The sequence below is a fragment of the Myxine glutinosa genome, chromosome 4 (assembly GCF_964187855.1).
Source record: "Myxine glutinosa chromosome 4, kmMyxGlut1.1, whole genome shotgun sequence".
NCBI lineage: Eukaryota > Metazoa > Chordata > Myxini > Myxiniformes > Myxinidae > Myxine > Myxine glutinosa.
In genome coordinates, this window is record NC_136264.1 from 78551386 (window position 1) to 78826385 (window position 275000).

The window sequence follows — 275000 nt, forward strand, 5'->3', positions numbered from 1 at the left end:
CGGCGATCTCCTATCGCGCGGACTTCTTTTCAAGGAGGCAAAGTTCCCTTGTACTGTACGTTTGACTGCTCGGTCCGGAGCAGCTGCAATCAGAAACGTCTGCTTACGATCTTCTGCCGCTTCTTCTCCCCCCCCCCCCCCCCTCCTTATCTCTTCCGGGTCACGATCCGATTTCCGGCCACATTTTACCAGGAGCGCTTTTAACCCATTTAACCACAATAAGCATCATCTAGAATCAACCATGACAACAAGAACCACCATAATTAGGGCCGGTATCCATAACACTTCCCCCCCTCAAGAAAGAAAGTTTGAACATAGGGAAAACTTTCGTTGTAGGCAAAATTCTTTACACCAACAAGAGTAAGCTCACCCCCAAATCATCAATTCCCGTGGGCAACAATTATCACATCTCAAAAATAAAGCAACAAAATTTCACACAACCCACAGGGATTTACAAAGTTAATTCACTCTGGACAAAGCATCAGCAACGACATTGTCCCTGCCCTTTACGTGCTCAATTTCCAAGTTGAACTCCTGCAAAGCCAACTCTATCTCATCAACCTCGGATTTTTGTTTTTCATTTTTTTGAATCAAGGTTAAGGGGTTGATCAAAAATCCAAAGTTAAGCAACTCGATAGCACTTTTTCCGGGAGGCCAAGCCGAGTATTCACTACATGGACGCCTTTCGGAATGTCGAGTTCACGGTTAGTCTGGGGAGGAAAGTTCACTGCATGGACGCCTTCAGGAACGTGGAGTTCACGGTTAGCCCGTGCAGGAAAGTTCACTACCTGGACGCCTTTAGGAACGTGGAGTTCACGGTTAGCCCGTGCAGGAAAGTTCACTACCTGGACGCCTTTAGGAACGTGGCGTTCACGGTTAGTACGTGTAGGAATCTGGGCTCGGCGGCTCCGCCGCATTCAGTGCTTCCACTTCTCCAGACTCCTAATAATTACGGTGGGACCACTTGTCACAGTAGTCACGGGAATAGCGGTCCCCTTCTCGGCCGCTACCCTGATAATCATTCGTTCGGGAGATGCCGTAACTCTGGGAGCCTCCATAGTAATATCGGCTGCGGCCACCACCAAAACTACCGCCAAGTTGTCCTCTTCTGTAGACCTCTCGACGCCTACGAAATGCCTTCCCTACTGTTATGGTCCAACCCTCCAAATCCTTGCCATTCCAATTTTTCTCTGCCTCTTTGGCATCCTTTGTGCTTGCAAACGTGACAAAGACGAACCCTCTTAACTGTTGCGTTTCCCTGTCTTTTACCAACCGCACTTCCACAAGCGGTCCATATTTGTTGAAGACAGAGGTCAGAACTTCCTCCTTTGTTTTGAAGTTTGGCCCCCCTACAAATAACTTGGTACTTTTGTCGCCATCCCGAACTGGTGTGGTGTTATTTTCCCTGCTGGGCTCTTTACCAACCCTCGGGTTACCATAAACTTGACCACCGGCCAAATCATTCCCGATAACCACAGATACTCCCTCGACAGGAAGAGTGGCTTGTAAACCTACGGTGACCGGTCCTGACACCACATCGGACTCCAAATGGATGGCATGGAGTGGAGCTCTAACACAGCCACCAATCCCCTGTAAACGAACACTATCACCAGTTGCCGTCTCCTCCGACAATGGCAAGATGCCTTGAAGCATTAAAGATTGACGTGCTCCGGTGTCCCTCAATACCCTAACATGTTTCTGGGTTGTCGGGTCTCCATCCAGTGACACAAACCCCTTTGAAATAAATGGTTGGTAACCCTTTTGAGGGCGATTTCTCACACTGGCCATTGCATTCGGAGTTGTACTAGTCGAACGCCGCTCCTGATTTTCCTTTCCCAGAGCATGACAGTGGGACATCAAGTGTCCAGGTTTATGGCAAAAAGCGCAAGTAGGCCCGGAGGAGAACCTCGTGGTCTGCAAAGGCATGGGGGCGGCGGTCTGCCTCGAGCCCCCCGGACGATAGGTCTGTCTTGGAACTGGAGTCTTCTGATTTCTAGAAGTCGTGGTGTCAGAGTGGTCCTCATTTTCATCTTGAGGCCGCACCCCTGAATCTTCGTTCTCCGCACCAAATGTCCCATAGCTCCCCTGTTTAAGTCTAGGCGAGGAGTTCATTCTGTGGAACCCCATCCTGTGTGTTAAGGCATAGTCATCTGCCATGGTTGCTGCGTCATACAACTTTGGTACTTTCCTTTCCTCCAGATGTATTTTAATGACCGCGTGGACACACTGTTGGAATTCCTCCACCAGGATCAATTGTCGCAATAGTTCGAAGTCTTTCCCCACTCCTTTTGAATCACACCACCTATCAAACATGGTTTCCTTCATTCTGGCAAATTCCACATGGGTCTCACTCTCCCTCCTCCTGGCACTCCGGAATTTTTGCCGGTAAGCTTCCGGGACCAATTCATAGGCTTTGAGAATGTTTTTCTTCAATACCTTGTAATCTGCACATTGGTCAATCGGTAAAGCCGAATAAATCTCTTGAGCTTTGCCCACCAGAACACTTTGCGCCAGTATGGACCAGTATTCCTTAGGCCAGTTTAACAGTCGAGCAACTTTCTCAAAGTGTGGAAAAAACTTGGCTACCTCCTTTTCATTGAAGAGTGGAACCAGCCTCACATGTCTGCCTACATCCCAGGTGTTCTGACCAGGTGTCGAACCAGTCGGCATGGATGGTACCTCTCCCCGTTCTTTCCATACATCCAGCTCCTTGAGTTTAATTTCCTGCTGAAGGACCATTTCACGATCCCTTGACTCCCTTTTGGCTTTTCTCTCCTCTGTTTTTTTTTTTCCTCTAACCTTTCCTGGAGTTCTCTTTCCACTCTCCTTTCCTCTGCTTTTTTCTCTTCTCTTCTCTCTTCTTCTTTCCTTTCCTCTGCTTTTAATCTTTCCTGGAGTCCTCGTTCCACTCTCCTTCCCTCTGCTTGTTTCTCTTCTCTTCTCTCTTCTGCTCTCCTTTCCTCTGCTTTTAATCTTTCCTGAAGTTCTCGTTCCTCTGCTTTTAATCTTTCCTGGAGTCCTCATTCCTCTGCTTTTATTCTTTCCTGGAGTTCTCGCTCCACTCTCCTTTCCTCTGCTTGTTTCTCTGCTCTTCTCTCTTCTGCTTTCCTTTCCTCTGCTTTTTCCTTTTCCTGGCTCCGTAATTGCATCTCCAGTTTCCGGAGCTCCAAATTTTCTTGCTCTTCTGGTAACCACTCCCAGGCTACCTCTTCCCATGTTCCTAATCCCACCATAGATTGTATTACCACTGTCTGCAACTCTGCCTTCTTCATATTAGTTCGGACCTCCATGTTAAAATGTTTGGCCAATTTCAAGAGATCCGATTTTACTAATGCTCTGAACTGTGCTTCACTAGGGGTCACTGTAAACTTCCCTGCGTCAAACTCCATGGTGACTACTGTTAACACCTGTTAACCTTCACACAAAAAAATAAAAAATTAATATATATGTTTTTTGTTTGTTTTTGGAAAAAAATTGGGAATGTTGGAAAAGTTCTAAACTTGGGAATTCTGGGAATGTTAGGGAATTCTTTCCCGGACTAAATTTAGGAATTTTCAGATCCCGGACGCAGACCCAATTGCGAGCCCACGAATATCAATTGGACGAGCCCCCAATTTCTGTTACGGGGTCCTCCCCTATCCTCTGGTCTCGGTAAACCTCCGAACCCCGAGGAAGTCCCCGGCAGAAAGATGTGTGGTCCTTGGTTGAAAACAAGCCAATCAATAACGAGTCCACACCAAGAGTTACGAACAAACCACAATATATTATAAATCCCACACAGGAATCACGACCCCAATTAGTACAGCACTTCACCATATAATTCCTATCTACAGGTGGCACCACCTTATCGAGTCCCTTAACCCCCAAACTCACGGCCCTTTCCCCAATGTCTCTGTACTCCTCCCAGGCGACGTCGATTCGCTCCAGCGATCGTGGAATCAATTTCCGATTCCAATCCATGGCGGCGTAGACGATCGAACCAACCCGCAGGTCACGTTGTTCAATCCCCAGCACGATAGCGGTAGAATGGGAAACCTCCCAAAGACGATTTCTGGTACGTACACGGTTGCGGTTCAATCCGCGAGTCTCCTCAATAACCCTCCAAAAGCCACTGTCTTGTACAGCCGTCCCCGGCAACCCACCGGAGAATAGCGCCCGGCCGACGCGACACAAAAACCTGGTCACTGCCGGTTGTGCGCGTGGCGAAGATGGCGGACGGCTTTCTCTCGCACCCGGGTTTGGAGGTAAGGATACTCGGCAACCTCAGTGAGGATACCCGACTACGCAGGCTCCGCAGCAATCCGGCGATCTCCTATCGCGCGGACTTCTTTTCAAGGAGGCAAAGTTCCCTTGTACTGTATGTTTGACTGCTCGGTCCGGAGCTGCAATCAGAAACGTCTGCTTACGATCTGCCGCCGCTTCTTCTCTCCCCCCCTCCCCCCCCCCCCCCTCCGTATCTCTTCTGGGTCACGATCCGATTTCCGGCAACATTTTACCAGGAGTGCTTTTAACCCTTTTAACCACAATAAGCATCATCTAGAATCAACCATGATAACAAGAACCACCATAATTAGGGCCGGTATCCGTAACAGCCTGTCTATTTAATATGTAAGCAATCTCGTTTTTGTCGTTAAATTGATAAACACATGGTTTATGGAATTGAATGATCGATTTAGATACTTGCAATATGATATGGAAGTATGTTTAATTACGGAAAAGAGTTGAACAGAGGCTTTTTCGTACCTTGAGACAAACAGAAAATGAGGACAAACACAAAATATTTTAAATACCTCTAAATCGCAGACACTGGTCGAATTCATTGTTGGAAATATATACTTAGCTTATGAAAGTGTGAGCAGGAACAAAGACTTAAATCCATCCATTCGAAACAAAGGGAAAATGAAAATGACTTTATGCTGTGAGACACACCTTCTGTTTCCCATTTTAAAAATCCACTTCCTGTCGTTTTAACAAGTTTGATGACTTCTACCAGTTAGTTGACTAAGTAAGATGTTACATGCTCCTCCCCAACCCCCGGTCACGGTGTACCTCCGAGCCCCGAGAGGAGTCACGGCAGAAAAATGTGTTATTCTGTATGTCAAAGATCAATGGTGAAGCCACACCAATTGTTACCAACAAACAAATATTGTATTAAGATCACACAAGAATAACAGTACAACAACAATAGTAATCAATTGTACAACCAATATATATTTCCTATGATGGTACCATCAGGTTCGTACAATAAAACTCACTGTGCTCCAAGTGAGCGAAAAGCAGAACATTCCCAATGTCTCTATTCCGGCATCAAGCCAAAGTCGTATCCCGGCATCAAGCCAAAGTCGTATTCTGGCATCAAGCCCAAGTCGATCCGCTCCAGCGATCGTCAGAACGATGTCCAATCGAGACCAGAATCCCGTTCGGATGACAGTCACAGTCACGCGGCCAAAGCTGCGCAAAGGTGCCCTCAAGGCGACGGGGAAATCCAAAGGCGCCCTCCAGGCGACTGGGAAATCACACCCTCGGGTATGGACGTTTAACGGCTCCAAACCGGCGAACCGCAGATTTACCTTCAAAACCCACGTGACACACACACACACACCAGATAAACGTCTGGATGCGGTGAAAATGATTGAAGCGAAGCGAAAAACCTTGCGCGATGCGCAAAGCGCGTGGGTCATAATGGCCGACGGCCCGTTCTCGAGGCATAACGGCACGATGATGATTCTCCTCGGAATCAACCACCAAAACCTGACACGCAGGTTGATCTGTCACAGCGATAACAACTCTGTCGCAAGAATCCCTTTCCCGGGAAGCCCGAAGTTCGCTAGTGACCTCCGTTCGTCAACGTTTGCCTCAGACCTCGAAGCAGCGAGGCTTCTTCCCTGACTCACTCGCTCCGCCTTCTTCTCCTCCTCTTCTTCCTCTTCATCGTCGTTCGGTTCATGTTTCATTTAAAACATTAACTTTTTTACCTTTTGAAAATAGTAATATCTATTTTCCCTTAAACGACAACAATAATAGTACATGGAATCAAAAATGTTTACAGTGGATGAAAACCACAACAACGGAAGTGACGAATCCGTAACAGTACGTACTATGTGAATAAGGCTACAGGAACGTACGTACCAAGGTGCTTCGAGTGATGGTGGTATAGTTATGAAAATGCATTTGGTTCTGAAGGCAGATAATGCTTGGTAAGTTGCCCCACAGGTGGATACGGTGAAATATTTGAGATTTGACGATTTGAGAAGGGAGATGTGTGGGTTTAACGTCCATCTGACTGTCGGGTTTTCGGTTTTCAACTGTCGGTATTGTTGTGGCTTGCGCCGTGTCAATGAAATGTGAATGGGGCTGCAGGAGCGTGTATCATCGAGGTGCTGTTGCGGGGCGCGGCGGCTTGCGTTGCGGGCAGTGTTGGAGGTTGAGGTTTTGGTCATGTGACATTTGGGGGCCGAGTTGGAGTGATGTATGGGGTGTTCGGTGCAGGAGGTGCACATCAAGTAGAGATTGGGCTGCATGGTGGAGCATGCCCCCCAAGAAGGGCTGTGAAATGGTGAGATGGGAGCAAGCGTTTCGCATTTCGATTGAGATATCAGTGGCTTGTGGTAGCAGGAATTCCTGTGTAATTTTGGTGTCGATGGTTATTAATTTTCGACCATGAGAAAATTGACTGCCCAATTGAAATGCTGTCTATCTGTCCGGGATTGAACTGGGCATTTTGGTTCATGTTTTGGAACAAGATATTTTGCTTGGTGAAATTGAGAATTGTGAGGTCCAGGTTTGGATTTCAGCTGTCAGTATTGTAAATGAATATTCTATTGGAAAACAATTTAATATGAGATGTTGGCCATGATGGTGTTATTCGTGGTGGAGGCCTTGTTTTGAAATTGAGACATATTACCAAAAAGATGAATCGTTGTCAGACAGAGTCTGTCAAGTCTGAGTGACTGTACTGTCAACATGATGGAAATGTGAGTGGCACCTTGTGTGATTGTCAAAATGACAATGTTTATGAATTGTGGAGGGTTGCTTTGTCTGATGCCATGTGCGCCGAGTTAAATAGGATGGATGGTTATGTTTTCCCCTTGTATGTTTATTTGTCTGTCTGTCTGCTCTGCTCGTCTGTCAGGTCACCTTTTTGGAACAAGAGGAGGGGTGAGGACGAGTCTGAAAGAAGATCCGGTGGTGTGAGTAGTGGATGGAATTTGACTTTAAAGGGTGGTGGTGCTGATTGCGCCGGGCAGTTGTGTTGTGGTGTTGTGGTGTGCAATGTCATTGTGGAGAATGCTGGGTGGCGAGTGTGGAAATGTTGATCGGCCAGGATGTTGTGGATCTCCGTTTATGTTGTGGCCTGGTTGTTGACAATGACGTCATGGGTGCTGTGGTTGTGGCATCACGGTTTGATGGAGGTAAAACCACCTGATACATGCATCACATTGTCAACAAAGGGCACCTCTCGACATACCAACCCAGGAGGGAGTAAACAGGACACCTGCACTCAGACAAACAGTGAGTCTTGACGACAGTAACACATATGAGAACTATTTTTGTTTTTGATAAACGGACCAGGTTATTTTTTATTTGTTTTATTTATAATAAGCAAATAAATAAATAAGGGAGGTTAATGGTGGTTTTAAGGCAATGATTGATGATGATGATTGATGATGATGATTGATGAGAGGACCAGTGCAAGTGTTTGCAAGTGCAATTGTGCAAGTGCAGTGCAAGTGTTTCACGGGGACAGACGATTGGATTCGGATGTGAGAATTATTTAATTTTTGTTGAAGTGATTCTTCACCATTGAGTGATGTGGCCAACCACCGAGTGCCATTCTAGGTCATAGTAGATATTGGGATTTCTTGGGATATTAATATTAATATTGGGATATTTATATTATTGGGCTATTGGTATATTGGGTTACTATTATATAGATATTGAGATTCATAGTAGATATTGGGCAACTCTGGAGGATTGAAGTGGAGACCCAGGATTGGACTTAATTACAATTTTTGGAACAACTCATTTTCCGATTGGTGAGAAACGCCATGGATCCCTGTAAAATGTAAGACAATATATGACAGCCAGAGGCCGAAACAGGTGCAGGGAACAGGTGCGTGTTATGCTGAGAGTGGGACCCGGGCGGGGGCCGGGTGGATTAGAGAAAATTGGTTTGTTTAAAATAATCGTTGGAATAATGGCTTCTGTTGGATGCAACAATTTTGTGCAATTGACTGATCCAAGAGATTGTGCCCGAACCAACAGACTACGCCATCCACGACTTTCAAGCTGACGACTCGGTGCTTGTGAAGCACTTCACCTGCAAGAACGCCCTGGAACCAAGGTGGACGGGGCCATTCCAGGTACTGTTGACTACACCAACCGCAGTCTTCTGCAAGTGTAAGCCCTCCTGGATCCACGCCACACACTGCAAATTGGCCATTAAAGCACCAGACACCACAACACAGTAATGATGTTCTCAGCCCCAGGAATAATGCTACTGATAGCAGCAGTGTCTATTGGTAGTGCACAAGGGAATATCTGGAAAACACAAAACCTCACCGTAGTGATGGGGCAGGAGATATCACTACCATGTTTTAATGAAAGCACGAATCAGGCATGGAGATTCGTGATTTGGGAGGTGTCATTGAATGGAAGTGAATGGAAACAGGTATTGCAAAAGGTTCATATGCCACCAGCAACGAAGCGACTGCTGGGATACAAATGGGGAACACCCGATTTAAGGGTACTGACACGCACACATTTAGAGGAAGGTATGTTTATGAAGCTCAGGTGTAGAGCATGGACAAAAAGGGGAAAGATGGATGGCGACGTTACAAACCTCGAAATTACAGTTAGACCATACCCCCAAGACGAGGCCTGAGTAAGAAATGATGAGAACACATTTTGGAAAGTAGCAAGAGAGGTGGAAACAACTCAGAACAGGACTCAGTGCTGGTCATGCATGAAATTTCCCCAAACTAGCACTGCTGGGATACAAATGATAGTTTTACCCTTGTCCCTTAATGATCTCTGCTCCCAGCCCATCGATTCCCCATGTTTGGTTCCCACTTTAGAGAGAGAGGGTGTTAACAATGACCGGGGGTGTAATAGGCCGTTTAGTTATCGACCTCCGGTGACTGCCCATGTGGCTGAGAGCCCCCCCCCACCCCCGTCTGGGTTAAACCACAAAAGGGGGCAGTCTGCCTCCAGGGCTCTGGCCATTTATGTATGGGGGAATCGGTATGTACTTACACTCTTCCCGGAAAGATGAGAAAAGGGGAAAGCGGGATTACACTACAAGTGATGCTCCAAGACAAGCACACCCACAACATAACGGCTATAACATTCTCTAGGGGGGTTAGTAGGACCAATGGGGGTGACAACAGGAATTCAGTGTCTATCCACTCACCTGATCCCACCCCTTGGGATGATGTTCATATGCGATGATAAAGCGTACCCCTATTTACCGGATAATTGTGGTGGCACATGTTATCTAGGATCGATTCATCCCGATATCGAGATACTAGATGACTTAGAACAAAGGCCTCAAAATACGCAAAACAAGAGAGCGATTTGGAACGAAGACGGAACGACTAAGTTACATGGAGCGGGATGGGAAAAGGTGCTAGCGTTTTTCTTCCTGGGAGCAGGTACCGTTATGAGTAGCTTCCGGATAGATAAGATGGCTTTAGTTTTGGAAAAGGTAGCTAACGACACCGCTACAGCCCATAACAAATTATTAAATACAGTAGTTCACATGCGCACGATGGTAATGCAGAACCGGGTAGCTTTGGATATGCTATTGGCAGAGAGAAGAGGGGTATGTGGGGTAATAGAAGGACAGTGTTGCCCGTACATACCGGATCCATCCAAGGGCGTGTCAGCTGCGATAGCAAGACTAAGAAAGACAAGTGACACGCTGACTCTATTGATCGCGTCTCACGTGAAAACTCTTGGAATGTTGGATGGATCGCAGATTTGTTCAAAGGAAGGACAGGCACGATTGTTAAGTGGTTGTTGACCGCACTTGCGGTGGTAATCGAGGTAGTAATTTGGGGGGCACTAATGAAAGCCTTTGTGCTTATGTGCGTAAAGAAATACTTTACAGGATGGGCGTCGAAGGAAGCGCCGGCAAAGACTATGGTCCTGTCCGCCGATTTGAACTAGTACTTGGATGATGCGTCGTTAGATAGCAATGATTGCTCTTCCCCAAACCTCTCCCAACTAGTATCGGCTAATTCCCCACGTATGTCTCCCCTTGTCCTAAATGAATGTAATCCTGATGTTTTTGATGCTTTTGATGATTGTGATGATTTTTTACAAAATCCCCTGTGGGTGTGGGAATTGGCTGTTCCTGTTTCTTCCTATGTATTACAAGCTCTCAGTGCGAGTCTAATCCCCATCAATCTAGCTTCAGGTCTGGCTGCCAAAGGAGAGCTGTTACAACTACAACATGTACAACCACAGCGTGGAGACTCGGAGAAAGGAGAGGTTGGCCACGAGGGCCTGATAGGTGACAATCTCCCACCACTAAATTAAGCAGTGCAGGTTTATCTTTTCTCGGTTTTCCATAGTCTTGTGTTCTCAGTCCAAAAATTGGGGTTGACGAAGGCAAGAGGCCGACGCTGGAGCAAGGGTGAGCTGGAGGCTTCCCCGGGCGTGAACGGGCATAAAGAAGATGGACTGCGGAGTATGAAGAAATGCCTGCATGCTGACGCGAAGTTGTCTCTTTGACAAATTGACAAATTTACTAAATTGTGTTATGGATTCGTCACTTCCGTTGTGGTGGTTTGCATCCACTGTAAATATTTCTGGATCCATGTACTATTATTGTGTTCTAAAGGTTTATTGTTCATGAACTGGTTTCAAAAGGTAAAAAGTTAATGTTAAAAGAAAGAAGAAACTGGACCGGGAACCGGACAACGAAGAGGAAGAGGAGGGAGAAAAAGGGCGGAGCGAATGAGTCGGACAAGAAAGCCGAGTTGCTCCGGGTTCTGAAGCGAACTTTGGCGAGCCAGAGTCACGAGCGAACATTCGGGTTTCCGGGAAAGGGATTCCTACGACAGAGTTGTCATCGCTGTGACCGGTCAACCTGCATGTCAGGTTTTGCGATCGATTCAGGAGAGAATCATCGCCGTGCAGTGCGCCACGAGGCCGGGTTGTCGGCCATTTTGACTCGCGCAGGACTTGTGCTTCGCTTGCGGTTTCGTCTCTTTTCGACCATATTCACCGCATTCAGACGTCGATCTGGGGCGTGCGTGTGATGTGGCTTTTTGAAGGTTACTTCGTCCATACCCGAGGGTGTGATCTCTCAGTCGCCTGTGGGGCGCCTTAGGATTTCCCAGTCGCCTTGAGGGCGCCTTTGTGCAGCATCGGCTGTGGGACTGTATTTGCCATCCACGCAGGATTCTGGTGTCGATTGGACCTCGTTCTGGCGATCGCTGGAGCGAAGCAATTTCGTCTGGAAGCCGGGAATAAGAGACATTGGGGAATGTTCGTGTTTCACTCACTTGGAGCACAGTGAGTTAAATATTACAAAACTGATGGTACCATCAAAGGACATATTGATTGTACTTTTGAATACTATTATTGTTGGACTGTTATTCTTGTGTGATCTTAATACAATATTTGTTTGTGAGTAACAAATGGGGTGGCTTCTCCCTTGATTTTTGACATACAGAATAACACATTTTTCTGCAGCGACTCCTCTCGGGGCTCGGAGGTACACCGTGACCAGGGGGTCGGGGAGGAGCACGTAACAGAAATTGGGGGCTCGTCTGGGATAGAATTCCCTAACATTCCCAAAATTCCCAAATTTGGAATTTTTCTAACATTCCCAAATTTTTTTTAAAAAATTGGAAATTTTGTCTGAAGGTTAACAGGTGTTAACTGATATTCACCATGGTGTTTGACGCAGAAAAGTTTGCCGCGTCTCCTAATGAGGCACAGTTCCAAGCATTAAAAAAATTCTTGATATTGGCCAGACATTTTAACTTGGAGGTCCGAGTTAATATGAAGAAAGCAGAGATGCAGACATTGGTGGTAGAACCTCTGGTGGGACAAGGAACATGGACAGAGGTAGCCTTGGATTGGTTACCCGAGGAAAAAGAAAATGTGGAGCTCCGGAAATTGGAGATGCAACTGCAGAGCCAGGAAAGGGTAAAAGCAGAGGAAAGGAAAGCAGAGGAGAGAAGAGCAGAGGAAAGGAGGGCTGAAGAAGAAAGAAGAGCAGGAGAAAGAGCAGAGGAAAGGCGAGCTGAAAGGGAGTTAAAGGAACGGGACATGGATTATCAGAGGGAACTTAAACTCAAGGAGCTGGAATTAATGGGAAAACGGGGAGAAGTCGTATCCATGCCGGCTGGTTCGACAACTAGTCAGAACACCTGGGATGTTGGTAGACATGTGAGGCTGGTACCACCCTTCAATGAAAAGGAGGGAGCCAAGTTTTTTTTACACTTTGAGAAAGTGGCTCAAATGCTAAAATGGCCTGTGGGGTCTTGGACTATGTTAATGCAAAGTGTTCTGGTGGGTAAAGCTCAAGATATATTTTCGGCTTTACCGATTGACAAATGTACAAATGTACAGGAAGTGAAGAAAGCCATTCTCAAAGCCTATGAATTGGTCCCTGAAGCTTACCGGCAAAAATTCCAGAATGCCAGGAAGTGGGAGAGTGAGACCCATGTGGAGTTTGCCAGAATGAAGGAAACCATGTTTGATCGGTGGTGTGATTCGAAGGGGATTGGGAAAGACTTCAAACTGTTGCGACAATTGATCTTGGTGGAGGAATTCAAACAGTGTGTCCACGCGGACATAAAAGTACATCTGGAGGAAAAGAAGGTACCAGAGTTGTATGAGGCAGCAACCATGGCAGATGACTATGCCTTGAAGGTACCAGAGTTGTATGAGGCAGCAACAGTGGCAGATGACTATGCCTTGACACATAGGATGGGGTTCCACAAACCTAACTTCCCACCTGGAGTTCGCCAGGGGAGTTATGGTACATCCGGTGCAGAGAACGAAGATTCATGGGGGCGGCCTAGAGATGACTATTTGCAGGGTTGAAGGCTGCTCGGAACGCGTCAGGTAAGAGATCGCCGCTTCTTCCTTTTCCTTCTTACTCCCGTGCTTGCATAGTCAAAATGATATGTTTTAATAAACGAATACAGATGTGATAATGGGGAAGAGCTCACTAAGATGAGCTGGATGATTTATGAAAGGAGATTTTAAAATACTCCCTGAGAATAGTAATATTTTGATAAGTACCAGGGAATTGGTTCTGGATAGGTAAAAATTTGTTGAATTGATAATACAAGAAATGGTAATGGTAGACGTCAATGTATCTTGACTTATGGAAGTAGAATGACGTAATGAGTGAATAATTTTATGAAACTGGTTAAATTAGATGAGATATTACTGAGACTCATAGAGTTATGATTCTTCCTCATGGAAGTTGGAAGACAGCTCCAAATCAATGGATTTATAATTACCTAAAGTATGGATGATATTGTTATGTCGGGAGGGGTAGAGGAATATCTAGAGCCAGATAGGGGTTTTGAATCAAAATGGGGTTTTGAATGGAAAGGGAAAATAATACAAGGGTTTATTAAAAATAAATATCGGGACACGGAAACGCGACGATAAAAACTAAATCCTAAATCGGGATCCTGCACACCTCCCTTCACATACAAGACAAGGGAAATCAGTACATAAAAGAAACGTTGTTTGTGCATTTGTGGATGCGAGCTTATCTGCGTCTGACAGTGTGAGGGTTCGTCTGGCTCGGGCGCGTCGTCCGACGCAGCTCCGGTTGGCGCGAACTGCCTGGCCCTCAGCGCGCCCGCTCGTCAGCGCTCCAACGCAAGCCCCGCTCGTCACCAGGTCCGAAGCAACAGAAGGCCCATCATGAAGGGACAGTCAGGAGCAAGAGGCCAAGGGAAGAGAAGCGAGGGAAGAGAGCGAAGAAGAGCAAAGTAGAGCGCAAAGAAGAGAGCGAAATGCCGGCAAGCGAGTCGTTCTTGTCACTCCCGGTCTCATGTCAGCCCTTTCTCTCCCCCAACCAGTGCCTCGTTTCTTGGTGGTCTTTCGCGCCTTCTGACGTCACCGGCGCTTGTCCTTCAATCGGCGACCTGCTTCTAAGTTGTCGTTTTGCGCCTTCACTTCACTTTTGCGCCTTCACTTCACGTTTTGCGCAATCACTGATTGGCCGAATGTTCGCGCCTTCCGCACTGATTGGCCGAGGTGTCAACGGTCAGTGGCCAATCAGTGTGCCGCTCCTTTACCTTTTTTACCCTCCAATTATGGGGAAGCTTTTTGTCCCTTCCCCGACCAATTACACGTTCTCCTGGGCATGGCTCCAGCCTGCCTGGCACGATGTTTGTCGCCCATGGTGGCCAACTGCGTGACTGCTGCCTGTTGGCTCTTCCAAAGTCATCGTGGTGGCGGGGGAATTATTTAATGTGTGGTGCGCTAATGGGCCTATCTAATGTCTATGGGATGTATTGCCATAAGGGACACTGGGATGCTCACAGAGAGAACGACACACAAGGGAATTTTACCCATAATCCCTGTACTAATTAGCATGGCCCGCCCCCTCGTAACAGGGACAAGGTTACAAGGTTAATCCGACATTCGGGCTCCACAGAACTTATTACAGGTGAGGTTCTCTATCACGACAGCCGGACACCTACCTATGCAGATCTACTTGGATCTAGATATTCCTCTACCCCTAATTCATAACACTATTTATGGATATGAGGTTCATAAAATTCAAAGGTATTGACATGCCTTTGAGGGTAAAATTAGCCAAATTTGTAAGGGATCTTGCACGGACTTAGCAGAGTCTCTTAGAGAGTTTCTCTGCTCACGGATTTCTGATACATATAAATTTGGATTTTATCAGAATGTAAAATTGTGCTGTAGGTATGGATGTGTATTAGGTGTAGATGATATGTTTTAATAAACGAATACAGATGTGATAATGGGGAAGAGCTCACTAAGATGAGCTGGATGATTTATGAAAGGAGATTTTAAAATACTCCCTGAGAATAGTAATATTTTGATAAGTACCAGGGAATTGGTTCTGGGTAGGTAAAAATTTGTTGAATTGATAATACAAGAAATGGTAATGGTAGACCTCAATGTATCTTGACTTATGGAAGTAGAATGACGTAATGAGTGAATAATTTTATGAAACTGGTTAAATTAGATGAGATATTACTGAGACTCATAGAGTTATGATTCTTCCTCATGGAAGTTGGAAGACAGCTCCAAATCAATGGATTTATAATAACCTAAAGTATGGATGATATTGTTATGTCGGGAGGGTTGTCACGGACATATTGTTATGTCCGTCCGGGATGTCACGATAGCTAGAACCCAAAGGTGGGCGCGATTCGGAAAATTTTAAGTCCGCTTACCGCTTATCCGCTCCGCCAGCCCGTGTAGTCCGATTCGCTTATCCGCTTCAGCGGCCGAAAATCTTAGTCCGCTTACCGCTTATCCGCTTCGATTCGATTTTTTAAAAGCGCTTCGACGTTTTTAAAGCGATTTTTGACGTTTCTAAAGGGAATTTAATGCTTTTTAAGCCTAAATAGCCATTTCTAACTACTACAAAGACAAACAAAGCTAGATCAAAAATATACATTTTTATTTAAATAAAATTTATTCAAAATTTATTGAAATAAAGTTTTCCACTCGACTCTACTCTACTCTACAGTTAATTTAAATATAATTTTAATATATGCAAGTTACATTAAAGAAAAATCAATTTGCCCGTCCTTTCTTTGACAAGAGAGTCTACTAGTCAACAGACTAGCAGTCTGTTGACTAGTCCTCGTCTTCCTCCTCCACCTCGTGGGCCTTCTTGAGGATTTGGAGGTTGCCCTTCATGAAGACGAGGGCCTCGAAGTTCAGTGCAGCCAGGGCCGACCTCTTAGGCCTGAGGATGTCCGACCCGTAGCTGAACACGCCCTCGACCGAGGCAGAGCTCGGGAGCGGCGTGTTATGCCTGAGAAATAGAGTTACCCAAGCATCACGGAACTCGAGCGGGAAGAGATTGGGCGAGAGCTGTAACGTTTGGTTATTCAGACACAAACAAGTCAACAAGATGGCGGGCCAACGGACTGCCGTTTATTCGTCATGGTGTCGTGAACATGCCGTAAACCATGACGTGAACATAACGTCATGATGTAATGCGTTATGTTACAACCATGTCGTAAACCATGACGTGAACATAACGTTATGATATAATGCGTTATGTCGCAAGAGCCGAGTTGTTAGGGTTTCACTTATTATTCACTTAAATAAATATTCACAATTCTAGAGTAACGGCTCAGGCTAACAGCTGATTTGGCGAATCGCGATGCGCTTTAATTTTTCGGTAGTCCGCTTACGCTTATCCGCTTCGGTTTCCGGGGGTTGTTCCGATTCGCTTATCCGCTTCGAAAACGTTAGTCCGCTGCAGCGGATAAGCGGATAAGCGGACTTTCGAAGCGGACCGCCCACCTTTGCTAGAACCCACTATGTACCTTCAAGTTAGTATGTGTAGGTGTATGCCGGGATAATTGCGTATGTATTTCCTGTACGGGGACAGGAAGTGCTACGTAGTCAGGGCGATAAGGGTAACTTTGTGTGTTTTTCCACCCCAGTGGTCAATCCAATGTCCCTTTTGGCACCGCACCTAGACAGTAGGAATTCATGCCCCTAGCGCACCCACATTAATTAATTCCCTTCCCTTTCACATCAATGGAACAACACCCACCAAAACGGGCAGGCTGAGACACGCCCTGCTGAGACACACGATGAGAAGGGTGTTGTTCTTTTGACGTCATGGGGGAGGGCGGACGAATGGACGTCACGAGAGGGCGGGACGGGGGACGTGAGGGAAGTGACAAGGAGAAGAAGAAGAGTTCGGAGTTGGACACGAGGCAGAGCAGACGCCATTTGGGAGAGCTGAGAGAATTCAGTCGTGATAGAGTGCACCGGACATTTTTCCCTCTCGTTCCTTCCTGTCTTCGTTCCCTCCCATCTTCCCTGCGATCGGATCACGTGCTTGCATGGGTGGCTGTTGTGCCGAGGTTCGCCCCGTTGGTGGACGCATTCGTGGCCTCGTGCATACCATCGCCAACCACCCACAATCTCAAAAACGCCGAGCAGAGACGACAGCCCCAGGAACCGTGGTCCTTCGGACGGGGCGAGCGTCTCAGAGTTGCGGTGCGAGAGGACCCGGGCCGGCGAGCAAGTCGCGTCGGGGAGACCCCTCCCGGCCCACGTGTCAGGGCCTAACTGTCCGAGGCCTGCACTATCTTGACGCAATGCTCCCGAGCGAGAAAAGCTAAGAACGCACCACACACACATCCTCTTTGTTCATTTTGTCGTCTGCCCTGTGGTTTGTTTAAAAAGTCTGTCGAGTGGGAGTACTCCATATAGGGGGTTTAGAGCATCACATTTCTCAGTTCCCGGAACCGTTCATAAATCCTTGTGTTATTTTCCTGTATATATCTGAACGCAGTTTCCCGTGTGGTTGATTTAACAGGTAGTAAGACTGCAGGAGTCTCGCACCCCCCTCCATCCCACGCACTTTGGTGTAGCTTTTTGTTTTTGGAGTCTGCCATTGAGTTTTTGCCTCAAGGGCTAAGGCCTTCGCAATCGGCTTCCGTGACCGTCTGATTTTAATCAAAGACGGCCACACGGCAATATCTTTTGTTTGTGTTCGAAAAATAATAAAAATAATAATAGAATGCATTTATGGCAGTTAACGATAGCGGAATTTTACGAGCAGCCTCATTGTCCTGATGTTATACATCAATATGATTAGAAATCCCAGGTTTTATATCTGGTGGAGGTCTCATATGGAAGTATAATTGCTTGGTAGATAAAAAGATACTGCATGTAAACAGCAACTTCTACAGCCATAAAGGCCAAACAAATTGGGAAAAACTGTAATTACATACGTAATTTTCAGATGAGTATATTGGTAAACCAATTTTGGTAAACAAACTTTATTTGGAAAATATTTCCAAAAGTCTATTAAAATGTTACAGTGTGACAATTGTCAAGGAAAAAAACCCCATTGGATGAATAAGATCTGTATTAGTACAACAACACAACATGCATTTTAAGGCCATTTTCCCTGCGAGAGCGGGGGTTAGCCTTGCGGTCCCCATGACAATCTTCTCCATTTTGCCATATTTTCTGCATCTCTCCTTGTTAACCCCCTTGCCCGCATTTCTTCTTCCACCATCTTTAGCCAAGTCTTTCTCGGTCTTCCCCGTCCTCTACTTCCTTCTACATTCATTTCCATCACTCTTCTCAACCAGTCACTTTCATCCTTCGTCAACACATGACCAAACCATCTCAACCTGTTCCTCTTCACAGCATCAATCACAGGCTCTATTCCCATAATCTTTTGCAATTCATCATTTGTCTTCCTCTCTCTCAACGATACTCTGCACATCCATCGAACCATTCGCATTTCCACCCTTTCCAACCTTCGTTGCTGCTCTACGTTCATTACCCATATCTCGCTCCCATAAATCATAACACTTCTCACACATGCAGCATACACCTTTCCCTTCAGCTTCAACGACACTCCCCTCCTCATCATCACGCCACTCAGTTCCCGAAACTTCTTCCATGCACATCTCACTCTAGCAACCGTTGCCGAGTCTGATCCACCTTCTCCATTCAGCATGTCTCCGAGGTAGCAAAATGTTTTCACACCTTCCAGCTTCACGCCGTCTCCAAGATCCAACTCAACATTTCCTCCATCTGCAGCTCCCTCTGTGCACACCTTACATTTGAATATAGCTGCCACACTGGTTAATCACCCTCTCAGACCACTACATTTTTGATGAACCCACTCAGCGCACATTGTACATTGAATGGAGTTCACTCCGACACTCTTCCTGCACACAGCACAGGGCCACTTCCCAGTTCTTTCCACCTCACCACATGCTTTACCACTTGCCATCACCTTTGTCTTTCCGATATTCACCTTCAGACCTTTTGTCTCCATACATTCCTTCCACTTGTTCATCTTTTCCTTCAGTCCATCCATACTTTCTGCAATCAACACCAGATCATCTGCATACAACAACTCCCACGGTAAACCCTCCTTTATTAGTACGATTGTAATTAGTACGATTGTAAGATCTGTATTAGTACGATTGTAAATAAAATGTCTAAGAGTTGAGGGATAAGGGAGCAAAATTCTATGATTGCATAAATGTTTACAAGGTTGAGATGAATATATTTGGAGGAGTAGCAGCTAAAATACTCCAATACCTATTTGTTGGATTGGTAATTATATTGACAATAGTTTTAGTGGTGGCTTGCTTAAAAGCTTTGGTGACAGTGTGTCTGAACAATATAACTAACCATGAAATGGTGCTGAGAGAGGAACCAAATGTGAACTCAAATGAGGAAGACCTTTATGGTAACTTGGAAACAGAAATAAAAAGACTGAATCACATACTGATACAAATGGACGAGATAGAGTCGGAATAATACCATAAATAGAATGTTATGAATTGTGCCAGTCTTAAAACGCCTGTGAACTGATATCACCAGAAGTTTGAAACCCTGAAAATTGATGTGGCATAAAGCACCATTTTTAAAGATCAAATACTACGAGTAGAAACTATTAAAATAATTCCTCAAGGAAAAAAATTAAAATAAAATAAAAAGTGAGGAATCTATGATAATGAATACATTATGCATAGTTTGTGTGGGATTAGGTATTCCTGTTTGTGATTTTAGTTATATTTACCTATTATTAAAGAACTTATTCCTCTTTGATTGGCATTACAAAGACTACATGATTTAATTTTTCGAACTATGTTAACCTGAAAGCAACTTTTTATAACTTTAACTTTAACTTTTTATTTTTATAAACTTTATGTTAACCTTTGTGAAGTATATGAATAAATATAACCTTATGAATGGTTAAAGGAAAACAGCAAACTGTTGCATGTGAAGCTGTTATAAGATATACATGATCAGTTAGCACAGCGGTTCTTAACCTGGGTGTCGTGATGCCCATGGGGGTCGTTTGGGGTTTTTCTGGGGGTCATGAAGGGGTCATAAATAACATATCAATTTGTTGAGCCCATTTTTAGGAACCTAACAAAGATACATACCACACACAGTATTTTGTTTGCGTATGCGCGTACGTATACGCACACGAACTGTGTGTGGCCTGGATCATGTGTGATCGAGGCTCATGCTTGTCAACTGCCATGTGTTAGCGTTCGTGCATGGCCAAACTGTGAGTAGAGTAGGCCTTACATATACCCATTTTCACTATAATTTCACTGTGATTTTGCCTTTTGTTCGTGCATTCCGTCACATTCTCATCACCTTTCTCATGTCTTATTTTGCTTCACAGGTTGTGAACCATGTCTGCCAAGAAGCGCACGTATGAGCATTTATATATTTCATTCATTTCTAAAAGCATTTCTCAAGTTCCGTTTCACAAGCATTGTTCAAAAATCCGTGGTCAAGCCGCAATGTGTTATCTGTGCCAAGGTTTTGAGCCACGAGAGCATGAAGCTCAGCAAAATGAAGATCCATTTGGAGTCTTGTCACAGCGACCTGGCGGAAGGGCGTGGACTATTTCAAACGAAAAGAAGCCGCACTCAAGGGATCCCGCATCGATTCGACGGGTCACTGCGCTCGTCAAAATGAAGCAGCGCTGGAGGCTTCATACTGGATTGCTTATCGAATCGCACAAACTAAGAAACCTCACACCATCGGTGAAGAGTTTATCAAGCCATGCCTTCTCGAAGCAGCCAAGTTGGTGCTGGGGGAACAGCAGTCAAACAAGTTCAGGCAGATTTCCCTTTCGAATGACAGTCAAAAGTCGAATCTGGGATATGAGTAATGATATTCTGCTGCAAGTAGTGAGTGCTGTGAAGGGCAGTCCAGTGTATTCACTGCAACTGGACGAGTCAACAGATGTTGCCTCATGTTCCCAACTGCTAGTCTACGTTCGTTACCTCGACGGAGAAGCCATGAAGGAGGAGCACTTGTTCTCGGAGCCATTGACCACTACCACTCGGGTAGAAGATGTGTTCAGAATGCTGGAAGCCTTCCTCATCAAACATGAGCTTGGCTGGGAACGACTTGTCGGGGTGTGTACAGATGGGGCACCTTCCATGGTCGGATGCAAATCCGGCTTCAAAGCCTTCGTGATGGATGTCGCTCCCCATGCCTCCTTCACCCACTGCAGGATGCATCGCCATGCTTTACCGATGAAGACTCTCCCTCCGGGTCTTCAAGAAGTGCTTTCAGATGTGGTGAAGATTGTGAACCACATCCGAGGGAGCGCAACAAACTCAAGAATCTTCAAAGCGATGTGTGAAGAAATGGGCGCCGATTTCACTGTTCTGATATTCCACACAGAGGTGCGCTGGCTTTCGCGTGGTAAAGTTCTCAATCGTGTGATTCAACTTCGAGAGGAAATAGCGCTGTTCTTGGAGAGAGGGTGCACCGAGAAGGAGAATCAGCTTCATGAAAAGATGCAGGATGAACTGTTCGTGATGAAGGTTGTTTACTTGGCTGACTTCTTCGCCGAGGTGAATTCCTTGAACCTGTCACTTCAAGGAGACCTCCCAATGCTACACACGGCTCGTGACAAAGTGGCAGCGTTCAGGAGAAAGATTCACCTTTACCAGAGAAGAGTCCAGGACGGTGACACGACTATCTTCACTGAGATGACGACTCTCCTGGATGCTATGCCAGATGCTGAATGCCACTTCCACAAGGAGATCTCAACCCACCTTCTGGCAATTAGTGAAGCCATCGAACGTATCCCTCATCAAGTGGAACAAGTGTGCAAAATTTCAACATGATTGGATGTATGGTCTCAAAGCTATGTCTTTATTGTTGAAAGAAGAAGAAACGCACCATTTTGTCCTTCCAGGACGTCATCACTATCACACGATCTCCCGCGGTCATTTGAACCTCAAATAAAATTATAATTGAAGATTTGTCAATGGAAGAGGTATATTAACAAACAAATGAAACAGATTTGGTCAAATTCTGACTTTTTTTTTAACTCGATCGCATTTCACACAAAGTTGTGGGAAACTAAAGAAGAAGAAACCTCCTTTGGCTTCTCAGATAAAATAAATAATTCTGTCTGCAATTTCAGGTTAATTTTCTTTTAAAAATCGCTTTTTCTGCAATCATCAAGCCCTCACCGATGGCTAATGGCTAACCCCCGCTCTAGCAGGGAAAATGGCCTTTAAAATGCATGTTGTTGTTGTGTTGTATCGAACGTTACTTCCCCAGACTGGACGACCGCTTTCATGATGAGTGGATCGTCCGACCCTTTTTCGTTGAAGATGGTGCCATCAGTGATACTGATGTGGCTGCGAAGGTTGAATTTTACCGAATTCGTGAAGATGCGCAGCTCAAACGTGACTTTATGGAACAAGAGCTCGCCACATTTTGGCTGAAAGTGAAGGACTGTCCTGTTCTTTTGAAAAGGGCCCTGACCCTATTGGTCCAGTCCCCCTCAACCTATCGCTGTGAGGCTGGATTCTCAAACATGGTAACTCTGAAAACGAAGGCACACAATAGGCTTATGATCGACGCTGACATGAGGTGCTGCCTGTCGAGCATTCGTCCTCGTTTTGATCACCTGAAGGCTGCAAAGCAATTTCAGCCATCCCATTGACTGAGTATTGGCAGACATGTTTTAATAAATCGGGCTTGCTATGAACCATTGACACATGTTTCAAGGCATGTTTTAATAAATGTAATAAATTTTTGTTTCGGGGGTCACGGTACTGACTGTTATGTGGTCCTCCCGATAACTACCTGGTCTCGGTGACCCCCGGACCGTGAGAGGAACTCCGCCAGAAAGATCAATGATTTATACGCTTTCGTAACGCAATCAATATGAATTCCAGTCAATAAGAAACCCCACACCAAGGATCCGGAATAACCAATAATATTTTCCCCGAGCAATCAACAATCAACCACCATCAATAACCATCAACAATCAACAATCAATCACTAAGATTCTTAAGATGGCTATCTTATATGTGTGTGTCCCCTTTCCCCCACTCCCGACCCCTCGGGTACTCACGACCCCTTTTGTCTCTGTCCCTCACAATGTCTCTGGGCCCCTCCTGACCAAGATGAAGGTCGGCTTCTCCGCACACGGGCGGTTGAACGAACCCCTGGCTGACGTGCTCCCAAACGTGCACGTCTCGTACCGGGGACAGCTGCTGCAGCGCACACCTCCTTGCCACGCAACGGGGCAAAACCAAGCGTGGCTTGCCACGCGCGTGAGGCCCAAGGTGCGACCCGTACGCGTCCTTGTAGACGGTGAGGCGAACTGTGCCGGACGCTGGGTTCCGTGCACGGACCCACGGCAACTTGACGTGTCAAGGGGTAAGTACCCTGCGCAGGTAACTCCTTTTGTCAGACGGGCTTTCAAACGTAGCAAACGTAGCGTCCTCCCCGCTGCTCAATATCGATACCCTCGCCTCGGAGCTCGGCGAGGAAGAAGAAGAAGATCGTCGCTTCTCCAGGACCTCGTGTCTTTTTCCTTCCGTTTCCGGTCTCCTTTTTCCCAGAAGGGCTCCCGACCCTTTAATCACAACAACCTTTAATCGACTACACATTGATACGCAAAGACCTGAATAGTAATTCACATGAATTCGTAACACTGACCAAGAATGTCTGATTGGGTCGTTGGGCCAAAAAGGTCAAGAACAACTAAGTTAGAACATGGCAACATCATGCCAAGATGTACCTGACCTGATCTAGGACTAGAGTGTGTTGAGAGCAGATTCAGATATGGCTGAATGAAGAACAGAAATAAATAAAGCGATAACTGCTTTGGAAAGAGTGCGAACAGAAAACATTTGGCAAGAGATGAGATTATGTGTGGCATACACCCTCCCTTTGAAGAATGGCAAAGGCATCTTCCTCTGTAAGTTTGGAAAAGGATGTTCACCTTCACCAAGAAAATTTTTGTGACCATTTGCGTGGATCACATTGTAATAAGTGGGCGAAAGGCGATCACTTGCTCCAGTTCAGTGCCTGGAACATCTAACACATCAGCAATTGTTGGATGACATGTTACTTGCAACTTCTACTGGACGCTGTGACTTTATGTCATTGCTCCAACAACGGCCAGAGAACCAGCGTGGAGTTGTAAGTGGATGGCCTTGCCTCTTTCTCTACACTGGGCTTCCATAATGGTGGATATTTGTTTATATGAAGCCTCTCCGAGAATGGGTGGAGCTACTGTCGAAACGGAGTAAGACACACCCCCGGACAGACAGACAGACGGACAGAATCACCGTAGCCTATTATAGTATAGATGAATTAAATTTAATATTGAATTAAATGTTTGTTATATTATTACTTAATTAAATATTGAATGTTTTCATGAATTAAATATTGAAGCAGAACATGCACAAAAGCATAATCTCCACATATGCATCGTACAGTGTGTGGTTCATAAATATTGCAAGAACTCTGTATTTGGATTCCGAATGAGGCAACTTAGTGCAGAGGAAGGACGAAGAATCGTGTGAAGTGCGAGCCTTTCCTGACACGAGGCACTGTGTTTACAGGTAAACGGGGATGGTCAAAGACCTGTGTCAATGTCAAATAGGGCAAGCTTAATTTCTTGGTGGGACATTGTTCCTGCACATCGGGGCACGTGGGGCAATTACAAAGTGATCTTAGAAATTAGTGATTTATTAAATACCAAGTAATCGTAGTCGTGATGGCACACTTTGAATGTTGCATATTTAACAACATTGCATGTTTCGTCACGTGACTTGCCATTCTTTGGTCATTGTTTGATATAAATAAGTTATGAATGAATATGGAACAACTTTTGTGGGTCTTGCAAATAATTTGAACCTCGTGCTCTTGTTTATAAAGCTCTTTCACAAACCACTTCATCAAATACTGCATACAAAGGTTATATCTATTACGTCTGCACGTAGGATGCACCCGATTTGTTGTTTGCAGTGTACCAGCCCCACCAGTGATTTTATGAACCATCGAATCAGCTCCTTTCAGGTGAACGAGGTGGGTGGCTCTGAAAAGAGCCGTTGTGGGTTTTGGGCAAGTGAGATGAGGAGGTACAAGAGAAACTTCACCTCGACTCTCTCGTCTTCCCTTCCTCTCACTTCTTTTTGAGCGTCGCCTTCTTGTTCTTTAACACCTTGGTTGCAAGTTTGAACTTTGGTTTCATCGTCTTGATCTTTCCCTTGGTCTTAGGCAGAACCTTCTTCACGTTTTTCTTCACCTTGGCAGGCGACTTACTGGATCGCTTCGAAGAGGCGGCGATAGATCTTTTCGGTTTCTTGGGAGATACCTTCCGCACCACCTTCTTCACTGCTGGTTTTTTGGTCGCTTTCTTGGCCGCTTTAGACTTGATTGTGCTCTTCACAACTTTTCTGGGACTGGTGCTCTTCTTCACTTTTGCACTCTTCTCCTTGTTCAGTTTGAATGAGCCGACAGCGCCCGTTCCCTTGGTCTGCACAATATTTCCACTTGCAACGAGCCTCTTCACAGCCGAATTGATACGAACGGAATTCCGATGGAGATTGTAGCCATCTGCCCCCAGGGCCTTTTTCAAGGCGACAAGCGACATACCATTTCGCTCCTTGCTCGATCCCACCACCTTGATGATCTTTTCCGAAAGGGTGCCGTCAGTCTTCTTCGGGGTCTTGGAAGCGCCAGGTTTATTCTTCCCTCGCTTGACAGACGGGGCCGAAGTTGAAAGTTCTGCTGAAACAGGAACAGTCTCCGACATTTCGCACCAACAAGAGTATGAGAAGTAACACAAAAATCCAAAACGAAGTACAGTGTTGCACAAATAAAGCGTCCCTTCACCACGTCGCCTGTTATAGTGACGGAGCGAAGGAGCGGACGTGGTAGAAATCAACGTCAGCGTTTGGAGTCGTTCACCGTTTCCGTTTGTGTTTCCTGCATCACTTTGAGCTTTGTTATTCACATGAACGATAACTCCATGCGCAATGCGCACAATCGTTTCAGGTACAAGAACATCCCAGCAAACGGAGAGAAGCATCTTTTCAAATATCTGGACCTTTCGCCGCATTCCACGACCCGACACGGCAGATGGCCGATCTGCTTTGACAGAACATTGCTAACTCGAACACGTTCTCGGGCTTCGCCCAAGGGGTTTCTATGCTCAGAATAAGATTTTCACGAGCAAAATATCTTCTTTGACCCGACATAAACCTCACAGAGTTAATGGTGAAATATGCACCTGTCTGCAGCCACCTTTGCAAGGCAATGAAACAAACATGAAAAAACTCCTTTTTGGAGGTTCGTGTCGAGGTCATCTCAGCATGGACCATCACAAATGTGAAAAGACTTGGTTACCACTTACCAACAGCACAAGGGTGTAAGCAATGGTTGGAAAGTTTGTTTTTTTTTAATCCAAGCGCGAATAAAATCGTCGACCCGAATCTTGTGTCGTGCTTCGTGTGATGTTCTGTTTGCATCCAGGTTTTGTAAACGAACCTGTTGTGATATCTCATTCACATTTACCTGACTGGTTCAATTAATCCCCTGTCGTCCAAGAAAGGTGCAAGGTCTTCCATGCAGCATCTTCAAAGATCTTCGACGCGTTAAAGTAAAGCTTCGTAATAATAGCGAAAGGTTCTGCTGTTCACTGGTTGAACGTCACGATAATTTATTGTGTTTCAACCGCAATGAAATTACATTTATAATGGACGGTGGTTCATCGAGGTTAATGTCCGCCAAAAAGGGCAGTTTTACTTTTCTTGAAATCCAAACTGTCATGAAAATATCGATCCTTCAATTACTTGAGACCTTCGAAGCGTATTTGCAACTTCGGGTCGTTTGCGTTTGTTGTTTATTTTGGCAAAGTTCTGCAGTTGTGTTCAGAATGAAATCGCCGTTAATTATTGCCGAAGTTAAACCTCATTTGACAAGATTCTGTGTTTCTTTGAGCGAAAGCGAAGGGACCGCAAGAGCGAGTGCAGTTGCACATTGTTAAAGCTTAAGGACAACGTGCGCATGCGCGGCTAGAGAGGTGAAAAGGCAAAGAACACACGCGCGGACGTGGTAGAAATCATAAAGGAAGCACCGCTTCACATCGAGAAAGTAATGAACCGTATGAGGCAAAATGCAAAGGTTAAAGAACAAATAGTCACATCGAGCTCTCCACCAATATAAAGCCTCAGTACAACTATCATCCACACAGAGACGCGAACGTTCGTGGTTTTGCTGATTTGGGTTTAGAAGCAAACCGTGTGGTCATGTCTGGACGTGGAAAAGGTGGAAAGGGTCTCGGAAAAGGAGGTGCAAAACGTCATCGCAAGGTACTGCGTGATAACATCCAGGGAATCACAAAGCCTGCGATTCGTCGCCTTGCTCGTCGTGGTGGGGTAAAGCGCATCTCGGGTCTCATCTACGAGGAAACCCGTGGAGTTCTCAAGGTGTTCCTGGAAAATGTTATCCGCGATGCTGTTACCTACACGGAGCACGCCAAGCGCAAGACCGTTACTGCCATGGATGTGGTGTACGCTTTGAAGCGCCAGGGCCGTACACTCTACGGGTTCGGTGGTTAAACATTTTGGGGGTGGTGTTCATCAACAGCTACAACAAAACGGCTCTTTTCAGAGCCACCACCTCATTCATGAAAGAGCTTCAGGCGTCTCGAACTTTATGATTTATTCTGTGGCACCAGAAATGCAATGGAGACAGCTCCGTTTATTACTTTGATTTCGACGAGGTGAAAAGGTGAGATATTGAAGTCTGAAAGATTAATTGGAGGCTCAAAAGCCAAGGAGCCCGAGCACTTTGTTGCAGTGATGTTTCGTGCAATTAGAGGCCACGCTCTGAACTGAAAGTTGTTTTAGGAGAACAGTTACATGGCTCGACGAAAGAGCTGTTTCGGGCGAAGAGTAACTGAGAAATGGAATTAATAGATTTTCTGAGTTCGTGGTAACTGCCCCATCAGTTCCGATATACTAGAATATAAGACCTGTCTCTTCGCTGATGGCAATACCAATCTCTGCTGCAATGGCTAATCTTTGGGGAAACAAGAACGCCACTCATTCGAGCGCATACTCCCGCTGTGGGTCAAGTTGGAATGATACGTTTTGTTTAACATCCCCTCTCCCCAAAACAAAAAACAAAAAAGAAAGTAAGGCCTAACTGTCAGAATTTATTTTGATATATCTCGGAATTAGAGAGAAAACATCATTTAAGAATAAGAATAAAAGCTTTAATGCAGTAAAACAAAAAGAAATTCCCAAATAAAATTCCTGGATATGGAATAATATCCTGAGCTTCACCAAAAATTAATCAATTCTTCCTTATCCCAAGCGCAATCATCTCACCAACTTTCATCCAAATCCGTTGAGAACTTTTCCAGATATCTTGCTCACACACACGAACACATGCGCATACGGACGGACACCATCGGATGGATGCATTACTCCCTGGCGGGAGTAATAAATAAAGTAGAGGATTCCTGGGAGATTCTGTTCTCCGTGCAAGGATAACCAACCTCACGTGTTGGCATTTGCAGTTTTGACACGCGTGTCCATGTACCCATAATAAAAGGTATTTCTTTTTTGGGATCACAAACACCCAAGAGTTTCGCGAATTCACCATAGTTGGATTTATTGAAATCTGTTAATCCGTCTCAAGTTATGTCACGACAAACAGACAGTCACGGGTCCTTTTATAATATAGATTGGAGCAGATTGGACAAACATGGTCCTCATCAAATTTAATCATGACTGCCGAACATACATACCCACCTCACAATAAATTATGTTCCAACTCATGACACAAACTAAACCGATCCATGGAATTAACAGGAAGTTTTAACAGGACTACTTTTAACTTCAGTACAATGTTGATGATTACCTGACCTGCACATTAATATGAACGACATTTCTAGTTACAGATAAGATCACGTGGTTCTTTCACCAAGGAAGGACACGAAGAGGAAAAGTCGCACTCCATTAAAGAAACATTGAGTGGCTCTGAAAAGAGCCGTTTGGGGATGAACTCGAGAAACGAGTCCGAGCTCACTTGGAGCTGGTGTACTTGGTCACGGCCTTTGTACCTTCGGACACGGCGTGCTTGGCCAACTCCCCGGGAAGGAGCAGACGCACTGCCGTCTGGATCTCCCGCGATGTGATGGTGGAGCGCTTGTTGTAATGCGCCAGACGAGATGCTTCGGATGCGATGCGCTCAAAGATGTCGTTAACGAAGGAATTCATGATGCTCATCGCTTTGGAAGAAACACCCGTATCGGGGTGAACTTGTTTCAGCACCTTGTAGATGTAAATGGCGTAGCTTTCCTTTCTGCGATGACGCCGTTTCCCGGGACCCTTCCGAGTCGCTTTGGAAACGGTTTTCTTCGAACCCTTCTTTGCTGCCACTTGCTTGGGCTGATCCGTAGGCATCACGAGTCGATATTGAACCAGTTAAATATGAACCTTCAGAGAAAGAATAAGAAGACGAGTGTGAACGATTCCCTCTTATAAAGGGTTCATATGCAAATATCTGGATCACAAAGCGTTTTGAGGTGGAGAACACAAACTGATGCTCAGTCATTGGTTAGATGAAAAGTGGGCGTGTATCAATCTTGATCCGAATTTCCCTTCAAAAGAACTAAATTCGTCATCTTCGTATGAAATTCAGTAAAGTTATTTGGATTTCTCTTTTTGTGTACAAATCATGGCGTTCTGTCACTTCCAAACCAAATACAGAACATTCGATGATTTTATGAACTTTGCACTTGATGCACAATAACCTAGAAAACAACAATGCGTGAGAGAGGGGTCATCGCAGGTGTGTTGGCTTTTTCCAGCCTTAACAGTTCAAGGTGCGCAAGGAATTTAGACCCAGCAGGTGTCCATTCGGCCCGTCATTATTGCACCTCATCAACACCAAACCAATTTATATCAAAAATGAGAAATGTTTTTTTTTAAATATCAGTTGTTTCTTTACGGGGGTAGGGGAGGGGGGACTTCTTCTTTGCGAAGACGGTTTTTGTGGGAGAAACATCACATCGACCATACCCCACATCTTGACGAGCGAGACACCTTCCCTCCCCCACCTGCCCACTTCCCCCTCTCCTCCTCCCTCCACCCACCCTCCCTGCCCCCCCACCCTCTTCCCCCCTCTCCCCCACAGCCAACAATCCGCAATGGTGTTCACAATGACCCATCCTTGCTCAAGCTGCTGTTACATATTTATATGAATGTATGTGAATTACCATTCGGGTCTTTGCTTATCCGTGTGTAGTATATTAAGTTGTTGTGTAGTTGTTGTGGTTGGAGGGTCAGGAGCCCTTCTGAGGGAGTGGCCGGAAACGGAAGTGACCGGAAACGGAAGAAGAAAAGACACGAGGAAAAAGGGACGAGTATTATTCTTCCTCGCCCCGCTCCGACAAAAGGTGGGATCGACCTTGCGCTGCGTGAAAAAGCGGCGTTCCGATCCGAAGCCTGTCTGGCGAGAGGAATTACCGGGACGTGTATCTGCCCGATGGAGACGGCAAGTTGACGTGGGGCCGTGCATCGACCCCGCGTCTGGCCTCGTTCGCGGCACCGTCCAAACAGACGCGTGCGGGTCGCACGTTGGGGCCTAACGCGCCTTGCAAGCGGCGTGGGGTTTGGCTTGCTTTACCGTATCCGCTGCGCGTGGCCACGAGGGGCTGCAGCCACGGTGCCTGGTACGATACCTGCCCGGTGGAAACACGTCCACCCGGGGTTCGTTCTACCGCCCGAGTGCGGTGACGGCGACCATCATCTTGGTCAGGAGGGGCCCAGAGACATTGTGCGGGACCGAGACCAAAAGGGTGTCGTGAGTACTCACCGGGACACACGTATATAAGATGGCCATCTTACTCATAGGAAAGTGCTTGTGAATTGGGAATTGTTGATGGTTGTATATGGTTGATTGCTCGGGGAAAATCTCCGTGGTTGTGTCATTGCAATTGTATGGTCATTCCCATTGAAATATATCCTTGAACGTCAGTTGTCTCTTGGGTGAAATTCATATGGATTGCGTGGCGAAAGCGCATATTTAATACAGCTTTCTGGCGAAGTTCCTCTCACGGTCCGGGGGTCACCGAGACCAGGTATTCACCGAGGGGACCACGTAACAGAATTGGGGGCTCGTCCAAATTACGATTTGCGGTTTCGCAATTGGGTCTACGTCCGGGATTTAAAATTGTATAAAATAATAAAATAATAATTTTTATTAATTAAAATTTATTAATTAATTATTAATTGGTAAAAAAAAATTTTGAGAAATTGGGGTAAAGTCTTGGGTGAAGGTTAACAGGTGTTAACGATAGGCACCATGGCGTTTGTGGCACAGAACTTTGGGGTAACACCGAGTGAGGCACAGTTCCGAGCGTTGCTAAAGTCGGACCTCTTGAAATTGGCCAAACATTTTAACTTGGAGGTCCGAACTAATTTGAGGAAGGCAGAGTTGCAGGCCACGGTGATACAATCTATGGTAGGATTAGGAACATGGGACGAGTTAGCCTGGGAGTGGCTACCCGAAGAACCAGAAGACGTTGAGCTCCGGAAACTGGAGTTGAAATTACGGAGCCAGGAACGGATCAAAGAAGAAGAAAGGAAAGCAGAAGAGAGGAGAGAAGAGAAACAAGCAGAGGAAAGGAGAGTGGAAAGAGAACTCCAGGAAAGGTTAAAAGAAGAAGAAAGGAAAGCAGAAAAGGAAAGAGCAGAAGCAGAAAGGAAAGCAGAAAAGGAAAGAGCAGAAGAAGAAAGGAAAGCAGAAAAGGAAAGAGCAGAGGAAAGGAGAGTGGAACGAGAACTCCAGGAAAGGATGAAAACAGAGGAAAGGAAAGCAGAAGCAGAGGAGAGGAGAGCTGCAAGGGAACTCGAAGCAGAGGAGAGAAAAGCGGAAAGGGAATTAAAGGAACGTGACATGGAGCTTCAGCAAGAAATCAAATTCAAGGAGCTGGAGTTAATGAGAGAACGGGGAGAGGCACCACCCTTGCTGACGGGGTCGACACCTAACCAGAAAACCTGGGATGTGGGCAGACATGTGAGGCTGGTTCCACCGTTCAGTGAAAAAGAAGTCGCGAAATTTTTTCCACACTTTGAGAAAGTGGCTCGACAATTAAACTGGCCGGAGGAGGCCTGGACCATACTCGTGCAAAGTGTGCTGGTGGGGAAAGCTCAGGAAATTTATTCGGCGCTACCAATGGACCAATGTGCAGATTATGAGGTACTGAAGACGCACATCCTCAAAGCGTATGAGTTGGTTCCGGAAGCTTACAGGCAAAAATTCAGGAATGCCAGGAAGAGGGAGAGTGAGACCCATGTGGAGTTTGCCAGAGTGAAAGAAAACATGTTTGATCGGTGGTGTGAGTCAAAAGGAGTCGGGAAAGACTTCGAGACATTGCGGGACTTGATCCTGGTGGAGGAATTCCAGCAGTGTGTCCACGAGGACATCAAAGTGTACCTGCAGGAAAAGAAGGTACCAAAGTTGTGGGACGCAGCCACTATGGCAGATGATTATGCCTTAACCCACCGAATAGGGGTCCACGAACCTAACTCCTCGCCTAGATCTCCGCAGGGGAGGTGGGGAACAGCAGGTGTGGAGAACGACCATACATGGCGGCGGCCTCGAGATGATTATGGGGACAACTATGATACCCCACCGGTTCGAAATCAGAGGGATGCGGGCCCAAGACAAACTTATAGTTCGGGGGGCCCGAGGCAGACCCCGAGTTTTTCCTCCGGGCCTACTTGCGCGTTTTGCAAGAAACCTGGACACTTGATGTCCAGTTGTTACCTCATGAAAAGGGACAACCCAGAGCGGAGTCCGACTATTACAACTCCGAATGCGATGGCTAGCGTAAGAAATCGCCATCAAAAGGGTTACCAACCATTTATTTCAGAGGGGTTTGTGTCACTGGATGGAGCCTCGACTAACCGGAGACCGGTTAGGATATTGAGGGACACAGGGGCCCATCAATCTTTAATGCTTGAAGGCATTTTGCCATGGTCCGAGGAGACGGCAACGGGGGATAGTGTGCATTTACAGGGGATCGGGGGCGGTGTTAGTGCTCCCCTTCAGGTCATCCAGTTGGAGTCCGATTTGGTGTCAGGACCGGTCACCGTCGGTTTACAAGCCACGCTTCCTGTAGAGGGGGTATCTGTGGTTATCGGGAATGATTTGGCCGGGGGTCAAGTTTATGGTAACCTGAGGGTTGGTAAAGAGCCCAGCAGGGAAAATAACACCACACCAGCTCGGGATGGCGACAAAAGTGCCAAGTTATTTGTAGGGGGACTGAACTTCAAAACAGAGGAAGAAGTTCTGACCTCTGTCTTCAACAGATGTGGGCCGCTGGTGGAAGTGCGGTTGGTAAGAGACTGGGAAACGCAACAGTCAAGAGGGTTCGGCTTTGTCACGTTTGCCAGCACAAAAGACGCCAGAGAGGCAGAGAAGAATTGGAATGGCAAGGATTTGGAGGGTCGGACCATAACAGTAGGGAAGGCATTTCGTAGGCGTCGAGAGGTCTACAGGAGAGGACAACGGGGCGGTAGTTTTGGTAGTGGCCGAGAAGGAGACCGCTATTCATGGGACTACAGGGACCAGTGGTCCCACCCTAATTATTAGGGAAGTTCGGAGAAGTTGAAGCACTGAAGGCGGCGGAGCCGCCGAGCCAAGATTCCTACACGAATTAACCGTGAACGCCGTTCCTAAAGGCGTCCAGGTAGTGAACTTTCATGCACGGACTAACCGTGAACTCCACGTTCCTCAAGGCGCCCATGTAGAGAACTTTCCTGCACGGACTAACCGTGAACTCCGCGTTCCTAAAGGCATCCATGTAGTGAATACTCGGCTTGGCCTCCCGGAAAAAGTGCTATCGAGTTGCTTAACTTTGGATCTTTGATCAACCCCTTAACCTTCATTCCCAAGAAACTGACGGTCAAAGTCAGAGGGTCATGAGATGGAGTTTGATTTGGCAGGGACAATGTCGTTGTTGGTACTTAGTCCAGAGGGAGTAATCTGGAGGGGTTGTGGTGAAATTTTGGTTGCTTTATTTTTAAGTGATAACTGTGCCCGGGGGGAACGGATAATGTGGGGGGGGGGTTGTGTGATCTGGTTTGTTTCTCCAAATTGGCCGGCAAAGAAAGTTTTCGCTGGGTTCAAACTTTCTTTCTTGAAGGGGGGGAGTGTTACATATTTATATGAATGTATGTGAATTACCATTCGGGTCTTTGCTTATCCGTGTGTAGTATATTAAGTTGTTGTGTAGTTGTTGTGGTTGGAGGGTCAGGAGCCCTTCTGAGGGAGTGGCCGGAAACGGAAGTGACCGGAAACGGAAGAAGAAAAGACACGAGGAAAAAGGGACGAGTATTATTCTTCCTCGCCCCGCTCCGACAAAAGGTGGGATCGACCTTGCGCTGCGTGAAAAAGCGGCGTTCCGATCCGAAGCCTGTCTGGCGAGAGGAATTACCGGGACGTGTATCTGCCCGATGGAGACGGCAAGTTGACGTGGGGCCGTGCATCGACCCCGCGTCTGGCCTCGTTCGCGGCACCGTCCAAACAGACGCATGCGGGTCGCACGTTGGGGCCTAACGCGCCTTGCAAGCGGCGTGGGGTTTGGCTTGCTTTACCGTATCCGCTGCGCGTGGCCACGAGGGGCTGCAGCCACGGTGCCTGGTACGATACCTGCCCGGTGGAAACACGTCCACCCGGGGTTCGTTCTACCGCCCGAGTGCGGTGACGGCGACCATCATCTTGGTCAGGAGGGGCCCAGAGACATTGTGCGGGACCGAGACCAAAAGGGTGTCGTGAGTACTCACCGGGACACACGTATATAAGATGGCCATCTTACTCATAGGAAAGTGCTTGTGAATTGGGAATTGTTGATGGTTGTATATGGTTGATTGCTCGGGGAAAATCTCCGTGGTTGTGTCATTGCAATTGTATGGTCATTCCCATTGAAATACATCCTTGAACGTCAGTTGTCTCTTGGGTGAAATTCATATGGATTGCGTGGCGAAAGCGCATATTTAATACAGCTTTCTGGCGAAGTTCCTCTCACGGTCCGGGGGTCACCGAGACCAGGTATTCACCGAGGGGACCACGTAACACTGCCAAGAAGTTCTGCAAATATCCCTAGACGTCTCGATCTACATTATTTCCGGGTACTTATCTCATTCCAATTTAGACGAATGTAGTTTCTGCTGCCACGACCTTTCCGGAGCGACCATTGCACACATTAACAACTGAGTGAAAGATCCTTGCCTTATTACCGTTTGATCTCCCCTCTTATCCTCTCAAGTTCTGTACAAATCCATTCTGACAGATAAATGCACAAAAAGGGATTTGAAGGTATCGAGTTTTGTGGACGGTGGATGACGCTCTCCTCGTGTCCTCAAACAGACCGACGAGGGAGGTCAAAATGTCGCCGGCAACGCCATCAGATCGGAGCTCTGGAAACAAAATAATTTAATCTTCTGCTTGTGTTCGGCGATGGAATTACCATTCTGCGGGGTTTGCGCAATTGCACGTTCGTCTTTCAAGCAAGCTTTTGTTGCGTCCATTTTCTGTTTCTCGATTCATTGACAAATGTGCGGTTCCTGCAATCTATACCTATAAAACACAGTTTGTGTGTGTGTGTGTGTGTGTGTGCGTGTGTGCGTGTGTGCGTGTGTGACCGATAGACTCCGAAACGGAGAGGCTCACGTGCTTGATATTTGGCATAGACATGGCCATTGAGCCTGGGACGAACATGGCCGAAACAATATTTGACGAGATCCATATTTTTTATTCATATTTACCTCAGCGCATTTCAGCGAAGTACCCGCTAATCTCAGCCAGTGCGAGCAGCTCGCTTATTCGCTTAGAGCGATCACGTGATGTTCCATCCCCGCCGCTAGACTGATTCGCTCAGAGCGATCACGTGATGTGACCATTGCCATTCACTCCGCATAGGTGGAGATGCAGTTACCGGGCGCCATCTTGGTTGGCATTCGATGCTGGGCGATGGTGATTTCCGTCACACGTTTGCACGTAATTCAGAGCGAAAAGCGATCGTGTTTTGTGTCGATTTTTGTCGATTTTGTGCGATATGAATTAAATGTCTTTGATAGGGACCGGTGAATCTGCCAGGGGCGCTGCGCGCACTACTTACGTCATGCTGTGCATTGCACTCTGTGACCGCCGTTGCGGTGCAATGCTTTGCGGGCAAATCGTTTTTATGCCATGGTATGTCATATTTTGGCCTTAACCACTCTTCATGACTGATCATGTGACATCTACACACTCATGGCTACCACCGAGACGGATCCTGGTTTCACGTGAGTAATATTTACCATATTTGCTCGATTTTTGAAACCGATGCATGCAAATATCGTGTCAATACCACACCTAAAATATTTTTTAGAAAGAATAAGCACATCTCCCCTTTGAAAGTGCCCCCTGAAGTGTGTCCAGGTGGAATTTCTAAGTCGTAGGTCTTAGCAACTCTCAGCAATCTTTTTCCGCATGGATTTATCTCGAGTATTTACTAAACTGTGCTTAGTTGAAGTTGCGTACATATTTCAGCAGTTTTCAATGTAAATCGGTGTAATGTAACCTCCCCCCTCCCCTCCCCTCCTCCCCTACTACCCCTCCCCTCCTACCCCTCCCCTCTCCCACCCCCTCCCCTCCTACCCCTCCCCTCTCCCACCCCCTCCCCTCCTACCCCTCCCCTCTCCCACCCCCTCCCATCCCTCACCCTCCCCCCTCCCATCCCTCACCCTCCCCCTCCCCCTACCACTCCCTCCTCCCCCTTCCCCTCCCCCTCCCCCTCACCTCCCCCTCCCCCTCCCCCTCCCCTCCCCCTCCCCCTCCCCCTCCCCCTCCCCTCCCCCTCCCCCTCCCCCTCCCCTCCCCCTCCCCCTCCCCTCCCCCTCCCATCCCTCACCCTCCACCCCTCCCCTCCCCCTTCCCCCTCCCCCCTCCCCCTCCCCCATCGCCCCTTACCCCACCCCCTTCCCCTACCCCTCCCCTCTCCCCCTCCCCCCTCCCACCCCTTCCCATCCCTCACCCTCCCCATCCCCCCCTCTTCTCCCCTCTCCCCCTCCCCCTCTTCTCCCCTCCCCCCACTCTTCTCCCCTCCCCCCCGTTCCCCTCCCCTCCCCTCCCCCCTCCCTTCCCCTGCCCGGCAATGCCGGGTACTTCTGCTAGTATCGCAATAATGTTTTATTTACAAATAACGTACAACTACTGCAATATAATAAAAATGTAGTTCCGTCCCACCTCGACAAACAACCCAATTTTGAAATCGATTCGTGAGTGAAATTTTTTATATCACGGGACACACACGGAAATATCGGCAAGGATTTGCTTTTTGGCTCTTCACGTTAACGGAAGCACTGAACAGGCCCAAAGGAGCTCAGGATAGATATTGGTGGGAGAAACGAGCAAGGGAAGGCGGACGGAGCTTTCTTTCATGGAGCGGATCACAACGGGCTCAGATTTTAGCCAATGGAGAGGGGAGAGTGAAGTTTCGACCAATGGATGGAGCGTGAGGTGGGGCTTAATTCTTCAGTGAATGGGAATTGTTTTGAGGCAGCCAATAGCAAACGGGCAAATCGTGGAAGCCAATCGCAAAACGTGCAAATCGTGGCAGTCAAATGCAAAGCGGCGCAAGCGTCTCCCGACATAAATAAAAGCGCACAGCGCAGTTTTAATCGCATTATTGGCGCTTGGTGAAAAAGTTGTTTTTCAATTTTGTGTTATTGTCACCATGGCTCGTACGAAGCAAACCGCCCGTAAATCGACGGGTGGAAAAGCTCCCCGAAAGCAGTTGGCGACAAAGGCGGCACGGAAAAGTGCTCCAGCCACCGGTGGCGTGAAAAAGCCGCATCGTTACCGTCCAGGAACTGTGGCGCTGCGCGAGATCCGGCGCTACCAAAAGTCCACGGAGCTGCTCATTCGCAAGCTGCCGTTTCAGCGCCTCGTCCGTGAAATCGCACAGGATTTCAAGACCGATTTGCGATTCCAGAGCTCCGCAGTGATGGCGCTGCAGGAGGCGAGCGAGGCCTACCTCGTTGGGCTGTTTGAGGACACTAATTTGTGCGCGATTCACGCCAAACGTGTCACCATCATGCCCAAGGACATCCAGCTGGCACGACGTATCCGCGGGGAGCGAGCTTAAGCTGCTCGTCCAAGATCTTGTGCACACCTGCACCACAACACCCAACGGCTCTTTTCAGAGCCACAACACCTTTCTTGAAAGTGCATCGAACTTTCACCGAACTCTCCACCTATCGCTACCTTTTGTATGTATAATGTGTATACGGGTCGGAAGGAGATGCGTTTTGTGATTCCCTTTTTTTGACCACGGTGACGAAAACGTTGGAACAAGATGGTGGAGGTTGGCTGTCTTCAGGGAATGGGGTTTCACAATGTTTCAACGAAACCTCTACAGGATTGACAAGTGACAATTGTTGGGGATCATATGTAATGTCGCTTGCAAGGTGGTTCATGTTAAACACTTTTTTTATTTTAATCGTAACCTGTATTATTTGACCCGTTCATCTCAATCCCAAAATAATAATATAAACCCTGCTCTCACCATTGTATTTCTGGTGCAAAAGAATATATAATACAAAGATCAAGTCGCCTGAAGCTCTTTCATGAACACGTTGGTGGTTTTGAAAAGAGCCGTTTTGTCCATGCTCAGATGGCCTCAACATGAGCCTCCGAAAAGCTGATTTTTCTTCTTTGCTTGTCTGCCTTGCAAAGATGGCTACAGACAGGTGCATACTTCACAATGAAAATTTTAACGTTTACGTTAGGCCCGAGAATAGATTTACCTCGTGAAAATGAGCCTGAGTCACGAAGCTCCTTGGGAGAAGCCCGAGAACGTATCCGCCCGAGCAAGCAATGTTGTGTCAAAGCAGCTCTTCCATCTGCAGTGTCGGCCTGTGGACGATGGTGAAAGGTGCAGAGGATTGAAAATGTGCTTCTCGCCTTTTACCAGCATGTGCTTGTACCTGAAAATGATGTGCGCATGACGCATGGATGTATCGTTTACGTTAATTAATTGAGCTCAAAGTGGAGCGAGAAACAAATGGAAACAAAAGAATACTTCTCGTTTCCGAACGCCGACGTTGATTTCTACCACGTCCGCTTCTCCCGTCACAACGTCGGCGGCGAGACGACGCGTTGTTTGTACAATACTGCACTTGATTTTGGATTCTCGTATTCCTTCTCACTCTTTTCGGTGTGAAATGGCGGAGATTGTTCCCCTAACGACAGCACTTTCGACCTCGTTTCTCAAACGAGACAATAATAAAACTGGCGCTTCCAGAACTCATAAACATCCCCTTGTTTGTGAATGCAAATGTCAGAATTAATTTTTGTTCAAAATTTTAACAGTTAATAAAGACTGGAAAATGCCAATGCAGAGGTACCTTTTATAACCCCAAGCACCTGTTTTTCTAAGTTATTGTGAGTCTCACCCCCCCCCCCCCCCCCCCCACCTCCTCTAACCCCTTTTGCTCTGTTACTTTTCTGTTTCTGGTTCCCCCCTTGAACACTCACTCCTGCTCTTTTATATCATACTGTGCTGCAACTCTGTCGTCAACATACGATAAACCTACTGTACAAGACGGACAATGATTGGGGTTTCTGTGATGACGAGATGCATGAATGATGTGATGCATGAGTAAGTGCAAAGTTAATAATTATTGGGCATTCATAAGTGAAAATTGTGCATAAATGCAAATTCATGAAGTTCAGAGTTCTGTATGTGGTTTTGAAATGTAAAGGAAACGAGAAAGAACCGTGTAGGGTTTTTCAACACACAGCAGAGTTTTGTGTAAAACACGGATCGTGTATCGCTGATGCTGCTTTCGGAAAGGTTTGAGTGGCTCTGAAAAGAGCCGTTGTGGGAGAGCTGAAGAACTCTTGTGCGGCGGAGCCGTTTACTTGCCCTGGCTTTTCTTGGGGAGCAGCACGGCCTGGATGTTCGGCAGTACACCACCTTGCGCGATCGTCACCCCGCCCAGCAGTTTGTTGAGCTCCTCATCGTTGCGGATGGCGAGCTGCAAATGACGCGGGATGATGCGCGATTTCTTGTTATCTCGTGCAGCGTTACCGGCGAGCTCCAGGATCTCTGCAGACAAGTACTCGAGCACAGCCGCCAGATAGACGGGAGCGCCGGCACCGATGCGCTCGGCGTAGTTGCCTTTGCGAAGATGTCTGTGGACACGACCCACGGGAAACTGCAGCCCAGCACGGGAAGAACGAGTCTTTGCCTTAGCACGAGCCTTTCCACCACCTTTACCACGTCCCGACATGATTTGTAGAGAAGAACCGATGTCTCAATAACCTCAACGTGACTGAACGTCATGGTGTGAATTGAGTTGTTTTAAGGGCAAAGTCGGATCAGGATTCATACACGCCCACATTTTATCCATCCAATGACTGAACATCAGGTTGTGGATTCCGCCTCCAAACTCTCTGTGATCCATATATTTGCATATGAGACAGAATCTTTTGAACGTTGAACCTTGACCCTTTGAACCTTGGCGATTCACGCAAACGTGTCACCATCATGCCCAAGGACATCCAGCTGGCACGACGTATCCGCGGGGAGCGAGCTTAACCCGCTCGTCCAAGGTCTTGTGCACAACTTCCGCACTACACCACCCAACAGCGCTTTTCAGAGCCACAACACCTTTCTTGAAAGTGTAATCGACCATTGACCGAACTCGCCACCTCTCACGACCTTTTGTGTGTGTATTGTATACGTGTCAGAAAGAGACGCAGACGCGTTTTATGAAGCATCTTGGTTTGTTTTTAACAAAAACTGGGGAAAGATGAAGACCCAGGGAATTGATTTGATGAACAAGACAGGGGTGCTGGGTGGATCGGGACGGGGCTTCAGGATTTTTTTTTTTTTTTTTTGGTTCAGTGAAATATCGACATGTCTGAATTAGTTGGGCTCATACGTTGACGAGATGCAGGTATACGCATAGTACAGTGTACGGTTCATAAATATTGCGAGCACTTTGTGTTTGGATTCCGATGAGGAAACTTAGTGCAAAGGAAGGACGAAGTGTCGTGCAATGTCCGAGCTTTTCCAGACGAGGCACTGGGTTTACAGGTAAACGGGGATGGTCAACGACGTGTGTCAATGTCAAATGGGGCAAGTTTCATTTATTGGTCGGACATTGTTCCTGTACATTGGGGCAAATGGGTCAATTACGAAGTGATCTTAGAAATTAGTAATTTGTTAAATACAAAGTAATTGTAGTCGTCGTGATGACACACTTTGAATGTTGCATATTTAACATTGCGTGTTGTCACGTGACTTGCCATTCTTTGGTCATTGTTTGACATAAGTTATGAATGAATATGGAACCATTTTTGTGGGTCTTGCAAATAATTTGAACCTCGTACTCTTGTTTATAAATCTCTTTCACAAACCACTTCATCAAATAATGTATATAAAGGTTATATCTATACACAAAGAATTAAGTTAAGCACCCCTACACAACGAATTAAGGTAAGCACCCCCTAATATATATTCTTTGTGTATATGTATACATTGGCATATATTCTAAGGTATGTGAGATCAAATAATGATTGGTATGACATTAGCAATTAGCCATTGATGAAATTGAGTGATCAAAGTGAAAAAATGTGATTGGTTGAGTCAGTGATCCGATCACGTGGGTCCTACACACGTTATTGACGCAAAGATCGCTAGAGGTCTTCTCAGAACAATGACTGTACGTTAGAAAACATAAACGTCATCCACACTGTCCGTGATGGACCTATAGCTCCATACTTAAATTGAGGTGAAAATATGCCTAAAATTCCCAAAAAATTTCACCTTAAATTATTCAGAATAAAATATTGAAAACGGCATGATTGTTATGTTTTTATGTGACCATAATATCACTTCTCCAGAAAATATAGCAATATCATGGGTATATTACACTGTTTTGACGACAACAAACTTGTAATGTGCGAGGTTGTAAAAAAACGGGGGGGGTGCTTAACTTAATTCTTTGTGTATATTATGTCTGCACGTAGGATGCACCTAGTTGTTGTTTGCAGTGTCCCAGCCCCACCAGTGATTTTATGAACCATCGGATCAGCTCCTTTCAAGTGAACGAGGTGGTGGCTCTGAAAAGAGCCGTTGTGGGTTTTGGGCAAGTGAGACGAGGAGGAACAAGAGAAACTTCACCTCGACTCTCTCGTCTTCCCTTCCTCTCACTTCTTTTTGAGCGTCGCCTTCTTGTTCTTCAACCCCTTGTTTGCAAGTTTGGACTTTGGTTTCGTCGTCTTGGTCTTTCCCTTGGTCTTCGGCAGTAGCTTCTTCAGGTTTTTCTTCACCTTGGCAGGCGACTTACTGAATCGCTTCGAAGAGGCGGCGATAGATCTTTTCAGTTTCTTGGGAGATACCTTCCGCACCACCTTCTTCACTGCTGGATTTTTGGTCGCTTTCTTTGCCGCTTTCGACTTGATTGTGGTCTTCACAACTTTTCTGGGATTGGTGCTCTTCTTCACTTTTGCACTTTTTTCCTTGTTCAGTGTGAACGAGCCAGCAGCGCCCGTTCCCTTGGTCTGCACAAGATTTGCACTTACAACGAGCCTCTTCACAGCCGTATTGATACGAACGGAATTCCGTTGGAGATTGTAGCCATCTGCCCCCAGGGCCTTTTTCAAGGCGACAAGCGACATACCATTTCGCTCCTTGCTCGATCCCACCACCTTGATGATCTTTTCCGAAAGGGTGCCGTCAGTCTTCTTCGGGGTCTTGGAAGCGCCAGGTTTATTCTTCCCTCGCTTGACAGACGGGGCCGAAGTTGAAAGTTCTGCTGAAACAGGAACAGACTCCGCCATTTCGCACCAACAAGAGTATGACAGGGAACACGAAAACCCAAAAAGTTCAGTGTTTCACAAATAAAGCGTCCCTTCGCCACGTCGCCTGTTATCGTGAGGGCGTGAAGGAGCGGACGTGGGAGAAATCAATGTCAGCGTTCAGCAAACGATGGGGTCCGTTTGTGTTTCCTGCGTCACTTTGAGCTTTGTTATTCACATGAACGATAACTCAATGCGCAATGCGCACAGTTGTTTCAGGTACAAGCACATCCTGGCAAACGGAGAGAAGCATCTTTTCAAATATCTGGACCTTTCGCCACATTCCACGGCCCGACACGGCAGATGGACGATCTGCTTTGACAGAACATTGCTTAATCCAGTGGTTCTTAATCTTTTTAAAGGCGCCGAACCCTAAGGCAACCCACCGAACACTCGCGGAACCCCTCAAATTTGACCAAAAAATTAAGAAGAATTGCATCTTAATGCGTTTTCTGTTCTTTTCGGGAGGCGATCTGGGAAATGTGTGGTTTTGTTTTGGCAAGGGCCACCCTCAAATCATTTTCGCATGAAAGTGTTACGTGCTCCTCCCCAAACCCCGGTCACGGTGTACCTCCGAGCACCTAGAGGAGTCACGGCAGAAAGATGTGTTATTCTGTGTGTCAAAGATCAATGGTGAAACCACAGCAATTGTTACCAACAAACAAATATTGTATTAAGATCACACAAGAATAACAGTACAATAACAATATTAATCAATTGTACAACCAATATATCATTCCTATGATGGTACCATCAGTTTCGTACAATATAACTCACTGTGCTCCAAGTGAGCGAAAAGAACATTCCCAATGTCTCTGTCCCAGCTTCAAACCAAAGTCGATCCACGCTCCAGTGATCGTCAGAACGATGTTGTATCGAGACCAGAATCCCGTTCGGTTGACAGTCACACTGCCAAAGATGGGCAAAGGTACCCTCAAGAGGCGACTGGGAAATCACACCTTCGGGTATGGACGTTCAACGGCTCACAGACGGCGAACCGCAAATTCCCACTCCAAAATCCACGTTGCACACACACCAGGTTAATGTCTGGATGCGGTGAAATGGTTGAAGCGAGGTGAAGAACCTAGAGCGATGCGAAATTGGGCGTGAGGCAAAATGGCCAATGGCCCGTACTTGAGGCTTAACGGCACTCCAACGATTCTCTTTGGAATCAACCGCAAAACCTGTCACGCAGGTTTATCTGTCACAGCGATAACAACTCTGTCGCAGGAATCCCTTTCCCAGGAAACCCAAAGTTCACTCGTGACCCCCGTTTGCCAGTGTTTGCTCAAGACCTCAAAGCAGCTCGGCTTCTCCTCCACATCACTCGCTCCACCGCTTCTTCTTCTTCTTCTTCTTTTCTTCATCCGGTTCCCGATCCGGTTTCCGGTTTCTTTTAAAACACTAACTTTTTTTACCTTTTGAAAACAGTTATCTCTATTTCACTTAAACGATAACAATACTAGTACATGCAACCAAAAATGTTTACAGTGGATGAGAACCACAACAACGGAAGTGACAAATCCATAACACAAGCCTGCTCATTTTCTTTCTTTTAATGTCCACCAGTTTCGAAAACGCATGCTCACAGAGATAAGTTGTAACGAACGGCGTCAGGATCTCAAGGGCAATTCTAGCGATGTGAGGATACTCTTCCATTTGGCAGCACCAAAACGTTCAGAGTGTTGGTGTGCCGAAGGGTTGTTGTTGAGTCTGGCTCTGCTGAAGTTCGATGAGGTCGTCGAGGTATTGGTCGTTGACATCTGCCGTTGCAACGTCGAAAGTAAACGGCTGCCGCACCCATGCTGGGTATTGCTCTTGGTCGGGGAAGTAGCCGTCGAATGACTTTCCCAGCTCATCCAAGTGCGTGGCAATCACTTGCTTCAGCTCCCCCGGTACAGCAGTGCCTCCAACTTCAGACTCATCTTCGATCCCGCTCACGCACTCGTCCAGTAGCGAAAAGTTCGCGAAGTTGTCGTTCTCTGTTCGCCGCCTCCACAAGGTAACTTCTTTCGGAAAGCACTCAGCTTTTCTTCAGATTCGATGACATTCACTCCACCGCCCTTCATCTGGCAATTGAGATGATTGAGTGCGTCGAAGATGTCAGCCAAGTACGCCAAGGCGAGGATGAACTCTGACTCTTGGAAGTGCGTTGCATGGCAATGCTGGTGTTCTCGCAAAAACAGGGCTAATTCTACACGCAAGGCAAAAACACGGCTCACTACCTTCCCTCGTGACAACCATCGAACGTTAGAGTGGTAGAGAAGGACTTCGAATTCAGAGCCGATTTCATTGCACATCTCTTTGAAGATGCGATGATTCAGAGCACGGCTTCGCACGTAATTCACAGTTTCAACGACGATTTTCAGAACATTGGCCAGTTTTGGAGGCAGGGTTTTTGATGCCAGCACGTGTCTGTGCAGGACGCAGTGCGTGACGATGATGTGTGGTGCATAGGCCTTCACCAGCGCTCCAAAACCGGAGTTGCATCCCAGCATGGCTGGAGCTCTGCAGACACCATGTTCCACGAGAGGCCGTTGCTTCTGAAGAAGTCGTCCACAAGCTTCTTCACGTCAGCTGCCTTCGTCGTTGTTGTGAGAGGCTTGCAGAACAGAAAGTCGTCCTTGATCTCGTCTTCTTTGACAAAACGCACAAATAAGATGAGCTGGCTCAATTTCGAAATGTCGGTGGTCTCGTCGAGTTGAAGGCTGAATATCGTCGGGCTCGGAACTAAATCTGCAACTACCTGGGTGAGGATGTGGTCGCTCATGTCGTCGATTCTGCATCTGATGGTGTCATTTGAGAGTGGAACGAGAGACAACTTGTTTTCAGCAGCTTTTCCCAGCATGATGTTGGCCATCTTCAACGCGGCCGGTTTGATGAGTGTCTCGCCAACGGTGTGCGGTTTGCCCTGCTTTGCGATCAGGTATGCAACCTCATACGACGCGGTGAAGATCGGTTTGTCAATTGGAACGAAGCCGAGAGTGGGCAAGGTAGCACTTGCGTCGAATCGGACTCTCTTCAATTTGAATTAATCCAGCGTTGCGTCTTTGTACTGCCCCTCGCCGTGCTGTTTTTTGAAGTGTTCCCGTAGTTTTGCTGGTGCTCGGCTGGAGTTGCTCAACTTGACATTGCAAAGCAAAGCATGCAGGACGCTGACTTCCGTCCCATTCCGTCAAACACGTGAACCCGTACCGCACGTAATCGTCCAACAACTTCCTTTTTTTGCTCGACATACTGCAAAAAAAAGAAAAAAAGTAACAAACTGATCTTAATTGAGTTCGGGCAAATAATTATATGACAAAAATTAAAAAAGGAACATGCTTAAATATAATCAGTACCCCTCTGAAAACTGAGAAATTTTAACGAAGAAAACATAACTTATAGTTACGATGACGGGATTTATTATCTACTCAACTCTATGTCACCTCAAATCCCATTATAATATTACATAGAAAACTGCGAATTGTTAGTTTTGAATTGCGACCAAAGGAGTTGTATCACCTCTGCCTAATTTTCTGAGTAATTCAATCATATTTTATAATCACCATCCACTTTTGACTTTAATATAACTCTGAACCCGCCCTGCATATCCAAACATTTCCAACTTACTTTTCAATTAATCAGTAACTCCAAAGTAAGGCATGACCAATGACGCACGGCACACGGCAAGCTAATCGAGGTTATTCACTGGAATTTCCGAACACCTGCAAAGTTCAAAATCCAATAAGTAAGTAAACAAGTAAGCACCATCAACAGAATAATTAGCAAGTTGCTCATTGATTCAACTTACTACAGTCAGTGTGAAACAACTTATCTTAAACACAGACCAGAGAAACCATGAATGGGATGGGAATACAATTACAAATAACATTTCCATTCGTTCATAACATACATAGCAAAATAATAATAATATGAATAGTAAGTGTAATTACGCATAGATTCAAAATTGATACAAAACTAAAAACAAACAAAAAACAAATTGCAATGCGTTTCGGAGGCCCTCTGCCGAACCACTGAGACTGGCTCACTGAACCCCTGGGGTTCGGTTGAACCCAGGTTAAGAACCACGGGCTTAATCGAACACGTTCTCGGGCTTCGCCCAAGGGGTTTCTATGCTCAGAATCTGTTTTTCAAGAGTAAAATATTTTCTTTGACCTGAATTAAACCTCACAAAGTTCATGGTGAAATGTGCACCTGTCTGCAGCCACCTTTGCAAAGCAATGAAACAAACAAGAAAAAAAACTCCTTTTTGGAGGTTCGTGTCGAGGTCATCTTAGCATGAACCAGCACAAATGTGAAAATACTTGGTTACCAGTTACCAACAGCAAACGGGTGTAAGCAATGCTTCGAACGTTTTTTAAAATCCAAACGCGAATAAAATCGTCGACCAGGTTTCTCCCCTGTTCTTGTGTCGTGCTTCGTGTGATGTTCTGTGTGCATCGAGGTGTTGTAAACGAAACTGTTGTGATATATCCTTAACACTGTCTTACTTGACTGGTTCAATTAATCCCCTGTCGTCCAAGTTAGGTGCAAGGTCTTCCATGCAGCAACTTCAAAGATCTTCCACGCGTTAAAGTAAAGCTTCGTAATAATAGCGAAAGGTTCTGCTGTTTACTGGTTGAACGTGTGGAAGTGTAACTCAGTGTAACTTATTAATTGGCACTGGTAACTCATTGATTAAATCTGGTAACGAAGCAGAATGTGCACGAACATGGTAATCTCTTGAAACACCTGGTCACAGCCCCAGGCTGGAGCACCCCCCTATTGTTTGGTGAATGGAACTCACAGCAGGAGGGGGGCTAGCTGGTGCCAGGGAGGCGACCAGTAACGTCAGCGGAGAAGGGATTACGATTTCAGCGGACAGAGGATTAACTGAAGTGTGCCGATATAAACAGAAGGGACTTTGAGCAAAAGGAGGAATTGCCACGATAACTCCTGCTCGACGGAGCGAACGAGCGCCCATCATCAGAACCTCTGCCCGACGGGAATGGCGGAGGAACATCAGCCGAACGAGAAGGACATTGGAAAAGAGTTAACCTGATCCATTATATTATGCTGTGGCGGACACAAAAGCCCACTGGCGTGGTGACATCATTCCATGCACCAAGTGGGCGGTGGCCACGCCCGAGGGGTAGGCGTGGTCTCATGATATACACCGGGCGGCCAGCCCGGAAGTGTTACAGTGTAGTCTTACAATAAAGACGTTTATATGTTACCGCTTGTCCGCTTCCTCCTTGCTCACAAGCAGCGCGCGTAACGCCGCGCTTTACTGGTGACCCTCGACGTTGGATCTGCCGTAGCGATCCTTCCACACGCGACGCCATCGCCATGGCCGCCTTCGTCAAACTTCCGGAATTTTGGGAGGCTCAGGCCGAAGTCTGGTTCGTCCAGGCCGAAGCCCAATTTCAGCTTCGGCACCTCACCGGCGATGACACGCGCTACTGCCACGTCGTCGCCTCCCTCGGGCCCGGCACGGCCGCTCGAGTTGTGTCCGTCCTTCGCCACCCACCGGACGGCCACAAGTACGAGGCACTCAAGCGGCTACTCCTAGCCACGTTCAGCCTCACGGACGACGCACGGGCCGACCGCCTCCTGGATCTCCCCGAGCTCGGTGAGACGCGCCCGTCGGTCCGAATGGACCATATGCTGTCACTGTTGGGCGACGAAGCCCCCGGTTCGCTATTCCGGGCGCTTTTCCGTCGCCAACTTCCAGCGCAGGTTCGCCTCGCGTTGGCCGGGACCGGGTTAACGGAACCCCGAGCATTGGCGGCCGAGGCGGACAAGTACTTCGCCGCTTCGGACACGCGGGTGAGCGTTGGCGTGGCCGTCACGGCCTTCGACGCTGATGTTCCACAGCATCATCTTCTACAGCACGCTGAGGTTCAGCAGCATGCTGATACGCACCTCGTGAACGCCGCCACGCCCCGCCCACCGCCGCGGCGAAAACCGCCACCGCGGGGAAACCCGTCGACTCCACCGGCCTGGCGGAGCCAGCCACGCTCCTCCAGCTCTACCACCTGGTGCTGGTTCCACGCCAAGTTCGGCCACAAAGCTCGGCGGTGTCATCCGCCGTGCTCCTTCAACGGGTCGGGAAACGCCCGGGCCGGCGCTCAATTGTGGCGATGAGCGCCGGCCGTTCGAGCAGCCTGCTGTTCATAACGGACACCTTCTCCGGGCGCCGTTACCTGTGCGACACGGGAGCACAGGTGAGTGTCATTCCCGCCGGCACGTCAGACAAGCACGCCGCGGGTGGGGGCCCCGCGCTGCTTGCCGCGAACGGGACGCCCATCCGTACGTACGGAAAACGCTGCCTCTCTCTGCGGTTTGGAGGGCAGGTTTTCCGATGGACGTTCGTCACCGCCGACGTGCCCATGGCACTGCTTGGCGCGGACTTCCTGTGCGCTAATGGGCTCCTGGTCGACGTCAAGCGCAGACGGCTTGTCCAGGCCGAGACGTTCAGCTCGCTCGCATGTGCGTTGCCCAGCTCAACGAGCGGCTTGCCAAGCGGCTTGCCGAACGATTCGGTTCCGACCACGTTGGTCTGTACGCTTCCGGCAGCGGACGCATTCACCCGCCTCCTCGCCGGCTTCCCGGCCCTCACGCGGCCCACCTTCTCGGCGGGGGCCGTCAAGCACGGGGTGGCCCATCACATCCCCACCGTCGGGCCACCGGTCTACGCCCGGGCACGCCGCCTCGAGCCGACGAAGCTGGCGGTGGCAAAAGCGGAGTTCGCTACCCTGGAGCGACTCGGCATCGTTCGGCGCTCAGAGAGCGCTTGGGCATCGCCGCTGCACATCGTGCCGAAGCCCGGCGGGGGATGGCGACCGTGCGGGGACTATCGCCGTCTCAATGACGCCACGACTCCCGACCGCTACCCCGTCCCCCACATTCAGGACTTTTCCGCCCGTTTGGCGGGCAGGTCCTTCTTCTCGAAGGTGGACCTCATACGCGGCTACCATCAGGTCCCCATCAGGCCGGAGGACGTCCCGAAGACGGCGGTCATCACGCCATTCGGACTCTTCGAGTTCCTGCGCATGCCCTTCGGTCTGAAGAATGCGGCTCAGGCGTTCCAGCGACTGATGGACAGCGTCCTGCGCGACTTGGATTTTGTCTACGTCTACCTGGACGATATCCTCGTCGCCAGCGCGTCCCGCGAAGAGCACCTACGCCACCTCCGCACGCTCTTCGAACGCCTGGGCCAGCATGGCCTGATTGTGAACCCCGCAAAGTGCCAGTTCGGCGCCGCCACAATCGATTTTCTGGGGCACCGTGTCACCAGGCACGGAGCTGTCCCCCTGCCGGCCAAGGTGGAGGCGGTGAAGGGGTTTCCGCGCCCCCGCACGATCAGAGGGCTGCAGGAGTTCCTGGGCATGGTGAACTTTTACCATCGGTTCCTGCCCCGTATCGCCCAGCTCCTGCGCCCCCTGCACGAAGCTCTCCGAGGTAAGCCGGGCAAAGGCGACGTTACCTGGACCGAGCAGATGGACACGGCGTTCACGGGCGCGAAGCTCGCCTTGGCTAACGCCACCATGCTCGCGCACCCGGCGCCCGATGCACCGATCGCCCTCACCACCGATGCCTCGGACTACGCGGTGGGCGCGGTGCACGAGCAATGGGTGCGTGGAGCTTGGCAACCGCTGGCGTTCTTTAGCCGGCAGCTTTGCCCGCCCGAACGCCGTTACAGTACCTTCGACCGCGAGTTGCTCGGACTTCACTTGGCAGTCAGGCACTTCCGCCATCTGCTCGAGGGCCGGGCGTTCACTGCCTTCGTCGACCACAAGCCGCTGATCTTCGCGATGGGCAAGGTCACCGAGCCGTGGTCGGCCCGGCAGCAGCGTCACCTCTCGGCCGTGTCCGAGTACACGACGGACATCCAGCACGTCGCGGGGAAGGACAACCCGGTGGCGGATTGCCTTTCCCGGGCCGTCGCCCACGCAGTCCACCTCGGCATCGACTATGCCCGGATGGCAGCGGACCAGGCCGCTGACCCCGACGTCCAGGCCTTGCGGACCGCCGTCACGGGCCTCCGCGTCACCGAGGTGCCGTTCGACGGCGCGGGCGCGGCCCTCTTGTGCGACGTCTCCCTCGGGCGTCCTCGCCCCATTGTGCCCGCGGGCTGGCAGCGCCAGGTGTTTGACGCCATCCACGGCCTGTCCCACCCGGGCGCGAGGGCCTCCCAAAGGCTGATCGCCGACAAGTTCGTCTGGCATGGCCTCCGGAAGGCCGTCCGCGGCTGGGCCAGGACATGCCTCGCGTGCCAGCGCGCCAAGGTGCACCGGCACACCCAGGCCCCGTTGGCCCCGTTCACGGTGCCGGAACGCCGGTTTGACCACGTCCACGTGGACCTGGTGGGACCTCTGCCCCCCTCGCGGGGTTTCACCCACGTCCTCACCATGGTGGACCGCACCACCCGGTGGCCGGAGGCCGTGCCCTTGGCGTCGACAACGGCGGCCGATGTCGCGCAGGCTTTCATCGCCACCTGGGTCGCCCGGTTCGGCGCCCCCTCAGACATCTCATCCGACCGCGGCCCCCAGTTCACCTCGGAGCTCTGGGGGGCGGTTGCGCATGGGCTCGGGGTCCGGCTGCACCGAACCACGGCCTACCACCCCCAGGCTAACGGCCTGTGTGAGCGATTTCACCGCTCATTGAAGGCCGCGCTCCGGGCCACCCTCCGCGACGGCGGCTGGGTCGACAGGCTCCCCTGGGTCCTGCTGGGCCTCCGGACGGCGCCCAAGGAGGACCTGCGCGCATCCGCGGCGGAGTTGGTCTTCGGGCAACCGCTGCGGGTGCCGGGCGAGTTCCTCCCCGACTCCACGGCACCATGGTCCGCGGCACAGCAGCGCTCCGCTCTGCAAGAGACCGCCCAGAGGTTCGCCCCGGTGCCAACGGCATGCCACGGGCACCCACCGACGCACGTCGCCCCGGAGCTTCGCACGGCGGAGTACGTCTTCGTCCGCCACGATGCCCATCGGACACCACTGTGGCCCCCGTACGACGGGCCTTTCCGCGTGCTGGAGACCGGGGCGAAGCACTTCACCCTGGACATCGGCGGTACTCCTGACCGCGTTTCGGTAGACCGCCTCAAGCCGGCCCACCTCGATGTGGACCATCCACCGCCAGTGGCCCGACCCCCATGTCGGGGCCGCCCTCCTGCGGGCGGACCCCCGGCACCGCCCAGCCCCGCCGCCACGGCGCCCCCCGGTCCTGCACCCATCCCAGGGGTAGCCAGGGGCATCCCACCTGGTATCCCTGCACCCCGGACGCCGCCGATCGCCAGGGGGCGCTTCGGCCGGGTCATTCGTCTGCCCCGCAAACTGGCCCTCCAGGTGCGCGGGAATTCTGGGGGGGCGCGTGTGGCGGACACAAAAGCCCACTGGCGTGGTGACATCATTCCACGCACCAAGTGGGCGGTGGCCACGCCCGAGGGGTAGGCGTGGCCTCATGATATACACCGGGCGGCCAGCCCGGAAGTGTTACAGTGTAGTCTTACAATAAAGACGTTTATATGTTACCGCTTGTCCGCTTCCTCCTTGCTCACAAGCAGCGCGCGTAACGCCGCGCTTTAATGCGGTATTATTTGGTAAATGGAATGAAGTGAATAACCAGTTAATAAACCAGACCTTTTGTAAGCCTGTGTCCGGTCATTGGAGTCCTGTGAGTCTCTCAGCTACAAATTCTTCTACAATTTGGAGGCACCGCTGACATCAACTGGACACAAACAAGTCTTTAAAAGGTAAGTGTGTCTTGTTTTTGGTCCAGTATGATTTACGAACTTGGGAATAGTTATGTGTATATACATGAAGGATTTGGTGTGTGGGACTTGTGATTGTCCATAGGTAAAATCAGGATGGAACGTTTTAAATGATTCTAATTATTCGTGGGCTTGCGAGTATATGTACAGTATACGCTGGGTATTAAAAGCCTTACTCTGGTCTGCAGGCAAGTCGGCTCATGAAGTGCACCATGAAGCGATTTGTTTGTCGGTTCGGTAAGGTCCGTACACGTGTACAATCGTGTACACCCGTTTTAAATAAATAATTTTTTTCAGTTTTCCCGCCATGCCTAAACCTCGTTCGATCAACAAATAAATTCATGACAGACAACCCCCCCTCATGCCGGTCCAGAATTATGATGAAAGATGGCGATTGGATAAAAATTGCATCAAATTTTGTCCAGGTCCATCACTAAGCCTTTGAGACATGCTTCACGGTTGAATAAAAAACCACCGTTTAGAGGCCATTTTTCCCCGCAAAGCGAGGGTTGGCCTTTTCGGGGACCGTGGTAGGTGTTGGTTTTTGGTCCCCTTTTTGAAGCAATGTTTTGCGACCGGATGCCCTTCCTGACGCCAGCCCTTTTTGCCGCCTTCAACGACAAACAGGGAAGTTTCACGGTTGAATGAAAGACAATAATTAAGTGCTTTTGTGGGAAAGCAATGGCAGACCACCCAATGTCACCACTTTCATGAGCTCAGAGAAATAATAATTCCAAATTCCACTCTGATGGCTCAATGGAAATCGGCAGAAGAATGAAAATCAACAGACAATGGAACAGCTAGCGACGAGTGTTTGTGAGTAACAACCACTCTCTGGTCGAGGCTCATAGAAAAATTGATACTTATTGATTTGGCACGCTTACAATAGATATTAATGGCGAGGGTTGTGGTTGATTCGATTTTGCGAAATGAATATCCTTTGACCAAGTTAAATGGTAAAATAATGAAAATATATATAATTATTTACTCTTTGAAACTGGGTATAGTATAGAACTCTGGGTATAGTTCTCAAGTCACTCTGGATTGTGACTTGAAGAATGAATTGGAGTTGTAATGTAATGTAAGGATGCAAGGTAAAATTGAGTGATGGAATTATTGGGATTGCTATTAAATGAGAATTTTAATAGGATTTTAATGGGATTGTAATGGGATTTTAATGGGATAAATATAAAAGATATTTGTTTTTGTCAAGAAAAAAAAGTAACCATTAGCTGAGGAGTCACAGAGGCCAAACTTTAACCTTTGACAGCAGAGAAATTGTGTTCTGACAGCAAAAGACTTCCAAATAATATTTATGGCTGGATTGCTTCAAGAGAAATGACATACTATTTATTTTAATATAAAATTGCTATGAGATGAAATTATATTTTCGGTGTTGGTGTGACAGTAATTACCTAGAAAAATATATCTGAAGACTTACGGACATAATTTAGGCAAAATATGGCAGAATAGTTGTTGATAGTTTAGGCACATATCAGAATGCTTGTTGATTTAAAATTTCAAAGTCAAATTTTTACACCTTCAAGTTCTGATGAAATCTCCATTTTTCACATGTAGTTTTGTGGAAAAACGGATGAAGGTGAATAATTTAGGATTATTAGAAAAATTTTGATGGGTCTAACTGTGGAAAGTGTTATTAAATCATAGGTAGAGGTAACAAGGAAACTAGGTGTTACTAGGAAACGAAAGTATTCAGGTGTTACCAGGAAATAAAAGTAGACAGACAAGCAAAATGAGTATAAAGACGTTGACCAACCAAGATGTTGCATATCTTTGTTGATGTTCTGACGTTGTTTATTTCAATTATGGTCGGAATTATTGGGATTGCTATTAAATGAGAATTTTAATAGGATTTAATGGGATTTTAATAGGATTTTAATGGGATTTTAATGAGATTTAATGGGATTTTAATGGGATAAATTGGGAACATTCAAATGTTGGGTTGTGCTAACGTTTCCACAACGTCGCTACAACGTTTCACTTTCGTTGTTGCAACGTTTTGCTCCAACGTTTTGGGAACATTCAAATGTTGTGTTTTGCTGACGTTTCCACAACGTCGCTACAACGTTTCACTTTCGTTGTTGCAACGTTTTGCTCCAACGTTTTGGGAACATTCAAATGTTGTGTTTTGCTGACGTTTCCACAACGTCGCTACAACGTTTCACTTTCGTTGTTGCAACGTTTTGCTCCAACGTTTTGGGAACATTCAAATGTTGTGTTTTGCTGACGTTTCCACAACGTCGCTACAACGTTTCACTTTCGTTGTTGCAACGTTTTGCTCCAACGTTTTGGGAACATTCAAATGTTGGGTTGTGCTAACGTTTCCACAACGTCGCTACAACGTTTCACTTTCGTTGTTGCAACGTTTTGCTCCAACGTTTTGGGAACATTCAAATGTTGTGTTTTGCTGACGTTTCCACAACGTTGCTACAACGTTTCACTTTCGTTGTTGCAACGTTTTGCTCCAACGTTTTGGGAACATTCAAATGTTGTGTTTTGCTGACGTTTCCACAACGTCGCTACAACGTTTCACTTTCGTTGTTGCAACGTTTTGCTCCAACGTTTTGGGAACATTCAAATGTTGTGTTTTGCTGACGTTTCCACAACGTCGCTACAACGTTTCACTTTCGTTGTTGCAACGTTTTGCTCCAACGTTTTGGGGACACTCAAATGTTAAGTAAATCGGATAAGAATTCACGAGTTATTTAATTATTAGCGATTAAGGAAGTACTTATTTAATTAATTACATTTCGTATTAAATTACAGTAATTACATTACAGTAATTACCTGAGGTAATTACAGTAATTACAGTTCCGGTAATTACAGTAATTACAGTAATCATTACAGTAATTGCAGTAATCTTATTACAGTAATTACATTACATTAACTCAGGCACCTTTTGAGGAAGGAAGCTGATATTTGGACATGACACTGACCGAGTGATGTGGCTGTCAAGGAAACTTTTGATTTATTGATTAATCATTTAATAAATTAACTCGTTGATTTATAAATGACTTATTTAATTAAAAGTCCTCAGAGATACATCTTCGGATGAGATACTTGCAGATTGGTTATGCTATGAGCCAATTGATTAAGGAAAATATTTTGTGATGGCCATATTGGCAATTTCGTGGCCATATTCGTGGCAACTCAGTTAGTGCCACTGCACCTTTAAAATGCATCCCTGCGTTCATTTTTCGATCGATTGAGTTGAAATTTTGAACAATCGGATCTGGACTGTCGTTGTTAACGACTCTAGCACGCACTCGTCCAATCAGGATGGAGCGGTATGGTCCCCGGATCATCACTGCCCACAGTGTTAATTAGTTTTACTTTTTTCTCTTGGTCATATAATTTTGAAGACATGCATGTCATGATAGAGGAAATGTTTGTTCTGTTGAACGGAATAAATGTTGTTTATTTGTGTGGGTGTGTATTTCTTGTGTATTTTGGATATATTTTCACGACTAATTCCAGTTAACATCCTGCAAAATTTGCTCGTTTGCTGGCCGAGTCGAAATTGCGTTGAGTTCCTATGGCATGCGCCATTAAAAGCGCTGTGTAATGGTTGAGCTCCCTTTATTTCGTTTTGGTCATGCGGATGAGCAGACAAAGTGACGAATGCTGCGGCTGGAGCAGTAGAAGCGATGTTTTTTTAATGGAAACGATGTAATGAGTAATTAAAAGTGGGAGGGGGCAACACCACGCATACCTCTTTTAAGGTGTGTATAAACCCTGGAATAAACGTGGGAGGGGGCAACACCACGCATACCTCTTTTAAGGTGTGTATAAACCCTGGAATATTTCAGCAATCAATACAATGCTGAAACTATGTAAGTTAAGTTAATGAGTAATTTAATAAGTAATTTAATGAGTAATTTAATGAGTAATTTAATGAGTAATTTAATGAGTAATTTAATGAGTAATTTAATAAGTAATTTAATGAGTAATTTAATGAGTAATTTAATGAGTAATTTAATAAGTAATTTAATGAGTAATTTAATGAGTAATTTAATGAGTAATTTAATGAGTAATTTTAATAAGTAATTTAATGAGTAATTTAATGAGTAATTTAATAAGTAATTTAATAAGTAATTTAATGAGTAATTTAATGAGGAATTTAATGAGGAATAAACGTGGGAGGGGGCAACACCACGCATACCTCTTTTAAGGTGTGTATAAACCCTGGAATAAACGTGGGAGGGGGCAACACCACGCATACCTCTTTTAAGGTGTGTATAAACCCTGGAATATTTCAGCAATCAATACGATGCTGAAATGATGTGATTACTGTGTAAGATGGTCGACCTTGGGTTTGTTTGGGTTTGTTGTTTATTTTTGTGGGTGTGTATTTTTTGTGTATTTTGGATATATTTTCACGACTAATTCCAGTTAACATCCTGCAAAATTTGCTCGTTTTCTGGCCGAGTCGAAATTGCGTTGAGGTCCTATGGCATGCGCCATTAAAAGCGCTGTGTAATGGTTGAGCTCCCTTTATTTCGTTTTGGTCATGCGGATGAGCAGACAAAATGACGAATGCTGCAGTGGAGCGATTTTTGAATTGTTCAATGATTATTCGATATTGTTATGACTTATTGTCAATAGGTATACTAAGTGGCCATGAGGTAGCCTGTTGCTATGTACAGTTTTATTCTATTGTTGATTATACCACATAGCTGTGGTGATAAAGGAAATGTTCGTTTTAAATAGATGATTATGATATGACCATGACTATAAAATCATGATGATTATTATGAATGATATCATAGGGTTCAAATGCAGAATGATTGCATGAACTTGGGAAAGAACTTTCAAGCCCTATGGGATAAATTGGGTGTTACAAGTGATGGAGTTTCAAAATTTAGCATGATTGAAGGAATTTTAAAGTCTTATTTCAGGAGTTTTACGAAATTTAAATTGCCAAGAGATTTTGGGTACTATTAAAGGAAAAAATGATGAGATTTTTTTTCCAATGAACTTTAATATCTGCCATCCATTTTGGCTGTCTCACGAATAAAGGATGAGTTGCCTTTAGTGGCTGCAAAGAAAATTTGTGGAGACCAGGCAAAATGGGGAAATATGTCAGATATGACCCTAGGACAGGACGGTGATTCATCAATTGACATGAGGTACGAACCAGAGGTGACGACCGATGAGAGTCGATCTCAGTCAATGGATGGACCTGTCCTGACATCATTGGGGAAAGGGCTTATGCAAGGAGTCATTCAAAATGATTAATTTGATTTATTGATGAATATTGATGAATTAATTGAAATTGAATAAATTTAACTGAATAAATTGAACTGAATAAATTGAATTGAATATATTGATTGTTTGATTGATGAAAATGCGGTCTCAAGAAAGAAGCTTTGATATCTTTGCGAGATATTATCAATGTGGAGACAACCTGGGAAAATTGAGCAAGGTGGTGAGTTTATATACAGATATATATGTGCGGTTACCATTGTGTGATTTCCCCGTCAAACAGAGCGGACACCTGAGGATTCACCCATTTCATACTGACCCTCCGGCTCATCTGCAAATACTGATCTGTGAGATTGGATTGTGCAAAAGCCACAGCTGAGGGAGATTCTCTGGAAATCACCGTGTGAACAGGTGGAGAGATCCTTCCTGGAGGTACGAGTGAAGCTTTAGAGGAACCTGGAACAAGCTACAACACATCCAACGCTACTTTGATAAAAGGCAGAATGGGAAATGGAGCCTGCAAGAATACACAAGGACAACCAGAAATTCCACAAAAAGGTACTTGTACACATCATATGTACGACCATTATGGTGCCGAAGCTATAAGGCAGGTCGAGAATTGGTATTTGTGGACAAAGGGACATGATGAGGAGTTTCCAAGAGATGGTACATTTGAGCGAAGTCGATTGGAAAGATTGGAACAAAGATTGAAAGCCAAGAAGAGACAGAATCTAACGGTAGACTGGCTTGCATTCCATCTTTGGGATGGTGAATCCAGACAACGGGAACAGCAAGAACGGATAACGGATCTAGAACTTAAAATAAAAAGGATACAGGATACAGTGGAGGAGACAAATGCACAACTGCCCTCGAAATTAGGAATGAAAGTGACAGTTGTCCCATCTGATTTCCAGTTGTCTCCCCAAAAAGGACGGTACAGAGAATTTTTTCGTGTTTCAGGAGATAACGAGAGATTGCAGTGGCAACTCAGGGAGGTAGAGATGCAGCCCAGCAATACAAGTGCACAGGTGCACAGATCAGATAACGACAGAAACCGGTGTTTCAAGTGTGGACAGATGGGACATTGGAAAAGAGGATGTCCGTATACCAAAAGGAAGACAAGTTAATAGGGTAAACCAAGATCAAGGGTACCAGTGCTGACCGATACCTCAGACAATGATTAGGCCTTCATTGCGACAAATCCCAAATGACGATTGGCCTCAACAAATTAGATTACTGGACAAACATGAATAACTGTCGATGATTCTTGGGTCTGAAAAGTTTTCGGAGCAAGAATTATTCATTTTTTCTTTTGCTTGTAAGCAAATTAGTAATTAATTGATCAAATGCCGAAATTGGATCTTTTATGTTGGGCACACAATTTTAAATTTACAAAGTTGGAACAATTGCTTTGCAAATTTTTGAAACCAAGTGACAAGAGTCACATGATGATCAGGTGGGAATTTCGGACTAGTGTTCCGCATGATTGATAGGTCAGTGGTCGACTGACATGCAAATGGGTGTGTAGTCAAATTTGGATAAATTATGGTGGGAACTGAAAGGGTAATTTCAATGTGACATCATAGGGGTTTTCTAAAAAATAAACTTTTGGTCCATTTGCGTATTAGCATTTATAAAATTGAAGGACAAATTTTATGAAAATGAAATAAAACTGACACCCAACCTGATCTGTAAATAATGGTTCCAACGCAAACAAATATGCATAATGCATGCGTGTGTGTGTGTTTTGTGTATCAATGTTTGTGTTTGTTGTTTTTGTTTTTGTGTATCAATCTTACAAGATTGTTGACACCGACAGTGTGCCTTGCCTGAAAATAGATAGTTCCATGTGGATGGGATCGCATATCGAGAGAATTAGTAAAATAAAATAGAAATATAATTTGATTATGAACATTATCCTTTTTGTCAAGGGAGATGGAATATAAAAATTTGATTTGCTGAGTTATGAGCAGCCATTCATTGATAGTAAATTCATTGATAGTAAAAATTGGGAGTAATCTTGAGATTCCATTTTGATAGAATTTATATGAGAATCAAAGCTATTTATGGATATGAGCTTCATGGAAATGTGGGAGTACAAAATTGGCCAAATTTGGGAGAGGTCTTGCACTGACTTCCCAGAGTGCTCTGCTCACGGATTTTATATATATAAACTTGAATTTTATCAGCATATAAATTGTGCTGCATGTATGGTTGTGTATTAGGCATAGATGATATGGGAAAATAGTAAAGAATATCTTGCTGGTTGGAACTATTGTGAGTTTTAAAACGGAATGCATTGTGAATCTTAAACCAAGGGGCAGACATGAACGCGCTGTTACGTTATTTATACTCAGAACGCGATGTCACGTGTACCTGCAACATATTTGTTAAACTCGTACACCTATATTGGCATACTGGTGTCAGTAGTACTCACTGGGTGCATAGAAATGGATGAGCAACAGTTAAGGGGGTTTAAAATAAAAACACTTACTTGGATATTTTCTACAAAAGTATGGGTTTCAATAAGTGGTAGCTGCACACATGGGATTCATCAAATTAAGTTTTGGAGTTCAAACAAAGTCACTGGTTAACAGATGGGAATGGATAGTAAATAAATTCTTCGATGCTGGGTAAATGAAGTGAGATATTACAAAGACTTATGAGAGCTATTGTTCTTCCTTGCAGCAGTGGGAGAAAATTTAGATCCAACATAATGAATCTATAAATGAATGTGATAGGGATAATATCCTCAATTTGTACTAATTATTTGATTGTGGGTAAAGGAATTAATTTATCGTAGTGGATTGTTAACAAGCAGCCTGAAATGTCCTGAGAGTGTGCATCCATGTAATCAGAAATCCCAGATTTGTTTCTTACAAACAACATTTTGGTAGAGATCTTATGTGGACGAATACTTGCTTGGTAGATAAAAACGGTACTGCATGTTGGCAGCCACTTCGGTGGCCATTTAGGTCGAACAGATAGGGAGAAACTGTAATTGAATATGTAATTTACAGATGAGTATTTGGGAAGTAAAAAGGGAATTTATTGATTTGGGAGACATTTTTCGAAGGTTTATTAAAGTGTTGCAATATGACATTTGGCAAGGAAAATTATTGGATGGGAAAATTAGATCTGTTTATAAAATGAGTTTGTTGACCCATTGAAGTTAATTCTTTGAATTGTTGTTTAATTAGCATTTTGAGTTCAAATTGGAAATAGTGTGGTAGAGCTTTGGTTAAAACCTGTGGTTGCAGTGTTTTGGAACAAATTGATAAACCATAGGAGGTTGATAAGAATAGAAAAAAATATGGACCCAAAATAGAAAGTTGGATTCATGCCCCTTATTGCAAACAAGCACATGGGGCTAAGGTGGACGATCCCACAGAAAATAAGGCTGCACCTAGCAGCCCAGCAGAACATTCAGTGGCAGATAAATGATAGTCGTTATTTACAGTCATTTGAATTACATTTTAACACCCCTTGCATTGATAAACATTACATTTTCAACATGTGATATTCCTACTTGGGATAGTGACATTTATTTGCCTACATGACATACAATTACCTGCTGATATTAATACAACATGAGTGGGAAAAAATGTATCACAACTACACTCATGATCAGGGGATTGAGTTCAACCCCGGGAGATAGGGGGATCAGGGTAAGACAAATAATCTGATTTATGTTACATATTAAGGGATTTTCTTTATTTACCTTTTAGGAAGCTTGTTAGTTTGGTATATAATGTTGAATGTCATCGACATATAACTATGTCATAGGTATGAATATATACAAGGAGTAGCAGACTTGTTTGTTGGTTTAGTAGTTATATTGGCAATTGTTTTAGTGGTGGCTTGCTTGAAAGCCTCAGTGACGGTGTGTTTGAATAAGGTAACCAACAACACGATGATAACGCATGAAGTGACAAATGAGGAAAGAAATGTGGAACCAGAAAAGGAAGACTTTTATGGCGACATAAACAGTAGAATTAAGATAATGGCATAACGACAATGTTATGAGTTGTGTCAATCACAATATCAGTGAACTCATATCACCACGAGTGACACACTGTTAGGGAAAAAAGGGGAAAAGAAAAAGTGGAGAGGAATTATGGTAATAATACATTATGCTTAATTTGTTGGTTTGGGAAAATTGTTGTTGGGAATTAGATATTCCCGTTTGTGATTGTAATCATATACAATTTATTTTCTTAGAGTAGTGCTAAAATACCTGCATGAGTTAATTTTTGAACTATATTAACCTGAAAGCAATTGTGGATGCTATTCTTAGTTTAGTAGTGAAATACATACCTGATTGAATATTATTTGTGTGACGCATATAAATGAATATAACTTTCTGAATGTTGTAAGGGAAAACAACAAATTGTTGAATGTGAAACTGTCGGAAGATATACATGATTATGCTGATTTCATGGTAAGATGTACCCTATCTGATCCAGTGTGTGCGGAAAGCAGATTCAGATGTGACTGAGCATAAGGATAAGACGAGATCACATTTTGGAGGGATTGCTAACGGAATTGGGAAGAAGTTCGAGAAAGAAAATTTGTGGCTAAAAAATGAAGTTAATCGTGGCATACACCCTCTTTCTCAAAGAATGATGAAGACATTCTCCCGTGTAACTTGGAGATGAATGCTTACCTTCACCAAGGAAATTTATGTGACCATTTGCCTGGATCACACTGCAACATATGAAAGAAAGGCGATCACTTACTCTTGTTCGAAGGCTTCGAACATTCACCACATCAGAAGTTGCAGGACAACGACATTTTACCTGCAACCTCTGTGAAATGCGGGGACATATGTTATTACTTCACCAACGTCCGGGGAACCAGCATGGAGCTGCAAAAAACGGCTGTGCCCTTGTCACAACAGCTGTGCACGATTCTGCTGGTTTCTCCTGGTAAGGACCATGAATGACCTGAACACCATGGTCCCAACATCAGTGTGGATGCATCCGGCATCCCTGTTCCACATCTTGCTGGCCAATCAACGTCACACCAATACTTGCTGCCCACTCACAATGAGGGAGGAGGCAAGTCGACTACAACTGGGTGAAGGCCTTGTTCAGGAATTACTATGGTTTACAGCAAAAAGTGGCAAGAATGCTACAAGGAGAGCAGGGTCAGTCTATGACTCCGAAATGTTACCACAACAGCGAAATCCTACACGAAGTAGTGCAGGAGCTATGAAGACATTAGGAGAAAATGTTTCATACCAGGATTCAAACACAAGTGATCAGCCCTTCCTTTCAAACAAAGTCAACATTTGTGTGGAGGCAAACGTTTTTTGCCAGATGGTGCAGATGCTTTATAAAACTTGAAAATGAAGTGAAATTGTTGTATCTTGGTGATGGTGAAGTGTTGTTTTGAAAATATATTTGTGATGCAAATGCAATAGATTGAACGATATGGAAGGAGTAAATGACCAACGAAATGTTTTGTGATTCTTGCAGGATGACGGTGTATGCCCAAGGGAATTTGATTACCAAAGTGATTGATAATTATTTACTTATACTTGTAATGATGTTTACTTGTAGTGATTGATTGTTTACTTATATTGATGTTTAGATTAATGGTTAATATAAACAAAAACAAAAAGATGAGGGAATTGTGGAAGTGTAACTCAGTGTAACTTATTAATTGGCACTGGTAACTCATTGATTAAATCTGGTAACGAAGCAGAATGTGCACGAACATGGTAATCTCTTGAAACACCTGGTCACAGCCCCAGGCTGGAGCACCCCCCTATTGTTTGGTGAATGGAACTCACAGCAGGAGGGGGGCTAGCTGGTGCCAGGGAGGCGACCAGTAACGTCAGCGGAGAAGGGATTACGATTTCAGCGGACAGAGGATTAACTGAAGTGTGCCGATATAAACAGAAGGGACTTTGAGCAAAAGGAGGACTTGCCACGATAACTCCTGCTCGACGGAGCGAACGAGCGCCCATCATCAGAACCTCTGCCCGACGGGAATGGCGGAGGAACATCAGCCGAACGAGAAGGACATTGGAAAAGAGTTAACCTGATCCATTATATTATGCGGTATTATTTGGTAAATGGAATGAAGTGAATAACCAGTTAATAAACCAGACCTTTTGTAAACCTGTGTCCGGTCATTGGAGTCCTGTGAGTCTCTCAGCTACAAATTCTTCTACAAACGTCACGATAATTTATTGTGTTTCAACCGCAATTAAATTACATTTATAATGGACGGTGGTTCATCGAGGTTAATGTCCGCCAAAAAGGGCAGTTTTACTTTTCTTGAAATCCTAAATCATGAAAATGTCGATCCTTCAATTACTTGAGACCTTTGAAGCGTATTTCTAACTTCGGAGTCGTTTGAGTTTGTTGTTTATTTTGACAAAGTTCTGCAGTTGTGTTCAGAATGAAATCGCCGTGTATTACTGCCGAAGTTAAACCTCATTTGACAAAATTCTGTGTTTCTTTGAGCGAAAGCGTAGGGACCGAAAGAGCGAGTGCAGTTGCACATTGCCAAAGCTTAAGGACAACGTGCGCATGCGCAGCTGTAGAGGTGAAAAGGCAAAGAGCACACGCGCGGACGTGGTAGAAATCATCAGGGAAGCACCGTTTCACTTCGAGAAAATAGTGAAATGTATGAGGCAAAGTGCAAAGGTTAAAGAACAAATAGTCACATCGATCTCTCCACCAACATAAAGCCTCAGTACAACTACCATCCACACAGCGACGCGAACGTTCGTGGTTTAGCTGATTTTGGTTTAGAAGCAAACGGTGCGGTCGCGGTCATGTCTGGACGTGGTAAAGGTGGAAAGGGTCTCGGAAAAGGAGGTGCAAAACGTCATCGCAAGGTACTCCGTGATAACATCCAGGGAATCACAAAGCCTGCTATTCGTCGCCTTGCTCGTCGTGGTGGGGTAAAGCGCATCTCGGGTCTCATCTACGAGGAAACCCGTGGAGTTCTCAAGGTGTTCCTGGAAAATGTGATCCGCGATGCTGTTACCTACACGGAACACGCCAAGCGCAAGACCGTTACTGCCATGGATGTGGTGTACGCTTTGAAGCGCCAGGGCCGGACGCTCTACGGTTTCGGTGGTTAAACATTGAGGGTGGTGTTCATCAACAGCTACAACAAAACGGCTCTTTTCAGAGCCACCAACTCGTTCATGAAGGAGCTTCAGGCGATTTGAACTTTGTATTATGTATTTTTTGGCACCAGAAATGCGATGTTGATAGCAGGGTTTACATTATTATTTTGGGTTTGAGGATATGAACGGATAAAATAATACATGTAATATGGTTGAAATAAAAAATGTGTATTTTAACATGAACCACCTTGCAAGAGACATTACATAGGAGCCCCAACAATTGTCAATCCTGTGGAGGTTTCATTGAAACATTGTGAAACCCCATCCCTGAAGACAGCCAACCTCCACATCTTGTTCAACGTTTCCCTGTCTTTATAAAAAGGGCATTACAAAACGCATTTCCTTCCGACCCGTATACACACAAAAGGTAGTCATAGGTGGCGAGTTCGGTGAAAGGTCGATTACGCTTTCAAGAAAGGTGTTGTGGCTCTGAAAAGAGCCGTTGGGTGGTGTGGTACGGAAGGTGTGCACAAGACCTTGGACGAGCGGGTTAAGCTCGCTCCCCACGGATACGTCGTGCCAGCTGGATGTCCTTGGGCATGATGGTGACACGTTTGGCGTGAATCGCGCACAAATTAGTGTCCTCAAACAGCCCAACGAGGTAGGCCTCGCTCGCCTCCTGCAGCGCCATCACTGCGGAGCTCTGGAATCGCAAATCGGTCTTGAAATCCTGTGCGATTTCACGGACGAGGCGCTGAAACGGCAGCTTGCGAATGAGCAGCTCCGTGGACTTTTGGTAGCGCCGGATCTCGCGCAGCGCCACAGTTCCTGGACGGTAACGATGCGGCTTTTTTACGCCACCGGTGGCTGGAGCACTTTTCCGTGCCGCCTTTGTCGCCAACTGCTTTCGGGGAGCTTTTCCACCTGTCGATTTACGGGCGGTTTGCTTCGTTCGAGCCATCGTGAACGGCAAAGATCAACACAAAACAAAACACCAGCGAAAGAAATGAGATTATGAGATGAGAAACACCCGGTCTAATTTTGTTTGCGCCGCGAGAAGCTTCCGCCGTTCGCTATTGGCTGGCATATTTTGCACGTTTGTTATTGGCTGCCTCAAACACTCTCGCATTCGTTGAAGACTTAAGCCCTACCTGATGCTCCATCCATTTGTCGAAACTTCACTCTCCCCTCTCCATTGGCTGAAATCCGAGCCCGATGTGATCCGTTCCGCGAAGGAAAGCTTCGTCCGCCCTCCCTTGCTCGTTTCTCCCATCATATCTATCCTGAGCTCGTTTGGGCCTGTTTTAGCATTTCCCTGAAAGAAAAGAAGCAAAGGCAAATCTTTGCCAAATAAATGTGTTTGTCCCGTAAGACAAAAAAAATTCATTCATTAATCGATTTCAGAATGGGTCTTTTGGCAAGGGGAACTTCGTGATATGCATTTTTTTGAGATTGGTGGAACTGAACATTATTTGCAAATAATACAAATTTGTATTGTACAGTCGAGTTTCTCACACTTGTGGCTCTCAATTTATTGGATGAATAAAGCACAAGATCAACTATCCTCTGTTAAAGAATACATAAAGCAAAGTTCAAGACGCCTGAAGCTCCTTCATGAACGAGTTGGTGGCTCTAAAAAGAGCCGTTTTGTTGTTGTGGCTGTTGATGAACACCACCACCAAAATGTTTCACCACCGAATCCATAGAGCGAACGGCCCTGGCGCTTCAAAGCGGACACCACATCCATGGCAGTAACGGTCTTGCGCTTGGCGTGCTCCATGTCGGTAACAGCATCGCGGATCACATTTTCCAGGAACACCTTGAGAACTCCATGGGTTTCCTCGTAGATGAGACCCGAGATGCGCTTTACCCCACCACGACGAGCAAGGCGACGAATACCAGGCTTTGTGATTCCCTGGATGTTATCACCTCCTTTGCTGAGACTTTTTCCACCTTTACCACGTCCAGACATGACACCAACGTTTGATTCAAGCAAAAGATGTAATGTGATGTAATGTGATGATGAAATGTGAAAAAATGTAACGTGATGATGTTATGTAAAAGAAAAAAAATGTAACGCAAAGCAAGCGCCTCCATTGCAGGCCGAGCTGCCATTTTGTACTTGAAGAGGCTGTCCGCTTGGTGCATCTTGTTTTGCCGTTGGGATTTCCATGTCGACCTCATCGGGTTGATTGACGTTAGTTTTCCTATCGGCTCAGTTCCCATATCGACCTCTCACCTCGTCACTCCTCACCCACAGCCGCGCTAATACCTGCCTGTTGTTTTGCCATTCTGTGCGATTTCGACCTTCACTGCGTTGGGTTTCGTGCACGGACTTTGGGGAATGTTACATCTTACATTCCACTCACGTTTGGTGTATCGTGAGTTTATTGCTTTGAGAGCATTGGGGAATGATGGTACCATCATATGTATTGTTCAGTTCATGCAAGTGACATTTTCATTGTACTCTCTTTCATAGTGTCATTATTGTGCATGTGAGTGCTTTATACAATTACTTGTTTGTTCTGCAATCGCATTGGTGTGGTTTTATTATGGTTTATTAGAACTCTCAAAAGAAATCTGTCTGCCGTGTTCCCACTCCAGACTGAGGTTCACCGTAATCAGGGTTTGGGGAGGTAATACGTAACATTAGCACGAACCTTTACACCACCTTTACCACGTCCTGACATGATTTGTGGAGGGGAATACAGAATCAGAGAACCTTCACTGTTTGTCAGGTCAATGCCGATTGGTTGGGGAATTGGGTTATTTTGAGGTGGAATTCGGATCAAGAATGATACACGCCCACTTTTCATCCATCCAATGACTGAGCATTAGATTGTGTTCTCCGCCTGAAACCCTCTGTGATCCACATATTTGCATATGAACCCTTTATAAGAGGGAATCGCTCACACACGTATTCTTATTCTTATTCTTTCTCTGCAGTTTCATGCTTGGTTGTTTTGCTCTCTATTTTCTTTTCTCTACGCGTCATGCCTACGGATCAGCCCAAGCAAGTGGCAGCAAAGAAGGGTTCGAAGAAAGCCGTTTCTAAAGCGACTCGAAAGGGTCCCGGTAAACGGCGTCATCGTAGAAAGGAAAGCTACGCCATTTACATCTACAAGGTGCTGAAACAAGTTCACCCCGATACGGGTGTTTCTTCCAAAGCGATGAGCATCATGAATTCCTTCGTCAACGACATCTTTGAGCGCATCGCATCCGAAGCATGTCGTCTGGCGCATTACAACAAGCGCTCCACCATCACATCGCGGGAGATCCAGACGGCAGTGCGGCTGCTCCTTCCCGGGGAGTTGGCCAAGCACGCCGTGTCCGAAGGTACAAAGGCCGTGACCAAGTACACCAGCTCCAAGTGAGCTCGGACTCGTTTCTCGAGTTCATCTCCAAACGGCTCTTTTCAGAGCCACTCAATGTTTCTTTAATGGAGTGCGACTTTTCCTATTTGTGTCCTTCCTTTGTGAAAGAACCACGTCATGTTATCTGTAACTAGAAATGTGGTTCATATTAAAGTGCAGGTCAGGTAATCATCAGCATTATACTGAAGTAAAGAGTAGTCCTGTTAAAACTTCCTATTATTCCGTGGATAGGGTTGGTCTTTGTCATGACGACTTGGAACATAATTGATTGTGAGGTGGGTATGTATGTTGGGGAGTCGGGATCAAATTTGATGAGCGGACCAACGTTTGGGGGAGCATCGGATACAGAACAGGGGGGGGGCGTGGGGGGGAAAAGGGTAGGGTAAGATGTGGAAGAGGTAGGGAGAGCTGTTGACAGTGTGTCAGAAATTTCAGAATAGCTTGGAGAAAGGGAAGTATGGGGTGGACAAAAGGTTTGATGGTGATTGGGTGAGGAACAGAGGTGTTATTTGAGGGGAGGGGGGCAGAGTAAGGCAGAAGGTTGGGGGAGATGGAGGTGAGAATTGGAAGGGGGAAGAACTGGGGAGGACGCTTTGAGGAGGAGGAGGAGGGGTAAGGGGGGAAATGGAGGAAAAATGAGGGTGGGGAGATTTGAAGGGGAGGGGCGAGGGAGGAGTTTATGAGGGGAGGGGTTAGGGTCGAGGATTCTGAAATTTGTTGGAAAACTTGCATTTCATTATGTATGTGATAATATGAGATCATGTACGACATTTCACCCTATCAGGAAGCGAACAATATCATAAAACCATCAAAAATCGACTTTTCTAAATTTCGTGACCTTGAGGCGAAAAAGAAAAATCGAGCTCCGTGGGGCTAGACACGTGACATTGGCCGAACCAAATATCGAAACCCCTGTCAGATTCCACCAAACCCCTCGGAGAAGATGCAGCTTGAAATCGATTGCCCCCGAAAAACATCTTTTTCGGGCGTGGCTCCGCCCACAATGGGCGCAATACGCCCAGTCGACGCAGGACACAACGAGATCATGACATCAACCTCCCACCCAAGTTTCATTAAGATGGGATGATATCATCAGGTAGTTATGCTGCGGACAGACACACACAGCCAGACGCACACACATGACGAATATAGTGGTCACTTGATAACTCGTGAACCAAAAAAAACAACCCCCTAAAAAAAAAAAAAAAGCAATAAAGAAAGAAAAGTACACATACATTCAAAGTACACTGCCCCCATGCCAAATAATTAAATATTCTACAGCGCGGCATTGCCGGGGCACCTCTGGGGAGGACGCTTTGAGGCCTCTGGCGCCCGGCAATACCGGTGTACCTCAGAGAGGCTGCATTGGGAGGGAGAGGTGCACAATAATTGATTGATTAATTGTATAATTAAAATCAACAAAAGGTTATCACAAAATATTTTCTTAATCAATTGGCTAATAGCATAACTAAACCACTCGTGCTTCATCCGAAGATGTATCTTTTAGAAATTTAATAAAATAAGTCATTAATAAAAAATTAAATAATTAATTGATTAATCAATAAATAATTAATCAATAAATAATTAATCGATTAAATGATTAATCAATAAATCAAAAATATCCTTGATAGTCACATCACTTGGTCAGTCATGTCCAAATATTAGCTTCCCAGCTCAAAAGGTGCCTGAGATATTGGCAAAATGAGAGAAAATAAATAAATGATTAATAATGAAAAGAAATAAATAATAATCATTAAAAAATTAAATTATTAATCAATTCGGTCACAGAACACATAAACCACCACCATTTCATCAGAATCTGCAACTGAAAAAAAACAAGCATGACGCCTCGGTCCCCCGTCGGTGAAGTGATGAGTTGTAAAAGTGGAAGACGCAAGGCGGCCATATTGGATTTTGACGTGGCGACCCAAATTTCAACAAGTGCAGATACATTCAAAGTACACCACCCCCATGCGAAATAATTAAATATCCTACAGCGTGGCATTGCCAGGGCGCCTCAGGTGCCCGGCAATACCGCAGTGCAGCTCATTGAGGCTGCATTGGGAGGGAGAGGTGTACACTAATTGATTGATTAATTGTATAATTAAAATCAATAAAAGATTATCACAAAATATTTTCTTAATCAATTGGCTAATAGCATAACTAAACCACTAGTGCTTCATCCGAAGATGTATGTTTTAGAAATTTAATTAAATAACTCATTAATAAAAAATTAAATAATTAATTGATTAATCAATAAATAATTAATCGATTAAATGATTAATCAATAAATAAAAAATATCCTTGATAGCCACATCACTTGGTCACTCATGTCCAAATATTAGCTGCTGCGCTCAAAAGGTGCCTGAGATATTGGCCAAATGAGAAAGAAAATAAATAAATGATTAATAATGAAAATAAATAAATAATAATCATTAAAAAAATTAAATTATTAATCAATTCGGTCAGAGAACACATAAACCACCACCATTTCATCAGAATCTGTAACAAAAAAAATAAAATTTTTTAGTCATTAATCGAATAATTAAATAATTAATTGATTAATTAATAAATCAAAAATAGTGTTTGCAGTCAAATCTCCTGGTCATTGGCATGTCCAAATATCAGCTTCCAAACTCAAAAGGTGCCTGAGTTGATGGTCAGAAGAGAAAGGAAATTTGATTAATTAAATAAGTACTTAATTAATCGCTAATAATTAAATAACTCCTCAATTAATTGATTCATCAAAAAACAAACAAGTACAGATACATTCAAAGTACACCGCCCCCTTGCCAAATAATTAAATATCCAAAAGCGCGGCATTGCCGGGGCGCCTCCGGCGCCCGGCAATACCGCAGTGCAGCTCATAGAGGCTGCTTTGGGAGGGAGAGGTGCACGCTAATTCATTGATTAATTGTATAATTAAAATCAATAAAAGATTATCACAAAATATTTTCTTAATGAATTGGCTAAAAGCATAACTAAACCACTCGTGCTTCATCCGAAGATGTATCTTTTAAAAATTAAATTAAATAAGTCATTAATAAAAAATTAAATAATTAATTGATTCACCAATAAATAATTAATTGATTAAATGATTAATCAATAAATCAAAAATATCCTTGATAGCCACATCACTTGGTCACTGTCATGTCCAAATATTAGCTTCCCAGCTCAAAAGGTGCCTGAGATATTGGCGAAATGAGAAAGAAAATAAATAAATGATTAATAATGAAAATAAATAAATAATAATCATTAAAAAAATTAAATTATCAATCAATTCGGTCACAGAACACATAAACCACCACCATTTCATCAGAATCTGTAACTGGGGATTTTTTTTTTTTTAGTAATTAATCGAATAATTAAATAATTAATCGATTCATTGATAAATTGATTAATCAATAAATCAAAAATATCCTTGATAGCCACACCATTTGGTCACTCATGTCCAAATATTAGCTTCTGAGCTCAAAAGGTGCCTGAGATATATATTGGCCAAATGAGAAAGAAAATAAATAAATGATTAATAATGAAAATAAATAAAGAATGATCATAAAAAAATTAAATTATTAATCAATTTGGTCAGAGAACACATAAACTACCACTATTTCATCAGAATCTGTAACTTTAAAAAAAAAAAATTTGGGTCATTAATCGAATAATTAAATAATTAATCGATTAATTGATTAATTAATAAATCAAAAATATCCTTTGCAGCCAAATCACCTGGTCATTGGCATGTCCAAATATCAGCTTCCTAACTCAAAAGGTGCCTGAGTTAATGGTCAGAAGAGAAAGGAAATTTGATTAATTAAATAAGTACTTAATTAATCGCTAATAATTAAATAACTCCTCAATTTATTGATTAATCAAAAAAAAAAAACTACAGTTTTTGACAAAGGACTTGCTCACTATTGTGCCGAAATTTCAGCTTCCTAGCTCAAAGGATGGCTGAGATATCGTCCGGACAAACAAACAAGAAAGAAAACAAGAAAGAAAACAAACAAGAAAACAAACAAACAAACAACCAGAGTGAAAACTGAGTACTCTCTTTCAGCATGCGTCACTGCCGAGCCCCCTTCGGTGCCCGGCAATGACGATTTGCAATGCCTGGAGATGGCACAGGAAAGGAGCGGTGTACAACAAGTACACATACATTCAAAGTACACGGCCCCCATGCCAAATAATTAAATATCCTACAGCGCGGCATTGCCGGGGCGCCTCGGGCGCCCGGCAATACCGCAGTGGAGCTCATAGAGGCTGCATTGGGAGGGAGAGATGTACATCTAATTGATTGATTAATTGTATAATTAAAATCAATAAAAGATTATCACAAAATATTTTCTTAATCAATTGGCTAATACCATAACAAAACCGCTTGTGCTTCATCCGAAGATGTATCTTTTAGAAATTTAATCAAATAAGTCATTAATAAAAAACTAAATAATTAATTGATTAATCAATAAGTAATTCATCGATTAATCAATAAATAATGAATCGATGAAGTGATTAATCAATTAATCAAAAATATCCTTGATAGCCACATCACTTGGTCACTGTCATGTCCAAATATTAGCTTCCCAGCTCAAAAGGTGCCTGAGATATTGGCCAAATGAGAAAGAAAATAAATAAATGATTAATAATGAAGATAAATAAATAATAATCATTAAAAAATTAAATTATCAATCAATTCGGTCACAGAACACATAAACCACCACCATTTCATCAGAATCAGTAACTAGGGGAAATTTTTTTTTTTTAGTAATTAATCGAATAATGAAATAATTAATCGATACATTGATTAATTGATTAATTAATAAATCAAAAATATCCTTGATAGCCACATAACCTGGTCACTCATGTCCAAATATTAGCTTCTGAGCTCAAAAGGTGCCTGAGATATTGGCCAAATGAGAAAGAAGATAAATAAATGATTAATAATGAAAATAAATAAATAATAATCATTAAAAAATTAAATTATTAATCAATTCGGTCAGAGAACACATAAACCACCACCATTTCATCAGAATCTGTAACTTAAAAAAACAAAAATTTGTCATTAATCAAATAATTAAATAATTAATCGATTAATTGATAAATTGATTAATTAATAAATCAAAAATATCCTTTGCAGCCAAATCACCTGGTCATTGGCATGTCCAAATATCAGCTTCCTAACTCAAAAGGTGCCTGAGTTAATGGTCAGAAGAGAAATGAAATTTAATTAATTAAATAAGTACTTAATTAATCGCTGATAATTAAATAACTCTTCAATTAATTGATGAATCAAAAAACAAAAAATACCCTTTTTGACAAAGGACTTGCTCACTATTGTGCCAAAATTTCAGCTTCCTAGCTTAAAGGATGGCTGAGATATCGTCCGGACAAACAAACAAGAAAGCAAGAAAGCAAGAAAGAAAACAAGAAACCAGAGTGAAAACTGAGTACTCTCTTTCAGCGTGCGTCACTGCCGAGCCCCCTTTGGTGCCCGGCAATGACGATTTGCAATGCCTGGAGATGGCATAGGAAAGGAGCGGTGTACAACAAGTACACATACATTCAAAGTACACCGCCCCCATGCCAAATAATTAAATATCCTACAGCGCGGCATTGCCGGGTCGCCTCCGGCGCCCGGCAATACCGCAGTGCAGCTCATTGAGGCTGCATTGGGAGGGAGAGGTGTACACTAATTGATTGATTAATTGTATAATTAAAATCAATAAAAGATTATCACAAAATATTTTCATAATCAATTGGCTAATAGCATAACTAAACCACTAGTGCTTCATCCGAAGATGTATCTTTTAGAAATTTAATTAAATAAGTCATTTATAAAAAATTAAATAATTAATTGATTACTCAATAAATAATATTAATCGATTAATCAATAAATAATTAATAGATGAAATGATTAATCAATAAATCAAAAATATCCTTGATAGCCACATCACTTGGTCACTGTCATGTCCAAATATTAGTTTCCCAGCTCAAAAGGTGCCTGAGATATTGGCCAAATGAGAAAGAAAATAAATAAATAATTAATAATGAAAATAAATAAATAATAATCATAAAAAAATTAAATTATTAATCAATTTGGTTAGAGAACACATAAACTACCACTATTTCATCAGAATCTGTAACTAAAAAAAAAAAAATTTTTTTGTCATTAATCGAATAATTAAATAATTAATCGATTAATTGATTAATTAATAAATCAAAAATATCCTTTGCAGCCAAATCACCTGGTCATTGGCATGTCCAAATATCAGCTTCCTAACTCAAAAGGTGCCTGAGTTAATGGTCAGAAGAGAAAGGAAATTTGATTAATTAAATAAGTACTTAATTAATCGCTAATAATTAAATAACTCCTCAATTTCTTGATTAATCAAAAAAAAAAAATACTGTTTTTGACAAAGGACTTGCTCACTATTGTGCCGAAATTTCAGCTTCCTAGCTGAAAGGATGGCTGAGATATCGCCCAGACAAACAAACAAGAAAGAAAACAAGAAAACAAGAAAGAAAACAAGAAACCAGAGTGAAAACTGAGTACTCTCTTTCAGCGTGCGTCACTGCCGAGCCCCCTTTGGTGCCCGGCAATGACGATTTGCAATGCCTGGAGATGGCATTGGAAAGGAGCGGTGTACAACAAACAAACAAACAAACAAACAACCAGAGTGAAAACTGAGTACTCTCTTTCAGCGTGCGTCACTGCCGAGCCCCCTTCGGTGCCCAGCAATGACGATTTGCAATGCCTGGGGATGGCATAGGAAAGGAGCGGTGTACAACAAGTACAGATACATTCAAAGTACACCGCCCCATGCCAAATAATTAAATATGCTGCAGCGCGGCATTGCCGGTGCGCCTCCGGCGCCCGGCAATACCGCAGTGCAGCTCATTGAGGCTGCATTGGGAGGGAGAGGTGTACACTAATTGATTAATTGTATAATTAAAATCAATAAAAGATTATCACAAAATATTTTCATAATCAATTGGCTAATCGCATAACTAAACCACTAGTGCTTCATCCGAAGATGTATCTTTTAGAAATTTAATTAAATAAGTCATTTATAAAAAATTAAATAATTAATTGATTACTCAATAAATAATTAATCGATTAATCAATAAATAATTAATAGATGAAATGATTAATCAATAAATCAAAAATATCCTTGATAGCCACATCACTTGGTCACTCATGTCCAAATATTAGCTTCCCAGCTCAAAAGGTGCCTGAGATATTGGCCAAATGAGAAAGAAAATAAATAAATGATTAATAATGAAAATAAATAAATAATAATCATTAAAAAATTAAATTATTAATCAATTTGGTCAAAGAACACATAAACTACCACTATTTCATCAGAATCTGTAACTTAAAAAAAAAATTTTTTTTCGTCATTAATCGAATAATTAAATAATTAATCGATTAATTGATTAATTAATAAATCAAAAATATCCTTTGCAGCCAAATCACCTGGTCATTGGCATGTCCAAATATCAGCTTCCTAACTCAAAAGGTGCCTGAGTTAATGGTCAGAAGAGAAAGGAAATTTGATTAATTAAATAAGTACTTAATTAATCGCTAATAATTAAATAACTCCTCAATTTATTGATTAATCAAAAAACAAAAAATACAGTTTTTGACAAAGGACTTGCTCACTATTGTGCCAAAATTTCAGCTTCCTAGCTCAAAGGATGGCTGAGATATCGTCCGGACAAACAAACAAACAAACAAGAAAGCAAGAAAACAAACAACGAGAGTGAAAACTGAGTACTCTCTTTCAGCGTGCGTCACTGCCGAGCCCCCTTCGGTGCCCGGCAATGACGATTTGCAATTCCTGGAGACGGCATAGGAAAGGTGCGGTGTACAACAAGTACAGATACATTCAAAGTACACCGCCCCCATGCCAAATAATTAAATATCCTACAGCGCGGCATTGCCGGGGCGCCTCGGGCGCCCGGCAATATGGCAGTGCAGCTCATCGAGGCTGCTTTGGGAGGGAGAGGTGCACGCTAATTCATTGATTAATTGTATAATTAAAATCAATAAAAGACAAGTACAAATACATTCAAAGTACACTGCCCCATGCCAAATAATTAAATATGCTGCAGCGCGGTATTGCCGGGGCGCCTCTGGCGCCCGGCAATACCGCAGTGCAGCTCATTGAGGCTGCATTGGGAGGGAGAGGGGTACACTAATTGATTGATTAATTGTATAATTAAAATCAATAAAAGATTATCACAAAATATTTTCATAATCAATTGGCTAATCGCATAACTAAACCACTAGTGCTTCATCCGAAGATGTATCTTTTAGAAATTTAATTAAATAAGTCATTTATAAAAAATTAAATAATTAATTGATTACTCAATAAATAATTAATCGATTAATCAATAAATAATTGATGAAATGATTAATCAATAAATCAAAAATATCCTTGATAGCCACATCACTTGGTCACTCATGTCCAAATATTAGCTTCCCAGCTCAAAAAGTGCCTGAGATATTGGCCAAATGAGAAAGAAAATAAATAAATGATTAATAATGAAAATAAATAAATAATAATCAGAAAAAAATTAAATTATTAATCAATTCGGTCAGAGAACACATAAACCACCACCATTTCATCAGAATCTGTAATGTTAAAGAAAAAATTCTTTTGGTCATTAATCGAATAATTAAATAATTAATCGATTAAATGATTAATTAATAAATCAAAAATAGACTTTGCAGCCAAATCACCTGGTCTTTGGCATGTCCAAATATCAGCTTCCCAACTCAAGAGGTGCCTGAGTTAATGGTCAGAAGAGAAATGAAATTTAATTAATTAAATAAGTACTTAATTAAACGCTAATAATTAAATAACTCCTCAATTAATTGATTATTCAAAAAACAAAAAATACTGTTTTTGACAAAGGACTTGCTCACTACTGTGCCGAAATTTCAGCTTCCTAGCTCAAAGGATGGCTGAGATATCGTCCGGACAAACAAACAAGAAAACAAAAAAGAAAACAAGAAAGCAAGAAAACAAACAACCAGAGTGAAAACTGAGTACTCTCTTTCAGCGTGCGTCACTGCCGAGCCCCCTTCGGTGCCCGGCAATGACGATTTGCAATGCCTGGAGATGGCATAGGAAAGGAGCGGTGTACAACAAGAAAACAAGAAAGCAAGAAAACAAACAACCAGAGTGAAAACTGAGTACTCTCTTTCAGCGTGCGTCACTGCCGAGCCCCCGTCGGTGCCCGGCAATGACGATTTGCAATGCCTGGAGATGGCATAGGAAAGGAGCGATGTACAACAAACAAACAAACAAACAACCAGAGTGATAACTGAGGACTCCCTTTCAGCGTGCGTCACTGCCGAGCCCCCTTTGGTGCCCAGCAATGACGATTTGCAATGCCTGGAGATGGCATAGGAAAGGAGCGGTGTACAATTAAATAATCACTCACGTGCTCAAGCAAATCATGAGTACCAGTTCACTGGTAATTCCCTGTGTGTCGCAAGAGGCGACTAACAGGGTTGGCGGCAGGAAGGGCATCCGGCCATAAAACATCGCTTCAAAAAGGGGACCATGGTGCCTGAAAAAGGCCAACCCCTTCTCTGCGGGGAAAAATGGCCTCCAAAGGTGGTGTGTGTGTGCAAAAATGTTTTTATGCATTCGAATGCACGAGGTACAGTGTTGCGCACAAATGTCGAAGCAGGTCACATATTCTGAACTGCGAATGTGCAGATACCACGAATGTCGAAACCAAGAATATCAGGGTTTTACTGGACATAGTCAAGGCTCATGGAAGAGCCAGTACACTGAATGGATCAGGACGTAACAGACAAAAACAGGACGCAAAACATGCATGCATGGTGTGGACAAAATGGATACAAAAGGAAACCTCAAGGAGGGAAAACCAGGAAATTTGGAAGGAGGACGGATTTGGGTAGGGTTAACAAGGGTAGAAAAGATTATCGTTTTGGATTGGGATGGTGGTGAACAGCTATCTTGAAGACCTAGAGGGAAGAATGAGATTGAAGGCGATGTGATAGTTGATTACACAGGTGGGGAAGAGGAACAAACGAGTGAAGGTGAGCAGTGATCCTGGAATTAGGTCGTTCCACCAGAAGGGGGGTTGATGGTGGACCATTTGAGCCCTGCAGAAACCTGGGGATTGGAGAGGACAAAGCATGCAAAGAGGTCATGGTTCATGAAGGTCATGGTTCCCAAAGCATCAAGCTGAGCAAGATGTGAGGCAAGGGAGACAGCCCCGAGGGGAGACCAGTGCTCCATAAAGCTGCAGATAAAGGCCTTTTTGGTGGATAGGAATTCAAGTGTGCCAAGGAAGGAATTTGTACGATGGAGGATGCCCAGTCGACGGCTGGCTTTGGAGGGCATCTTTGAAAGATGGTTTGGCCAAGAAAGATCATGGCTGATAGTGAGACCCAGGAGTTTGAATAACTGACCTTCCTGAAGAGGATGGTTAAGAAAGTAGAACGGAGGGTTTTCCAGACGGTCCTTTCAGAGAGAGATTTGTCAAGATTGAAAGATATATTGCTAGTGTTTGACCAGCTTGGGGGTTTTTTTTTTCATGGTCTGAAGAGAGGGAAAAGGCTGCAACCTACCTGTCCGAAGGATGAGGAATGTCAAGTCACGGCAGAGGGTGGAGTCATCAGCACATAGATAGAGGATTTTCCAGAGTCAGATCATTGATAAAGATCATAAATGAGACTGGGGCCAGAACATTGCCTTGGGGCACTTCAGCCTTGATAGGGAGAGGAGATGAAAGGATTCTGTTAAGTGCCACATTTTGGCAACAAAAATAGATGAAGTCGGTAAGCCATGTCATAGGTAGAAGTCGGTAAGCCATTTGTCGAGTTGTTCTTGGATGTCATAGGTAGAGAGTCTGGAGAGTAAGGCAGGATGCCAGACTGTATCAAAAGCACAATATATGTCCAGAGAGATGGCCCTGGTCTTATGTCTAACCTGAATGGCCTCCATCCATTCTTGAGTGAGCAGAAGCAGCATGTCCAAGGAGTGACCTGGTCCAAAACCAAATTGGTGACCTGAGATAAGGTTGTTGGAGAAAAGGAAGGATTTCATTTCAACTGTGATGATGGATTCCATGACCTTGATGATTGGAAGCAAGCCGATAGGTTTGTAGATGAGGGGACCTGTTTTTGCACATTTTTATGTAGTGCATTGATCTTGTTGGATTTCCAAGCAGATGGAAGATGACCTAGCACAAATGATGGGGTGAATACAGCAGAGAGGAGATGTGTAAGAGCAGCATTCAGCAGAACAGGCTTTTAGGACACATGAGCTGATGCAGTCTGTTCCAGTTGCAGAGTCAGAGTCGAGGGTTAATATAACCTTCTCCACCTTCTCAGGTGCAAAAGACAGTCCAGGAGCAGTTGGGTATGACAGGGAAGAGTGAGGGGTTGGGAACACAAGATTTGGAAGTGAACACAGAATTGAGGCATTCAGCCTTCTCACAAGCAATGTCTGCTGTGGTGCCATTTGAAGAGAGGAAAGGGATGGAAGAGTGGCATACTCCAGAGATAGACTTAACAAGATGCCACCAGGTTTTAGAGGAGGTAGACAAGTTTGAAAGTTCATTCTTGACCTTGGACAGATGTTGCTTTCTGGTCCTCCTGCGAGTGCACACACTGGTTGCGGGATTTTTGGAATGCACTGGGATTGTCTTCGGTTGGATTTGCCATCCAGGTAGAGAAGGCAAGTTGTTTCAGAGCAATTGCCTCATCACAGGGTTCAGTGTACTATGGACGGGAAGAAAGGGAGGATAACTGAAGACGAGATGGGATGAATCTGTGCTTGAGAGAGAGCAGGTTTCTGTGGAAGAATCGGCTGAGTTAACATCAGGGCCAGTAGATATGGGAGACCAGTCCTGAAGAGACATGGCTGCTTGAGTGAAATGCCAGACTTGCTGGCACTGAGGCAGTTCTCTGAGAACAGATAGAGAGATGCTGACTTTTACAAGCACATGATCAGATGAATGAATTGGAGCAGAGGAAGAGCAGGACACATTTACAGGAAAGTTAGTCACCACCAAGTACAGAAGGCAGGATTTGGCATTTGGAGAAATCTGGGTTGGAAAGTTTACAGACTAAGTCAGTCCCATGGAGTCACAGAAGTCCTTTGCTGAAGTGCCATGGCTTGTGAAAGAGGTACTAAGGCCCAGCCAAGTTGCATGGTGACAAATGAAATTGCCACATATGAGGAAGAGGGGGGAAAAAGCGGACACGTGCCAAGATGCGGGGCGGGGGTGGAGTCTATTGGCCTGAGGAAGCTCGCTGTGAAGTGGGTGAAACATCGCCAGAGACTGGGTCTGTTCTTGCTTATTACTTGAATTCGCAGAGCAGAACTAGTTACTTTTTTGCTTGGATGCACCTTCAAAATGGATAATCCCAACCACCCCGATCTTATACCATATATGTATATTCTTACGTTTATGGGTGGTAGGTGAAAGAATACCGAAGGAGCGATAGGATTGTATAATTAGTAACAAGGACCGTGTGACACGTCGGAGAAATTTCGCATGAGGGGTGGTGCAGTGCTAATTAGTGGTAGGGTTTAAGGGTAACTTTCCCCAGTGTGTGCTTACCCTCTGTAACTTTCCCCTAATGTTTTTGCTGACAAGGCCGGCCATGTAAAACACCTTTAAATTACACCAACTGCCAACTACAAGCCAAGCAGGTTCCAGGATTAAGTCCCGCCCCCACGGACCGAATAAGGAAAATGCCCCGGCCGCGAGAGGCAAAGAATCAGGGGGTGGAGAGGAGGGCCGGCAGGTCACACTCCGAGGGACACGATTGGGCCATAGGACGTGGGCGGGGCAAACTGGGAGGGAAACTACACGATTTCCTACAGAGAGTGAACAGGAGGAGGTCACTCTCTCTGCTCAGACAAGAAGGCTGCACAATCTTTGACCTTGGTGTGCTGACTGAGTTGGGTGCGTTTTGGAGAGCAAGGAGCTCTTGGCAGCGTGGGTGGTGGTGGAGAGAGGGTTTCACCTGTCGGACTCACCAGGGAGCAGTGTTGTGCTTGCCCAGGCAGTGGTGGATGAAGGAGGCAGTCCTCAGGAGCTTGCCACAGGCTCAATAGTGAGAGCCATCTACGTGCGGCACTGCCACCATTTTGATCTTCCCGTGAGGGAGGCTTTAAGCATTGAGCTTCAACGGCCACCAACATCCTAAAAGGTTTCATTTTGAGGCCAAAGTAAGTGCCGGCACGAAAAGGACATTTTATTTTAGTTTATCTTTCCTCTGTGTGTTTTTGAGTCAGTATGTGGAGGGTCCACACAAGTATAATTTTAGTTTACCTCACCTTTCATTTTCATTCCGTGATTTATTTTCATTAAATTATTTGATTGTTGAATTTATTGTTGTGTTTGCACGTTTCGAGGTTTCAGTATAGATCTGTGTGCTTTGTGTAGACAAACGCTCCGTGTCTCTTCTTTCCCCGTGCGCGCCATAACTGTCAAAAGATCGAAGTTCACCTCAGGAGTTAAAGCAGTTCGGCTATTCGTCCAAGGCTGGTCTTAACTAGCTACGTACACGACAATATATTTCACTTAATTTTGCCATCCAAGACAGACTAGTCATCGTCTCAACCTTGTGCTTTGGTAATGTTGACAAAATAAGATGCAGAACTCACGCGCACTCGGCCCTCGGATGAGTGCTGCTTGCGAGGTGGTTGCCTTTCTTCCTTGCGTCCATCCGGGTATGCGTGCATGTAGAAGCAACTACTGCCGAATGGACATGAACCTTTGCCTTGATCAAAGTACCGACAAGCTTTATTCCTGCACAACGTATGGCAACAAGCAGAAAGAGTTAACACCATCATTTTCAGTAAAGGTACATCTATATTACAATAATAATAATAATAATAATTCATTTATTTTGTATAGCGCTTTTCCAGAAGCCCAAAGGCGCTTTGACAGAGTGCAAAACATAATGCATAACAATACATGAAAACAACAATTGCAAAAAGACAAGAATCAATAGGGAAATATTTAAAGCAAAAGGAGGGAGAAGGAGAAGAGATAGTCAGGGGTTAAATGCTGTGGGTTGAATGTTGAATGCAGTGTTGAACAGGTAGGTCTTTAGTGATGTTTTGAATGTGGTGAGTGAGGAGGAGTCTCTGATGGTGTGAGGTAGTGAGTTCCAGAGGGTGGGAGCATCGATGGAGAAGGCCCTGTCCCCCCAGGATCTGAATTTGGTCCGGATGGGGGGGGGGGTCAGGAGGTTGGTACCAGCAGAGCGGAGGTTACGGGTGGGAGTGTGTCTGGAGAGGAGGTCAGCCAGGTAGGATGGGGCCAGGTTATGGAGGGCTTTGTAGGTCAAGAGGAGGATTTTATACTGGATTCTCTGGGGGATGGGGAGCCAGTGAAGCTTGTAAAGGACGGGGGTGATGTGGTCACGGGTCCGGGAATGGGTGAGTAGACGGGCAGCGGAGTTCTGAATGTATTGGAGTTTATTGGTGATTATTGAGGGTGAACCATAGAGGAGGCTGTTGCAGTAGTCCAGACGGGAGGTGATGAAGGCGTGGATGAGGGTTTCTGCAGCCGTGGAGGAGAGGGATGAGCGGAGACGGGCAATGTTTTTCAGGTGAAAGAAGGCTGACTTTGTGATCTGTTTAGTGTATTTGTCGAAGGAGAGGGTTTGGTCAAAGATGACGCCAAGATTCCGGATGTGAGGGGAGGTGGATACTGGGATACCGTCGATGTTGAGGGCAAAGTTATGGGTGGATTTTGTGAGCGTTTTCGGGCCAATGATGATTATTTCAGATTTATCACAGTTAAGCTTGAGGAAGTTGATTTGAAGCCAGGATTTTATTTCAGTGATGCAGTTTGTCAGGATAGAGTGGGTGTCAGTGGAGATGGACTTGGTGGAGATGAAAAGCTGGATGTCATCGGCGAAGCAGTGGAATTGGAGACCATGACGGCGGATTAAGTGACCGAGGGGGGACAGGTAAAGGATGAAGAGGAGGGGGCCAAGAACTGAACCTTGGGGGACACCTTGGGGGAGGGGAGCAGTGGGGGATTTGCAGTTATTGATGGAGATGAACTGGCGTCTGTCAGAGAGGTATGATTTAATCCAAGAGAGGGCAGTGCCGGTAACGTTAAAGGTGGATTCAAGTCGGGTGAGGAGGATGGTGTGATCGATGGTGTCAAAGGCAGCGCTGAGGTCGAGGAGGACGAGAATGTTGAGGTTGCCAGCGTCAGAGGAGAGGAGAAGGTCGTTGGTGATTTTGAGGAGAGCAGTTTCAGTACTGTGGTTGGAGCGGAATCCGGATTGGAATGTTTCATTCAGGTTATTGGCAGAGAGGTGATGTTTGAGTTGAGTGGCTACAGCGCGTTCCAAAACTTTTGACAGAAAGGGTAGGTTGGAGATGGGTCTGAAGTTGTTTAGGGTGTCAGGGTTTAGACCAGGTTTTTTTAGAATGGGGGTAACAGCAGCAATTTTGAGGGAAGGTGGGACGATGCCTGCAGACAGGGAGGAGTTTATTGTTGCAATGATAAGTGGAGAGAGAGCAGGGAGGGAGGCCTTGACAAAGCTGGAGGGGATGGGGTCAAGAGTGCAGGTGGCAGTTTTCATTCCTATGAGGAGTTCAGAGAGGTCAGTAGGGGAGATTGGGGAGAACCGAGACAGGGGATGGCAGGACAAGGGGGGGCAGGTGGTTGGAGGGGGAGCGGGTGCGGCGGTGGTCAAGCTGTTGTAGATGTTGTCAATTTTGCGTTGGAAGAAAGAGAGGAAGGAGATGCAGTTGTCTACTGTGAATGACTGGGTGGTGGTGTTCAGGGGGCGGAGGAGTTTGTTTATTGTCGAGAAGAGTGCTTTTGGGTTTCCGGAGCCAGAGTGGATAATTTGAGAGTAGTAGGCGGAGCGGGCGCGGGAGAGGGCATCTTTGTAGTGTTGTAGGTGGTCCTTGTAGGCTTGGGAGTGAACTGTGAGACCTGTTTTATTGCGGAGTCTTTCAAGTTGGCGAGCATGAGTTTTCATCAGGCGGAGTTCAGGGGTAAACCAGGGAGCAGAATGGGTGAAAGAAACTGTTTTGGTTTTTACAGGCGCAAGCTGGTCAAGGCAGGAGGAGAGAGTGTGGTTGTAGTAGTCAGTGAGGTCGGAAGGGGTGTGGAGGTCAACGAAGGGAGAAGTGGACATTTTTTCAGAGAGGGTGGATGAGAATGAGGTAGGTGAAAGAGCGTTTAGCTTACGGAAGTTGATAGTGCGATAATGTCTTGGTGTTGGGGTGGGGATGTTGATGGTCATAGTGATAGCTAAGTGGTCAGAGAGGGTGAGGTCGGAGCCAGAGAGATGGTGCAAAATTAATCCAGTGGAGCAGACAAGGTCCAAAATGTGACCACGGATATGGGTAGGAAAGTTGACATGTTGAGTGAGGTTAAAGCAGGTGAGTAAATCAGTGAAGTCAGTGGTTATTGTGGAGTCAGTGGAGTCCATGTGGATATTGAAATCACCAAGGAGGAGGATTGAGGGGGAGAGGGAACATAGCTGGGTCAGAAAGTAGGAGAAGTCAGACAGGAATGATGGGTGTGGTTTGGGAGGGCGGTAGACGACAGCCATGACTGACTGCGTGCGACCAGAGAGTTTAAAAGCCAGGTGTTCAAATGATGAGGATGAGGCGATGGGGATGAGGCTGGTCCTGATGTCTTGACGGTGGATAACGGCAATTCCACCACCTCCGCCCTCCGAGCGTGGTTTATTGACGTAGGAATATCCATTGGGTGTGGTGAGGTTGAGTGTGTAGTAGTCCAGAGGTTGTTGCCAGGTTTCGGTGAGACAGAGAAAGTCCAGTTTGTTATCCAGGATGTAGTAGTTCAGGATGAGGCATTTGTTGTTGAGGGACCGGGTGTTGAACAGGGTGAGCTTGATGTTGTTTTGAACAGCAGGGATGAATTCAGGTGATTTAGCCAGGGTTCGTAGGCAGGAGGTGCAATTGTGTGCGTTGCTGTGACCAGGTGCGCTGGGACGAAGAGTGAGAGTGCGCTGAGCCGACCAGAGGACGGGGATGGAGTTACCTGATTGTAAATATACAAACTTACGACCGGAGCCACGGTGAATGTACCTGGGTTGTCGGAGGAGTCCATTTGATTTGATGGCAGAGATGCATGATGGGGTGGAGCCGGTATTGAGCAGAAGGAGCCTTGCGGCGGAGTACCGCAGAGCCATGCCAGGCAGGAGCGGAGAGACGAGACGGGGCCAAGGTTGAGGAGGTGAAACAATGGTCCCAACCCACGGGAGCGGGCCCGAGGAAACGAAGGAGCCAGGTAGGTGAAGCCAGGAGCAGAGCCGGGACCAAGCAGAGGGCAGGCAGGAGCAAAGAGACGATCACGAGGCCAAGGTTGATCACGGCAAAGCGGCAAATGCAGCGGCAATCGACCGCCGCCGCTACAAATCAAGATCACGGCAGGAAACCGCCACCAAACCGCTGCAATGGTCACAACCCACGAGAGCGTGCCCGAGGAAACAGCGAGCAGGCGAAGGAGCCGGGCAGGCGAAGCAGGGAGCACAGCCGGGGCTATGCAGAGGGCAGACTCAATGGCCAAAAAATCCGCACGACCACCAAAAAAAGCAAGCAACTGACAGTGGCCCGGTCGAAGAAGCGGCGAGCATGTGACGCCTGCGTCCTCTTCATACCGGACCGGAAGTGGAAGTCCGCTTTATTTATAATCATTTTGATGATAACTCAAACCCCAAATAGTAGTAAGTTCACCCCATGGCATCTTTGTAGTTGCTGATGAGATTATCTTTCTCCTCCTTGCTGTCAAACCAGTATTCGCTGGGAATTACAAAGTCTGATGTAACACGGCACTCTGGGCAAGCCCTGAAAAGCAATGAATCAAAGGGCATATTTTATGTCATTAGCAAAGAACTCGTCCTTATGGACAGGTTAATTCGCCCACTTTTAATACACGGATAATTTGCGTCCCCTCCCCACACTAAACTCTGAACCAGAGGGGCTAGGAAATTTATTTTAAATCAATGAAAGGCCTCCCATGCATATCCCGAGTACAACCACCAGTTTTCAATTCATTTTTATGCCTCCGCCCCCGAAGGTGGCCGGAGGCATTATGTTTTCGGGTTGTCCATCCGCCCGTCCGTACAGGCTAAACCTCGTTTTTCTCAGCAACCACATGTCCGATTGAGACGAAACTTCCAGGGTAGAAGTGACACCCATGCAGAATGTTTTTAGGATAATTGGGATGTCACAGGTCACGTGGTATGGCAGCCATCTTGGAATAAACGCAAATAATTAAAAAATTATTTCTTGGAAACCGCCGAATGGGAAAATTTGAAACTTGGCACATTGTGAAGTACTCCAAATGGGGAACAAAATCATGATGCTGATGACATCATAGGTCAAGTGGTATACCAGCCAAAAATGTTTTAATCAAATTCCTTATCCTAAAAATATTAAAATTATGACATCATAGATCACATGGTTTGGCAGCCATATTGGATTCAACCTAAAACTATAAAAACCATCTCCTCCCAAACCACCAAATCGATCGACTCGAAACGTTAAGTGTGTCATTGACGAGGCATGGTGTTTAAAAGTTGATCACGAAAACATCATTGGTCACAAGGTGTGGCAGCCATATTGGATTGAAGGAAAATATTAAATAATTATATCTTTGAAACCACTTACCTTATCGATGCAAAATTTTACAAATATCATCCAACACCACTGTTGCATATAGTTTGAAAATGATGTCGCAGGTCACGTGGTTTGGCAACCATATTGGATAGAAAAAACAAACCTTATCCGATCAACATGAAACTTCGCAAACATGATCTCTTATCCATACATATTGTTAAGAATTTGGGTAGTGATATATGTAGAGCAGAGTAGGTCTGAGTAGGTACCATGCTTCGGGATGTCGCGGAAAGGAAAACTACCTCGTAATAAGTTCATGTGTAGGCGTTTGTCGGGTTAAGATGTATACTTGTGAATCTACCAGGAGCTTCGTGTGAAAGTTAGTGGAGGGATTAATGAGTAGAGCCCTTGTATGTCTCACCTGGGTTTTTTTATTTTATTTTTCTATACAGAATCGAGGCTCATGAAAGAGCTAACATTTATTTCACAAACAAGTGAAACAGACAAACAAAATATATAAGAAGAGGGAGCGGAAGACAAGATGGGGAGAAAAGGGGAAGCACACAAACACAACATTTGAGAGCAGGGAGATGTGTGGGAGGGAGAGGGCTTGGGGGGAGGAGGCGTGGGGGGGGGGGGGGAGGAGAAGTACAAAACACAAGGACACCAAGGACTTCCAGGACAGAAGTTGGTATTTCAAAAAAGTGGATTTGGGGTGGAATTAGCGGGGGTAGAAAGGATCAAGGTTTTGGATGGGGGAAGATAAGAGATGGTGGTGAGCAGCTGTTTTAAAGACCTGGAGCGTGGAGTGGGATTGAAGAGAGTGAGGGAGTTTGTTCCAGAGGCAGGAGAAAAGAGGAATGAAGGAGTGAAGGTGAGCAGAGAGTCTTGATTTTGGCAGTTTAACCATAAGAGGGTTGCAGGCAGATTTTGTGTGACCTGCAGGAATATTTGGGGGACAGAGCCCAGAGAGAGCTGGGGGGGGGGGGGCAAGGCTGGAGAGGAGTCGGTAGAAGACGGAAAGACCACCAACCTGCCTGCGGTGAGTGAGTGAAAGGCCCTTGGAGTTAGCTTCATCGCGGGAGATTCCAATGATTCTGAACGCTTTGGTTTCAACAGCGTGAAGACGAGCTAGGTGTGAGGTAGGAGCACCAGCCCAGAGGGGAGAGCAGTATTCCATTGAGCTGTGGATGAAAGCCTTGTATGTGGTGAGGAGCTCAGGTGTGCCAAGGAAGGACTTCACACGACGGAGGATGCCCAGTCGGCGACTGGCTTTGGAGGCCAGATTTGAAATGTGGTTTTCCCAGGAAAGATCATGGCAGATAGTGAGACCCAAAAGCTTGGGTGACAGAACTTCTTGGAGAGGATTATTCAGAAAGTGGATGGGAGGGTTATCCAGTCGGTCTTTTCGGAGAGACATCGTAAGAGTGTGAGACTTGTCAGGATTGAAAGACATGTTCCACTTGTTTGCCCAGTCTGTGGTTTTGTCCAGGTCTGCAGAGAGTGAGGAGGCTGCAGACTGCCGATCTGAGGGATGAGGAATGGAGCGACAGAGAGTAGAGTCATCAGCAAAGAGATACAGAGGATTTTCAAGAGGGTCAGAGAGATCATTGATGAAGACCAGAAAAAGCACAGGGCCCAGAACACTGCCTTGGGGAACTCCAGCCTGAACATGAAGAGGAGATGAGAGAAACCCATTCAGGGCCACACGTGGACTACGACTAGAGAGGAAGTCCGCCAGCCATGCGTGGAGATTTCCATGGATACCAAACGAGGAGAGTTTGGTGAGCAGAGCGGGGTGCCAGACCGTATCGAAGGCACGTGATATGTCAAGGGAGACAGCTCTAATTTCCTGTTTGGCAATGAGGACCTCCATCCATTGTTGAGAAAGCAGAAGCAGCATGTCCAGAGTAGAGTGACCAGGTCTGAAACCAAATTGATGATCAGAGATCAAGCCATTGGAGAAGAGGAAAGATTTCATATCTGAAACAATGATGGATTCCATGACTTTGCTGATAATTGGGAGAAGGCTGATTGGTCTGTAGTTGCTGGGATCTGTTTTTGCACCTTTTTTGTGCAAAGCGGTGATGTTGGCTGATTTCCAAGCAGATGGCAGATGACCTTGAGCAAAAGAGAGGGTGAAGAGAACAGAGAGAGGGAGTGAAAGAGCGGAAGAACAGGATTTTAGGACCCGTGGGCTGATGCCGTCAGGTCCAGTTGCAGAATCAGAGTCGAGGGTCGACAGAAACTTTTCCACCTTGTCAGGAGGAAAGGACACAGAGTCCAGGAGCAGCTGGGTATGGTGGGTATAGAGAGGGATGGGTTTGGGACACAATATTTAGAGGCAAACACAGAGTTGAGGCATGCAGCTTTTTCACGTGCAGAGTCAGCCATGTAGCCGTTTGAGGTGAGGGAGGGGATGGAGGGGGAACAAACACCAGAAACAGATTTGACCAGATGCCACCAGGATTTGGAAGAGGGAGACAGATTAGAGAGTTCGGTCTTGAGAACGGAGGCATATTGTTTCCTGGCTCTCCTGAGGGTGGACACACACTTGTTTCGGGCTTTGTGAAAGGAAATGAGATTTCCTTCCGTTGGATTTGCTTTCCAAGAGACGAAAGCAAGTTGTTTCTGGGCAACAGCCTCACCACAAGATTCCGTGTACCATGGACAGGAGGAAGGGTATGACAACTGAAGATGAGATGGGATAAATCTGTGCATGAGAGAGAGCAATTTACTTTGGAAGAATTCCCAGGATGAGTTGATGTCAGAGGCGGATTAGATGGGAGACCAGTCCAGATGATTGATGGCTGCTTGAAGACCGTGCCAGTTGGCCTGAGTGAAATGCCAGACTCGTCGACGCTGAGGAGGCTCTCTGAGAATGGTCAGAGAGATGTCCATTTTAACAAGCAGATGATCAGATGAGCCGATTGGAGCAGAAGAAGAGCAGCAGACATTTTCAGGGAAGTTAGTCATAACCAAATCCAGAAGAGAAGATGCTCCGTTGACTGAGATCTGGGTCGGGAAATTGACAGATTGTGTCAGTCCCAGTGAGTCGCAGAAGTCCTTTGCTGAAAAGCCGTGGCTGGTGAGAGGGGTACCCACACCCAGCCAACTGGCATGGCGACAATTGAAATCACCACATATGAGGAAGAGAGAGTTGGGATGGGTAGATAGAAGTTGGTCCATATTTATTATCAGACAGCGAGATGTAGATGGAGTCATCACTGTTTGGTGAACGGTACAACACACATATGAACAAAAGGTGGGAGCGAAGGGGAAGCCGTAGCCAAAGGTATTCCTGGGGGTGAGGTGGAGAGAGGGCAGTGCAGGGCGAGTGAGGAAGAGAGTTTTTTTAATAAAGACAGCAACCCACCTCCAGGACGAGGCTCAGGTCTATCATACCGGAGGAGGGAGTAACTTGGGAGAGATACCAAGGAATCAGAGACATCATGGAGGAAAGTTTCTGTTAAGCAGATCACATCTGGTTTCTCAGAAGCAACCTGTATGGAGAGATCAGTCAAGTTTGAGCGAAGGCCCCGGATGTTTGAGGTCCATACCGTTAATGAAGAGGAAGGGGAGCATCGGATACAGAACAGGGGGGGGGGGGGAGGGGTAGGGTAAGATGTTGAAGAGGAGGAAGAGGTAGGGAGAGCTGTTGAAGGTGTGTCAGAGATTTCAGAATAGCTTGGAGAAAGGGAAGAATGGGGCGGCCAAAAGGTTTGATGGTGATTGGGTGAGGCACAGTGAGGTGTTATTTGAGGAGGGGGAAGAGCAAGGCAGAAGGTTGGGGGAGATGAAGGTGAAAGTTGGAAGGGGGAAGAAGCGGAGAGGACGCTTTGAGGAGGAGGGGTGAGAGGGGATTCTAGGAGGGGAGGAGCGAGGGAGAGTCTCGGAGGGGAGGGGTGTGGGGGGAGTTTAGGAGGGAAGGGGCAAGGGGGGAGATTTGAAAGGGATGGGTGATGGGGAAGATTTGGAGGGGAGGGGCAAGGGGGAAGTTTTGAAAGAGATGGGTGATGGGGAAGATTTGGAGGGGAGGGGCAAGGGGGTAGATTTGGAGGGGAGGGGCAAGGGGGAAGTTTTGGAGGGGAGGGGTGATGGGGAAGTTTTGGAGGGGAGGGGTGATGGGGAATTTTTGGAGGGGAGGGGTGATGGGGAAGTTTTGGAGGGAAGGGGGTGATGGGGAAGATTTGGAGGGGAGGGGCAAGGGGGAAGATTTGAAAGGGATGGGTGATGGGGAAGATTTGGAGGGGAGGGGCAAGGGGGAATATTTGAAAGAGATGGGTGATGGGGAAGATTTGAAGGGGAGGGGCAAGGGGGTAGATTTTGAGGGGAGGGGCAAGGGGGAAGTTTTGGAGGGGAGGGGTGATGGGGAAGTTTTGGAGGGAAGGGGTCAGATTGGATTTTGAAAAGTGTACGATTAATGGGAAACGAACATTTGTTGCAAAATGAGTTTCTTGAGACCTTCGAGTCAAAAATACATTTGAGGACGCTGAAGGAGGGGTGGAGTTCATGAGAGTTTCGGGAATGTCGAAAAGAGGAACTGTAAGAGATGGAAATTATTTTTGGAATGAATAGATTTGGTGAGCAAGTCGAAAGCATCCTTTTATAGAAGAAGAAGAAAAAGGAAGAAGAAAAAGGTGTTATAATGTATGACAGAATACAATACTTCAGGTGAAAGTTTAAACATTTTTAACAACGTGATCACGAACAATGTGATCGAAGAACGAACGAACATATAAGAACAACAAATAAGCGAATAAGCACAGAGAGGAAATGTTTTTTTTTTTTTAGTTGAGATTTTAAACAAGGAAGTATGGGGTGAAAGACTGGGACAAAAACAGAGAACGGAAGTAATTGCAGCGCAATCGACGAACCGCTGAGAGAAAAACAAAGCCTCAAGGTCGGACACGGTAGCCTACTAGGCCTCAGAATACGCGACACGAATTAACCGACGATTTTGTATACATGTCTGAAAAATTAACACCGAGAATCTTACTAAAGACACACTATAGGTACACACACCGAAAGATAGATACAGTTTCGACAAAAACACAATTGTGAAAAATGGCAACTTCGAAAGCGTGAGCGCATGGACAGCTTCGAAAAGACGTGACCTCCAATCTTGCGTGTGTGCAAAAGCCCTGGTTGGCCAAACCTTTGTCCCTTTTGGCATTGCAGACCACATAGACACTTAGTTAGGACCTTTAGTACAACACTAAATAACGCCCTCCCCCCTGAGATGACCAAGGAAGAAATCAGGCCAGGACACCACCGATAATGGCCGCCACCATTTACACCTCCGAGAGGCCTATCCATCTCGCATAGCACGTGCTATGGCCATGGAACAGAGGACGAGAGTGGGAGTGGTGCAGTGGGCGTGCCCCTGGGCGAGCCGGCGAGTCAGTGGAGGCTCTGATTGGCTGGCAGCACGCCAAGACTGACGTCACCAGCCGTGGCTATAACGAGGGCCGAGCGCCAGTTTCAGAGAGAACGTGATAGAGAGTTGATATGAGTGCAGTTCGTACGAGTTAGTTGCCGAACGCTATTGCGCAGTTGGAGGTCAGATCAAAGAATGCCAGGCAGTTCGTTTGAGGTGCGCATGGGCAGAGTTGGCAGTTGATCCCGAGCAGTTGGATTGTGGCAGTGCAGTGCAGTCCGTTTTGAGCAGTTGGGTTTGAGATGCGGCAGGACTTTTGTCCGAGTCGACCTCGTGTGGAGCCGCTAGCCTGCGTGGGACACTTGGCGCTTGGAGCGAGGCCTTGTGGGACTTGGAGCGAAGGACCTCATGGTGTGCCGTCGGGCCGGGCGGAGCGGTGTTGGACAGCAGCCAAGGAAGACGACGAGACAGGTACAGTCACGTGAAAAAGTAAGTACACCCCATGTAAAGTTTTGACTTTTTCAACATATTTCAACATACAGCTATTTGATCTTCATTTCAACAATATTGATAGATAAAGGTGATATAATGTAACAAATATCATGAAACATTTACATTTTGTAGCCCATTGTATAATTTAAATAAACATAAATGCAAATTTCGCATGTGGAAAAAGTAAGTACACCCCGACATTTATCACTACTTCAAATACCTAAAATTAGAATCAGGTGCACCAGCTCAGGTGCAAATGATTAGAACATCGTTAGAGAGGATCTTGGAGGAACCTGTCTTATTTAAACCTCAGACATTTAGTTTGGTTTGCTCTTTGTTGTTGAAGTGGGCGGCGTCACCATGCCTCGATCAAAAGAGCTCTCTGAGGCCTTCAGAGAGAAGGTTATAGATGCCTACGAGTCTGGGAAGGGATTTAAAAAGATCTCCAAACAATTTGAAATCAATCATTCGACTGTCCGGAAGATCATCTACAAGTGGAGAAGATTCCAAACAATTGCCAACTTGTTCAGGCCAGGCCGCCCCAGCAAGTTCAGCCCGAGAGCAGACCGCAAGATGATGAAAGAAGTCTCCAAGAACCCCAGAATGTCATCACGGGACCTACAGGTAGCTCTTGCCACTGTTGATGTCAAAGTGCACGAGTCTACCATTAGAAAGTGGCTGCACAAATTTGATCTACATGGGAGGTGTGCCAGGAGGAAACCGTTGATGTCCAGAAAGAGCATCAGGGCAAGAATAAAGTTTGCCAATGAACACCGAGGCAAAGACCAGCACTTATGGAACAATGTGCTCTGGACAGATGAGTCAAAGGTAGAGCTATTTGGCCACAGTACCAGAAGACATGTTTGGCGAAAACCAAAGACAGCATTTGACCACAAGAACCTGATACCAACTGTAAAGCATGGTGGTGGAAATATTATGGTTTGTGGCAGCTTTGCTGCATCAGGGCCTGGGAAGCTCACCATCAAAGAATCCACTATGAATTCTTCATTGTACCAGAGGGTGCTTGAGGATAATGTGAGGCCATCTGTCGGAAAGTTGAAGCTCAACCGAAGGTGGACCTTGCAACATGACAATGACCCTAAACATACCAGTAAATCCACCAAGGAATGGCTGAAAAGAAAGAAATGGAGCGTTCTGGAATGGCCAAGTCAAAGCCCGGATCTAAATCCCATCGAGATGTTGTGGGGGGATTTGAAACGAGCTGTGCATGCAAGAAACCCCTCAAACATCGCACAGCTGAAAGAATTCTGCATGGAGGAGTGGGCAAAATTTTCTACCAGTCGATGTCAGAGACTGGTAGACAGTTCTAAGAAACGCCTACTTGAGGTTGTTTCTGCCAAAGGGGGCAATACCACCTATTAGAGACAAGGGTGTACTTACTTTTTCCTCATGCGAAATTTGCATTTATGTTTATTTAAATTATACAATGGACTACAAAATGTAAATGTTTCATGATATTTGTTGTATCATATCACCTTTATCTATCAATATTGTTGAAATGAAGATCAAATAGCTGTATGTTGAAATATGTTGAAAAAGTCAAAACTTTACATGGGGTGTACTTACTTTTTCACGTGACTGTAAGCCCGAGCTCTGCGTACATTTTGCACAAAAGATGTGTTTCTTTCGTAATTCATAATCCCTCGTTTTGTTTCTGAAGTCGGTGTGCGGGATCCTGATTTAGGATATTTATTACCGGCGCGTGCTTTTACTGTCCTCGCTTTTCCCAATAAACCCTTATATTATTTTCTGTACATATTTCTGAACGCAGTTTACCGGGTGGTTGATTTTAATAGTTAAGGCTGTGGGGGCTCTCGCCGTTCCCCTCCATTCCGCGCACTTGGGGCTTTTGGTTTTGGAATCTGCCATTGAGTTTTTGCCTCGGAAGATAAAGCCTTCGTGATCGGCATCCACAACTCTGGTGTTAATCGGAGTTGCGTGACAATATGCAGATGGTACATTTTTAAAGGTCATATGTCACGTGGTGTGACAGCCATATTAGCTTGAAAGCCGATATAAAAAAATCTCTTCTCTGAAACTGCTTCACCGATCAATGTGAAACCTGTCATGGCTGGTGAAAATGTGATACTTGAAAACAGGTGAAGGGATTTAAATCAAACTTGTTTATTTTTAGGACAGTGAACGAGGGCATCTACCCATTGTGGGACTATGTGGAGGCATATTGGCGACACAGTGGCATTGCTCTAGTTTTTCCAGCGATTTCGGAATGCATTAAAGTTAAGCCACAAACTCACAAAAACAAAACAAAACCAAAGGCACTTCTTCCATTATATGATAATTTGCTATGATAATCATTTGCACATGAAGTAGACGTAAGTTTGAGTCCAATGCCTTGTTTCCACTAGCCACATTTGTAGACTTTTCAACAAAATTGCGAATAAACAACACCTGTATATAAACCATAACTAGGCTATATATATATACTGTGCATGCAACAAAAAACAACCAAAACAGGAAGACAGCAGAAATAATATGATAAAAGCAGTAATTAACCTTTTAAATAGTTTGAGCACCTCAAAGGTCAACTATAAATTTATTGGATAGTTGTAGTCGCCACTATTTAAAAATAACTAGAAAGGCAATCTTCGCCATCGCGACGTCGACCTATACAGGGTGAGTCAGAAGTAGCGCCCGATTTACGTTTTATATATATATATATATATATATATATATATATATATATATATATATATATATATATATATATATATGCATATATATATATATATATATATATATATATATATATAGATATATATACACATATATATATATATACATATATATATATATATATACATATATATATATATATATATATATATATATATATATTGTTGTGGATTTGAGAATTGTTGTAAAATATCACCCTGTGTAAGTGTCATGATTGTTGTAACTACCTCCTTTAAGAACCAAGATCAATGGTCGTCCCCTTAGTTAAGTCACCGCATACACCTAGCAAATTTTAGAACCTCTAAATAGTTATTCCCTTATTCTATGTTCGTTAAAGGCTGTGTCTTCCATTAGTTGACACTCCATTGCACCGAATCAAATAAGAATAGCTCCCCTTCAATAATTACATTTCCCAGCCAAACTCTCCATCTCTGGGTAAAGCAGTTTCACAAGCATGGGGTGCGCGCCCTCTCATTTCGCTGCTATAGTGAATATGTGCTCCGTGCTCTGTTTGAACAGGAGGGGCGGGGTCGCCGGGAAGAGGCAAGCCCAGGGCACGCCAGGAGGGGCGGGGCTGTTCAGCCCCATGCCCAAATAAGGAGACAAGCCCGGGGCATTGCCATGTAAGGTCACGAAACAGAGCACGGGGGAGGGCGGGACCGAAACCGACGAGGGCGTGTCACACCCACGCTGAAGGGATGAGACAAGCGTGCGACGATCGCGCAGGAGAGATACAGCAAGAGATACAAAGAAGGTGGTGCCAAAGGAGGATTGGAGGGAGGAGATGCGTCAGAGAGCGAACCCGTCACGCAACGCCCCCACAAGAGAGATGAGCTTTGACTCCACCACGCAGCTTTGGAACCATCGCAGCTTTGAACGACCGCAGCTTCGGGGCTTTGACGGCAGTTTCGACCATGGCCGCGAAGGAACGGCGGCTGCTGAATGCACCGATCGAGAAAGAGCGGCGGCTGCTCACTCCCGGCCCGACCATGCTCCGGTTCCAGCTGAACCTTCCTCTCCCTCCAGCCAATCCACTCTGCAATTTCCCCATTCGTGTACGTGAGTTTGTTCTGTGTGTCTTGTCCCTGGGGTTAAGTAAGACTGTATAATATAAGTTAATATTTGCACTGTGTCCTTCTGATTCTTCCATTTCCTTGTGCATTACTTTGATTGTTTCTCTTCTGCTTTAGTTGTGTGTAAATAATAATAAATCCTGTTATTCCCTACTTTGTCTTTTTCTTCTTCATGCTCGTTCGGTCGCTTTAGAGGTTTCCCCATTGAGTATATGTGGCGCGATTTTGGCCACCGTTTAAGGATCGGGTCTAGTTCTGTTAATAGTTCGTGCCGCGGTTGCTAAAACCGCTCGGCAATTAACATCTGTCCGCGGTACGAATGAGGTTGTGCACCTGCCTCTTCGGGGGTAGCTGTGCAGCGTCAGGGACCACGTCGGTCAGTTATAGACGAGGGGATTAATCCCCCCTCGATAAGGGGAACAGAGGCCGACGTTGGGTTCCATAACAATATATATATATATATATATATATATATATATATATATATATATATGTATATATATATATATATATATATATATATATATATATATATATATATATATATATATATATATATATTTCTGTCAGTTGATTGTTTGTTTGACATTTGTATTACAGTGTACAAGAAGGTATAAATAAATGAATGACATGTTTATCTAACCATTTATTCGGGGGAAAATTATTACGGAAGTGTACCAAGCTGGAAGTGTACCAAAAAACAGAAATCGGGCGCTACTTATGACTCACCCTGTATGCCTCCGCCCACATTATTACATACTTGTACCAAGTTTGATTTAAATCCCTTCAGCTGTTTTCAAGCATCACATTTTTACCTGACATGACCTCTGACCTTTGACGCTGAAATCTAACCAGTTCATCTTTGCATCATACTGCATACTTGTACCAAGTTTGGTCAAAGTCCCATCACTGGTTCAAGTTAGCGAGGTAATAGCTTTTTTACTTTAAGGGACCCCTGACCTTTTGACCCTATAATCTTAGCAGGTTATTTTTATATTATTATATAGACTTGTACCAAGTATAACTTGGATCCCTTCAGCCGTTCTTAAGTTATTGCGGGAACAAAAACCGATCACGGAGGGACAGACAACACAAAAACAATGCCTCCAGCGAATTCGTCTTTGAGGGCATAAAAAGAAAACAAAGAAGCATTAATAGAATTTGGGTTAGTTCACTTATAACCATGAGAAATATCCATGAAAAAACTATCAATCCTTGCAAATACAGTAAAACATAGCTAATTTAGTGGTGTATGAGGAATGTAGCACAGTGATCACAGTTTGACTCCATACTTTATAACTTTGCTCTCAAGCTGCTTGGTCCTCCGCCACTTGCGAATGCAGGACAAACAGTACACGTGGTTGCAGATGCTCAGGATGCCAAAGCGCCTTTCGGCAGTGCGTGCTTTCTCATAAACAATCTCCATGCAGATACCACAAACCACCTCATTGCTGCATTGAACTGCAAAAGCGGCCTCCATGTCCTTCTCGTGTGCTGCTAGGCAAGCCTGACAGCCAACGCCACCATGTTAAAGATATCCATTTACATTGCACATTGGTGCAAATCATGACAGGCACCATCTAGAGAGAAATTGTCTGCCTCAAGCAAATGAAGAGATGCAAGGAGCTTTGTATTATTTGCATTGAAAAAAAAACAACCTATCAAGCACCTTTGACCAGCTCCCATGGTTTGGACATCAAACAAGAAAAATAATCCTGCTAAATGTCAAAAAAAATAAATTCCGAATCCATAAAAAGCTTCAAATCAGATATGCTGTTGTCAATTTTAGCATGAAAACGTATCTGCTACTTGAAGTTAAGAAAGTAGTTCTATTATAAACATCGCTGCTGCACTTACTTAAGCAACTGGTAGAGCATGCAATCTCAGGTGATTTTTTACCCGTTTGTGTTCAGATCGCTGGTCCTTGTCACAAGGATGCAGAACCTGAAGGCCACACATGTCACAGTAGTCCACATGCAGATAGACACAGTGATCTCCGTAACGACATTCCCCGCATGCTGCATAAGGACAGAGCTGCTGAGAGGCACCAGCAGGAGGGGACACTGGCTCCAGCCCTTCTTGCGCCACTGTCGAGTACAATGAAGGAACTTGTACTAAGGGAAGAGATTTCCATTTTTTGTATAATCTATATATTGTTGCGGTTCTGAAAGTGTACATATTGGAGTAATAAAGGTTAAAGGTTGCACCCCATAGTTAGGCCACATGCAACACGTAGGTCACCTTAGAACGTTAGTTATTTCTTAGTATATGTGAGATAAGGCCATTTCCAATAGTTATCATCTGCGTTGTGTAAAACAAATAAGAGTAGGCCCCGTTCAGTTTGCAGCCTCCCTCCAATCGACTCCATTGCACACCATCCAGTCTGCACCCCAATCCCCAGTGCGCCCATCCTGTCTGCACCCCATTGCTCCTCGCATTAGGATGCTGAAACCAGCCCAAATGCCACGAGGTGAGGCCCGAAAAGGGGGCGGAGCGCAAGGGTGGGGGTGTGGCCACGTCAGGCAGCCATCAAGGGTGGAGCCGGTAAGACCCCAACAACCAATCAGGGCTGAGGCGACATCGCCTGACGGGGTGTGGCTAGAGGTTCCAGAGGGTTCGCTGGGCATGGCAATAAAACCCGTTGCGCGAGGCCCCCACCTCAGTTATGAGAAGGGAGAGGCAGGCGCTCGAGTCGTGGGCTTGAGTTATGAGGAGAGCCGCGCTGTGACGAGTTATGAGAAGGGAGAGGCGCTCGTCAAGTTCGTGTGAAGAGTATTGAGAAGAGAGCCCTCTGAAGGACTTGGTGGGAGCGCATTGCATTGCTGGTTTCAAGGACTCGAGTGGGAAAGGCGCTTTGGTGACATCATTGGGAAAGCATTGTGGAAGTGGCGCATTGTACCGAGCTATACCAGGAGCACGTATAAAGGCGCCGGTACAACTATTACATACGCCAGTATAATCGCCAGCTTACCGATCCCCCCCCCCATATAATTGTCCGATCTGCGCCACCGACACGCGGCAATTTTGCCTGCCGTCTACCATCACCATCTGCTTCGTGGTACGAGTCGGGGACCAGAGCGAGCTGTGGACGCCATCGGTGGACCCTCAACCCGACCATCTACAACCCCGTGTGAGTGAGTCTGAGAGTGTGACTGAGTGCGAACGGGCCCGTGTCCAGGGATAAGTATAAGACTGTGTAAGGCTGCCCTGTGTATCTGCTTCTTCCTCTTCACTGTACATTGCTCTTTCTCTTCCTCTTCTTATTTGTACAAAGTGTGTAATAAATTCCTGTTCTTCCTGTTTTCCTGATTCGACCGTCTTAGTGATTTCTCAATTGGGTAAGCGTGGCATGACTAGGAACCGCTCCAATCGGGTTTAGTACCTGTTAACGGCCCGAATCGCGGCTCGCTATCGCTCGGTGTGTCCACTGAAACCGTGGTTCGGGTGGGATTATTTCCTTGCTTCACGGCCGGTGTTAATACTTAGGTAATAAGACTAATTCGGCTTACAACCCTATTTAATACCGACCGGAAGGAACGTGATAGCCCCGGATCGCGTAGGCAAGTAAAAAGACAAGGGGATTAATCCCCCCTTGGTAAGGGGAAGGCCAACGTTGGAGATCTGCAACAATATTAAAGTAGCGGAAGTTTTGTGTCCGTCTGTCACGCTACGTCATTACATCTATTATGTCATTAGGGCGTACGACAGCGTATGATGGCTGACTCCACCGACCGCCATTTTAATTTCCTGTCAGAACCTGTCATATATCACAATTGCTATGCTCTACCTTTGCGTTTTTCATTCAATGTGACACACAAACAAACCGATTGTTGAAATCATATCAAAAACATATGCGTCATGGAGCTTCCAATGACAGTATGGAAAGGCCAATAATACTGTACTAAACAACCTTCATTATTAAAGCGGTGTATTATTTCAGAACCCACGATGGTATTTCCCATGGCCAAGAACGACTTTTTATCGTTGAAGATAATAAATCGTGCTGCAATGACGTATTAATACTACTAGCAACGGTACCCACCCTATGGGCGGGGCTTCAATTGGGAGGCCCAAATGAAAAGGCAAAATATCAGAAATTGAAGGTTTTTTTCATTTTAAACGATTCATATAAACATCCGTTGAATCATAACACACGCAAATCATCAAAATCTAAACAGTATCTTTCGAATTTCAATAAAAGCCACTTCACTGTTCATATCGGTAAATATTATTCCATCGTGTTTCAAATCGTGATCGATACACTATGATCGTGATCGTCAATCGTGATTGATAATCGTGTTCACAATCGCTATGTCGTATGTACTCCCGATACATATAATGGAGACATGTTTCCCGATACGTGTAACTGTGCCAAATCAACAGTTAAAAGGATTTTGAGCCGATAGCTGTTACGGCCTTGGCAAGATCGATGGAGACAGCGATCTGTTAGCGATCTATGGAGACATGTTGCTTTCCCGGGTGCCGCAAAACGGCTGCACCGATCGCGCGGCACCCGGGAAAGCAACATCGTCACAATGAGAACGAGAACGCCACTCAGTAGAGCGCATACTCCCGCCGTGGGTTTAGTTGGAATAATACGTTTTGTTTAACATCCCCTCTCCCCAAAACAATAAATGAAAAAGAAAGTAAGCCCTAACTGTCAGAGAATATTTTGATATATCTCGGAATTAGAGGAGAAAAACATCATTTAAGAATAAGAATAAAAGCTTTAATGCAGTAAAACAGAAAAAATCTTTCCCATAAACATTTCCAAAAAAAATTCCTGGATCTGGAATAATATCCTGAGCTTCACCAAAAACTAATTAATTCTTCCTTATGCCAAGGGCAATCATCCCACCAACTTTCATCCAAATCCGTTCAGAACTTTTCCAGATATCTTGTTCACAACACACGAACGAACGAACGAACGAGCGCGTGCGTGCACGCACGCACACACACACACACACACACACACACACACACACACACACACGCACATGCACACACACACACACAAATGAATGCATTACTCCCTGGCGGGAGTAACAATGAACGTTATGCGAACGCGAATGTTATGCGGGAGTCCAAACCTGAGAATGCTAGAGACTAAAGCTGAAATTGGGAAAACTAAATAGCCTATTTTACTCCTGGAGATCCCAGGATTATCCACCAAAAATATCTTTGTGATCGGTTCTGCAGTTTTTACGGTACCTTCGAACAGACAGACAGACAGACAGACAGACAGACGGACGGACGGACATTTGGTGAATTCTAGTAAAATACTAATTGCCTATACACTGGCCAAATAAAGGGAGGGTTTTCGTTCCATGGGTCCCTGCTAGTATTCCAATAGAACAATCACAGTCAAACAAGCAGCGATATTAGTACAAACAGCATTTCAAATATTTTTTATTGAGCTTGATACCAAATGAGAGATTCTATTTACTGACTATTGTTGCGTTCTAGCATTGCAATAATGAAGGCACAATCGGTAATCTGAAAAATGTTGAGAACAGCACTGCACAGAGTATATAGAGTGCTTGTGATAAAAAAGAAAGATAAGTTATTGTGGAGCATTTGTGTGAAGGCATTCAAATTTTTGGCGTTTTAAGTACAGTATATAGAAACACGATAGGTTTTCAACTGTATCTCAATGTAATCAGCCTTCATTTCAATGCACTCAGCCCATTTGTTCTTGAAACCTCAAATACCATGATAAAAGAAATCTGACTGCAACTCCACCACTTGCACTGGTGCACTTCAAGGAATCATCATCTTGAAACCTTCAACATACAGCTCAGATTTCAGTTGTTGTACACAGAGAGTTTGGAGGCGGAGTACCCAACGTCATGATCAGCTATTGGGCGGATGAAAAGTGGGCGTGTATCATTCTTGATCCGCATTCCCTTCAAAATAACCCAATTCGCAACAATAGACACGACTTCAAGCAGGTTCTTTTGATTTACAAAGATGTGCATAAATCATGTCGAGAGTAGGTGAAGGGCGGTGGAAAGGTTCGTATTAAACACGCTCATTACTTGATAGGACGGCGTGGAGGTGCGCACAGTCGCCTCGAAACCTGGGTTGAACCCCGACCAAACTATGAACTGTCGTCCCAGTGTTTCAATCAATCGGTTGTGGTTAGGGTTGTGTGTGCCTTCCCTCGGGTGGATGTTAAATTGGGTGTTTCGTCTGACTTCACTAGTTGGTGGACGTTAAAATTCCCATGGTGTCTTTCGGGAAGAGGAGGCGAGCTATCACCGGCACCCTGAACAAATCACAAATTCCTGCCCTAACTAAATGCTGCGAAGGTAATGGCAAACCACCCAGTTTTACCATTGCCATGAAACTACTTCGACAGCACTGACCCTGCAACAGAGCAAGGTTCATCAGAATCAAGATTCTTACCTTGGAATCTTACCTTGACTCTTACCTTGGAATCGTTTTTCTAACTTGGTAACGTTCTCGCTCGTTGTTTACTTTCCTGACTTGTTCAGTTCATGTTGTGTTCCGAATAAAATTGTAATTCATTTTAACTTCCAACCTCCTTTGACAAAATTCCGTCTTTCCTTCAGTGAGGGCGAAGCGAACACGAGTTGACCATCAAGTGCAGAGGTTGAAAGGACGAAACGCGCATGCGCAAAGGGAGGTGAAAAGTGAAAGGGCACGAGGAGCTTTCGCCGCCCCTCCCCCACCGAATACCCCCTCACCCCTCACCCCTCACCCCGTCCCATTCGCACCCATCACAAAGCGATGGAGTCAAAGTGGAATGGGTGATCATGTCGAACTATCGACCAATAGAAAGCCTCGGTTCCACTTTCATCTTTCATGGAGACGTGCGAATGTTCATTTGGCTTTTTCTGATTTCAATGCAAACCTCGCCATCTGTGGTCGTGATAAACAGGATGAAACAGTGAGGCCCATGAAACTCTGCGCTGTATTTGCAAAATGAATTAAATTAAATATTGAATTAAATGTTTGTTATATTATTACTTCATTAAATATTGAATTAAATGTTTGTTATATTATTACTTAATTAAATATTGAATTAAATGTTTGTTATATTATTACTTAATTAAATATTGAATTAAATGTTTGTTATATTATTACTTCATTAAATATTGAATTAAATGTTTGTTATATTATTACTTCATTAAATATTGAATTAAATGTTTGTTATATTATTACTTAATTAAATATTGAATGTTTTAATGAATTAAATATTGAAACAGAACATGTACAAAAGCATAATCTCCACATATGCATCGTACAGTGTGCGGTTCATAAATACTGCGCCGAATGAGGAATCTTAGTGCAGAGGGAGGACGAAGAATCGTGTGAAGTGTGAAGAGCCTTTCCTGACATGAGGCACTGGGTTTACAGGTAAACGGGGATGGTCAACGACCTGTGTCAATGTCAAATGGGGCAAGTTTCATTTATTGGTCGGACATTGTTCCTGTACATTGGGGCACGTGGGTCAATTACGAAGCGATCTTAGAAATTAGTGATTTATTAAATACCAAGTAATCGTAGTCGTGATGGCACACTTTGAGTGTTGCATATTTAACAACATTGCATCATTAATCACGTGACTTGTCATTCTTTGGTCATTGTTTGATATAAATAAGTTATGAATGAATATGAAACAACTTTTGTTGGTCTTGCAAATAATTTGAACCTCGTGCTCTTGTTTATAAAGCTCTTTCACAAACCACTTCATCAAATACCGTCGAAAAGGTTATATCTATTATGTCTGCACGTAGGAGGCACCGAGTTGTTGTTTGCAGTGTACCAGCCCCACCAGTGATTTTATGAACCATCGGATCAGCTCCTTTCAGGTGAACGAGGTGGGTGGCTCTGAAAAGAGCCGTTGTGGGTTTTGGGCAAGTGAGACGAGGAGGAACAAGAGAAACTTCACCTCGACTCTCGTCTTCTCTTCCTCTCACTTCTTTTTGAGCGTCGCCTTCTTGTTCTTCAACCCCTTGGTTGCAAGTTTGGCCTTTGGTTTCGTCGTCTTGGTCTTTCCCTTGGTCTTAGGCAGAACCTTCTTCACGTTTTTCTTCACCTTGGCAGGCGACTTACTGAATCGCTTCGAAGAAGCGGCGATAGATCTTTTCGGTTTCTTGGGAGATACCTTCCGCACCACCTTCTTCACTGCTGGCTTTTTGGTCGCTTTCTTTGCCGCTTTAGACTTGATTGTGCTCTTCACAACTTTTCTGGGACTGGTGCTCTTCTTCACTTTTGCACTCTTTTCCTTGTTCAGTTTGAACGAGCCGGCAGCGCCCGTTCCCTTGGTCTGCACAAGATTTCCACTTGCAACAAGCCTCTTCACAGCCGAATTGATACGAACGGAATTCCGTTGGACATTGTAGCCATCTGCTTCCAGGGCCTTTTTTAAGGCGACAAGCGACATACCATTTCGCTCCTTGCTCGATCCCACCACCTTGATGATCTTTTCCGAAAGGGTGCCGTCAGTCTTCTTCAGGGTCTTGGAAGTGCCAGGTTTATTCTTCCTTCGCTTGACAGACGGGGCCGAAGTTGAAGGTGCTGCTGAAACAGGAACAGACTCCGACATTTCGCACCAACAGGAGTGTGACAGGTAACACGAAGATCCAAAAAGAAGTTCAGTGTTGCGCAAATAAAGCGTCGCTTCGCCACGTCGCCTGTTATAGTGACGGCGTGAAGGAGCGGACGTGGTAGAAATCAACGCTAGCGTTCGGAAAACCATGGGTTCCGTTTGTGTTTCCTGCGTCACTTTGAGCTTTGTTATTCCCATGAACGATAACTCCATGCGCAATGCGAACAATCATTTCAGGTACAAGCACATCCTGGTAAACGGAGAGAAGCATCTTTTCAAATATCTGGCCCTTTCGCCGCATTCCACGGCCCGACACGGCACATGGACGATCTGCTTTGACAGAACATTGCTTACTCGAACACGTTCTCGGGCTTCGCCCAAGGGGTTTCTGTGCTCAGAATCTGTTTTTCACGAGTAAAATATCTTCTTTGACCTGAATTAAACCTCACAAAGTTAATGGTGAAATGTGCACCGGTCTGCAGCCACCTTTACAAGGCAATGAAACAAACAAGAAAAAAACTCCTTTTTGGAGGTTCGTGTCAAGGTCATCTTAGCATGGACCATCACAAATGTGAAGATACTTGGTTACCACTCACCAACAGCACACGGGTGTAAGCAATGGCTGGAGGGTTTTTTTTCATCCAAACGCGAATAAAATCGTCGACCCGGTTTCTCCCCTGTTCTTGTCTCGTGCTTCGTGTGATGTTCTGTTTCCATCCAGGTGTTGTAAACGAACCTGTTGTGATATCTCATTTACATTTACGTGACTGGTTCAATTAATCCCCTGTCGTCCAAGAGAGGTACAAGGTCTTCCATGCGGCAACTTCAAAGATCTTCCACGCGTTAAAGTAAAGCTTCGTGATTATAGCGAAATGTTGTGCTGTTTACTGTTTACAACGAAAGACCGTTGAACGTCATGACAATTCATTGTTTGAACCTTAATAAAATGACATTTACAATGGACGGTGGTTCAACGAGGTTAAAGTCCGGCAAAAAGGGTAGTTTTACTTTTCTTGAAAATTAAAATTGAAATACCGATCATGAAAATATCGATCCTTCCATAATACTTGATACCTTTGCAGCGTATTTATAACTTCGGGGACGTTTGCATTTTTTGTTTATTTTGACAAAGTACTGCAGTTGTGTTCAGAATGAAATCGTCGTAAATTACTGCCGAACTTCACCCTCATTTGACAAGATTCTGTGTTTCTTTGAGCGAAAGCGAAGGGACCGGAAGAGCGAGTGTAGTTGGACGTTGGCAAGGTGTAAGGCATCATGCGCGGCAAGAGGTGCAAAGAGCACACGCGCGGACGTGGTAGAAATAACCAAGCAGGCACCCTTTCTTCTCAAGGAAATAATTAAATATGGGAGGCAAAGTGCAAAGGTTAAAGAGCAAATGACAACATCGAGCTCTCCACCAATTTTAAGCCTCAGTACCACCACCATCCATATAATTATAAACACGCGAACACTCATCGTTTAGTTTATTCGGTTTTGGAATCAAACGGTGTGGTCATGTCTGGACGTGGTAAAGGTGGAAAGGGTCTCGGTAAAGGAGGTGCTAAACGTCATCGCAAGGTACTGCGTGATAACATCCAGGGAATCACAAAGCCTGCTATTCGTCGCCTTGCTCGTCGTGGTGGGGTAAAGCGCATCTCGGGTCTCATCTACGAAGAAACCCGTGGAGTTCTCAAGGTGTTTCTGGAAAATGTGATCCGCGATGCTGTTACCTACACGGAGCACGCCAAGCGAAAGACCGTTACTGCCATGGATGTGGTGTACGCTTTGAAGCGCCAGGGCCGGACACTCTACGGTTTTGGTGGTTAAACATTTTTGTGGTGGTGTTCATCAACAGCTACAACAAAACGGCTCTTTTCAGAGCCACCAACTCGTTCATGAAGGAGCTTCAGGCGACTTGAACTTTGTCGATGTAAATTTAGACTTGATTGTGTCAAAAAGGCCAACCTCAACCATCTTCACTGCTTCCCTCAGTGTTCAGAAAAAGGCATCCGACGAATTACCCAAATGTAGGCCAAAGTCGTACTACGAACCCTTACCCAAACCCTACCCCTAACCCTAACAACCCCAACACTACCTCTAACCCGAACAACTGTTACGGGATCCTCCCCTATCCCCTGGTCTCGGAAAACCTCTGAACCCTGTTACGGATCCCGGATTTAGAGGAGTTACTATTCATGTCATTGCTTATTAATGTTTACTAGCCGAAACCCGTGGAACATCCACGGAAGGGAGGATGTGGTGTATGGATAGAGTGTACCAATATGGATGGCATAGGGGATTTGCTTGTCCGAGTAAGAGTTAGGAAGAAAGATGAGAATGAAGAGTGCGTATATGAACAACGTATTTATGGCAATCTACTTAAATGACAACGCTACGATATACTTTTGAAAAATGAATGGATTCGTAATAGGAATCGGCATAGCACCACTCTGGCCATTTTTTATGAGACTATATGGTGTGGGTTGGATTTGTGTGAACAAAATCAAGAAAAAGGCGACACTTTGTAGAATCCAACTTACACTGTGTATAAAGTGTCACCTCCTGACTTTGTATTTTATATTGTTAGAGACAAAACAAACACTAATTAACATAGCCACATACCAAAAACGTGTATTTTCAATTTTCACTTGTGCAAAAATGCTACTCACAATTACATCGCCTGTGCGTCGGCCTGTGATTGAGCCAGAGAGTTGGCCTGTGAGTCAACTTCCTTTCCAATGTCTGCAAGAATTGAAATACTGATTGTGAATGTGTAAAATTATATGAAAGAAGAACATGCATATCAATAGACGATGCCATTGAAAAGGAGCGCAGCTGTCAATAGAAAAGGATGTCTGACATCAATTTGACATTATTGCACAGGAAATGACAAACAAAGAAACAGTTCATTTCCATCGGGTAATATTATGATGAGAGATCAGCCGATACCTTTATTATGTCCATCAGCATCCATGGCACTTAGGGGAAAAAAAAACGTGGCATCAGCCAGCCGCAGCCAACTATCACGTACCGTCTCGAAGTCAATGCCATCCTTTTATCTCTTCGTATACACCTCACTGATTTCTACCTTATCGTGAACAGGGTAAAGCCTACTTTGATAATCATGAACGGTGGCAGATGCAGGAGCGAAACGTAGGCGTAGGCCTCGGCCCTACCTATCCAGTTGTTGTTTCCGTTGTGTAAGGGGGAAAAAAAACAAACATTTTGGCCTCAGACCTTTGAGAGTACGTCGTTCCGTGAACTTTTTGAACGGGCCTCGTATGCCATGCTTCGTCAACGTTGGGTTGTTTTTAAATGATTTGAAGGATTAACTTAAGCACCGTGAATAGAGCAGATACTGATGGGCTGCTGATCGGTTTCACTTCGTTGTTATCACAGTATATGGAAGAAATTATGGTAAACCCACCTGATGAGGTGAGCGTACACCGCCATCGATGACACCGGTACAAATGGCGGAATAGATGGATTCTTCTTCATCGCATTGCATCGCATTCTCTTCCTGTGAAACTGTTTCATAGAACTGTGTCGTTTATGTACATTTTAATTTTATTACATTCACGTAGTTTCACATTCTTGACTTCGTGGAGCTTCAATCTGGTTCAAAAAAATAAAATAAAGATGGATTCTTCTTCATCGCATTGCATTCTCTTCCTGTGAAACTGTTTCTCCATTTAACGTTTCCAAAACGTCACTCCATTTAACTTTATTAAAATGACGATAAAGACCATTTGGTTCACACCACCCATCACACCACGCATCGCCTTCGCCCAGCAGACGCCAATACGATGGTGTCGTAAGATGGCATCGTATCGGCCGATAATCGGATGCTTTTGGGTCCCAAAGTCGGCAAATTCAGATTTTTCGAGTATGGCTGTACGTGATAAACAAAGAGCGCGGTTCATAGATGGAAAATGCATTAGTGCCGTGGGCATTGGGTCACTGGGTGCGGCGTAAAAGGGATAACAAAGTCGAGTCCTTACGGTATTATTATATAGATTATATTAAAGGTTGTTGTGGTTAAAGGGTTAGAGAGGCTCCGGATAACAGGAGACCGGAAACGGGATAGTGAACCGGAAGAAGAAAAAGACACGAGGTCCGGGAGAAGCGGCAATCTTCTTCTTCCTCGCCCAGCTCCGACGCGAGCGGTGTCGATATTGAGCAGCGTGGGGGACGCTGCGTTTGAAAGCCCGTCTGGCGAAAGGAGTTACCTGCGCGGGGTAATTACCGATTACACGTCAAGTTGCCGTGGGTTCGTGCACGGAACCAAGCGTCCGGCACAGTTCGCCTCAACGTCTACAAGGACACGTACGGGTCGCACCTTGGGCCTCGCGCGCTTTGCAAGCCGCGCTTTGCTTTGCCCGCTTTGCTTTGCAAGGAGGTGTGCGCTGCAGCAGCTGTTCCCGGTACGCGACGTGCACGTTTGGAACACGTCAGCCAGGGGTCCGTTCAACCGCCCGTGTGCGGAGAAGTCGGCCTTCACCTTGGTCTGGAGGGGCCCAGAGACATTGTGAGGGACAGTGACCATTGAGGGGTCGTAAGTGGGGAAAGGGGAGAAATATATGAGATGGCCATTTTAGTAAGATTGTTGATGGATTGTTGATTGCTGATGATGGATGGAGAATATATTATTAAGTAATCCGGATCCTTGGTGTGGGGTTTCTTATTGACTTGAATTATTGTGTCTTTCATATTGATTGCGCTACGAAAGCGTATAAATCAGATATCTTTCTGGCGGGGTCCTCCCACGGTCCGGGGGTCACCAAGACCAGGTAGTTACCGGGAGGACCACGTAACAGAATTGGTGGCTCGTCCAAATTACGATTTGCGGATTCGCAATTGGGTCTACGTCCGGGATCTATAAAATTTTCTAAATTTTAGTCCGGGAAAGAATTCCCAAGAGTGGGAACTTTTCCAACGTTCCCAAAATTGTTTTGCTCTGCCGACAAAACAACAACAAAAAAAACAAAAAAAAACAATACCAATAATAGTAATACTGTTGCTTTTCTTTGTTGGAAATTTCTGGGGTGAAGGTTAACAGGTGTTACCAGTAGCCACCATGGCGGATGATTATGCCTTAACACACCGGATAGGGGTCCACACACCTAGCTCCTCGCCTAGACTTCAGCAGGGGAGTTATGGAACACCCGGTGCGGAGAACGACAATACATGGCGGCGGCCTCGAGAGGATTATGGGGACAATGCGGATACCCCAACTGTTCGAAATCAGAGGGCTACGGGCCCAAGACAAACTTATTTCCCGGGGGGCCCGAGGCAGACCACGAGTTTTTCCTCCGGGCCTACTTGCACCTTTTGCAAAAAACCTGGACACTTGATGTCCAGTTGTTACCTCATGAAAAGGGACAACCCAGAGCGGAGTCCGACTATTACAACTCCGAATGCGATTGCTAGCGTAAGAAATCGCCCACAGAAGAGTTACCAACCATTTATTTATGAGGGGTTTGTCTCACTCGAGGGAGACTTGACTAACCCAAGACCTGTTAGGGTATTGAGGGACACAGGAGCCCATCAATCCTTAATGCTTGAAGGCATTTTGCCATTGTCAAAGAGTACCGCAATTGGTGATAGTGTTCGGTTACAAGGGATCAGTGGCTGTGTTAGTGCCCCACTTCATGTCATCCATTTGGAATCCGATTTGGTGTCAGGACCGGTCACCGTCGGTTTACAAGCCACGCTTCCTGTAGAGGGGGTATCTGTGATTATCGGGAATGATTTGGCCGGGGGACAAATTTATGGTAACCCGAGGGTGGGTAAAGAGCCCCGCAGGGGAAATAACACCACCCCAGCTCGGGATGGCGACAGAAGTTCCAAGTTATTCGTAGGGGGACTGAACTTCAACACAGAGGAAGAAGTTCTGACCTCTGTCTTCAACAGATATGGGCCGCTGGTGGAAGTACGGGCGGTAAAAGACAGGGAAACGCAACGGTCAAGAGGGTTCGGCTTTGTCACGTTTGCAACCACAAGAGACGCCAGGGAGGCAGAGAAGAATTGGAATGGTAAGGATTTGGAGGGTCGGACCATAACAGCAGGGAAGGCATTTCGTAGGCGTCGAGAGGTCGACAGAAGAGGACCACTTGGTGGTAGTTTTGGTGTTGGCAGCAGCCGATATTACTATGGAGGCTCCCAGAGTTACGGCATCTCCCGAAAGAATGATTGGCAGAGGACTGGCCGAGAAGGAGACCGCCAGTCAGGGGACTGCTGGGACAAGGGGTCCCACCGTAACTGTTAGGAGTCCGGAGAAGTTGAAGCACTCTATATACGGCGGAGCCGCCGAGCCTGGGCTCCTACAGGGGCTAATCGTGAACGCCACGTTCTTAAAAGGCGTCCCGGTAGGGAACGTTCCTACACGGACTAACCGTGAACTCCACGTTCTTAAAGGCGTCCATGTAATGAACTTTCCTCCCCGGACTAACCGTGAACCCCACATTCCTTAAGGCGTCCATGTAGTGAGTACTCAGCTGGGCCTCCATCCAAGAGCAACTAGAAGTGGTTGACGCTTGGTCTAGAGGGAATTACCTTGGAATCTCTGGGGGGTTTTGGTGAAAGTTTGTTGCTTTATTTTTGAGATGCGATAATTGTGCCCGGGGGGAACTGATGATTTGGGGTATCGGGTTGATTTATCAAAGTTGGCCGGCACAGAAAGTTTTCGCGGGGTTCAAACTTTCTTTCTTGAAGGGGGTGAGTGTTACGGATCCCGGATTTAGAGGAGTTACTATTCATGTCATTGCTTATTAATGTTTATTCTATCAAAGGTTGTTGTGGTTAAAGGGTTAGAGAAGCTCCGGATAACAGGAGACCGGAAACGGGATAGTGAACCGGAAGAAGAAAAAGACACGAGGTCCGGGAGAAGCGGCGATCTTCTTCTTCCTCGCCCAGCTCCGACGCGAGCGGTGTCGATATTGAGCAGCTTGGGGGACGCTGCGTTTGAAAGCCCATCTGGCGAAAGGAGTTACCTGCGCGGGGTAATTACCGATTACACGTCAATTTGCCGTGGGTTCGTGCACGGAACCAAGCGTCCAGCACAGTTTGCCTCAACGTCTACAAGGACGCGTACGGGTCGCACCTTGGGCCTCGCGCGCTTTGCAAGCCGCGCTTTGCTTTGCCCGCTTTGCTTTGCAAGGAGGTGTGCGCTGCAGCAGCTGTTCCCAGTACGCGACGTGCACGTTTGGAACACGTCAGCCAGGGGTCCGTTCAACCGCCCGTGTGCAGAGAAGTCGACCTTCACCTTGGTCTGGAGGGGCCCAGAGACATTGTGAGGGACAGTGACCATTGAGGGGTCGTGAGTGGGGAAAGGGGGGAAATATATGAGATGGCCATCTTAGTAAGATTGTTGATAGATTGTTGATTGCTGATGATGGATGGAGAATATATTATTAAGTAATCCGGATCCTTGGTGTGGGGTTGCTTATTGACTTGAATTATTGTGTCTTTCATATTGATTGCGCTACGAAAGCGTATAAATCAGATATCTTTCTGGCGGGGTCCTCCCATGGTCTGGGGGTCACCAAGACCAGGTAGTTACCGGGAGGACCACGTAACAACCCCGAGAGGGTCCCCGGCAGAAAGATGTTATCCTTGGTTGAAATCAATCCATAATGAAACCCTCAATGAAACCATCAAATGAAACAATCAAATCAATAATAATGAAACCACACCAAGGGGTATGAACAAACAATAATACAGTGAAACCTTGACTTACGAGTTTAATTCGTTCTGTGACCGAGCTCGTAACTCAATTTGCTCGTTTCTCAAATTAAATTTCCCCATTAAAATGAATTGAAATGCTATTAATCCGTTCCAGCCCCCCAAAAGCCACACCAATTTTTTTTGTTACGTGTTTTTAAATAAGAAAAATGTACTTTATAAATAACAAATAATGTATAAACAAGCACGACCTCGTCGTGCTTGTTTTAATCTTGCAGTCAATCTTGCAAAGTTTAATCTTTAAAAGTTTAATCTTGTTTAATCTTGCAGTCTTTGCAAGTTTAATTGCTTGTTTAATCTTTGCAAGTTTAATCTTGTTTAATCTTGCAGTCTTTGCAAGTTTAATTGCTTGTTTAATCTTTGCAAGTTTAATCTTGCAAAGCGGCTTAATCTTGCAGTCACCACTCGCATTCGCGCACAGTGCAAGGGTTAACCTATCCTTCATGGGTTTGTGGCCTGGCATGCTCTTCTCCTCTGCCGTTATATACGTCCTCCTCGGCATCTTCTTCCAGAAGAGCCCTGTCTCGTCACAGTTGAAGATTTGCTGGGGGATGTGTCCTTCGGCTTCTATCAGTTCGGCAAAAGTTATAATAAAATCTTCAGCTGCCTTCACATCCGAGCTTGCTGCCTCACCATGCCTGACGATGGAGTGAATGCCGGTCCTCTTCTTAAAATTATCAAACCATCCCCGACTGCCTTTGAATGACTCTTCCGATGCCTCGTCCGTTGATGTTCCCGCCGTCTGCTGCACCAAATCCCCGGAAATGTCTCGTGCCTTCTCACAGATGATGCTCTCGGTCACGGTATCTCCTGCGAGCTGCTTCTCCGTCAACCACACAAACAACAACTTCTCCATCTCTTCATGGACAGAGGTCCAGAGCTTTGAAATAATCTTAACGCCCTTGGCTGGCGTTATAGCCTTTATCGACTCCTTCTGTTTCAAAATCGTACATATCGTAGAAGTACTACGATCGTACTGCCTCACCAAGTCGACAACACGCACACCTCACTCATGTTTTTCGACGATTACGTGTTTTATATCCAAGCACATCATCCTTTTGTCCTTGTTTTATATCATCCTTGTTTTATATCCAAGCGAAAACAAAGCAACAGCGATACGGCAGAGATGCTTGCACGGCAAGATAACCACGTGAACTGAACGCTCGCTGGGCAACCTAGTGGCGGGTGGCGTAAGCTCGCTCGCTCGTAACTCAGATCTCGGCTCGCATCACAAAGCAAAAAATCGACCGAACGACGGCTCGTATCTCGGAAAACTCGTAAGTTGGTGCACTCGTAAGTCAAGGTTTCACTGTATATTATAAATCACACCGGAATCACGACACAAATAATTATTTAGAAAGAAATATAATAAGAAATAAAGAAAGAAATATAATAATAGCAATTCACCCGACAATCAATATCTTAAGATGGTACCACCTTATCTAGTCCTTCAACCCAAACTCATGGCACCCCCAATGTCTCTGTACCCCTCCAAGGCAAAGTCGATTCGCTCCAGCGATCTTTGGATCAATGCCCGATCAAACTCAATTGAGGCGTGGATGATCGAAGCAACCCAGAGGTCACGTGGTCCAACACCCAGCAAAATAGCGGTGGAATGGAAAACCTCCCAAAGACGCGCTCCGACGTACACGTTTGCGGTTCAATCAGCGAGTCTCCTTATAATCCTTCAAAAGCCACTTTCTGGCACAGCCGTCCCCGGCAACCCACCGGGGAATAATGCCCGGCCGACGCGACAAAAACCTCCTTCACTGAAGGCAGCGCGCATTGCGAAATGGCGGATGGCTTTCATTTGAGCCGGGGCTTCGAGGCAAGGATACTCCGGAACCTCAATGCGGATACCCGACTATGCAGGCTCCACAGCACTCCGGCGATATCACCTATCGCACGAACTTCCTTTCAAGGACTCAAAGTTCACTCGCCCTGTACGCTCGACCGCTCGGTACGGAGCTTCAACCAAGATCGTCTTTTAACTTCTCTCCACGCCTCTTCCTCCTCGCTCCCTCCATCTTCCGGCTCACGATCCGATTTCCAGCCACATTTTACCAGGAGCGCTTTTTAACCTTTTCACCACAATAACCATTTCCTTTAAACAATAATAACCGCCGTTTCCTTTCCAACCCCGATAAGAATAATACTACATCACCAGCAAGGTTATAAGTGGATGACAACCACACCCACGGAAGGGCTGAATCCATAACACTTCCCCCCCTCAAGAAAGAAAGTTTGAACACCGCGAAAACTTTCTTTGTAAACAAATTCTTGAAACCCACACAAGTAAATTCACAACCCAAATCCTCAATTCCCGTGAGCAACAATAATCAATGTTTCCCCAAACATAAAGCAACAAACTTTCACACAACCCACAGAGATTTCCCAAAATTAATTCACTCTGGACTAAGCGTCAGCCACGACATTGTCCCGGCCCTTTACATGTTCAATTTCCAAGTTGAACCCCTGCAAATCCAAACTCCATCTCATCAACCTCTGATTTTTATTTTTCATTTTTTGAATGAAGGTTAAGGGGTAGTACTCAAAAACCCAAAGTCAAACAAATCTACAGCACTTTTCCCGGGAGGCCGAGCTGAAAGCCAGGTTCTCCATGTTGGTTGGGTGGTGAGGCCTGGAAGTATTCACTACATGGACGCCTTTAGGAACGTGGAGTTCACGGTTAGTCCGTGCAGGAAAGTTCACTACATGGACGCTTTTAGGAACGTGGAGTTCACTGTTAATCCCTGTAGGAATCTTGGCTCGGCTGCTCCGCAGCATTCAGTGCTTCAACTCTTTCTAACTTTCCTAACAATCACGGTTGGACCACTTGTCACTGTAGTCACATGAATGGTGGTCTCCTTCTCGGCCACTGCTCTGATAATCCTTCCTTTGGGAGCTGCCATAACTCTGGAAGCCTCCATAATAATATCGATTGCGGCCACCACCATTACTACTCCGTGGTCATCCTCTGTAGCCCCCTCGACCCCGAGGAAATGCCTTCCCTTCTGTGATGGTCCGACCATCCAACTCCTTGCTATTCAGATCCTTTTCTGCAACTCTAGCGTCCTTTGAGTTTTCAAACGTGACAAAGCCAAACCCTCTTGACTTTTGTGTCTCCCTGTCTTTTATCAGCAGCACTTCCAAGAGCGGTCCATATTTGCTGAAGGCAGACGCCAGAACATCTTCCTTTGTTTTGAAGTTCAGTCTCCCTACAAATAACTTGCTACATTTGTCGCCGTGCCTAACTGGGGTGGTGTTATTTTCCCTACTGGGCTTTTTAACAACCATCGGGTTACCATAAACTTGACCACCAGCCAAATCATTCCCGATAACAACAGATACTCCCTCTACAGGAAGAGTTGCTTGTAAACCTACGGTGACCGGTCCTGACACCAAATCGGACTCCAAATGGATGGCATGAAGTGGAGCTCTAACACAGCCACCAATCCCCTGTAAACGAACACTATCACCAGTTGCCGTCTCCTCTGACAATGGCAAGATGCCTTCAAGCATTAAAGATTGATGTGCTCCTGTGTCCCTTAACACCCTAACAGGTCTCCGCTTAGTCGAGGCTCCGTCCAGTGACACAAACCCCTCTGAAATAAATGGTTGGTAACCCTTTTGAGGGCGATTTCTCACAATGGCCATTGCATTTGGAGTCGTACAACTCGAACTCCGCTCCTGATTTTCCTTTCCCAGAGCATAACAGTGGGACATCAAGTGTCCAGGTTTATGGCAAAAAGTGCAAGTCGGCCCGGAGGAGAACCTCATGGTCTTCCAAGGCATGGGGGCGGTGGTCTGCCTCGAGCTCCCTGGACGATAGGTCTGTCTTGGAACCGCAGTCTTCTAATTTCTAGAAGTCGTGGTATCAGAGTGGTCCTCATTTTCATCTCGAGGCCGCCCCCATGAATTTTCGTTCTCCGCCCCTGATGTACCACAGCTCCCCTGGCTAGGTCTGGGCGAGAAGTTTGGTTTGTGGAACCCCATCCTGTGTGTTAAGGCTTAGTCATCTGCCATGGTTGCTGCCTCATACAGCTTTGGTACTTTCCTTTCCTCCAGTTGAACTTTAATGTCCTCGTGGACACACTGTTGGAATTCCTCCACCAGGATCAATTGTCGCAATAGTTCGAAGTCTTTCCCAACTCCTTTTGAATCATACCACCTATCAAACATGGTTTCTTTCAATCTGGCAAACTCCACATGGGTCTCACTTTCCCTCCTCCTGGCATTGTGGAATTTTTGCCTGTAAGCTTCTGGGACCAATTCATAGGCTTTGAGAATGTGTTTCTTCAATACCTCATAATCTGCACATTGGTCAATCGGTAAAGCCGAATAAATATCTTGAGCTTTACCCACCAGAACACTTTGCACTAGTGTGGACCAGTACTCCTCAGGCCAGTTTAACAGTCAAGCCACTTTCTCAAAGTGTGGAAAAAACTTGGCTACCTCCTTTTCATTGAAGGGTGGAACCAGCCTCACATGTCTGCCAACATCCCAGGTGTTCTGGCTAGGTGTCGAACCAGTCAGCAGGGATGGTACCTCTCCCCATTCTCTCTTAAACTCCAGCTCCTTCACTTTAATTTCCTGCTGATGCGCCAATTCACGGTCTTTTAACTCCCTGTCGGCTTTTCTCTCCTCTGCTTCGAGTTCCCTTGCAGCTCTCCTTTCCTCTGCTTGTTCCTTTTCTCTTCTTTCCTGGAGTTCTCTTTCCACTCTCCTTTCCTCTGCTTGTTTCTCTTCCCTTCTCTCTTCTGCTTTCCTTTCCTCTGCTTTTAATCTTTCCTGGAGTTCTCGTTCCTGTTCTGCTCTTTCCTTTTCTGCTTTCCTTTCCTCTGTATTGAACCTTTCCTGGAGTTCTCGTTCCACTCTCCTTTCCTCTGCTTGTTTCTCTTCTCTTCTCTCTTCTGCTTTCCTTTCCTCTGCTTTTAACCTTTCCTGGAGTTCTCGTTCCTGTGCGGCTCTTCTTTCCTCGCTCTGCAATTGCAACTCCAGTTTCCGGAGCTCCACCTCTTCTGGTTCCTCGGGTAACCAATCCCGGGCTACCTCTTCCCATGTTCCTAATCCCACCATAGATTGTATCACCACTGTCTGCATCTCTGCCTTCCTCATATTAGTTCGGACCTCCAAGCTAAAATGTTTGGCCAATTTTAAGAGGTCCAATTTTACTAATGCTATGAACTGTGCTTCACTAGGGATCACTGTAAACTTCTCTGCGTCAAACTCCATGGTGACTACTGTTAACACCTGTTAACCTTCACACAATAAATAAAAAAGATTTTTTTTGGGGGGGGGGGGGGGGAATTTGTGAATGTTGGAAAAAGTTCCAAATTTGGGAATTCTGGGAATGTTAGGGAATTCTTTCCCGGACTAAATTTAGGAAATTTTATATCCTGGACGCAGACCCAATTTCGAGCCCACGAATATCAATTGGACAAGCCCCCAATTTCTGTTACGGGGTCCTCCCCTATCCCCTGGTCTCGGTAAACCTCCGAACCCCGAGAGGGTCCCCGGCAGAAAGTTATGTTATCCTTGGTTGAAATCAATCAATAATGAAACCCTCAATGAAACCATCAAATGAAACAATCAAATCAATAATGAAACCACACCAAGGGTTATGAACAAACAATAATATATTATAAATCACACCGGAATCACGGCACAAATAATAATAGCAATTCACCCGACAATCACTATCTTAAGATGGTACCACCTTATCTAGTCCTTTAACCCAAACTCACGGCACTCCCCCAATGTCTCTGTACCCCTCCAAGGCGAAGTCGATTCGCTCCAGCGATCGTTGGATCAATGCCCGATCAAAATCAATTGAGGCGTGAATGATCAAAGCAACCCAGAGGTCACGTGGTCCAACACCCAGCAAAATAGCGGTGGAATGGAAAACCTCCCAAAGACGCGCTCCGACGTACACATTTGCGGTTCAATCAGCGAGTCTCCTTATAATCCTTCAAAAGCCACTTTCTGGCACAGCCGTCCCCGGCAACCCACCGGGGAATAATGCCCGGCCGACTCGACAAAAACCTCCTTCACTGAAGGCAGCGCGCGTGGCGAAATGGCGGACGGCTTTCACTCGAGCCGGGGCTTCGAGGCAAGGATACTCCGGAACCTCAATGCAGATACCCGACTACGCAGGCTCCACAGCACTCCGGCGATATCACCTATCGCACGAACTTCCTTTCAAGGACTCAAAGTTCACTCGCCCTGTACGCTCGACCGCTCGGTACGGAGCTTCAACCAAGATCGTCTTTTTACTTCTCTCCACGCCTCTTCCTCCTCGCTCCCTCCATCTTCCGGCTCACGATCCGATTTCCAGCCACATTTTACCAGGAGCGCTTTTTAACCTTTTCACCACAATAACCATTTCCTTTAAACAATAATAACCGCCGTTTCCTTTCCAACCCCGATAAGAATAATACTGCATCACCAGCAAGGTTATAAGTGGATGACAACCACACTCACGGAAGGGCCGAATCCGTATCACAACCCTAACCCTACCCTACCCTAACCCTAACCACCTTCATTATCTTCATCGTTTTATTGGACGTGAAGCAGCACACCGTAACGTTTTACGGCATAAAATGTGCGCAAATGTAAGTCGTACTTTACGTAGTACGACTTACATTTGCGCACATTGTGCTTTCATTTGGGTAAATTCACTTACATTTGGTTAATTCGTCGGACCGATAAAAAAGGGCATTGCAAAAGGTATTTCCTTCAGGACCATATACACACAAAAGGTAGCGATAGGTGGCGAGTTCGGTGAATAGTCGACTACGCTTTCAAGAAAGGTGTTGTGGCTCTGAAAAGAGCCATTGGGTGGTGTGGTGCGGAAGTTGTGCACAAGACCTTGGATGAGCGGCTCAAGCTCGCTCCCCGCGGATACGTCGTGCCAGCTGGATGTCCTTGGGCATGATGGTGACACGTTTGGCGTGAATCGCGCACAAATTAGTGTCCTCAAACAGCCCAACGAGGTATGCCTCGCTCGCCTCCTGCAGCGCCATCACTGCGGAGCTCTGGAATCGCAAATCGGTCTTGAAATCCTGTGCGATTTCACGGACAAGGCGCTGAAACGGCAGCTTGCGAATGAGCAGCGCCGTGGACTTTTGGTAGCGCCGGATCTCGCACAGCGCCACAGTTCCTGGACGGTAACGATGCGGCTTTTTCACGCCACCGGTGGCTGGAGCACTTTTCCGTGCCACCTTTGTCGCCAACTGCTTTCGGGGAGCTTTTCCACCAGTCGATTTACGGGCGGTTTGCTTCGTACGAGCCATTGTGACCTGCAAAGATCAATACAAAACAAAAGCGAATGAAATGAGATTATGAGATGAGAAACACCCGGTCTGATTTTGTTTGCGCCGCGAGACGCTTCCGCCATTCGCTATTGGCTGGCATATTTTGCACGTTTGTTATTGGCTGCCTCAAACATTCTTCCATTCGCTGAAAAATTAAGCCCCACCTTACGCTGTTTCCATTGGTCGAAACTTCACTCTCCCCTCTCCATTGGCTGAAATCCGAGCCTGATGTGATCTGCTCCACGAAGGAAAGCTTCGTCCGCCCTCCATTGCTTGTTTCTCCCATCAATATCTATCCTGAGCTCGTTTGGGCCTGTTCAGCATTTCCCTGAAATAAAAGAAGCAAAAGGCAAATCTTTGCCAAATAAATGTGTTTATCCCGTAAGACAAAAAATTCACTCATTAATCGATTTCAGAATTGGGTCCTTTGGCAAGGGGATCTTCGTGATATGAATTTTTTTGAGATTGGTGGAACTGAACATTATTTGCAAATAATGCAAATTTATATTGTACAGTCGAGTTTCTCACACTTGGGGCTCTTAATTTTTTGGATGAATAAAGCACAAGATCAACTATCCTCTATTAAAGAATACATAAAGCAAAGTTCAAGACGCCTGAAGGTCATTCATGAACGAGTTGGTGGCTCTGAAAAGAGCCGTTTTGTTGTTGTAGCTGTTGATGAGCACCACCACCAAAATGTTTAACCACCGAAACCGTAGGGCGTCCGGCCTTGGCCCTTCAAAGCGGACACCACATCCATGGTAGTGACGGTCTTGCGCTTGGCGTGCTCCGTGTAGGTAACAGCATCGCGGATAACATTTTCCAGGATATTTTGAGAACTCCACGGGTTTCCTCGTTGATGAGACCTGAGATGCGCTTTACCCCACCACGACGAGCAAGGCTACGAACAGCAGGCTTTGTGATTCCCCGGATGTTATCACGCAGTTTGACGATGATGTTTGTCACCCCCTTTGCCGAGACTTTTTCCACCTTTACCACGTCCAGACATGACACCAACGTTTGATTCAAGCAAAAGTAAGCGCCGTAAAAAAAAAGTAATGTGATGATGTAATGTAAAAGAAAAAAAATGTATTGGAAAGCAAGTGCCTCCATTCCAGGCCGATCTGCCATTTTGTACTTGAAGAGGCTGTTTTTCAAGAAACAAAACAGAATCCTGCCGCTTGGTGTATCTTGTTTTGCCATTGGGATTTCCACGTCGACCTCATCGTGTTGATTGCCGTTGGTTTACCTGTCGGCTCAGTTCCCATATCGACCTCTCACCTCGTAACTCCTCATCCGCAGCCGCGCTAATACCTGCCTGTTGTTTTGCCTTCTGCACGATTTCGACCTTCACTGCGTTGGGATTCGTCCATGGACTTTGGGGAATGTTACATTCCACTCACGTTTGGTGTTTCGTGAGTTTATTGCTTTGAGAGCATTGTGGAATGATGGTACTAAAGCGCGGCGTTACGCGCGCTGCTTGCGAGCAAGGAGGAAGCGGACAAGCGGTAACTTAAAAGCGTCTTTATTTCAGGAGCTCACTGTAACACTAGCGCGCTCCGGGCTGCGCGCCCCGTGTATATCCTCAGGCCACGCCTACCCCTCGGGCGTGGCCGCCGCCGACTTGGTGCGCGGAATGATGTCACCACGCCAGTGGGCTTTCGTGTCCGCCACACGCGCCCCCCCAGAATTCCCGCGCACCTGGAGGGCCAGTTTGTGGGGCAGACGGATGACCCGGCCGAAGCGCCCCCTGGCGATCGGCGGCGTCCGGGGTGCAGGGATGCCAGGTGGGATGCCCCTGGCTGCCCCTGGGATTGGTGCAGGACCGGGGGGTGGCATGGCGGCGGGGCTGGGCGGTGCCGGGGGTCCGCCTGCAGGGGGGCGGCCCTGACGCAGGGGTCGGGCCACTGGCGGTGGATGGTCCACGTCGAGGTGGGCCGGCTTGAGGCGGTCTACAGAAACGCGGTCAGGAGTACCGCCGATGTCCAGGGTGAAGTGCTTCGCCCCGGTCTCCAGCACGTGGAAAGGCCCGTCGTACGGGGGCCGCAGTGGTGTCCGGTGGGCATCGTGGCGGACGAAGACGTACTCCACCGTGTGAAGCTCTGGGGCGACGTGCGTCGGTGGGTGCCCGTGGCATGCCTTTGGCACCGGGGCGAACCTCTGGGCGGTCTCTTGCAGAGCGGAGCGCTGCTGTGCCGCGGACCATGGTGCCGTGGAGTCGGGGAGGAACTCGTCCGGCACCCGCAGTGGTTGCCCGAAGACCAACTCCGCCGCGGATGTGCGCAGGTCCTCCTTAGGCACCGTCCGGAGGCCCAGCAGGACCCAGGGGAGCCTGTCGACCCAGCTGCCGTCGCGGAGGGTGGCCCGGAGCGTGGCCTTCAATGAGCGGTGAAATCGCTCACACAGGCCGTTAGCCTGGGGGTGGTACGCCGTGGTTCGGTGCAGCCGGACCCCGAGCCCCTGCGCGACCGCCCCCCAGAGCTCCGAGGTGAACTGGGGGCCGCGGTCGGATGAGATGTCTGAGGGGGCGCCGAACCGGGCGACCCAGGTGGCGATGAAAGCCTGTGCGACGTCCGCCGCCATCGTCGATGCCAAGGGCATGGCCTCTGGCCACCGGGTGGTGCTGTCCACCATGGTGAGGACGTGGGTGAAACCCCGCGAGGGGGGCAGAGGTCCCACCAGGTCCACGTGGACGTGGTCAAACCGGCGTTCCGGCACCGTGAACGGGGCCAACGGGGCCTGGGTGTGCCGGTGCACCTTGGCGCGCTGGCACGCGAGGCACGTCCTCGCCCAGCTGCGGACGGCCTTCCGGAGGCCATGCCAGACGAACTTGTCGGCGATCAACCTTTGGGAGGCCCTCGCGCCCGGGTGGGACAGGCCGTGGATGGCGTCAAACACCTGGCGCTGCCAGCCCGCGGGCACGATGGGGCGAGGCCGCCCGAGGGAGACGTTCCACAAGAGGGCCACGCCCGCGCCGTCGAATGGCACCTCGGTGACGCGGAGGCCCGTGACGGCGGTCCGCAAGGCCTGGACGTCGGGGTCAGCGGCCTGGTCCGCTACCATCCGGGCATAGTCGATGCCGAGGTGGACTGCGTGGGCGACGGCCGGGGAAAGGCAATCCGCCACCGGGTTGTCCTTCCCCGCGACGTGCCGGATGTCCGTCGTGTACTCGGACACGTCCGAGAGGTGACGCTGCTGCCAGGCCGACCACGGCTCGGTGACCTTGCCCATCGCGAAGATCAGCGGCTTGTGGTCGACGAAGGCCGTGAACGCACGGCCCTCGAGCAGATGGCAGAAGTGCCTGACCGCCAAGTGAAGCCCGAGCAACTCGCGGTCGAAGGTACTGTAACGGCGTTCGGGCGGGCGAAGCTGCCGGCTAAAGAACGCCAGCGGTTGCCAAGCTCCACGCACCCATTGCTCGTGCACCGCGCCCACCGCATAGTCCGAGGCGTCGGTGGTGAGGGCGATCGGTGCATCGGGCGCCGGGTGCGCGAGCATGGTGGCGTTAGCCAAGGCGAGCTTCGCGCCTGTGAACGCCGTGTCCATCTGCTCGGTCCAGGTAACGTCGACTTTGCCTGGCTTACCTCGGAGAGCTTCGTGCAGGGGGCGCAGGAGCTGGGCGATACGGGGCAGGAACTGATGGTAAATGTTCACCATGCCCAGGAACTCCTGCAGCCCTCTGATCGTGCGGGGGCGCGGAAACCCCTTCACCACCTCCACCTTGGCCGGCAGGGGGACGGCTCCGTGCCTGGTGACACGGTGCCCCAGAAAATCGATTACGGCGACGCCGAACCGGCACTTTGTGGGGTTCACAATCAGGCCATGCTGGCCCAGGCGTTCGAAGAGCGTGCGGAGGTGGCGTAAGTGCTCTTCGTGGGACGCGCTGGCGACGAGGATATCGTCCAGGTAGACGTAGACAAAATCCAAGTCGCGCAGGACGCTGTCCATCAGTCGCTGGAACGCCTGAGCCGCATTCTTCAGACCGAAGGGCATCCGCAGGAACTCGAAGAGTCCGAATGGCGTGATGACCGCCGTCTTCGGGACGTCCTCCGGCCTGACGGGGACCTGAGGGTAGCCGCGTATGAGGTCCACCTTTGAGAAGAATGACATGCCCGCCAAACGGGCGGAAAAGTCCTGAATGTGGGGGACAGGGTAGCGGTCGGGAGTGGTGGCGTCATTGAGACGGCGATAGTCCCCGCACGGTCGCCATCCCCCGCCGGGCTTCGGCACGATGTGCAGTGGCGACGCCCAAGCACTCTCCGAGTGCCGAACGATGCCGAGTCGCTCCAGGGTAGCGAACCCCGCTTTTGCCACCGCCAGCTTCGTCGGCTCGAGGCGGCGTGCCCGGGCGTAGACCGGTGGCCCGACGGTGGGGATGTGATGGGCCACCCCGTGCTTGATGGCCCCCGCCGAGAAGGTGGGCCGCGTGAGGGCCGGGAAGCCGGCGAGGAGGCGGGTGAATGCGTCCGCTGCCGGAAGCGTACAGATCAACGTGGCCGGAACCGAACCGTTCGGCAAGCCACTTGGCAAGCCGCTCGGCGAGCCACTCGTTGAGCTGCTCGACGAGCTGGGCAGTGCACAAGCGAGCGAGCTGAACGTCTCGGCCTGGACAAGACGTCTGCACTTTACGTCGACCAGGAGCCCATTAGCGCACAGGAAGTCCGCGCCAAGCAGTGCCATGGGCACGTTGGCGGTGACGAACGTCCATCGGAAAACCTGCCCTCCGAACCGCAGAGAGAGGCAGCGTTTTCCGTACGTACGGATGGGCGTCCCGTTCGCGGCAAGCAGCGCGGGGCCCCCGCCCACGGCGTGCTTGTCTGACGTACCGGCGGGAACGACACTCACCTGCGCTCCCGTGTCGCACAGGTAACGGCGCCCGGATAAGGTGTCCGTTATGAACAGCAGGCTGCTCGAACGGTCGGCGCTCATCGCCACTATTGAGCGCCGGCCCGGGCGTTTCCCGACCTGTTGAAGGAGCATGGCGGATGACACTGCCGAGCCTCGTGGCCGAACTTGGCGTGGAACCAGCACCAGGTGGTGGAGCTGGAGGAGCGCGGCTGGCTCCGCCAGGCCAGTGGAGTTGGTGGGTTTCCCCGCGGTGGCGGTTTTCGCCACGGCGGTGGGCGGGGCGTGGCGGCGGTCACGAGGTGCGTATCAGCATGCTGCGTATGCTGTGTAAGCTGATGCTGTGGATCAGCATCATCAGCAGCATCAGCCTCGAGGTCTGTGACGGCCGCAAAGTACCTGTCCGCCTCGGCTGCCAATGCTCGGGATTCCGTTAGCACGGTCCCGGCCAACGCGAGGCGAACCTGCGCTGGAAGTTGGCGACGGAAAAGCGCCCAGAATAGAGAACCGGGGGCTTCGTCGCCCAACAGTGACAGCATATGGTCCATTCGGACCGACGGGCACATGTCGCCGAGCTCGGGGAGATCCAGGAGGTGGCCGGCCCGTGCGTCGTCCGTGAGGCCGAACGTGGCTAGGAGTAGCCGCTTGAGTGCCTCGTACTTGTGGCCGTCCGGTGGGTGGCGAAGGACGGACACAACTCGAACGGCCGTGCCGGGCCCGAGGGAGACGACGACGTGGCAGTAGCGCGTGTCGTCGCCGGTGAGGCGCCGAAGCTGAAATTGGGCTTCGGCTTGGACGAACCAGACTTCGGCCTGGGCCTCCCAAAATTCGGGAAGTTTGATGAATTTGGCCATGGCAATGGCGTCGTGTGTGGAAGGATCGCTCCGGCAGATCCAACGTCGAGGGTCACCAGTAAAGCGCGGCATTACGCGTGCTGCTTGCGAGCAAGGAGGAAGCGGACAAGCGGTAACTTATAAGCGTCTTTATTTCAGGAGCTCACTGTAACACTAGCGTGCTCCGGGCTGCGCGCCCCGTGTATATCCTCAGGCCACGCCTACCCCTCGGGCGTGGCCGCCGCCCACTTGATGAGCGGAATGATGTCACCACGCCAGTGGGCTTTCGTGTCCGCCACAGTACCATCATATTATCGTGTGGTTGGCTCAGTTAAGACCGAGCGTCACCACGGATGAATCGAGCTTTAATGGAGGCATTTATTCAAATCAATGGTGGATCGATACATGGGCCGGGGGATTGGGGGAGGATGCCGCGCTTACCTTTTCGGCCCCGACGATGTCTTCTCCCTGCAAATTATTAACTCAACCCGAGACGGAGGTGAAATGTACAACAATAAATATTTATTAATATTCTCTGGTGCGTCTTATCTCTGCCTGCAGTCGTCTCGGCCCCATACTCGCCATCCGGACGCAGCCTCAGTCAGCCTCGTTCGCGTGCTGCCAGGCCCCAATGAGCCACCCGTTCGCCCCGGTCCCATCCACCGGCGCACCACAGGCCTTCCGCGCGACTCAAATGAGTCGTGTCAGCTCGCTCCCCTGGCCGTGCCTTGATCCGTCCACGTCTTCCTGGACTCGGCCCGGAACCGCGATGCACCCAACATTTGTGGTGTAGGAAGGAGAGAGGGTCGAGGGCGAATGTGGCAAAAGGAGTCAGCAGTCGAGGGAACGGAATCACGAGGCAGCAAAGGGGACAGGTCCAGCCAGGAAGGAAGACACAAAACCGAGAGAGAAAATGTCAGCCAGTCCGTGACGTCAGCGCTCTCTCCACAAATGGCCGCATCACTTCTGCCTCATGCCATCTGTCGCTCGCCAATCAAGAGCCCCTCTGGGCGTGGCTCTCAGCCCGCCTGGTCATTGTGTGAAAGCCATGGTGTACCACTGCGCGGCCGCTACCTGCTTGTCTTTCCGGTCAGTTCTTATGGTCAGTCATTGTTAGCGGGGGATTTAATTAATGTGTGCACTAATGGGCCTATCTAATGTCTACAAGAGTGCATTGCCATATGGGACAAAGGAATGATCACCGAGGTTTCACACACATGGGTCTTATCCTTATTCCCGAGAACTATTTATCAGGCCCCATTCCTCGTAATGGGGACGAAGACACACCTTAATCCAACAAACCGCCTAAACACAGAACTTATTACAAGTGAGATTCTCCAGCACGACAGACGAAGCATGATACCTATTCAGATCTACCTAAATCTAGATATTCCCCTACCCCAAAATTCATAACAGCCCCCCCCCCCCCCCAGCCTTCCCCCTGGAACCGTAGCCCCTGCAAGGTTCACTGCAGGCGCTACCATTCCAGTCTTCGCACTTACCGTCTCACACTTAATTAGCCTATGAAATATAGCAGGATGGCTGTGGGAAGTGAGCCGAAGCTACCGACCTATGCTCCTTAAGGTAGCCTGTGGGACCAATCATGAGTCCTCGTCAGAGATAATTATATTGGTTCCGCCCCTTTTGGCTTTATAAGCTACCTGTGCAGGCATATCAGGAGAATACTATTGCTCGGGTCCACTTCCTGGAATAGTACTTTCTGGTTGTCCCAGCTAGGGTGCTGTGCTTGGTTGCGCTCAAGAAGTGTATTTCCGAGTTTTTGTACTCTCAAGTGAATTCCTGGCTGTCCAGTGGGTGTGTGCATGTAACCAGAAGACGAAGGTAGGCTTGCATTGAGTATGTGACGCCATTTTGTTCTTTTTATGTATAAATGAAATATGAACGCTGTTGATGTTAAATGGTAACTGCATTATGTGTTCACTGTTTAGGCAGAGGTGCAGTGGAGTGTTTCCACTGTGTTCTGGATAACCCCTGATCTCTTGTGAAAAGGGTATGTGATTTTGTTTTATGTCGAGTAAACAATTAGCGTTTTGTGTATAGTTGATTTGTATATTTATATTGGTGGGTAGTTGGGCTAAGTTAAACCTTTTTGGGGATGCTTTTAATTATAAGAAAGGTAATTTTATGTTTTCTTTACAGATATTTGTTCAGTGCTGTCAGCTGCTGTTCTTTTGATAGTTTTTATTACTTGGCTGCTATTCGCCTTTTGGGATATTCTCCAGTTTAATCAAGTATTGTATTGTGCTCTCCTACCAAACTTTCAAATAAATTCCATTAATTTTAAATCTTTGTTCAGTTAATTGAACACTTACCTTTGGGGAATTGCCTTCAAATTACTTATTTAGGGTCTCCCACCCCATATTTGGGAGTGGTGTAGTCTGTAAACAAACTACCAGGAGCCCTGGACTCCCCTGGGTGCCACATTTGGCGTCATAGACAGGATAATTCAGAGTTGGTTGGAGAGCCATACATTGGATTAAGGGAAATGGTAGCAGCATAATGTTTTATTGATTGTAGAGAACAGCGGTTGGCAGCGAAGACGGCACCCATCAGTGGACTTGAAAGCCCCGACCTTGTGCAGCTTCTCCACTTGGTGGCCCTTCCCTTGAACTTTTGTTATCAAACGGTGTCATGGGATCATGGAGGCGGAACTACAGACACTACGGGACCAGCTGGAGCAGCTTCGAGTTGAAAATGAGAGACTGTCAGGCCATATATCGGGACCGGCCGATAACGTGTCTGAACCTCCGCCGAGGAGAGAACAAACTGTTTACCTCCCGAGAGAGAGGAAATGTCCTAAATTTTCTGGATGTTCATCTGTTGGGGCCTTAACCATAGACGAGTGGGTGGAGGAAGTGCAGAGTTGCATAAAGGCAAGACATACGTATGTCAGAGTTGGACAAAGCACTGTTTGTTTATGATCACCTAGAGGGACCCGCACACACTGAGATTAAGTTTTGAGATATAATGATAAAAGAAGATGCTGAACAGATCATTGAAGTATTGCAGGAAGTGTATGGTTGTTCTTAATCCGATTATCCTATTAGTCCAGATGCCAAACAGGCATTTCAAGGCAAAGCGTGCTTGAGCGTCATTATGAAGTTTTTTGGTTGATTCATAATCTCTGACCTATCTTGAAGCATAATCATCCGGGTGCCAAACTGGCACCCTTGAGGAATTTTTTTTAGAGGCGAAAAACAAAATGGCCATCACGACTTTCCGATAAATTCTGTTTTTGCCAATATCTTCACTTCTAATGCACTTATAAACACAATTTTGGTGTCTACTTCTATGTTTTCATTGTCAAGGAATCCGATAATGATAAGATTAAAGGTGTATGTATTAATCCTGTATCATACTTTCAAGATGGCCACCATTTCCCTATATAAAAAGGCTATTTTGCAGTTCCATTGATAACTTCTAGTTAGAAATGGAATTTGATGAACCTTAAAATATTAATACAATAACAGTCACAGCCAAATATGTATTTATGACAGCTGAAGTAACTTATTTACAATTATTAATGCATTGGTTATTATATTGGATTGTGCTTTTTACACAAATATATTTGGATACATGTGGACAGTTGACGATGACCATGGATTTTGTCTCGTAAAACTTGCGTTGTAAATAAACATAACAATTCAAACAAAAAGTGGACAAAACAAGTATATGATTTTGAAATTTACTTTTATTTTCAGACTGACAAATAATAACTTTGTTTGGAGCAACATGCATCCTTATTAATGTTTTACACAATGTTTTACACAATGTTCAATCTTCATCATCTTCGTCCTGATAAGCAGCTACTGCTCTTGTCTGTTCGTTACAGCAGTATGATTCACCACTGCAACTGCAAAATATCGAACATGACATCTGTGCTACCACACAACCACACTTCCCTGTAGAACAGGGCCGACTGGTGGAGCATCCACACTTAATCAGCTGCAGAATGCTGACCGGTGCAGCAGACACATCAGGTGGGAGTGTGGTTGGACACAAAGTTGCACCGTCCTCACCTTCTTGCCATCCGTACTGAATGGGGTCCAAGTATGGAGGGTCTGGCTGAGTGGCTGATTTCCATATCAATACTTGATAATGAGCACGTTGTACATGCTGAACAAAGGCATCATGTGATGGGGGCAACGACTTTAATTTTGGAGCAGATGTAATCTTAGAGTTGGCCATCTTTGACCTCCACAAATGATACCGGTGTGTGGCCATATCACTTTCCACTTTGGAACCATAACAGGCAGCAATAAAAGTAGTTGCTTCAGTAGTAACCCGAAACTCATAATACAAAAACATATAAAAAGGCAAAATCGATGACCTTATCTGAATTTTATCGTTATCAGTGGATGCCATCTTCAAAGTATGATACATGTGTTAATATATATACAACTTTAATTATATTGTTGCGAATCTGTCGCCGGCCTTCTCCCCTTATCAAGGGGGGATTAATCCCCTTGTCTTTACTGACCTGGCGCGACCCGAGACCTATTATGTCCCTTCCGGACAGCGCCAAATAGGGTTTCGGGACCAAATTCGCTCGTACCTAAATACTAGCGCTGCCCTGGAAGCGAGGAAATAAGCCTCGCATGAACCACGTGTGATGGTGATACGCCGAGCGGTTTGCGTACACGTGATCCGCGCCGTTATAGATAGTGGAACCCGATTCAAGCGGTTTTACCCGTGCCACGCTTAGTCAATTGAGAAATCATAAAGACGATCGAATTCAGAAGAAAAGGAAGAACAAATAGGTTTAATTATTATTGCATGTATTTACAGCTCAGGACGAAGAGACACAGGGCAGCTTAGACAGTCTTAATTCTTAATACCCAAGGACAAACGGGCCCGTCTCACTCACACTCACACGGGGATTGCAGTTGGGCAGGAGGATGTTCTCCAGCGCCGCGGTGGTCATCCAGGCTCGGCCCCGTCCGGCTCTCCACGGTCCCCGGCACGTCCCACAAAGATGGAGGTAGGCGAAGGCAGGAACTCGTATCGTGTCGCTCGAACAAATGGGTAATAATCTCGGGGCGAACGGTAGAGGGCGGACTTAGCGCGGCTGGCGGTTATTCAGCTGCGTTCACTCGCTTTGGCTGTACTGGGTAAGTTATCAATGCCCTGGCTGCGCCCACGTATTCCTCGTAACCAAGTTCATACAGTGCAAATGATTCTCTTCAAGCACGTCTCCCTTCTCAGAACTCAGAAGTCACTCCAGCGCACCTCTCCCATAACTCTGGGGGCTCCCGACTGAACTCACGCACAACTCAACTGAGTACTGACGAGTGCCTCTCCCTTCTCATAACTGAGGTGGGGGCTTCACGTGATGGGTTTTATTGCCACGCCCTTAGCCCGATCGATGTTCCAACCACACCCTGTTACGCAGTGCTGCAGCCACACACTGTGAGCCCTGATTGGTGGCTCATTCTTACCATCCCCACTGCCGCCGCGCCGACCTCAACCCTCCTCCACCTTCCGAGGCAAACCTCGTTTTAACTCGCGCCCAGCATAACCAGGGCTTTTTAGCCACAATGGATCGAGCCTATGGACGTGAAATGGTTTTTAGTAGTAGGGCCTATCCTCCTGTCTTTACAACAACGCAGGATTAACACTGGAAGGGGCCTACTCTCACATATACTAAGACATAACTATACTACAAATGAGGCTACATGTTGCTCGTGTGACTAACTATGGGGGGCAAACCTTTAACCTTTATTGAGTTTACTGTACAAATCTCAAAACCGTAGCAATATCATTATCGGAATCTTTGACCTTGAAAACATAATAATAGTCACCAAAATTGTGTTTCTAAGTACATTAGAAGTGAAGATATTGCACAAAACCAAATTCATCGGAAAGCAGTGGCGGCCATTTGGTTTTTTGCCTCTAAAAAAAATTCCTCAAGGGTGCCAGTCTGGCACTCACCTGATTCTGATTCAGGATAGCTCAGAGATAATGAATCAACAAAAAAAACTTCATAATGACGCTACAACATGCTTTTTCACAATTCTGCTGGACTATATGTGTCCTTGCAGCAGAAATTCTTTGATAGAAAGCAGAAGGAAGGAGAATCATTGCAGGATTTTCCCCATGCCCTTATGATATTAATGGAGCGAGTGCAACAGCGTAACCCCCAGGCTATGCCCAACTCACAGGTTTTATTGAGGGACCAATTTTGTGAAAATGTGAGGGACCACATGCTGCGTAGAGAGCTAAAGAGGATGGTGAGGCAAACTGTTGCGATGTCCTTACTTGACGTTCGCAAAGAGGCGATTCGATGGGTCGAGGAGGGTCATCCCACCAGAGAAATGTATGTATGCCCCTTTCGACAAACATGTGAAACTCAAGTCACCGCTGGTAGTGAAGCAGTTGCAGTAAATCACTCCGAACTAGCAGAATTAAAAAGCATAGTTCTTAAGCAACAAGCCCAATTGGATATGATCACACAAACTTTAAGTTCTAATGTGGGCGCGGGATGGGGAAGGCCTTTTTATAATAGTGTTACGGATTCGTCACTTCCGGTGTTGTGGTTTTCATCCACTTGAAACATTTCTGGTTCTATGTATTATTATTATTATTATTGTTTGAGGGAAATAGCCATCATTATTGTCAAAAGGTAAAAAGGTTAATGTTAAATGAAACAGGAAACCGGATCGGGAACCGGAAGACGAAGAAGAAGAGGAGGGGAGAGAAAAGAAAGGAGCGAAAAGTCGGACAAGAAGCTGGGTGCTTTGCGTTCTGGATCGAACGTTGTCGAGCAAGAGTCACGAGTGAACTTTGAATTTCCAGGATAGGAATTCCTGCGATAGGGGTTATCACTGTGACTGATCAACCTGGGTGTCAGGTTTGGCGTTGGGATTCTGAAGAATCATCGCCGGGTCGTTGCGACTCGAGAACGAGCCGTCGGCCATTTTGATTCATGTGCTTCGCGGGTCAAGCAAGGTATTTGCTTCATCAGCCATTTCCACCGCTTTCAGACGTATCTGAGGTGTGTGTGTGTGCACTGTGGCTTTTGGAAGATTAACTTGCGGTTCGCCGACTGAGCCGTGAAAGTTCAGACCTGGAGGGCGCCTGTGGATTCCCCATTCGCCTTGAGTTTGCCTTACGCAGTGGCGCCTTTGGATTTCCCATTCGCCTTGAGTTTGCTTTACGCAGTTTTGGACCACGTGACTCTGCGCCGCTTCGGCCGCATACGCCTTTCTGCTGTTTTGGCGGTGTGACCGGGCCCGTCATCTGAACGGGGTTCGGGTTTTGATTCGACATCGCTCTAATGATCACTGGAGGGGATCAACTTTGAGCTATAGAGACATTGGGGAGTGTTCTTTTTTTCACTCACGTGGAGCACAGTGAGTTATCCTATACTAGCTGATGGTACCATCATAAGATGTGTTGATTGTACTTTTGATTGCTATTATTGTTGTATCGTTATTCTTGTGTGATTTTTAATACAATATTTGTTAGTTGATAACCATTGGTGTGGTTTCCCTATTGATGTTTGACACAGAATAACATATTTTTCTGCCGTGGCTCCTCTCGGGGCTCGGAGGTACACCGTGACCAGGAGGTCAGGGAGGAGCACGTAACAGAAATTGGGGGCTCGTACAATTGGCTCGGGGGCTCGAAATTGGGTCTTCGTCCGGGATTAAATTCCCTGATAATTCGTCTGGGATAGAATTCCCTAGCATTCCCAAAATTCCCAAATTTGGAAATTTTCTAACATTCCCAAATTTTTCAAAAAAATTTGGAAATTTTTGTGTGAAGGTTAATAGGTGCTAACTGATAGTCACCATGGTGTTTGACACAGAACAGTTTGCGGCGTCTCCTAATGAGGCACAGTTCCAAGCGTTAAAAAAAATCAGAACTCTTGATATTGGCCAGACATTTTAACTTGGAGGTCCGAGTTAATATGAAGAAAGCAGAGATGCAGACATTGGTGGGAGAATCTCTGGTGGGACAAGTAACATGGACAGAGGTAGCCTTGGATTGGTTACCCGAGGAAAAAGAAAATGTGGAGCTCCGGAAAATGGAGATGCAACTGCAGAGCCAGGAAATGGTAAAAGCAGAGGAAAGGAAAGCAGAGGAAAGGGTAAAAGCAGAGGAAAGGAAAGCAGAGGAAAGTGTAAAAGCAGAGGAAAGGAAAGCAGAGGAAAGGGTAAAAGCAGAGGAAAGGAAAGCAGAGGAGAGAAGAGCAGAGGAAAGGAGAGCTGAAGAAGAAAGAAGAGCAGGGGAAAGAGCAGAGGAAAGGAGAGCTGCAAGGGAACTCGAAGAAAGAAGAGAAAAGGAAAGGAGAGCCGAAAGGGAGTGAAAGGAACGTGACATGGAGTATCAGAAGGAAGTTAAGCTCAAGGAGTTGGAATTAATGGGAGAACGGGGAGAGGTAGCATCCATGCCGGCTGGTTCGACAACTAGTCAGAACACCTAGGATGTTGGTAGACATGTGAGGCTGGTTCCACCCTTCAATGAAAAGGAGGTAGCCAAGTTTTTTTTACACTTTGAGAAAGTGGCTCAAATGCTAAAATGGCCTGTGGGGTCCTGGACTATGTTAGTGCAAAGTGTTCTGGTGGGTAAAGCTCAAGATATATTTTCGGCTTTACCGATTGACAAATGTACAGATTATGAGGAAGTGAAGAAAGCCATTCTCAAAGCCTATGAATTGGTCCCTGAAGTTTACCGGCAAAAATTCTGGAATGCCAGGAAGAGGGAGAGTGAGACCCATGTGGAGTTTGCCAGAATGAAGGAAACCATATTTGATCGGTGGTGTGATTCGAAGGGGATTGGGAAAGACTTCAGACTGTTGCGACAATTGATCTTGGTGGAGGAATTCAAACTGTGTGTCCACGAGGACATTAAAGTACATCTGGAGGAAAAGAAGGTACCAGAGTTGTATGAGGCAGCAACCGTGGCAGATGACTATGCCTTGACACACAGGATGGGGTTCCACAAACCTAACTTCCCGCCTAGAGTTTGCCAGGGTAGTTATGGTACATCCGGTGCAGAGAACGAAGATTCATGGGGGCGGCCTAGAGGTGACTATGAAGAAAGATCTGATACCGCGACTCTTAGGGATCAAACGTCTACAGTTCCAAGACAAACTTATCTTCCGGGGGGCTCGAGGCAGACCACGAGTTTTTCCTCCGGGCCTACTTGCGCTTTTTGCAAGAAACCTGGACATTTGATGTCCCAATGTTATGCCCTGGAAAGGAAAAATCAGGAACGGAGTCAGACTAGTGCAACTCCGAATGCATTGGCAAATGCGAGAAATCGTCCTTGGAGGACAGTGCCTTGTGAAGGTTCCCGTGCCAAAGTTACGGCATCACAGAATGACCTTGTTCAAGAGGGTTACAAACCTTTTATTTCAGAGGGGTTTGTGTCACTGGATGGAAACTTGACTAACAAAAGACCTGTTAGGGTATTGAGGGACACAGGAGCACATCAATCTTTGATGGTTGAGGGCATTTTGCCATTGTCAGAGAAGACGGCAACGGGTGTTAGTGTTCTTTTACAGGGGGATGGTGGCTGTGTTAAAGCCCCACTTCATGTCATCCATTTGAAGTCGGATTTGATGTCAGGACCGGTCACCGTAGGGTTACAAGCCACTCTTCCTGTAGAGGGAATATCTTTTGTTATCGGGAATGATTTGGCCGGTGGTCAAGTTTCTGGTAACCTGATGTTTGTTGAAAAGCCTAGCATGGAAAATAATACTGCACAGTCAGAGCAGAAGATTCCGGGTATCTTTCCATCCTGTGCCGCGACTCGTGCTATGGGTAGGAAGCGCTCTGAAGAGAAGAGGAAGGTACTGACGTCACGCTTTGCACAGGCACGTCTTGTCAGGTACCCAAAAACTAAGTGTCAGCACACACAAGTGATGGATGGAGGCAATGTTGGCAAGCTCTTTGTAGGTGGACTGAACTTCAAAACAAAGGAAGTTGTTCTGGACTCTGTCTTCGGCCAATATGGACCACTCTTGGAAGTGCGGCTGACAAAAGACAGTGAGACGCAAAAGTCACGAGGGTTTGGCTTTGTCACGTTTGAAAACACAAAGGATGCCAAAGATGCAGAAAAGGATTTGAATGGCAAGGATTTGGGTGGTCGGACCTTAATAGTAGAGAAGGCAGGCCATGGGCATCGAGGCGGCTACAGAGGAGGAAAACGTGGAGGTAGTTTCAGGGGTGGCTATGGCTCCCGGGGTGGAAGTAGTAGTTTTGGTGGTGGCCGCAGTCGACATTACTATGGAGGCTCCTCGAGTTACGGCAGCTTCCCGAAGGGATGATTATCAGGGTAGTGGCCGTGAAGGAGACCGCTATTCACGTGACTACAGCGACAAGTGCTCCAACCGTGATTATTATGAAAGTTAGGAAGAGTTTGAATCACTGAATGCTGCGGAGCAGCCGAGCCAAGATCCCTACACGGATTAACCGTGAACTCCACGTTCCTAAAGGACAATGTCGTTGCTGATGCTTTGTCCAGAGTGAACTAACTTTGGAAATCTCTGTAGGTTGTTTGAAGTTTTGTTGCTTTATTTTTGGGAAATATTGATGATCGTTGCTCACGGGATTTGATGATTTGGGTGTGAGTTTACTTTTGTTTATTGGGAGAGTTTTGCCTACAAAGAAAGTTTTCACTATGTTCAAACTTTCTTGAGGGGGGAAGTGTTACGGATTCGTCACTTCCGTTGTGGTGGTTTGCATCCACTGTAGATATTTCTGATTCCATGTACTATTATTGTTTTCAAAAGGTTTATTGTTCATGAACTGTTTTCAAAAGGTAAAAAAGTTAATGTTAAAAGAAACAGGAAGCCGGATCGGGAACCGGACGACGAAGAGGAAGAAGGAGAAAAAAAGGACGGAGCGAGTGAGTCGGACAAGAAGGAGCCGAGCTACTAGCGGTTTTGAGCGAACGTTGGCGAGCAAGAGTCACTAGCGAACTCTCGGGTTTCCCGGGAAAGGGGTCCCTGCGACAGTTGTCATCGCTGTGACCGATCAACCTGCGTGTCAGGTTTTTGGCGGTGGATTCCAAGGAGAATTATCGCCGGGCCGTTTCGTCTCAAGAACGGGTCATCGGGCATTTTGACCCGCGCACGTCGCGCATCGAGCAAGGTCTTTGCTTCGTCAGCCGTTTTCACCGCTTTCAGACGTATCTGGCGTGTGTGTATGCACCGTGGCTTGAAGATTAATTTGCAGTTCGCCGAACGTGAGCCGTGAAAGTCCATACCCGAGGGTGTGATTTCCCAGTCGCCTTGAGGGCGCCTTTGTGCAGCTTTGGGCTGTGTGACTGTACTTGCCATCCGCACGGGGTTCTGGTCTCGATTGGACATCATTCTGGCGATCGCTGGAGCGAATCAACTTTGGGCTTGAAGCCGAGAATAAGAGACATTGGGGATGTTCTTGTTTCACTCACTTGGAGCACAGTGAGTTCTATATTACAAAACTGATGGTACCATCATAGGATATATTGATTGTACTATTGAATACTATTATTGTTGTACTGTTATTCTTGTGTGATCTTAATACAATATTTGTTAGTAGTGTAATAATGTTGCTTCTGGGACACCTCCGTTTAACATGGGAAATCCCTATCTAATGTCATTTACCCCCTTGTCTTTTTCAAAAATCATAAACACCTCTATTTCTCCCACCCTCATCTTTATGAACCTTTTGTCTGTAGTACCTATCCTTAATGTTGTTCATTAGACCACTCAAACACTACAAATATTTGTTTTCTCTTATAGACCTATCATCCTTCTTCTACATATCATCTGGCAGATTAATCTTTGACCCATTCACTTCCATATTGACCCTAAAGACCTCTATTTCTCTCACCCTGTTCTTTACGAACCTTCTAACCTTTTGACATGTTATCCTTATTCATTAGACCACTTAAACACCTGTGATCCTTCTGACCTCATGGACCTTTTAACCTTTTACTCTTAATATCATCTGGTGAATATAACCCACTCAAACAACGACCCTACAAATATTTGTTTATGTGTGGGAAATAATTTAATTCTCCTACAACTCTCCTCACCGTCTCATCCAACTCACCGGTATTTAAATTAATTCTCTTATTTGTTTTGTGAACTTTTTTACCAGTTGCCTTTTCAATTATACTTATTTGATATTTTTTACATTCATTTTGTTTTCCATTTATATACCACTCGAACCTTTTCTAATTAATAGCTCACTGTTGAGAAATGACGTTGTTTCACTTGGATAACTTCCAAGGAATTCTCTTTGTCTTGTTTCCTGTTTTTCACAAACACACGCCCTCAGTTTCCAAAAGCTGACAAGCACTTCAGTTCCCCGAAATACATTTTGTTCATTATAAAAAGAGAGGTCTCCGAATGGGACATTTAAACATTGTGAACGAAGATGAGCTTGTCTTATTCCAGTCTTTCCTCTGATGAAGAATACTCGCCAGGACATTGGTAAGTTCATTTGGTATTAAACACTGTTAATGAGAGCTTTGTATGTGATTAATTATACAACTAATAATTTATTTTTCCTATTCATTGCAGCAATTCAAATATTGTAAATATCCTGGCAGAATTTCAAGTTGTTTCTCAAGAGTTCCACAACGAACTGAATACGGGTTTGAATAACCTACCTCCGAGATGGTGGGCTCAGAATGAATTCAATGTTTCACCGTTCTTAGAAAATTCACGTGAAAGGTATGATAGAAAATAAAAAACGAGAGGTGTGTGCATGTGTGTGTGCATGTGTGTGTGTGTATGTGTATGTGTGTGCATGTGTGTCTGTGATTAAAATAGAGAGATCGAATTGTGAGGAACAGAAATGAAAAAATGAGATTGTGTGTGTGTGTGTGTGTGTTTATGTGTGTGTGTGTGTATGTGTGTGTGTATGTGTGTGTGTATGTGTGTGTGTGTGTGTGATGTTTTGTCAAGCTTACTTCAGCATAGTAATTTCTCCTTATTTTGTTTGCAGCCTCGAAGACCAAAGCTTGGAGTGGGACGATTTTGGACTCCATAGGAATGGTTATTTCCTACCAACCTGTGAACCTCTACATTTTCAACTCAACGATCTTGACGCTAAGCTGGATTTTTTCGAGGTAAGCATGTGTGTACGTGTGTGTGGTTCACCGTTTATAATAGGTACACCATATCCCTGCGCATCGTAAGAGGTGATTCAGGGTTGGTGTCAGGAAGGGCATCCGACCCTATATTAATAATAATAATAATAATACATTTATTTTGTATAGCGCTTTTCAAGACGCTTTGACATGGAACATAAATATGAAATAAATATCTCTCCCCTCTTGTCTTTAATAGAAAGAGATTCAAAACCTGAAGACATCTGCTGAACCAACCTTTGACTTGTGCTGGGAAGAAATTGATGACTTATGCTGGGGAGAAGTTGAATGTATACCTCAAGAAAAATGTTTTAATAATATAAAGATTTTAATGTTTTCAATATTTATATATATTTGTTTTGTTTACAATTATTTAATTATTAATTACAAAAAGAGAATAAAGGAGGGAACGGGGAGGTGCACCCCTGCCAAAGACCCTTCACCCCCCTCATCCCACCCCTCCCCTCCCCTTGTGTGTGTGGGGAAGGTGGGGGTGGGATGAGGGGGGTGAAGGGTCAAGGGTGGGGGTGCACGGAGGGTGGGGGATGATGGGTGTGGTCTGTGTGGGCGGGGTCTGTGTGGGCGGGGTCTGTGTGGGCGTGGTCTGTGTGGGTGTGGCTTATGATTTTAATTTATTTAAATTTTTTTTTATTACCACTAATTAAATTAGCTAATCTGGGTGGGGTGAATAGAAATGTTGTTTAATGAATTATTAGCTTTGTTTTTTGTAATTCTTGCGAGTAAAATGAACCCAAGATTTCTTCTCGATTTATATCATTTAATTTGTAGGTCCAAGGGACTGTATCCATTACATCAACGATTATAAATAATTCATGAGTCCATTTTTGTGTATAACCTTTCTCAAAATGGCTTTTCCATTTGTATATCCTTACAATATCACCAACTTTGAACTTGGGCTTTCTCAAATTAATCTCCTTTTCATATTCTAATTTTGTAAATGTTTCTGATGGTTTTGATTTTGTTGATGAATGAACTGTATTGTTGTAATCATCTACAATATCCTGAATTAAATACACCCATTTTTGAGAACCGAGTTGTGTGAATTTTTTATATAATTTCTCTTTCAAAGTACGATTAAAACGCTCAATAACAACTGCCTTTCCTTCATTAAAGGTGCTGTATAATTTAATACCCTTCCCCTTAAGAAATTTCATGAATATTTTGTTATAGAACTCTGTTCCCTCATCAGTCCATAACTTCTTTGGTTTCCTTTTATCCCGATCAAATATTAGCTTAAAGGCTAACATTAAAGTATCACCCCTTTTATTTTTTAAAGGGACAACCCAGGCAAATCTACTCCTCAAATCAATAACGGTTAAAGCATACCTGTATCCCCTGTCATTATTCAATTCAATTAAATCAGCGGACCATATGTGGTCGGTGTATTTAGAATAAACCTTCCTTCTTTTAAACTTTGTGATTATAGGTTTGTGTAATTCTTCAGCCAAAAGCTCCTCAGTCTTGATGACATCATTAGAGCCTAATAGTTTTTTGAGGAATAACCAAGACCAAGTTTCAATTTAGCATTTATCAAATTTCTCACAATAAACCTATCAACTTTCTCTCTCAACGTTGGATTTTGTATCAAAGACAAATTATACAACATTTCGCTGTCGGCTTTATGTTTTTCAGTCAACGTAGTGGTTTTCCCATAAGCAATATCATGCTTCATACACACTTCGTCAACCCTATTTGTAGGTTTAGACCAAGGTTTAGGATTGTCAGCCTCATCTAATCTTTTATCCAAGTTTGTTCCTGGACCACAGAAAGAATACCCTGGAAGGTGTAATTCCCCTGGAATTCCAGTTGTTGTAAATTTACTTCCTGACAGAAACTTTTGTATGTCTCCTCCTCTTTTAGGAGAGATGAATTGGCACTTTTTAGAGCCACATACTTGACATATTCCTTTTTGATAAACTCTATTATTTTTAGCTTTAACATAAGAGATATTTTTAGATTTAGTTTTCTTTTTACATTTGAGACAATAACTCATATTTATTTATCAGAAAAATTCCGACAGAGTATCAAAACCTTTTTGGTTTTCAACATATACATTTCAATCTTTATTTTTAAAACATAAAGAATCCTAAGGAATGCCTTCACTCTCTCCTCCATTTATTTACAAATAAAAACTAACTAAAGTCAATGACACCAACATCATCAATCACATAATCTTTTCCTTCTTCTTCTTCTTCTTCTTCACCACTTTCTCGTTTAAATCTCTGAAATTGAAGACATTGACGTTCTTATTTTTGAAACCATTATCTTCATAAGAGTTGTTAATTCTTTAATTTCCTCTTCGGTGCGTTGAGATTGATTTATTTGCTTTAATACACTCAATCTTTTATGAATCTCAGTGATTTCCATCTTTTTATATTTTTCCTCCCTCTCTCTTTGCTCCCTCTCCTCCTCCTCCATTTTCTCCCTCTCCTCCTTCTCCTTTTTCTCCCTTTTCTCCCTTTCCTCCTTCTCCCTTTTCTCCCTTTCCTCCTGCTCCTTTTTCTCCCTTTCCTCCTTCTCCTTTTTCTCCCTCTCCTCCTTCTCCTCCTTTTTCTCCCTCTCCTCCTTCTCCTCCCTCTCCCTTTCCTCCTTCTCCTTTTTCTCTCTTTCCTCCTTCTCTTCTTCAACTCCTTCCTCATCCCTTGCTACCCTTGAGTTTGAACCCCAAAGAATATTATACATATACTCATCTGGATTTTGAGATATTCTTGTATCTATAATTATTTTTCTCATAATAGGATACCAATAAGATTTGTTGACGATTTCTAAAAGAGTTTTATATTTCATAACTTTGAGAAGTTCATTTTTATTTAATATTTTAAACAAGTCTCTATTTGTGGGTTTAACAATATCAGTATAAGGCCAGTTTTTTATGACAAAATTCCCATGTATATGCTCCAAATCATAAGGTATGTAATACCGAGCACCCTTTTCTTGTAGGTATCCTTGAATACAAAAATTATAATTCTCTTGTAGTCTTCTTCCTGCCATTTATGTATCAGAAATATATGTGAGATTAATATTATGACAGGTAATACCACCCCATCTTCCCACTACCAAATCGGTTTGTATTCCTCGGCTTTCTATCCTTATCTCATTACCTTCCTTCTTTGTCATGCGAACCATCGCTATACTATCATATATTTTTATTTTCTTAAAATCACGTATTTGTTGTTTACTAATTGTACTTCCACATAAATCCTTATCTTCACCAAGTGGATAATATTCTTCTTTACGAGACTGATTTAAATCATGTAGGTCTTCTATGTTTATTGAAAAAGACCAATTATACCCTAAATCAGGCATATCATACCCCCATTTATTAATTCGCATATTAACTAAATGTCCTTCTTTATAAAATTTAATTGTAAGCAGGTAGTTAAATTCAATGAGGAAAGGTGTATGGTCAGTATAACCAGGTGTTGTGGTTGTAAATTTTACTTGTTTCACAAAACGTGCTGTTTTCTTTAAAGATATATATTGTGATAAATCACTGAATCTAATCAAGTCATTCGCATCTGTAGGGTTTGGATAATTGATTAATTTATAAGTATTCTTCATATTAATATTTTTACTTACACTATATTTTTGTCGTTCAGCCTGTGCCTTTGTATAATAATTTGATAAATCAATATCCTGAGAGGATTTTCCAAAGATAGAACCATCTTTTCCAACATAGGTCATTTATATTAGATAAAAAATGATATCATAAAAATTTTCATTATTGTTGAGTTGAAATAATACATATAAACATAATTGGCCACAACATTTAGAATTAATTTCTTGAACTTGGAATGTTTGATAAACACCATTCTGTAAGAATTGTATTACTTCAACAGGTGGTGGCATACCATAACTATCAAAATAATATTTATCCTGACTATTATGAATACAAACCCAATGAGAACCATTCTGTGTGTCTAAATTCATAATAATATTCTTTGTATTCTTATTTATATGTGTTAATTCATCTCTCATACAAATAACCACATTATCAATTTTTAGTGTTTTACAATACTTAGCTAGTTCTATATTTGACGTTGTATTCTTTCCAAATTGTTTAAACCATTTATCCATTTATTTATGAGAAAGATACAATCCATTACCCCGTTTAGTTAGTTTAACACCCGCTTGAGCGATAGAGGAAAGCATATCTCCAACCAACAATCTAGCTTTATCAGGTAGACTTTCAAGTTTTTGAGCAAAATCTACAATTACACCACTTCCACTAATTTGTTTCTCCAACTCCTTGTTATGTCTTTCCAATTCTTTTTGAGCTTTTAGTTGTGCCTTCCTTTCGTTAGCAGTTTTTACCGCTGCTGAAATACCACCAGTCAATGCTCCCGCCGCACTTAAACCAGCAAATAAAGGAATTAGAAACGGGAGAAATCCTCCTCTTGACTCATCTATTGAATATTTCTTTAACATAGGTTTCGTCATTTTAATTTTAAGTGATCCAACATCATTTAGTGTTTTTACTTGTGTGTGTGTGAGTAAAACATCAATTCTTACAGCTCCTTTTCTTTGAATTGTATTAACATTAATAATACAAGGCTTTTGATTTTGAATACAAGATGTTAATTTATTAAGATTGATTTGATTAACATATACCCCAACCATTTATTTATGAGAAAAAACCTATGTGATATTAATCATAACACCATTATCTGTATTAATCTGTAATTCTGTTTCCTCCAAAAGCAAACAATATGCATTAACCTCTTCACTCTCCCCTCTTTCAATGTATAGAGAAGTATCCACTCGATTAGACTTTATAGTTTCCTTTTGAGAACTCAGGTCAATTGCGTAGATTGTATAAAGTTTTTGAAACGCAACCATATCCAAAATAGGATCATTATTACCATTACTTTCACACACCTTTTGGTAGGACTTGTAGGCTTCCGCATAATCATTTTTTTCCCAATCAATTTCCAATCTATCTCGTGGATAAAATGTGCCATCAAGAGAAACCCGAAGTTGTTTCACCTTAGCATTATCACTCAGCGCATTATTCTTATTAGTACCGTCCTCTCCATCTGGTTTTTTAAAAATGAGCCAGAGGTATCGTGGCTTTCCTTGAAGAACACCCAAATTCCAAGTGTAGGTAGTGTGTTCCAGTTTAACGTGTTGACATCTTCTTTTAAGGTATGATACATTTAGCGGTTTCTTTGAGTTAAGTCTTCTATTTAACATCTCTTCCGTTTTAAGATTAGGAGTATATTCACTGATATACCAACACAAATCATTAATAACAAATTTATTGTTGTCTCCAAAAGCATTTTCATCCCCAAAAAGCAACCTATTTACATTATCATTCCTTTGTAGTTGAAATCTAATTTTAAGACCATACAAAACTTTATCATAATCGCAAAATCCAAATATACCTTTAAGAGGTACTGCTACGGTAAAACTATTCACTGCTTTTGTTTCATCATTATACATTGACTTCCTTTGACTATAACCAGGGTCTGCGTTTGTACCCGTTGACATATCAGGAATAAAACCTTCAACAGCTCCCTTACCCATTCTATCACTAAACGAATATAGTGTAAATTTCATCATTTCAGATGTAGCAGAGACATAATCAACCGCTTCAACCTCTTGTGTTCCAATATACAGGCGGACACTGTCAAACATTTTCCAGAAGAAATCATTTACGAGTGTAGCATTAGTATTATTCGCAGCCTTAGTGAATTTAAATTTACACAGCAAGAAACTATCAGCTATATTCAAGTAAGTTTGTTGATTATTTATTTCAAAACTTTTTGTTCCGTTTGAATTCCAGTCTGTTCCTGTTATAGCATTTACCTTAAAATAGTCTTCCTTTTTAGTGGAGTTTGAAATGATAATCGTATCATCCAAATCATAGATACTATCAATCGCTTCCATACTTGTATTTATATAGCATTAAAATTGTTGAAACCCTGACCCAAGTATTTTAATGATTTTTTGTCGTTCTTGTGAAGATAGTTGAGTTTTACCTTTTTTTATTTCTTTGATTGCTTGTAATTTATGAGACTCCTTTTGAGCATCTTTTATACTCTTTATAGCACCCGCAACGGAGCCCACGGCAGAAGCAGTTGAACCAATTAGGTCTTTATGTTTAAGGATGGTTGAACCAATACCCATTAGAGTATCAATTATCCCATCTCCTTTATTTCGAAATTGATGACCTACACCTCGTTGTCTCTTAGGTTTATAGTATCCTCTACCCACATACCTTGTATAGTCTGGTGAAAGGAACATGCCCTCCCCTGTAATTATTTTATATTTTCCCAACTCGTGTTTTCTCACAATAACCATTATTTATTTATTGAAAAACTTCACGTAGGTGAATTCTGATGGATATAATTTCATCATTAAAGGATATCATACGATTATCTTGGTCGGTTATCCTAAAATTTACTCTGTATATGGTTTTTCCTGACACAGGTAAATAGACAAGATTTTTTGGTTCCATATTAAATTTATAACCAATCGGGGTTGAGTATGCACTGAATGAAAATATTGTATTTGTTCTTATTCCATCGTTATAAGCACCATCAATCAAATCACAATGAATTAATACTGAATTTATACCGGAGGATATTTGGATAACATTATCACTGTAAAACGTCCCGTTATTTTCAATCTTTTTTGAAGAGAAACCCAATAGCTCTCTAAACGAATTTTCAATCGTGAAATCAACTTTATAATTATTTTTAAGTTTAATAGTTGATTTTGAAGTGTGTTTTTGAATATCTATTACAATATTTTTTGGTTCATCACCTTTTTCTTTCATAAGGCGAGAGACTTCTGAAGATATTTGAGAAATCTCGTAAGCTCCAGGTGAAACAGTTATAGTTTTATATCCACTTCCTGGATTATAACTAAACTTGCTGTTTTTCTCTGTGATATTAAACAAGGTATTATAAGTTTCCATCGACAATAAAGATGCCTCATATGAGGTAAGGGGGTCAAGTTGTAGTGGGTAAGGGAATGAAGCTGTGTAATCGCTCGTTGTGAAATTAAAACTAAGAATTGTGCTTCTCATCTTATTTAATATCTAATAAAATATCTTTGTATTGACATTTATTAATTATTTTCATATTCATCAACTGATCTAAAATGGCTGAGGATTCATTAAAACAATTGTTGTTTCCAGCCTTCTTACTACCTAACAACAATAATAGCCTATTAACTAATTGTGATGGGTCATTTGGAAGAAAACTAACACCTGAACCAAGTTTACTTAAAGCATCAATAATATGTTTCTCCTTCTCATTCTTCTTACTTTTACCAGCAACAGAAACTCCATAATCAAGTGCATTTAACAACTCAATATATACCCTATCTTCCTCTCTTTCCATATCAAGTGGTTCCTCAAAATATTTTGAACCGCTGAATCCGGGGTTTGTTAGAAGAAACATTAATCTTGGAGTTAATTTAACATTTGGTTGAGTAGAACTCAAGAACATCAATTCATCATTAAATATCAATACCTTTTCTTCCACAAGATGAAACACTGCTGGTTCTTCTGTTGGAATGAGACCTGCTCTGGTTTTTGAACCCGCCGAATATTCATTGTTTTGAAGAGCTTCCACAACATAATTAGGGGGTTGATTTACCTGCTCAAGTTTCCGAAATAATCCCTCGTCATCATATTCTAATTCACCAAGTTCTTGTTTTGTTATCTGACTAAAATCTTTGAGCATTTGAAGTTTTTTCGGAGTAAATTCTACCGTGGGAACTGTAGGTGAGTGTTGAGTTTTCAAAAGTGGTTTAAAGAATTTCTCTTGTTTTCTTTCAAAGGCTTCTTCACCAGTTAGTTTCTGTCTCCGTTTCTTCTTTATCTCTTCCTGTTGTTTAACAACTTTTGAAACTAATTGTTGATGTTCCTTAAACTTTCTTTCTCTTTCTTCGGTATTCATTTTCTGTATTTATTTATTGAAAAATATCATTTAGTATCTCATCTTGTTTCACAACAATATATTTATATTTTCCAATCGTGTGTTTCATATAATTTTCAAATTCTTTTTTACTACATAACGTAGAGCAATTATCTCTCCAAAAATTATTTACATCTATTGAATTTAACTTAAATAAAATAAAAGTATTGGCATTGTTTCTTATTGAGCGTCGAGGGAGTTGAAAATATGATTGACTAAGATATATACAATTACAAGAAGAATGTCTCCCTCTTGTATAGTAGCTATCCATTACTGTTTGGTTTCTCTCATTAACACAATCATCAAAGATGACGAGGTTCTTTTTTGATTTATCTAAATCTTGAGGTGAAGGTATATCATCCGTATTATCACTGAGAATACAAGTTATGGGTTTCGATTTTGATTTCTGTGTATCACAAAATAATTGTATTATATCTTCAATATTATAATCATTCAGTTTGTTTTGAAGTTTAAATAAACCGATAATGTCTTCCTTTTTAAGACCTGCATTAAAACCCTGTGAGAGTAGTTGATACTCGGGTTGAAAACTTGACTTTGTAAAAATTATTAAATTATCATAATCTAAAAAATTAGGACCAAGGAGCATCTTTAAAAGTAAACAGGTTTTCCCACATCCGCTTGAACCAACTATTAGACATCTCAATGAATTTGGAATGTTTTTATGGTTATTAAACTTTATCTTATTTTCCCAAACGGGTAAAAAATCATTCATTTATATATTTGGAAAACAAGTCATCTAACTTTTTTTGAGCTATTTTAGAAACTCTATATTTTATCCTGAGTTCGGGTTTAATTTCAAAATAATTCATTATTTTATTTATATAGTATCTTGTATTAACATTTCCATTAAAATTATTTTGAATAATAAATATCATTAAACCCTTATACATTTCCTCAATACAAAGAGTCTCTTTCCTTGTAAGAAATGGTGTATTATCACCATAATGCTTAACATTCATCTCTCTTATTAATCTTGTAAAGTAATTCATTTTTGGTTCTAATTTAAAAGAGTTATATGTTTTTTTATATTTCTTATTATCATTAATTAGAATATAATCACAGAATAAACATTGTTTATATGAACCCTCATTATTAAGCCCTATTCTATCACAAGCTGGACAATTCTCTAATTTATCATATGGAGAGTCTGGAAATTCTAAATATCCTTCAGAACTTATCATATTTATATAGTAAATTTTTACTTAAACTAAACGCAAGTTTATTCATTAATAAATACAATGTTTCAAAGCACAAAAGACAAATTTCAATCAATCTCTACTTCGGTGGAAGATATAGAAAAATATGTCAAAGATGTTAAATTGAACAAAGATAAATATGGAAATTTTTGGGTAAAACCAGTTATGGAAAATAACATGAGCCCATCTATTTCATTTAAAGGAAGAGCTCTAACTATACCTGGAAAGACATCCATTAAAGTAAATCTAACAAAAGTTTCTCCTCTACTCCTGGCAATTTATTCAAAGCTTGAAAAAGTGATTGACCACGATACTTTGAAAAAGAATGATAAGACCATTAATAATTCTAGAGGAGACATTTGTATTTTCTTTAATAATCCAAAGGGTGTAGATCTAAGTAAAATGAATGATGTTAATATTTCTGGTGAAATGTCATTTCGTTCTATGATAGTTAGAGATTATTTAAAGATAACTTTTGATATTAAAAATGTAGAGATTGAATCCGTTAATGAAAGAAAGTATATTGGTATAGATGGAAAGGTTTTTTCTGCTAATTAAATATGAGTCATTACAGCAGTGAAGATTTTACTATTTCATTGAACTCGGACGATAGTGATGATAGTATTTCATTGAACTCGGACGATGGTGATGATAGTATTTCATTGAACACAGATGATAGTTATGATACTAATAGTTTGTGCTCAAATGATAGTTATGAGAGTAGCTTTATTGATGACTCTGAGTATGATTCTGAGTATTCATGTGATAGTTATGACTTAGATGATTCTGAGTGAAAAAGTGTTTTAGTTTAAGCACAGTGATATATATAAAACGGAGCTGTAAAGCTCAAAAGTGTTTTATTTTAAGCACAGTGATATATATAAAACACCACGTTTTCTCACGCTATAAATATGGTTTATTGTGATACTTGCGAGAAGGAAGTAAAATATTATAAACAACATATTCTCACCGCAAAACATACATACAACATTTTAAACAAACTTTCCCCTCTTCCACCTGAAACAAAACACTGTTCTACATGTAATAAAAATATCCTCAAGAAAGGCTTCAAAATACATCTTAAAACAAATCTACATTTATCAAATTTTATCACAACTAAAAACTCTGATGGAGCATTCAAAGGACATATTAAAATAAGAGTCTTTAACTTCAAACCTCCTGAACCAGAGTCTATAGTTGATGCTGTAGAAATAGTTAAACCTGCTGTTCAAACGTTGATTGAAAAAACACTAAAGGAAATGAAACCACTTAAATTTTATATGGGAGTAAAATTAGAAATGACAAAGGATGAAGGAGTTATAGATGCACCATACATGAGAACTGAGCCACACTTTATATCTTCATATCAAGATTTTAAAACATCAGGAGTCTATGATGAACTTATTAAACAAGAGCAAGATGTGGATAATTCAATCGTAGGAAGTGGATTCAATATAGGAAAAATTATTTACATAGACATTCATATTCTTAAATCAGATCCTCTAAAAGCTTCTTCTTACATTGATTTACCCAGTGTTATCAAAAATAGAAAAGCAGTTATCAATATCAAAAATAAAGACAATAAATGTTTTCTCTGGTCTATTTTAGCACACTTACATCCTCCACATTTTCATGATGAAAGAGTATCTCATTATAAAAAATATGAGAATACATTAAATACGAAAGATCTAAAGTTTCCGATGACTTTAAATGATATTCCTAAATTTGAAAAGATGAATAATTTATCAGTTAATGTTTATGGTCTAACAGAAACAAACAACATCCAGGTTTTAAAGCTTTCTGACAATTGTAAACAAACTCATATTAATCTTCTATATTTTAATTCAGGCGAAAATTCACATTATACATACATCAAAGATATTGCTAAATTAATAAAACCACAAGTCTGTAAGAGAACAAATAAAATATATATTTGTTTGCGTTGTCTTAACTTCTTCAATTCACAAGAAAGATTAGATAAACATTCAAATTATTGTGGCGAACATAAATCAACGGTAATCAATATGCCTAAAGAAGGCTCAAAGATCACATTCAAAGATGAAAATAAAAAGATCAAACATCCATTTGTTATATATGCTGATTTTGAAAGTATTTTAGAAAAAATTGATACTGCTTCTCAAGATCCAAAAGAATCATACACAAATAAATATCAAAAACATACTCCTTGTGGTTTTTGTTATTATATCAAATCATCCGTTGGTGATAAATATAACAAGTTAGAGATGTATAGAGGCTCAAATACCCCAGAGGAGTTTGTGAAACGACTAGAAAAAGACTGTGTTCGATTAACCAAGATAATGAGAGAAACCAATAAACCAATGTCCTTAACAAGTAAAGAAAAAAGGGAATTTATAAAAAACAATGTCTGTCATATTTGTGAGGAGAAAATTGGTAAAGGTCTAAAGGTTAGAGACCATTGTCATCTCACTGGTAAATATAGAGGTCCGGCTCATCAAAGTTGTAATATTAATTATCAACTCCCCTCTTTCATTCCTGTCTTTCTTCATAACAACGCTCATTATGATACACATCTATTTATCAAGGAACTCTCAAAGACTTCTGGAAGTATCTCAGCAATTCCAAACACGGATCAGAAATACATTTCATTCACAAAAACAATTCACACATCTCCTATTACTCATATCAGATTTCTTGATACATTTAAATTCATGGCAAGTCCATTGGTTAACTTGGTTCAAAATCTAAAAGAGTTTCCATGTCTTTCAGAGTATTTTTTAGATAAAGATTTTCTAACACAAAAGGGAATTTACCCCTATGACTATATGGACTCATTTGAGAGATTCAATGAAACACAACTTCCTTCAAAAGAAAATTTCTATAACAAATTAAATAATAGTCATATATCTGATAAAGATTATGTACACGCACAAAATGTTTGGGAAAAATATAACATCAAGAATCTTGGCGAGTATCACGATTTGTATCTCAAAACTGATGTGCTTTTATTGGCCGATGTATTTGAAGCCTTTAGATCTGTTTGTCGCACTGGATATGGATTGGATCCTGCTCACTACTACACAGCACCTGGATTGGCCTGGAGTGCGATGTTGAAAATGACAAAACAAGATTTGGATTTGATAACCGATGTTGATATGCTTTTGATGATTGAAAAGGCAAAAAGAGGTGGAATTTCACAAGTCTGCTCGAGTAGATACGCAAAAGCAAATAACAAATATCTTCCAAATTATGATCCAACGAAAGAGAGTTCTTACTTGATGTACTATGACGCGAACAACCTGTATGGCTGGGCAATGTCTCAGGCTCTTCCTTATGGAAAACTTAGATGGGTAAAGGAAAAAGACTACAAAAACGTTTTACAAGATGTATGTATCTCTACACAAAAAGAATTGGATGAAGAAAAAGTTGGTTATTATTTTGAAATTGATTTAAAATATCCAGAGGAACTCCATAACCTACACAAAGATCTCCCATTTGCTTGTGAGAAAGAAAGTCCAAAGAAAGAATGGTTGAGTGATTATCAACGATCGTTTGATATAGGTGAATCAACAGAAAAATTACTTACTACATTATATAACAAGAAAAATTATGTTCTACACCAAAGAAATTTGCGACAATATTTATCAAAAGGTCTAAGAGTAGAGAAGATCCATAGGGTTCTAAAGTTCAATCAAAGTCATTGGTTAAAGGGGTACATTGATTTTAATACACAAAGAAGAACAGAGTCAAAAACAGATTTTGAGAAAGACTTTTATAAATTGATGAATAATGCGGTCTTTGGTAAGACTATGGAGAATGTGAGGAAAAGACAAAATATCAGACTATCAACATCTTGGGAACAAGCATCAAAATTAATTAATAGACCGAGTTTTACTCGAGCTGAGGTCTTTACTGAGAACTTTTGTGCGATCCATTTGATTAAAGAGAGTATTGAAATGAACAAACCTATTTATATTGGAACAACAATTCTTGATTTATCAAAGTCATTAATGTATGATTACTTTTATAATAACTTGAGGAAGAAATATCAAAATGATGTTAATCTACTTTATATGGATACAGATAGTTTTATTTTGAAAATTAATACCAACGATGTTTATTCAGACATGAAAAGAGACATTAATATCTATGACACGAGTAATTACAGTCCAGAGAGTGAGTTGTTCTCTTCTAAAAATAAAAAGGTGATTGGAAAGTTCAAGGATGAATTAGGAGGAAATGTTATGAGTGAATTTGTGGGATTGAGGTCAAAGGCTTATGCTTATAAATACATTGTGAATAACGTTGAAAAGACTGATAAGAAGTTAAAAGGTGTAAAGAAAAATGTTATTAAAGAAACAATAAACTTTAAGGATTATTATAACTGTTTAACAACAAAGAAAGAAGAGTTTAGAAAGATTAATGGAATAAGAAGTTATAAACATCAATTATATTCAGAAGAGATAAATAAGAAAGCATTGGGGGCTTTTGATGATAAGAGGTTTATTTTAGAAAATGGAATTGATAGTCTCCCTTATGGTTATATAAGTATATAAGTGATAAGATATATATATAAGTGATAAGATATACATAAGTGATAAGATATATATAAGTGATAAGATATATATAAGTGATAAGTTAAAAAGGGGGGGGGTTGGGGATTTTAACGGGCTACCGCCGCCTTTTTTACTATTATATAAATGATAGAACCAAGTATCAACCAGACTAAAGAGTGGAGGTGTAATCAACCTTGGTATATAAATGGAAAACATAATGAATGTGAAAAATATCAAATAGGTATAATTGAAAAGGCAACTGGTAAAAAAATTCACAAAACAAATAAGAGAATTAATTTAAATACCGGTGAATTGGGTAAAAAAGATGGAAATATTTTTGAGTGGACGGAAAACTTTGATGGTTGTCAGGAAAATATATACTTTAATTTTAAAATGGTATGTGGCACTGGAGGTGCTCAAACAAGAACATTGAGGGAGGTTTACCATTTTATCTTAGCTCAGTTAAAATATCTTAATAAAGAACCAAACTCAAACATATTTTTTGTTAATATATTAGATGGTGAAGAGAGTGGCAAGAGAATTAAATTATTTCCCACACATAAACAAATATTTGTAGGGTCGTTGTTTGAGTGGGTTATATTCACCAGATGATATTAAGAGTAAAAGGTTAAAAGGTCCATGAGGTCAGAAGGATCACAGGTGTTTAAGTGGTCTAATGAATAAGGATAACATGTCAAAAGGTTAGAAGGTTCGTAAAGAACAGGGTGAGAGAAATAGAGGTCTTTAGGGTCAATATGGAAGTGAATGGGTCAAAGATTAATCTGCCAGATGATATGTAGAAGAAGGATGATAGGTCTATAAGAGAAAACAAATATTTGTAGTGTTTGAGTGGTCTAATGAACAACATTAAGGATAGGTACTACAGACAAAAGGTTCATAAAGATGAGGGTGGGAGAAATAGAGGTGTTTATGATTTTTGAAAAAGACAAGGGGGTAAATGACATTAGATAGGGATTTCCCATGTTAAACGGAGGTGTCCCAGAAGCAACATTATTACACTACTTTTGTTTGTGAGTAACAATTGGGGTGGCTTCTCCATTGACCTTTGACATACAGAATAACACGTTTTTCTGCCGTGACTCCTCTCGGGGCTCGGAGGTACACCGTGACCAGGGGGTCGGGGAGGAGCATGTAACAGCATTCCACACCACTCATTCCACACACCAAGCTCTCTAGCACACCTCTTGTGCTCGCATTCCTCTTTCCATACACTCCAACACAATCCCATATGTCCTCAATGCACCACACCACCTCTGGTTATCCCCAACCAATGCCTCATTTGCGCCTCAATGTCAAGCTCATACACACAGTGATTCCCATTCACACAGCATCATCTAACTAGCTGCTTTTCCCCCTAATACTCGTGCTTTCCCGTCTTCCCTTACACTAAGCACTCCCTCATCATTATCATCCTTCTAATCTCTCTCCGTCCCCTCCACCTGTACCAATGTCTCTACTTAAATCTTGTCCCTACCGTCATTTACTAAATCCCTAACAATTATCCTAGCCCGCCTTCGGCGAGCTTTCACTGCCATCCCCAAATTCTACTGCTCATTTGCCCCAATGAGGAATGGTAAACTGCCATTCCTCCATGCCGGGTACCATTCCCCAATACTATCGCTATCCGGCCACTGTACTCGAGCCTCTCCGTGCGGAAATACATTTTCATAGCTCGGCTTCGAAAAGCCGAGCAATGCATGCGGGTGGTTGGTCTACTGTTGGTTGGGTCCGTCCGGCATTTTCGATTCAGGGGAGGAGGTTTTGTTGGGCCTAGGTTCCAGGCGCCATCTCTGTGCGGAGCCTTTCGGTCCCCGGCACGATGGCCCAGCCTACCCCGGTCGGAGCACCGCGCCCGCCAGGGGGCGAAGCTCCGACCTCTCCTTCCTCCCCTCGAACCGTGCCGATCGCCTTTCCCGCCAAGACGCGGCACCGACCATACAGGGCGGGGCCCGGCACGAATCGTGCACGCCGCCGCGGCAACGATCCCCGCTGCACACCAAGCACACCACGCACCGAGGGCTCGCGTCGGCTATCCGTCGCCCCAAATGCTGCCCCGGTGTTTGTCGATGCCCGAGTCACATTCTCACACCCACACGCGACCCACTCCTCTCTCGCACAATGCGGTGCTCCAGTGCCTCTCCTACACCCCATGCATTCTATTACTGCACTCTCTCTCCGCACACGGTCCGGTGTGCACTCGTTTCCCACACACTCCAGTGCACACTCGTTCCCTGCACACTCTGGTGCACACCACTCAGGCGCACTCACGCCGTTCGCACATTCCATCATCACACACCCTCGCGCACATCCTGGCACACTCATACTACTCGTACACTCCGTTACACACTTGGCCATCGCACACCCTCGTGTACACTCTTGTTACATCCTCAGTAACAACCATGGGTGTGCACTCTCCTAGTACACACCCAATCAGCGCACACTTACCCATGGGTGTGCACTCTTGCTGCACACCCAATCACGTGCTCTGGTGTGCACTACCGCACACTCTCTACCACACGCTCCAGTGTGCATTCTCGCACACTCTCTTCAGCCATCGCACACTGTTTCACACTCCACACATACACTCCGTTGTGCATTCACCCTCACTCTCTGTAACACACTCTCCCGTTACACACTCGCGCTCCAGCGCACACTTTTTCCTCACACGCGCGCCATTCGCTTTCGCACATCGCACCACGGACCTTCCACGAGCGCCCGGGTTACGTCGGGATCCCAAGCGCGCCAAAAATCTTTTCGCGCCAAACATTTTTGCGCCATACACGCTCCTATTTACCTTAAGGACCTTCTTCTCCGGCTTTCCCACCAACACCTGTAACGCCTCATTGGGGTTAAGCAGCATGACATCACGATGCAAACACGGACTTTGCGTGCATTCCATTTCTTGCTTCTATTCATTTCCCGATTCTATCTCTGCCGTCTCTTCGGCCCCAATTTCCATTATAATTTATTTTTCTATATCTAGCTCGACGATCGCCGGCACAAATAAAATTTTCTCTTCTAATTCGGTGGCCGACGGCTTTTCCATACCCCGAGTCACGATCTCTATACCCTCAGTCAATTTCCCCGCGCTCTGCTCCACCCCGCTCTCTACGCGTTCCTCACACCGCGTTACCCCGTCGCATACCAATGCGACTTCCTCGCTCAACATGTGCCCAATGTTCTCCCCTGCCTTCTTCCTATTCCTATCCATTCGATCCCACGTTTTGTTCATTTCCTGTCTTGACACTCCCACGATCGCTAAGAGTTCTGTTATGAATGATTGCATGTCAACACCCGCCTGCACAGCGGGCTTGGCTGCCGCTGCCACGTGCGAGGCGTCGCCATTGTCTTTACCAGCTGCCGCACCCTTTTCAGCTTCCATTACCAACTGTCTCTCTCGGTCCTGGGTTATCAATTTCTCATCTATTTCTACCCCCCACCGGCATCCGACCGTCTTGGCTAGCCATGGCACGAATTAAATTTGGATCTTAAAAACTAAATTTCGGTCGCTCGCAATTTGGAGTGCGTTAAACGCACTTCGGGTCCTATCCCACCCCTGACACCAATTGTTGTGGGTTCGCCGCCGGCCTTCTCCCCTTACCAAGGGGGGATTAGTCCCCTTGTCTTTGACTGGCCTGGCGGGACCCGGGACCTATGACATCCCTTCCGGACAGCGCGAAATAGGGTATTAGGACTGAAATTCGCTATTACCTAATTACTCGCGCTGCCCTGGAAGCAAGGAAATAAGCCCCGCATGAACCACGTGTGTTGATACACCGAGCGGTTTTGTGTACACGCGATCCGCGCCGAAATCACTTACTAGACCCCGATTCAAGCGGTTCTTATTCGTGCCATGCTTAGTCAATGGTGAAATCACAAAGGTGATCGAATTGGAAAAAGGAAGAACAAGATTTATTTACACTATTCACAATGATCCAGAAGCAGAGACAGGGAAATCCTTACACAGTCTTACTTAATACCCAAAAGACTACGGGCCTGTTTCACTCACACTCACACAGGGATTGCAGCTGCAGGATGATGGTCCGCGCGTACAGGGATGGCTCTCGTGCAGCTCCCTCCGGTCTCCGGCTCGTCCTGTGCAGATGGATCCAGGAGAAGGCAGGAGCTTGTAGTACACTGTTTGGACGCACAGGGTTATTACGGGGTGAACGGTAGGGGGTGGGCTCTGGTGCGGTTGGCGGTTAATCACTGGCGGCTATGGCCGTGTTTACTCACGTGGCTGGAACATTCGCTATTCGCCACCGGCGCGTTTGGTTGTGGCCGCGTACTCGTACCGCCAACGCCTCTTCTTCTTCCCCTCTGGCACCTACGTAATATGGCGAGTTACAGTTCAAAGCCTCAAAGCGAGTGAGTCCTCAAATCCTCAAAGGGCTATCACCACTACTTAGGCAGTTAAGACCGAAAAATAGGGCGTATCGTTCATTTTTTCAGGAAAGCACCAAATTTGGCACAGATGTAGTATGGACCTATACAATTGTTTTCCTGAGGGGCCCCCAAAATTCAGAACCCCTGGTGGCTGCCATATTGAATTTCAACATCACCGCCCTCTGTGACCTATTTCCCTCAATAACTTCTATACTATGAGCGATAACACCACAGTTCCAGTGTCTTACCCCATGTTTTCATGGTCTCTGAATCCAATGGGATCAATTGCATAAAGATTGGCATCCATCTTTAATTTCAAGATCGCCGCCATGGTGTTTCCATTTTCCTTGAATCTCTCATAGTATTTTAGGTAAAATTTCAATTCCAAGTGATACACATTGTTTTATTGGTCTCTGATAACAATGGAATGGTATTAATCAATCAAAGTTACACACAGTTGCAGTTTTAACTTAAGATATTGTGGGCACTTGAAAGGTGGAGGCCCTCGCACAGACGCGTAGTACTACAAGCACTGTCCATCGCAGTCACACAGTGATGTGCAGGGCAGATTTGCGCTGGAGCATTTACAGTTGCCTTTACAGGCCGACTTGCAATGGCAGCTTGTAAGCTCTGAACATGCCTCCTGTATCAGTGGTATTGTGGTCCAAATTGGTGTCCAGGAAGTCCCTGTTTTCATCCAGCCCCAATCAGCTGGTGATGGAAGTTCTGGGTAGGGCACAAGTGCCTGACTCCATACGTGTCCAGCCTGAAAACATGCACGTTTTAGGTGTTGTTCGATGGCGTCTGCTGTTGGGGGAATGTGATCAATTGTTCTTGCCTTCTTCGTGAACAAGTGTCGGCGCATGTCATTCACTGTCTTTATCTCGGTAGTCCAGTCATAGGGGATGGCAACATATCTTTCTATGCTCTGTAGTTCCATAGTAAAAGCGTCCACAGATGGCCTATAAGCGAGAGCATGAAAGGTCTGCGTGATGCTGGGGTATGCCTCCCAAGCCATCCAGGCTGTCTTTTTCCCAATTTGGGCAAAAAATGACACTGTGTCGCAGCCAGTGAAGGCATGAAATAATGGCAGACTCGGACTTCCTGCGGCCAAGGCCGGTGGCAATTTTATGGATGGCAAGGTAGCGGTAGCGGTAGCTTTTACCAGTGCCAATGGCAATCCAGAGGTCCTCCACACCATGTGACTGGTAGGTAAAGTAGTGTGCTATTGCCAAGACCACAATATCAGAATCTACAGTTCGAATCAATACCCGTTTTCTCCCCTTTTTCACGGCATCCAGGACATTATTTTGGATTTTTTGAATTTTCTGAATTTTTGGGCGCCCCTCAGGAAAACAATTGTATAGGTCCATACTACATCTGTGCCAAATTTGGTGCTTTCCTGAAAAAATGAACGATGCTTCCTCTTAACTGCCTAACTACACGAAGTTCTCTCCATAAGCCCTTTTCGATGCGCTTCAACAAGTGCTCACAATGCGCTCGCCTCCTCAAGTCCAGTCCTCTTGATATGCGCTCGCTGTAAGGCCTCTCCCAACAAGTCCTGTTCAAGGGCTTTGTGCAGCGACTTATATTGGCACGCCCCGCGAACCTTCCCGAACTCACCAGACGTGCCTCACCATGCCCTCTCACGCCATGCTGCTAGAGCCCTGATTGGCTGGTGGCTCTTACCGTCATCGCCCCTGACACTCTGCCTCGACTCCGCCCCGACCTCAACGCCGGCCCTACCCTTTTTAGGCCTACCTTGTGTTACTCGACTAGTGGACAGCCAATGCTTAACAAACTGAGCGGGCAGCCAAATGGGGCGCGGGATGGATTCCTCCTATCGAGGTGGAATTTGAGGGTGGACACACAATGAATGGGACCTAATCTCATGTCTTTACACAATGCAGATATTAATAGGGGAAATGGCCTATACTTACACATACTATGACATAACTAATACTACAAGTGGGCCGACGTGTTGCTCGTGGAACTAACTATGAGGGGCAAACCGTTAGCATTTATTGAAGTCATATATATACAATCTCAAAACCGCAGCAATATAATGGCGATACAACAATTTTTACCGCTTTACTTTGAAGAACGGGAATGAATGGGGAGGAGCGTGTTAATATGTCTGGTTGAAGGCTTTGGGTGGTGAGGGGGCTTGAAGCCAGATTTTAATCTTACAGCCGCCATGTTGGTGCTCGCCATCACTGCGAAGCGAAAGACGCCTCAGAGCTGTCACGTTCACAATCGCTATGTCGTATGTACTCCCGATACGTGTTTCTTTCATTGTAAAAACGACCAAGTCAACAGTTAAAAGGATTTTGAGCCGATAGGTGTTATGGCCTTGGCAAGATCGATGGAGACATCGATCTGTTAGCTTATACACCACCCAAATAGCTATGTGGAATTCTCTCATAGAGATTAAACCCACGTTATTTGAACTTTGGTCGAGTTCATTATTTACTTTTCATGATATATATATATATACGAATCAAAAAGAAGATAATTGGTTTTGGGTCGCCCTTTCTGCATATCTCGTGGGATTGTGAGTTGGAGAGACGACCGTGATGGCGGGGAGGGTGTTGGCATTCTCTCAAGCAAGGATTCAACCCATGTCCTTATAAAAGGTCTTTGTCCGAGGTCACCGAGTCCGATCGGTGCAGCTGTGCAGCAATCGGTGCAGCTGTTTGTGTGGAACCCAGGAAAATAACGTTATGCGGGAGTCCAAACCTGAAAATGCTGGAGGCCAAGGCTGAAATTGGAAAAACAATATAGCCTATTTTACTCCAGGAGATCCCAGGATTACGCACCCAAAATATCGTTGCGATAGGTTCATCCATTTTTGCGGTACCTTCAAACGGACGGACGGACATTTGGTGAATTATAGTAAGACTATATAATCGCAAAGTGTCGATTAATCACACTAAATATCGCAAAGCATCGATTTAACCATACTAAATATCGCAAAGTATCGATTAATCATATGGTATATATCGGAAAGTATCGATTAATGATACTATATAATTGCAAAGTGTTGATTAATCATACTATGTATCGCAAAGTATCGATTAATCATACTATGTATCGCAAAGTATCGATTAATCACACGATATATCACAAAGTTTCGATTAATCACACGATACATCACAAAGTATCGATTAATCACACTATATATCGCAAAGTATCGATTAATCGCACTAAATATCACAAAGTATAGATTAACCATTCTATATAATAATAGCGTAAGGACTCGACTTTGTTATCCCTTTTACGCTGCACCCAGTGACCCGATGCCCACGGCACTAATGGATTTACGATCTACGAACCGCGCTCTTTGTTTATCACGTACAGGCATACTCGAAAAATCTGAATTAGCCGACGTTGTGGCCCAAAAGCATCCGATTAACTGCCGATACGACGCCATCTTACGACGCCATCGTATTGGCGTCTGCTGGGCGAAGGCGAAGCAAGCCGTCCGCTGATTGGACAGGCGAAGGCGACAGCAAGCCGTCCACTGAGTGGACAATCCTGAGCATGCATTTGTGCCGGTGTCGTCGATCGCGGTGTACGCTAACCTGATCAGGTGGGTTTACCATAATTTCTTCTAACCGCGCTCTTTGTTTATCACGTACAGCCATACTCGAAAAATCTGAATTAGTCGATTTTGGGGCCCAAAAGCATCCGATTAACTGCCGATACAACGCCATAATGCCGATTCCTATTACGAATCCATTCATTTTTCAAAAGTATATCGTAGCGTTGTCATTTAGGTAGATTGCAATAAATACGTTGTTCATATATGCACTATTCATTCTCATCTTTCTTCCTAACTCTTACTCGGACAAGCAAATCCCCTATGCCATCCATAATGGTACACTCTATCCATACACCACATCCTCCCTTCCGTGGATGTTCCACGGGTTTCGGCTAGTCTTCTATATAATAATAGCATAAGGACTCAACTTTGTTATCCCTTTTACGCCGCACCCAGTGACCCGATGCCCACGGCACTAATGGATTTACGATCTACGAACTGCGCTCTTTGTTTATCACGTACAGCCATACTCGAAAAATCTGAATTAGCCGACGTTGGGGCCCAAAAGCATCCGATTAACTGCCGATACGACGCCATCTTACGACGCCATCGTATTGCCATCTGCTGGGCGAAGGCGAAGCAAGCCGTCCGCTGAGTGGACAATCCAGAGCATGCATTTGTGCCGGTGTCGGCGATCGTTGTTCATATATGCACACTTCAGTCTCATCTTTCTTCCTAACTCTTACTCGGACAAGCAAATCCCCGATGCCATCCATAATGGTACACTCTATCCATACACCACATCATTCCTTCCGTGGATGTTCCACGGGTTTCGGCTCGTACTATATAATCGCAAAGTATCGATTAATCATACTGTATATATCGGAAAGTATCGATTAATCATACTATATAATTGCAACATCTTGATTAATCATACTATATAATCGTGAAGTATCGATTAATCATACTATATATTGGAAAGTATCGATTAATCGAAAGTAAAAATACAATGCCTATTAATCAAAGTGCTAACAGAATTTCAAATGACAGAAAAATTATTCGCGTCTCCCCTCTGGCGTTATAGTTGTGAAAACAACCGGAATGATCATGCAATCAACCCAAATTCAATTGCGTGCAGTAATAATAGTTTTGGATGGCATAAATTCACCTTTCCTGTGTGGAAACAAAATGTGAATGGCGCTAACACACATTCTGCATGTGCGTCATTTCAGTAACTAACACGACATCACTTCTGTCAATGTGAGGTCACTTCCCCCGTCACCAAAAAATAAATACACAGATATATATATATATATATATATATATATATATATATATATATATATATATATATATATATATGTATATGTATATATATATGTATATGTATATATATATATATATTTATATATATATTTATATATATATATATATATATTTACATATATATATATATATTGTTGCGGATATGAGGACTGTATTCTTTTGATTGTGTTGTATTGTGGTAAATTGGTGATGAATATTGCTTGAGTCTGCGCCTCCTGCCTCCGGAGCTGTGTAAAGGTCAAAAGGGCGTCCCATAATTAGTCCACAAGCATACACGTCAGCCAATCATAGAATACCCCTGTTCGATAGTTATATCTTATTCTGTGTTTTAGGGTAAGGCTGTGTCTCCCATTAATAGAAGTACTCCATTGCACCAAGTGAAAGAGATAGATTCCCTTCATTCCCATTCCCAAAACCTCCATTCCCCCTTTTCGTCGATTGGAAACTACCTCCGCTCCAATTGCCGCCATTGACCACGAGGCAGGGTTGGGGAAGAAAGGCGGTTCCCCACCTCGTCATAGAGGGGAGGAGTGAGTCAGCCCCACTCAACCAACCACGAACAAGGGGTTGGACTTGGAGAGGGTGTGGAAAGAAACATCGAGGAGGTTCGCGAAGGTTGAGGGGTGGGGCCTATATAACCCGCAGGCAGGGCGTTCCCAAGCAGAAGAGGGGAGATGAGCTTTCACCGAGAGACGAGAGGGAGTCCAAGAGTTGAGTCCGAAAGAAGTCCAGGGTTGAACTGCAGCTCGAGCCACTGAAACTGCATTTACTGCAGCTGGAGCCACTGAAACTGCATTTACTGCAGCTGGAGCCACCGAAACTGCAGCCACAGCAGCGTGAGGCCTGGACCGCAGTTTGGAGCAGGGCCGCGAAGGGGCGGCGGCTGCCCAACGAGTCGATCAGTTGCAGGACCAGTTGGACCTCCCTATCCCGCAATCCCTCCATCTCCCGCCAGTCCTATCATCATTCCCCGCGTAAGTCTGTCCTTGTTTGTTCTGTCCCTGGGTTAATTAAGACTGTAGGTAAGCTAGCGTTGCACTGTGTATCTAATCTCGTCTGTAAATAAACGTGACTGCTTTCTTCCTACTTATATGTGTAAATAATAAATCCAATTCCTCTTCTGTACGTCTTCTTCCTCTTTGTATTCGGTCGCTTTAGAGTTTTCCCGATTGAATAGCGGTGGCGCGATCCGGCCAAAGTTTGGGGCAAATCGGGTATTAGTCGGGGAATAACTGTTCGGTCGCGGTTACACCACCGCTCGGTCAAAATAACATCTTTAACCGCGTCCGTAACAATTGGTGTCGAGGAGTGGGATACGAGGCCCGAAGCGCGCTTAACGCGCTCAAAATTACAAGCAGTTGGAAATTGTTTTGTTTTAAAGAAAAACCCGAATTTTGAAATCGCGCCATGGCTGGTCAAGGCGATTGGATGCCGGTGGGTGAGCTAGAGATAGACGGGGTGGAATCGACCCAGGACCTCGGGGAAATGTATATGGAGGATGTGGTTGAGGGGGTATCAGATGCACAAAATGGTGTCCTCGCGCACGTGGGTGTAGCGGCACCAAATTTAGCCGCGCCCGTGGTCACGGCAGCCGAGCCAGAGATGCCAATGAATTTGGACCTGTTTATGAAACAGATGATGGCCTTTATGGTAAAAACAGACGAGCGGAAGCAAGAGAGCAAGAGAGCGGAAGCTGACAAGCAGGTTGAAAAAATGCTCGACGCAGGTGTGATCGAGCCCTCGGGAAGTCCTTGGATGTCACCTGTTGTGCTGGTCAAAAAGAAGGATGGGACCACGCGGTTCTGCGTGGACTATCGCCAGCTAAACAACGTGACACTCAAGGACTCATATCCCCTGCCAAGGATTGATGACACCCTCGATGCCGTTGCGGGCTCAAATTGGTTCACAACTTTGGACCTCAAGAGTGGGTATTGGCAGGTGGAGATGGATCGGACAGGGAAGGAGAAAACGGCATTTTCCACAGGTAAGGGGCTGTATCAGTTCACTGTGATGCCGTTTGGTTTGTGTAACGCCCCCGCCACCTTTGAGAGATTAATGGAGCATGTGCTAGGCGGCATGCCATGGCAATCATGCCTGGTGTACCTGGATGACGTCCTGGTACATGCCAAGACCTTCCCCCAGGCGTTAGCTAATTTGGACCAGGTGTTTGGGTGCCTCAGACAGGCAGGGTTAAAGCTGAACCCGAGTAAGTGCACTTTGTTTGCAAGAGAGGTGGCCTATCTAGGTCACGTGATCGGCTGCGAGGGGGTAAAAACGGACCCAGACAAAATTAAAGCGGTAGAGGAGTGGCCCGCACCACGTACCATCAAAGAGGTGCGGGGATTCTTGGGACTCTGCTCCTACTACCGGCGCTTTGTGGCGAAATTTGCGGGGTTGGCCCGTCCCCTCCACCGGCTTACGGAGAAGGGGACGCGATTTAATTGGACGCGGGAGTGCGACGAGGCCTTCCAAAAATTTAAGGGGTGTTTAACATCCGCACCCCTTCTAGCTTACCCCACTAGCAACGGGGCATTTACCCTGGACACGGATGCGAGCCAGGAAGGATTGGGCGCAGTTTTGTCTCAGACACAGGAGGGCGTGGAGAGAGTGATTGGTTACTATAGTCGGGCCTTAAGTAGGCCCGAGCGAAATTATTGTGTCACTCGCAAAGAGTTATTGGCTATGCTGGCTGCCATGAACCATTTCCACCCGTACTTGTACGGGCGGAAATTTTTGGTTAGAACTGACCATTCCTCCTTGCAATGGCTCCTTCGGTTCAAGGAACCAGAGGGCCAAATTGCAAGGTGGTTGGAAAAGTTGCAGCAGTACGATTTTGATGTGGCCCATAGGGCCGGGAAGGCCCATGGTAATGCGGACGCACTCTCTCGGCGTCCTTGTCTGGGGGAAAACTGCAAATTTTGTGCGAGACATGAGGAGAGGGAACAATTGGGCGATTCTGCCCCGATTCTCGTCGTCCGGGCAACCCGGGTGAGAGGGCCAATTTTGCCACTAACCGCGGACGAGGAATTTGGAGATTTGGCTTGGAGCACAGCCCAGCAGGAGGATCCTGTCCTGGGGCCGGTGTTCAATTGGGTCAAATTGGGGCAAAGACCAAAGGGGGAAGAGGTCACCCCCCTCGGGGCGCAAACAAAGGCGTATTGGGCTCAGTGGCAGACCCTGGAGTTGAAAGGCAACATCTTATATCGCAAGTGGGTGGAGGTTCCCTCTGATAGAACTTCCTGGCTGGTGATAGTCCCTGACAAATTCAAGAACGTCATATTACAACAGGTGCATGGAACCCGCTCCGGCGGCCATTTGGGCAGGACAAAGACAATATCTTGGGTCCGCCGGAGGTTCTATTGGGTGAATATGGGGCGCGACATACAGGACTGGTGTCGGAGATGCGACGCCTGTTCTGCCAAAAAGGGACCAGCACGGAGGATGAGGGCCCCCCTTCAATTACATCAGGTGGGGGCCCCCCTTGAGCGGGTGGCTATGGATATTCTAGGACCGCTGCCCCGCACCCGCCAAGGTAATAAGTATATCCTCGTTGTAATGGACTATTTCACCAAGTGGCCGGAGGCCTACGCCCTCCCCAACCAAGAAGCCGGGGTTGTGGCGCAGGCCTTCGTAGAAGGATTTGTATGTCGGCACGGGATTCCACAGGAGCTGCACACCGATCAGGGTCGAAATTTTGAAAGTCAATTGCTAAAAGATGTGTGCAGACTCCTGTCAATTCGGAAAACCAGAACCACGCCCTTGCGGCCACAATCTGACGGGATGGTGGAAAGGTTCAATCGAACATTGATCCAACAACTGGCATTGTTCACCACCACCCGTCAGGATGACTGGGACGAACATCTCCCGTACCTGTTGATGGCCTACCGAACTAGCCAGCACGGGGCCACCGCATGCAGTCCAGCGTTGCTTATGTATGGGCGGGAGTTACGGGCTCCCGCCGACTTGCTATGCGGTCCCGTGCCAGACACCACGGATACACCGCCGAGGGAGAGTTACGCACGTCACTTGGAGGAAGGCATGGAGCGGGTCCATGCCTTCGCCCGCCGCCAGCTCCATCTGGCGGGGGCCAAGATGAAGCGCAGGTACGACGACCGGAGCCAGGGGGAGTCAATACGCTCCGGGGATGAAGATTTGGTTCTTTAATCCCCGGAGGCGGAAGGGCAGGTGCCCAAAACTCACCTTCCCCTGGCAAGGCCCGGGAGTCGTCCTGTCGCAAATCTGTGACGTCATTAAAATCAAAATGGGGCCACGGGGCCCCCCTCGGATCGTCCATGCTGACCGGATAAGACCTTATGCCGGCGAGCAGGCGCCCTCATGGATCGCCTCTGCTCTAGATGCCGAGGCAGGACCCAGTACGTCTTGCGACGGGGGCTCGTAGCGTCAGAGGACTGGGGGGGATGATAGTGGGAACGTCCCCCATGTGGTGGGATGGCAACTCTGTCATCCCTCACAGAAGGGGGCAAAGGAGCACTAGATTATGGGGTTTATGGCAGTGAAAACTAGCCCGGGAGGGTTAGGATATTGTGTGTAGGGCCATAGAAGATGACCTTAGGTGACGTTAAGGTTAGTTAGTGACAAGGATTCCTGTAGTGGGGACGCAGGTAGATTAGTGTGGATGATAATGACGTGGGAGCGCAATAGTTTAAAGGGGCGACTGGGAAGCGCAAGTTTCAGAGGGGAATAGTTAGATGAGATGATGCCGTGTGTTTGAGGATTGAAAGTGTATGGTGAACAGGTGTAACTGAACAGGTGAATGGAGCAGTGTTTGAGTGATGGTGATGGTGAGGTGTGTTGTGTTGACCAACTGGTCCAGGAAGAGGAGGAGGGTGCAGGTGGCACCAGGTGATTGCACAGGTGTGCAACAACAGGTGTATGTGGCTATGTGGAATAAATGGTAGTGTGGAATATCTGGAAGATTGGAATGGATGGTCGTGGAGTGAGTAGGATGGAAACTATGGAGTGGAGTGGATGGTGCGAAGGTGTGAATGGGGGAAGGATGGACCCCCATCATGAATACCCGGGGCGGGTAGTGTAAGTGTTAGGTAGAGGGTACAGGTAAATTGTGGTTGGATATTGGCATCTGTGGTGCGAGGTGAAAGAATGGTATTTGGATGGGTGCATTAGTGTTGTGGAAATGGCTGGGCGTGTAGCCTGTTAGTGTGTGTAGTTGGTTTGGGCACTCCACCACTGTGAGGATGTCGGCCAGGTGAGGCCGCAGGTGGGCTCTGGGAGCCGGTAGAGTTGTTGTGGATGGGGCCCGAGGATCCGGAGGACGGACCCGGGTAGCCCAGTGCCAGAGGGCACCAAGGGGTGACAGAGCCAGGAGGGCCTTCCCCAGTTAGTTAGGTTAGGGTGAGGAGCTAGGTAAGCTCGGGTGGCAACTGCAGTGGTGGAGGTGTGCAGGTGGGTAGACCTGCTGGGAGAGCTACACGTCCCAGCCCAGAAATTGTGCAAGGGCACCGGGAGATGAATCGGGGGAGTGAGACCCCAAATTGAGAAGCACCACAGTTGGTCAATGGGAATTGGTTTTTAGAACCCATAGTGTAAGTTGGCCAATGGATTGGCAGGGAGAGACCCCGGGTAGTGTAAAGTGTGTTAATGTCATTTAGAGGATAGTTAGGATTGGAGTCTCCTCGCACCATCTACATCCACTCACCTGAGGTGACAGGTACTCCACACCATGCCAGGTTTAATTATTTTTTATGTGCAAATGTTTTGGATTGTGAGACGCATCATGACGTGGGTGTGACATTGTGCTTTGTTGTTCCATCTCTTCCTCCTTATGAGGATTGATGATGAATTTGGTGATGGCAAATTTTGGATAGTGGGGGAGTGAAGACGAATTTGGTATAAGGGAAATAAGGGGAAGACGTGACGGTAGCGACGAATTTGTAAATGTGTAGATTTTGTAAATATGGGGTAAGGGCAAGGGTAGTGTAGGTGACAGGGGGGGTGATGTACGGTAGGGACGAGCTTTCTCATTTCGCTCTCCGTACGCATTTCGCCTTGCATTGCCTTGCCTTATTGATGTGTACCCTTGTGACCTTACCCCTCGCTCATTTGTCTCTTTTGTCTCCCACATGACCTGTGCGCCATTGGGCGCTGAGGGGAGCGTGCGTGAGTCCTCCATTGTGTGCCCGGAATTCCCAGAACCAGCTGTCTGCATCGATGCACCACATTATGGACCACATGCCTGTGGCCGAGCACCACTGATGGACCCCATGGGTTGGGGCATGGCCCCTCTGCTGGAACCGGCCATGAGGGCCCGAAATCTTGCTGGCGGACCTTGGCCACAGGGCACCGATGCCCCACAGGTGAACCACACGTAGTCGGCCCTGTGGGCCATAAATAAAGAAAATAAAATGGACACGTTGGGCACACTTTATTGCAAATAGGCCGCCAGTAAGAAAATGAGAGAGAATGACAACAACTGGAAGACATAATAATAGCCAGCAGAGGGAGCCGAAGAGCAAGAGACCACCTGCAGGGTTAGGGGTTGTTGGTTTTATTTTCTTGAACAATGGTGACTGCACCGATTTGTGCTTGGGTGTGTATTGGTGCGTTTTTGGGTGCTTTAATGGTGCATTGATGCAGAGCAGACTGTCTCCCCCCCCCCCCCCCCAGAAAGAACAATTACAGGTCCTGGGTTAGTTTTGTAAATAAAAGCAGAGTCATTGTAAATAATGCTCCCCACCGTCAGTGTGTAGTTTGAAGACCATTCCGCAATTCGGTTAACTGTGGGCGTAAGTCTGTTAGGCAGGGTGCAATGGAGCAGCGGGACACATTTATTTATGTTTTAAAAACTGTCGCACTCAGGGTCAGGTTAAAAGTAGAGGGAACTACACCTACGTGTCACACTAAATAAAAAGTTGTAGGCCCGGGACGTGCCTAAGAGGAGGAGGGTGCAGTGTTGCGGATATGAGGACTGTATTCTTTTGATTGTGTTGTATTGTGGTAAATTGGTGATGAATATTGCTTGAGTCTGCGCCTCCTGCCTCCGGAGCTGTGTAAAGGTCAAAAGGGCGTCCCATAATTAGTCCACAAGCATACACGTCAGCCAATCATAGAATACCCCTGTTCGATAGTTATATCTTATTCTGTGTTTTAGGGTAAGGCTGTGTCTCCCATTAATAGAAGTACTCCATTGCACCAAGTGAAAGAGATAGATCCCCTTCATTCCCATTCCCAAAACCTCCATTCCCCCTTTTCGTCGATTGGAAACTACCTCCGCTCCAATTGCCGCCATTGACCACGAGGCAGGGTTGGGGAAGAAAGGTGGGTCCCCACCTCGTCATAGAGGGGAGGAGTGAGTCAGCCCCACTCAACCAACCACGAACAAGGGGTTGGACTTGGAGAGGGTGTGGAAAGAAACATCGAGGAGGTTCGCGAAGGTTGAGGGGTGGGGCCTATATAACCCGCAGGCAGGGTGTTCCCAAGCAGAAGAGGGGAGATGAGCTTTCACCGAGAGACGAGAGGGAGTCCAAGAGTTGAGTCCGAAAGAAGTCCAGGGTTGAACTGCAGCTCGAGCCACTGAAACTGCATTTACTGCAGCTGGAGCCACCAAAACTGCAGCCACAGCAGCGTGAGGCCTGGACCGCAGTTTGGAGCAGGGCCGCGAAGGGGCGGCGGCTGCCCAACGAGTCGATCGGTTGCAGGACCAGTTGGACCTCCCTATCCCGCAATCCCTCCATCTCCCGCCAGTCCTATCATCATTCCCCGCGTAAGTCTGTCCTTGTTTGTTCTGTCCCTGGGTTAATTAAGACTGTAGGTAAGCTAGCGTTGCACTGTGTATCTAATCTTGTCTGTAAATAAACGTGACTGCTTTCTTCCTACTTATATGTGTAAATAATAAATCCAATTCCTCTTCTGTACGTCTTCTTCCTCTTTGTATTCGGTCGCTTTAGAGTTTTCCCGATTGAATAGCGGTGGCGCGATCCGGCCAAAGTTTGGGGAAAATCGGGTATTAGTCGGGGAATAACTGTTCGGTCGCGGTTACACCACCGCTCGGTAAAAATAACATCTTTAACCGCGTCCGTAACAATATATATATATATATATATATATATATATATATATATATTGTTACAGACGCGGTTTTAGATGTTAGTTTACCGAGCGGTTTGGTATTACCGCGTCCGCACAGTTACTCCCCGATTAGAACCTTATCCCGCCCGATTCCACTCGAACGTTGGCCAAATCGCGCTATGCTAAATCAATGAAGGAAAGGACACAACGGCTGGGATTAATGAAACGACACAAGGGGGTACAGTTCTCAAGACCTCCGGAGGAGGATATAATGGGTGATGCAGAAACGGGTAGATTACACGGTAAGAGGTAAAGCACAGAAAAGATGGGCACTTAGACACAGTCTTATCTTATCCCCGACAGACCACAGACAAACGGGACAAGACTGACTTACACAGGGATTGATGGCAAGGAAGGGCAGGCAGTCGATAGCTCAAGGTGCACCTTGGCTCAGGGACAGGATACAGCTCGGTCCAGTCCAGAGATGCGGGGAGGTATTCAGCGCTTGGAGGTGGCGTCTTCTCTCTCCGTGGTGTGGGCGCATCTGACGTCACCTCCCTCTTCCTGCGCATGTCCAGCGGGGAGTGACACGCCCTCGGCTCGTTGTCTCCGCCCCAGATGGAATCGGTCCGCCGCTTCCATTGGGTGCGGGGGGTTACCGGGCTCCGCCCTTGACGAGGAGCTGACAGCGAGCCCCTGCGTGGTAACCCCGTCAGAGCACATGTTCAATGGCGGCTAACCAAGCCGGAGTGAGGACGCACACTCCCCGCGCCGCCGCCGCTGTTGTTGTAGTTGTTGTTGTACCATGAGGAAGAGCTGCGGGGAGGTATTGGGAGGTCCTAAACTTTCTAACGGTGCCATACAATCACATTCTGGTGCAACGAAGAGTCAGAATTAATGGAAACGAGTCCTTAACTGACATAGACTAAGAATAACTAGCAAGATGTCCTATAGTTGTCTACGTGAGATGCGGTGAACCTGGATGCGACATTTAATGGGGGAAATAGGGGAAGGTCGGGGCTACAGAGTGTTGTTTACAGACAATGGGACTAGGGAATGGGGGATTGGGGATAGTTGGGAAGTATTGGGGAAATAGGGGAATATTTACAAGCGGATATGGATGGAGGCCAAATCCCATATCCGCAACATTGCACCCTTCTCTACCTCGGGGCGGCCCGACCCGATAAATCTTTACCTACGTTAGTGTGGCACTCAGATGTAGTTCCCTCTACTATTAACTCAACCCTGAGTGCGACAGTTTTACAGATGTTCACAATTGAGTAAATATGTCCCCCTGCGACGTTGCACCCTTCTCACAGAAACACACCCACAGGATAACCGAATCGCGGAAAGAATCCTCAAACTAAACATACAGCCGGTAGGGAGCATCATTTATACAAGACTACACTGATATTTACACTACGATCCAGGACCTGTTTTTGGAGGAACACATGCAGATGTTATGCATAGAGAGAGAGCACGCATGCCAGCATCGATACACCAACCCACGAGTGCCCTGTGGCCCTACGGCCTTTAATAATGTCCAGAGCACCCCATCCAAGCACCAAAAGCACCACCCTTATTCATACAGTCAGCACCATCCGGTGCACCAATAAAGTGTTCAATAATCACCGGTGGTGTCGCAGCCGGCCGATGTACTTCCGCTGGTCTTGCCTTGGAGCCCACTTGGTGTTCTGGCTTCCTTCAAAAATAAAGAAAGGCGCCAACCGCGTCCATTTCTAAATTGTGGCCGTCAGGGGGGCCAACTAAAAGTGGTTCACCTGTATGGCATAGGTGCCACGTTGACCCATAGGTCCATCAACGGGTGGTGCTTGCCCGCAAGAGAACTGCGGTCCATGGTGGGCGGCCACAAAAATTGCGGTCCATATGGTGTATCGATCCAGGCAGCAAGCAGCGAAAGTACAGGCCCACAACTGCAGAGCCAGCACCTCTCTCTCCTCTCTCTCTGCCCCAAAGCCAGATCCTCGGAGGTGGGAGACAAAAGAAGGAGACAAGTGAGTAAGGTGGTAAGGGCGCAAAAGTGCACGCAATACAAGGTAATGCACACTGGGGGCACATGGGAACCAGGTGAGACAGGTACGTTCCTACCGTATGCCCCCCCCCCCCCACCAGGTAACCTACATTGCCCCTCCCTTACCCCTTACTGTATCCACAAAACACAACACTACCCATAAACATCTACTTTACAAATCAACAGACGTCCCTACTGTCTTCCCCGTTCCTCCCATAAACCAAATTCGTCTTCTCTCCCTCCTAACCAATCAAATTTGCCATTTCCAACTCCCATCAAAATTTGCCATCTCCAATTCATCATCAGTCCCTCCTAAGGAGGGAGAGATGGAATCACCCCAATGTCTCATCCACGTCGTGATGCGTCTCACAAATCCACACAGCAATTCTTATTTCCTGCAACACAGAACAAAGGAACACAGGTGTGGAGTCATCATCATCACCTCAGGTAAGTGGCTGCGTATGGTGCGACAGGTTCGTCAATCCTAACTATTTCCTAAATGACTTTAACAACTTTACATTACCCGGGGTCTTTCCCTGCCAATCCATTGGCCAACTTACACTATGGGTTCTAAAAACCAATTCCCATTGACCAAACTGTGGTGCTTCTCAATTTGGGGTCTCACTCCCCCGATTCAACACTCGGTGCTCTCGCACAATTTCTGGGCTGTGACGTGTAGCTCTCCCAGCAGGTCTACCCACCTGCACACCTCCACCACTGTAGTTGCCACCCGAGCTTACCTGCTCCTCACCCTAACCTAACTAACTGGGGAAGGCCCTCTCGCACTCTCACCCCCTCAGTGCCCTCTCTGGCACGGGCTGCCCGATCCACACCCGGGATCCTCAGGCACCCACTGACACTAACGGCTCCCAGAGCCCACCTGCGGCCTCACCTGGCCGACATCCTCACAGTGGTGGAGTGCCCAAACCAACTACACACACTAACAGGCTACACGCCCAGCCATTTCCACAACACTAATGCACCCATCCACAATACCATTCTGCAACCGCACCACAAATGCCAATATCCAACCACAATTTACCTATACCTTCTAACTATTCTTTAAACTACCCTCCCCGGGTACTCGTGAAAAGGGGTCCACTCTTTACCCATCCACACCTTCGCACCATGCACACCACTCCGTACCACTTACTCCAACTCTCTCCACACCACCTTTACTTGCACACCTGTGCTCTCACACCTGGTGCCACCTGCACCCTTCTCTCCTCAAGCGCATTCGCGCTGATCCACAACACTCACTACTCATACACTGCTCCATACACCTGTCCAGTTCTCACACAGCACGGCATCATCTCATCTAACTACTCCCCTCTGAAACTTGCGCTTCCCAGTCGTCCCTTTAAACTATTGCGCTCCCACGTCATTATCATCCACACTAATCTACCTGCGTCCCCACTACAGGTATCAGTCACTAACTAAACTTAACGTTACCTAATGTCATCTTCGCTAGATCCCTACACACGATATATCCTAACCCACCCGGGCTAGTTTTCACTGCCATCAACCCCATAAGCTAGTGCGCATTTGCCCCACCTATGGGAAGGGTGGCAGGGATGCCACCCTTACCCACCGGGCCCATCGCTCATCAATCCCCCAGTCCTCTGGCACTAATAAGCCCCCCCTTATTCAGAGGTACTGGGTCCCGCCTCGGCATCTAAAGCCGAGGCAATCCACGGGGGCGCCTGCTCGCCGGTGTAAGGCCTTATCCGGTCGGCGTGGATGATCCGAGGGAGGGCTCGTGGCCCCATTTTGATTTTTACTACCACGTCACAGACTTGCGACAGGACGACCCCCGGGCCTTGCCAGGGAGAGGTGAGTTTCGGGCACCTACCCTTCCTCCTCCGGGGATTGAAGAACCAAATCTTCATCCCCGGAGTGTACTGACTCCCCTGGCTCCGGTGGTCGTACCTGCGCTTCATCTTTTCCCCCGCCAGATGGAGTTGGCGGCGGGCGAAGGCATGGACTAGCTCCATGCCTTCCTCTAGGTGACGTGCGTACCCCTCCCTCGGCGGGTTAACCACTGTGTCTGGCACGGGACCGCATAGCAAGTCGGCGGGAGCCCGTAACTCCCGCCCATACATAAGCAACGCTGGACTGCATGCGGTGGCCCCGTGCTGGCTGGTTCGGTAGGCCATGAGCAAATAAGGGAGATGTTCGTCCCAGTCATCCTGACGGGTGGCGGTGAACAGTGCCAGTTGTTGGATTAGAGTTCGGTTGAATCTCTCCACCATCCCGTCAGATTGAGGTCTTAAAGGCGTTGTTCTTGTTTTCCGAATTGACAGGAGACTGCACACATCTTTTAGCAATTTGCTCTCAAAATTTCGTCCCTGGTCGGTGTGCAACTCCTGTGGAATCCCATGCCGGCACACAAATCCTTCCACGAAGGCCTGCGCTACCACCCCTGCTTCTTGGTTGGGGAGGGCGTAGGCCTCCGGCCACTTGGTGAAGTAGTCCATCACAACGAGGATGTACTTATTACCTAGGCGGGTGCGGGGTAGTGGGCCTAGGATATCCATGGCCACCCGCTCTAGGGGGGCCCCCACCTGGTGTAATTGAAGGGGGGCCCTCATCCTCCGTGCTGGTCCCTTTTTGGCAGTACAGGCATCGCATCTCCGACACCAGTCCTGTATGTCGCGCCCCATATTCACCCAATAAAACCTCCGGCGTACCTGCGATGTCGTCTTTGTCCTGCCCAAATGGCCGCCGGGGCGGGTACCATGCACCTGTTGCAATATATCGGTCTTAAATTTATTTGGGACTACCACCAGCCAGGAAGTTTTATCAGAGGGAACCTCCACCCACTTGCGATACAAGATGTTATCCTTCAATTCCAGGGTTTTCCACTGAGCCCAATACGCCTTTGTTTGCGCCCCGAGGGGGGTGACCTCTTCCCCCTTTGGTCTTTGCCCCAATTTGACCCAATTGAACACTGGCCCCAGGACAGGATCCTCCTGCTGGGCCGTGCTCCATGCCAAAGTTCCGAATTCCTCATCTGCGGTTAGTGGCAAAATTGGCCCTCTCACCCGGGTTGCCCGGACAACGAGGGTCGGGTCCGAATCGCCCAATTGTTCCCTCTCCTCGTGTCTCGCACAAAATTTGCAGTTTTCCCCCAGACAAGGACGCCGAGAGAGTGCGTCCGCATTACCATGGGCCTTCCCGGCCCTATGGGCCACATCAAAATCGTACTGCTGCAACTTTTCCAACCACCTTGCAATTTGGCCCTCTGGTTCCTTGAACCGAAGGAGCCATTGCAAGGAGGAATGGTCAGTTCTAACCAAAAATTTCCGCCCGTACAAGTACGGGTGGAAATGGTTCATGGCAGCCAGCATAGCCAATAACTCTTTGCGAGTGACACAATAATTTCGCTCGGGCCTACTTAAGGCCCGACTATAGTAACCAATCACTCTCTACACGCCCTCCTGTGTCTGAGACAAAACTGCGCCCAATCCTTCCTGGCTCGCATCCGTGTCCAGGGTAAATGCCCCGTTGCTAGTGGGGTAAGCTAGAAGGGGTGCGGATGTTAGACACCCCTTCAATTTTTGGAAGGCCTCGTGGCTCTCCCGTGTCCAATTAAATCGCGTCCCCTTCTCCGTAAGCCGGTGGAGGGGACGGGCCAACTCCGCAAATTTCGCCACAAAGCGCCGGTAGTAGGAGCAGAGTCCCAAAAATCCCCGCACCTCTTTGATGGTACGTGGTGCGGGCCACTCCTCTACCGCTTTAATTTTGTCTGGGTCCGTTTTTACCCCCTCGCAACTGATGACGTGGCCTAAATAGGCCACCTCCTTGGCAAACAAGGTGCACTTACTCGGGTTCAGCTTCAACCCTGCCTGTCTGAGGCACCTGAACACCTGGTCCAAATTAGCTACTGCCTGGGGGAACGTTTTGGCATGTACTAGGACGTCATCCAGGTACACCAGGCATGATTGCCATGGCATGCCGCCTAGTACATGTTCCATCAATCTTTCAAAGGTGGCGGGGGCGTTACACAAACCAAACGGCATCACAGTAAACTGATACAGTCCCTTACCTGTGGAGAATGCCGTTTTCTCCTTCCCTGCCCTATCCATCTCCACCTGCCAATACCCACTCTTGAGGTCCAAAGTTGAGAACCAATTTGAGCCCGCAACGGCATCGAGGGTGTCATCAATCCTTGGCAGGGGATATGAGTCCTTGAGTGTCACGTTGTTTAGCTGGCGATAGTCCACGCAGAACCGCGTGGTCCCATCCTTCTTTTTGACCAGCACAACTGGTGACATCCAAGGACTTCCCGAGGGCTCGATCACGCCTGCGTCGAGCATTTTTTCAACCTGCTCGTCAGCTTCCGCCCTCTTGCTCCAAGGGAGCCGTCGGGCGGCCTGACGAATAGGCCGGGCCTCACCGGTGTGGATCTGATGTTTCACCAGGCCCGTACGTCCAATATCCTCGGTGGACAGGGAGAAGAGGTCCAAATGGGACCCAACCAGTTTGTGTAAGGCCTCCCTCTGGGTACCTCCCAACTCTACGCTACTACGATTTACCATCTCGCAAATGGGATCGGGCCAATTCCTACTTCTTATTGAAGGCTCCCCCCGGGGCCAGCTCGGCTGGACGTTCTCGCCCCTCACTGTCGCGACTTCCTCAACTGGGGTGCAGCCAGCTACCCTCGTGCCCCTTACTATAGTGCGTGGTTCTGTACTTATATTTATTACTCGGACGGCCACTACCGGTCCGTCCGTTTTTACAAGGGTGCGTCCCACGATTAAACCCGGTATGGACTGCGCTGCCACCGGTTCGACCAGGCCGCAGGACTCCTGCCATGTTGGGTGAGCTGCCCACCGGGCCGGCACTATCGCCTCGGCCCTTGGGGGAATGGTCACGGCCTCGGAAGCCTCCAGCTCCGCTCTCTCGGCCGTGCTCACTCCCCTAACGGCAGCTCTTCTACTCCCACCTGCAGGATCCCCCGGCACAAGTCGATTTTACAACCGCTGGCAGTCAACAAATCCAACCCTATTAAACATGGGTCGCACACCTCCGCCACCCAAACATCTATCTCCCTCCTTACCGACCCTAACTTGAGGGTCACAGAACCACGCCCTATGATCGGGGCCGTTACCCCGGTAGCAAGTTGCAAACTATAATTTTGCAGGCGCTGGATCTTATCCCAGCCACCTGCGCTCGAATCAAGGACCACAGGGCTGATGATCGTGGCGCTAGCTCCTGTGTCCACTACGGCGTCTACCCCCACGCCGGCAATTTTGCACCTGATTGTCAGGCTACCGGTTCCAATTTGGCCACAATAAATGACCTGTCGCGTCAATGAGGGCTCTCCTCCATCCTCTTCTGCCGAACACCGCCCTACGTGCCCGACACCTTCTAGTTTCCCGGGGTCTGGCGGGGGGGTGTCTGGGGTCGGCTAACCCGCTCCCCCCTGGGCGGAGTTGAGGACCTCAACCGCCGGGGATCATCCCGGCGCGTGGCTCGACAGTGCCGCGCCAGGTGACCCAGACGGTTGCAAGTATAGCACCTCACCTGATAAGGTGCTTGTCTCCGGAATTCCAAATTTCCTCCCCTGTAGGTCCGAATTGGATTACCCGCTCGTGGTCCACCGCGGGCCACCTCCGGGGCCGCCTGCCATGGTCCAGGTCCCGCCAGGCGCTGGTCCACCAGCCTCCGGACCATGCCCGCCAGGTCAGGACTCACGTCGGGGGCGGGCCCCCTAAGGGGTCCGCCCTCCATCGGGGGTCCCACCTGGCGGACCGCCATTGCGTGACGCTCGCTCCCCCGGGCCAGGGGCCTCGCTGCTTCCCAACGGGCCGCAGCGTCAGCCGCCTGGCTCAGAGTCTGCGGGCGCCACATGGCGAGCTGTTGCCGGAGCTCAATATCCGGGAGGGCCTGGATAAAATGGTCCAGCGCCAGGCTTTCCCGGGAATCCGCTGCCATGCTAGCATGTGCGATCCCCACTGCGCGGCGAATGTCGTGGGCAAGTTCCCCGATGGCTTCCTGGGGCTTGCGTTTTCGCAGCGCGAGCTGAGCTTTAACAAGCTCGCTCTGCTGTTCAATGCCGAATCGATTAATTAGGGCGTCGCGGAGGGCTGGCAGGGTGAGAGCACCCGCTGGTAATGCCGTCAGCACCTCCGCCGCCGCGCCGCGCAATGCGGCCACCAGGTGTACTCCACCTTCGTCCTCACCCCAACCGTTGCCCTTACACACACAGTCAAACTGTGCCAGGTACGCGCGTAGATCACTCTTGCCATCATACGGCGCGAGTGGGACATTGTGGGACCACCTCGTATGCGAGTCGTTGCCCGCCTGCCGGACCCCGTGCGTCGCCCCTTGCGGGGTCAGCGCGGGGCCGAACCGGCCGGGCCCCCACAGTACATTACCCCCAAGGGGCTCTCGTGCCTCCCCTGTCCCTCTAACAACTACCCCTGTTGGTGTCGATGCATGGGTCACACTTCCGCAACCCGCTATCCATTCCATACCACCACAACCTTGCTCACCCACACCTCGCACCTCACGTTCCATACCCTCCGGACCAGCCATACACCTCACTCTTGGCCTCTCACGAATATCCGGGTCTATCTCGACCCCTAAACTTATTAAATCACCTGGCGCATCATATGCACGACCATATTGGTCACCACTTACACCGGGTCCTCTTTCTCTTCGCTTCTCCTCCATCACCTACGAATCCCTCATCCGGTTAATGAGCACATCATCACGATCCGAACACAGACTTTGGACCAATTCTTTTACTTCCTCCTTTATCTCTTTCTTATCCTCTCTCCGTCGCTTCTTAATTTCGCTCACCCCTTCTTCCACTTCTTCTAATTTCTGCTTCACCTCCTTCATCTCCTCGTGCGCCCCTTTAAGTTCTTCCTCTAACTCCACTTTATTTTTTTCTATGTGCTCCCGCACCTCCCGCTCTTTAACCTCCATCACCTCTACCACCTTGTCCATTTTCCTCGTTAGGTCCTCATGTACCGTCTGACACTCTTTTTTAATTACCCCTACGTCCTTTTTCATCTCCTTCTGTGTCGATTTTAAACCCTCTATTACCGCTGTGTTCTTCTTTACCTGGTCCCCCAACTCCTTTTGTCCCACTGTCAGTTGTTCTACTCCCAGCGTCAACTCCTCTATACCACCTTGCAATTTTACAGTCCCCTTTCTCACCTCCTTCTCCATGCGCTCCTTACAGTGCCTCACCTCCTCGCGCACTCCTCCGACCTCCTCACTCACACCTCTTCTGATCTCTTCTCCCATCACCTGCATCTCCTGCCCAGATGCCACCCTCATCTGCTCCATTTCCTCCCTGTGAGCATCCAATTTCGTTTCTACCCCCATTCTGACCCCCTCTATCTGCTGCCCCATTTGTTTAACTTCCCTTTCCGCTTGGTCACTCATGTCCCTCAATTTGCCTTCCATACTGTTTTCTAACCCCTCCAACCCCTTTTGCATCCCTTCCATTTGATTCTCTTGAGCGGCCATTCTGTTTTCTACCCCCATTAACCCCTCCTGTATTTCCCCTAATCTATTGTCTAATCCCTCAAATTTGTTTCCTAATCCCTCTATTCTACTCCCTAACCCTCCGATCTGGGCCCCCATGTCCTCCCTCAATTTCTCGCTATTGGACCCCATTTGGCCCTCCAATCGCTCACCCTGAGCCTCTATACTGTTTTTCAAACCTCCAATTTGGTCTCCCATTTGTCCCATAAGGGCCCTCATTTGCAGGAAAAAAAAGGTTCGAATCCACTAACGGCGCTGCTACGGTCGCGGGCGCGGTCGCCGTGGCCATGTGCGAGGCGCCATTTTGCGCGCCCGTAACCTCGACGCCCTTTTGCGAACCTGCCGCCCTCACTGCTTCGCTCTCCTCTTGTCCCTCAATTTGGTCCTGGATCGACCCTGCCTCACTCTCCTCTACCGGAACCCAGCCGTCTTGATCCGCCATAGCGCGACTTTCAAAATTCGGGTTTTTATTTTTGTAAAACAAAATCAAATTTCGCCGTTATAATTTCGAGCGCGTGAAGCGCGCTTCGGGTCCAATCTCACTCCTCGACACCAATTGTTACAGACGCGGTTTTAGATGTTAGTTTACCGAGCGGTTTGGTATTACCGCGTCCGCACAGTTACTCCCCGATTAGAACCCTATCCCGCCCGATTCCACTCGAACGTTGGCCAAATCGCGCTATGCTAAATCAATGAAGGAAAGGACACAACGGCTGGGATTAATGAAACGACACAAGGGGGTACAGTTCTCAAGACCTCCGGAGGAGGATATAATGGGTGATGCAGAAACGGGTAGATTACACGGTAAGAGGTAAAGCACAGAAAAGATGGGCACTTAGACACAGTCTTATCTTATCCCCGACAGACCACAGACAAACGGGACAAGACTGACTTACACAGGGATTGATGGCAAGGAAGGGCAGGCAGTCGATAGCTCAAGGTGCACCTTGGCTCAGGGACAGGATACAGCTCGGTCCAGTCCAGAGATGCGGGGAGGTATTCAGCGCTTGGAGGTGGCGTCTTCTCTCTCTGTGGTGTGGGCGCATCTGACGTCACCTCCCTCTTCCTGCGCATGTCCAGCGGGGAGTGACACGCCCTCGGCTCGTTGTCTCCGCCCCAGATGGAATCGGTCCGCCGCTTCCATTGGGTGCGGGGGGTTACCGGGCTCCGCCCTTGACGAGGAGCTGACAGCGAGCCCCTGCGTGGTAACCCCGTCGGAGCACATGTTCAATGGCGGCTAACCAAGCCGGAGTGAGGACGCACACTCCCCGCGCCGCCGCCGCTGTTGTTGTAGTTGTTGTTGTACCATGAGGAAGAGCTGCGGGGAGATATTGGGAGGTCCTAAACTTTCTAACGGTGCCATACAATCACATTCTGGTGCAACGAAGAGTCAGAATTAATGGAAACGAGTCCTTAACTGACATAGACTAAGAATAACTAGCAAGATGTCCTATAGTTGTCTACGTGAGATGCGGTGAACCTGGATGCGACATTTAATGGGGGAAATAGGGGAAGGTCGGGGCTACAGAGTGTTGTTTACAGACAATGGGACTAGGGAATGGGGGATTGGGGATAGTTGGGAAGTATTGGGGAAATAGGGGAATATTTACAAGCGGATATGGATGGAGGCCAAATCCCATATCCGCAACAATATATATATATATATATATATATATATATATATATGTATGTATATATAGGGTGTGTCACTGCATAAGGGAAAAAAAACCTGAAGGTGGTCCATTTCTTTCGCTCGCTTTTGCAATTTAGCCACTGATAGAGAAAACACCACAGATACATTTTCGTTTGAGTAGCCATTTATTTAAGGGTCGCGCATCCACTACAAAGTTTGTACATCACCAACGACATATATTCTGGGATTGGTTTCCCAGTAATGATTATTTTCAGGGGAAATAACTCCATGAAAACTATGTGTGGATTAACACTCTTAAAATTTAAAACATTACAGCATATGAAGACATAATTCATGTTTTATATTTATAAAAATACATTTTGTTAATGCACGTTGTTTAGGATGGATTGAATTTTTGCATTTTCCAGTGAAGGTCCTTCTTGTTTGCTGTCTTTGGGTATGCTCGCCGATGATCCTGTGCCACCTGGATCATGTATTGGAGCTGATCCTCGTGCTTGGTACACCCCTTTGCCGTGAACTCGTCGATGAGGACACTCTTACTATGTCTCTCCGAAAAGACCGACTGGACAACCCTCCCATCCACTTTCTGAATAATCCTCTCCAAGAAGTTCTGTCACTCAAGCTTTTGGGTCTCACTATCTGCCATGATCTTTCCTGGGAAAACCACATTTCAAATATGGCCTCCAAAGCCAGTCGCCGACTGGGCATCCTCCATCGTGCGAAGTCCTTCCTTGGCACACCTGAGCTCCTCACCACAAACAAGGTTTTCATCCGCAGCTCAATGGAATACTGTTCTCCCCTCTGGGCCAGTGCTCCTGCCTCACACCGAGCTCGGCTTCACGCTGTTGAAACCAAAGCTTTCAGAATCATTGGAATCTCTCGCAATGAAGCTACTTCCGAGGGCCTTTCATTGACACCACTCACAATAAGTTAGGGATATTGTGGGAGTGAGTTTATTTTAATATAGGGGTTAGGGTTAGGGTATTGAAATCAAGAATGCTGTGTTTTGTCAAACTCATTAATAACCATAGAATTAGGACCAACAACTTTTTTCAACATAATTAATACACAAAATCAACCACACCGAAGCACCTGCCAATATCCCTAACTTATTGTGAGTAGTGTACTCACTGCGGGCAGGTTGGTGGTCTTTCTGTCTTCTACCGACTCCTCTCTGGCCTTGCTCCCCCAGCTCTCTCTGGGCTCTGTCCCCCAAATATTCCTGCAGGTCGCACAAGATCTGCCTGCAACCCTCTTATGGTTAAACTGCCAAAATCAAGACTCTCTTCTCACCTTCACGCCTTCATTCCTCTTTTCTCCCGCCTCTGGAACAAACTCCCTCACTCTCTTCAATCCCACTCCTCCCGACAGGTCTTTAAAACAGCTGTTCACCACCATCTCTTATTTTCCCCCATTCAAAACCTTGAACTTTTCTACCCCTGCTAATTTCACCCCAGATTCACTTTTTTAAAAAATACCAACTTCCTTCCTGGAAGTCCTTGCAGTGTCTTTGTGGTTTATGCGTCTCCCACCCCTCCCCCCTTCCCAAGCCCTCCCACAGATCTCCCGATGTCCCTGCTCTCAAATGTTGTGTTTGTGTGCTTCCCCTTCTCTCCCCATCTTGTCTTCTGCTCCCCCTTTTTATATATTTTGTTTGTCTGGTTGATTTGTTTGTGAAATAAATGTTAGCTCTTTCACGAGCCTCGATTCAGTGTACAAAAAAAATAAAAAAAAATATTGAGCTCAAAGTGATGCGAGAAACAAACGGAAACGAAAGAACACTTCTCATCGTTTCCGAATGCCGACGTTGATTTCTACCACGTCCGCTTCTCCCGTCACAATAACATCGGCCGCGAGGCGAGACGCGTTGTTTGTACAATACTGCACTTGTTTTTGGATTCTCGTATTCCTTCTCTTTTCGGTGTGAAATGGCGGAAACTGTTCCCCTTATAAAACTGGCGCTTCCAGAACCCCAAAACATCCCATTGTTTGTGAATGCAAATCTGTCAGAATAAATTTTTCATCAAAACTTTCAGTTAATAAAGACTGAAAAATGCCAATGCAGAGGTACATTTTATGACCCTAAGCACCCGTTTTTCTAAGTTATTGTGAGTCTCAACTCCCCCGTCCTCCTCTATCCCCCCTCCTCCTCTGTAAGCCCTTTTGCATTTGCTCGTTGCTGGTTGGTTTTGTTCCTTTTCTGTTTCACCCCAACCTTCCCGTTCTTGCTCTTTCATTTCATTTGTTTGCAGCTTGTTCACCCAATTGTCCTCTTCCCTTGAACAAACTCACTCTTTTATATCAAACTATCCTACTACTTTGTATCGTCAAAATACTATAATATCTACACGATTAGACGGACAATGATTGGGGCTTTTGTGATGACAAGATGCATGTGTAGTAAATGCAAGGTTCATAATTATTGCGCGTGTGCATGTGCTTTTGAAGTGTAAAGTCAACAAGAAAGGACCGTTTAAGGTTTTTCAACACACAGCAGAGTTTTGTGCAAAACACGGATCGTGTATCGTTGAAACTGCTTTCGGAAAGGTTTGAGTGGCTCTGAAAAGAGCCGTTGTGGGAGAGCTGAAGAACTCTTGTGAGGCGGAGCCGTTTACTTGCCCTGGCTTTTCTTGGGGAGCAGCACGGCCTGGATGTTCGGCAGTACACCACCTTGCGCGATCGTCACCCCGCCCAGCAGTTTGTTCAGCTCCTCATCGTTGCGGATGGCGAGCTGCAAATGACGCGGGATGATGCGCGATTTCTTGTTATCTCTTGCAGCGTTACCGGCGAGCTCCAGGATCTCTGCAGACAAGTACTCGAGCACAGCCGCCAGATATACGGGAGCGCCGGCACCGACGCGCTTGGCGTAGTTGCCTTTGCGAAGATGTCTGTGGACACGACCCACGGGAAACTGCAGCCCAGCACGGGAAGAACGAGTCTTTGCCTTAGCGCGAGCCTTTCCACCACCTTTACCACGTCCCGACATGATTTGTAGAGAAGAACCGATATCTCAATAAGCCCAATGTGACTGAACGTTATGGTGCGAATTGAGTCGTTTTATGGGTGAAGTCGGATCAGGAATCATACACGCCCACATTTTATCCATCCAATAGCTGAACATCAGGTTGTGTACTCCGCCTCCAAACTCTCTGTGATCCACATATTTGCATATGATAACCTGAAAAGACAGAATCCTTTGCACTTTGCACTTTGCACTTTGCAGCATTTAAAATACAGAATTGTTTGTCAGTTTTATTTGTAAGTAGATTTCGATTCAGGCTTCAGTAGTTAAGTTGTACACGCAAAGCGAAACAATGAGGTTGTACTCTTGCTGCATTATCGAGAAACAACTTCTTTAAAGTTTTAACTTCTTTAAACAACTTCTTCTTCTTTAAACAACCACTTCCGTTTTCCGGTCCGGTCGTGAGAGGACGCTGGCGTCGTTTGCTCGCCGCTTCTCTGACTGGACCATTGTCCGTGTCTTGCTTTCCTGGTGGTCGTGGCGGATTTATGGCCATTGAGTCTTCCTCTGCGCGGTCCCGGCTCTGCTCTGCTGCTCCGGGCTTCACCTGCTCGTCTCCATCGCTGTTTCCTCGGGCCCACTCCCGTTGGTTGTGTCGATTGTTTCGCCTCCTCACCCTTGGCCGCGTGCTCGCTTTGCCTTCGCTCCTGCCTGGCATGGCTCTGCGGTACTCTGCCGCAAGGCTTCTCCTGCTTAAAACCCGCTCCACCCCATCATGCATCTCTGCAATCAGATCGAATGGACTCCTGCGTCGACCCAGGTACATTCACCGTGGCTCCGGTCGTAAGTTTGTTTATTTACAATCAGGTCACTCCATCCCCATCCTCTGGTCGGCTCAGCGCACTCCCACTCATCGTCCCAACACACCTGGTCACAACAACGCACAAAATCGCACCTCCTGTCTGCGAACCCTGGCCAAATCACCTGGATTCATACCCGCCGTACAAAACAACATCAAGCTCACCCTGTTCAATACCCGGTCCCTCAACAACAAATGCCTCATCCTGAACGACTACATCCTGGAAAATAAACTGGACTTTCTCTGTCTCACTGAGACCTGGCAACAACCACTGGACTACTACACGCTCAACCTCACCACACCCAATGGATATTCTTACATCAATAAACCACGCTCGGAGGGCCGAGGTGGTGGAATTGCCGTTATTCACCGACAAGACATCAAGACCAACCTCATCTCCATCTCATCTGCTCCATCATTTGAACACCTGGCTTTTAAACTCTCTGGTCACACACAGTCAGTCATGGCTGTTGTCTACCGCCCTCCCAAACCACACCCATCATTCCTGTCTGACTTCTCCTACTTTCTGACCCAGCTATGTTCCCTCTCCCCCTCAATCCTCCTCCTTGGTGATTTCAATATCCACATGGACTCCACTGACTCCACGCTAACCACTGACTTCACTGATTTACTCACCTGCTTTAACCTCACTCAACATGTCAACTTTCCTACCCATAACCGTGGTCACATTTTGGACCTTGTCTGCTCTACTGGACTAATTTTGCACCATCTCTCTGGCTCCGACCTCACTCTCTCTGACCACCTAGCCATCACTCTGACCATCAACATCCCCACCCCAGCACCAAGGCATTATCGCACTATCAACTTCCGTAAGCTAAACGCTTTTTCACCTGCCTCATTCTCATCGACCCTCTCTGAAAAAATGTCCACTTCTCCCTTCGTTGACCTCCACACCCCTTCTGACCTCACTGACTACTACAACCACACTCTCTCTTCCTGCCTTGACCAAATTGCGCCTATAAAAACCAAAACAGTTTCTTTCACCCATTCTGCTCCCTGGTTTACCCCTGAGCTCCGCCTAATGAAAACTCGTGCTCGCCAACTTGAAAGACTCCGCAATAAAACAGGTCTCACAGTTCACTCCCAGGCCTACAAGGACCACATACAACACTATAAAGATGCCCTCTCCCGCGCCCGCTCCGCCTACTACTCTCAAATTATCCACTCTGGCTCCGGAAACCCAAAAGCACTCTTCTCTACAATAAACAAACTCCTCAGCCCCCTGAACACCACCACCCAGTCATTCACAATAGACAACTGCATCTCCTTCCTTTCATTCTTCCAACGCAAAATTGAAAACATCTACAACAGCTTGACCACCGCCGCACCCGCTCCCCCTCAAACCACCTGCCCCCCCTTATCCTGCCATCCCCTGTCTCAATTCTCCCCAGTCTCCCCTACTGACCTCTCTGAACTCCTCATCGGAATGAAAACTGCCACCTGCACTCTTGACCCCATCCCCTCCAGCTTTGTCAAGGCCTCCCTTCCTGCTCTTTCTCCACTTATCATTGCAACAATAAACTCCTCCCTGTCTACAGGCATCGTCCCACCATCCCTCAAAATTGCTACTGTTACCCCCATTCTGAAAAAACCTGGACTAAACCCTGACACCCTAAATAACTTCAGACCCATCTCCAACCTACCCTTTCTGTCAAAGGTTTTGGAACGCGCTGTAGCCACTCAACTCAAGCATCACCTCTCTGCCAATAACCTGTATGAAACATTCCAATCCGGATTCCGGTCCAACCACAGTACTGAAACTGCTCTCCTCAAAATCACCAACGACCTTCTCCTCTCCTCTGATGCTGGCAACCTCAACATTCTCATCCTCCTCGACCTCAGCGCTGCCTTTGACACCATCGATCACACCATCCTCCTCACCCGACTTGAAACCACCTTTAACATTACCGGCACTGCCCTCTCTTGGATTAAATCATACCTCTCCGACAGACGTCAGTTCATCTCCATCAATAACTGCAAATCCCCCACTGCTCCCCTCCCCCAAGGTGTCCCCCAAGGTTCAGTTCTTGGCCCCCTCCTCTTTATCCTTTACCTGTCCCCCCTCGGTCACTTAATCCGCCGTCATGGTCTCCAATTCCACTGCTTCGCCGATGACATCCAGCTTTTCATCTCCACCAAGTCCATCTCCACCGCCACCCACTCTATCCTGACAAACTGCATCACTGAAATAAAATCCTGGCTTCAAATCAACTTCCTCAAACTTAACTGTGATAAATCTGAAATAATCATCATTGGCCCAAAAACGCTCACCAAGTCCACCCATAACTTTGCCCTCAACATCGACGGTTTCCCAGTGTCCACCTCCCCTCACATCCGGAATCTTGGCATCATCTTTGACCAAACCCTCTCCTTCGACAAATACACTAAACAGATCACAAAGACAGCCTTCTTCCACCTGAAAAACATCGCCCGTCTCCGTCCATCCCTCTCCTCTGTGGCTGCAGAAACCCTCATCCACGCCTTCATCACTTCCCGTCTGGACTACTGCAATAGCCTCCTTTATGGTTCACCCTCAACAATCACCAATAAACTCCAATACATTCAGAACTCCGCTGCCCGTCTACTCACCCATTCCCGGACCCGTGACCACATCACCCCCGTCCTTTACAAGCTTCACTGGCTCCCCATCTCCCAGAGAATCCAGTACAAAATCCTCCTCTTGACCTACAAAGCCCTCCATAACCTGGCCCCATCCTACCTGGCTGACCTCCTCTCCAGACACACTCCCACCCGCAACCTCCGCTCTGCTGGTACCAACCTCCTGACCCCCCCCATCCGGACCAAATTTAGATCCTGGGGGGACAGGGCCTTCTCCATCGCTGCTCCCACCCTCTGGAACTCGCTACCTCACACCATCAGAGACTCCTCCTCACTCACCACATTCAAAACATCACTCAAGACCCACCTGTTCAACACTGCATTCAACATTTAACCCACAGCATCTAACCCCTGACTATCTCCTCTCCTTCTCCCTCCTTTGTGCTTTGAATATTTCCCTATTGATTCTTCTTTTTTTGCAATTGTCTTTATGTTTTGCTATGCGTTATGTTTTGCACTCTGTCAAAGCGTCTTTGGGCTTCCTGAAAAGCGCTATATAAAATAAATGCATTATTATTATTATTATTATTAAATTGAATGTTACATTTTTTTATTTGAATCAAAAGGCAAATTTGCCGTTTTTCCATATACTGGTTCTGAATGTGTCCCAATCGCACATGTACCGAGAGAAGTGAGAGAATAATTTTACTCTGTCTGCCTGGCAATCGCACAAAATTGAAATCCAGCTCGGAAACTTACTGTTTCAAACATCCGTTTTTCACCAGATTTGTTGCACAATTACCCCAAGGAAATGGGGGGAAAAAGGGGAAGACCACAAAACCTTGTGGGGTTGTTTTTCTTTCCGGGGGAGTGGGCGAACCTGGTTAATGGGTGAGAAACTCAACAACAAACACACACCATCCCCTTCAGGCAACGATAACCCCACAGACAACACTACTCACATGCACACAATCATCCATCCCTGCTCAAGCTCCATAAAACTCCTGCTTTTTTTATCCTTACACCCCTCGATCTGCAATATTTCCAAGTACTTATGTGATCAGTGACAATTTAAACTTTGTTGTTTATGCTGCCAATACCTTTCCAGGGAGACCATTCCATTTGTTAATGACTCTCCTCATTTGACAGGATCTTGTGTTTACTTGGGTGAAAGCGAAGAGATCGTAAAAGGCAGTGCAGTTGCAGATTGTCAAAGCGAAAGGACGCAGTGCGCATGCGCGGAAAGTGAGGCGAAAGGAACAAAGGTAACAAACGCTTTTCCCAGAGAAAATAATTTAATGAAGTAGTCAAAGTGGAAGGGTCAAAGAGCAAATGCTAATATCGAGTTTCCCACCAATAGAAAACCTTTGTACCACCACTATATAGATAGAGACACGAACGTTTGGCGTTTTGTTTATTCTGACGAGTCAAACCGCGATCGTCATGTCTGGACGTGGTAAAGGTGGAAAGGGTCTCGGAAAAGGAGGTGCGAAACGTCATCGCAAGGTACTGCGTGATAACATTCAGGGAATCACAAAGCCTGCTATTCGTCGCCTTGCTCGCCGTGGTGGGGTAAAGCGCATCTCGGGTCTCATCTACGAGGAAACCCGTGGAGTTCTCAAGGTGTTCCTGGAAAATGTTATCCGCGATGCCGTTACCTACACGGAGCACGCCAAGCGCAAGACCGTTACTGCCATGGATGTGGTGTACGCTTTGAAGCGCCAGGGCCGGACGCTCTACGGTTTCGGTGGTTAAACATTTTGGGAGTGGTGTTCATCAACAGCTACAACAACAAAACGGCTCTTTTCAGAGCCACCACCTCGTTCAAGAAGGAGCTTCAGTCGTCTTGAACTTTGCTTTATGTATTCTTTGATCGAGGATGGTTGATCTTGTGCTTTATTCATCCAATAAATTAGCCCCAAGTGTGAGAAACTCGAATGTGCAATGTACATTTCGTCTTTTTTTTTTTTGCAAATAATGTTCAGTTCCACCAATATCACAAAAATTCATATCACGAAGTTCCCCTTGCCAAAGGCAAAAGACCCAATTCTGAAATCGATTAATGAGTGAAATTTTTTTTGTCTTACGGGACAAACACATTTATTTGACAAAGATTTGCCTTTTACTTGTTTTAGTTCAGGGAAATGCTGAACAGGCCCAAACGAGCTCATGATCGATATTGGTGGGAGAAACGAGGAAGGGAGGGCGGACGAATCTTTGCTTCGTGGAGCGGATCACACCGGGCTCGGATTTCAGCCAATGGAGGGGGGAGAATGGGGTTTCAGCCAATGGAGAGGGGAGTGAAGTTTCGACCAATGGATGGAGCGTAAGATGGGGCTTAACTCTTCAGCGAATGGGAGAGTGTTTGAGGTCGCCAATGGCAAACGTGCAAATCGTGTCAGCCAATGGCAAACGTGCAAATCGTGTCAGCCAATGGCAAAGGTGCAAATCGTGTAAAATCGTAGCAGCCAATAGCAAACGTGCAAATCGTTGCAGCCAATAGCAACCGAGCAAATCGTGGCAGTCAAATGCAAAGCAACACAAGCATCTCCCCATATACATAAAAGCGCACAGCGCACTTTTGATTTCATTTTCGGACGTTTGGTGGCAAAGTTGTTTTTCAATTTTGTGTTTTTGTCACGATGGCTCGAACGAAGCAAACCGCTCGCAAATCGACTGGTGGAAAAGCTCCCCGAAAGCAGTTGGCGACGAAGGCGGCACGGAAAAGTGCTCCAGCCACCGGTGGCGTGAAAAAGCCGCATCGTTACCGTCCAGGAACTGTGGCGCTGCGCGAGATCCGGCGCTACCAAAAGTCCACGGAGCTGCTCATTCGCAAGCTGCCGTTTCAGCGCCTGGTCCGTGAAATCGCACAGGATTTCAAGACCGATTTGCGATTCCAGAGCTCCGCAGTGATGGCGCTGCAGGAGGCGAGCGAGGCCTACCTCGTTGCGCTGTTTGAGGACACTAATTTGTGCGCGATTCATGCCAAACGTGTCACCATCATGCCCAAGGACATCCAGCTGGCACGACGTATCCGCGGGGAGCGAGCTTAACCCGCTCGTCCAAGGTCTTGTGCACACCTTCCGTACCACACCACCCAACGGCTCTTTTCAGAGCCACAACACCTTTCTTGAAAGTGTAATCGACCTTTCGCATCACTCGATGCATCACTGTTTTTGTGCATGCACCATGTGTATACACAGTATATCTGTCGAATGGAAATCCGTTTTGTGAAGCACTTTTTCCTTACTTTTAATGAACACCCTCGAGAAGGATCCATGATGAAACGATACGGTGTCGTCTGCCTGTGTCTCAGGGCAAAAGGGTTCAGGATCGTTCAATGAAACCTACACTACACATGGCTGACAAATGATAGTTTTTCGAGTTCATCTGTCATGTAACATGCAAAGGGGAGGGGGGGGGGGTGGAGGACGGGTTGATATTAAATTACAGCTCAAGTTATGTCGATAGTAGCGGATGGTCGGGAACATTGATGAAAATTAACATGTATTACACTTCATGTGCCCCATCGGTTATCGATACAACCTTAACAAAACCAGTTCCCACCGCTACCTTTCCCATTTTAAACCAAGCGTGTATTATTTGACCCCTTCAGCTTGGAAGTGCTCGATATATTTGTATTCGAGGTGGAGAGCTCGATATTACCATTTGCTCTTTTCCCCTCACACTTCGCCTCCTGCAATTTTTTCGAGGATAAAGTGCGCTTCTTTCATGATTTCCACCACGTCCGCGCGTACGTGCTTTGCCTGAGCACCTCTCTTGCCGCGCATGCGCACATGTTCCCAACGCTTTGAAAATATGCAACTGCACTCGCTCTTCCAGTCCCTTCACTTTCTCTCAAAGACACAAAGAATCTTGTCAAATGAGGTTTAAGTTTGGCAGTAATTTACGACGATTTCATTCTGAACACAACTGCAGAACTTTGTCAAAATATACAACAAACGCAAACGTCCCCGAAGTTATAAATAAATACGCTTCAAAGGTATCAAGTAATCGAAGGATCAATATTTTCATGAGTTTGGATTTCAAGAAAAGTAAAACTACACTACATGGAAAAGTCAAAAGCTGCATGGAAGACCTTGCACCTCTCTTGGACAACAGAGGATGAATTGAAGCAGTCAATAAGTGTTCATGAGATATCACCACAGTTTCGTAAACAAGACCTGGATGCACACAGAACATCACACGAAGCACGACACAAGAACAGGGGAGAAACCAGGTCGACGATTTTATTCGCGTTTGGATAAATAAATAAAAAAACTTTCCAAGCATTGCTTACACCCGTGTGCTGTTGGTAAGTGGTAACCAAGTATCTTCACATTTGTGATGGTCCATGGTAAGATGACCTCGACAAGAACCTCCAAAAAGGAGTTTTTTTCCTGCTTGTTTCATTGCCTTGCAAAGGTGGCTGCCGACAGGTGCACATTCCACGATTAACTTTGTGAGATTTAAGTCGGGTCACAGAAAATATTTTACTCATGAAAACCAGATTTTGAGCACAGAAACCCCTTGGGCGTAGCCCGAGAACGTGTTCGAGTAAGCAATGTTCTGTCAAAGCAGATCGTCCATCTGCCGTGTCGGGCCGTGGAATGCGGCGAAAGGTCCAGATATTTGAAAAGATGTTTCTCTCCGTTTGCCAGGTGTTACGTGTTCCTCCCCGACCTCCTGGTCACGGTAAACCTCCGAACCCCGAGAGGAGCCACGGCAGAAAACTATGTTATTCTGTGTCAGTAATCAATAGTGAAACCACACCAATGATTATAAACGAACAAAAGTTGTATTAAAAATCACACACAAGAATAACGGTACAACCAATAGCAATCAAAAGTGCACTCAATACATCTTAAGATGGTACCATCAGCTAAAGTAAGATAACTCACTGCGCTCCCAATGAAAGAAAAAGAACACTCCTCAATGTCTCGATAACTCAAAGGTGATCCCCTCCTGCGAGTAGTGATGAGGCGAAGAGGCGATGGGGCGATGGTAAAGCGTGGACCGTCACGTGGTCCAAACAAAAAGCAAACTGGCGTCGGAAAGGGAAATCCCAAAGGCGCGATCCAGACATGCACGTTCACCGTTCAATCAGCGAACTGCCAAGTAATCTTCAAAAGCCGCTTTTGCGCACACACATCCCCGGCAGATGACAGGATGGTGAGAAAAGCTGACGCGTAGCAAAACCTTTTTCGGTGAACGAAGCGCGAATTCAAAATGGCCGACGGCTCTTACTTGAGTTGAAGCGACCTGGCGAGGATTCTCCGGAACCTCAATGCCTATACCTGACTACGCAGGTTTCTCAATCCTCCAGCGATAACACCTATCGCAAGAAATTCCTTTCAAGGAGACTCAAAGTTCACTCGCGACTTTCGTTCGATCATGCTCGCGACGGAGCTTCAAGACACGCGTCTTGTCCGACTTTTCTGGCCACGCCTTCCCTTCTTCTTCCTCTACGTCCTCCTCGTCGTCGTCCGGTTCCGGTTTAATTTAAAACATAAATTATTTTTACCTTTTGAAAACAGTTCATAAACAATAAACCTTTGGAATACAATAATAGTACATAGAATCAGAAATATTTCAAGTGGAGGAAAACCCAAACAACGGAAGTGACGAATCCATAACACAGGATGTCCTTGTACCTGAAACGATTGTGTGCATTGCGCATGCAGTTATTGTTCATGTGAATAACAAAGCTCAAAGTGACGCAGGAAACACAAACGCATACGGTGAACGACCTTAAGGATCGACAAACATGCAATAACAAATTACACAAAGATGTAACATTTCCATATTCTGAATCACACGTCATGTGTTCCATCGTTTTCCGAACGCTGACGTCGATTTCTACCACGTCCGCTCCTTCGTGCCGTCACAACAGGCGACGTGGTGAAGCGACGCTTTATTTGTGCGACATTGAACTTCTTTTTGTATTTTCATGTTACCTCTCATACTATTGTTGGTGCGAAATGTCAGAGACTGTTCCCGTTCCGGCAAAACTTTCAATTTCGGCCTCGTCTGTCAAGCGAGGGAAGAATAAACCTGGTGCTTCCAAGACCCCGCAGAAGACTGACGGGCCCCTTTCGGAAAAGATCATCAAGATGGTGGGATCGAGCAAGGAGCGAAATGGTGTGTCGCTTGTCGCCTTGAAAAAGGCCCTGGGGGCAGAGGATCACAATCTCCATCGGAATTGCGTTCGTATCAATTCGGCTGTGAAGACGCTTTTTGCGAGTGGAAATCTTGTGCAGACCAAGGGAACGGGCGCTGCCGGCTCGTTCAAACTGAACAAGGAGAAGAGTGCAAAAGTGAAGAAGAGCACCAGTCCCAGAAAAGTTGTGAAGACCACAATCAAGTCTAAAGCGGCCAAGAAAGCGACCAAAAAGCCAGCAGTGAAGAAGGTGGTGCGGAAGGTATCTCCCAAGAAACCTAAAAGATCTATCGCTGCCTCTTCGAAGCGATTCAGTAAGTCGCCTGTGAAGGTGAAGAAAAACGTGAAGAAGGTTCTGCTGAAGACCAAGGGAAATACCAAGACGACGAAACCAAAGTCCAAGCTTGCAACCAAGGGGTTGAAGAACAAGAAGGCGACGCTCAAAAAGAAGTGAGAGGAAGCGAAGACGAGAGTCGAGGTGAAGTTTCTCTTGTTCCTCCTCGTCTCACTTTCCCAAAACCCACAACGGCTCTTTTCAGAGCCACCCACCTCGTTCACTAGAAAGGAGCTGATCCGATGCTTCATAAAATCACTGGTGGGGCTGGCACTCTGCAAACAACAAATCGGGTGCATCCTACGTGCAGACAAAATAGATATAACCTTTATAGACAGTATTTGATGAAGTGGTTTGTGAAAGAGCTTTATAAAAAAGAGCACGACGTTCAAATTATTTGCAAGACCAACAAAAATGGTTCCATATTCATTCATAACTTATTTATATCAATCAATGACCAAAGAATGACAAGTCATGTGACACAACATGCAATGTTAAATAAGCAACATTCAAAGTGTGCCATCACGACGATTACTTTGTATTGAACAAATTACTAATTTTTCAGATCACTTAGTAATTGATCCATTTGTCCCAATGTACAGGAACAATGTCCCACCAAGAAATGAAACGTGGCCCATGAGAATGACCGTGAATCGCCAAGGTTCAAAAAGTCAAAGTTCAAAGTTCAAAAGATTCTGTTTCATATGCAAAAATGTGGATCACAGAGAGTTTGGAGGCGGAGTACACAACCTGATGTTCAGTCATTGGATGGATAAAAAGTGGGCGTGTATGATTCCTGATCCGACTTCACCCTTAAAAGAACTCAATTCGCACCATGACGTTCAGTCACAGTAAGGCTTTTTCGATATCGGTTCTTCTCTTCAAACCATGTCGGGACGTGGTAAAGGTGGTGGAAAGGCTCGTGCTAAGGCTAAGACTCGTTCTTCCCGTGCTGGGCTGCAGTTTCCCGTGGGTCGTGTACACAGACATCTTCGCAAAGGCAACTACGCCGAGCGCATCGGTGCCGGCGCTCCCGTCTATCTGGCGGCTGTGCTCGAGTACTTGTCTGCAGAGATCCTGGAGCTCGCCGGTAACGCTGCACGAGATAACAAGAAATCGCGCATCATCCCGCGTCATTTGCAGCTCGCCATCCGCAACGATGAGGAGCTGAACAAACTGCTGGGCGGGGTGACGATCGCGCAAGGTGGTGTACTGCCGAACATCCAGGCCGTGCTGCTCCCCAAGAAAAGCCAGGGCAAGTAAACGGCTCCGCCGCACAAGAGTTCTTCAGCTCTCACACAACGGCTCTTTTCAGAGCCACTCAAACTTTTCCGAAAGCTGCATCAGCGATACACGATCCGTGTTTTACACAAAACTCTGCTGTGTTGAAAAACCCTACACGGTACTGTCTTGTTTCCTTTACACTTCAAAACCACATACAGAACTTTGAACTTTATGAATTTCACTTATGAATTTGCATTCATGCACAGTTTTCACTTATGAATGCCCAATAATTATGAATTTTGCACTTACTCATGCGTCACATCACTCATGCATCACATCACAGAAACCCCAATCATTGTCCGTCTTTTAGAGTAGATTTTATCGTATTTTGACGATGCAGAAAGTTGCAGCATAGTGTGATATAAAAGCAGGAGTGAGTTTGTTCAAGGGTAGAAACAGAAACAGAAAAGGAACAAAGCAAAAGGGGTTACAGTGGAGGAGGGGAGGCGGGGGGGCGGTTGAGATTTACAATACCTTAAAAAATGATGCTTGGGGTTATAAAAGGTACCTCTGCATTGGCATTTTCCAGTCTTTATTAACTGTTAAAGTTCTGACCAAAAATTTATTCTGACAGATTTGCATTCACAAACAAGGGGTTGTTTATGGGTTCTGGAAGCGCCAGTTTTATTATTGTCTCGTTTGAGAAACGAGGTCGAAAGTGCTGTCGGAAGGGGAACAGTCTCCGCCATTTCACACCGAATAGAGTGAGGAGGAAGACGAGAATCCAAAATCAAGTGAAGTATTGCACAAACCGCGTCGTATCGCCACGCCGCCGATGTTATCGTGACGGAGGAAGCGGACGTGGTAGAAATCAGTGTCGGCGTTCGGAAATAATGAGAAGTGTTCTTTTGTTTCCGTTTGTTTCTCGCTCCACTTTGAGCCGAATAATTAACGTAAACGATACATCCATGCGTCATGCGCACAGCATTTTCAGGTACAAGCACATGCTGGTAAAGTGCGAGAAGCACATTTTCAATCTTGTGCACCTATCATCATCTTCCACGGGCCGACACTGCAGATGGAAGAGCTGCTTTGACACAACATTGCTTGCTCGGTCGGATACGTGATTGGGCTTCCCCGAAGGAGCTTCATTACTCAGGCTCATTTTCACGAGGTGAATCTATTCTTGGACCTAACTGAAACGTTAAAATTTTCATTGTGAAATGTGCACCTGTCTGTAGCCTTTGCAAGGCAGTCAAGCAAACAAGAAGAACAATCAGCTTTTCTGAGGCTCATGTTGAGGCCACCTGAGCAAAGACCAGCCGAGAGTGAAAATACTTGGTCACAAACAGCACACGGCTCGAAGCCATGCTTTGAAGGGTTTTTTTAAAATCCGAACGTCAGTCATTGAGCTTGAATCGTGCTTCGTGTGATGTGCCGATTCCATCTCCGCCTTGCAAACGAAACTGTTTCGATGTCTCATTCACAATGAGCTGCTGAAATTCATCACCTGTTCAAGGTAGTGCAATGATGTAGAAACTTTGGTTTGAACCTCTGAAATGACATTTGAAAGAGACAAATTTTGAACGAGGCCACAATCGACGGTTCAACGAAGTTACAGTTAATTCGCTGACAAAAGAAGTATGTTTACTTTTCATCAAATCCAAACTGACATTAAAATATCGTACGATGACTTGATGCTTTTGAAGCTTTTTTTTCTAACTTCGGTGATGTAATCGCGCGTTGTTATTTGCCAAAGTTCTGCAGTTCAAGTTGTGTTCAGAATTAAATCGTCGGCAATTACTGCATAACTTGTACCTCATTTGACAGGATTCCGTGTTTACTTAAGTGAAAGCGATGGGATCGCAAAAGCCAGTGCAGTTGCAGATTGTCAAAACAAAAGGACGGCGTGCGCATGCGCGGAAAGAGGAGAAAGGGGAAAGACACGAAGAGCACACGCGGACGTGGTAGAAATCACGAGAGAAAACATCGCAGGGAAAATAATTAAATGTAGGAGGAATCGAGGAAGGGTCAAAGAGCAAATGGTAACATCGAGTTCCCCCCAATAGAAAGCCTCGGTGTCAACACCAAAAAGACACGAACGCTCGTTTCGTTTATTCACCTTTGTATTCAACTCCCATCATCATGTCTGGACGTGGTAAAGGTGGAAAGGGCCTTGGAAAAGGAGGTGCTAAACGTCATCGCAAGGGACTGCATGATAACATCCAGGGAATCACAAAGCCTGCTATTCGTCGCCTTGCTCGTCGTGGTGGGGTAAAGCGCATCTCGGGTCTCATCTACGAGGAAACCCGTGGAGTTCTCAAGGTGTTCCTGGAAAATGTTATCCGCGATGCTGTTACCGATACGGAGCACGCCAAGCGAAAGACCGTCACTGCCATGGATGTGGTGTACGCTTTGAAGCGCCAGGGCCGCACACTCTACGGTTTCGGTGGTTAAACATTTTTGGGGTGGTGTTCAACAGCTACAACAACAAAACGGCTCTTTTCAAAGCCACCACCTCGTTCATGAAGGAGCTTCAGGCGTCACGCCCATAACTGTTTTGTTTGGCACCAAAAATGCAATGCAGATAGTGGGGTTCATTTCGCTTTGGTTTTCATGAGATGAAGCTGAAAGGGTCAAATAATACACGTTGTGGTTAAAATGGAAAGGTGGCGGTGGGAACTGGTTTTGTTAAGCTTGTGTCGATAACCGAGGATCAGATGATGTGTAACAAATGTTAATTTTCATCAATGCTCTCGACCATCAGCTGTTATCGACATTACTTGAGCTGTACTTTGATATGAACTCCCATCCCCTCTCCCTCCTCGCATGCAACATTACAGATGAACTCGAAAAACTATCACTTGTCAGCCATGTGGAGGTTTCATTAAACGATCCTGAACCCTTTTCCGCTGAGACATCAGCAGACGACACCATATTGTTCCATCACGGATCCTTCTCCGGGTCTTCATTAAAAATAAGGCAAAAGTGCTTCACAAAACGGATTTCCATTGGACAGATATACTGTGTGTACACATTGTACACAAAACCAGTGATACATTCAGTTATGTGAAATGTGGATTATACTTTCAAGAAAGGTGTTGTGGCTCTGAAAAGAGCCGTTGGGTGGTGTGGTGCGGAAGGTGTGGACAAGACCATGGACGAGCGGGTTAAGCTCGCTCCCCGCGGATACGTCGTGCCAGCTGGATGTCCTTGGGCATGATGGTGACACGTTTGGCGTGAATCGCGCACAAATTAGTGTCCTCAAACAGCCCAACGAGGTAGGCCTCGCTCGCCTCCTGCAGCGCCATCACTGCGGAGCTCTGGAATCGCAAATCGGTCTTGAAATCCTGTGCGATTTCACGGACGAGGCGCTGAAAGGGCAGCTTGCGAATGAGCAGCTCCGTGGACTTTTGGTAGCGCCGGATCTCGCGCAGCGCCACAGTTCCTGGACGGTAACGATGCGGCTTTTTCACGCCACCGGTGGCTGGAGCACTTTTCCGTGCCGCCTTTGTCGCCAACTGCTTTCGGGGAGCTTTTCCACCTGTCGATTTACGGGCAGTTTGCTTCGTTCGAGCCATCGTCACCGGCAAAGATCAACACAAAACAAAATTACAGCGAATGAAACAAGATGAGAAATGCGCGGCCAGACTTTGTTTGCGCCGAGAGACGCTTCGGCTATTTGCCATTGGCTGCCACCATTTGCACGTTTGCTATTGGCTGCCTCAAAACCATTCCCATTCGCTGAAGAATTAAGCCCCACCTCACGCTCCATCCATTGGTCGAAACTTCATTCTCCCCTCTCCATTGGCTCAAATCTGAGCCCGATGTGATCCGCTCCGCGAGGGAAAGCTCCGTCCGCCTTCCCTTGCTCGTTTCTCCCACCAATATCTATCCTGAGCTCCTTTGGGCCTGTTCAGCGCTTCCATTAACGTGAAGAAACAAAAGGCAAATCCTTGCCGATATTTCCGTTTGTGTCCCGTGATAGAAAAAATTCACTCACGAATCGATTTCAAAATTGGGTAGTTTGTCGAGGTGGGACGGAACTACATTTTTATTATATTACAGTCGTTGTACGTTATTTGTAAATAAAACATTATTGCGATATTGCAGGAACCGCACATTTGTCAATAATTCGAGAAACAGAAAATGGACGTAACAAAAGCTTGCTTGAAAGACGAACGTGCAATTGCGCAAACCCCGCAGAATGGTAATTCCATCGCCGAACACAAGCAGAAGATTAAATTATTTGGTTTCCAGAGCTCCGATCTGATGGCGTTGCCGGCGACATTTTGACCTCCCTCGTCAGTCTGTTTGAGGACACGAGGAGAGCGTCATCCACCGTCTACAAAACTCGAAACCTACAAATCCCTTTTTGTGCATTTATCTGTCAGAATGCATTTGTTCAGAACTTGAGAGTAAAGAAGAGGGGAGATCAAACGGTAATAAGGCAAGGGTCTTTCACTGAGTTGTTAATGTGTGGAATGGTCGCTCCGGAAAGGTCGTGGCAGCAGAAACTACATTAGTCTAAATTGGAATGAGATAAGTACCCGGAAATAATGTAGATCGAGACGTTTAGGGATATTTGCAGAACTTCTTGGTGGCTTGAGCAAGGATGGGTCATTGTGAACACCATTGCGGATTGTTGGCTGTGGGGGGGTGGATCTCGCTCGTCAAGAGTATGGTCGATTTGTTGTTTCTCCCACAAGAACCGTCTTCGGAAAGAATAATTCCTCCCCCCCCTCCCCCACCTCCGGAAAGAATAAGTCCCCTCCTCCCCCCACCCCCGGAAAGAAACAACTGTTATAAAAAAAAAAATTCTCATTTTTGATATAAATTGGTTTGGTGTTGATGAGGTGCAATAATGACGGGCCGAATGGACACCTGCTGGGTTTGACAAGATTCTTTGCGCACCTTGAACTGGAAAAACCCAACGCGGAGACACCTGCGATGACCCCACTCTCACGCATTATTGTTTTCCAGGTTATTGTTGCGCATCAAGTGCAAAGTTCATAGTCATCGAATGTTCTGTATTTGGTTTGGAAGTGACAGAACGCCATGATTTGTACACAAAAAGAGAAATCCAAATAACTTTACTGACTTTCATACGAAGATGACGAATTTGGTTCTTTTGAAGGGAAATTCGGATCAAGAATGATACACGCCCACTTTTCATCTAACCAATGACTGAGCATCAGTTTGTGTTCTCCACCCAGAAACGCTTTGTGATCCACATATTTGCATATGAACCCTTTATAAGAGGGAATCGTTCACACTCATCTTCTTATTCTTTCTCTGAAGGTTCATATTTAACTGGTTCAATATCGACTCGTGATGCCTACGGATCAGCCCAAGCAAGTGGCAGCAAAGAAGGGTTCGAAGAAAACCGTTTCTAAAGCGACTCGGAAGGGTCCCGGGAAACGGCGTCATCGCAGAAAGGAAAGCTACGCCATTTACATCTACAAGGTGCTGAAACAAGTTCACCCCGATACGGGTGTTTCTTCCAAAGCGATGAGCATCATGAATTCCTTCGTTAATGACATCTTTGAGCGCATCGCATCCGAAGCATCTCGTCTGGCGCATTACAACAAGCGCTCCACCATCACATCGCGGGAGATCCAGACGGCAGTGCGTCTGCTCCTTCCCGGGGAGTTGGCCAAGCACGCCGTGTCCGAAGGTACAAAGGCCGTGACCAAGTACACCAGCTCCAAGTGAGCTCCGACTCGTTTCTCGAGTTCATCCCCAAACGGCTCTTTTCAGAGCCACTCAAACCTTTCCGAAAGCAGCATCAGCGATACACAAAACTCTTTGCTGTGTATTTTGTAACCAATTCTTTTTTATCAAAATCAAAACTCATTTTTACAAACAACGTACAGATCGTGTAATATCACAACAATGCATTATTTACAAAGACTAGTACCCGAATGTAAAAATTTGTTACCGGCGACGCCACCTTGACAAACTACCAAATTTTGAAATCGAACAGTGAGTAGAATTGTGAAATTTTTAGAACCAGCAATGGTACCCGCCCTATTGGCAGGGCTTCAGTTGGAAGGCCCAAATGAGCTTAGGATAGATATTGATGGGAGAAACGAGCAAAGGAGGGCGCACGGAGCTTTCCCTCGGGAGCGGATCACATCGGGCTCGGATTTCAGCCAATGGGAAGGGGAGAGTGAAATTTCGACCATTGGGCAGGGCGTAAGGTGGCGCTTAAATCTTCAGCGAATGGGAGAGTGTTTGACACAGCCAATAACAAACGTGAAAAATGTGCCAGCCAATAGCGAACGACGGAAGCGTCTCGCGGCATAAAGAAATCAGACCGTGTGTTTCTCATTGCATTTCATTCGCTGTTATTTTGTTTTGTGTTGATTTTTGCCGGTCACGATGGCTCGTACGAAGCAAACCGCGCGTAAACCGTAAATCGACAGGTGGAAAAGCTCCCCGAAAGCAGTTGGTGACAAAGGCGGCACGGAAAAGTGCTCCAGCCACCGGTGGCGTGAAAAAGCCGCATCGTTACCGTCCAGGAACTGTGGCGCTGCGCGAGATCCGGCGCTACCAAAAGTCCACGGAGCTGCTCATTCGCAAGCTGCCGTTTCAGCGCCTCGTCCGTGAAATCGCACAGGATTTCAAGACCGATTTGCGATTCCAGAGCTCCGCAGTGATGGCGCTGCAGGAGGCGAGCGAGGCCTACCTCGTTGGGCTGTTTGAGGACACTAATTTGTGCGCGATTCACGCCAAACGTGTCACCATCATGCCCAAGGACATCCAGCTGGCACGACGTATCCGCGGGGAGCGAGCTTAACCCGCTCGTCCAAGGTCTTGTGCACAACTTCCGCACCACACCACCCAACGGCTCTTTTCAGAGCCACAACACCTTTCTTGAAAGTGTAATCGACCTTCCACCGAACTCGCCACCTATCACTGCATTTTGTGTATGTATAATGTGGATACGGGTCGGAAGGAAACGCGTTTTATGATGCCCTTTTTTTGAAGACGGTGCCGAAAACGTTGGAACAAGACAGTGGAGGTTGGCTGTCTTCAGGGAATGGGGTTTCACAATGTTTCAATGAAACCGCCACAGGATTGACAAGTGACAATTGTTGGGGATCATATGTAATGATACATGGAAGATGGTTCATGTTAAAATACATATTTTTCATTTTAACCGTGACATGTATTATTTGACCCGTTCATCTCCACAAACCCAAAATAATATAAACCCTGCTCTCAACATTGCATTTGTGGTGCCACAGAATACATGATACAAAGTTCAAGACGCCTGAAGCTCTTTCATGAACGAGTTGGTGGCTCTGAAAAGAGCCGTTTTGTTGTTGTAGCTGTTGTGTTGATGAATACCACTCCCAAAATGTTTAACCACCGAAACCGTAGAGTGTGCGGCCCTGGCGCTTCAAAGCGTACACCACATCCATGGCAGTGACGGTCTTTCGCTTGGCGTGCTCCGTGTAGGTAACGGCATCGCGGATAACATTTTCCAGGAACACCTTGAGAACTCCACGGGTTTCCTCGTAGATGAGACCCGAGATGCGCTTTACCCCACCACGACGAGCAAGGCGACGAATAGCAGGCTTTGTGATTCCCTGGATGTTATCACGCAGTACCTTGCGATGACGTTTAGCACCTCCTTTACCGAGACCCTTTCCCCCTTTACCACGTCCAGACATCACGACAGCAGTTGAATCGAAAGCTGAATAAACAATACGAGCATTTGCTTTTTATGTGGTGGTGATGGAGGTTTTCTATTGGTGGGAACTCGACATTACAATTTCTCTTTGACCCTTCCACGATTCCTCCTTCATTTAATTATTTTCTTTGCGGTTTCCTAGGTGATTTCTACCACGTCCGCTTACCGCACTCCGTGCCTTTTACCCTTTCACCTCTCTTTCCGCGCATGCGCACGTCGTCCTTTCGCTTTTGCAATCTGCATCCTCACTGGCTTTTCCGATCCCTTCGCTTTCGCTCAAGTAAACACGGAATACTGTGAAATAATGTTTAAGTTTTGCAGTAATTGACGACGATTTAATTTTGAACACAACTTGAACTGCAGAATTTTGGCAAATAACAACGCGGACTCATCACCTCAGTTAGAAATAAGCTTCAAAAGCATCGTCATCGTGGTAAGATCTTCTTGGAGAGTCATCAAGATAAGAGATGGTGGTGAACAGCTATTTTAAAGACCTGGTGGGAGGAGTGGGATTGAAGGGAGTGGGGGAGTTTGTTTCAGAGACGGGAGAAAATGGGAATGAAAGAGTGAAGGTGAGCAGAGAGCCTAGATTTTGGCACTTTAACCATAAGAGGGTTGCTGGCAGATCTTGTCCGACTGGTCGGAATATTTGGGGGATAGAGCACAGAGAGAGCTGGGGGAGCAAGGCCGGAGAGGAGTCGGTAGAAGACGGAAAGACCACCAACCTGCCTGCGGTGAGTGAGTGAATGGGCCCTCGGAGTTAGCTTCATCGCAGGAGATTCCAATGATTCTGAAAGCTTTGGTTTCAACAGCGTGAAGCCGAGCGAGGTGTGAGGCAGGAGCACTGGCCCAGAGGGGAGAACAGTATTCCAATGAGCTGCGGATGAAAGCCTTGCATGTGGTGAGGAGCCCAGGTGTGCCAAGGAAGGACTTCGCACGACGGAGGATGCCCAGTCGGCGACTGGCTTTGGAGGCCAGCTTGGAAATGTGGTTTTCCCAAGAAAGATCATGGCAGATAGTCAGACCCAAAAGCTTGAGCGACAGAACTTCTTGGAGAGGATTGTTGAGAAAGTAGATGGGAGGGTTTTCCAGTCAGTCGTTTCGGAGAGACATGGTAAGAGTGTGAGATTTGTCAGGATTGAAAGACATGTTCCACTTGTTTGACCAGTCTGTGATTTTGTCCAGGTCTGCAGAGAGTGAGGAGGCTGCAGACTGCCGATCTGAGGGATGAGGAATGGAGTGGCAGAGAGTGGAGTCATCAGCAAAGATACAGAGAGGATTTTCCAGAGAGTCAGAGAGATCATTGATGAAGACCAGAAAAAGCACAGGGCCCAGAACACTACCTTGGGGAACTCCAGCCAGAACAGGAAGGGGCGATGAGAGAAATCCATTCAGGGCCACACGTTGACTTCGACCAGAGAGGAAGTCCGCAAGCCAAGCGTGGAGATTTCCATGGATACCACAGGAGGAGAGTTTGGTGAGCAGAGCTGTGTGCCAGACCATATCGAAGGCATGTGATATGTCAAGGGAGACAGCTCTGATTTCCTGTTTGGCATTGAGGACCTCCATCCATTGTTGAGACAGCAGAAGCAACATGTCCAGAGTAGAATGACCTGGTCTGAATCCAAATTGATGATCAGAGATCAAGCCATTGGAGAAGAGGAAGGATTTGATATCCGAAGCAATGATGGATTCCATGACTTTGATAATAAATTGGGAGCAGGCTGATTGGTCTGTAGTTGCAAGGATCTGTTTTTGCACATTTTTTGTGTAAAGCGGTAATGTTTGCCGATTTCCAAGATGCTGGCAGATGACCTTGAGCAAAAGAGAGGGTGAAAATAACAGAGGGAGGGTGAGATAGAGCGGCAGAGCAGGATTTTAGGACCCGTGGGGTGATGCCGTCTGGTCCAGTTGCAGAATCAGAGTCGAGGTTTGACAAAAATTTATCCAACTTGTCAGGAGAGAAGGACACAAAGTCCAGGAGCAGTTGGGTTCGACTGGGTAAGGTGGGAACAGAGAGAGATGGGTTTGGGACAAGATTTTGAGGCAAACACAGAGTTGAGGCATTCGGCTTTGTCACGTGCGGTGTCAAATGTGTAGCCATTTGAGGTGAGGGCGGGGATGGAGGGGAAACAAACACCAGAAACGGCTTTGACCAGACGCCCCCAAGATTTGGAGGAAGGAGACAGGTTTGAGAGTTCATTTTTGAGTGTGGAGAGAGTGCATACTGGCACTCCTGAGGGTAGACACACTTATTCCGAGCTTGGTGGAAGGAACTGAGATTGCCTTTAGTTGGATTTGCCTTCCAAGAGGCAAAGGCAAGTTGTTTCAGGGCAACTGCCTCACCACAAGATTCAGGGTACCATGGACGGGAGGAAGGGTAAGACAACTGAAGATGAGATGGGATAAATCTAAATCTATGCATGAGAGAGAGCAGTTTGCTTTGGAAGAATTCCCAGGAAGAATTGATGGCAGAGGCAGTAGAGATGGGAGACCAGTCCAGATGATTGATGGCTGCTTGCAGCCCGTGCCAGTCGGCCTGAGTGAAATGCCAGACTCGTCGACGCTGAGGAGGCTCTCTGAGAATGGCCAGAGAGATGTCCTCTTTAACAAGCACATGATCAGAAGAACAGATTGGAGCAGAAGAAGAGCAGCAGACATTTGCAGGGAGGTTTGTCATAACCAAGTCTTGAAGAGAAGATACTCCATTGACTGAGATCCGGCTCGGGATATTGACAGATTGTGTCAGTCCCAATGAGTCACAGAAGTCCTTTGCTGAGGTGCCATGGCTGGTGAGAGAGCAACCCACACCCAGCCAGCTGGCATGATGACAGTTGAAGTCGCCACATATGAGGAAGAGAGAGTTTGGATGAGTTGATAGAAGTTGGTCCATGTTGTCAGACAGCGACATGTAAATGGAGTCATCACTGTTTGGAGGATGGTACAGAACACATATGAACAAAAGGTGGGAGCGGAGAGGAAGCCGTAGCCAGACGTACTCCTGGGGGTGGGCTGGAGAGAGGACAGTGCAAGGAGAGTGAGGAAAAGAGTTTTTGATAAAGATAGCAACCCCACCACAAGGACGAGGCTCAGGTCTATCATACCGGAGGAGGGAGTAACCAGGAAGAGATATTAAGGAATCAGAGACATCTTGAAGGAGGAAAGTTTCTGTTAAGCATATCAAGTCTGGATTGTCAGAAGCAACCTGAATGGAGAGATCAATCAGGTTTGAGCGAAGGCCCGGATGTTTGAGGTCCATATCGTTAATGAGGAGAGAGGGGGTGCATCGGGTGGGTGCAGGAGAGGGGAGGGTAGGGGTAGGGTCAGATGAAGGATGAGAGAGGGAGGTCGGGAGAGCAGTTGATAGTGTGTCAGAGATCACAGAAGAGTTACAAGAAATGGAAAGATGAGGAGGATGAAAGGTTTGTTTGTGATGGGATGAGGCACAGTGAGGGGTTCTTTGAGGAAGGGCAGATGAAAGTAGAAGGTTGGGGGAGGTGGAGGTATGAGATAGAAGGGAGATGAAGTGGGTAGGAGGCAGCTTTGAAAAGGATGTGGGAGTGGGGAGAATTGGAGAGGGATGGTTGGGAGGGAGATTTGAAGGGGAGGGGTTGGGGGGGGGAGTTTTGAAGGGGAGGGGTTGGGGGGAGTTTAGGATGGGAGGGGCAAGGGGGGAGTTTAGGAGGGGAGGGGCAAGGGGGAGATTTGGAGGGGAGGGGCAAGGGGGAGTTTAGAAAGTGGATGATTAATGAAAGACGAACATTTATAACAAATTGGGTTTATTGTGATTTTCAAGTTCGCGATCCATTTGAGAACGATGGAGGAGGGGTGGAATGAATGTGAATTTCGAGCATGTCGTGAGGAAGAATTGTAAGAGATTGAATTTTTTTTTTGAAGTGGAATGAGTTGGAGAGGGAATTGAAAAGAGCCTTTTAAATTGGAAGAAAAACAGCGTGTTGTAATATACCACTGAATAAAACACTGCAGGGGAAAGTTTAAACATATTTCAACAGAACCGTGAAGAACAATCTAATATTCACAAAAATACCAACGGGGAGAGGGAGCCTGGAGGGACAACCACGAGTCACGTGAACAGGGCAAAATATGTCAGCAAAAATAACAGGGCAAAACAGATCTGGGGAATGGCGTGAAAATGGGGGTGAAACACATTTGATGAAAACACGTTTGATTTGATGAAAAGTAAAAATCTTGTTTTGTCCGCGAACCAACTTTAACCTCGTTGAACCCTCGATTGTAGCCTCGTTGAAAATTCGTCTCTTTCAAATATCATTTCATTGAGGTTCAACCCCAATGAATGCTTAAAGTTTCTACATCATTGCACTACCTTAGACGACAGGTGATGAATTTGAGCAGTCCATTGTAAATGAGACATCGTAACAGTTTCGTTTACAAGGCCGGGATGGAAACGGTACATCACACGAAGCACGATAGAAGCTCGATGACTGTGACGTTTGGATAAAAAAACCTTCAAAGCATTGCTTGGAGCCATGTGCTGTTTGTGACCAGGTATTTTCACTCTCAGGTGGGTCCATACTCAGGTGGCCTCAACATGAGCCTCAGAAAAGCTAATTTTTCTTCTTTGCTTGACTGCCGACCGTGAAGAACAATATAACGTATCCGACCGAGTAAGCAATGTTGTGTCAAAGCAGCTCTTCCATCTACAGTGTCGGCCCGTGGAAGATGGTGAAAGGTGCAGAGGATTGAAAATGTGCTTCCCGCCTTTTACCAGCATGTGCTTGTACCTGAAAATGCTGTGCGCATTGCGCTGGATGTATCGTCCACGTTAATTACTGAGCTCAAAGTGAAGCGAGAAACAAACGGAAACGAAACGGACTTCTCATCGTTTCCGAACGCCGACGTTGATTTCTACCACGTTCGCTTCCTCCGTCACGATAACATCGTCGGCGTGGCGAGACGCTGCGTTGTTTGTACAATACTGCGCTTGTTGTTGGAATTCTCGTCTTCCTTCTCACTCTTTTCGGTGTGAAATGGCGGAGACTGTTCCTCTTCCGACAGCACTTTCGACCTCGTTTCTTAAACGAGACAATAATAAAACTGGCGCTTCCAGAACCCATAAACATCCCCTTGTGTGTGAATGCAAATCTGTCAGAATAAATTTTTGTTCAGAACTTTAACAGGAAATAAAGACTGGAAAATGCCAATGCAGAGGTACCTTTTGTAACCCCAAGCATCATTTTTGTGAATTTCAACCCCCCCCCACCCTCTCCCCTCTCCCCTCTCCTCTTCTGTAACCACTTTTGCTTTGCTCATTGCTTTGTTCGTTTTCTGTTCCACCCCAACCCTCCCCTTCTTGCTCTTTCACTTAGTTTGTTTGCAGCTTGTTCACCCAATTGTCGTCTCCCCTTGAATCCACTCACGCTTTTATATCAAACTATCCTGCTACTCTCTATCGTCAAAATACGATAAAATCTACGCTGCAAGACGGACAATGATTGGGGTTTCTGCAATGACAAGATGTATGTGTAGTAAGTGCAAAGTTCATAATTATTGGGCGTTCTGCATGTGCTTTTGAAGTGGAAAGGAAACAAGTACCGTGAAAGGTTTTTCAACACACAGCAGAGTTTTGTGTAAAACACGGATCGTGTATCGCTGATGCTGCTTTCGGAAAGGTTTGAGTGGCTCTGAAAAGAGCCGTTGTGTGAGAGCTGAAGAACTCTTGTGAGGCGGAGCCGTTTACTTGCCCTGGCTTTTCTTGGGGAGCAGCACGGCCTGGATGTTCGGCAGTACACCACCTTGCGCGATCGTCACCCCGCCCAGCAGTTTGTTCAGCTCCTCATCGTTGCGGATGGCGAGCTGCAAATGACGCGGGATGATGCGCGATTTCTTGTTATCTCGTGCAGCGTTACCGGCGAGCTCCAGGATCTCTGCAGACAGGTACTCGAGCACAGCCGCCAGATAGACGGGAGCGCCGGCACCGACGCGCTCGGCGTAGTTGCCTTTGCGAAGATGTCTGTGGACACGACTCACGGGAAACTGCAGTCCAGCACGGGAAGAACGAGTCTTAGCCTTAGCACGAGCCTTTCCACCAGCTTTACCACGTCCCGACATGATTTGTGGAGAGGAACAGATTTCTAAGTATTTAACTGTGACTGAAAGTCATGGTGCGAATTGAGTTGTTTTCAGGGTGAAGTCGGATCAGGAATCATACACGCCCACCTTTTATCCATCCAATAGCTGAACATCAAGTTGTATACTCCGCCTCCAAACTCTCTGTGATCCACATATTTGCATATGATACCCTTCACATGATGGCATCCTTTAAACTTTAAACTTTAAATCCATTTAAAAGACAGAAATGTTTCCCAGCTTTCTTTTCAAGTACCTTCAGATTCAGGCTTTAGTCGTTAAGTTGCACACACAAAGCGAAGCAACGGGGTTGAGCAATTGCTTTATTATCAACAAACAAGTTATTTAAATTGAATGTTACATTTTTTAGTTTTATCGGAAGGCAAGTTTGCCGTTTTACCCGATACTGGCTCTGAATGCGGCCCAATCGCACATGCACAGAGAGGAGTGAGAGAATAAGTTTACTCTGTCTGTCTGCCTGGCAATCAAACAAAATTTAAAATCATTCCAGCTATTAAACTTGCTGTTTCAAACATCCGTTTTCACCAGATTTGTTTTCATTTCGTGCGGAGCGCCTCGAGGTACCTCCAAAAATGCAAATACAAGGTGAGTAGACCCCGCAGATTGGTAGTCGCCAAAGAGAACAGTCCGATTGTTCAGAAATTTCAACACGTCACAAAAACAACAACCACAATGAGTTACCTTTAAATGGTGTTCGATAAAAGTGAAAATCCAGCAGAAAATTAGCGAAATGTGCAGATTCGATCGAGCAAAATGTCAGAATTTCACTTGCAAAGCTACAGTTCAACATGGCAGAGTTACAAACACAATGTTTGCATCGACGTTGTTTTTTTATAAGTATATATTTTTAGGTATGAGTACATAACTTGTTGCACATCGCACACCACAAAGCCTGAACGCAGTGCACAATTACCCCAAGGTAATGGGGAGAAAAAGGGGAAAACCTCCCTAACCCTCACCAATGCATTCTAGCACAATCAACCTACTACACAAAGGGATGGGACTACTCTGGTCTTATACTATTAATATAACTAACGACGTGACCTGTATGTTGGTTTAAATTGCCTTCGGAATCGGTTCCTCGAACCCCAACATAATACACATATTGTAATAACTAGGGCATGCCCGTACTATATATATATCTAAAAGTATATCCCCCCCCCCTCTATTTACATGCAATGGTTTGGTCCAAAGCGAACGGCTTGCGAGTACGGTGACAATCCCCCCCCCTCTATTTACATGAAATGGTTTGGTCCAAAGCGAACGGCTTGCGAGTACGGTGACAATCCCCCCCCCCCCCCTCTATTTACATGAAATGGTTTGGTCCAAAGCGAACGGCTTGCGAGTACGGTGACAATCCCCCCCCCCCCCTCTATTTACATGAAATGGTTTGGTCCAAAGCTAACGGCTTGCGGCGTTTGGTAAAGAAATCGCCATCGCGTGCACAAACGCGCAGGAAAGCGAATGAATCGCAAATTAGTTTTAATTAGTTTTAAAACATAGTTTAACGCCCGAGCGAGTTTAACGCAATCGCAAATCGCATCGCAAAGCGAAAGAATCGCAAATTAGTTTTAATTAGTTTTAAAACATAGTTTAACGCCAACATAGCGCCAACATAGTTTTCCAACGTGAAATAAATGAATACGCTCTCAAATGTGCCGTCCGAGGCAGAGTCTGTTCGCCACGTTCGGCACACGTGATAGCTCGCTGCTCTCTGATTGGTTGAATCGTTTTTTGGACATAGCTCGGTAACTACTTCTCCGATTAATATGAAACCTTGAAAAGGCACATCCTCGGGTCCCCAGCAATATACCTGGCAAGTTTCAAGTATATCGGACCGGTAGTTGTCGAGAAACAGCGGTCACAGACAAACATACAAACATACATACATACATACATACATACATACATACATACATACATACACACAGAGATTAGTGGAATTATAGATAGATATTGCAAACAAACATGAATGTCATGAAATTCTGTCTAACGTCTGAACCCAAGTGTCACGCCGCTTTTGCCCGCTACGCGGCAGTTATAAGAATTCGGTCATTCAGCGCTATGATCATACCTGAGGCATTAACTGTATGCTATGCTGGTGCATAACTCGATGGTACGTACCGCCACTTTGTTACGGCTTGCTTGCTTGTGCTCATCTGTAAACTCATTACTAGTTCAGATGTATGCTGATTATTGATATGATGTTCGCTGGTGCTCTTTACAGGTGTTGTTGGGGATCGAATGATATTAAACTCATGATCTGAGCCAATGTTGTAACTGAAGGAGCTATGCTGCAACGCGAGTTGGAAGGATTGACGCGACCAAAGACGGAAATTCGTCCGAGTTGCTTTATTGCACGTATCAAACTCGGGTACTCTGAAAAGCCCGTTTATCGGGCAGCAATATATATACACATTATGCCGGAGCGTTTGCCCGGGAAAAGCGAGACCGGGCATGCCCGGGCGTCAAGGGCGAGTCCTGGAAAGGCGAGTCTGGACCTGCCCGGGCATCCTGGGCGAGCCCTGGAAAGGCGAGGGCGGGCATGCCCGGGCGTCCTGGGCGAGCCCTGGAAAGGCGAGAGCGGGCATGCCCGGGCGTCCTGGGCGAGCCCTGGAAAGGCGAGAGCGGGCATGCCCGGGTGTCCTGGGCGAGCCCTGGAAAGACGAGTCTGGGCATGCCCGGGAAAGACGAGACCGGGCATGCCCGGGAGGCTCGAGCGAGCCCGGGAACAGCGAGTCCGGGCATTCCCGGGAGAGGCGCGTCTGGGCCTGTCCGGGCGGCCTGGACGAGCCCGGCATGGTGATTGCTCCCTGGCCGCGTCCTTGGTAGGTGCAAGGCGATTATGTACACCCAGCGGTAACCGCTACACACGCCCCTCCAGAATCGACTTGCACCGGCAGGGTCAATTTAAGGGGGGTCTTGATGACCCAGCCGAAGTGACCCCTGGAGGGTCGTGGGGGGGGGGGTCCGATGTGGTGGTGGGTGGTCGAGCGGGGGGAACTGTGGACGGAGGGCGGCCTTGCCGCGGAGGAAGGGCCAACCGTGGTGGTTGGTTGACGTCCACGTGCACCGGCTTGAGGCGGTCCACCGAAATACGGTCCGCCCGGCCGCCGAAGTCGATGACGAATGACTTGTCATCCCGTCGCAGGACCCGGAAGGGCCCGTCGTACGGCGGCCGGAGTGGCCCCCAGTGGGCGTCATGACGCACAAAGACGTACTCCGCTGTGCGAAGCGCTGGGGGGACGTAGGACTGGGGGCCACCGTGGCGGGACGTTGGCACGGGGGCAAATCGTCTGGCGGCCTCCTGGAGGTCCGAGCGCTGGAGAGCCACGGACCAGGGACTGGTAGCGTCAGGCACGAACTCGCCCGGGACGCGGAGCGGCCGGCCGTAGACGAGCTCGGCGGTGGATGCCTGGAGGTCCTCCTTGGGGGCCGTGCGGAGGCCCAAAAGGACCCACGGCAGCCGGTCGGCCCAACCATCGTCCTGAAGGCCGGCCATGAGCGCGGCCTTCATGGAGCGGTGAAAACGCTCGCACAACTCATTGGCTTGGGGGTGGTAGGCCGTGGTACGGTGGAGCTGGACTCCCAGGTTGCGGGCGACCGCGCCCCACAGCTCGGAGGTGAACTGCGGACCGCGGTCCGAAGAGATGTCTGCCGGTGCGCCGAAACAGGCGACCCAGGTGGCGATGAAAGCCTGTGCCACGTCGGCGGTGGTGGTGGAAATGAGGGGAACGGCCTCCGGCCACCTGGTGGTCCTGTCCACCATGGTGAGCAGGTGTGTGAAACCCCGCGAAGGGGGAAGGGGGCCAACCAGGTCCACGTTGACGTGGTCGAAACGCCGTTCGGGCACGGTGAAAGGTGCCAGCGGGGCTTGGGTGTGGCGGTGGACCTTGGCCCGCTGGCAGGCCGTGCAGGCGTTGGCCCAGTCGCGGACGTCCCGTCGAAGGCCGTGCCAGACAAAACGCGCCGACACCAGCTTCTGAGAAGCTTTCCGGCCCGGGTGAGAAAGGCCGTGAATGGAGGCGAAGATGCGGCGCTGCCAGGTAATGGGCACGATGGGGCGAGGCTGGCCTTGGGAGACGTCGCAGAGCAGGACAGTGTCCGCGAAGGGGATGTCGGCCAGGCGGAGGCCCATGTCCGCCGCCCGGAGGGCCTGCACCATGGTGTCGGTGGTCTGGTCGGCCGCCATGAGCGCGACGTCCACGCCGAGGTGGACCGCGTTCGCGCTGGCCCGAGAAAGACAGTCGGCCACGGCATTGTCTTTGCCGGCGACGTGCCGGATGTCCGTGGTAAATTCCGCCACGGCGGAGAGGTGGCGCTGCTGGCGGGCCGACCACGGCTCCGTGACTTTGGCCATTGCGTAAACCAATGGCTTGTGGTCGACAAAAGCCGTGAACGGGCGGCCTTCCAGGAGGTGCCGGAAATGGCGAACGGCCAGGAATAGACCGAGGAGCTCAGGGTCAAACGTGCTGTATTTTAACTCGTTCGGCCACAGTTGCCGGCTGAAAAAAGCGAGTGGCTGCCAAACCCCGTTCACCCATTGTTCATGGACGGTGCCCACCGCGTAGTTGGAGGCATCCGTAGTGAGGGCGATGGGAGCGTCGAGCACCGGGTGAGCCAGCAGCGTTGCATCGGCGAGGGCCCGCTTCGCACTAGTGAATGCCGCGTCCATGGCTGCGGACCAGACAATGTCATGCTTGGCCGGCTTGCCCCGGAGGGCTTCGTAAAGGGGCCGCATGAGCTGAGCAGCGCGGGGCACGAATCGGTGATAAAAATTCACCATGCCGAGGAACTCTTGCAGGACCTTGATGGAGCGGGGACGCGGAAACTTGGTGATGGCCTCGTCCTTGGTCGGCAGCGGTACGGCCCCGGTCTTGGTGATGCGGTGGCCCAAAAAGTCAATGGTCATCGTGCCGAAGTGGCATTTGGCCGGGTTGACAATTAAGCCATGCTCGCTGAGGCGTCCGAACAGCGTTCGGAGGTGGAGGAGGTGCTCGGCTCGGGACGTGCTGGCGACGAGGATGTCGTCCAGATAGACGAAAAGAAATGGCAGGTCACGCAGCACGCCGTCCATCAAGCATTGGAACACCTGGGCCGCGTTCTTGAGGCCAAACGGCATCCTCAAAAATTCGAACAGGCCGAACGGTGTGATGACGGCCGTCTTTGGGATGTCGGCCGGCCTGACAGGTACCTGGTGGTATCCCCGTATCAGGTCAATTTTTGAAAAAATAACCCGTCCCGCTAACCAGGCGGAAAAGTCTTGGATGTGCGGGATCGGATACCTGTCGGGGGTGGTAGCGTCGTTGAGGTGGCGGTAGTCGCCACACGGGCGCCATCCGCCCCCCCGGCTTTGGCACGATGTGCAGTGGTGAGGCCCACGCACTATCGGAGCGCCGCACGATGCCGAGGCGCTCCAACGCATCGAACTCGGCTTTGGCCACGGCGAGCTTGGCTGGGTCGAGGTGGCGGGCTCTGGCGTAGACCGGCGGGCCCGTAGTGGGTATGTGGTGCTCGATCCCATGTCGCACTGCGACGGCCGAAAACGTCAGCCGCGTGAGGGCCGGGAATTCCGCGAGCAGGCGAGCGAACTCGTTCGCCGTCGGGAGGGCGCATGCTAGCTCGGTCGGCGCGGAGCTGCTCATCGTACATGCCAGGGAGCTGAAGGTCTCGGCGTTGACAAGGTGACGCCATTTGACGTCGACCAGCAGCCCGTGCGCGCAGAGGAAGTCGGCGCCCAGCAAAGCCATGGGGACGCTTGCGGTCACAAAGGTCCACTGAAAGCGCTGGCTGCCAAAGCAGAGGGTGACGTTGCGCGGGCCGAAGGTGCGTATGGCCGATCCATTAGCAGCGACCAAGGAGGGGCCGCAAACGGCGTTCTGCCTGTCCTGCTCGGGGGCGGGTATGATGCTCAGTTGGGCGCCGGTGTCACAAAGGAAACGCCACCCGGACGCTTTGTCCTTAATAAAAAGCAAGTTGCCCGAGTGGCCGGCGCTCATGGCTGGTAATGAACGCCGGCCCGGCCGTTTCCCGACTTGCCGAAAGTGCACGGGGGTCGGCATGTCCGAGCCTTGTGTCCGAACCTGGCGTGGTAATAACACCACGCCTGGTCAGGTGGAGGCCCTGGCCGTCGTGTTGGAAGCGGTCGGCGCGGCGTGGTGGCTGCCAGTTGCACCGGCAGTTCGGCCTCCAACCGCGCACGGCGCTCGGGCGTCATGGGCGTTGCCTCGGATGGCGGCGGGCTCCAGGTAGCCGCTCCGATGTGCTGGCCTGCCGAGGAGATCTTGTCGGCTTCCCTGGCGAGGGCGCGGGGATCCGTGATCGACGTGCCTGCCAGGGCGAGGCATACCTGGTTAGGCAGCTGGCGGTGGAACAGCTCTCGGAACAGAAAATCCGGAGAGTGCTCGCCGAGCAACGAGAGCATGTAGTCCATTCGCTCGGACAGGCGCGTGTCGCCGAGCTCGGGCAGGTCGAGCAGGCGTCGTGCGCGTTCCGCCGGTGAGAGGGCGAAAGCGTCGAGGAGGAGCGTCTTGATCGCGCCATACTTGTCAGTGGCTGGCGGGCGCTCGAGGAGGCTCAGGGCGCGGGCAGCGGTGGTGGAACCGAGCGCCGCCACAACATGGTGGAAGCGGGTGTCGTCGGCGGTGATGCCTCGCAGGGCGAACAGGGAGTCCGCCTGGGCGAACCAAACAGCCGCTTGAGCCTCCCAGAAGGTAGGCAGTTTAAGGGCAACTGCCGTGTCCATGTTCGGGGTCACCAATGAAGGAGCTATGCTCCAATGCGAGTCGGAAGGATTGATGCGACCAAAGACAGAAATTCGTCCGAGTTGCTTTATTGCACGTATCAAACTCGGGTACTCTGAAAAGCCCGTTTATTGGGCAGCAATATATATACACATTATGCCGGAGCGTTTGCCCGGGAAAAGCGAGACCGGGCATGCCCAGGCGTCAAGGGCGAGTCCTGGAAAGGCGAGTCTGGACCTGCCCGGGCATCCTGGGCGAGCCCTGGAAAGGCGAGGGCGGGCATGCCCGGGCGTCCTGGGCAAGCCCTGGAAAGGCGAGAGCGGGCATGCCCGGGCGTCCTGGGCGAGCCCTGGAAAGGCGAGAGCGGGCATGCCGGGCGTCCTGGGCGAGCCCTGGAAAGGCGAGAGCGGGCATGCCCGGGCGTCCTGGGCGAGCCCTGGAAAGGCGAGAGCGGGCATGCCCGGGCGTCCTGGGCGAGCCCTGGAAAGGCGAGAGCGGGCATGCCCGGGTGTCCTGGGTGAGCCCTGGAAAGACGAGTCTGGGCATGCCCGGGAAAGACGAGACCGGGCGTGCCCGGGAGGCTCGGGCGAGCCCGGGAACAGCGAGTCCGGGCATGCCCGGGAGAGGCACGTCTGGGCCTGTCCGGGCGGCCTGGACGAGCCCGGCATGGTGATTGCTCCCTGACCGCGTCCTTGGTAGGTGCAAGGCGATTGTGTACACCCAGCGGTAACCGCTACATAACTCTGATTCTTACAACAATTAATATCATTCGTCTCTTGTCCTGATCGACCACGATGACTCATAAGCTGATACTCGTCCCGATTTTCGGAGCGGATCCACAAGCCCCGGACTCGGCGGCCCAGCTGCAGCATTGGCTTAGACTGTTGACAAGTTACCTCGAGGCAAGGAGCCCAAGATGAACTCACGGTTGAGACGAAGCTAGCGGTGCTCAACTCGCGCGTCTCGCATTCTGTATATCAGTACATCTCTGAATGTGTCACATATGCTACGGCTGAAGCGGAAATACGCCGGATCTACTGCAAGACTCGAAGTGCGGTCTACACCCAGCATTTGCTCTCCTCATGACAGCAGGATCCTTCAGAATCCATCGATCACTTTGTTCAGGATCTTCGCCAATTAGCGAAGGACTGTACAGGTGAACCTAGATGCCCCGAACAGGTCTGTGATGATTTAATGAGAGATGCTTTTGTTTCCGGTGTATACTCACCGATGATACGTCAAAGATTGCTAGAGACGGCCGATTTAACTCTGGAGACTGCTCATAATAATGCGCTCGTTTATGACGAGGCACAAAGACAATCTGAGGCATACGATCATCATGATCGTCCGTACGTCACTGCGGGGCTAACCGGTGAGCGACCGGAGAGGGCTGCGGAAGTGGAGCGAGCAGATGCTGAACCTCCGCTGGAATCGGGGACAACGGACACTCTCGGGGCTTCGGGCCCGAGCGTGACCGCCGCAGCTGCCACAACCCCATCTGCCGGGGGTATCGAAAAGTGCTATTTTTGTGGAAATCGAAATCATTTGAGAGCAGTTTGCCCCGCGCGCCAGGCGACGTGTCATTCGTACTCACGAAAAGGTCATTTCTCAAAGGTATGCCGATCGACACGGGGCCAGCGAACGGGCCAGCGAACTCGCCCGACATTGTCCGTGCTTTTCACACGGTCCGGGGCACAATCTGCATCTCGTGCGAAATTGACGGATCCACTCGCAGCCTGCTTGGTGCCGTCGCGCGCCCTTGACTGTGATCTCCCCACACGGGCCTCGCTCGGCACGCATGTCCTTGACGGTGTGGAATTGTAAAGATATAGGGAGGCAAGTTATTGCCCACTGTTAAAATTAGTATTAAAAGCAGAATGTGCTTTCGCTCTTAAATGTTGTGTGCTCTCAAGTGTTTGTGTGCTTCCCCTTCTCTTGTCTTCCGCTCCCTCTTTTTATATATTTTGTTTGTCTGGTTGATTTGTTTGTGAAGTAAATGTCAGCTCTTTCACGAGCCTCGATTCAGTATACAAAACAAAACAAAAAAAAAGCTCGCAGCTTGAGCAATGCATTGGGAATGGAACCAAAACGATAAGGGGCCATCTGGAAGATAGAACCTTTGTCCTTTAGTGAAAGGCTCAGGGCAAAGTGTTGACTTAGCCCAGGTCTGAATGCAAGACTTCAACTGACAGAGATTAAATTGTCAGAAAGGGTTGACCTTTTCGGCCCAAACAGTGACCCTGTCTCTTTTCCGTGACAGTTATCTTTTGTAAAGCTTTTAGTGGCTCCAAAATAGAAACCAGATGGGCTTTGGTGCCAAAAAGCCTATTTTGGTATCCATGGAAATTTTGGTATCCATGGATGGGCTCCTATGGTATCCAGGGAAATCTCCATGCATGGCTTGCGGACTTCCTCTCTGGTCGTAGTCAACGTGTGGCCCTGAATGGATTTCTCTCATCTCCCCTTCCTGCTAAGGCTGGAGTTCCCCAAGGCAGTGTTCTGGGCCCTGTGCTTTTTCTGGTCTTTATCAATGATCTCTCTGACTCTCTGGAAAATCCTCTCTATCTCTTTGCTGATGACTCCACTCTTTTGCGCTCCATTCCTCTTCCCTCAGATCGGCAGTCTGCAGCCTCCTCACTCTCTGAAGACTTGGACAAAATCACAGACTGGTCAAACAAGTGGAACATGTCTTTCAATCCTGACAAATCTCACACTCTTACTATGTCTCTCCGAAAAGATCGACTGGACAACCCTCCCATCTACTTTCTCAACAATCCTTTCCAAGAAGTTCTGTCGCTCAAGCTTTTGGGTCTCACTATCTGCCATGATCTTTCTTGGGAAAACCACATTTCCAAGCTGGCCTCCAAAGCCAGTCGCCGACTGGGCATCCTCCGTCGTGCGAAGTCCTTCCTCGGCACACCTGAGCTCCTCACCACATACAAGGCTTTCATCCGCAGCTCAATGGAATACTGTTCTCCCCTATGGGCCGGTGCTCCTGCCTCACACCTAGCTCGGCTTCACGCTGTTGAAACCAAAGCTTTCAGAATTATTGGAATCTCCCGCGATGAAGCTATCTCTGAGGGCCTTTCACTCACTCACCACAGGCAGGTAGGTGGTCTTTCTGTCTTCTACCGACTCCTCTCCGGCCTTGCACCCCCAGCTCTCTCTGTGCTCTGTCCCGCAAATATTCCTACAGGTCGCACAAGATCTGCCAGCAACCCTCTGATTGTTAAACTGCCGAAATCTCGGCTCTCTGCTCACCTTCACTCTTTCAATCCTCTTTTCTCCCACCTCTGGAACAAACTCCCTCTCTCCCTTCAATCCCACTCCTCCCTCCAGGTCTTTAAAACAGCTGTTCACCACCATCTCTTATCTTCCCCCATCCAAAACCTTGATCTTTTCTACCCCCACTAATTCACCCCAGATCCACCTTGTTTGAAATTCCAACTTCTTTCCTGGAAGTCCTGGCAGTGTCCATGTGTTTTATACCTCTCCCACCCCCCCCCCCCTTCCCATGCCCCCCTCCAAAGCCCTCTCCCTCTCACAGATCTCTCGATGTCTCCATGTCTCTCGGTCCCTGCTCTCAAATGTTGTGTTTGTGTCCTTCCCCCTCTCTCCCCATCTTGTCTACCGCTCCCGATGTTATATGTTTTATGTGTCGGTTTGTCTTTCTGTGTGATTAATGTTCGCTCTTTCACGAGCCTTGATCTTGTATACAAAAAAAAAAAAGAAAAAAAAAAAAGACTGGAGTCGACCAAGCTCTGTGTTGACCTCGGAATTCCAATCGACCGACATCAAAGCAGCTGAGATCTACTGAAGAGAACGCTCCAAGGCTGCGAGAGGAGAGTAAGAGAGAGAAGGAGAGAGAGAGAAGTCTTCAACCGAACGAGGCGTCATATCTTGGTTATATTTTGTGTAAAAGTTCTTTTCGCAATTCGGAATAAATCTCGATCTGAATTGAACGATTCTGAGTTCCTTTGAGTCTGAGCCTCGTCTTGAGAAATCTCTTTTAAGGGTTCAGTTAAAAGTTCCCAATCAACGGGAACTCCTTCATCGCCTGCGGCGATTTCACGCTCGATGCTAGCTGGCGTTGGACCAGCGCGCGTAGCTCGATCGCCACCTCTGGATGTTTCGCAAACTACGCCACGCTCGACAGTAGCTGGCGTCGGACCTGCGTGCGTGGCTCGATCGCCACCTCTGAATGTTTCACAAACTACGCCACGCTCGACACTGGGGTCGTCGGACCTACGCGCGTGACTCTCGATCGCCACCTCTGGATGTTTCGACAACTACAGGACCACCCGGGTTAACCAACGCTGTTATTCCAGTCATGGTTGAGGGGCAGATGGTCAATGCCTTGATCGACACGGGCTCTACTGACAGCTACGTTGACCTGCGGCTCGTCCAAAAGCATGGATGGCCAATTCTCGGGACAACGCGCAGGATTTTCATGTCTTCCCAAGCTCTTTGGCTGCGTACTAAAGGCAAATGCAGGCTGAAGCTAGTGATCAATGGCCGAATGTTTCCGGATGTGCATTTAATGGTTTCACCAACGTTAAGTGCAGAAGTGCTACTAGGTCACGATTTTCTCCATCGACATGGACGCTTGGAAATGGAATTTGGAGGTGACAATACTCTCTCTGTGTGTGCTCTGGCTGGGTTGGAAATTGAACCCCTGATGCTGTTTCCAAATTTGACTCCTGACTGCACCCCGGTTGCCGTTAAATCGCGACGATACTCGCGGACTGACACGCAATTTATCACGGAGGAAACTAGCCGACTTCCGAAAGAGGGTATAATCGAACCTAGTCGATCGCCTTGGAGGGCTCAAGTTCTGGTAGTCCAGACAGAAAATCATCGCAAACGCATGGTAATGGACTACTCGCAGAGGATTAATCAGTTTACGCAACTGGACACCTACCCACTCCCGGGATTGGATTCCCTGGTTCGGCAGGTGGCCCAGTACTCGATCTACAGCACATTAGATCTCCGCAGTGCGTATCATCAGATCCCTATCACGGAGGCCGATCGCATCTACACCGGGTTTGAATCTGGACAGAGGTTGTACCAGTTCACACGATTACCTTTTGGGGTCACAAACGGGGTCATGCTTTCAAAGGGCCATAGATGACATAATCGTGAAGGAACACTTAACCGATGTCTTTTTTACCTGGACAATCTAACAGTTTGTGGGTACTATCAGGCCAATCATGATGCTAATTTGCAGCGTTTCCTCCAGGTTGCGCGCACGTATCGGCTAACTCTGAACGAGGCTAAATGTCGCTATTCCGCCCGCACGATAGATCTCTTGGGGTACACCATGACACATGGCTCTATCACTCCAGACAAGGAGAGGCTGCGACCTTTGCTCGACATGGCCCCACCGCATGATCACGCTTCGTTGAAGCGTGCCCTCGGACTATTTGCACATTACTCGAAGTGGGTTCAAAATTTTTCTGAAAAGCTCCGCCCGCTTGTAGATTGCAAAGTGTTCACCATGGGTCATGCCGCCAAGGCCACTTTCCATGGCCTGAAGTCCGACATAGCTGGCGCCGCTGTGTCATCTATCGATGACAGTCAACCCTTTGTTTTGGAAAGCGATGCGTCCGACCACGCGATAGCTGCCACACTCTCTCAAGGAGGGCGACCTGTGGCCTTCTTTTCAAGGACTCTCTCCTCCATGGAGAAACGTCATTCATCTGTCGAGAAGGAAGCGTACGCCATCGTTGAGTCTATTAGGCATTGGAGACCCTATCTGCTTGGCAAATCTTTGAGGTCATTACTGATCAGCAAAGCGTCGCTTTCATGTACGACACGCGCCATGCCCAATGCATTAAGAACGAAAAGATCACTCGCTGGCGGATAGAGCTAGCCGATTTTTACTTCACTATTAAGTATCGCCCAGGGCGGGATAATCTCGCCGCCGACGCATTATCATGCCCTTCGGTGTGTGCGAGTCTCACCTCCTTTGAGGATCTGCGTGTTCTTCATGAAACGTTGTGCCATCCCGGAGTGACGCGTTTCGCTCATTATGTGCACAGTCACAATTTGCCCTACTCTGTTGCGGACATTCGACAGCTGTGTTGCACTTGTTCCGTTTGTGCTGAACTCAAACCTCGTTTCTACAAACCGCCTATGGGTACACTGATTCAGGCTACTCGGCCTTGGGAGAGATTGGCAATGGATTTTAAAGGGCCTCTACCGGCCTCATGTCTCCCTGCTAGTCCAAGCCTACCGGCCTCGGATAGCTCTCGCTATCGCCTCACGATAGTTGATGAGTTCTCCAGATTCCCTTTTGCTTTCCCGTGCAATGATATGTCCACTGCGACGGTTATCCGGTGTCTGCAGATTTTGTGCTCCATGTTCGGGAATCCGGCTTACATACACAGTACCAGCTGAGTACCAGCTTGCTGGGATGAATGATCACGGTGTGTACCCCGATTTCGAATAGGTACATCGTATCCCTGCGCATCCTAAGAGCATGACCAAGGGTTGGCATCAGGAAGGGCATCCAGCCATAAAAACATTGCCTCAAACAGGGAACCATGATTGTCATGGGGCCCGCAAGGCTAACCCCTGCTCAAGCGGGGAAAATGGCCTTAAAACGATCATTCATTCATTCATTCATACACACCGATCGAGGTGCTGTGTTTCTGTCCAAGGATGTGAGGACCTTTTTGCTCCAGCGCAATGTCACTTCCAGCTATACTACCCCATACAGGCCACAGGTGAATGGTCAGGTGGAAAGATTTAATGGCATTATATGGAAGGCCATTACTCTGGGCCTTAAGTCTCGCAGACTAGGACTGGACCGATGGACTTGGATGGTGCACGGGGCGTTAAACTCGATCAGGACTTTATTATGCACAGCTACTAATCAAACTCCTCACGACCGTCTGTTTCGTTACTCGCGCCGTTCTGGTGCTGTTTGACCTTTACCGGGCTGGCTAGCTGAGCCCGGACCGGCTTTCCTCAAAGGCGCTGTTCGTCAAAGTAAATACGACCCGCTTGTCGACAAGGTTCACATTCTCCAAGCCAATCCCGAGCACGCTCGAGTGCTGCTGCCAAATGGACGTGGGTCTGCAGTCTCGGTGCATCGTCTTGCTCCGTGCGGGGATCCCGTTCAGCCGGACCTCAGCCAGGGGGACCCGATGATGAGGAATTCACCGTCGGCTCCGCTCCTGCACACGCCCAATCTGGTCGGCCCTGAGCTGCCGCCGCCGTCTCCAGAGATAGGCGATTATTCAGACGTGGGGGAATTTGGTCTCGCGGTTGAAGTTCCCGACGCTGACCGAATTCACGCCGGCCAAGAAATTTGACGCCCCGATCGCTACAGCTGGGACTGTGAAGACTTGCTACTCTATGTACTCTTTTGCTCCCTGAGTTACTATGCTGCTATCTCGCTTGTTTCACCCCTGGGGGAAGTGCAGATTTAACGCCGGGCAGAATGTCATGAAATTCTGTCCAACGTCTGAACCCAGGTGTCATGCGTCTTTTGCCCACTACGCGGCCGTTATAAGAACTCGGTCATTCAGCGCTATGATCATACCTGAGACATTTACTGTATGCTATGCTGGTGCATAAATAGATGGTACGTGCCGCCACTTTGTTACGGCTTGCTTGTGCTCATCTGTAAACTCATTACTAGTTCAGATGTATGCTGTTTATTGATATGATGTTTGCTGGTTCTCTTTACAGGTGTTTACAGGTGTTGTTCTCTTTACAGGTGTTGTTGTGGTAGCAGCAATCTGCTTCCCACGTCTCCGCTTCCCAATCCTCCCAGAGTGAGACCCAGGAAGCACTCAGAACTGTTCACACGGTGTTTATTACAAGAGCCTGTTACATGCACGGAATGTTTCCAGTTATGCACCGAGACGGTGGCGTCCGGTACATGGCAGCACGACCCACATTAGCAAGTAGCAAGTCGTGATACGTACAATGCACAAGGAAGCGCCCCGAGGCCATACACTGAAAACATTTAAGTTCTTACTGTCAAGCCGGTTATTATAAATGGTCCCCCCCCGCCTCCCCTCATCCCATACTGAGAAATTAAAGGGGTGGTCCAGACAGTGAGGAGCCTTGCTAAGGGGACAAGGCCACAGGGAGAACATAACATGGCTGGGCTGACATAACACGGCTGGGACGCAAGTAGTGGAAATGTCATTTATGGTCTTGGACTGCCCTGCGAGAGGTTTGGGAGGGTATAGCGGGGCCAATACTCAGTATTGTAAAGGGAGAAGCTGCGAGATATATGGGTGTCCCCAAGTTATTGCCACCACATTGTTAGGGATCGAATGATATTAAACTCATGATCTGAGCCAATGTTGTAACTCTGATTCTTACAACAATGAATAATGGGATTTTAACAGTTCGATGTAAAAGTGATGGCGTGGAGGAGCGGACGTGGTAGGAATCAACTTCGGCGCTCGGAAAACTATGGAGGTGTTCCTCGCATCCGTTTGTATTTCTCACATCACTTTGAGCTCTGTTATTCACTTGAACGATAACTCCCTGCGCATTGCGCATGGCGAGAAACACATTTTGTTTCTCTACATATTTCACCGTCTTCACACGGGCCGACATTGCAGAGGGAAGAGCTGCTTTGGCAGAACATTGGTTAATCGGACACGTTCTCGGGCTTCGCCCAAGGTGCTTCTTTACTCAGGACCTAAACGTTAAAAAGTTAATGGTGAACTGTGCATGTGTCTGCAGCCGCATTTGCAAATCAGGCAAGCAAAGAAGAAAAACTCGGCTTTTCCAAGACTCGTGTCGAAGTCAATTTACCATGAAACAGCTTGAATGTGAAAATACTTGTTTACCAACAGGTACTTACTAATAAGGTTAATAATAAGCAATGCTTACAAGGTTTTTTATCCAAACTTGAAACGTCACAATCGTCGAGCTTGCATCGTGTGATGTATCGTTTACATCCAGATCTTGTAAAGAAAACTGTTGCGATATCTCTGCAACTGAACTGCTTAAATTCATCGCCTGCCGTTCAAAGTCGTAAAGGACTCGTTCATGAAGGAGCTTCAGGCGACTTGAACTTTGCTTTGCGTTTTATTTCATAGAGGATGGTTGATCTTGTGCTTTATTCATCCAATAAATTAAGAGCCCCAAGTGTGAGAAACTCGACTGTGCAATATAAATTTGCATTATTTGCAAATAATGCACAGTTCCAGGAACATCACAAAAATGCATAATTTACAAAGAACAAGTTACTGCAATATCATAAAAAATGTTGTACATATTTACAAAGAACATGGTTCCTGCATCATATCAAATATTTGTATTGCCATCCATCCTTGCCAAAAGACCCAATTCTGAAATCGATTAACGAGTGAATTTTTTGTCTTTCGGGACAAACACAATTATTTGGCAAAGATTTGCCTTTTGCTTATTTTCGTTCAGGGAAGCGCTGAACAGGCCCACACGAGCTCAGGATAGATATTGGTGGGAGAAACGAGCAAGGGAGGGCGGACGGAACTTTCCTTCGCGGAGCGGATCACATCGGGCTCGGATTTCAACCAATGGAGAGGGGAGAATGGGGTTTCAACCAATGGATAGAGAGTGAGGCGGGGCTTAATTCTTCATGAATGCGAGAGGTTTTGAGATCGCCAATAGTAAATGGTAGCCAATGGCAAACGTGCAAATCGTGTCAGCCAATAGCAAACGTGCAAATCGTGGCAGCCAACAGCAAACGTGCATATCGTGGCAGCCAATAGCAAACGTGCATATCGTGGCAGCCAATAGCAAACGTGCATATCGTGGCAGCCAATAGCAAACGTGCATATCGTGGCAGCCAATAGCAAACGTGCAAATCGTGCCAGCCTGCATATCATGGCAGCCAATAGCAAACGTGCATATCGTGCCAGCCAATAGCAACCGTGCATATCGTGCCAGCCAATAGCAAACGTGCATATCGTGGCAGCCAATAGCAACCGTGCATATCATGCCAGCCAATAGCAAACGTGCAAATCGTGTCAGCCTGCATATCGTGGCAGCCAATAGCAAACGTGCATATTGTGGAAGCCTGCATATCGTGGCAGCCAATAGCAAACGTGCAAATCGTGTCAGCCTGCACTCGTGGCAGCCAATAGCAAACGTGCATATCGTGCCAGCCAATAGCAACCGTGCATATCGTGCCAGCCAATAGCAACCGTGCATATCATGCCAGCCAATAGCAAACGTGCATATCGTGGCAGCCAACAGCAAACACCCGAAGCGTCTCTCAGCAAAAAACCAGATCTGGCCGTGCATTTCTCATCCTGTTTCATTCGCTGTTGTTTTGTTTTGTGTAGATCTTTGCCGGTCAGGATGGCTCGTACGAAGCAAACCGCCCGTAAATCGACAGGTGGAAAAGCTCCCCGAAAGCGAAAGCAATAATTATTGTTGACAACATTGCATGTTTCGTCACGTGACTTGCCATTCATTGGTCATTGTTTGATATAAATAAGTTATGAATGAATATGGAACCATTTTTGTGGGTCTTGGAAATAATTTGAACGTCGTGCTCTTGTTTATAAAGCTCTTTCACAAACCACTTCATCAAATACTGTATACAAAGGTTATATCTATTATGTCTGCACGTAGGATGCACACCAGTTGTTGCTTGCAGTGTACCAGCCCCACCAGTGATTTTATGAACCATCGGATCAGCTCCTTTCAAGTGAATGAGGTGGTGGCTCTGAAAAGAGCCGTTGTGGGTTTCGGGCAAGTGAGACGAGGAGGACCAAGAGAAACTTCACCTCAACTCTCTCGTCTTCTCTTCCTCTCACTTCTTTTTGAGCGTCGCCTTCTTGTTCTTCAACCCGTTGGTTGCAAGCTTGGACTTTGGTTTCATCGTCTTGATCTTTCCCTTAGTCTTAGGCAGAACGTTCTTCACGTTTTTCTTCACCTTTGCAGGCGACTTACTGAATCGCTTCGAAGAGGCGGTGAAAGGTCTTTTCGGTTTCTTGGGAGATATCTTCCGCACCACCTTCTTCACAGCTGGCTTTTTGGTCGCTTTCTTTGCCGCTTTAGACTTGATTGTGGTCTTCACAACTTTTCTGGGACTGGTCCTCTTCTTCACTTTTGCACTCTTCTCCTTGTTCAGTTTGAACGAGCCGGCAGCGCCCGTTCCTTTAGTGTGCACAAGATTTCCACTTGCAACGAACCTCTTCACAGCCGAATTGATACGAACGGAATTCCTTTGGAGATTGTAGCCATCTGCTCCCAGGGCCTTTTTCAAGGCGACAAGCGACATACCATTTCGCTCCTTGCTCGATCCCACCACCTTGATGATCTTTTCCGAAAGGGTGCCGTCAGTCTTCTGCGGGGTCTTGGAAGCGCCAGGTTTATTCTTCCCTCGCTTGACAGACGAGGCCGAAGTTGAAAGTTCTTCTGAAACAGGAACAGACTCCGACATTTCGCACCAACAAGAGTATGAGAGGTAACACGAAGTCCCAAAACGAAGTACAGTGTTGCACAAATAAAGCGTCCCTTTACCACGTCGCCTGTTATTCTTATAGTGACGGAGCGAAGAAGCGGACGTGGTAGAAATCAACGTCAGCGTTCGGAAAACTATGAGGTCGTTCACCGTATCCGTTTGTGTTTCCTGCGTCACTTTGAGCTTTGTTATTCACATGAACGATAACTCCATGCGCAATGCGAACAATCGTTTCAGGTACAAGAACATCCTGGCAAACAGAGAGAAGCATCTTTTCAAATATCTGGACCTTTCGCCGCATTCCACGGCCTGACACGGGGCAGATGGACGATCTGCTTTAACAGAACATTGCTTACTCGAACACGTTCTCGGGCTTCGCCCAAGGGGTTCTGCGCTCAGAATCGGTTTTTCACGAGTAAAATCTCTTCTTTGACCAGACTTTAACCTCACAAAGTTAATCGTGAAAGGTACACCTGTCTGCAGCCACCTATGCAAAGAAATGAAGCAAACAAGAAAAAACTTTTTGGAGGTTCGTGTCGAGGTCATCTTAGCATGGACCAGCACAAACATGAATATACTGGTTACCCCTTACCAACAGCACACGGGTGCAAGCAATGGTTGGAAAGTTTTTTTAAAATCCAAACGCGAATAAAATCGTCGACCCGGTTTCTCTTCTGTTCTCGTGTCGTGCTCCGTGTGATGTTCTGTATGCATCCAGGTCTTGTAAACAAAACTGTTGTGATATCTAATTAACACAGACTTGACTGCTTCAAGTAATCCCCTGCATTATTTAAACCTCATTTAACAAGATTCTGTGTTTCTTTGAGTGAAAGCGAAGGGACCGCAAGAGCGAGTGCAGTTGCACATTGTGAAATCGTGAGGACAACGTGCGCATGCGCTGTGGAGCGGTGCAAAGGGCACTCGCGCGGACGTGGTAGAAATCACCAAGGCAGAACCCTTTCTCCTCGAGAAAATAATTAAATGTAGGAAGCAAAGTTTAAAGGTTAAAGAGCAAATAGTAATTTTGAGCTCTCCACCAATATAAAGCCTTGGTACCAACACCATCGGTATCGGCCCGCTTTTGCCCGGCGTTTGGTTAAATTGGGGTTTTCATTGAAACGCTAATTATGTCTGGACGTGGAAAAGGTGGAAAGGGTCTCGGTAAAGGTGGTGCGAAACGTCATCGCAAGGTACTGCGTGATAACATCCAGGGAATCACGAAGCCTGCTATTCGTCGCCTTGCTCGTCGTGGTGGTGTAAAGCGCATCTCGGGTCTCATCTACGAGGAAACCCGTGGAGTTCTCAAGGTGTTCCTAGAAAATGTTATCCGCGATGCTGTTACCTACACGGAGCACGCCAAGCGCAAGACCGTTACTGCCATGGATGTGGTGTACGCTTTGAAGCGCCAGGGCCGCACACTCTACGGTTTCGGTGGTTAAACATTCTGGTGGTGGTGTTCATCAACAGCTACAACAACAAAACGGCTCTTTTCAGAGCCACCACCTCGTTCATGAAGGAGCTTCAGGCGTCACGCCAATAACGATGTATTGTTTGGCACCAAAAATGCAATGCAGACAGTGGGGTTCATTTCGCTTTGGTTTTCATGGGATGAAGCTGAAGGGGTCAAATAATACACGTTGTGGTTAAAATGGAGAGGTGGCGGTGGGAACTGGTTTAGGCATTAGGCTCCACTACATTGTAAATGCATTATATTTACCTTCAAGATTTACAATGTAGTGGAGCCTCGTGTCCCCTGCAGCTTAATGACCCCCTTTGCCCTACTGGAATATAAGACCCGTCTCTTCGCTGACGGCAATACCAATCTCTGCTGCGATGGCTAATCTATGGGGGAAAAAAAAAAAAAACGATTCCTGGGAGATTCAGCTCTCCGTGCTCCGTGTTTGCATTTGCAGTTTTGACGTGTGTCCATGTACCCATAAAAAAAGATTTCTTTTTTGGGATCACAAACACCCAGGAGTTACGCGAATCCTCGTATCCTCGTTACCGCAGATACTTTTTTTTTTTTTGAAATTCCAACTTCTTTCCTGGAAGTCCTTGCAGTGTTGATGTTTTATACCTCTCCCACTTTTCTCCCGAAGTCCCTGCTCTCAAACGTTGTGTTTGTGTCCTTTCCCCTCTCTCCCCATCTTGTCTACCGCTCCCCTTATTTTTTGTGTTTTATGTGTCGGTTTGACTTTTTGTGTGATTAATGTTAGCTCTTTCACGAGCCTCGATCTTGTATACAATAAAAAACAATTTAAAAAAATCCACCGTAGTTGGATTTATTGAATTCCGTTCTCAAGTTATATCACGACAGACACGGATTCTTTTATAATACAGATAGGAGCAGGTTGGACAAACGTTGGTCCTCCTCAAATTTAATCCTGACGACCGAACAAACATACCCACCTCACAAATTATGTTCTAAGTCGTTATGACAAATACCAACCCTATCCATGGAATAATAGGAAGTTTTAACAGGACTACTTTTTACTTCAGTATAATGCTGATTACCTGACCTGCACTTTAATATGAACCACATTTCTAGTTAAGAGTTTCACGTGGTTCTTTCACCAAGGATACACGAGAAGCAAAAGTCGCACTCCATTAAAGAAACATTGAGTGGCTCTGAAAAGAGCCGTTTGGGGATGAACTAGAGAAACGAGTCCGAGCTCACTTGGAGCTGGTGTACTTGGTCACGGCCTTTGTACCTTCGGACACGGCGTGCTTGGCCAACTCCCCGGGAAGGAGCAGACGCACTGCCGTCTGGATCTCCCGCGATGTGATGGTGGAGCGCTTGTTGTAATGCGCCAGACGAGATGCTTCGGATGCGATGCGCTCAAAGATGTCGTTAACGAAGGAATTCATGATGCTCATCGCTTTGGAAGAAACACCCGTATCGGGGTGAACTTGTTTCAGCACCTTGTAGATGTAAATGCCGTAGCTTTCCTTTCTGCGATGACGCCGTTTACCGGGACCCTTCCGAGTCGCTTTAGAAACGGTTTTCTTCGAACCCTTCTTTGCTGCTCCTTGCTTGGGCTGATCCGTAGGCATGACGAGAAGATATTGAACCACTTAAATATGAACCTTCAGAGAAAGAATAAGAAGACGAGTGTGAACTGTGAACGATTCCCTCTTATAAAGGGTTCATATGCAAATACGTGGATCACAAAGCGTTTCGAGGTGGAGTGTGCACAAGCTGATGCTCAGTCATTGGTTAGATGAAAAGTGGGCGTGTATCATTCCTGATCCGAATTTCCCTTCAAAATAACCAAATTCGTCACCTTCGCATGCAATTCAGTAAAGTTATTTGGATTTCTCTTTTTGTGGACAAATCATGGCGTTCTGTCACTTCCAAACCAAATACAGAACATTCGATGATTATGAACTTTGCACTTAATGCACAATAATCTGGAAAACAACAATGCGTGAGAGTGGGCCCATCGCAGGTATCCGCGTTGGGTTTTTCCAGCCTTGACAGTTCAAGGTGCGCAAGGAATTTAGACCCAGCAGGTGTCCATTCGGTCCGTCATTCTTGCACCTCATCAACACCAGACCAATTTATATCAAAAAGGAGAAATATATTTTTATATCACTTGTTTCTTTCCGGGGGTGGGGGAGAGGGGGGGGGGGGGGAGTTATTCTTTCCGGGGGTGGGGGAGAGGGGGGGGGGAGTTATTCTTTCCGGGGGAGGGGGAGGGGGAGAGGGGAGAGGGGGGGGGAGTTATTCTTTCCGGGGGTGGGGGAGAGGGGGGGGGGAGTTATTCTTTCCGGGGGTGGGGGAGAGGTGGGGGGAGTTATTCTTTCCGGGGGTGGGGGAGAGGGGGGGGGAGTTATTCTTTCCGGGGGTGGGGGAGAGGGGGGGGGGGGGAGTTATTCTTTCCGAAGACGGCTCTTCTGTGAGAAACACCACATCGACCATACACCACCTCTTGACGAGCGAGACCCCTCCCTCCCCCCGCCCTCCCACAGCCAACAATCCGCAATGGTGTTCACAATGACCCATCCTTGCTCAAGCGACCAAGAAGTTCTGCAAATATCCCTAGACGTCTCGATCTACATTATTTCCGGGTACTTATCTCATTCCGATTTAGACGAATGTAGTTTCTGCTGCCACGACCTTTCCGGAGGAACCACTCCACACATTAACAACTGAGTTAAGACCCTTGCCTTATTACCGTTTGATGTCCCCTCTTCTTTACTCTCTTTACTCTCAAGTTCTGCACAAATCCATTCTAACAGATAAATGCACAAAAATGGATTTGTCGGTATCGAGTTTTGTAGACGGTGGATGACGCTCTCCTCGTGTCCTCAAACAGACCGACGAGGGAGGTCAAAATGTCGCCGGCAACGCCATCAGATCGGAGCTCTGGAAACAAAATAATTTAATCTTCTGCTTGTGTTCGGCGATGGAATTACCATTCTGCGGGGTTTGCGCAATTGCACGTTCGTCTTTCAAGCAAGCTTTTGTTACGTCCATTTGCTGTTTCTCGATTCATTGAAAATGTGCGGTTCCTGCAATATCGCAATAATATTTTATTTACAAATAACGTACAACGACTGTAATATAATAAAAATGTCGTTCCGTCCCACCTCGACAAACTACCCAATTTTGAAATCGATTAGTGAGTGAATTCTTTTATATTGCGGGACACAAACGGATTTGCCTTTTGCTTCTTCACGTTCACGGAAGCGCTGAACAGGCCCAAAGGAGCTCAGGATAGATATTGGTGGGAGAAACGAGCAAGGGAAGGCGGACGGAGCTTTCCCTCGCGGAGCGGATCACATCGGGCTCAGATTTGAGCCAATGGAGAGGGGAGAATGAAGTTTCGACCAATGGATGGAGCGTGAGGTGGGGCTTAATTCTTCAGCGAATGGGAATGGTTTTGAGGCAGCCAATAGCAAATAGCCGAAGCGTCTCGCAGTCGCGGCGCAAACAAAATCAGACCACGCATTTGTCATCTTGTTTCATTCGCTGTTGTTTTGTTTTGTGTAAATTGTGTTGATCTTTGTCGGTGACGATGGCTCGAACGAAGCAAACCGCCCGTAAATCGACTGGTGGAAAAGCTCCCCGAAAGCAGTTGGCGACAAAGGCGGCACGGAAAAGTGCTCCAGCCACCGGTGGCGTGAAAAAGCCGCATCGTTACCGTCCAGGAACTGTGGCGCTGCGCGAGATCCGGCGCTACCAAAAGTCCACGGAGCTGCTCATTCGCAAGCTGCCGTTTCAGCGCCTCGTCCGTGAAATCGCACAGGATTTCAAGACCGATTTGCGATTCCAGAGCTCCGCAGTGATGGCGCTGCAGGAGGCGAGCGAGGCCTACCTCGTTGGGCTGTTTGAGGACACTAATTTGTGCGCGATTCACGCCAAACGTGTCACCATCATGCCCAAGGACATCCAGCTGGCACGACGTATCCGCGGGGAGCGAGCTTAACCCGCTGATCCAACGTCTTGTGCACACCTTCCGCACCACACCACCCAACGGCTCTTTTCAGAGCCACAACACCTTTCTTGAAAGCATAATCGACATTTCACATTACTCAATGTATCACTGATTTTGTGTACAATATGTATACACAGTATATCTGTCGAAAGGAAATCCGTTTTGTGAAGCACTTTTGCCTTATTTTTAATGAAGACCTCGAGAAGGATCCGTGATGAAACAATATGGTGTCGTCTGCCTGTGTCTCAGGGGAAGAGGGTTCAGGATCATTCAATGAAACCGCCACGTGGCTGACAAGTGATAGTTTTTGGAGTTCATCTGTTATGTAACATGCCAGGAGGGGGGAGGGGAGGAGGAAGAGGAGAAGGGGAGGAGGAAAGGGGAGGGGGAGGGGTCATATCAAAGTACAGCTCAAGTGATGTTGGTAATTGTGGATGGTCGAGGACATTGGTGAAAATTAACATTTATTACACATAATCTGCCCCTCGGTTATCGACACAACCTTAACAAAACCAGTTCCCACCGCCACCTTTCCATTTTAACCACAACGTGTATTATTTGACCCTTTCAGCTTCATCTCATGAAAACAAAAGCGAAATAAACTCCACTGTCTGCATTGCATTTTTGGTGCCAAACAATACTGTTACGGGGTCCTCCCCTATCCTCTGATCTCGGCAAACCTCCGAACCCCGAAGGAGTCCCCGGTACAAAGATGTGCTATCCTTGGTTGAAAACAAGCCAATCAATAACGAGTCCACACCAAGGGTTACGAACAAGCCGCCATCTATATATATAAAACACAGTTTGTGTGTGTGTGTGTGTGTGTGTGTGTGTGTGTGTGTGTGTGTGTGTGTGTGTGTGTGTGTGTGTGTGTGTGTGTGATGTTACCGATAGACTCCTAAACGGAGAGGCTCACATACTTGATATTTGGTACAAACATGGCCGTTGAGCCTGGAAAGAACATGGCCGACCTAAAAATTTATTTAATAATTTTTTTTTTTACCATATTTTTACCTCAGCGCATTTCAGCGAGGAATATTATGACCGGAATGGCAGAGCAGCACGCTGATTCGCTCAGAGCGATCACATGATGTTCCTTGCCGCCATTAACTCAGTTACGCGTTCGCACGTATTTCAGAGCGAAAAGCGATTGCGTTTTTTCACATTTGAGCGAGGAACATTGCCATTCACACCACATAGGTTTATTTTTCTTTCATCTTTAGATCCATATTTTTTGCCATAACGTAGCGCATTATGGCTCTCTCGAGCTCGAGTTAGCCAATCACCTGGGAGCATGAGGCCACGTTGGCCACGCCCACGACACGACGCAGAGTTGCAATCGATCGCTCAGAGCGATCACGTGATGTTCCTTGCCGCGCGATTGCGTTTTTTCACATTTCAGCGAGGAACATTGCCATTCACACCACATAGGTTTTTTTTTCTTTCATCTTTAGATCCATATTTTTTTTCAGCGAGGAATATTATACACAGAATCTGAATCGGTGGCAGAGCAGCGTGCTGTTTCGACGATTCGCGTGCCCTCCCCCCTCCCCCTCCCCTCCCCGCTCCCCCTCCCCCTCCTACCCTCCCCCTTCCCCCTCCCCCCGTTCCCCTCCCCTCCCCTTACCCCTCCCTTCCCCCGCCCGGCAATGCCGGGTACTTCTGCTAGTATCTATCTATAATTCCAGTAATCTCTGTGTGTTTGTTTGTACGTTTGTACGTTTGTACGTTTGTACGTTTGTTTGTTTGTCTGTGACCGCTGTTTCTCGACAACCACGGGTCCGATATACTTTAAACTTGCCAGGTATATTGCTGGGGACCCGAGGATGTGCCTTTTCAAGGTTTGAAATTAATCGGACACGTACTTACCGAGCTATGGCGATTTAGCCGTTCGCCGTTCGCTTTGGCGTTGCGAATGGACCAAACCATTGCATGTAAATAGAGGGGGGGGGTTCTGTGGTCGTTGCGAATGGACCAAACCATTCATGTAAATAGAGGGGGGGGGGGGTTCTGTGGTCGTTACTGCCACGTGGTTTCAAAGTTTTTTTTTTGTTGTTGTTGTTTGCACGCATGTTTTTTTGCACCCACGTACGGGCACGCCCTAGGATGTTTACACACACACACCCCTACACAAATTTTTTTTTTTTTTTTTTTTTGGCAAGGAACGGGCACCCACGTACGGGCACGTCCTAGCTTATATATAGTACGGGCATGCCCTAGTATTATAAATCCCACACAGGAATCACGACCCAATTAATACAGCACTTCACAATATAATTCCCATCTACAGGTGGCGCCACCTTACTGAGCCCCTTAACCCCAAAACTCACGGCCCTTGCCCCAATGTCTCTGTACGCCTCCAAGGCGACGTCGATTCGCTCCAGCGATCGTGGAGTCAATTTCCGATTCCAATCTGGGGAAGCGGAGTCGATCGAACCAACCCGCAGGCCACGTGGTCCAATCTCCAGCACGATGGCGGTAGAATGGGAAACCTCCCCAAAGACGATTTCGGGCACATACCCGGTTGCGGTTCAATCTGCGAGTCTCCTCAATAACCCTCCCACAGCCACTGGCTTGTACAGCCGTCCCCGGCAGCCCGCCGGAGAGTAACGCCTGGTCGACGCGCCGCAAACACCCGGTCACTGCCGGTGATGCGCATGGCGAAGATGGCGGTCGGCTTTCTCTTTCACCTGGGTTGGGAGGTGAGGATACTCGGCAACCTCCCCGAGGATACCCGACTACGCAGGTGCCGCAGCAATTCGGCGATCTCCTATCGTGCGGACTTCTTTTCAAGGAGGCAAAGTTCCCTTGTCCTGCATGTTCGACTGCTCGGTCTGGAGCTGCAATCAGAACATATCTCCTCACGATCTTCCCCGCTTCTCCTCCTCCTCTCCCCCTCTCTTCCGGGTCCCGATCCGATTTCCGGCTACCTTTTACCCGGAGCGCTTTTTACCCTTTTAACCACAATAAGCATTATCAACATCCGCATCATCAATAAGCAAGAAGCATCAACCCTGATAACAAGAACCACCATTAGTAGGGCCGGTATCCATAACACTTGCCCCCCTCAAGAAAGAAAGTTTGAACATGGGGAAATCTTTCGTTGTAGGCAAAATTCTTTCCACAAACAAAAGTAAGCTCAACCCCAGATCATCAAGTCCTGTGAGCAACAACAATCCATAGTTTCCAAAAATAAAGCAACAATATTCTGCACAACCCACAGAGATTTCCAAAGTTAATTCCCTCTGGACAAAGCATCAGCAACGACATTGTCCCTGCCCTTTACGTGCTCGATTTCCCAGTTGAACTCCTGCAAAGCCAACTCCTTCTCATCAACCTCGGATTTTTGTTTTTCATTTTTTGAATGAAGGTTAAGGGGTTGATCAAACATCCCACGTTAAGCAACTCGATAGCACTTTTTCTGGGAGGCCAAGCCGAGTATTCACTCCATGGACGCCTTTAGGAATGTGGAGTTCACGGTTAGTTCGTGCAGGAAAGTTCACTACATGGACGCCTTCAGGAACGTGGAGTTCACGGTTAGTCCGTGCAGGAAAGTTCACTACCTGGACGCCTTATAATTACGGTGGGACCACTTGTCACAGTAGTCACCTGACTGGCGGTCTCCTTCTCGGCCAGTGCTCTGATAATCCTTCTTTCGGGAGATGCCGTAACTCTGGGAGCCTCCATAGTAATATCGGCTGCGGCCACCACCAAAACTACCGCCAAGTTGTCCTCTCCTGTAGAGCTCTCGACGCCTACGAAATGCCTTCCCGACTGTTATGGTCCGACCCTCCAAATCCTTGCCATTCCAATTCTTCTCTGCCTCTCTAGCGACTTTTGTGCTTGCAAACGTGACAAAGCCGAACCCTCTTGACTGTTGCGTTTCCCTGTCTTTTACCAAATGCACTTCCACAAGCGGCCCCTATCTGTTGAAGACAGAGGTCAGAACGTCTTCCTCTGTTTTGAAGTTCAGTCCCCCTACAAATAACTTGGTACTTTTGTCGCCATCCCAAGCTGGTGTGGTGTTATTTTCCTTGTTGGGCTCTTTACCAACCCTCGGGTTACCATAAACTTCACCTCCGGCCAAATCATTCCCGATAACCACAGATACTCCCTCGACAGGAAGCGTGGCTTGTAAACCGACCATGACCGGTCCTGACACCAAATCGGACTCCAAATGGATGACATTAAGTGGAGCACTAACACAGCCACCAATCCCCTGCAAACGAACACTATCCCCCGTGTCGTGGAAATCAATGAGGTCCACAACTTTGTCCCATAGGTTGGTTTAATCACAATTAGATCTTTGGCATCATCCTGTAAAAATACAATCATGCAATAGATATCAGGATCTTGGTATCATATAGAAAGGACCGATAATAATAGTCAAAGCAAGCGAGTCTAGCGTATATGTGCGGGTACGTACCATTCAAGTCTACAGGACTACAAGTCTTAGTAAATGTCACAGGAGTGGGAATAATCTTTACATTCAATAAGAAATAACTAGCTACTGCAGGCTACATGCTGTCATGCAATCATCTATAGGGGGTTTGCCTTTATGGCAAAACCGCAACAATATATATACAGTCACGTGAAAAAGGGGGAGGGGGAGGGGAGGTGGGAGGGGGAGGGGAGGTGGGAGGGGGAGGGGAGGTGGGAGGGGGAGGGGAGGTGGGAGGGGGAGGGGGAGGGGGAGGGGGAGGGGGAGGGGGAGGGGGGAGGGCGTGCGAATCGTCGAATCAGCGCGCTGCTCTGCCACAGATTCAGATCCCATGTATAATATTCCTCGCTGAAAAAAAATATGGATCTAAAGATGAAAGAAAAAAAAACCTATGTGGTGTGAATGGCAAAGTTCCTCGCTGAAATGTGAAAAAACGCATTCGCGCGGCAAGGAACATCACCTGATCGCTCTGAGCGATCGATTGCAACTCTGCGTCACGTCGTGGGCGTGGCCAACGTGGCCTCATGCTCCCAGGTGATTGGCTAACTCAAGCTCGAGAGAGCCATAATGCACTACGTTATGGCAAAAAATATGGATCTAAAGATGAAAGGAAAAAAAACCTATGTGGTGTGAATGGCAATGTTCCTCGCTGAAATGTGAAAAAACTGAATTACGTGCGAACGCATAACTGTGAGATTATGGCGGCAAAGTTGGAACATCACGTGATCGCTCTGAGCGAATCAGCGTGCTGCTCTGCTATTCCGGTCATAATATTCCTCGCTCAAATGCGCTGAGGTAAAAAATATGGTAAAAAAATATTATGAAATAAATTTTTAGGTCGGCCATGTTCTTCCCAGGCTCAATGGCCATGTTTGTGCCAAATATCCAAGTTCGTTTACAATGGCCTCAGGGTCTGTATCAGGCAGCGGAGGTTGCTTCTGAATTGCGGATCATTCATACACAGCGGTCGCCCCATACGCAATGGGCAGTAATTCGTCAGGCACATCACCTAGGAACCGAAGAGGTGGAGACTCCCAAACGGTATGAAGGCCGGCTGATGGTATTGAAAGGGGAGAAGGTTACGCCACCAAACAGGATGTGCAGAGGCTTCGTGAGGTGATACAGCAGGGTTTTGGGACCTTAGGGAAGCAACCTTGGGGGGACCATGAGGAAACAGGGTGTTTTCTGGAAGGGACCCCACATGCTGGGGGTGCGGAATACGGGGCCACATGCAGTCGGAGTGTATGTGGCACGGACGTCAACAAGAGTTCACAGGAGGAAGGGGACCGAGACGGGATGTAAATGAAACAGCCATGGCAGTTGCTCCGATAGGTGGGGCATTAAGCCATATCGCGGAAGAGAGATCAGAGACCCCAAGACGAGATGGAGCTGGCCATTCGGGAAACCGGACATAGCCGGTCGTGTGGGGCGACAGCCGGCTGTGAATGGGGAAGCCTCGGTCATGGTGCTTGGTTTGAGTGGAATTGGGGAACAGCTGCAGAGTGTCGCAGTTTCTTGTACAGTAGAGGGGAAACAGATTCGAGCAATTGTGGATACGGGGGCGAATGCAACCGTTGTACATCCGGACATGCTGCAACACACAACAAAAGGATGGAAACCACTCGCCCCTGGAGCAGGGTATCATCTGAAATTGGCCAATGGGGAGACAGTGCCAAAACTCGGGAGTGGAGTCATCAACTTGCAGTTAGCTGGGATGGAGTATAACACAAAGGTGTGGGTGGCGAAACTCTGTGACCCTTGCTTGATTGGACTGGATTTCCTGGCCAAGAATGGTTGCCAGTTGGATTTTGATCAGATGTGCTTGAAGATTGGAAAGGACATGGTTCTATTTGAGGAGCAGAGAGAAAAAGATCCAAAGGACGCAAGTGTAATTGCGCCTGTGTCTGTGACTGTACCACCAAACTCAGAAATGCTGATCATCGCTCAGCGAGCTGTCATCAGGTGTGAATCATCCCCGCTGGGATTAGTGGAACCGATGGAAGAGCCAATGACTTACGGAATCACAGTAGCACGAACGTTAGCAGGGTCCGAAGGAACACGGGTACCAGTACAGGTGCTAAATGCCACCGATCAGCCAAGGGTTGTGAGAGCGGGCACCCAGCTAACTACCTGGACGTCGGGGATAGAGGTGGTAGAGTGTAATGGGAGGTCCGGAGTAGAGGATCCCACAGGGTGCGACGATGGTGAGTGGCCTGAAGAACTCGCAGATCTGGAACAATGCAGTATTGCAGGACTCAGTGAGGATCAAGCCAAACAAGTCCACTGATTAATTGCTCGTAACCGAGACTTGTTCATGCTAGCGGGTAAGAAGCTGGGCCGCACAAAAATGGTAAACCATCGGATTGAGACAGGGGCGGCAAGACCGATTAAGCAACCGCCAAGACTGCTACCATTTGGAAAAAGGAAAACTGCTGAGGAGGAAATTGCCAGAATGTATGCCGAGGATGTAATTGAACCCTCTGATGGAGCATGGGCATCACCAGTGGTCATGGTGCGGAAGAAGGATGGAACAGTTCGATTTTGTGTGGATTACAGGAAATTGAACGATGTGACCAGAAAGGACCCATATCCTCTTCCTCGAATCGATGAGACATTTGATGCGTTAGCTGGATCGAAGTGGTATAGCACTTTGGACCGAAAGAGTGGCTACTGGCAGGTTGAAGTCGACCCGGCCAGTCGTGAAAAGACCGCATTTTCAGTGGGAACAGGTCTATGGCAATTCAAGGTTATGCCATTTGGTCTGTGCAATGCTCCCGCCACATTTGAAAGGCTTATGGACAGAGTTTTGGAAGGGTGGCATTGGAAATCCTGTCTCGTCTATCTGGATGACGTTCTAGTCCATTCATCAACATTTGACCTTGCTATTTCCCAATTGGAACAAGTTTTTTCACGCTTTCGGGAGGCAGGGTTAACATTGAACCCCGGGAAGTGCCAACTATTTCGGGCGAGAGTCGCCTACTTGGGACACATTATCGGTCGAGAGGGTGTGTTGACCAACCCAGACAAAATCTCAGCAGTGCAAGATTGGCCTACTCCCACGAATGTACGGCAGGTACGGGCCTTTCTTGGGTTATGCTCGTACTACCGACGATTTATAAAAGACTTTGCAGACATCGCACGACCCCTACACAGGTTGACAGAAAAGAAAAACACCCAGTTTGTCTGGGCCAATGACTGTGAGGATGCGTTTAGAGCCCTAAAGGATACATTGACGGAGAGCCCCATACTGGCATTCCCTGAAAGTGAGGGAGAGTTTATCCTGGATACAGACGCGAGCCACTTGGGCCTGGTTGCATTACTTTCCCAAGAGCAGGGGGGCACAGAGAGGGTAATCTCCTACTTCAGCAGGGCTTTGTCTAAACCAGAAAGGAACTATTGTGTGACGCGAAAAGAGTTGCTGGCGTTGGTGACCGCAGTTGATCACTTCCAACCATACCTCCTTGGAAATTTTTTTGAGCTTCGCACAGACCATGCATCTCTAAGATGGCTAATGAACTTCAAGTCGCCGGAGGGTCAGGTGGCCCGCTGGTTAGAAAAGTTACAGGCTTTTGATTTCAACATTGTGCATCGCCCGGGTCGGCTCCATGCCAACGCCGATGCCTTGTCTGGAAGACCATGCATTGAGCAAGGTTGCCGCTATTGTGAAAGAAAGGACAAGAGGGAGGAGGAGGAGGAGAACAACCAGAATGATCATGTGTGTGTAATGCGTGGAAGTGTGCAACCCACAGAGAGTGATAATGATTTGCTGACAGACTTTGGTGTGGCACAACAAGAAGACTCTGACTTGAACATGGTATTGTGGAATTATTAAGGACATATAGAGGTGGAGGGCAGACAAATTATTACCTGCATTCCAACAGCATTGCACAGACTCTATTGGATTTAAGAACTAAATGTGTTCTGAGAGTATTCATGTGGCAGGGAAGATTGCATGTGGCACAGAACAGAGATTCCTATGTTTGGAATAACCTTGTAACCTCTGTGGATGTGTAAGAGGTAAGAATGTGGATACAGCACGGGGTTGGAATAAATAAATAAAAACACCGTTTAGAGGCCATTTTTCCCCGCAAAGCGGGGGTTGGCCTTTTTCGGGAACCGTGGTTGTTGTTGTTTTTTTGGTCCCCTTTTTGAAGCAATGTTTTACGGCCGGATGCCCTTCCTGACGCCAACCCTTTTTGCCGCCTTTAACGACAAACAGGGAATTACCAGTGAACTGGTACTCAATTAGCCGACCTCGGAAGGATAACAGGCTGAGTCAACCCCCCTGGCGTCAATTCAGCGATCGACCGAGATTCGAACCCAGGATCCTAGGATCCTAAGCCGGCACCCTAGCCGCTAGCCCAACACCAGGGATGCAACATTCAATTAGTGAGGCCGCTCCATGATGACAAGCAGACGCAAGTGGCGCCAGAGAGACTGGATTTTGACCTAGCTAAGCCTTCGTAACTGACCTCGGAATTCCACTGATCAAGAACAAAGAAAATGGTTTTCTATTTAAAGGAACGCTACGAAGCTTGGTGCAGAGAATTCCTTCGACTGAACGACACGTCGTTTGTGTGTGTTTTGTTGCGTATAAGTTTGTAATAAGTGTTGGTTCTCTCTCCGCGATATTTGAATAAATCTCGGTTTGAAGTCAGTGAGGTTTCTTAATTGTTAATCGAGAAGTCTCGCTGAGAAAGGAGTCTGGAAGCAGCTACAACAATGGTCATTACCTGGAAGGAGGTGAACCGACGACCAGACTGGGAAGAGGTAGCAACTCTTACGCCAGACTTGAAAGTGTACTGGGGACAATGGGACAGTCTCGGCTTATGTGATGGAGTACGTTACCAGAGGTGGGCAGTGGCCGCCACGAACAAGTATGTGTGGTTACTGGTAACACCACAGCGGAAGAAGTCTGAAATATTGGGGCACTATCACAGACCAAAGGCAATGGGCCACTTTGGGGTAAATAAAACGCTAAAGAAGATCCGGAAATTTTTTTATTGGATCCATTGCAAAAGAGACGTGGAGGCCTGGTGTCGCAACTGTGATAAGTGTTCTGCTAAGAAGGGCCCCTCGAGGAAAGAATTAGCCCCGTTGCAATTATACCAAGTGGGCGCACCCCTGGAGAGAGTGGCCGTGGATATTACAGGACCTTTTCCAGAAACCGCCCAGGGAAATCAGTACATCCTAGTCACTATGGACTACTTTACGAAGTGGCCCGAGGCTTATGCATTGGCAAGTATAGATGCGAATACAGTTGCGCGGGCACTTGTGGACAGTTTCTTCACCCGGTACGGCATCCCTTCTGAGCTACATTCAGATTAGGGAAGCAATTTTGAGTCTGAAGTTTTTCAAGCAATGTGCGATCTTCTAGGTATACGGAAAACTCAAACCACTCCTTACCATCTTCAATCCGACGGCATGGTAGAACGTTTCAATCGAACCCAAGGTACCCAGCTGGCAATATATGTGAATGATACTCACACCGACAGGGATGAGGGGTTACCGCTGATTCTACTGTCATGCAGAACGGCGGTGAGCAAAGCCACCGGTTGCACACCCTCACTCCTGATGTATGGACGAGAACTAAGACTCCCCCCAGATTTGATTCACGGAGGACCACCCGATCAACACATCCAAACCTGGCCCCACTATGTCGGAGGCCTACAACGTGATATTGAACAGGCGCATCAGTTTGCTCGGGACAGGTTGCAGCGCTCCGGACAGCGCATGAAAACTAGGTACGACACACAAGCCTGGGGAAAGCAGTTTAAGGAGGGAGACCTGGTGTGGGTGAGCAACATGAGGCGGCGGAGAGGGCTCTGTCGCAAGTATGCCGATCGTTGGCAGGGTCCGTGTCTAGTAATGAAGCAAGAAAATGACGTCATTTATCACGTGCGGCAGGGACAGCGAGTTGCGCCACGCATCCTCCGGAACAGGCTGAGGGAATATAATGGGGACTCCGTCCCTGAGTGGGTACGACTCGGCCAAAAGAAGTTGGGGAAAAGACCGAAAACCCACACCCCAAATAATTGCACCCCACAACAGCATGACCCAGGGGATGGAATCGGTAATAACAATTTGGTCGGCCAAAGTGGAAGGGGAAAATGCAATATTCAGCGTCCAGCTTATCTCGGCGACTATGACTTGACTTGAGAGGATGCGAGGGTAGGTCTATCGGGGGGGGTTGTTGTCCTTGTTCCCCATTTCCCTCCCCTAGGTTTGGCGGAAGCTACTGGCAAAATTCTCCATGGCGTTCCCCATCTTCGCCTCAAGCTTGGAAGAGAGAGGGAGGGATGCAAGTTGGTTACCTTGCTTGCTGTCGCTTGAATCCTGTAAACCATCAGGACGCAAGTTTTTTTGTTGTTGTTGTTTATTATTGTTATTATTATTATTTTTAACTGTGCCATGCGACTCTATTGTGATGGCGGACCATGCTCCCTATGTTTTGAATTTTGTGTAAGTATATGTTCTGTATTATAGGACTAAACAGGGGTGTAGAGTAGAGAACCCGCATTTGCTTAGATTTGATTATATAGTCGAGCCGGGACGGCTCTGGACGAAGGATGGGAGCAGTGTTACACTCGTGGGGTGGATTGTTTAATGATGGTACACTCATGGGGCTGGGCTTGCAATGACGAGGAGCTGTGATCGTTGGGGTGTACCTTATGTGAAATTCCGGGCCGGCTGTGGAACCAGATTTGCTCTTTTCTTTCTTCCTCCCCTATCGACTTTATTTTTATTCTTTTCTGCCATAAAGCCATCTGGCTACTCTGCCATAAAGCCCAGATCGGTGGAGTGTTGCAGTGATGGTTGTCCTTCTGGAAGTTTCTCCCATCTCCACACAGGATTTCTGGAGCTCAGCCAGAGTGACCATCGGGTTCTTGGTCACCTCTCTTACCAAGGCCCTTCTCCCCCGATTGGTCAGTTTGGCCGGGCGGCCATCTCTAGGAAGAGTCCTGGTTGTTCCAAACTTCTTCCATTTAAGAATTATGGAGGCCACTGTGCTCTTGGGAACCTTCAATGCAGCTGTGAATTATAGATAAATATATAATTCATATTTATAAATATTAGTTAAATTGTACTTCAATGTGAATCTTGTTCTTAAAGCATGCAAGGAAATGTGCAAAGAACCTGGAGCAAGCAGCCGACCATCTGTGAAATGGCTCAGTGGCCTCCAAGGATGTGAACGGAGGGGAGAATGCTGATTCAGCTCGGAGTTGGAATGTACCCCTCCATTAGTGGGACTCGGGGAGGGACCTTATCAGTTTTTTGTGTCCTCCGTAATGATAAACATATGGAGTTTGGTGCCCGAAAGGCTGGCTTTAAGTGACCCCAGAATTCCGACCATTGTAGATCAGAGGAAATGCGTTTTGTATATAACAGGACCCTCCGAGGCTGCGAGAGAGAATTCTCCCCATGGAACGACGCGTCGTATTTTGTCTGTAAAGTATAACTGTATTTTGTGTAAAGTCCTCTCCGCAAATCGGATTAAATCTCGATCTGAACTGAACGAGTCTGAGTCCCTTTGAGTCTGAGCCTCATCTTGAGAAACCTCTTTTTAAGGGTTCTCTAACAATTCCCGAACACAGCAGAATTTTTTTTGTAGGCTTCCCCAGATCTGTGCCTCGACACAATCCTGTCTCTGAGCTCTGCATGCAGTTCCTTTGACCTCATGGCTTTGTTTTTGCTCTGATATGCATTGTCAGCTGTGAGACCTTATATAGACAGGTGTGTGCCTTTCCAAATCATGTCCAATCAATTGAATTTACCACAGGTGGACTCCAATAAAGGTGTAGAAACATCTCAAAGATGATCAAGAGAAATGGGAGGCACCTGAGCTAAATTTCAATTGTCATAGCAAAGGGTCTGAATACTTATGTAAATGTGATATTTCAGTTTTTTCTTTTTAATAAATTTACAAAACTTTCTAAAATCCTGTTTTCTCTTTGTCATTATGGGGTATTGAGTGTAAATTGATGAGGGAAAAAAAGAATTTAAACGATTTCAGCATAAGGCTGCCACATAACAAAATGTGAAAAAAGTGAAGGGGTCTGAAAACTTTCTGAATGCACTGTAGTTAAAGGCCGCCAGTCAGCCATCTTTGGTTGGATTAAAAAACAAAATCTTCTGCTTATGTATACCATCGTGTATAATCATCATAACATCCAATATAACCAATATACCATCATAACAATAAAACAATATATACATAACAGTATAACCAATATACCATCATAACAGAGGAAATAGCAACTTTCAGTCTCTCAAAATCCATACTGAGTCCCAATTTATCGCATGTTAACATATAATTTCTCAAACAGTATATTTCAAAGTTTCAAAAATATATAGTTTCGTTGATTGGTGGGGGGGGGGGGGGGGGGCTGCCAGGTGAGCCCCTCTAGATCATGGACTATAAGATATCTTGGCACTTTTGCTCCAAGATTGGGTATCCTCTGCGTACCATAAACCATTGTGTTATTCCACATTGCAAAAAATTACAGAAACAAGTGAATAAAAATTTTTCATGCTAAATTAAAAAGGCAATGTAGGGATGACAAACTACAGTCTAAAAAAAGGTCCTAAACAAGATAGGGATGATGTTTGTTTAGAGAGCATCTAACAGTATTGCCATCACATAACAATCCCTACATCACTGCCTCCAGACTATTGTCGAGGGATTGGTCGAGCTAAAAGTATTAGAAGCTCCTATATTTCATTTCTCTATAAGTATAAGAAGCTCCTGTATAATTTCAGGGACTTCTTGCAGCTTCAGTTGTCTTTCCTACTTTTCTATTTTACCAACTTAGAGTAACCAATCACAAATGGAGATAATTATAGAATGCTGTTATGAGAGATGTCCATGTAGTTTGTAAGAAGTTGATGATCATGTACTGATATTATAACATTATACTCGGACTGCTAATTTGTAGAGTCTCAGTATGTGGCTACACTACAAGAGTAATCAAGTACAGTGCTGTGGTAACCACTGAAATGTTTGGAGAAGCTTGAAGCAATGATTGATGAAATGTAAATGAGGCAGTGATGTCGGGATTGTGTTACGGATTCCTCACTGATCCCCTGGCCTCGGTAAACCTCCGAACCCCGAGAGGAGACCCAGCAGAAAAATATTGTTGCGGATCTCGGGTTATGGCGCTCCCCTTACCGAGGGGGGGTTAATCCCCATCGTCTATTAAGCTGGCCGTCCGAGTCCTAGAAGATATCGCGCTCCTTTGCGGGGTTGAGATTGACCAGGGTGACTGGTCAACGGGTTCCCAGATACCTTTGCCCCCCTCTCCACAAAGCAGGGCGATACTTCTGCTTGAGCCACGGACAAGATGGAAGATTGCCGAGGGGTTTAGCAATCCGAAGCTCGAGCCGTTAGCAATAAAACTAACCCGATCCTGAGCGTTGGCCAAATCGTGCCACGTATATCAATGGAGAAATCACTAAAGCGACCGGATGAGAGGAAACCCAAAGAATAAGAAGGAAGAACACAGGTTTATTAATTACGTACAAAACCAAAACCAAGGAAGAAACGAAAGGGTATGTACAGGGAAGAAGAAGAAGCAGATACACAGGGCAAACCTTAAACACTCTTAATTAACACTCCCAGGACAATACAGACAGACTTACATGGGAGTTGGTAATGGTAGGAAGGAAGGAAGAGAAGGGTCCAAGCAGATGGTAGGCGTCGAGGTCCGGCCCCAGGCTCACGCTCCGATCCACGCTCCGGGTGCTCACTCGTACCGCGGCAAGCGGCCGGCAGCTTCGCGTGGCGTTTAACATGAGCGGACAATTATATCGCGGGGGGGAAGACTGGGATGCGGCATACGCAACAAATTGTCCCTTAGCCTTCGCCAGTTGTGCGCCTCCAATAGTTCATAAACGGCAAGCAAGGACTCCTTTCAAATCGTTCTCCCGGGCACCTCTCTTCTCTCACTTATCTGGCTCATCCCCCGCATCTCTTGAAGTAGTCCCACGCAGCCGCTTATATCGCCCACTCGTGTACAAAGCCGCTTACCTTTTGGACCCGCCTACCGGTGAGCTGGCATCGGCTCTGAGTGGTCGCGAGCGCTCACCGGTCCGCCCCTTGATGGGGCGTTGAGGGGTCATGCCTTCGTTCCTGGCGCTCCGCCCTTTCTCTCCAGCTTGACCGCATGCGTAATGGCGGCTGAGCCAGGCAGCGAACGCTACTGGCAAGCAAGGGAGCCCAATTTGGAGGAAGGCTACGCCGCAATATGAGTGGGATTGGAAAAAGGGGCCTAGGTTATTTGATTAATACAACGCAGATTCAACAATTGGGCACAAATCCTTACCTGAAACACATACTAATGAAATAACTAAAGAAGAAGCCTATGGTGTCCTACGTGTTGCAATATGACCTAACTAGGGTGCGACCTTTGATCTTTACACAAAAGTGGGAATATTTACAGGGGATTATTTATAAGGGATATTACAATATTTACAAAGTGGAGGGTTCTAAAAACCACAACAATATATTATTCCGTGTCGAAATCAATAAGGAAACCACACTAATGGTTATGAACAAACCAATAATATATTATAAATCACACAGGAATAACATTACCAGAAATGACAATTAAGAGTGCACTCTCTATTCCATCAGCTAGCATGCATAAGGTAACTCACAGTGTTCCAAGTGAGTGGAAAGAACCTTCCCCAATGTCTCTATATTCCCGTCTTCGAGCTCAGAGTTGGTCCCCTCCAGTGATCAACGGAACGATGTCGACTCTAAACCAGAATCTCGTTCCGAGGGCAGGCACAGACACGCCGCCCACAATGGCACCAAGGCGCACGCGGCCCAAAGCGGAGAAAAGGGTCACGTGGTTAAAGTGGCACAAAGGCGCACTCACGGCGACTGGGAAATCCAAAGGCCACCCCCCCCCCCCCCCCCCCCCAGGTACGAACTTTCACTGTTCACGGTCGGCGAGCCGCAAAGTAATCATCAGAAGCCTCGGTGCACACACACACCGCAGATACATCTGAACGCAGTGGAAACGGTTGACGAAGCAAGGAAAGTTTGCTCGACGCGCGAAGCGCACGAGTCAAAATGGCGGACAGCTCGTACTTGAGACGTAATCACACGACGATGGTTCCTCCGAATCCAACGCCAACCTGACACGCAGGTTTGATCAGTCACAGTGATAACAACTCTATCGCGGAATCCCTTTCCAGGAAACCCAAAGTTTACTCGTGTCTCTTGCTCGACTGCGGTCGATCCAGAACGCAGAGCAACCAGCTTCTTCTCCGACTTTTCACACCGCCTCCTCCTCTTCGCTCGTCCTTTTCCGGTGCACGATTTCCTGTATCATTTTAAGTTAACCTTTTTAACTTTAGATAGCTGTTCCTGAATAATAAACCTTTTGCGAATAATAATAATACATAATATCAGCAACATGTCAAGTGGGTGAAAACCACAACAGTGGAGGTGACGAATCCGTAACACTTCCCCCCCTCAAGAAAGAAAGTTTGAACACAGCGAAAACTTTCTTTGCATGCAAACTCTTTAAACAAACAAAAATAAACTCACAACCCAAATCACCAATTCCCGTGAGCAGCAATTATCAACATCTCAAAAATAAAGCAACAAAATATTACAACCCACAGAGATATCCAAGGTTAATTGACTCTGGACAAAGCGTCAGCCACGACATTGTCCCTGCCCTTTGCGTGTTCAATTTCCCCGTTGGACTCCTGCAAAGCCAAATTCTATCTCATCCCCCTCTGATTTTACTTTTCGTTTCTTTTGAATGTAGGTTAAGGGGTAGTACTCAAAGACCCAAAGTCAAGCAAATCTACAGCACTTTTCCCAGGAGGCCGAGCTGAAAGCCAGGTTCCATGGTGGTTGGGTGGTGAGGCCTGGAAGTATTCACTACATGGACACCTTTAGGAACGTGGAGTTCACGGTTAATCCGTGTAGGGAAGTTCACTACATGGACGCCTTTAGGAACGTGGCGTTCACGGTTAATCCGTGTAGGGAAGTTCACTACATGGACGCCTTTAGGAACGTGGTGTTCATGGTTAATCCGTGAAGGAATCTTGGCTCGGCTGCTCCGAAGCATTCAGTGCTTCAACTCTTTCTAACTTTCCTAACAATCACGGTTGGACCACTTGTCACGGTAGTCACATGAATAGCGGTCTCCTTCTCGGCCACTGCTCGGACAATCCTTCCTTCAGGGGCGGCCGTAACTCTGGGAGCCTCCATAATAATATCGATTGCGGCCACCACCAAAACTACGACTCCGTGGTCCTCTTCTGTAGATCCCACGACACCTATGAAATGCCTTCCCTACTGTTATGGTCTGACCCTCCAACTCCTTGCTATTCAGATCCTTTTCTGCCTCTCTGGCGTCCTTTGAGTTTTCAAACGTGACAAAGTCAAACCCTCTTGACTTTCGTGTCTCCCTGTCTTTTATCAGCAGCACTTCCAAAAGCGGTCCATATTTGCTGAAGGCAGACTCCAGAACATCTTCCTTTGTTTTGAAGTTCAGTCTACCTACAAATAACTTGCTAAATTTGTCGCCATCCCTAACTGGTGTGGTGTTATTTTCCCTACTGGGCTTTTTAACAACCATCGGGTTACCATAAACTTGCCCACCGGCCAAATCATTCCCGATAACAACAGATACTCCCTCTACAGGAAGCGTGGCTTGTAAACCGACGGTGACCGGTCCTGACACCAAATCGGACTCCAAATGGATGACATGAAGTGGAGCACTAACACAGCCACCAATCCCCTGTAAACGAACACCATCACCAGTTGCCGTCTCCTCTGACAATGGCAAGATGCCTTCAAGCATGAAAGATTGATGTGCTCCTGTGTCCCTCAATACCCTCACAGGTCTCCGGTTAGTCGAGGCTCCATCCAGTGACACAAACCCCTCTGAAATAAATGGTTGGTAACCCTTTTGATGGCGATTTCTCACAATGGCCATTGCATTTGGAGTTGTACTAGTCGAACTCCGCTCCTGATTTTCCCTTTTCATGGTGTAACACTGGGACATCAAGTGTCCAGGTTTATGGCAAAAAGCGCAAGTAGGCCCGGAGGAGAACCTCGTGGTCTGACTCGAGCCCCCCGGCGGATACGTCTGCCTTGGAACTGTTGTCTTCTGATTTCTAGAAGTCGTGGAATCAGAGTGGTCCTCATAGTCATCTCGAGGCCGCCCCCATTAATTTTCGTTCTCCGCCCCTGATGTACCATAGCTCCCCTGGCTAAGTCTAGGCGAGAAGTTAGGTTTGTGGAACCCCATCCTGTGTGTTAAGGCATAGTCATCTGCCATGGTTGCTGCCTCATACAACTTTGGTACTTTCCTTTCCTCCAGATGTACTTTAATGTCCTCGTGGACACACTGTGGAATTCCTCCACCAGGATCAATTGTCGCAATAGTTCGAAGTCTTTCCCAACCCCTTTTGAATCACACCACCTATCAAACATGGTTTCTTTCATTCTGGCAAACTCCGCATGGGTCTCACTCTCCCTCTTCCTGGCATTCCGGAATTTTTGTCGGTAAGCTTCCAGGACCAATTCATAGGCTTTGAGAATGTTTTTCTTCAATACCTCATAATCTGCACATTGGTCAATCGGTAAAGCCGAATAAATATCTTGAGCTTTACCCACCAGAACACTTTGCACTAATATGGTCCAGGACTCCTCAGGCCAGCTTAGCAGTTGAGCCACCTTCTCAAAGTGTGAAAAAAAATTGGCTACCTCCTTTTCATTGAAGGGTGGAACCAGCCTCACATGTCTGCCAACATCCCAGGTGTTCTGACTAGGTGTCGAACCAGTCGGCATGGATGGTACCTCTCCCCGTTCTTTCATTACATCCAGCTCCTTGAGTCTAATTTCCTGCTGAAGCGCCATTTCACGGTCCTTTAACTCCCTGTCGGATTTTCTCTCCTCTGCTTCGAGTTCCCTTGCAGCTCTCCTTTCCTCTGTTTTTTTCTCTTCTAACCTTTCCTGGAGTTCTCTTTCAACTCTCCTTTCCTCTGCTCTTTCTTGTACTTTTTTCTCTTCTAACCTTTCCTGGAGTTCTCGTTCCTTTGCTGCTCTTTTTTCCTGGAGTTCTCTTTCAACTCTCCTTTCTTCTGCTTGTTTCTCTTCTCTTCTCTCTTCTGCTTTCCTTTCCTCTGCTTTTAACCTTTCCTGGAGTTCTCTTTCCTGTGTTGCTCTTCTTTCCTCGCTCTGCAATTGCATCTCCATTTTTTGGAGCTCCACATTTTCTTGTTCCTCAGGTAACCAATCCCAGTCTACCTCTTCCCATGTTCCTAATCCCACCATAGATTGTATCACCACTGTCTGCATCTCTGCCTTCCTCATATTAGTTCGGACCTCCAAGCTAAAATGTTTGGCCAATTTCAAGAGGTCTGATTTTACTAACGCTCTGAACTGTGCTTCACTAGGGGTCACTGCAAACTTCTCTGCATCAAACTCCATGGTGACAATTGTTAACACCTGTTAACCTTCACACAAGAAATTTAAAAAAACAAAATATATATATATTTATTTGTTTTGGAAAAATTTGGGAATGTTGGAACAAGTTCCAAATTTGGAAATTCTGGGAATGTTAAGGAATTCTTTCCCAGACTAAATTTAGGGAATTTTAGATCCCGGACGCAGACCCAATTTCGAGCCCACGAGTCAATTGGACGAGCCCCCAATTTCTGTTACGGGTTCCTCACCAATCCCCTGGTCTCGGTAAACCTCCGAACCCGGAGAGGAGACCCGGCAGAAAAATATATTATTCCATGTCGAAATCAATAAGGAAACCACACCAATGGTTATGAACAAACCAATAATATATTATAAATCACACAGGAATAACATTACCACAAATGACAATTAAGAGTGCACTCTCTATTCCATCAGCTAGCATGCATAAGGTAACTCACAGTGTTCCAAGGGAGTGGAAAGAACCTTCCCCAATGTCTCTATATTCCCGTCTTCGAGCTCAGACTTGGTCCCCTCCAGTGATCAACGGAACGATGTCGACTCTAAACCAGAATCTCGTTCTGAGGGCAGGCACAGACACGCCGCCCAAAATGGCACCAAGGCGCACGCGGCCCAAAGCGGAGAAAAGGGTCACGTGGTTAAAGTGGCACAAAGGCGCACTCACGGCGACTGGGAAATCCAAAGGCCCCCTCCAGGTACGAACTTTCACTGTTCACGGTCGGCGAGCCACAAAGTAATCGTCAGAAGCCTTGGTGCACACACACACCACAGATACGTCTGAACGCGGTGGAAACGGTTGATGAAGCAAGGAAAGTTTGCTCGACGCGCGAAGCGCACGAGTCAAAATGGCGGACGGCTCGTACTTGAGATGTAATCACACGACGATGGTTCCTCCGAATCCAACGCCAACCTGACACGCAGGTTTGATCAGTCACAGCGATAACAACTCTATTGCGGAATCCCTTTCCAGGAAACCCAAAGTTCACTCGTGCCTCTTGCTTGACTACGGTCGATCCAGAATGCAAAGCAACCAGCTCTTCTCCGACTTTTCTCACCGCCTCCTCCTCCTCTTCGCTCGTCCTTTTCTGGTGCACGATTTCCTGTATCATTTTAAGTTAACCTTTTTAACTTTAGATAGCTGTTCCTGAATAATAAACCTTTTGCGAATAATAACAATACATAATATCAGCAATATGTCAAGTGGGTGAAAACCACAACAGCGGAAGTGACGAATCCATAACAATTCTTATATGTTATTTGTGTTAGTCTTATATGAGCCTCGACTTAGTCCACAAAAAAGTAATCACAGTCGAGATGGCACACTTTGAAGAATACAGCATATTTAACGATATTGTATATGGGGTCACGTGACTTGCAATTTCTTGGTCATTGGTCGTGGCAGGCGACTTACTAGATCGCTTCGAAGAGGCGGCGATAGGTCTTTTAGGTTTCTTGGGAGATATCTTCTGCACCACCTGCTTCACAGCTGGCTTTTTGGTCGCTTTCTTGGCCGATTTAGACTTGATTGTGCTCTTCACAACTTTTCTGGGACAGGTCCTCTTCTTCACTTTAGCACTCGTCTCCTTGTTCAGTTTGAACGAGCCGGCACCACCCGTTTCCCTGGTCTGCACAATATTTCCACTTGCAACGAGCCTCTTCACAGCCGAATTGATACGAACGGAATTCTGATGGAGATTGTAGCCATCTGCCCCCAGGGCCTTTTTCAAGGCGACAAGCGACATACCATTTCGCTCCTTACTCGATCCCACCACCTTGATGATATTTTCCGAAAGGGTGCCGTCAGTCTTCTTCGGGGTCTTGGAAGCTCCAGGTTTATTCTTCCCTCGCTTGACAGACGGGGCCGAAGTTGAAAGTTCTGCTGAAACAGAAACAGACTCTGACATTTCGCACAAACTAGAGTATGAGAAGTAACATTAAGATCCAAAAAGAAGTTCAGTGTTGCACAAATAAAGCGTCGCTTCGCCACGTCGCCTGTTATAGTGACGGCGTGAAGAAGCGGACGTGGTCGAAATCAACGTGAGCGTTCGGAAAACGATGGGGTCGTTCACCATATCCGTTTGTGTTTCCTGCGTCACTTTGAGCTTTGTTATTTACATGAACGATAACCCCATGCGCAATGCGCACAATCGTTTCAGGTACAAGGACATCCCGGCAAACGGAGAGAAGCATATTTCAAATATATGGACCTTTAGCCGCATTCCACGGCCCGACACGGCACATGGACGATCTGCTTTGACAGAACATTGCTTACTCGAACACGTTCTCGGGCTTCACCCAAGGGGTTTCTGTGCTCAGAATCTGTTTTTCACGAGTAAAATTTCTTCTTTGACCTCACTTAAACCTCACAAAGTTCATGGTGAAACGTACACCTGTCTGCAGCCTCCTATGCAAAGCAATGAAGCAAACAAGAAAAAAAACTCCTTTTTGGAGGGTCATGTCAAGGTCATTTTAGCATGGACCAGCACAAATGTGAATATACTTGGTTACCACTTACCAACAGCGCACGGGTGTAAGCAATGCTTGGAAAGTTTTTTTAAAATCCAAACGCGATTAAAATCGTCAACTCGGTTTCTCCTATGTTCTTGGGTCATGCTTCGTGTGATGTTCTGTTTGCATCCAGGTCTTGAATTGGTATCATCCTCCGGATGTCGAGTAAGAACCATCATCATGTAATAATTTCTGTTTAGCCGAATGTCGGAGTAAGGTGTATCTTCGTGCCCATCACGAGGGGGCGGGGCATGTTAACTAGCATAGGGGATAAGGATAAATTTTCCCTTCTAAGTCTCACCCTATGTGATTTATCCTTTGTCCTTTATGGAACAGCAATAGACACTAGTGAGGAAATTCCCATTTATTGCACTAAATAACCATAAAACCAACCGGAAGCCAGTTCTGAGCACAGCCATTTGGGACGCACCAGCTACATCGCCACAGAAGACAGGCAGGCCGAAGACACACCCCGAGGACTCGTGATTGGCCATGGCGGAGCAAGAAGCGACTCGCTATTGGGCGGGAGTTGAGCAACAGGAAGGTCGGGGTAAAAAGGGACTCGTGATTGGCCAGGGCGGAGCAAGAAGCTACCGGCTGATTGGTGGAAGGAAGACCGAGGAGAAAGCAGAGCACTGATTGGCAAGGACCACTGAGGATGTCAGAGGCGATCAAGAAGTGGCGCGCTGATTGGTGGAGAAGCACTGATGACGTCACGACCTGACGTTAAAAGAACTCGTGGACCGATATTTTCTCCCTTGCTCTTGCCTTCGCTTGCCCTCTTGCTCTCTTACCCTGGACTCTTGTTCTCTGACCCTCCAATCTTGCCCTGTTTTTGCTCTCCTCTGGTTCCCTTGTTCTCCTTCGCGAGTTTGTGCTTGGACAACGGGCTCCAGGAAGCAATCTGAGACACCATCGGTAGACGTGCAGGGCTTTTCCAGGCATAACCGATGCGTGGATGGATGCTTGGGACTGTGCAAGTGAGGCCTGTTTCCCGCCAACGCGCGTGCGTCGCACGCAACGCCGGCTGGACCTCCGGAGTCTTGGCAATTCCTGGCAAGACCCCCCCACCCCCCACCCCTCCCGAGCTGATCAGAGCTAAGTGCACGATAAACCCACACATTCTTATTTTCTAGTTTATTCCCCATTTGTCCATGTTATAAATCTGGTGTGAATGATCCTATAGGAATTTAGTTTTACCGTCGCGTTTTCTTGATCTCGGCATCCGTTTTAATAAACCCTTTCATTATTTTTTGGTACGTTTCTAAACCGGGTTTTCGTGTGAGTTTATTTTCCTGCAGATTGAAGACTGCCCGGCGAGATTGAAGGGGATTTCATTGACCCCTCACATGGATGGAGCCAGATTGTGTCACACTGTGCCCTATTTGACTGGAGTCAGATTGTGTGGCTCTGGTTGTGTTTAAAACAACATTGCATTCATTTAACCTCGCCTCGTCAACTATGTACTATTTCTCTCTGCGATACAGCAATCCGTATCGGTTGAAGGAATGAACACAAAAGCATGTTGACAGTTATTTCGACCTTGGGCAAAGTATATTAACGCCAGTGTGACTTGGTGGCTCCCTAAGATGCGAGAGTCGTGGGGACTCAGCAATCTACCTTGCATGTTAGCCTTATCTTGAATAAATTCTCTTGTACATTGTCCGGAGTTCTAAAAGTGCTTTCCTAGGGAATGGGTTTAAAGGTAAAATCCATGATAACTTGGCGACAAGAATAGGGTCTGCTCGGAGGTAACAGAGACTGATTGGCCCATGATGGCCAGATATTCCAGGTGCCCATTAAATGAGGTGAGAACTTTCTCGGTAGTGGAAGCTTGGCCATCATTAGGAGGATTCTGTCTCGGCTTGACCTCAGGAGCGGATAAACGAAATTCTAGGGAAAAAGGACGGACATGGTACACAGAGATCTGTTGAAGATAAGGGAGAGGGGGGGTATAGGTGGCTTGGGCCTGAGCACTTGTGGAGTGCTTCAACGAAGCAGCTTTGAGAGACAAGCTGGGCACTCGGTTGCGTCGTGCATGGGGGAGCATTCATGGCAGGTTTTCAAGACAATCTGTGTGCTCACACGACGTGAAGGTCCTAGCAGGAGTGGCAGCTGGATGTGTGATGATGCGTCTCTTTATGGGGCAGGTTGGACCTGCACGCTCGTGCGCTCGCTGAACTCTACTAGGAAGGAACGACGGCGACACTAAAGGTATCGCCGTGCATCCGTCAGTTGGGGGGAAGCCGGATAAGGGGCCCCCATTAAACTAACTGCGGAGTCGGGCTGCATTGGATTTGGATGTCGAGAACAGGAAAATTAATTGAGCCGAATTTGCCATTGAACGGCATGCCAAAGTGTTATAAAGATGTGTCCAATTAACCTGAGCAAATAAAATAATTAATTTCAGTATTAAAGTATCAGCTCTTTATGAAGGGGAGGGTCAGTTAGACCTATACATTGAGTTGAGAACATTAGAACGATAATTAGAGATGCTTGAAGTCTGGTTATTCCAATGCAAACGAGTATTGATCGATATCCCTGAAATCGATTAGTTTGGTCTGACACTGGCAAGTGGCAAAGGAATGCATGTTTGCTGCAGGCTCGGGCCATGCGTGGGAGCGTGGGATTAAGGTTGGCCGTACGGTGGATTAATGCAAGCCGTGATTGCGCGCGCAGCGACGGGTGAGCCTTGGCGTTGGCAATGAGCCGTGAGCCAGTGGGGGATCGCGGAATGCGAGATAAAGGGATGCGCATTTAATTACTGTATATTGAAACCCGAAACGCTCGAGCGATCAGGGCACAATGATTACAGTGCGAATCTAAATTTAGGTTCAGTGTACAATGATTGCACTGTACGCAGGGACCTTGAAGCAGCTGCCAGTACTTTATTTAATTACAGGAAATGGCAGAATGTATTGAAAGACGTGAAGGATGAGGCAGGGGGATGTTGAGGTTCCCTCGGAGCCATTGTGCGCCCGGCGTGCACACGTAATACGTAGATGGGCTGCAGGAACGTGCGTGCCGAGGTGCTGTTCCGAGGCACGGCGGCTGCGTTTTAGATTGTGTGGGATAGAGGACCACAGAAGCGAGGAAACGAACACTTTGGAGCGAGATGGTAGGGAGATTGGAAAAGGGCAGCTCCTCGCCAATGTTGGGCAGCAGAAGATTGGCAGATTGGGGAAACACGATACCTGTGGAAGCACATGTGTACAGGTGTGCTGAGGTGCATAGGTGTGCGGGAGGTGAAACACTACACTTGGTGTGGACCGAACAGAGGTGCACAGGTGAGCGAGGATGATCCGGTGCAGCTCGATACGAGACCGGGGGAGCCGGTTGGAGGAGAAGGATGGTGCTGTCATGGTCAGATGGGACTGTCCTCATCGTGTGATGCGAAATGTGTCGTCATGGAATATGTGGCGAGCGTCGGATCATCGCTGCTCGGGTGCTGGTCTCGTGCCCCCCCCCCCCCTCACTGATGGATGGGGCTCAGCAGGTTCATGAGATGCAGATTGACAACGACAAGAGTGAGGAGGGGGAAGTTGATGAATTGTAAATTGTACTGATTTATATAATTGGGTTGAGTTTCGGGTCGCGGGAAGGGTGTCGGACATTGCTTCAATAATAGAAAAGTCAATGAGACTGATAATAATGTTCAAACCCCAGGTAGACCTAGGTAGAGACGGCTGTATCACGTGGTCAGGATAAAGTATGACAAAGTGTGATGTAATGAAAATACATTGTCAGAAATACGCTGTGATGATCTGGTGTGATATGTGCACCATCAAGCCAGGCGGTGCATTGGAGTGGCTGGCTGAGAGCTTGCATGCAACAACGTACAGTACACTACTCATAGATAAGTCGTGTCAGGAAAGACGAAAATAACTGGGAGTCCAAAATTCTGTTGCTTTCATTTGAGAGACCAGTGAAAATGTTACTAGGGCGATTTGATTCACAAGTTTAAAAGTTATTGATTTCTGCAATTAAGAATGCACAATGTCCCTTTAACAGATACATCGTTAATTCAGTGATGTTAAAATGTTGTTGTTGTTGTTGGTTGTTCCGGGGGACCCAGGAAAATAAACAGACTTCCGGTGTGGACTGGATGGCCTAACATTAGAGTCCTGCTTATGTTACAGTATACTTTGAATTTAATCCTGCGCTCTGTACGGAGCGCTGAGTACAGTATGCAGCTGCAGTCGGCTCGGCTGAGTACCAATGTTACTATTGCCTGAGCGTTAACGCAAAACGCGCCATTTTCAGTGTACATAATTATCGGAGAGTTATGCTGTACACCAACGTGATGGGAGAATGATGGCGAGAGCTTGCCGATTATGGAGGTGAACACTTGTTAGGCGTTGTTGGCGGTCGTTCGGGCCGGCTGCCGATTTAAGATGATGATATATGATGAGATGTTGATTATCTGTGACTGTTGTGACCAGACCTTACCAGAACATGAAGAAATGCCCGGCTAGCTCAGTCGGTAGAGCCTGAGACTTAATCTCAGGGCCATGGGTGTGGTATTTTGATTAGAGTGTATATGGCTCTGGGGGCAGAATGTCTGACAAGCTGCCCTCGAGGCAGGGCTGACGAGAGATGTACTTTTGAGATGCACACGATTTGTCCAGGGAGATGTCAGGATGGTATATAAGACTTGTCTTCCTCTAATGATATGGAGCGAGAGATGTGTTGCGGAGTTTCATGATATGGAGCGTTGATTTGGCTCCGCAGAACCGGCTAGGAGCCTGTGTGTGTTGCCAAGTGCTGCTGATGCAGTGCCCCTTCGGGTTAGGACAGAGGTTGCAATTTGTAAGACCAAGGGTGCCGGCGATTGCCCACCTACTCTCTGCCAGGAACACCGTGGGATCTTTTACGACCACCAACTAATTCCGGTAGACGGGATGTGTGTTTAACGTCCATCTGAGGGATGATTGAACATGTTGTGATTGATCATGTTGTGATTGAACATGTTGTGATTGAACTGGGAATTTTGGTTCATCATGTTTTGGAACGTGCGATGTTTTGCTTTGTAAAGGTTGAACGTTGTGATGTCCAGGTGTGTATTTTTAACCCTAGGGTGGACGAGGCGACTTTAGTACAGCATAATGTTGAGTGTTAGAGTTATCAAAATAATTAAATATATGTGTGACATCTTGTGTGGTTTGGCAGGAAACATGGCTGTCTGGGTCCCTGTGGGAGTGGCTTTGGTAGCAGGAACTCCTGTGTAATTTGGGTGTCAGTGGTTGTGTTATTCATTGGCAACAGGCTCATCTGTTTTGTTATTAATTTTCGACCATGAGTAAATTGAATGCCCAATTAAAAATGATCAATGTCTGGAATTGGATTTAGAGCTGGTGTTATTGTCAGCCTTTGGCAAATTGGAAGAGTTGGTGTCGCTTGGGGTATGTTGTGTTCTGCGTGAGTTTGGCAAAATTTACCCTTGATGACAAACTATTTTTGGCATTTTAGTTTGCGAGTTGCATTTCATTGGCCGGGAAATGGGAGATTTTATTTCATCAAATGTTTGCATTTTATAATATGGAACATCTGGGGATAATCTGATTAAATTATCGGGCTCGGGGTTTGCCCCTGCCTGTTTGCCGGTCTGTCTGTCTGTTACATTGGACCCTCGGAAAAGGTTTCGTGAGATTTCAGAATTGGACAGCCCATGTGTTATGACATGCTTGGGTGTCTCAAAAATTTGCTGGACAGACTTGGTGCGTCAGATAAATCAATTCAATTTTCGTGGGAAAGATGATTGAGAAGGACTTCAAAGGCAGGTGGGTGGTCACCTGCTGTGAATTGTGGTGGAACATTTGAGATGTCCCCTATTACAACGATGGGACGAATTGGTTTGTGAGTGTGTTGTGCGAGTACTTTCTCTGTGGGTTTAGGGAGGTACCAGCAAAGGAGAGACCAGGAGATTAACCTAAGGGAAAACGAGTCTGAAGGAAGATGATGTTGCAAGTACAATGATTGTTTAAATCCAATAACATTGTAATTGAATGTCCAAAGCCAAATTCTACCTGGGGTAAGTCCAGATGGAGAGGGAAGTTGTCTCTGGTGCTTTGCTCCACGGGGCAGTACTATTGTTGTCAAGTCTCATGTAATCTTGGTTAACGTATATCTACGGACAAGAGCTGTACTTTATTTTAGTAAGTGACTGGGGAAAAAATGGTTTGTTTTAAAAGTGCTGGCGGACTTCTTTAGAGTTATGGAGGTCACAGCTCGCTGGAACCTCTTTGTTTGTGTTCGGCTGGCTTACACTGGCTTGTGTGTGGGAAAAAAGAGGACTGATAACGCTTTGATTTTGCAGCCTGGCGGACAAGAGCTGTGTTTGGGCTGAAAGTTATAATCCAGCATTTTGCAGCCCTGAGCAGAGTGGATTGCCCATTGGGCATGTTAATTAATTTAACAGAGTGGTGGAGTTCTGTGGAAATATAAATCCAGTGTTTGATGTATACTGTACCTGTTTGTTTTGAGCAAAGGAAGATGATGTCATCGCATGGTATCCCACCCAATGTCAGAAGGTAACTGGAGAAGTGGGGAACTGTTTTCTCTTGCAGGAGGGTGGCAGAATTTTCCCTCTAGTGACAAATGATTTGTGTTGGCAAACGATTTTTGTTTCCATTTCGTTTTATAAGTGAGCTGGCAAAAAGACTGTGGATAACACTGCGCCAGTCTGGAGAAGTGGTGCCCTTTGGAAGTGAGTTTGAGTCTGGTTAGGTTTTGGGGCTTGTGGTTCTCCTCTGTTGTCTGTTTGTCTGTCTGTGAGTAAGACATCTCAGAGGCTTGTGACTGGATTTGAGCAGAACGCAGATGGAGTGGTGATGCTCTGGTCTCATGCTTGGGGGAAGGTAATTGTGGTTATGGTTTTACCCCTGTCTGTCTGTCCGATTGTGTTCATGAAGTCCATGGTGCGATTCCATGGAGGGCCAAAGATGAGCGCTCAGGAGCTGAGGCGATTTAACATCGGAATGCATCTCTCGGAGGACCACCAGCTGTTCCAGGGAGGTAAGGTGTGAAATATGATAATGTGATCTTGTGGACAATCTGTGAATGTCTAGACAGGTGCGCCTGGAAGGGGAAATTGACCTGACACCTCGAGTGGATTGTGTCTTAAGGCAAGTTTTGGGATTTATGGAGAAAGTCAGAGTATGTGTGAAGATGGTCAGGGTAAGTGCGAAGATCGTAAAATAAAGTCGAATAAAATGAAGCATTTGACAGTGGGAAGTGGATTTGCAAGGTTTTGCTGGTAAGGTAGAGGAGAGGTCTTGAAAGTTGATGGTAAGGGCAGGAGATAAAAAGTGGCTATGGATTGTTGTTTTTGAAGTGATGAGAGTGGTTAGTTTGCACTGGGGGAAATGCACCAATGGTTGGAAAAGTGTTGGATTTTGTTTAACAAAATGGCGCTAGTTTTCCACATGCAGGTCAAGGAAGTAATGGCCGACTCAGCTACAGAACAATGCAATCCTGATCAAAGAGGTGATTGGGTGTTGGTGAAGAATTGCAGGTGGATTACAGCTCTGCAGCCCAGGTGAACGGGACTCCATCAGGTACTTTTTGTATCGCATGAATGAAATTATTTCTCATCCTCCTGGGGGTTGATAGGGCGGTTCCATCAAAGAAAATGCAGATTGGACGATTTGGCGTTAATTCCCAAACAGGTAGCAAATTACTCTGCTGCCACGATTCAAGAGATACTAGATACTGTCGTGAAAATGGCAGGTGGGTGCCTGTGCTGGTGGCACTGGACGTGGGGCATGGATGTGAGAATTAATAGTGGAGATGAGTCTCTCCGAATTATACGCTTGTAATGATTAGGGTGATGACAATGTAATGATTACCTTGTGTTACCTAGCAATAAGATTAGTCTGAAGAGGAGGAGGAGTTGATTGGGTAACGAGAGCAAGTCAATGGAGGTCAATGGAAGAAGTGCATTTTTTACTTTGCACGTTAGACTCAAGGATTCTAGGTCATACGTGCAAAGGGGGGTGGGGGGGTGGAGTTGGTGATTGTGGGCGGAGTTTTGCGGTAAGATGCATTCGCTCGATATTCATGGCAACTGGGAGATGATTTTTTAATTTTCAGACGATTTTCAGTGTTCCCATTGGCTGGTCCAAAACATGGGATGAGTGTGCATTTTATCAGGGGATCAATACCAGTTGATTGTTGTTGATGACTACCAGTTGTGATGTGGTGTGTTGTGAAAATTTTTGCATGCAAAATGATTATTGAGAGATTTAAATATGGTGGTGAAATAATGCAAGTGTATATGAGAAATATGTGCTTCAGACCTAGGTTGCAGGAATGAGACGACATTGCAGGAATGGCAGCGATGCAGGATCATGTTTGTAAATGGTTGCGTTTACAAAAGAATGATGTTTACGATGCAGGGATTCACGGAGCAGGATGGAGAAGATGCAGTGAGTTTTTCCTTTGGCATGTATGGTGAGAGATGGTGATTAATGAGTCAATGATTGGCCGATCATGCATTGTTAGATGAGGGGAATGATTATGCAAAACAGAGTGGCACTTGACTTACTTTTAGCGGTAAAGGGGGGTGCTTCCAAAATTGCTGAAGATAGACGTAGCATTTAGATTCCAGACACGACGCAGGGAGTGCAGCCAAAAATAGCGAGCCATCAAGGAGATGAGGGAAATAAATGCCAATTCGGAGAATGGGGTTCAAAGGATAGTTCATGGGCCGATGGTCGCCTTGGGCCTCCTCATATCGATCATCATTGTCATTGGGGGGCTGGGGCTGGGAAGTGTTGATCCATGTGTGTGTCAGTAAGTTTGCAATCATAGATGCACGAGAGTGACCTTCGACCAGATACCAGTGGTGGCTGCAGATCCGGTTCCAGTCTGGAACAGCCCATCACTCGCTCAAGTGCCAGTTGACTTGGCAGACCTCCACGAACACCGTTGTGATCATCCTTGATTCCAATGAGCACTCTGATGCCCAATACAGCCAGACCGACGACTTCAAGAGAAGTCTTCATTGGCATGTCCCACAGCTCCTTTGGGGCTCCTATTGCTGTTGACCACCCTATGACTCATGAAGGCCTTAGCATCAGAAAGACCTCCTCAAAAGGTCCTCAAAGGCAGTACATGGACAAGTCATATTTCATGGTTCAGTTGAGGAACCAATGGCTTGATCTGGACCTTGCCACATGAGAAGCAGGAGTGGTACTATGAGTTGAAATCCAGAAATAAACAGCCACAGCAGGAGCTCCAGAACATGCAGCATGACTTAGATGCCTAGACTAAGAAGAAGGACAACCTTCAAAGCAAGCTGGTAAACTCTCCCATAAAGCAGGAAACAGTTGCACTGTACGACCCCTGTACGAGAACTCCATTCACCCCTGCACGAGAGCCGCCATCTCCCTATATCCAAACCATCTACCCCTTAAACCCTACCCTGTGATTGCATCTTGCACAGCTGGCACGACTACCCGAATCCAAGAGTTAACTTCACAAACCACGCGCGGACTAAGAACCGCTCAGAAGCAAGCTGAAGATTCTGACTCGGATGAGCGAGAGTGGCAACGATTGTGTAGTGTTGAACTCTAAACCCAGTACCCCATGCGCGTTTCGGAAGAGCGAACTTGAAGATTGCCCCTTGCGCGTGCCGGAAGAGGTGCTCAATCGTGTGCGAATCCTGAGGGAGGAAGCGTTGGAAAGGGGGTCTTAAGTGTTATTAAAAGGGTGTTGCTGATCGCCAGCGTATTTTTGAATGCATTTGGCTGCTTGCCTTGTACAACCAAGAGCTTTATTAACACCTCGCTTCAACTGAAAATAAAGGCAAAATGACTGCCTGCTGCTAACCTGAGATTTTCTTTGAAAGACCCATCCTAAGTAATGGGTTTCTGATCACTTCTTGCATTTGATTTGGTATGGGAGGCTTTGGCCCACATTGTATTCATGTATTCAAATGACTTTATTTTTCATTGCTTGTAATCTTTTTACATAGCCTCAGAATTATATAGGGAGGCCAATATTTACTCAATCATTTTTCTATATCTCTCTCTTTCTTCCTCTCTAGGTCTAAACGATTATAAGGGGAAGGGACTCATAAGAGGTACTTTACTACCATCTGGGATTTATCGCCCAAACCTCATGGGGAGGACTTGACCCATCCAACCACAGCTAGCTTGTCTTCCCTTAGGAAAGGAAATTCACACACCCCATGACGTCTCAGATAATATCACAGATAGTAAGCAAATACTTCTATGAAAATCCCTAGTGGGACAAAGGATGACAATGAAATATCTTTCTTTCCTTTTTCTTTCTTTCCGAAAAGATATTTGAGTATCAAAGGGGGAACTGAAGGGAATTTCATTGACCCCTCACACAGATGAAGCCAGATTGTGTCACACTGTGGCCTATTTGACTGGTCAGATTGTGTTGCTCTGGTTATGTTTAAAACAACATTGCATTGATTTAACCTCGCCTCGTCAACTATGTACTATTTCTCTCTGTGAGATAGCAATCAGTATCGGTTGAAGGAATGAACACAAAAGCATGTTGACAGGTATTTCAACCTTGGGCAAAGTATATTAACGCCAGTGTGACTTGGTGGCTCCCTAAGATGTGAGTCGTGGGGACTCAGCAATCTTCCTTGCATGTAAGCCTTATCTTGAATAAATTATCTTGTACGTTGTCTGGCGTTCTAAAAGTGCTTTCCTAGGTAATGGGTTCAAAGGTAAAATCCACAATAGGATCACTCAGGTAAGCGCTTCAGCTTCCTCCCCTTTCATCCTCCACGTATAGATATAAAATCCCTTAATTTAACTGAACGCCTTTGGAGTTAAAGCTGGCTTTGGTTATCCGTGAAAATCTCCCGGTATTAACCAAGGGGAGCCACACGACAGTATTTTGGTCCCTATGCCATCGAAAGGAGGGTCAATGAAACGGATTATGTGGTGACAACTCCCGACCGACAGAAAAAGCGGCAGCTGTGTCACCAGAACCGACTTAAGAAATATTATGAGAGGAAGCCTGCGGAAAAAATGGCTCCTGTCTCACCTGTCGTACCTGTAGTTGGTGTGCAAGAGAATCCAGAGATTGAGGCCAGTGTGAAGTTCGATAGCATTGATGACCAGGCTTGCCCCAGATTGACGAACACTTAAGTGTTAAGGAACCAAGACCAGAAATTATGTCATTTGACGAGGGAACAACAAGGACAACCTAATTTCTGAGTTTGTGCATTTGTTCACAGATGTACCTGGTCGTACCAATCTGGTATATCATGATATTGATGTGTGGGAGGCCATTCCCATGAAACAACACCCCTCCTGGATGAACCCTGTTCAGATGAAATATCTCCAGCAGGAGGTTCATCCAGATTGAATTAACCTTGAGGATTCCTGTTGCTTTGTTTGGAATTTTTGTTGCTTACAGGATTTGATCAGCCATAGTTTTGATTTGTAGTTTTATGGGTGTGAGTATTGTTACGGATTCGTCACTTCCGTTGTTGTGGTTTTCATCCACTTGAAACATTTCTGGTTCCATGTATTATTATTATTGTTGTTTGAGGGAAATAGCAATTATTATTGTCAAAAGGTAAAAAGGTTAATGTTTAAATGAAACAGGAACCGGACGGCGATGAAGAGGAAGAGGAGAGAAAGAAGGCGGAGCGAGGGAGTCGGACAAGAAAGCCGAGTTGCTCCGAGTTCGGAAGCGAACGTTGTCGAACGGGAGTCACCAGCGAACTTTCGGGGTTACCCGGGAAAGGTATTCCTGCGACAGAGTTGTCATCGCTGTGTTGAAGAATTTGTAGCTGAGAGACTCACAGGACTCCAATGACCGGACACAGGTTTACAAAAGGTCTAGTTTATTAACTGGTTATTCACTTCATTCCATTTACCAAATAATACCGCATAATATAATGGATCAGGTTAACTCTTTTCGCATGGTCCTTCTCGTTCGGCTGATGTTCCTCCGACACTCCCGTTGGTCAGAGCTCCTCGCAGCAGCTTCTCCCGACTCCACGTTTGCTCCCGTTTATATGGACAAACTGGATTTTAATCCCCTCTCCGCTAATGCCCCGAGGTCATGCATGTACCAAGTCCTGGTATCAGCTCGCTCCCCTCCTGTTGTGAGTTCCGTTTACCAAACGATAGGGGGGTGCTTCAGCCAGGGGCTGTGACCAGGTGGACAAAAGATTATCATGTTCGGGCGCATTCCTGACTCATTTACAAACTCGTCTTTCACAGAGTTTGCATGTAAAATATATCTGCTTTGTTACCAGGTTAATTAATAAGTTACCAGTGCCAATTAATAAGTTACGCTGAGTTACACTTCCACAATTCCCTCATCTTTTTGTTTTTTGTTTATATTAACCATTAATCTAAACATCAATATAAGTAAACAATCAATCACTACAAGTAAACATCATTACAAGTATAAGTAAATAATCAATCACTTTGGTAATCAAATTCCCTTGGGCATACACCGTCATCCTGCAAGAATCACAAAACATTTCGTTGGTCATTGACTCCTTCCATATCGTTCAATCTATTGCATTTGCATCACAAATATATTTTCAAAACAACACTTCACCATCACCAAGATACAACAATTTCACTTCATTTTCAAGTTTTGTAAAGCATCTGCACCATCTGGCAAAAAAACGTTTGCCTCCACACAAATGTTGACTTTGTTTGAAAGGAAGGGCTGATCACTTGTGTTTGAATCCTGGTATGAAACATTTTCTCCTAATGTCTTCATAGCTCCTGCACTACTTCGTGTAGGATTTCGCTGTTGTGGTAACATTGCGGAGTCATAGACTGACCCTGCTCTCCTTGTAGCATTCTTGCCACTTTTTGCTGTAAACCATAGTAATTCCTGAACACGGCCTTCACCCAGTTGTAGTCGACTTGCCTCCTCCCTCATTGTGAGTGGGCAGCAAGTATTGGTGTGACGTTGATTGGCCAGCAAGATGTGGAACAGGGATGCCGGATGCATCCACAATGATGTTGGGACCATGGTGTTCAGGTCATTCATGGTCCTTACCAGGAGCAACCAGCAGAATCGTGCACAGCTGTTGTGACAAGGGCACAGCCGTTTTTTGCAGCTCCATGCTGGTTCCCCGGACGTTGGTGAAGTAATAACATATGTCCCCGCATTTCACAGAGGTTGCCGGTAAAATGTCGTTGTCCTGCAACTTCTGATGTGGTGAATGTTCGAAGCCTTCGAACAAGAGTAAGTGATCGCCTTTCTTTCATATGTTGCAGTGTGACCCAGGCAAATGGTCACATAAATTTCCTTGGTGAAGGTAAGCATCCATCTCCAAGTTACACGGGAGAATGTCTTCATCATTCTTTGAGAAAGAGGGTGTATGCCACGGTTAACTTCATTTTTTAGCCACAAATTTTCTTTCTTTCTCGAACTTCTTCCCAATTCCGTTAGCAATCCCTCCAAAATGTGATCTCGTCTTATCCTTATGCTCAGTCACCTCTGAATCTGCTTTCCGCACACACTGGATCAGATAGGGTACATCTTACCATGAAATCAGCATAATCATGTATATCTTCCGACAGTTTCACATTCAACAATTTGTTGTTTTTCCTTAACACAAACGTTATATTCATTTATATGCGTCACACAAATAATATTCAATCAGGTATGTATTTTATTACTAAACTAAGAATAGCATTGTATATGATTACAATCACAAACGGGAATATCTAATTCCCAACAACAATTTTCCCAAACCAACAAATTAAGCATAATGTATTATTACCATAATTCCTCTCCACTTTTTCTTTTCCCTCTTTTTTTTTTTTTTTCTAACAGTGTGTCACTCGTGGTGATATGAGTTCACTGATATTGTAATTGACACAACTCATAACATTGTCGTTATGCCATTATCTTAATTCTACTGTTTATGTCGCCATAAAAGTCTTCCTTTTCTGGTTCCACATTTCTTTCCTCATTTGTCACTTCATGCGTTATCATCGTGTTGTTGGTTACCTTATTCAAACACACCGTCACTAAGGCTTTCAAGCAAGCCACCACTAAAACAATTGCCAATATAACTACTAAACCAACAAACAAGTCTGCTACTCCTTGTATATATTCATACCTATGACATAGTTATATGTCGATGACATTTAACATTATATACCAAACTAACAAGCTTCCTAAAAGGTAAATAAAGAAAATCCCTTAATATGTAACATAATCAGATTATTTGTCTTGCCCTGATCCCCCTATCTCCCGGGGTTGAACTCAATCCCCTGATCATGAGTGTAGTTGTGATACATTTTTCACTCATGTTGTATTAATATCAGCAGGTAATTGTATGTCATGTAGGCAAATAAATGTCACTATCCCAAGTAGGAATATCACATGTTGAAAATGTAATGTTTATCAATGCAAGGGGTGTTAAAATGTAATTCAAATGACTGTAAATCACGACTATCATTTATCTACCACTGAATGTTCTGCTGGGCTGTTAGGTGCAGCCTCATTTTCTGTGGGATCGTCCACCTTAGCCCCATATGCTTGTTTGCAATGAGGGGCATGAATCCAACTTTCTATTTTGGGTCCATATTTTTTCTATTCTTATCAATCTCCTATGGTTTATCATTTCGTTCCAAGATACCGCAACCAAAGGTTTTAACCAAAGCTCTACCAAACTATTTCCAATTTGAACAAAAAATGCCAGTGAAACAATGATTCGAAGAATTAACTTCAAGGGGTCAATGAATTTATTCTATAGCCAGATCTAATTTTCCCATCCAATAGTTTGCCTTGCCACATGTCATATTATAACACCTTAATAAACCTTCGAAAAATGTTTCCCATCTCAACAAATTTCCTTTTTTTTTTTTTTCAAATAGCCATGTGTAACTTACGTATTTAACTACAATTTCCTCTCAATTTGTTTGGCCTAACTGGCCGCAAAAGTGGCTGCCAGCATGCAGTACCGTTTTTTATCTACCAAGGAAGTGTTCCACACAAGACCTCTACCAAAATGTTGTTTGTAAAAAACAAATCTGGGATTTCTGATTACATGGATGCACACTCTCAGGACATTTTCAGGCTGCTGTTAACAATCCACTACGATAACTTAATTCCTTTACCCACAATCAAATAATTAGTACAAATTGAGGATATTATCCCTATCACATTCTTTTATAGATTCATTATGTTGGATCTAATTTTTTCCCAATAATTTTCCACTGCTGTAAGGCGGAACAATAGCTCTCATAAGTCTTAGTAATATCGTACTTAATTTGCCCAGCAGCGAATAATTTATTTACTATCCTTTCTCATCTGTTAACCAGTGACTTTGTTTAAACTCCAGAACTGAAAACCCACAATAGTTCAAACCAGCAAAATTTTCTTTACTATTTTCCCATATCATCTATGCCTAAAACACATCCATACATACAGCACAATTTATATGCTGATAAAATTCAAGTTTATATATATAAAAATCCGTGAGCAGAGTACTCTGGGAAGTCAGTGTAAGACCTCTCCCAAATTTGGCTAATTTTGTACTCTGTCGGTGTCAACAATCTTGTAAGATTGATACACAAAAACACACACACACATGCCTTATGCATATTTGTTTGCGTTGGAACCATTATTTACAGATCAGATGGGTGTCAATTTTATTTCAATTTCATAAAATTTGTCAATCAAATTAAAATGCTTATACACAAATAAACTAAAAGTCTATTCTTAGAAAACCCCTATGATGTCACATTGAAATTACCCTTTCAGTTCCCACCATAATTTATCCAAATTTGACTACACACCCATTTGCATGTCAGTCGACCACTGACCTATCAATCATGCGGAACACTAGTCCGACATTCCCACCTGATCATCATGTGACCCTTGTCCCTTGGTTTCAAAAATTTGCAAAGCAATTGTTCCAACTTTGTAAATTTAAAATTGTGTGCCCAACATAAAAGATCCAATTTCGGCATGTGATCAATTAATTACTAATTTGCTTACAAGCAAAAGAAAAAATGAATAATTCTTGCTCCGAAAACTTTTCAGACCCAAGAATCATCGACAGTTATTCATGTTTGTCCAGTAATCGAATCTGTTGAGGCCAATCATCATTTGGGATTTGCAGCAATGAAGGCCTAATCATTGTCTGAGGTATCGGTCAGCACTGGTACCCTTGATCTTGGTTTACCCTATGAACTTGTCTTCCTTTTGGTATACGGACATCCTCTTTTCCAATGTCCCATCCGTCCACACTTGAAACACCGGTTTCTGTCGTTGTCTAATCTGTGCACCTGTGCACTTGTATTGCTGGGCTGCATCTCTACATCCCTGAGTTGCCACTGCAATCTCTCGTTATCTCCTGAAACACGAAAAAATTCTCTGTACCGTCCTTTTTGGGGAGACAACTGGAAATCAGATGGGACAACTGTCACTTTCATTCCTAATTTAGAGGGCAGTTGTGCATTTGTCTCCTCCACTGTATCCTGTATCCTTTTTATTTTAAATTCTAGATCCGTTATCCGTTCTTGCTGTTCCCGTTGTCTGGATTCACCATCCCAAAGATGGAATGCAAGCCAGTCTACCGTTAGATTCTGTCTCTTTCTGGCTTTCAATCTTTGTTCTAATCTTTCCAATCGACTTCGCTCAAATGTACCATCTCTTGGAAACTCCTCATCATTCCCTTTGTCCACAAATACCAATTCTCGACCTGCCTTATAGCTTCGGCACCATAACGGTCGTACATATGATGTGTACAAGTACTTTTTTTTTTGTGGAATTTCTGGTTGTCCTTGTGTATTCTTGCAGGCTCCATTTCCCATTCTGCCTTTTATCAAAGTAGCGTTGGATGTGTTGTAGCTTGTTCCCGGTTCCTCTAAAGCTTCACTCGTACCTCCAGGAAGGATCTCTCCACCTGTTCACACGGTGATTTCCAGAGAATCTCCCTCAGCTGTGGCTTTTGCACAATCCAATCTCACAGATCAGTATTTGCAGATGAGCCAAAGGGTCAGTATGAAATGGGTGAATCCTCAGGTGTCCGCTCTGTTGACGGGGAAATCACACAATGGTAACCGCACATATATATCTGTATATAAACTCACCACCTTGCTCAATTTTCCCAGGTTGTCTCCACATTGATAATATCTCGCAAAGATATCAAAGCTTCTTTCTTGAGACCGCATTTTCATCAATCAAACAATCAATATATTCAATTCAATTTATTCAGTTATTTATTCAGTTAATTTTATTTAATTAAATTCAATCAATTAGATTCAATCAATCAACAATTCAATCAATTATTCAATTTCAATTAATTCATCAATATTCATCAATAAATCAAATTAATCATTTTGGATGACTCCTTGCATAAGCCCTTTCCCCAATGATATCAGGACAGGTCCATCCATTGACTGAGATCGAATTTTATCGGTCGTCACCTCTGGTTCGTACCTCATGTCAATTGATGAATCACCGTCCTGTCCTAGGGTCATATCTGACATATTTCCCCATTTTGCCTGGTCTCCACAAATTTTCTTTGCAACCACTAAAGGCAACTCATCCTTCATTCGTGAGACAGCCAAAATGGATGGCAGATATTAAAGTTCATTGGAAAAAATATCTCATCATTTTTTCCTTTAATAGTACCCAAAATCTCTTGGCAATTTAAATTTCGTAAAACTCCTGAAATAAGACTGTAAAATTCCTTCAATCATGCTAAATTTTGAAACTCCATCGCTTGTAACACCCAATTTATCCCATAGGGCTTGAAAGTTCTTTCCCAAGTTCATGCAATCATTCTGCATTTGAACCCTATGATATCATTCATAATAATCATCATGATTTTATAGTCATGGTCATATCATAGTCATCTATTTAAACGAACATTTCCTTTATCACCACAGCTATGTGGTATAATCAACACTAGAATAAAACTGTACATAGCAACAGGCTACCTCATGGCCACTTAGTATACCTATTGACAATAAGTCATAACAATATCGAATAATCATTGAACAATTCAAAAATCGCTTCCACTGCTCCAGCCGCAGCATTCGTCATTTTGTCTGCTCATCCGCATGACCAAAACGAAATAAAGGGAGCTCAACCATTACACAGCGCTTTTAATGGCGCATGCCATAGGACCTCAACGCAATTTCGACTCGGCCAGCAAAACGAGCAAATTTTGCAGGATGTTAACTGGAATTAGTCGTGAAAATATATCCAAAATACACAAAAATACCCACCTACAAAAATAAACAACAAAACCCAAACAAACCCAAGGTCGACCATATTACACAATTAAATTACACCTTAAATTATTCATTAAATTACTCATTAAATTACTCATTAAATTACTCATTAAATTACATCATTTCAGCATCGTATTGATTGCTGAAATGTTCATGGGTTTGAACACACCTTAAAAGAGGTATGCTTTGCGGTTTTGCCCACCTACCACGTTTAATTAAATTACATCATTTCAGTATCGTATTGATTGCTGAAATGTTCATGGGTTTATACACACCTTAAAAGAGGTATGCTTTGTGGTGTTGCCCACCTACCACGTTGAATTAAATTACATCATTTCAGCATCGTATTGATTGCTGAAATGTTCATGGGTTTATACACACCTTAAAAAGAGGTATGCTTTGTGGTGTTGCCCACCTACCACGTTGAATTAAATTACATCATTTCAGCATCGTATTGATTGCTGAAATGTTCATGGGTTTATACACACCTTAAAAAGAGGTATGCTTTGTGGTGTTGCCCACCTACCACGTTGAATTAAATTACATCATTTCAATTAAAACATCGCTTCTACTGCTCCAGCCGCAGCATTCGTCACTTTGTCTGCTCATCCGCATGACCAAAACGAAATAAAGGGAGCTCAACCATTACACAGCGCTTTTAATGGCGCATGCCATAGAAACTCAACGCAATTTCGACTCGGCCAGCAAACGAGCAAATTTTGCAGGATGTTAACTGGAATTAGTCGTGAAAATATATCCAAAATACACAAAAATACCCACCTACAAAAATAAACAACAAAACCCAAACAAACCCAAGGTCGACCATATTACACAATTAAATTACACCTTAAATTATTCATTAAATTACTCATTAAATTACGCATTAAATTACTCATTAAATTACATCATTTCAGCATCGTATTGATTGCTGAAATGTTCATGGGTTTGAACACACCTTAAAAGAGGTATGCTTTGCGGTTTTGCCCACCTACCACGTTTAATTAAATTACATCATTTCAGTATCGTATTGATTGCTGAAATGTTCATGGGTTTATACACACCTTAAAAGAGGTATGCTTTGTGGTGTTGCCCACCTACCACGTTGAATTAAATTACATCATTTCAGCATCGTATTGATTGCTGAAATGTTCATGGGTTTATACACACCTTAAAAAGAGGTATGCTTTGTGGTGTTGCCCACCTACCACGTTGAATTAAATTACATCATTTCAGCATCGTATTGATTGCTGAAATGTTCATGGGTTTATACACACCTTAAAAAGAGGTATGCTTTGTGGTGTTGCCCACCTACCACGTTGAATTAAATTACATCATTTCAATTAAAACATCGCTTCTACTGCTCCAGCCGCAGCATTCGTCACTTTGTCTGCTCATCCGCATGACCAAAACGAAATAAAGGGAGCTCAACCATTACACAGCGCTTTTAATGGCGCATGCCATAGAAACTCAACGCAATTTCGACTCGGCCAGCAAACGAGCAAATTTTGCAGGATGTTAACTGGAATTAGTCGTGAAAATATATCCAAAATACACAAAACTACACACCCACTCAAATAAACAACATTTATTCCGTTCAACAGAACAAACATTTCCTCTATCATGACATGCATGTCTTCAAAATTATATGACCAAGAGGAAAGTAAAATTAATTAAAAACTGTGGGCAGTGATGATCCGGGGACCATACCGCTCCATCCTGATTGGACGAGTGCATGCTAGAGTCGTTAACAACGACAGTCCAGATCCGATTGTTCAAAATTTCAACTCAATCGATCGAAAAATGAACGCAGGGATGCATTTTAACGGTGCAGTGGCACTAACTGAGTTGCCACGAATATGGCCACAAAATTGCCAATATGGCCATCACAAAATATTTTCCTTAATCAATTGGCTCATAGCATAACCAATCTGCACGTATTTCATCCGAAGATGTATCTCTGAGGACTTTAAATTAAATAAGTCATTTATAAATCAACAAGTTAATTTATTAAATGATTAATCAATAAATCAAAATTTTCCTTGACAGCCACATCACTTGGTCAGTGTCATGTCCAAATATCAGCTTCCTTACTCAAAAGGTGCCTGAGTTAATGTAATGTAATTACTGTAATAAGATTACTGCAATTACTGTAATGATTACTGTAATTACTGTAATTACCGGAACTGTAATTACTGTAATTACCTCAGGTAATTAGCATCAGCAAAACACAACATTTGAATGTTCCCAAAACGTTGGAGCAAAACGTTGCAACAACGAAAGTGAAACGTTGTAGCGACGTTGTGGAAACGTCAGCAAAACACAACATTTGAATGTTCCCAAAACGTTGGAGCAAAACGTTGCAACAACGAAAGTGAAACGTTGTGGCGACGTTGTGGAAACGTTTTACAACAACATTATTTCAATGTTGCAGGAAAGTAATGTGAAAAACGTTCCCAAAAATGTTCTCTCTTTTTCTGTCTCTCTTTCTGTCTGTCTG

General features: G+C 46.2%; 25 protein-coding genes and 2 long non-coding RNA genes across 28 annotated transcripts; 15 read left to right on the plus strand and 12 right to left on the minus strand.

Annotated features, from left to right (window-relative positions):
• Positions 1-20510: 20510 nt before the first annotated feature.
• On the plus strand, positions 20511-22684 carry LOC144891621 (protein FAM200C-like). The gene is made up of 2 exons (XM_078775258.1): positions 20511-21835; positions 22297-22684. The coding sequence occupies exons 1-2, from the start codon at positions 20511-20513 to the stop codon at positions 22682-22684; spliced, it is 1713 nt and encodes a 570-aa protein (XP_078631384.1).
• Positions 22685-22940: 256 nt separating this feature from the next.
• Positions 22941-26187, minus strand: LOC137424844 (uncharacterized). Its single transcript, XM_068112703.2, has one exon. The coding sequence runs from the start codon at positions 26099-26101 to the stop codon at positions 25163-25165; it is 939 nt and encodes a 312-aa protein (XP_067968804.2). The 5' UTR covers positions 26102-26187; the 3' UTR covers positions 22941-25162.
• A 1081-nt stretch (positions 26188-27268) lies between these two features.
• Positions 27269-27803, plus strand: LOC137424874 (histone H4). Its single transcript, XM_068112742.2, has one exon. The coding sequence runs from the start codon at positions 27291-27293 to the stop codon at positions 27600-27602; it is 312 nt and encodes a 103-aa protein (XP_067968843.1). The 5' UTR covers positions 27269-27290; the 3' UTR covers positions 27603-27803.
• Positions 27804-28239: 436 nt separating this feature from the next.
• On the minus strand, positions 28240-29456 carry LOC144891762 (histone H2B 1/2-like). The gene has a single exon (XM_078776052.1). The coding sequence runs from the start codon at positions 29454-29456 to the stop codon at positions 29076-29078; it is 381 nt and encodes a 126-aa protein (XP_078632178.1). The 3' UTR covers positions 28240-29075.
• A 2-nt stretch (positions 29457-29458) lies between these two features.
• LOC137424845 (putative E3 ubiquitin-protein ligase makorin-1) lies at positions 29459-108142 on the minus strand. Its single transcript, XM_078776053.1, has 6 exons — positions 107896-108142; positions 98548-98735; positions 97941-98155; positions 86104-86214; positions 82027-82171; positions 29459-29489 (listed from the first exon to the last, which is right to left on the minus strand). Exons 1-6 carry the CDS (start codon positions 108044-108046, stop codon positions 29478-29480), a joined length of 822 nt encoding a protein of 273 aa, XP_078632179.1. The 5' UTR covers positions 108047-108142; the 3' UTR covers positions 29459-29477.
• On the plus strand, positions 37781-39176 carry LOC137426182 (histone H3). The gene has a single exon (XM_068114872.2). The coding sequence runs from the start codon at positions 37781-37783 to the stop codon at positions 38189-38191; it is 411 nt and encodes a 136-aa protein (XP_067970973.1). The 3' UTR covers positions 38192-39176.
• LOC137424852 (histone H2A-like) lies at positions 39544-40370 on the minus strand. The gene has a single exon (XM_068112718.2). It carries the CDS (start codon positions 40338-40340, stop codon positions 39966-39968), a length of 375 nt encoding a protein of 124 aa, XP_067968819.2. The 5' UTR covers positions 40341-40370; the 3' UTR covers positions 39544-39965.
• On the minus strand, positions 43673-66225 carry LOC137424876 (uncharacterized). Its single transcript, XR_010984001.2, has 3 exons — positions 66137-66225; positions 46528-46622; positions 43673-46152 (listed from the first exon to the last, which is right to left on the minus strand). It is a non-coding gene; the product is annotated as an uncharacterized LOC137424876 (long non-coding RNA).
• On the plus strand, positions 64686-64997 carry LOC137424875 (histone H4). Its single transcript, XM_068112744.2, has one exon. The coding sequence runs from the start codon at positions 64686-64688 to the stop codon at positions 64995-64997; it is 312 nt and encodes a 103-aa protein (XP_067968845.1).
• LOC144891543 (histone H3) lies at positions 65536-65951 on the minus strand. Its single transcript, XM_078775164.1, has one exon. The coding sequence runs from the start codon at positions 65944-65946 to the stop codon at positions 65536-65538; it is 411 nt and encodes a 136-aa protein (XP_078631290.1). The 5' UTR covers positions 65947-65951.
• On the plus strand, positions 67515-129232 carry LOC137424863 (histone H2B 1/2-like). Its single transcript, XM_068112731.2, has 3 exons — positions 67515-68321; positions 127913-127974; positions 128124-129232. Exons 1-2 carry the CDS (start codon positions 67979-67981, stop codon positions 127957-127959), a joined length of 390 nt encoding a protein of 129 aa, XP_067968832.2. The 5' UTR covers positions 67515-67978; the 3' UTR covers positions 127960-127974; positions 128124-129232.
• Positions 103768-105281, minus strand: LOC137424850 (histone H1.01-like). Its single transcript, XM_068112714.2, has one exon. It carries the CDS (start codon positions 105221-105223, stop codon positions 104591-104593), a length of 633 nt encoding a protein of 210 aa, XP_067968815.2. The 5' UTR covers positions 105224-105281; the 3' UTR covers positions 103768-104590.
• Positions 106742-107053, plus strand: LOC137426183 (histone H4). The gene has a single exon (XM_068114873.2). The coding sequence runs from the start codon at positions 106742-106744 to the stop codon at positions 107051-107053; it is 312 nt and encodes a 103-aa protein (XP_067970974.1).
• An 8302-nt stretch (positions 129233-137534) lies between the features above and the next one.
• Positions 137535-139539, plus strand: LOC144891544 (uncharacterized). Of its 2 annotated transcripts, XR_013622979.1 has the most exons (4): positions 137535-138414; positions 138505-138657; positions 138932-139055; positions 139276-139539. It is a non-coding gene; the product is annotated as an uncharacterized LOC144891544 (long non-coding RNA). The 2 variants fall into 2 exon arrangements; XR_013622978.1 differs by having other exon boundaries at positions 137794-138657.
• Positions 139540-183521: 43982 nt separating this feature from the next.
• LOC137424849 (histone H2A-like) lies at positions 183522-184279 on the minus strand. Its single transcript, XM_068112713.2, has one exon. The coding sequence runs from the start codon at positions 184276-184278 to the stop codon at positions 183904-183906; it is 375 nt and encodes a 124-aa protein (XP_067968814.2). The 5' UTR covers position 184279; the 3' UTR covers positions 183522-183903.
• Positions 184280-188801: 4522 nt separating this feature from the next.
• LOC137426184 (histone H4) lies at positions 188802-189631 on the plus strand. Its single transcript, XM_068114875.2, has one exon. It carries the CDS (start codon positions 189137-189139, stop codon positions 189446-189448), a length of 312 nt encoding a protein of 103 aa, XP_067970976.1. The 5' UTR covers positions 188802-189136; the 3' UTR covers positions 189449-189631.
• Positions 189632-190335: 704 nt separating this feature from the next.
• LOC137426185 (histone H3) lies at positions 190336-190949 on the plus strand. The gene has a single exon (XM_068114876.2). The coding sequence runs from the start codon at positions 190336-190338 to the stop codon at positions 190744-190746; it is 411 nt and encodes a 136-aa protein (XP_067970977.2). The 3' UTR covers positions 190747-190949.
• Positions 190950-195051: 4102 nt separating this feature from the next.
• LOC137424872 (histone H2A) lies at positions 195052-195975 on the plus strand. The gene has a single exon (XM_068112740.2). The coding sequence runs from the start codon at positions 195076-195078 to the stop codon at positions 195448-195450; it is 375 nt and encodes a 124-aa protein (XP_067968841.1). The 5' UTR covers positions 195052-195075; the 3' UTR covers positions 195451-195975.
• Positions 195976-197521: 1546 nt separating this feature from the next.
• Positions 197522-198573, plus strand: LOC144891764 (histone H4-like). The gene has a single exon (XM_078776056.1). The coding sequence runs from the start codon at positions 197557-197559 to the stop codon at positions 197866-197868; it is 312 nt and encodes a 103-aa protein (XP_078632182.1). The 5' UTR covers positions 197522-197556; the 3' UTR covers positions 197869-198573.
• Positions 198574-198581: 8 nt separating this feature from the next.
• On the minus strand, positions 198582-199217 carry LOC137426186 (histone H3). Its single transcript, XM_078776055.1, has one exon. The coding sequence runs from the start codon at positions 198990-198992 to the stop codon at positions 198582-198584; it is 411 nt and encodes a 136-aa protein (XP_078632181.1). The 5' UTR covers positions 198993-199217.
• Positions 199218-200598: 1381 nt separating this feature from the next.
• On the plus strand, positions 200599-201126 carry LOC137424865 (histone H2B 1/2-like). The gene has a single exon (XM_068112733.2). It carries the CDS (start codon positions 200746-200748, stop codon positions 201124-201126), a length of 381 nt encoding a protein of 126 aa, XP_067968834.1. The 5' UTR covers positions 200599-200745.
• Positions 201127-201676: 550 nt separating this feature from the next.
• Positions 201677-202213, plus strand: LOC144891622 (histone H3-like). Its single transcript, XM_078775259.1, has one exon. It carries the CDS (start codon positions 201677-201679, stop codon positions 202211-202213), a length of 537 nt encoding a protein of 178 aa, XP_078631385.1.
• Positions 202214-202339: 126 nt separating this feature from the next.
• On the minus strand, positions 202340-203615 carry LOC144891765 (histone H4). The gene has a single exon (XM_078776057.1). It carries the CDS (start codon positions 203091-203093, stop codon positions 202782-202784), a length of 312 nt encoding a protein of 103 aa, XP_078632183.1. The 5' UTR covers positions 203094-203615; the 3' UTR covers positions 202340-202781.
• A 5213-nt stretch (positions 203616-208828) lies between these two features.
• On the minus strand, positions 208829-209727 carry LOC144891623 (histone H2A). Its single transcript, XM_078775260.1, has one exon. The coding sequence runs from the start codon at positions 209201-209203 to the stop codon at positions 208829-208831; it is 375 nt and encodes a 124-aa protein (XP_078631386.1). The 5' UTR covers positions 209204-209727.
• An 18813-nt stretch (positions 209728-228540) lies between these two features.
• LOC137426187 (histone H4) lies at positions 228541-228852 on the plus strand. The gene has a single exon (XM_068114878.2). It carries the CDS (start codon positions 228541-228543, stop codon positions 228850-228852), a length of 312 nt encoding a protein of 103 aa, XP_067970979.1.
• Positions 228853-229675: 823 nt separating this feature from the next.
• LOC137426188 (histone H2B 1/2-like) lies at positions 229676-230488 on the minus strand. Its single transcript, XM_068114879.2, has one exon. It carries the CDS (start codon positions 230465-230467, stop codon positions 230087-230089), a length of 381 nt encoding a protein of 126 aa, XP_067970980.2. The 5' UTR covers positions 230468-230488; the 3' UTR covers positions 229676-230086.
• Positions 230489-232434: 1946 nt separating this feature from the next.
• Positions 232435-232845, plus strand: LOC137426189 (histone H3). Its single transcript, XM_068114880.2, has one exon. The coding sequence runs from the start codon at positions 232435-232437 to the stop codon at positions 232843-232845; it is 411 nt and encodes a 136-aa protein (XP_067970981.1).
• The last annotated feature ends 42155 nt before the right edge of the window (positions 232846-275000 follow it).

What these genes read in the sequence shown, in the direction of transcription:
- LOC144891621 (XM_078775258.1), top strand. Translation starts at nt 20,511, where the DNA reads ATGTGTTATCTGTGCCAAGGTTTTGAGCCACGAGAGCATGAAGCTCAG. An exon ending in CCTCATCAAGTGGAACAAGT is followed by an intron (nt 21,836 to 22,296) that starts GTGCAAAATTTC and finishes TTACTTCCCCAG; the next exon opens with ACTGGACGACCGCTTTCATG.
- LOC137424844 (XM_068112703.2), bottom strand. Translation starts at nt 26,101, where the DNA reads ATGCGGCGAAAGGTCCAGATATTTGAAAAGATGCTTCTCTCCGTTTGC.
- LOC137424874 (XM_068112742.2), top strand. Translation starts at nt 27,291, where the DNA reads ATGTCTGGACGTGGAAAAGGTGGAAAGGGTCTCGGAAAAGGAGGTGCA.
- LOC144891762 (XM_078776052.1), bottom strand. Translation starts at nt 29,456, where the DNA reads ATGCCTACGGATCAGCCCAAGCAAGTGGCAGCAAAGAAGGGTTCGAAG.
- LOC137426182 (XM_068114872.2), top strand. Translation starts at nt 37,781, where the DNA reads ATGGCTCGTACGAAGCAAACCGCCCGTAAATCGACGGGTGGAAAAGCT.
- LOC137424852 (XM_068112718.2), bottom strand. Translation starts at nt 40,340, where the DNA reads ATGTCGGGACGTGGTAAAGGTGGTGGAAAGGCTCGTGCTAAGGCAAAG.
- LOC137424875 (XM_068112744.2), top strand. Translation starts at nt 64,686, where the DNA reads ATGTCTGGACGTGGTAAAGGTGGAAAGGGTCTCGGAAAAGGAGGTGCA.
- LOC144891543 (XM_078775164.1), bottom strand. Translation starts at nt 65,946, where the DNA reads ATGGCTCGAACGAAGCAAACCGCCCGTAAATCGACAGGTGGAAAAGCT.
- LOC137424863 (XM_068112731.2), top strand. Translation starts at nt 67,979, where the DNA reads ATGCCTACGGATCAGCCCAAGCAAGTGGCAGCAAAGAAGGGTTCGAAG. An exon ending in CAAGCACGCCGTGTCCGAAG is followed by an intron (nt 68,322 to 127,912) that starts GTACAAAGGCCG and finishes TTCACTGTTTAG; the next exon opens with GCAGAGGTGCAGTGGAGTGT.
- LOC137424850 (XM_068112714.2), bottom strand. Translation starts at nt 105,223, where the DNA reads ATGTCGGAGTCTGTTCCTGTTTCAGCAGCACCTTCAACTTCGGCCCCG.
- LOC137426183 (XM_068114873.2), top strand. Translation starts at nt 106,742, where the DNA reads ATGTCTGGACGTGGTAAAGGTGGAAAGGGTCTCGGTAAAGGAGGTGCT.
- LOC137424845 (XM_078776053.1), bottom strand. Translation starts at nt 108,046, where the DNA reads ATGGCATCGTCTATTGATATGCATGTTCTTCTTTCATATAATTTTACA. An exon ending in AGCGATCTGAACACAAACGG is followed by an intron (nt 98,156 to 98,547) that starts GTAAAAAATCAC and finishes GTTGGCTGTCAG; the next exon opens with GCTTGCCTAGCAGCACACGA. An exon ending in AACTACAAAGATGCCATGGG is followed by an intron (nt 82,172 to 86,103) that starts GTGAACTTACTA and finishes TACGTTGTGCAG; the next exon opens with GAATAAAGCTTGTCGGTACT.
- LOC137424849 (XM_068112713.2), bottom strand. Translation starts at nt 184,278, where the DNA reads ATGTCGGGACGTGGTAAAGGTGGTGGAAAGGCTCGCGCTAAGGCAAAG.
- LOC137426184 (XM_068114875.2), top strand. Translation starts at nt 189,137, where the DNA reads ATGTCTGGACGTGGTAAAGGTGGAAAGGGTCTCGGAAAAGGAGGTGCG.
- LOC137426185 (XM_068114876.2), top strand. Translation starts at nt 190,336, where the DNA reads ATGGCTCGAACGAAGCAAACCGCTCGCAAATCGACTGGTGGAAAAGCT.
- LOC137424872 (XM_068112740.2), top strand. Translation starts at nt 195,076, where the DNA reads ATGTCGGGACGTGGTAAAGGTGGTGGAAAGGCTCGTGCTAAGGCTAAG.
- LOC144891764 (XM_078776056.1), top strand. Translation starts at nt 197,557, where the DNA reads ATGTCTGGACGTGGTAAAGGTGGAAAGGGCCTTGGAAAAGGAGGTGCT.
- LOC137426186 (XM_078776055.1), bottom strand. Translation starts at nt 198,992, where the DNA reads ATGGCTCGAACGAAGCAAACTGCCCGTAAATCGACAGGTGGAAAAGCT.
- LOC137424865 (XM_068112733.2), top strand. Translation starts at nt 200,746, where the DNA reads ATGCCTACGGATCAGCCCAAGCAAGTGGCAGCAAAGAAGGGTTCGAAG.
- LOC144891622 (XM_078775259.1), top strand. Translation starts at nt 201,677, where the DNA reads ATGTGCCAGCCAATAGCGAACGACGGAAGCGTCTCGCGGCATAAAGAA.
- LOC144891765 (XM_078776057.1), bottom strand. Translation starts at nt 203,093, where the DNA reads ATGTCTGGACGTGGTAAAGGGGGAAAGGGTCTCGGTAAAGGAGGTGCT.
- LOC144891623 (XM_078775260.1), bottom strand. Translation starts at nt 209,203, where the DNA reads ATGTCGGGACGTGGTAAAGCTGGTGGAAAGGCTCGTGCTAAGGCTAAG.
- LOC137426187 (XM_068114878.2), top strand. Translation starts at nt 228,541, where the DNA reads ATGTCTGGACGTGGAAAAGGTGGAAAGGGTCTCGGTAAAGGTGGTGCG.
- LOC137426188 (XM_068114879.2), bottom strand. Translation starts at nt 230,467, where the DNA reads ATGCCTACGGATCAGCCCAAGCAAGGAGCAGCAAAGAAGGGTTCGAAG.
- LOC137426189 (XM_068114880.2), top strand. Translation starts at nt 232,435, where the DNA reads ATGGCTCGAACGAAGCAAACCGCCCGTAAATCGACTGGTGGAAAAGCT.